This window comes from Chiroxiphia lanceolata, chromosome 18 (assembly GCF_009829145.1).
Source record: "Chiroxiphia lanceolata isolate bChiLan1 chromosome 18, bChiLan1.pri, whole genome shotgun sequence".
Classification (NCBI taxonomy): Eukaryota; Metazoa; Chordata; class Aves; order Passeriformes; family Pipridae; genus Chiroxiphia; species Chiroxiphia lanceolata.
In genome coordinates this window covers 5,010,534-5,268,290 of record NC_045654.1, presented here as the reverse complement: position 1 = coordinate 5,268,290, position 257,757 = coordinate 5,010,534, and the positions used below count along the sequence as shown (strand labels likewise).

Below are 257,757 nucleotides of genomic sequence, written 5' to 3'. Positions count from 1 at the left end.
TGTTAGTCTCCTTGAGAGGTTACAGGGAGACCCAACAGAAGCCAGACCCAAAGGAGTTCTGGCAAAGGGATTCCTCTGCTCAAACTGCAAGTAGTGTCATGTGTCTCCTGTTACTGAACAAGGTAAGGGTAACTTCTTTTGTCCCTCACTGTACATCAGCCATGGCCAGGATAACACCCTTTCAGCAGAACAGCTTGACAGGCACACTCTCCATCCTATACCAATTTATATTTAGGACAATTAACTGTACTAACCAAGCTCAGGTTTCTATTGGGTGCTTGCTTTCCAAGTCAGCTCTAGCTGCTGAAGCAGCATCCTATAAAATCTTGCAGCAGATACAATTCAAGTTACACAGAAAGTAAACTAGTCTCATATCAGTCCATGTCTGCCTGCTAACACAGTGTAACTCCACTGTACAAAATTACAACACAATCATAAGCCTGGTTATTAAAAGCAGCAAAACCCAGTTAAAAGACTGCAAATGAAAGACATCTATTTCAAACAACTAGACTGCTGCTCTTGTATATCACCATACAGCAACAAAGGCAGGGATGTCAGCAGAAATACCTGTTCTTACCAAACCACTTACAGAAATCCCAGGCATTAGCCTGGGATACCACAGACAGTCCAATTCTTACCATGAAATTCATGGTGCAGCTACAGAATGGAATTGTTTTCTCCTCTGTGTGTTAAAAAACATCAGTCTTAGTGGGTATCTAGTACAGAGACTCAAAACAGACTCAAGCTTCACGTTAAGATGGTCCTTCTCAAGTCTTGCAACATCCAGAAGCGTCTACCTGGGCATGGGGAAGAAATTCTGTGACAATGTCTTCTCTCCACAGTAAGAGCTAGAATCACTAGCTGTTAAAGAACTGCCAACAGAATGAAGAGTTATTACTACCAGTGATTAGAAAGGTTGTAGTTTGCACACAGACCAGGGCAGTCTCACACAGAGTGAAATGACCTGATCAACAGGAATCGCTCATGATCCTCTCCTGAGTGACAGCTGATTTGAAGAATGGCACAGTTCCACAAGGAAGGGTTTAGTATCATTACTAAAGCCTCAAATTGCTCATTTTAAGTTGGAAATACCATCTTCAGGAAAGCATTACTGCTACACAAACGTGACTCACGTGCCATGTTTTGAAGCAGGGCTTTGTGAAAACTGTCTTGTCTTTTGGACACATTCCCACCAGGCATGAGATGACACTATACAATGCTTTTTTAATTTAAGCTTCAGCACATGCTAAGGAGGTTTCCAATGCAAATATTTAGGATCACTACTACCCAGAAGAACAAGTAGCAGGGTTTTTCCTAGTGGTTTGAGACCAAATACAGCTTTATTTACACACAATTCAACAAATCAATACATTAGTTCAACTTTCCTCTCTGCACACAAGGGAGAGTCTTCACGGCATCAGAGCAGAAAAGCATGACTAGCTCTTTCCTGTGTGTACAGACTCATAGCTGATTGTATGCAAGTATGTGATTACATACAGAAGTGTTACATTTAAACATTTCAACCATTTAACTCAGTAAGAACAACCACACTACACTTTCAGCAGAATAAAATTAAGCTAGAACTACATTTGGCTTCTTCCAGATCAGCTGATTATCTACATGACTGTGTAGAGATGTTAAGATCAAGAGCTGAAGGTGATGAGTTTTGTTCAAAACATAAAACATTTTTATGGAATTGTGTTTAATGGATAATCATTTGTAAGACTTTCCCCATACACCTGCACTACCTTTCAAATTTACAAAACGTTTCAAATTCATCCTGGAAAATGCCCATTTTATATTCTGTCTTCCCAGACAGAGGGGAAAACTGCTGAAAGAGTTAGATTTTTTCACTGAAAGGATAGACTCAGGTTATCAAAACTGTGTTCCTAATGAAAAATTCTCCCCGTATTCAAAGACAAAACTAAGAAATGCAAGAATACAAGCTCAATATACAGATCTGAATGGACCATTGTATGTCCATATAAAGCAAAAGAATGCAGTGCTTTGCTTCTCAGGAAGCTGCCTCTATTTTGCTCTGTTTTCCATAAATGCAGCTACTAATAAGACTTTGAAGTGTATGACTTAGAAATTCTTCATTAAGAATGCCTTCTAATTCTTTCGAGAATAAGTGACAACAGGACTAAACAAGAAAAAGGAAAAATAATGATCTTTAAAAGTCAATGCATCACACAAAGTGGTCAAACCTAAAGTTCACTATTCTCCAGGCAAAGCTGGCTTAAGTTTGAAATTAACCTACAGTGTGTTTGCCCAAGAATTGCCCTGTAAGGTAAGAGCAGACAAGTTTTTGTCAGAAACATTTATTAAACAGAACTGAAACCAATGCACACACAGTCAAGTTAACACCCCTAATAAAAAAGCACGTCTGTCAAGACCAAAATTATCTTCGTTTCTGGAAGATGTTGCCACGGCCCATCCCACGGCCTCTTCCTCTTGCAGCCACTGAAGAAATAAAACATCAGAGATGACGTGAATTTGACATACCTGCATATTTATCTCAACAACTGACAAGCAAAACCTAAACAACAAAGTCTCTTGCTCAGAAGGAAGGAAAACAGGCTGCCCTATGATGCTCAGAAAGTGATGTGACAGCAAGAAGCTTCCTGTGAGAAGAACCAGAACTAACGGTCCCACTCTGGCTCTTTGGAAGAGCTGCAGTGAATACTCATACATCTCGTGTTCCTTCTAAGCTGATACACAAATTTGTGTAGCCCAAGAGATTCAAAACTCCACACTCTTCCAAGGTTTTGCAACAGAACTCAGTATGTTTCAGCAGATGTTACCCCCCATGTAACCTTACTGCATTTGCTAATGTTAACCAGAGACTTTGTGGCACGTGATTGTTACTCAGTCTTGTTATAACTGGATTGTTTCCCTGAGAAAGGTACAAATGAGTGTGAGCTACAGAAAGGTTAATAATTACAGCTTTCCAGCAGTTTAAGTACCATCTTTATAACTGAAGTTGTTTTCCTACAAAAGCTTAGCAAGAAAACCAGAATCCTTCCCTAAGTATTCCAAACAGCTGGTGGCCACAATTGCTGGAAAACAGAAAACTAAGTTTAACAGAAAGCCTCTGTTTGACAAGACCACTCAATACCTCTGAATTATTGCAGCATCAATATAACACACTCAGGTAATTGGACAATTTGTCTTGATTCCCACCATAAGACGAAGCACACAGAAAAACTGTATGAATCAGTAATCTTTCCTTTTCTTACAGCCTACATCTTCTCAGTGGTAGAGATGAGTTTCCCAGTTCTACAGAAAAATAGGGGAGGGACCACGAACAAACTGTACCCACCTTGAGCTTTGAGAATAGCTGCTTTTCCTCGCCCAGCTCCAGAACCCTGGTTTTTGTTCTTCATGCTCTTCAGCATAGGAGCATTTTTCAACATGTCTGGTAAGATGAGAAACCGTATCTTGCTACCCCTGATGTACACCTGTTCGAGCTGTGCCACTCTGCCATCTCTGTATGTCACTGTTATGTTGGACATCTGGAAGGTAAAAGCCAGTCAGTGCTCACACAGGCCTCAGCTGTGACACGAGGCATCCACAGCCATTCAAACTCCAGGACTGCTGCCCAAGACTTTGGCTTTCTCCCCATTTTATAAATTAGTTTTATCAGCTTTGTTACTTTTGTTTTCTCATATTCAATCAGGTTTAATAAAGCTGCTCTAGTCCTAACTATTAAAAAAGCATTTTGATTTCAGCAGTGACTTGGTAAATGCAGTAAATAAGCTTCAGTTTCTTAAATCAAGGTTTATTTATTCTTACGCTCAGTGGCTTTTAATAAAGAACTCTAGAAAAATATTGTCCTCAGAACAGAATCTTAAATCCTTGATCTTACTGACAGGAATGCCCAAGCTGACTCTAGAACTGGAAAGAATAAACTCTGGCCTCTTTGGAACACTCTGTAATGCTGAATTCATTTCACTATGGTTAAGAAGCAGCAGTACAGTTTTCTAAAAGCAACAGCCTTTTAATCAGGCTATCAACCTTCCCAGGCCCAGATCAGCCAGCCTTCCCTCCATCCTTGTGGGGCCTGTATACCTGACAATTCATGTTGTCCTCAGCTTCAATAAGTTTGCCTCGGTAAACTTCTCCTGTGTTGGTCTCACAGGTGACGATGTGGCCCTCGGCCTCATGCAGGACCTTGATTGGCACCCCAATCGACATGGCTGCAGTGCTGTGGCTCTACTCCTGACACAAGAAGAAAACAAAAGCCGTTATGACAAAGAAAGTCGTAGACAAGGCTTCACCTACACAACCCAGGATCTTCCCCAGTGTACAGCACCGATTTTCTCACTTGTCCAAACACACCGTATGCTTTGACTATGCATCAATAAAACTCCTCTAGGGAGGTGCCCATGGAAGGAAAGACTTTAAATACCAGAAGCCCACGTTTCCCGGGTCTCTTCTGACTTAGGAAAATCACTTTTAAGCATCAGACAACGAACCACTGGTATCGCCAGGTGCACCTCAACGTGAACAGCCTCAGGTGCATCCCATAACGACACAACCAGACTGAGGGGCTGTGAGACCCCCCCGGGGACCGCATCGCCCGAGTACCGAGCCGGGCCGTGAGGGAGCCCAGCCTAGCCCAGCCACCCACCCATCTACCCACACACACACCGCCGCCCGGCCCGGCCCCCTCAGACCCCGCGGGCCGCAGGGGATGCGGCGCCGCTCGGGCGCGTCCCCACAGCGCCCGGGGGGCGAGAAGGCCCCGGGCGGCGCTCCCGGCGTGTCCCCGGGGCCCCCCCACCGCCCTCCCCGCACTCACCGCCCGCCGCTCCGCGCCGCCCGCGCTCTCCCCTAATGGCCTCCGCCGCCTCCCGCCCTGCTCCGCGCGCCGGAACCGGAACGCGGCGCTGGGGGCGGCCCCGTCCCGCCCGGCCCCGTCCCGTCCTCTCCCGCTCGGGGCCGCCCCGCGGTGCCCGTGCCCGCGGAGGGGCTGCGCCCCCCGCCCGCCGTGTCATGCCCCTGCCCGCCCGCGCACCCCCTCGCCGCCGCCCTCCGCCTCTCCGCCGCCACGGCGCGGGGCAGCCGCCCCGGGGCCCGGCCCCCGCAGCCCCCGCCTCCGGGAGGAGCCAGCGCCGGGCCCCGGGGCCGCGCCGCCGGCTCGGCGGGGCCGGCACTGAGCGGGCGGCGGGTGCCGCCGCCATGAAGAGCCCCCGGGAGGCCGGGGGGGCCGCCGCCAGGTCAGTGCGGCCCTGCTCGGGCCGGCGGGGGGGACAGCGCGGTCCGGAGCGCCCGCGGAACGGGCCGGGGAGGGCACCCGGGCAGGGGACGCGGCGGCTCCTGCCGGCCCCAGCTCCGCCCTGCCCGCTCCGGCAGCCGCGATGGGGAATTACCCGCTCCGCGGGTGCCGGGGCTGCACCGGGGCGCGGGCAAAGCGCAGGGGGGGTCGCGGTGCGATTCGCAGCCGCGGCTCGTACCTGATCCCGGGACAGCCACCGCTGGACAGCTCTGGGTGTGTTGGGAACAGGTGACTGGAAGCGGGACGGCCAGGAAAAGTAGTTGCTGCTCCGTGAAGCCTTCACGTAGAAAACACGTACCTCGTGGTTAATTTGGGGACTTGACAGAGGCCCTGGGTGTTAACAAAAAGGGGACAAATTCATAACACGCCAAGAAAAAAGGGTGACAAAATATTTAACAGGTCCTGTTTGAATAGAATCTGGGAATTGGGTTTTCTTTTTTTTTTTTTTTTTTTGGTCAGGATACTTAGGAGCACTTCAAGCTACATTAATTAGAAAAAATAAATATACCGATGGGTGTGCCCATCTTCAAAGTCATGAATCAACAGGGGCACAGCTAGGAAAAAATATTTGGAAATAGTCCAGAATCTCTGCACTGGCTCATCCCTGCAGTGGGTTATAGCTTTGTTTAATATCAGATTACAAATAACATTATCTAAAAAGTTTTATAAATAAAATTACATCAAAACTGGACCAATCCACATGATGTCTAATTCATTTTTACTCCCATCATAAACTGTATGTGACCCTGTGTTAGAAAAACTTCTCAAAGGTCTTTCTGGATGAAAGATCTTTATGATTGTATACTTATGATTAACTCACCTTGGTCGACACTGAAGTAGCAGTGACAGGCACAGCTCTTCACAATCCTTCCAGTGGTGAGGGTGTTCTTGAAACTGAAACTGCCACCTTGCCAGCTCCATAAAAATAAAAACTGAGGCAGAGGGATGGAGCTACTTGTATTCTGGGACTTTTTGGTAGAGATTATTCTTTTTCCCTCTCCACTGAATTTTTGAGGCAGTTAACACAAAAGGACAACTGGTGCCTCTTGTGAGCTCTGTGAGTTTTTTTAAAATTGTGAATTACAGCCCCAAGGAAAAAGACGTGTAGAATGTGGGGCTTGCAAGAGATCCATGCCCAGAGCTGTTGGTTATGTCTGTTTTCTCACAGTTTGGTTTAACTCCTCTCTTGTGGCATAGAAATACATTCAGACACAAAAGAAAGGATGAATACCCGTGCCTTACCTACTGTTATGCTTCATAGTTGAGGGCTCACAGGTACGTTGCCCCACCAAAAAGAGTAAAATGAAACTTCCAGAGGAAAAGGGGGTGGAAATGCAGAGTGATCCAGGTATGGAACAATAAAGGAGTATGAGATTAAATGCTTAACTGTACAGAAATATTAAATGCACATTGCCCCAAGAAATAAAAAAAACCTACCTGCCCCTCAGATAAAGTAAAAACATATTTCTAAGTTTCCGTGACTACAGTGCTGAGGACAAGCTGACTTTTAATGGTATGGAAACACATTCCTGTATGGATTGACATCCTTCATGTTTTACTCACACAGTTGACTGCATCCAGCTGAAAGTGCCAGTGATTCAGCAGCTGTACCACTGGGACTGTGGGCTGGCCTGCTCCAGGATGGTGCTTCAGTAAGTGGCTCTCTCAGTGAGGGAAATCCCATTCCATGGGGAGGGGTAGCAGGAAGCAACATCCAGGGAGAAGAGGTGTGTTGAACAGCTCTGAGTTTAACTTAGTCTGAGGAGAGCAAGAGTTTCTGAGGTGCCCTTGGAGAGTGACTGCTGCTTGGGCCTGGCACAGCTTTCCAGCAGGAGCAAGGGAAAATACAGATTGAAGTGAACTTTGGACTCTTTTGAATAATTGCCTGCTTTGACAGATGCAGAATACCTGATCAGCTCTATGAACTTTGCAGGCTGGCATGCATAAGCTCATAGAAGGTGTTCCCTCTTTCCCGTTGTAATTCAGAACTGATTCTTAGCACAGTGATTCACCTGATTCCTTTCTGTGTTTTCAAGTGATGGGCAGGTGTATCCCAGTTTATGAGTGTACTGTACCTGTACTACCTCTGTCCTGCTGAGCTGTGGGATGAGTGTGTCTGTTCCAGGAGTAGTTTCAGCTTCAAAACTGTGTTGCCCTTTGGTGGTTCTTTTTTGTTTAGTTTTGGTTTTACTTTTTTTGAACTAGTAGCTGTCCTGCTGAACTCCTCTTTCCTTCCACAGAGGAACATGAGCTTAGGTGCAGGAGAAATACCTATTTAGATGTCCACTTAGTAGATATGAAGCAGAAGATTTTCATTTCTCTCCATCCCTTCTGCCAAGACGTTAGTCCGTGTGCTGGTAATTTCCCATCTTGACTACTGTAACCTCTATTCCCTTTACCTCTCTGCCACTCCAGTCTGCCCAAAACTCAGCTTCCAAGATTAATCTTCTCACCCTGCTGATCTGACCTTGTTTGCCCTGCATTCTCAATTCCAATCCTTTTTTTTTTTTATTTCCATTTACTTCCATTTGTTTTCTTACTTTCAGAACTCTGTAACTGCCTCTCCTGACCCCTTTGCAACCTGTCCCAAGCTTCCTCCTGACTTCATCTCCCCTTTTTTGCCTTTTGTGTCATCAATGCCTAAGACAAGCTTCCTTTGAATATTTACTGAATTCCTTTATGGTTCCTACTGAATTCCTTTATGGTTCCTCCTTTTGAAATCCATGTATTGCGTGAAGGAAGTTTTAGTCTTTTAACACTTCTTTCTGTGTTGGCTCTAATACTACACTTGTACATTCAGACTGTAAACCCTTCAGGACAGAGTTCTATACCAGCTTGCCTCTGGTACAGCACCTGTACACTTCTAGTACTATAAAACACTCAAGGTACCCACACATTTCCAATTTTAAAGTCAGCAATAAATCCAGTTGAATGTTCCCTACTCCCTTCCCTTAAATTTCTGGCTCCTTTGTGGGTTGTTTTTTTATTTTGGTTATTTCTTAGCCAAGCCCATTGTTTCAGTTTGTATGTGCTGTGATGTGGAGGCTTGGGCTACAGCACCCACTTTGCTTCTCCTAAGATCTGTGCTTCCTTTCCCCTGCCTTTCCTAATGCCATAGGTACCTGAATCACTTGGACAATGACGAGTTTCAGAAAGCCATCCAGGAACTCCAGTTAACAAAGAGTATCTGGACTATTGACCTGGCCTACCTAATGCGGCACTTTGGTGTTAAGCATAAATTTTGCACCCAGACACTTGGAGTGGACAAGGGCTACAAAAATCAGGTCAGTATTCTCATCTGCTGGGGGAGGGCAGGCAGCTTTCAAAGCCTTGAGTGTCACGCTGTGAAAGCTCTGCTGTGTTACTGACAGTCAACCACAGTTAATCAGGCCTATTGCCAGAACTGGCACAAATCCATTCCAAAGGGAGGGTGATCTCACATATTCAACATCTTTGATTCCATCATATGAGTTTTTAAAACGTTTTCAGGTAACGTTCATGAAAGGTTCCAGCCTATTTGACAGCCTTGGAGGCTGAAGCCCTGTATTTATCTCCAGAACAGGTATAGCCTGGGCAGCAGCAGTGTTACCTTCCACACTCTCCCCACTGTGCCTCAGCCCTGACCTGCAAGATCCACCTCTAGAGGTGAGAGGGGAACTCAGCCTCCCGTCCATTGGGAGCTTGGCCTCTGCAGGGCTGCCAACAAGGGGCCAAGGAGGGCCTGCAGCAGCTCCTGCCCAGTTTTCCCCAGGGAAAATAGACAGGCTTGTCTCATGTAGGCAGCTGAGTAGCCACTGGATGGAAACTGCAACAATAACTGACCAGGAGCAAATTTAAACTTGTAATTCAGAGCAGGAATCTTTGTCCTGTTACCAGGGAACTAAGGGAGAGATCTTTTATCCCATAGCCAGATATCCAACTTAGGCAGGCCCTTGCTAGCCAGAGGCTGTAAGTTGTGGATTACCCAAGATAAACATCATTCCAGTTTAGAATTTCTGTTATCTCCACAGTCATTCTACAGGAAGCACTTTGACACAGAGGAGAATCGAGTGAATCAGCTCTTTGCACAGGCCAAAGACTGCAAGGTGCTGGTGGAGAAGTGGTAAGCTCACTCTTTTCCTTCCTTTCTCCCTGGACATTCTGTGGGCCCCAAGCTTTTCTTGGAGGCAAGAAGCTAAACTGCTGGAAGACACTCACTGAAATCAAGCCCTGAGCCCTTTTTTGTGAATTAAGAGTCTTTTTACTACATCTAGCTCAAAAAAACCCTGTGGACATCAAGAACTAATAATGAAGTTTGAGAAAAAACAGTCATGACACAGAAGAAGGGATTTGAAAATGCTGACAGGACTTGACTCTTTATGTTTTGAATTTGATTATCCATTACAATTAGCCAGTAGGGAGTGCCTACAGCACTCTAATTGGCCATTGTTGGAATTACAGAGAGTGCTATGTGGGCACAGAACCCACTGTTCCCAGAGCTATGCAAACATTATAGATCTCTGTTCCTAGACAGACATGCAAAGTACAAACTAGCATACAAGCTTTTGCCAAGGGGACCATGAAATAAGGAACATCAATTAAAGAACTGCAAACCCAGGAGAAATGGAAAAGCTGCAGAACTGTTTCACAATCAATGGTGAAATTCTGCTGGGAAATCACTAAGCATCAAACAGCTTTGTCCCTTTTTATAGTGAAGCTGGATTTGGATCTCTGGTGTTGAAGTGGGATAACTGATGAGGAGTAAGCAAAGAAGAGAGGATACAGAGCAGCCACAATAGAATTTGAATGCCACAGGTCGTGTCAAGCTTTGTCCATAGCAAAGCCTGCAGGATTTAATAGCAAAAAGCTGTACCTGTGATACAGAAATAACTGTGCCAGCTGCGTGTCCCAAGTACTGCCCACCATCACACACTTCCTTGTACACCAGCCTCTTTCCTAAACTTGTCACATAGTATGTCTGGTTCTTTTTCTGCAGCACAGTAACTATTCAAGACATCCAGAACCACCTGTCCCAGGGTCACGTAGCCATCGTCCTAGTGAATGCAGTCCTGCTGCTGTGTGATCTTTGCTCAAGTCCTGTCAAATATTGCTGCTTCCTCCCCATCGGACAGAAGTGCTTCTGCAGGAGCCCTGACTACCAGGGCCATTTCATTGTGTTATGTGGCTACAACAAAGCCTCAGGGAGTATTTACTACAACAACCCTGCCTATGCTGACCGTGAGTAGCCTGTTCTTTTGGGTGGATTCTCAGCCAGTGCATTACTAACAAGTCAGTAACACAGAGCCACAGCTGGACCTCCCCTCACAGTGCATTTCAAGCATCACTGCCCAGTCTGCCAGAAGGGGTTTTGCCACATTAATTACATCAGTGCTGCACTTTGTGCTGTGATTTACTCAGGCCATTCAGATACACATTTTAGCAAATGGCTTGTTTGGCTCTCAGATGGGTTCGTGAGAGAAGCTGAACTGTCCTTGTGCAGAATACAATAAAATGGCCAGTTTAGTACCTATTTACAGCACTACTTCAGTGAGCACTTTGAGGTAGAAAGATCTACCTGGGTAAAACTGTAACCTAAGCTGCCAGGTCTAGTCTGTATACCAGTTGTTTTGTTTGTGGAGGCCATCAGACTCAGTATAAGAGCCTTTCACTGGCAAATCCTCCTGAACTTTTCATAACGCTTTTTTCCCCCTTAACAGGAACATGCTGCACCAGCATCACTAACTTCGAGGAAGCCAGGACAAGTTATGGCACTGATGAAGATATTCTGTTCATCTACACAGACAGCTGACACCCACAGTGGATACTCCTGCTCCTTCCTGCTCAGCCTGCATGGCAGCTGGCTGCTCGTCTCAGGACTCCCCTGCACAGACCTCGCTCCTGAACTGCAGTGGGACCTCAAACAAGGGAGGCTTTATGGACATTGACAGGACTCTATTGCAATGCTGTCTTTACTTTTTTTTTTTTTTTTCCCTGACCATGTATCTGATTTTGCAATGTATGTCTCTGGTTTTTTGTTTGGTTTCTTTTTTTTTTTTTTTTTTTTTTTTTTTTTAATTTTCAACATTGCACATTTCACAGCAGTTCTAAAATACAGGCTCAGAGCCTGTTCACTTTCAGCTTATTTTCAAATGAAACACATAAGAAAAAAGCACCAAATTTATGAACTTTAACACTTGGTAATACATGCACAGGTTTAGGTAAACAAAGAAAAAAAGTAGAAAATACCTGTTTCTCTCTGTCGAAGCATCAAGAGCTGATCTTCATCCTAAATCCAGGGATCTGAAGTTCAGCAGGGTATTACAGAAGGAAAAACATTAACTTAAACCACCTTTAAATAACAAAAAAATGCCTTTCTAGCTCATCAGTATTGTCTGCATTGTAGGAATGAAAAACATTTACTCAAGGAAACTTCCCATGTACCAAATTCACCTTATATACAAATTTGGCATTTTGCAACAGCGTTAAATTTTGAGTTGTAGTTAGTGGCATTGTCCCCTTGCACTACAAACTCAATCTCTTTTGGCTAAATCCTCTTGGTGACTGCTTAGAGCTCCCAAAATTTAAGTGAAGACATTATTTCCACCTCGAAGTCTTTACTGCTCTCTGCAAAAAAACCTCTGAATGTTACGCCACGCACACGTGCCAGTTTCTGCAGAATCCATTCTAAACTTATTAAGCAAATACAGAAAAAGATCAATCATGCTAATAGTATATATTTGGTGTGTAAAGTGTAAATATCTGACAGCATCTACTGCATTGTAACTAAAATGTTGAACCATAGAGCCAAATTTTGCTATTGGTATTAGTTCAGTGACCTTCTAAGACGAGCTAAAAATCAATTAATAAAAGAGGAAATACAAACATCTCTGCTACAAGTAAGAGGCAGGAACTCAGATTTTTCTGGCTCTTATACTACAACTGTATTTGGATGAAGCTGGAGTTACTATATTCAGACATTAAGTGAACTTAGTAAATTACTTTGCTGAGGAGCACTCTGAAGTGTAAGAAATAGCCACCTATTTCAGCTTCATCCATCACAGTTTCCTACAAGTCTCACCTTCAGTCCTGCCTCATGTGGAAGTGGGTAGGAAAATAAGCTGATGTAAAACTAGGAAAATTTTAGTTTGCACTTAAGACAGAGATCCCACACCTTTGGCATGGTTTTAGGAAAAAAACTGTTCAAGTTCTGGAACTGCGTGGGATAACAGCAAAAGGACATTATTATTTAGTGGTGGATATAATAAATAGGAATCTACTTTCAGCATGCTAAAAAGCCTTCTAAGATAAACATTTTATCAGCTGTTGACTCACTGAAAAGTATCTATTAAGTGTTCACTAAGTACACTTTAAATAAGAGTCAAGAGTGCTCCTTTGTACAAAGGCTAAAAATAGTAACAGACATCTAAAATGTGGAAGCCTTTAAAAAGTTCCAAACGAAAAGTATGTGACAAATTTTCAGTGTGTCACATTTTGCTTATCACTGGTGAAGTTGAAATATATTCTGGCCCTGATCCTTGCAAAACCAGTAAAAGGCAGGATGTGATTTGCACAGAACCAGTACATTGGTATCACCAGCAGAATCCCTCCAGGAAAAAGGTACAAAACCTACTGCAGGTAATGCCTTTCAACTCCCCCAAAGCAGGTCATCAGAAGGCTCCTGATCTGGGAATTTTTATGTCCAGGTCCAAAATCATGATGTTTGATTTGGAGAGATTGTATTAGCTCTGTTAATAATTAACAGGTATGTAAACTACAGGCTGTTAAGAGTACTTCCTTAACCCATGCATTTTCAGGTAGGTAGTTCATTCAATACCATCAGACTGCCACGGGATTTATCTTAGAGCAGGCTTGGTTAGTTAAATAAAAACAATTGTTACAAAAGGCTTGTAAATTGACATTTAGCATCTTACTGGTTCAGTTAATAAAAGTGACTCTTGAGCTTATAGATAAAACATGAACTTAAGGGCAAGCTGAGTGTTCTGAAGTGCACAGACAGGTGTAGCAGCATTGACTGGTGTTTGGCACCCAGGGTTTAAATGCTTCAACAGAAGTGAAAGACAAACAAAGCTGCCTAAGTTAGTGCAGAAAAAAGGAGAGCTCCACTCTTCCAACAGGATCTCACACAGCTGCCAAATGGAAGACAGCTAGGAGAGATGAAAACACGAGGAAGAAGCAAAAGCCAAGTGAAAAGACTGTCATTTGTGTCATTTATATGACACAAATTCAGAGGAAAAAGCAGCTCACTGCACAAACATTCAACTTGGTTTCCCATTACAAGACTGTCTATCAAAACACCCATTCTGAAAATGTTCTGTTGCTTTGTTTCTGTCAGGATGTCAATAGCAAAGGAAGGGGATTTTACATGCAGGGATTTTATACATAAATATATTTTTATTTGTAATTAAGCCATTCTCAATAAAGGTTTAAACTCACAGATAACCCTGTAACATAATGTAGCAAGTGCCTTTATTAACCAACTTACTAGGAAAAATGTTGGAAAATCTTTAGAGGACGTGTTATGGATTTAACTGGAAATGGCACAGCTGAAACTGTCCTAAAATAAACAAAAATAAGAATTTAAATATTTATTACAGCTATAAATTCATAGTTGCAGGGCTGTGAACTGTATTCAGTCTGCACTGCCTGAGCACCTGCTGCATCACCTGAATCATACAAAGCAAAATTTCAGAACACATATGTTGAGAATAGCAAATGTACCATTATTACCTGTATTCCACAGCTCTTCTGTGTACTCCACAACCACTGAGTGTCCTGTTGGAGTGCAGCCCCAGGGAAGGAGTTTTCCTTACCCATCCTGATCCTCAATAGCAGCTCCATGGCTTTCTGTTCACAGGGAAAACTATGCAACTGCCCCAGCCTGGGTCTGTATTTCTGCCTCCCAGCATGTCAGAGCTTTGGAAATACTGAAAGCACCCATCTCAGAATGACTTCTGCACCTCGAAGGAGCCCATCAAAGACACCAGTCCAGCTATGGTTGTGGTGTAAAGGGAAACAGAACCCAGGGGGTCCTGATCTTCAAACAACTAGGACAAGTCTGGGACATTACTCAGCTCTGACAGAACTGCATCAAATAGTTTGTAGTTAGGGGAGAAAAAAATAAACCTCAGATGAAAACAGTTTATGCCTCCTTTCTCCCTAAAGTACACATTTGATTAAAGGGTAAAAACTAGAAAGCAGAAGTAAACAGAGGCACAATGCAAATATCATGTAAAAATTTTTATTTCCTGTGAACTCATCATCAAACTACATCACAGTATACTGTACTGAATAAATTTCATTATCATTTTATATGAGTGTGTTCCTACTGGATGTAGTTCTAGCAAAGAACAAAACTTGTCATTATTAGTGTAAATAACAAACCAAACACTCTAGAAGCCACTTTCAATTATTTTACTTAAGACAGTTTTGAATCCTATTATTTAAAGTTGGTTACAGGAAATTAAACTGACAATATTAAAAGAACAACTTGTGATCCACAGGACAGCTATCATCCAACAGTACCTTTTAATTTTTCTTGTAATGAGATGCTCTCTCTTACTCTTTGATGATATTGGGTATAAAGTAAGGCTGGGTTGCTTCAGCGAGCTTTTCTGCATACATTTCATATCTACCAGTCATCTGGAAAAGGAAAATCAAAGCTTCAGTTCTTTCAGTGTGCTATGAAAGTACTTCAGTAGAAAATATTTATATCCACTGTTTTTTCTCTTTTTCTGATAACATAGGATTTAATTGTCCCAAACAGCAAAATCATAATTCACTCAGAATTCAAGACCTCCAGTGCCTTAGCACAAACTAACATACTTTTGATTAAAGAACTTGCACTGTGTTGCCTATAACTGTATTTCTACACAAAAAAGATGTATATTTCCACTCTAAAAAGTCAAACTTTTAAATGAACAGCTCTCTTTCTCTCTACAGCTCTCCTTCACTGACAGTCTTGTCTGCTGACTAATTACTTAAGGCTATTTTGGTTATTCTGGATAACTGGAAGTTGAATTTGAAGGGTGGACTTCCTTGCTTATGCATCAACAATTTTTTAAGTAAGTTATGTCAGTGAAGGCAAAGGAGTGGATCTGTAATTATGGCTTCATGTCATGTCTTTGACAACCAATGAACCCTGCTGCCAGCAGTGCATTTGTGTATGTGCCACTGACAGAATTTGGGTTGCTCTTACTTTCCCCTTTAATAATATGAAATAATATGAAATACTATTAATAGTTTGGGCGATAAGAGCAAGTGCTGACAGTGCTGAAATACAGCACTTGATGTAGTGTTGTCATCCTCTCCTGAAGTGCACAGACCACAACAATTGGCTCTGGGAGGAGCCAGCTACTTCTTTATTGCCAGAGTATAACGCAGATAATTTGTTTAACTCCTTTGCTCCTCTGAGTTAAGCAAAGACATTCTACTGAACGTCCCTTTCAGGCATCACTGGATGCAAACCACAGATCCCAGAGCAAGTTAAACAGGCTCCTACTTGCTATCAAGGGTTTTCTGCAGTGGGTAACTGATGACTTCACACTTCCTCATTCCCCTCATCAAGAGCTACCTCTGTCTTGGCCACAAATGAGAGGAAAAGGAAACAGCCACCCACTGTCACATAAACAAAACCACAGCTGTGCCTTATGTGCCAAAAGACCAACAATAGCAGTCCACACCATCAACATACAACTAAGGTGCTGAAAGCACAAGACTTGAGGACAACAAAAAATACACAATTCTACACAAAACAGCCAAAGGTCAGCGTTTTGTTTTTACTGTTTGTTTTTCCTAATCAATGCAACTGCTATTGTTCAGATACCCCTACTAAGCTGTTACAAGCAATCCTCCATGTGCTTCCTGACACACTAAATCTACTTGCAATAAGGGCCTCAGATTTCAGTGGGAAAGCAGAACTGAATGTCTGCCTGACTTAAAAAAAATGGGAATCTCTCAGCACAGTTTCATTCCACTATAACAACAACCACATACCTACCACAGGCATCTGCAAAATAACAAATGCAACTCTGTCCAGAAGATGACCTGAAATGATTTTTTGGGGTTTGTCCCTATATATGGACTAGCAACACTATCAAGGAAATTAAGCTCTAGCTAAGAAATTATTGCATTTTCATTTAAAAGCTTATTCAGCATTTCAAATCCACAGAAAACTTGCCTTTTTACATCACACTGAAATCAAAACACCTTAGACAGTGCACTATATTATAATGCACAGGATGCAAATAAACCAGCTCTGTAAAATAAATGTCTCCTTGCAGTAACATGATATTAAAAAACTGACACTCCCTGCAAATGATTATTTCAAATACTAGGTGATCACTGAAGAACCTACATGTATTGTGACAGTTGCTAGCCTGGAGTTCTTATCTACTTTGTTAGGATTTAAATTATGCTGATCTTAAGAGTAGATAGGAAAAAGTTCTAGTCTCTAGGAGTACTGAGGACTAAAACAAAAGACCTGTCTCCCCATAAGAGAGCAAGATATTTTCTTCATCATCAAAACCTACTTCACAAGTTAACACCTCTTTTCTCCTTTCGCTTGCCTTCTTTGTTGTTCCAACAGGGTACTTGTGGGGCCTGTGGTAAACTTGATCAGATTAGAAAAAGGGAACTAGAGTGTCATCTGGTCGCCCCACTAAATCAGTATATAATACTTATACATATAGCACCCTACACAGCTTGTACTGGCACAGCTGAAGGGTTAGCAAGCTGCTGTGCTAAGCCAGCCATTTCTTCAACCAGCACTGCTGCTGGACAAATTAAATCAAATTACACCCGCAGGAAAGATGATCCAAATTCGCTTCATCTCAGAATACAAAAAAAAGTAACAAATAAGTTTGTTAAAGCCATGTGGAGTGGCTTGCAGCCATCTTAATCTGATTTAGATAAATTCAAAAGTGTGTTAGGACTTCAGAGATGACTATACACAGTACAGAGGTCTTTCTCTGTAGCTCCAACATAGCCACAAATTCAGAGAGCTAGCACTGCAAGAAGTTTGCACTCAGAAAGTTCTCAGAAGCTTGTGGGTTTGGGTTTTCACTAAATTTCACCAAAACTACAATTAAGGCCCTAAGAATATATACTACTACTGCATCAGATCAGATCAAAGGCCCATCTCAGCTCAGAGACAAATGCCTACATACACTGCACAAGCAAAGCACAGACACTTCCCCAGCAGCCCTCAGAGCTCCTGGCAATCCACTCCTAGGGTCCAGAGGCTCAGGTTTTCATTTGAAAGCTACTGGCCTAGTTTCCCTGAATTTGGCAACTCCTTTTCCAAATCTGTTTATGTCTTTAGCCTCCAGAACATCCTGTTAAATTAGTTCAACAATTTAAGCTCTGGATTGCTACGATAAAAAAAAAAACCACCTGCCTTTTAGCTATTGTAAGATGCTGGAATCATTATGAAGGCTTTTTTTTTTTTTCTTTATAATCAGGCTTACCTTAAAATTCCACTCGTCACCGACTTGCCTGCAAAGGTTCAGATCCATCTCTACCACCAGCAGTCCCTCCCGAGTGCGGGACAGTCCCGGGGTCCTGCTGCCGTCGGGTGCTGCTACATAACTGGAGCCATAAAAATGGCCCATGTCATGGTGAGCTTAAAGAAATGTTTAAAAAGCATGTAACACCATCTGCAAATAAGTGTATAACTTAACAGGCAGTGTCCCATAAAACCTGGCTCAGTTTCTTACAGTTGCTCACTCACTGCCCTTTAGGCAAGGTGTCACCCTGAAGAGTCACATCACGATCCTAAAGGAACTGCAGTTTTGGCCAGTAATTTACTTTCATGCACTGTACACCATCAAATTAACAGGAAAAACTCATTGCACTGCCTTTTAAATAATGCATGATTATGCTTTCCCATTATTAAGTCTCTGAACTAAAGGCTCTGCTTTTATTTTTATTTAGCATTTAAATGAGTTCTAATTGTCAAATCATACATTTCCCGAACAGCTGACAGAGATTCACCCAACTGACTTGCAATACAAGGTCAGAGGTGAAAACAGTGGGATTTGAGATACTATTTCATATTGCACAACTCCTGAGTTGTGCTAAAAATCAACCACATCTGTTGTACTACTAAGCAAGGGACATCACTGGTCTTTTTCATGCAGCTGCTAAAAACACTTAGCTCCAAAACTGGCCAAAAAACAGACTCAGGCTCACTCTGGATGAAGCCAGAAGCAGCATGGGTTGGCACAGGTCAAATTCTAATGTTTCAACATACAAGTACATACAAGCAAACCTCACGTTCTTCTTTGATCATTCTCTTTAACCTCCAGCAAATCTGGGAAACTGGAAAAAAATGGCCTGGCTGAAGATTCAGGGTAGGGCTATTACTGTTCACAAACTCACAGAACGGTTTGGGTTGGAAGGGACCTTAAAGATCCTCTTGTTTCAAAACCCTGCCATGGGTAGGGACACCTTCCACTAGACCAGGTTGCTCAGAGCCCTGTCCAACCTGCCTTTAAACAATTCCAGGGCTGTGGAATAACTCTTAATAATCTTAAAACTGGAAATACAATGTCATGCATGCACTGACAACACAGGCTAATTTGTGGGATTTCTGTCTCCCAGTCCTCCTGCATTAACTCTCAGTCCTCTGGAAGTGTACAGAAACCTCAGGTATCAACTTCTGGCGAGCACATACCGAGGTACCACCACCATTCCTAGGAAATACTCCTTCTCTCCAGCTAACAAACAGCAGTGTTAGGTGAGGCACTGACTAGGCACTCCAGCTGCACAGGGAAGACACTCACAGGAGAGCCAACCTTTCTTCAGACTTTCTCGGTAACAATTATTAGCAACCCCTGAATGTGATTTCTGAACGTACCTTTTCCACCATCTCCAGAAGTAAAAGCATTTTTGTAGTATTCCTGTGAAACAAGAGGAATCCATAGGTGGCAGTATAGTTCCATTTCATCCGAAACATCCCTGCTAGTCTATCATATTCAGTTTGGAAGTTTATATAAATCTACCAAGATTTTTTTTCTGGCACACTATCAGCACTGTCCAAAGGGACTCATCAGAGGGGCCTAGTTTCAGTGATGGATGGGATAGAACACAAGGTCTTTTATCACTGCCTATTGCTCACACACTTTGGAGAACATGCCTTGCAAGTGTTACACAAGTTTAAAAAAGAGGCAAAGGAGGAGATATTTAATCAAACACATCTTTTTTGGATCACAAAAGGAGGCCAAACGTATTTACATAACAGCAAGAACAAGTCTGGATTTTTGTAGGGAACCTCATTTAAAAAAATTACAAAAGTAGGGTATTTGTACCAATTTGAAGACAAAAATGACCTTTTGTGTGCAATACTAATTTTCATTATAGAATTTTACACTCCAGAAAGAGGTAGTATCTGTACAACAGCCACGAGCTGTGTACCACTGACTTGAGGATATATTTAATTTTCAGTCATTTTGGCTAAAAGAATACTGATATCCCCACAGACAGTAGGAGAGTTAGCAAAAGGGTGGGTGCCTATTACAAAGATTCAATTCAAGAACAGGAAGCAGCTGCAACCAAAAACGAGGCTGCCAGCAACGAGGCAGCTCTCAATCTCTTTATCCCTGTCCATCTTCATATCACACCATAAACCCTAATACAGTAGTTACACGGTAATGGAATCTCTGCATCCTAGTGCTGTGAGTCCATTGCCTTGAATTAACTCCACTGCCTGAAGTATGAAATGAAATGAAACAATGCAGATACTCACTGTTCCCACTCTGTTGATGGGACAGGTGAAGCAGTGATTTGCTATGGCAGCATTTCTGGCTTCGATCGCCCACAGTGGCTCGCTGTAGTATCAAAGAGGCAGCAGGAATTCACTACTTGTACACTTCTGGGCCCAAATTACATTCTGTCTCTCCTGTACATTTGTCTGTCAAGCCAAACTCAGCTGTTAAGACTGATCTTGCTGTCCCAGATATCCCTAGATAGAGCCAAGCACCACATTATTTCCTGGGGAGTTACAGGTGTGAATGACTCTATCTGATAAACTGGTAAATGTGGCTTTGCCATGGAAAAAAAAAAGTTACCATGTCTCAAGATTTTCAAAGCAATTAAAGCGCAAAATATTTTACTTTCCAAATTATGCAGAAGATTTGCACATGTGCTGACAGTCCATTAACTTTCACAGACCATACATCATTCTGTAAAAAAGCTGTAAGGGATTCATACAAGTTGCCTCCTTTTTTCCCCCAAAATGGTCCAGGAGAAGCTTTTACAGCAGTGAATGAAAAAAAAAATGGGAATAACAATAATAAAAAGAAATTAAAGAAAAAAAATTCCACCAAAATTTTCTACTTCTGTTATTTCAACCACAGTTTTCATAGTACTTTCCAGAAAGTCATTTTCCCATGCTGGGCTGATAGAAAAGAAAGTGAGTTTAACAACATCATCCCAATAACTTCACAAAAATTATTTATTAAATCAGTCACTAAATTTACTAAAACTAAGAACTGAGACATGAGGAATAAAAAAATTCCTTCTAACAGGCCTCTACCTCTTTTCCAAAGGAAATTCCAATTCTGACACATGTTTAAAACTGAAGTAGTCTTCTTTTTATTAAATAGTTTGATACACATGGATCAGACAAGTCAATAGGAGGTCTGGAAGTACTCAGAGCTTCAAAACAAAGGTGATACAATTTGTACACTCCTGTGACAGCAAGTACCTGCCAGATTTGGAACCCAAAACAGGCTGCAAGTACTCATTAATCTGCCAGTCAGACTCAAGAACCTTCAGAGATGGTCACTGGGCTGATTGAAAGGACTTGGTTTATTGCCTCTTTTTTCAACTGCTTTGAGTCTGGCAATCAGCTCTTTTAAGAAACAGGGATTTTATTGAAAAGCTCCAGCAAATTACAATTTCACAGAAGAGGAGAGACAGGAAAAAAAGGCTATACCCGAGAAGTGACCCCAGAGTTAGCTAAGAAGTGTATTTTCTTAGCCCTCTGAGTTGGTTTTAATTTTTCTTTTAGAAAATCAAGTCAGTAGGGTGCAATTAATGTCAATCTGCAGAGGACTGATCTCAAGGGAAAGTTTACACTGGTTCAGTCTGGTTCAAGAGGCCTGATAATCACAAAATTGCCGGGAGTCAAAAAAAAATGTTTCTCAGAAAAAGGTTTCTCAAATTGCAATTTCATCCTCCTACGTGGACAACACAAGCTGGCAAGATAAGCCTGGACATAAATGACTAATGTCTGTCACAAAGCCCAAATATTACATGAATTATCTAAATAAACTCTCACCAGCTTTCAGAACACCAGCTGGATGCTGGCTAACTGTCTCAAAGACCTGCAGATGTACAAGTAAAGTTCTGAGACAGCATCAGTGAGTGGGAGCAGAGTGGGAGCCCAAAACTCCAGGTGGAGAAGAATGCAGGCTCCTTTGTGAAGGCAGAACAAGGAGGCTACACCTCCTGTTCCAAGACCTCAGCAAGGTGCTCCTGAATGCCCAGTGAGGGGATCAGAGGTCAGTTAACCCAGAAAGGGAGCAATAAATCAGTTTGTATTTTACCTGAGTTTCCCAATAGTGGCTGAAGGGTTAAAGATGATCTCTGCCCCATTCAGGCTAAACATGAGCCAGTTCAGAGGGTGATGGCGCCCATAGCAAATATTCACAGCAATTGCTCCAAACTGTGTCTGAAACACTGGGTGTCCTGTATTTCCTTCCCTATAGTAAGTAGACTACAAACAAAACACAAGAAAAACAACATAAAGGCAGACTTCTTAAAAAAAGTGAAAGGAAGTACCACCAACATTGCTTTGACACTTCCCAGTTTCTGATCATCAGGTTTAAATCATTAGATCACGGGTAAGGACAACACCTTTCATTTAGTACACAGTGCACTCTAAGGGGTGTATACCAAAAAGTGGCTCTTAGGCTGCTGAGATCAAATTCAAGCCCCTTTCTGTTTCCTCTCTCATGCTACACCTAAGCACTGTGTGACTATGGCATAAACTCTTCTATCAATGCTAGAAGTTCCTACAGAAGCTTAGGGCAGATCCACAAATCACTCAGCTTTAGGCACCTCTCTCAGTACATTCACCATATGAGAAAATCTTCCTTCACGATCCTTTTATTTGGATCCTGCTAATTGAATATATTTCCATTTTTTTTTCCAATTCTCAGTTTTTCCTATTACAATAGGAGAAGAAAAATAAGAATGCTGTTGCTTCGGGGAATTCATCAGTTCTTATTTCTTTATTCCTCACCAGAGGTCACAATCATCTCCACAGCAACAAACTGTGATGGCTCAAGAAGGATTGATTTTTGTTTATGTGCCCTCCCACACAGGGCTGAATAGGCCACAGACCAATCTTTCCCTTTCCATTTAGTTCTCACTGATGCAATGGGCATGACTTCAGCAAGGCTCCTTTCCCTATCTGCTCTACAGAGACAACCCACAAGAAATGATTTCAAACTCAACATTTCCTTGAGGTTTAACTTTGTTGATAAAGAAAACAACATCAAAGTAGCAGAGGAACAGAATCCCTTCCTGTAGCCTGGGTGGTTTCTGAAGTTGCTCTCTCAGAACTGCCCAGGTCAGAAGAATGGACTTAATGCTCTGCTAACAAAACTAGCCAAAGACAGTGCTGTTTTGGGCAAACACTGCCTGATTCTATAACAAGGTAGACACAAGAAGAAATGTCAAATCATTGTAGTACACCTGCAAGCCATAAACAGATTGTTCTGTAGTAATTCTGGCATTTAGGATTCTAAGAACTAACTTCTTTTAGCAACTAAGCAAAGCTCTTACTGAAACTCTTATTTATACTTGACATGAAAAAGTAAAAATATTTTCTTTTTTAGGCGCTTTTTATTACAGTTTCATAGCTGGAAACAACAAGTTTCTTGGAATCTGTTGATGCTCCACAAAACAGTCTGGAAAGCTGAAAGACATCATATATTAGGACAAGCAACAGGAATTTATTTTTTTGTTGGATTACACAAGGAACAAATAAAAAAGCGTGGAAAGTAACTAAGGGGTTTGTGAGTTACTATTTTGGGTTATTAAAGGACAGACCTGATAAAATAATACTAAGTAACAAAATAATGGTTAAAAATAGAAGGTAGCACTGGTGATTGACAAGCCTGTGCCAGAAATCCATTGTGCAGAACCCTTAACAGCCTCCTCTGAAGAAACACAAACCAGCCCGAACAGGTCCAGGATCCCAGGTCAAAACTTCCAGAGGTCTTTGAACATGAATTTTCAAGACCCAAAAGTAGTTTTTAAATTAATAAAAAAGCAGTTTAGATTCTGAAGCCTCAGATTGGTGACTGGAGCATTCAGACAGGGAACAAAAACAACTGCAGGTATAGAGCAGCACCCAGTGCTTAAAAGAAATGCCTCTGTTATTTACTCACTTTAGCTGATAAGGAGAGATTTAGTCAGGTAAGACAATGCATTTTTAGACTTTGGTTAATTTTTAATCCTGATCTTTCTACTTGTGATAATTCTATGGATGGATAAACACATTTCAGATCTACCAGCTTTCTTCTGACATTGCCTTTACTGCTAGTTCAGTTGAAGCTGATTCTCCAGGATGGCCTAAAACCTGCTGGGGGGGCTTCAAGTGGCAGCAATGTGATCAGTAAACAGAAGATGCCATAAACCAGCTATTCAGTCACAAGTGTAATGAATTAAAGGACTCTGCTCAAAGAAACTCAAGCAAAAGAACTGTCATTTCCAAGACAACCTCACAGAGAAACACAGACAGACTGTAATGTTCACACTTGAGCCATGAAACAATTGCCCTGCAAACTGAAACAAGTTCAACATGCACACAGGAAAACACTACCCAAGCCAATCATGCACAACAAACATAACACAGCTCTGAATTAAACGATTTTTTTTTTAGAGATTCTCGATGCTTTTGTAGTTTCTGCCAGGCCAAGGAAGATTACATGACAAACATCATTTGTCTTTCAAGACTCATCACTCTCACAACAATTATTAATTCCTGAGAAATTAACTTAGTATAATTTCATCTGAGAAAAACTGATTTGACAGTAAGTGAACCACATTTTCTAGAAACACATTACATTTCCTGCCAGTACGACTCTGACACAGCACATGCTGGCACAAAGAGCTGCAAGGTAAGACCTGATAGTCACCGTACTGCATCTTACCTCATTGAAATCTCCAACCCTTGGAATGTGATTTTTCCTACTTTTGCCAAGGACAGCCCCAGAATTAGAAATGACCACTGCAGTATTCCACAGAATTCCACCGTGTATTTCATCTCGCTCCAGGATTGGAGATACCACAACCATGTTATGTTTCTTTGCCAGCTGTACAAATGAACACAATTCCTCTATTAAATAAACACAAACCTGCAGTACCCCAGACTGACAGACACCACAGCTCACTGAAAACAGTTATTTCATTGAAAAAAAAAAATTAAAATAGCATTATGTATAGTATTAGTGTTAATTGACATAGGTATGAGTGGGAAATACAGCAACTTCTGCCAGTTTACTAGCACATTTTCTTTCCCTTCAAATCAATTCTCTCTCTCTTAGTTCTCCAAGCTTCCATAGTGTCATTAGTTCCATGGTGAGAAGCAACATGTTCTTGCCCTAGATCAGACTACAGATATTATGCTGGCCACAAAAGCTTAACAGCTCAGTGCATATCTGGGAAAATCTGACATCAAAACAGTCTTTTGTTGTTTCAATCACTTGTAAATGAAAATAATTGAAATTGCTTATTTAAAATAAAAAAGCTGTAAGAAAACAAAAATAAACTCTGCCACCCTTCTAATCAACAGTCTCTGGAGAAACAAGAGCCAGACAATAACAAATCTCCTTGGGTCCATAAAAAGTTCCCTACATTTGTGTCATTCCAGAGGGGGATCCAAACAGTGACAGTGTTCCCTGTTCAGAAAAGGCTGCTCTTCTCCTCACACTTCCATGCAAACATTGCTTAATGCTCGACTGTTCTAGGAAAGAAACACCATTTAAATAGAAATTAAAAATATTTGTATGAAGAAACATTCCTCCCATTTAAAATTCAGGAATAGTTTAATGGGCAGTTTCATTTGACTTTCATGGTAAAAGGCAGTCTTTAGATGCAAAGTAGTTTAAAAAATAAATATTGAGCACAGCTGTTGTCCATTTCTACTTCAACTCACTACAGTTGTATTTGTCAAGCAAGTTGAAAATTTATCTTTTATTATTTCAGTTTTCTCAGTGATACCAGAATGGCACATAAAGAAGAAATCCATGCTGATCAGTGGCAGTTATGGGCTGGGGATGGAGGATGGATGTGGGTTTGGGGTTTTCTGCTTGGTTGGGTTTTTTACCTCTTGACAGAATTTTGTTGTTGGTCCATCCTCTGCTGACTCAGCAAATTCAGTCCAAGGTAGTTTCTCTCTTGTACAAAAAGCAAAGGGCATGGCTGGAAAACACCAAAGCAAGACAAAATTCACAAGAATGCTCATGTCACTCAAGAAATACATACTATTTGCATGAACACAAATAAAAAATTAGACAAGAATGATTCAACTGTTTTTCTTGCTTAAAGGCAAAAGGTATTTAAAAATATTTTTAGCAAGGGCAAGGAGATCTGAGCCCACTGAGGGCAAAGCAGAAGAGAATGAATGCACTAAGTGATGTCTCAGCAGGGGCAAAACCACAAAATACACCCCAGCCACCAGTGTACACTGTCTGCACCTGTTTTCACAAACATTTCACAGGACTTCTTTCTGGGGTTTGCTTCTGTTAAGCCTCAAACACCACATGCTACTTAAAAACAGATTTTTAAATTTTAGTACCCGTCTAGAAAAAAAACCTAAAGTTTTAGGAGAAAAAAAAAATGAAGAAAGAATCACGAAGGGTGCCATGAAGGAGCTACAAATATCACCACTGCAGATTATGCCAGTCTTCAATGTAACAGACCTCACACACATCTTCCATACACTCCTCCTAACTCAGGCTCTTTGGTTTTTCCTTTAGGAAGCAAATCACTAAAGTCAATTGTTGTATCTTGGAAGATTTCTGCTGGTTAGTCACAAGACACATTTCTAGTACAGGATACCTGTTAAAATAGAAGGAACTTGACACCTGACAACTTAGAAGGAATCACGGAAAATACTCACTCCAGGCCTCCTGGAAACACACAATGTTGACCCCACACATTGCAGCTACTTCCACAATCTCCTCAATCCGTCTGTGCAGAGCAGCCACCTGATTGTGAGAAATGCCACACCATAAAAAAAGCTGCATGTTCTAACTCACTTCTCTGTTAACAGCCTGGTTTTACAACCTTTGTTCACATTGAGTTTATCTTGCTCTATACTTAGTGCCACTGCTTTCAGAGGGAGTAACTCAACAAGCTATCATTCTTGAACACTGATAATAGAGTCAGATACAGATTTGTAAAAGCATTTAGATGCTGAAAATAGAGAAAGCGTTCCAAAGGGATTCTAATTCCAAGGTTGCAACATTTATATATGTGGCAACTCGTTGCTGACTGACTGCAAAAAGCTGAAAGTCTTAACAGAATCAGCAAAAATTATAATTTTGCTGCTCACTGTGAACAACCTACAGAACAATGTTAAGTAAATGTGAATTTGAAGTCAAATACTCAGAATCTTAAAATATGAGGCCAGGACAGTCTATTTCCTTGGTTATCTCCAAATCCTGCTTGTACACTCTCTAGAAGTTTTTAACTTCAAACTATTTTCTAAAGTCCCCTGTCCTAAGAGCTAAGTAATTATTACCAACAAAAACCATCAAAGCATTTATTAAGTAGTTTTCTAGAGTATTCTACTTAAAGATAAGCATAGGTGTAGCACTTTGCTGCTTTCAGGTGTCAATAAGAAAAAAAGGACTCAAGACTGCAGTGACCTATGAACTCAACAGCTGTATATTTACAGAAATAGTTAACTAGTTATTTATAAGGTAAAATCATTAATATAACCGGTACTTTCTTCAACAGCTGCTATACAAAATCCACAAACTTGATCCATTTACTGATTTAATGACTTGCATCTGTGACACGTAAATCTTTCCAAAACAAACTACTTCAGAAATGTTCTGTCCTGTCACTGTACAAAAGTAGTACTCCAGGAGATTTTATAAATATGGTATTTTCTTTCCCTTTTTTAAAGCTACTCTTAAGAGGCTATTTCTATAGATATGTGTCACCTCAACACTTTTGTGTCCAAGATGTTGAGATATGATGGTCACAGAATCATTAAGGTTGGAAAAGACCTGTAAGATCATCAAGTCCAAGTCACCACTAAACCATGTTATCTTGTAATAAGATTTCACTGACTGTCGTACAAAGAATAATGAACACAGCTGTATTAATCTGTGTTTACTCTAATGGATTTTCCTATAATGGAACATTTCTCAATTAAAACAAGAACTGCACCTGTGGTTTCCACCGGTTGCCATCCCTTTTGATTTTGTGTAAATGATTTTATGTTTAATTTTAAAGGCAAAGGATTTTCAGGTACAAAATGAGCTACTAAATATTGAGCTTTGGAAAAACTGCAAGCAGGTTGGGCCTTCAGTAGGTAAACAAAAGAAATGTTTCTGAGAAACAATAAAACTGAATGTGCCATCCAACTCTTACAGGATCCTACACTGCAGTAATGACGGGTCCTACACTGCCAGACAATCATTAGACATTTCATGATGCAGATTCTAAAATCAGCAACTGAACCATGTTATTTCTCAATCCAGCAGAACACGAGTTACAAATGGCCCCGGTCCCACTTTGTGTACCTGGACTGCCACTGGTGTGTCTGCGGGAAGAGGAATTTTATTCTGTACCAGTCCCACTCGAACGATACGTGGCCTTCTCAATTGCTCCGGAGCAGCTTCAAATCCATAGCCCTGTAGCTCAAAATCTCTTTCCTGAGCTGCTGACCATGCAGCACTCGGCAAATTAAGTTTTCTGGATTGAACAGGAAACAAAGACGTTTCAGGATGAGATGTTCTCCTTTTCTGCTCTGAGTGCAGTGGACCCAGGGGATCACAAACCCTGTCCAACCGGCAGACGCCCAATCCCCCACGCTGCCATATGCATCTATCAGCCAAGGGACAGTGGAGCAGTGGTCAGGTCATGTGCAGGTCTCACCCATCACCTCCATGGCACCAACTTCCCAGCGTCCCCCTCTTATTTGTTACTTCCAGACACCAACACCTTGCTGCTGAGATCAAGGAGTACATAGGTACAAACCTCTACCTGCCTGCTGGATTACAAGCACTTCCCCTCAATGTATTTCTCCTCACGTCTGATCCCCACTTTTCCAGCTCTCTCTCCCCGACGCCACGACCTCCCAGTCTCCCCCTCACACTTTTCATCCCTGTCAGTCACCTTCTCAACGCCTGGATCACCTCCAAACTGCCCCGGTGACTTCAGCAGAGAAACACAAACCCTACTCTCCCTTCTCCCCCTCAGCCCAGCCCTGTGTCCTGCACACCCGCCCTCACACCGACTCCTTCCCCTCACTCCCGGCCAGGCATCCCCGCGGAGCGAAGCGCCGGGAGACCGGGCGGGTCAGGACAACGACCCGCGGTTGGGGGCGAGCCCGTCCTGGCAGCGCGGCGCACCTGGCCTCGCGCCCGTACAGGATCCGCTTCACCTCGGCGAGCTCCCCGGGCGGGATGTGCCGCTCCAGGCAGGACTCCAGCGACTCCAGCGACTCGGCCATGGCTGTGAGAGCGGGCACTGGCTGCCCCTCGGCCACTGGCTGCCCCTCGGCCGCTCGCTGCCCCTCGGCCTCTCGCCCGCCCCTCGCACTTCGCCCCGGGCGCCCCGGCGGGACACGCCCCGTTCCCCTCACGGGCCGCGGCCGTCGGTGGCTGTTTACCCCTTGTGCACCAAGCGTGGCCAAAAATGCGGCGTCCCACCCTGAAGGGGAAGGGAGAGCCCAGGAATTACTGGGGGGTCTGAGGGTCCTCAAAAAAAAAACTCAGAAAGCGTCATTAGCAAATGGCACACTTAGTGTGGAAATTGGTAGTTCGTGGAAATTAGGTTAGTCCTTGCCCCCAGCCTTATAAGCACGCAGCAGTGGGGTTTGGATAAAGGGATAAGATGGAAATGAAGAGAGAAAAAAAGAGACAATTAAAGAGAGGGAGAGAAAAAAAAGACAGACGGCAAGATGAGAAGAGAGAGAGAATGAGAAAGAGAGAGAAAGGAAGAGAGAGAGAAAGGGAGAAAGAAAAAGAGGAAGAGAGAGGAAGGCAGGTCAGTCATTCCAGGTGATACAATGTCCAGGGTCCTGCCCCTTTGGCCATTCACGGTTCTTTTAGGAGCTTTTTTACCATGCCAACAGAAAAGCTTGGAAATAAGAGGTCATAAAATGGCAGTGGATATTTGTGTGTCCATTTCAGTTGCACTAAGACTCTGAACAGGAGCCAGCAATAAATAACTTTTACTTTAACATGGATTTGAGGCCCAATATAATTGGAAATCCGTCCCAAAACCAGAGTTAGTGTCAGACAAAGGATTGAATCAATTAAGACCTTGATCTGGGACAAAAATAAAAGTGCATCTAATAAAGAACGTTCCCTTCAGCAGGTACCAAGTCAACACTCAGTTTAAACCAGTTATTCCCACTGAAGCACTGGCTGTGCCTTCTGCTTCAAAACACACGGAAATTCACAACATAGCAACTGGTTTTCTCATTCAAGTGAAGCACGAAGTCCAGAGATGGCTACACATGTCTAAATATATCCCACCGAGGTTAAGCACTACTTTATGTATCTGCTGGAAGATGTAACAACGTTCAGCACTTAGCATTTGCAGTTGTTAGGTATTTTGAGTTAAATATTAAGCCTTTTAGACTAAATAAAAAAAAGAATGTCAGGGAGAGAATGACTAATATTTAACTTTAAGCAGAAATTGTCCAGGAATAGTCTGGTTTCATCGAGGCATTTGGAAAGCTGTGATTCCTTCTCTCTAATTCACCCTTTTTAGCCCCAAAAGTTGCAGTATGCTCTGCCTGCCAAGCACACCAGGGCAGAAGTTCTGCTCTGGGGCTTTGTTAGGGGCAGGAGCTCTTTGGAATAACTCCTAAAGGGCACGCTGACTCCTGTAACCAGAAAATACCTCACCCCTTTACTCTTTGGGGGACTTTTCAAGAGGAGCTAAACATACAGATGATAGTAGGCTACAAAGCAAAAAATGTTGAATAATAAGGAGTAAAAAAACCTCATCATTTGAAAGGAAGGAACTCTTTAGTCTGAATAGCCTCTACGTTGTCTATTTGCCCTGTGCTCAGCAGTGTAGCATCTACTTTTTCATGACCAAGGGCCTAAAAACCTGTTCCTAGGAATTATTTTTCTTTCCCAAACCTATTTCTGAAGGGCAATAATAAGCAGTGACTGATACATATATGGTATTTTTCATCTCATGATCCTAATTTGCTGTAATGGCCAATTTTAAAGGTACCTATCAGTAACATCTTGTTTCTTTCATGACTGGTAGGTCTCTAAACGTTGCAGAAGGGAAGATCAATGCAGAAATCAGCTGACAATACAGGAGGGAAATGAGGAGGCCAAGTAAGTTCATTTCCATATCAGCATACCCAGGATGTCAACAGATAAAGCATTTCTGGAAGATTCATAGAAACAAACAGAAGGGGCTGGGTTTCTCTGGGAACTGTTCGATTTCTTTTCTGCCTGGACTGCGAATTAAAGGGAAAAACAGCAGGTCTATTTTGTATCCAGCTCCTGGAGAAGGTCACATAACTGAACTTTTCAAGCTTCTATTCTTAGTGTGAACTTTCACTGACTTCTCTGTTGGTGCCTTGTTTATTTGTAATTTAGTAAATTGTACTACATGTAGGAAATGGACTTCATGGCAATAAAACTGAAGCCCCTGAAAAAAATACTCAGGAGCGGTAGAGACCTGAAAAAACAGAACATTTCCTGTGCACTGCATCAACCATCCTGCAACAGCGCACTGAGGTCCAGACTGCATGGATAGGAAATGACAAGCCTAGAATTACTAATAATGATGAAAGGAGACCAGGCTATTCCATAGGGACGACGTGTATATAAAGGTATAACTCCAGCCAACACAATAAACCTTCAAAGCATGAAATGTTAATGTTGAGCAGGAAAGTAACCTAATAAAGGAAGATGCCTTCCATATCCCAGACAAAGCATATTAGAGGGCTTGGATTTAAGTCTGAATGTTCCACCTCAGTCACTGCAATTATCTGTTTAAGTAGGATGCTTGAATCCAGATCCCAGTTCTGGTTTTGACTTCTTCAAACCTCTGTATTTAAACTTCTTCCCAGTTCTGCATTACCTGGACCAAGTAATTGTTTTGGGAAATAGCTGAACCTTTTGGTATGAACCCAGGCTATAATAACCGGTTTAGAGGAAAATGAGTATTTTATGGACCAAAAGTTCTCTAAAACGAGGGAAAATTCCTACAAAACAGTTCTGAAGTGCACATGCTTTTCATCTCTATTGCCCTCAGTCAGGGTGGTCCAGAAAGTCGGATGCGGAAGTCAGGACCACACAGTGTAATCTGCACAGAAAGCAGTTGTCGTGCGCTGAAACCCGGCACTGCAGAGCTAAAACTGGGCTTTGATAATCCTGGTCCACACACTCTGTGCTGCAAGACTGTTCCCAAGAGCTTGTGTAAAACCCCACAATAGCACCCTGGCATTAGTCAGAAGCACCCTGGAGATTGAATTTAAGAGCCAAATATCTAGAGTTCAGGCTAAAATTGAGAAAGACCCAAGAAAAGATTTAAACAAACAAACAAAGTCTTTCCACTGTAGCCCAAGATAGGAGCAAAGGCTGAACAGCATCACGTACCAGAGCAAGTAGGCAGGATTAGTGGCAGCATTTCTGTCCATCCTTCCTAAGTTAGTAGTATGTACATGTACTCCCTCTGAAACACCCAGCTTCTTACAAACCCTGCTACTGTCATGTGAATCGTGTCTCCAGGCGCTTTCTTCTCCTGTCAGTCCTTGAAATGGGTCACACAAAGTTCCCCAGAGCAGATAAATAAATTAATAACTCGTGTCCCTCGTCCAGTAACTGTCTCAGATCACCCACAGGGTCACGCTGCTGGTTATTAACACCTATCAAGGGATTTGGGTGGATGTGGACCCAGACGTGTCTTGCAAGGCCACACGATATTGGTGCTCTCTCTAAACTTGCTTTCTAGATGCTGCAACAGCCTGTAGAATGATCTCCTACAATGTCATTTTCCAGTGGCCACAAAATAAAGTGCTGAACTGTACTGCAAAAGAGATCACTGAAATAGGTCATTACATGGCTTCACCTCAAATACAAATTCCCTTGCTTCATTTGGAAATGTAAAACAATTGGCTTGGAACACACCTGATTCAAAACATTTCAAGTGTAAGAGACAGGCAGTGAAGAGGAATTAGCATAATAAAAGTGTAGAGAGAGGAGACAGGTCTAAAATACAAGGGGGGGGGAGATAAAGCACTGGCTTCATTCTCCTGAATACTCAGCTAAAAAAAGGACTGAAACCTTCCTGTCTGTCCCACTTTAGTTTAAGGGTGCTGTGATGTAGGGAAACCAACATTCTCTGTTTTAAAGTCACTCTTTTGAACCCTGACCTCTTGCTAATAACACCTAACTTCAGTGGGGGTTTTGAGAGGTTTTTTTCCTTTACACTAGTTACAGACAAAGCTCTCTTCCTATTTCTACTTAAATCCTTACAATCACTCCTACCAGTTTTAGAAATGGGTCTGTATGTAAACTGAAGACAAAGAGTAGTTGAGGATTTTTATACAGATGGAAAATTCTGGCCTGCATTTAGATTCCTCACCTTTCCCATGGACTCTGCAAAAGCCGCAGGTACAATCACCTACAGAGTAGGAAAGCCAAATTATAAACCTCTTCTGTTGGCTTTGTGTCATCTGCTTTTGGCTTCCCGCTGTTCTGAAGGCTGGGTGAGGGGAAGTGGCTGAAAACTGAGGAAGTTTATTGTTGACAATACATTTTGTCTGCTCTCAGGCATGCCCGGGAGCAAAGCAGTCCCTGAGCAGCCCCAGATCTGGGGAGTGAAATGTAAGCGTTCAGTCACCTTCCCCTGTCTCCCACAGGAAAAGCCCAGCTCACAGTTTTCAAAGAGTTAAGGTATCTTTGTAAGAGCCCTTCTGTTGTTTGCACTGTTGTCTTTCTAGCTAGAAACATTCCCCTTGATTGCTCTGACTAAATCACACCTGAAAATGTATCTTTAAAGCAGAAGAGATTCACAAATTGACCACTTTCGCCAATTAAAAACTTCATCCTTCCCTGGAATATGGCTATCTCCCTGGTGCACAGGAAGTGCATTAAAGAAGTAATAAACACTCATAAAACACATTTAGTGATCTAACATTTAAGAGCAGAGTTCTTGTTCATTACTGTAACTTTCTGCTAAATTACCACCAATGAGATTGCTCATGGGCTCAAAAGGTCAGTGTTATTTTTGCTGTTGAAATCGTGGAGTCTGGGAAACAACTGTGTGTAAATTGCTGATAAACTGGAACAAAGACAGAAGAGAAAAACACTGAACATATAAGAATGCAAGTAAACCAGCAGGAAAGGAGGGGAGGGGAAGAATCTCACGGACAGTTTATTAAAAGAACAAAAGAATAAAATCTGGCGCATTTGTTTTCCACGGGTTCAGGAAGCCCGGTCTTTAAGCACCTACTATAAATAGTGTTCTAATCCTTCATCAAAGGGGGTAGTAGTCTATACCAAAATGAATGAATTTTAGGTATAATCTAGGAAGAGGAAGATGTCCCTCCCCTCATAGTAGGAGAAAGATCTTTTGTTTCAATCCTTGCAGAATTTAGATATTTCAAAGTGTAAGAGCTGGAGAGATGAGGCAGAGTCCGGAACACGTTTCTATACTGCTGAATTCCTGGCAAGAATATAGTTAGAGAATGGAATTAGCAAACATCTAAGTTGGAACTGAATAATCTGATTTTGGGAAAGACAGACTTGAATTTATCACAAGGCTAACTTCAAAATCCTCAAGGATTTCCCCTCTGAGTGGAAGCTCTATGTGAATTCCATGAACTTTGGAAAAGCATTTGATAGGTTTGATAGAGATATCATATGGGAAGTAATGGGACCTTATTTGAAATTCTAAAAGGACAACTTTCAATCATTTAATCCTCTATAAAAGACCGGACCGTAAGGTGATTCCAAACAGCTATTTCAGAGACATCCAAGTTAAAAACAAGTGCAGATTATAAGAGCCCTATATTGCCCTTAAGGGGAAAAAAGTCACTGAAAAATTATTTCATCAAAAAAACTGCAAATTATTCCCAGAGGGCTCATTAGATGGCCCCAAACCCATTGTTTTCTAGGTGAGAGCTTTGGCTAATGGCTTGTCCAGTGGCAAGGTAGTATTAAAGGATTCAGTACACCACTCTGGCTCTCAGTTGTATGGGTTGGGGTTTGATGGTGTTCAAAGAAACAAGGACCTTGAAGAGGTTTGTTTCCATAGCTTGCCCACTGAATGCCTGGTGGGTAACTTTTAGGATAGGCACTGAATATTCTTCAGGCAGGTTAAAACCTGCACACAACAGTCAATAAAGGGATACATTAATCTTTAGTTTTACACTTGACAGCACAAAAGGAACAGCAACATCCATTAACAATCAACACCTTGCTTTTCTGGGAAGGCATTCAAGCAGGGAATGAGGAAATTATAATAAGGTTTGTCTCTCACAAAGGATGAGACCCTTCCCACCACTGGAATTATTATGGAAAACCTGCTAGATCTCTCATACAGGCACTGTATAAAAGGTCCTCACAGGACATTCTCCATATTAAAATGCTTCCCCATTAGTATCTCACCAAAGCCATTCAACTCACAGCTCCCACTGGCTAGTGGGAACTAGGGCTGCACAGTGACAGGGGTGGCAGGGAAGGGAAGAAAAAAGGGAGCATCTGTGGTATCCCTCTGCTGCAACATGATATGGGAGCATAGTTTTATCCTAAGTGGGAAAGGGGCTTCAACCCTTCAGCTGAATTTGCCCAATGGTCTGATCCATACCCCCAGACACTGGAACAGTCTCTCAGGATGTCAGGCACTCAGGGCTTTTATACACAGGGACTTGGGTTGATACCCAGCCTGGAAACTTCTGCTTCAGAATAACATGATCTGCTTTAGAATTTATTTCTGAGTAACATACTCTTATTCCACAGTGAGAATATCTTTACAGGGTGCTAACCAGAAGTAATATCTCACTTGAACTGCAGACTCCACTGCAACCCAAACCAGTTGTCCAGTGTAAACAAGCCCTTTTTTCAGAGAAGTGGGAAGACAACAAAGCTTGACATCTTTTAAGGACAGCTCATGGAGGGGATGCTGTGAGGCCTCAATGGCACGTTTGTGTAGTGGAGGCCAATATCTCTGGCTCACAGCAACATGTGAATTTGGGCAGACGGTTGCAGCTGCACTTGGCAAACAAACAGTAGTAACCTAAACTTGACACTATAAATGATGGTTATTGAACTAGTGTCTTCATGAACAGGCTAGATGCTGGCAAAAGGGCATGAGGAAGACAAAACAGAAGTTTAATTAACTTAACAGGAAAGGAAAAATCTCCTAGATAAAAGGAAAAGAGCCATTTCTGAGCCAAGTATTTAAAGGGTTCTCAGACCTTCCCAGGCCAAAGAGTGTCTGTGTGTAATGCTGACTTCCTTCCAGCTCTGTCTGTGCCAGAAATAACTCGTCAATGGAGTATATCTCACAAGTGTACCTTTTATCAAAGCCATTCCTGCACAGGAAAGTGATACTTGCTGCTGACGTGCTGCTGGCAAACAAGGAAGAAGGAAGCTGTGTTTATGAAGAGTGTAACACATTCTACTATCCTTCCTGAGCCCATACAAATGTCTGTGGACCTGTAATGGCCTGAGCAGACTTTCAAAAGAGAGAGAGAGAGCACAGAGCAAGAGGGATCTGCAGTGATTAAGGGGAGAAAGGAAGGATTGATTGGCCATTTCAAGATCTTTGGTGTCTTCAGCATCTTCCAGTAGCAGTTTACCATCACTGATACTGTCTACTGTGTTATGTTGTTCTTAGCCACAACAGAAGGCACCCAGAGTGAGGACTCTGGGCCATCACACTACACTGAAATCTGGCCAGTCAGGCTGTACACACAGAATAGATTCACATGTTACCTGAAGATACAAGATGTAACTCTTGGCTTGAGTGACATACTGAAAGGATCATATTGCCTATATGGTTATACAATCATCCACCAACTGGCTGTGGCTTGCCTCACATGCTCCAGTTCAGGATCTGAGCTTTCATCTAGAAAGAAAAGTATATTCCTATTTTTCCCGTCTTCAGGAAAATATTTCACATGTGAATAGAATGGAGCAGCTGAAATAGCATCTGCTGATGTCCACGGAGAGCCTGAAATCAAAGCCCTGAGAAGAATAATCACCTTCCACCCAAGCATTTCTCTGGCTCCAAAACAGGAAAACTGGCTTTATGAAGGAATAAAAAAAAAGAAAAAAACCCCTCCATGTTAACCATTTCATTGCTAGCCAGCAGTCTATGGAGACTGGAATTTAAACCAGTTGACAAAGATGAGAAGACAGGATGGGTTAGAAACACAAAGTCAGCAGAAAGAAGGAAGAGAAGAGATTGTGGATGACCTACTGGTGGAGAGAATTTTCCTGCTGAGCAATAGTTTCCATACCAACAATTTCTGAGCAAATTTCTAACAGTAACTGTAGGAAGGGGGGTTTTTTGTTTGGTTTGGGGGATTTTTCTGTTTACCAACTAGACTCCATACTGGACCTTTGGTCCAACCTCACAGTGAAGAGTTCTGTGGGTCCAGAGGAGATGACAGTACTAAATTTATAGGCCAAATATCATTAAGGATGGAATGCAGTCCTTTCCAGGAATGAGTGAGACACTCTTCCCGCAGCCAAAGAGAGGGGCTTTTATCTTTTTCCTTTTACACACAGGCACCCTCCTGCCCCCCCAGTGCACTGCATGCATATAGCCATTTCCTGAAACATTTCAAATTTGTTTTCCTTAGGTTATTTGTGTCTACAGCCACCAGATGGTCTGTGTCAAAGCTGATATGTTCAACATATTATTCCATTATCCTATTAGGTTGAACATGTCCTTCCTCCCATGAGAGCTGTTAAGACATCACCCTTACAGAAAAGAGGCAGCTTTAGTCCCCCTGTCACCTCCTTTCTCCTTCTAAGTAACACACTCTCCTCAGTTAGCACATAGCTAACATTCTAGTCTATCTTGATATTCTGTGTTCATACCTGCAAGAAATGATATCTGGCCATTTAATATCCAGCTCTCTCGCTGAACAAGCTGCACACATGTATCAAGTGCAATAAAATAACTCCAAAGGTTTGAAAAAGACAGTGATGATGCTTTCTTCTTTTCAAACAACAATTTCCTGTATTGTTTTGTAGGACTCTATAATTTGAAATGATCCTCCATCAAGATACCAGTCATATTTCCAAAACTGCCCTCTTGATCTTAAAAAGTCATGGTAAACATCTGCAATTCAGGTCAACGACATTTAAACTGAGGAAATGGTCACCTTTGGTTTTCCTCTGAAGGCTCCTCATGCCCCTGGGAATGGGAGAGCAGAAATTCCTGGCTGGTTTCCATGACCCCAAGGACTGAACATTCTTTGCTTGAGGATCCTTCCCAACCCCTGCAGCAACTACAACTAAGGCAGCTTGTGTCAACAAAGATTATTCAAAAGATGCTGTTTAAAGTTGGTAGGGGTAGAAGGAGATGGGAGAAGAGAGAGAGGGAAGCAGAGGAAGCACCACTAACAGGGAGGGAGGCAGCCAGCACACAAACGAGCGAGTCTACATTAAAGATATGTAGGATCTCCTGGGGGAATACTTAATCACTAGCAACAATATGAGCACTAGGTCTTGCTTTTCTCCAAGAAGCAAGTCTGGGTGGGAAAGACCCTGGACAAAGGACCCTTCTTTTTACACACCAGAAATAAATGTTTTTGTAAACAATACGTAGCCCACTTCATTTGCATGTCTGGAGATTACCACTTACCTCACATCCTACATTTTCACAGGATTTGTGGGAGAACAGACATCCCCAGAGTCACATGAACAGGAGGAAAACATAGCACACAATCCATGGACTGATCATCTGCAAGACATGAGTCACCTACAGATGTGAGAGGAGCACAAGAATGAGTGAGTATGGTAGGGATGTGTGATGGATAAGTGGGGCATGCAGGGATAAAGAGCTGGGATAGCACTTGTCTCAGACACAGCTAGCCCAGATCAAATCCTTACCAAATCCAATCTCTAACTGATCAGATGGGCTATTCACAGCACCCAGGGACAATAAAGGAATTATTGTAGCAGAACAAGTGGTAGCAGAAGAAAAGGCACTACTTGGCAAAAGGCAATGCTGCAACACATCTTTCCCCAACACACACTCTGCTTGAGTCAGTCTCCAGAGCAAAAGGGAGCCTGCAAAATTTCATATTGATGTTTTACTATCTGCTTGCTCACCTTTTGCATCTTTTGTTCCACAATGGGAAGCAGTCACAAGCGGGTCACTCACAAACATGTTGGTGCTCAGTTCAGTTCCTCCTGGTCCTGGCATAATGACACTCACCAGCATCAGCTCAGTTCCAGGAACTCAATATAATAAAGCCTTTTTTAAAAGCCTCTATCAAGCCAGGCTGTGCCCTGGGAAGGCCCTCCAGCACAGCCTCCTCCTGTGTTAATCAGAAAGATCAGTCAAGAGCACGTACTTGCTTCCCTACCCATCCACCTTCCCCTCCTCACCCTCACTCTGTAGGGCATTATCAGGCACTTCAAGAAGAGATGCAGTTATGTGAGTAGGGTCCATATAGCTCCTTAAAGAGGCACCAAAATTCATATTTGTCCCAGGAAGAGGCAGTGTTCATCTCTATTCCTGCTGCATCCCCTCCAGCTATAAAGTTTTTATGATCCTGTAGCACACAGGTTGTACATCTTCGGAGAGGTGAGCATTGGGGGGCGAAAATTAACAGAGATGCACCTAAAACACAGGAAGTTAATGAATAAACTGATATTAGGGGAAAATGGTAGAGGTTAATATCAGTAGTTCCCACTGAGAGTGGCTGATGGATCACTGTTTACTGATGATGGTGAAGGGGCTTTGAGAGGTGTTTTTACTGTGAGCAGTGGTTCCCAACAGGGGAGAGCAGCAAGTGGTACTGTTACTGTGGGATGGGACAGCTGGGGGAAGCCAGAGAGTCTCTCACATGTGCTGTGACTCAGACCATATCCAGTCTCTCCTCTAATCCACAGGGGTACCATTTCTCATGCCCTTCCTCGCTGGATTGCTCTTGTCACCATAAATCCAGATGTTCAGGCTTTGGGAGGGAAGAAGCGATTACACCGAAGGGCTGCTCAGCATTGCAAAACAACATCCAGTTAGGCTGAGGTCCTGAGGAATTGCAACACTTCAGAGATTCACTTGAACCTTGCATGCAGTGTACAAAAAAATGATACTCTAACTATCCCATCTGCTGGCCCATGCTTCTCTGGTCATGATATGTGCTTAATTTCATATATTGCAGGTCTTCAAAGCTTCCTTCTAGCATAGTGTAATTTTCCACTGTTAGCAAGATCTCTTTAGAAACCAAGCCACTACCAAATTACCTGGGAAGCTTTATGTACACAAAGCTGTAGTTTTTGGAGTGGAAGTTCTCCCCCAGGCTAGAAGCAAGATCTTAGTGGAAAGATTCCTCACTTCTTACAGGTACAAAGAACCATTCTCTAGTAATGTTGAATCACAAGATCCTGAACTACCAGTCCTAGAAGAATGCTTACTTACAACACAGTGATTTAGCAGAATAATAGAATAAAAAGGTGAGAGAAGCAGCAGCATAAAAATACCTTCTGACTGACCACAGTTTCAAAATGTGCCCAGCCCCTGGAGCCACAGATTACTGGAAAGAGGCTGGGAACAGCAATAAGAGCTGCCTGCAAATGATATTCCTAAAGATTGTGCAATTTAACCCAGCTATTATGAAGATGGATGGATGCAGGATGCACATGTATTGCTGCCTGCTCCACACAATGGCTAAAATTGGGCAGAGGGAGAAATGACATAGTGCAATTGGCAAGTAACTAATATGCCTGTGGCCTTTCTTCACCTTTCCATCTCCTTATGCATTAGACAGAATATTCATGTCCCAGGCAATAACCCTTCCCTGTTCAGACCTCTGCATCCTCCTCTTTCCTCCTGTCTCTGGTTTGCCAGTTGTTCAGCTTCCCTCATCCACCTATGCTTGGTCTATAAGTATGTTCTCAGTTTCATAAACTGAAAGAAAACTTCTAAAATTACTACCATTTTGACTCTCAGCTGCCTGCATAAAATTCACAGCTTCCATATGGTCTGGGTGAACTCAGAGACTTGATCAAATTGGTGCTTGCTTCTGTTTTTCCTTTGTCTAGTATTTTTTTTTTACACTGTATTCTTTTTTAGTGTGCTTAACGTATACAGCTGCTAGCAAAGCAAGGGCCAAACTTAAAAACAACAACAAAAAATTTAAGATAATTTCCCTTCTTAAATGTAGAAAGCTCAATTTAACCCACAGAAAGTCTCTTTGATGGTTCAGCATCAAGCAGACACAGGAAGCACCGGGGCAGCTATTCTTGGGCCTTTGCAGAGAACTGGAACACGGTGTTTTCCCTTCATGCTATGGACTGTGCTGTCACACCACCTCACTGTCTGGTCCTTGACAAACAGAGGGAAGCACTGAAAACCTTCTAATGCCCAGCCTCTCAGGATGACTTACCTTGTTTAACAATGAGCCCTTTGGGTTTGTTGAGCCTCCGTGTCTTGTGCATGCAGGGACATGTTTAGCACTTCAACGGAGGTGAAGAAAAACAGCACTTTTATGAGTTGCCAAATCAATGAACAATCACAGCCAGGAAACCTTGTTGCTCCTGACCACAGCTGCTCATCCTTCAGGGGCACCTGAACTAACTGAAATAGGGTAACAAAGGATCAATTATGTTACAGCAGAGAAACACAGGAATGTCTTCCTGAGCACAGTTCCAGAATGTGGTCTGCATAGAGACAGTGCTGGGGGAAAACAAAAACCAAAAAACAAAACACAAAGCAAGCAAGCAAAGGGGAAGACCCTCCAAAATAAAAAAAAGGCCTCAGAAACATGAAGTGAGAGGCCACACGAGTCCAAGGCAAAGGGAGGAGTTGCCACCCAGCAACTGCTGGTCACAGCACTCTGGCAAGGCACTGTCCAGTTCAACTGGCCAGAATGATTTCAGGCTACACCAGAACAAATAAGGACCTGGGGTAACAAGCTTAATAAACTCAACAATCAGAGTAATTTAGAGGCACTTTTCCTCTGAAGTTGCTTAATGGCTTTTAAAAATCCTTTGTGGTTGCCCCATTCCCACTTGACTTCTTGGCATCTCCCTAAGGGCCTTTGTCTTGATGCTGAATCAAGTGCTGTATCCTGGTGAAGGCAACTGAGTTGTCTCCTTCAAGAGTGGGGAAACCTGCCTGAAGTAAACAACAAGAGAAGCCCACAGAACAAGCTGCTTTACAGACCTAAGATTTCTACCCAAAATTGAACAACATTTAATTTCCTCTGGCCTCCCACAGGATGACACATCACAGGTGGTACCTCATCAGGAAAGATGACTTGCATAAGTGTCCCCCAGTCCAGTCCACCCTCTGCTGAATACAAAACTGCAACATCCATCCCTCCTCATTGGTATATTGTGCTGAGGCCAAACCTGAATTCACATTCACACACAGGCTGTGACTGCAGTGCCACAGAAGCCAGCAGAGCCACTCACAGGGGGCTGTGAGACTTGGGCCTTGCATGTTAACAGCAATAAATATATTTTATATGCATCTTTTGCTGTAAGCTGAACAGCTTCCAGAGTCATCTCCAGCCTGGCAAAACATTTTATCCGAGTGGGGACTAAATTAGCCGGGAACCTGAAAGCCCACAGACAGCAGAGGGAGCACTCACTGCTCCTGTCCTCCGGCTCGAGCATCCTGTCCGAGGTCAACAGCTGAAAATTAAAGTAAAAATGACTCTCGGTGGTCACCTGGGAAAATGGAGATACAACTGTGCACACGCTGCACTTGTGGTTCAAATGCTGCTGAATTATCACACCAAGTTAATGCCCAGATTTGGTGCTTAAGAAGGGCTGTGTTTGAGAGGTTGTTTCCACTGCTGTGTTGCACCAAGCACATCAGGCACAAAAGAAAGCAGTCACAGCACACTTTTGGCCCAGATTCTGGTTTGTATCTAGAGTTTCACTGGAGATAGGGAGATGGAAGTGAGACCTGGACTGGATTGTTGGAGCCACCAGTTTTGGTCCCACCTTTCCTGCAGTGCTGCTGGAAATTCCCATGAAGGCTCCATCCCACCACTGCGCCTTGACAGCCTTTGATTGTTGAAGGTGGGGGCAACACTGAGCTCCCCCATGAAGTGTGGAGACCTCTCGTGACAGTCACTAGAGATGAGACAGCCATTTCGTGAGCTGAATGCCATCAAGTTAGTGGTTGAAACATTTCTGTAAGTACTAAACGTGAAGGAGCTAAAACCAGAAACCATCAGGGGTGAAATGTTAAGTTTACACTATTGAAAGGCAGGGCAGATGCTTCCTAGTCTGTTTACTGGCACAATTACCAGTGGGTTGTTGTCTGCCATTCTATCAACCCAGGATTTCTAGATCTGTGAGGAAAAAGAAGTTACCTTTTCCCCACCACGTGCTTCCCAAGTTATAGGAACAGCAGTTGCCTCTACTCTGCAAATCAGACTTGCTCAGAAAAAAACCCAAGCCCTTTAGACGACCCTTTCTGCTCCCCCAGTAAGCAGAAGGAAATGCTGTAAATAAGTGGAAAGGCTCCGTGCTGCCACTATTTCCTGACTCCCAGCACCAAAGGAGAGCACAGGGGTTTGTGATCAAGGGGAATATTCCTGAAGAGAAACTATCTGCAGCATCTTGGAGATTTCTTATCAAAAGGGCCCTGCTTGCCTGCATACCACATCTTCACCTACCTTAGCCTCTGACCTGTTTTCTCCCAATGATGCTACTCTTTCTCCCTCTTCCCTTCTTGCTCCTATATGGCCCTCTCAGAGAAATGTCAGGGCCTCAGCTAGTATATCCTTGGATGCAGTGTAGGGAGGTGTAGCCAGCCTCAGGACCTCTGACTCACACCCCACAGCATGCAGCTCTTCATGGGGCAGAGGAGAAGAAACCAGAAAAGAAACAAAAAGCAAAAAGTTAAAAAGATGCAGAACAGAGTCACAAGATGAAATGGAAAAAAACACCTCAAAAAAGTGAGGAGGAGAGGAAGAGTGCAGCCACCTTCAAAACACAGCTCAGGAAGAAGCTGGGGAGCACAAACAGACACAACACCTTGAATGTATGCAACAAAAAGGTTTTCTTCCATTCCTTCCCTGATTTCTGCCAGCAGTCCTGCCTATTGCCCGCACCCACCCATGCAAATTCACTTTCAATTACCTTACCTAAGGAACATTCATTGCAGGAAGATGCCCTGTGTGTATCAAATTAGTGCCTCAAGAAAGCCCATTCAGGAAACATCTCCATGATCCTTATTCAGTTAGTAGGAGGGGATGGAGTGGGGATGCCAGCTGAGAAGGGGGTTTTATGCAAACACAGGATGAGATGGCTGTGCAGACACAATGCAGAGGGACCACATCCTGCCTGTCTGAATATTGCTGCAGCCTCACAATTGCTCGTCTTTTAGAGTTGAAAAACTTCTAATCCTAGATGGAAAGTGCTGGGATGAACAGTTGGGCATGGAGGTATCCACAGGGGATACCTTTTAATCTACTTGAGAGACCAAGGACGATGAGCCTTAGGTACCTTTAGGGGGGTGTTTAAACCTCGGAGTTTTGGTATGAATTTATGGCATTGAAATAAGCAGCCAAATCACTTGGAGCAGCAACAAAGATTATAGCTCTCCAAATTGTTCCCCCTGTTGCTGGGGTTGGGAATAGGTGAGATTTCCATGTGCAATACACAGAGGTCTTGGATGCTGCAAAATCTACCAGTCAGCTGTTGAAACTGCCCCTGACACACTGGTGTAAGTCATCAGCAGATTTCCTAAAGTGCTGTACAGAGATCTCAGAGGACACAGCCACAGACTAATACCCCTTTAGGAACATGGTGTCTCACAGAAATGCCCCATTCTCTTGCTTGTGTTGCCCCAGGGAAATGGGACGTAACATGCTGCCAACAGCTGTGAGCAAACTAGATTGTCCACACGGCAGCTGTAAGGGGAATGGGACTGAGGAGAGATAAATTTCTGTCTCTGACAAGAGCTAATGGGCTCCAGGCAGACTGGCAGCTGCAAAGCACCCAGTTCCCTGCTCTGGTTCTGCTGAGCAGGCACCTCTGGGACTGTACTTTGAGCTGGTGAAGAAAAGAGTTTGCTTCCATCTATTTTTATACTGCAGATCCATCTGCTGCTCTCCACAGCTGGCAAGGCCTGGAGCTCAGTTTAGATCCTCCCAACAAAAGCCTCTTTATGAGGCATGGGAATCCCCCAGCACTATCAACACCATTTGGATTGCATTGCCCAGGCTGAGGCTATTTTGGGCACCACAGGTGGCTTCTCCATCTCACTGAGCATGGGGATGGAGCCAACAGATGCCTCACCACAATACTACTCAGCCATACCACCAGGGATAAACTGAGCAGAGTGGAGGCTCTGATAAGCCCATGGGATCTGGGGGGAAGGGACACAAAGGGAGCAGCTCAGAGAATGGGTTTCACAGGTGAGACAGAGCAGAATTTCCATCAACACAGAGACCCTCAGAACTGCTTTTGAGACACAAAAACAGAGCAGAGTTTCTGCCCTGAGCAAAGCACTAGCTCACCCCATATCCAGACTCACCATTTTTATTCCACAGACCCTGTGCCCTAGAGAGCAACTCCTGCTCTATCTGGGCAAAGCAGAAACCTCCTTTTCTCTCCTTTCCTCTCTGTCCAGGCAGTAACCCCTTCCTTTGTGCTGAGATTCAACACCAGCTTGCTCCTGTTGGAGGGAGCTCCAAGCTCTGGGCTCCCCCTCACACACAGGCAGCAGAAAGCTCTCCCAGCCTCTCCTTTCTCTGCTCTTACTGCATGGATGCTATTTCCTGTGTTTATTTTGCTTGTCTGCCTAGCTGGCCGGGAGGGTCTCACCTGCTGGAAAACTGCCATTGCTTCTCCATCTGCAACACTGACCACGGGTTAGCAAAAAAAAAAGAGGTTTAGGTCACTTCTAGTTTCCTTAGGATGCCTGACTACCAGCAGAGGCCAAAGGTCACAGATGCTGAGGGAGAGCAGGTTCCTGTGCGTCTTACCTGGAAGCTGACAGCAGCAGATGCATCTCTTTAGGAAAAAGAACAGGGACACATGTTTCACAACACTGGGATTCATCCAGCAGAGAGACAACACAGCCACCTGGAAAACACTGAATTCATGGCTATGTCCTCAAGGGCCTCCCTTCGGAGAGTGCGAACGTGTCTGTGCAGCAGACAGAGCTCAGCCTCTTCCAAGACCTGGCTGACATACAGGCTTCAGCCTTCAGTGTCATCCACATGTCACTGACATCCTGACCCCAGGATGCAGCTTCATGCTTTTGATGGGAAGAAGGCATTGAACTGTCCCTGGGAGGATTGTATGTCCCACACAGTGCTTCCAAATCGAACACGGACGGAAAGATCCTCCTGCAAGGGAATCAGAGACTGCTGTTAGCATAGAGTGCACATCCCTCCCTCCAGCCACACAGGGAAAATCTACAGGAGCACGGTTGCTACAATGCTTTTGAAAGTCCAGGTGGTGCTGAGCCATGGAAAGGCACAGACAGCCCCTGCATCTTGGATAAATTTTGTGTGCTTTGGGTCTGGCACGTGGCAGGAAAGGAGGGATCATCAGCAAATGTAGAACTTGGGATGGGAGGGAACTTGCATGGGAATCGAGTGCTCAGAGAAAGCAAGCTATAAGTGTTTCTGATTAAAAGCCTTGATTCCCAAGTGTTGGCTCAATCCATAAAGAATAGGGGAGCTTGGGTTTAATTTAGCTGCAAATGAATGTTAGAAGGGTTAGTTCTGCAGACTGGAAGGCCTCAGTGCAAGTTAGGGATATTACTGTGTATTTCCTCTGGAAGGAAATCAAAATGCTGTTTCTCATGACTTCAGAAAGGACGCAGCTGTAGAACAAGCAGCTGATTCTCGGCTTTACTTGTGGCATTGACTTACTGATGGTGGGAGAAAAGACTATTTCTGTTTTTCCAGTGCAACCTTTAGCATTTTGATCCTTCTGGAATTAGAGGAGGATCTTGAGGAGGGTCTGAGATTTTTTTGTCTCCACCCTATTCTGTTAGTGCTTTTGGCATGAATATAAAGAAAGGCAGGAAACACTTGGAATGCTGGACTGCTCCCAAATGGCAGGCACCTCAGAAATGAGGGAGCGAGTTGTCCTCTTCTTTAAGGTGCTGGTTGTTCATGTAGCCCAGCACCCCTGTGCTGGTGCTGGGTGCTCTCCTCTCAAAACTCTGCCTTTGAATCAGCCACAATCCTTGTGAATTAACTGCAGCCCTGCTCCAGTTGCCTCTCCAGGATTGGGAATGCAAACATTAGCTCTCTTCTCCCCAGTGTCTTTTGGCTCTGCAGAATAACTTCACAATTGGATGTTACCACCACAGAACAGCTTCAAATCAGCAGCACGACCCCCAGTTGCCTGGCTCAGGAAACCTGTGATTGCTCACAGGATGGCAGGGAGTCATTTAGCAGCAGGCAAGTCTCAGAGCTTCCATTTCTGTTAGCTGTGAAATCAGTCCCATTCTCTGGATGATGGAATGGTTTAATATCACAGGATCCAGAGTGTGGGGCAGGGCTGCTCAAGGCACTAACACAGGAATCAATACTGTTCAATGTCGAGTTGACTGCCTGGCAGGTTATTCAGTAATGTGAAAGGATGGGAGTCCTCTTGGCCCCAAGACTCACACTCCTGCAAACAGCATTCCTTGGCAAGACACTTCTTTTCTTTCTATGGCCCGGTGGTAAAAGTTTGTATCAGCATGGATTCAAAATGACCTTCATCCCCCCTGGATCAGCACGGTCAGAGATGCTGGGTCCAGCACACCTGCCCTGCTGAAGGCTCCAGCATCTGCCACTGCTCAGCACACCTCCAAAATAGGAACTTGGCAAACAGAGCTGACAGAGTGCATTGCTAAGCAGAACATTCTGCCGAGTCCCAACACCAGGACTGCATGTTATAGGGCACTTGCCAATTCCTGAGTCAACTTTATTTATTATACACTAGAAAGGTTATGACGAATCTCAAAAGATAAAATCTGTGTCTGTCAAGCCACCTTCCTTATTTTCATTGGCTCAGACCCTCACGCTCCACACCAACAATAACAGGACATGGGTTCAAGAGGCACCATGAGTGCAGCTTACCCTGAGATCGCCCAGGCTTGTTTTGCATTCTTCATAGAACTGATCCAGGCTCCTCAATTCTCTTTATTAGGAGGTGATTTTTTTCCTGGATGCAGTCACCACACTGCACAAGAGCCCTGCATTCATGGGAACCCCAAAGCACAGGCAGAAGCTTTCACAGCCCAGATGATGCCAAATACCCAAATGATGCAGCTGCAAGTTCTCCAGCAACATGAAGCACCCAACTGAGATATGCTGAACTCCCCTTTAGAAGTAATACCCTGGACTAATACCAGCCCAAAAGACATCCCCATGACCTCATCAACAGCTGAGGCAGCAAGATACCCCATGCACATGGATTTTCTTCATTGTCATTATGAGCTGTTATCTAATCTCCTTGTCTTAGGTAAGGCAAGAGATCAGAGCTGCCCAGGGCTCAGGGTAAATCCTTGGCAAACAAAGCCAGAGCGATTGCAGCTCCAGTGCTGTCAGTGTCTGAGCTAGCAGGTTTAAAGACTCCCCTGGGCTCTCTAGAAGTTGCAGTCACCGCTCTGGATTGCAGCAGGACACTCCCAAAAACAAGAGTCCCGGGTTTGGAGTTCAGTGTCACAGTCTCAGACCACACAGTATGCATCTGCACTACACATAACCTTATCTTTACACAGTTTACTCTGAACTTGCAGACTGAAAGCTCTTTTCCCAAGTCCTTACCTTTCACTCGCTGAAAAATCACCATGCTACTCTCACACCCAAACTCGGCTGAGATTACTTTCTTTGACATGTTGCAAGGACTCCAGTTCTTGAACTGAAATTCTGATTTCCTGAGATCTGGACAGCACTTTCCTGCCACACTGCACAATCTCAGCAGGGACTCTGCAGTCACACAGCAGAGAAATGTTGGTGTATCTTACAGCCGAGACCCCTCCAACAATCACATCCACTGGGTCATTTCTGAGGAAACATCTCCAATATCCAGAAGTGCCCCCCTTTCTTCTCAGAAATCATTGAAGAAGAGATTGGGAAGTCAGTGAGAAATACAGCTCCACTTACTATTCAGTGAGACTCCAGCCTGCAGTGAGTCACATCATGTAACTTGAGGGGCTTACTTGTGGAATCAGAGATGGATTCCTCTCAGGATCACTCCAAGCTGGCAGAAGTCTACCTCCTTCCTCTGAATGAACACACTTGGTCTTTTTAGTCAAATGCAAGACCGAGGGACTCTTTCCTGTGAGAGTAAATTGTGAGGTCCACAGGGCCTCAGAAAAGGTGCTCAAAGCTCTTTAACTTCCTGAAACTTCTCCTTGAAACACATGCAGGCACTTGTGTTTAACTATGCTTAGCAGCAAAAGCTTCCTGTTTGGGGTCAGGAGTGACAAGGAGGATCTTGCAGCTTTATGAAAAGCTTTTTAGCCAAAACCATGGTCTCCCATTAGTGAGGAAAGCCCACCCTCCCCAGCCCCATCCCACTTCTCCGTTCAGAAGTGTCAGCAGCTCCCCAGTGCTGCAGTCAGCTCTTCTCTGCAGCAAAGGCCCTGCCGAGTCCAGTTGCTCCGGGTGACTGAGCCAAGGTGTGGATCTCTGAGCAGAGATTTCCAGATCAGGCCAATTGTGTTGTTAAGCTGGGAGCTCTCTCTGTTCTTCCAAGTTCTCTTTCCTGGGTACGAGCATTGTTCCCTCCGGGCTCCTGCAGACGCCCATTGTTCCCCCAGCTCCCGGCCTTTGATGCTGCGGAACAAAACGCACAGTGTTTGTGAAAGGAGGGAAAAATCAAAAACCTTTTCAATTACACAGTTGGTTGAGCAGCTCGGGCACAGCTGGCTGCAAAGCACCAGGAAGCCAGCACCTCTCAACAAACTGGGACTCCAGTGAGGAGGCCTCAAGCTCAGCTGCAAAGTGACCCAAGAGAGAAAGACAAGTAGTTGATGGTTATCTGGTGAGCTTTAATTTCATAACCTCCCTATTGCAAGTGCTCCTGGATTGTACAGACTTTCACTAACCTCCTTGGACCCACATTTAGTGGCTGCCAGCTGCAAAAAGCTGGCAGGTATTCCTGCTTCATCCTGTCAGCATTGCTCAGATTTGACTGGAGAGACACCACAGTAACATCTAGATTCCCTGCCTCCATTTCCAGACTAATTTGGCTGGTGCCAGGCAGGGGCAACTTCAGCCTGAGCAGCATTGGCAGAACAGGGCAGAAGTCTGACACGGTGATGGTCTGAGGTGCACCAGCAGGGCCACAGAGAAGGAGGTGGGATGGCCCAGCCACAGCTGGCAAAGCTGTTTCATGGTCCAGTTTGGACCCCCCAGGTCCTGCTATGGAATACACCATTCCTGTCAGGGCAGTGGTCTGGGTGGATACAGCTCTACCTCGTGTTCCATAAGCAGCTGTGAATGATTTCCCTTACTGCCACGATGACAGGATCCCAGGATCTCAGAGATGGGAGGGGTCTTCTACTCCATTTGAGCCTGTCACCTTAGTCCATGCTAACCTCTTCTGCAAAAGCACAGGCAGCACCAGGGAGAGAGCTCTCCAGAAGGATCAGTCTATGGAAAAAGCTAATAAAATAATAAGAAAATACTTGCACATAAAAGGGCCAGCCAGCCAGATCTGCCTCAGACAAAGGCACTCACACTCTCTTTTACAAATATATTTTTATTATTTTAATGCTTATTAAGAAATGTAACCAAGACAGACTCCGCAGCACCAGCAGCTCCTCACTGCCCAGCAGTCTGATGACTTCACAGATATGAAAACTTCACAGATTCAAAAAAACCTTTGGTCAATGCACTTTAAATACATTTGCATGCACAGATTCTCCCACCCCCTTCCCTCCCCCCTCCCCAATGGTAACTGACAAACAGAGGGAAAAACAACACCTATATCATAAAACACTTAAATTAAAAGAGTAATTGTTTCGTAGTGACAGCATGTGCAGCAGGGTGTTCATAGTGTCTTGGTTGTCAGACCACAGAGAACTGCTCCACAGGAACACCAGCTCCTGAGACAGTGGGGGAAGCAAAGGATGTTCTCAGATCAACAGGTTCCAGTCTGGATTTTAACACATCCTTGTGTGAACAGTCCTAGCAGGCAAGTAAGATGGGGAGTTACACACAACATTGCCCCAGTTTGGGGATTCTCAGTCTGTCAGGGTTATTCACCTCTCATGCAAATGAGGAACTAGTGTGATTTTAGTTACTCTTGATGTGTTTTACCATAAAGAAGGCCAAAAGCTCAGGGCTAGAAAGAAAAAAACTCCAATATGACTCAGTGCAGTTTGATACCCAAATCAAATTGGGAGAGAACTGACTTTTAGGCAGCTGAATTTAGCAGACACCACTAGAGAGTATTCTAGTTTTGATGCATTGCAGCACCTTTGCAGCACGTTTGTCCTTCCACAGAGCATGGCTGGATGGATTTGGGTTTAGGTAGGGCCCATGCTCATGAAGCAGAAGGGTTTTTGTTACACCTGGACGTGCTCACGCAATGGGACAATGTATCTGGAAAGGACAATCCATAAGAACCTTCTCTGCCTCAGTCAATATGGACCATACAAAATCAACCCTCTGCACACACCAGGCAGGGTTGATCCTCTGCAGTGACCCCAGGAAAGCTGTAAGGCTGTACATCCCTTCCAGAATCCTTCCTCAGCAAGTCACACCTTGGTCTCAAGCCAGCATCATCTGTGCACTCCCCAGCATCTCCCAGCACATTCCTGCTCCCCTGAAATCATCCTCAACACCTACCCTACAAATACTCCTTCACCACCAAGATTTCCCATCCATCCTGGCCCTACAATTTCCCACACCTTAGAGACTTCTCTATATCCACCAGCATCCCCTGGAGTCTGTTTTCAAAGAATGATCAAAGGCTCAGACTGTTCCATGTCACTCCAAGTCCACCTGCAGAACAAGCTTCCTGGCACCAACTGGGATCAGTGGGAAGCCCTTTCTGTCTACAGTAACCCCAGCTGTCCCACCATGTCCAGTTGCTTCTTGATTCAAGAGCTGGAGTTCAAGCTTGCACAGAGCTTTGAAATATCACTGATCCCAAGGGAAATCTGCAGGACACAGCTGTAAGTGCATTTATTTGCACATACAAAAAAGCAGTGCCCTATTGAGGAGAAGGCCCCAAGAAGTCTTGATAAAATTACTCCTGGCAACTGATCAAACTTTGCTTTCTCTAAAACCCAATAAAGCAAATAAACCCTGGAGCCTAAGGGTCTTCAGGGAATGGTGAAATTCATGGAATGCCATCACACCAAACAAGGCACCACATTTCTCTATGTGTCTTCAGACTTTTTTTAGAAAGAAGTTCCAGTTGAATGAAATTAGTCTCTTCTTACCCCAGCTCTTACTCTCTGGGCCCACTGCACCTTGGATTCCCAAGGAGGTCTTCTGCAGCCTCTCCTGATAGTCATCCCCTTCTTTGTCTTGGCACCACATTTGTTATCCAGGACAGCTGCATTTCATCAGCTAAACATTCTTCAGCTGCAAGAAAAGTGGGCATATGGTCCTATGCAGCTTGGAAGGCAAGTGGAGAACTGCTAGAAGCAAAAACCACACTTCACTGATGGGACCTACTACTTCTTTTTTTTCTAAAAAAAATCCAAACCCTAAAAGCAAGAAGCCTTAAAATCATAATCCCTAGGAAACAAGAAGTAAGAATTCCAAAATTCTGTTCAAAAGGCTCATGCTCTCCCCAACAACTGCATCAGAAACATCTTCTGAAGGTCCATCCCAGCCATATGTTTGCCAGAAGGCTCACAGCATGTGGTGAATTGCCATCCCTTCCATCCTGTGGCTGCAGACTTCTATGCAAACCACACTGCCTCCATACCCTCCTGCTCTTCCTCCTGCACACATCCCCCCGCCCCTTCACAAACCCTTTTCATTTCATGTCTGGATCACTAATATTGAGAGGGACTGGACACACTTGGGGGCAGCTCAAGCAGCAACACAAAAGCTAATTTCAAGATATCTGGAAACTCAATAAACTCTCTGTGATCCAGTCAGGCAGGAAAGTTTTCCACAGTGACAATCCTAAGTTGTCACTCAAGACAGATCAACTTGATTCTTGTGGCAGCCAAGCAAGAAGCTGCCCTAATTGAGTGTGAAGATGCTCAGGAAACAATATAGAAAGCAACCAACCCACATCAGCTGAAAGTCTGATCCAATGTGGTGTAAACCATTCCTTTACAAAGCTCAATAGGAGACACTTCTGCACTCGTGTGTGCTCCAGCATGAGCGATGCTGGTATTTTCCCACACTTCCTTCCCTGCTCTGCTGCTTTGTGGACCTGATTGTTATTGACATGAATGCCGGATGTAATCTTGTGTTATTCTTAGAAACACTTCGGCTCCCAACCGAGGCCTGAAGAGAACAGCCCCCCGTTTTCCTGAGTTCCTCTGCCACAGTTACAGGAGGTCAGAGCAGCCATCACACAAATAACCTACAGAAATATTCCATCGAGAAAGATCAGGAGTAACGAGATCCCGAGTCACCCTGCCGAGGAACCACCTGTGACGTCAGTCCCAGGGAAACGGCTCAGTGTTCGTAAATGGTGCTGGAGTGATAATCCACTCCTCTGACGTTAGACCACGGTGGAGGAGCTGTGCCAAGAAAGCAGCAATTCAATTAAACTGTGAAGTCTATTGTTTTATAAACTGGCCTGTCTTTCTGCTAAGGGTTGTGGCGGCAGCCGCATCTTTTTCTCCATCTCACACTAATCTTTGTGTTAGCCCAGAGCAGCTACACACTTGAACACATCCAGCATCGTAAACTACTCCCCACCTTCATGTAGGGAGACTGGCAAAAGGAAAATTCTCCTCAAATAAAACTGGTTTTTCATTTTAATTGTTCACAATACATAAAATAAACATGGGGTAAAAACACACAAACATAACCTGCTCTTCCTCAAGTATGAAAATCCAGTTTCCCTTGGATTCTGAAATGTTATTGGACAGACATGAGGAGGAGCCACGTTTGGGGAGTATTTCTGATGTTTTCAGCTAGAGAATAAGGTTCAGATCCCTGGAATTACCAGACTTTTAGTTTTCCAGTAGGACAGTATTGCCCGTGTCTCCAGAAGGCTGGTGGGACTGGACACAGATTATTTGTCTGAATAACAAAACCCAGACAGTTCTCAGGTAGAATTCAAGCTGATGTGGGTTTCTGCTGTCCTTGAGCTGTCAGGCTTCCTGTGACACAGAAAATTATCAGACTGCTGTGAAACACCTCTAAAACAAGCCACATCAGTGCATACACTTGCTGCAGCAGAGATTTGCCTGTTCTCTTTTACAGAGAACTGCAGTTTCTGTAGTTTTCTGCAGTTTTCCAATACTACTGACACCTTTCAGCTTCTCAGAGTGGGAGCTTCTTCTAACCAGACAGGCCAGCTCTGTTGGCCTCTGTACCACAGGGACACATCAGGCTTCACAGTAAAGCACATCAGGAAAAAACTGAAATCACAAGAGAAGAGGGGTTTAAACAGAGCTCATTGGAATTCCAAAAATAAGTGGTAGGTATGTATGTGGGTTCCTCCCTATCCCCAGAAAGAAGAAAAAAATCCCACAGCCTTTTGAGTGAGGATCAAAATGACCAAAATATGGAATATTAACTCCCCTCACACGCATTTGGGGCCATGGAAAGAATTTGCATTCTAGGAGCTTGGGAGGACAAGCACAGAGATGGGGAAAAAGCAGACAGTGCCACCAGCCTACAGACAGGCCAGACACCCGACAACTCTTCACAGCCCCACCCTGGGGACACAGCCCCCAGCCTGGCCTGCTGCTCTGCCACTGCAGCACCAAGTCCTGCTGAGAGCCCTTTTGCCAAGGGAAATCCATATTACAGACTCTGCTTTCATGATTTGCTGGACAAAGTGGAGAGCTAAGAGGTTGTATTTGCCTTGTGCATCTGGAACACTGAGTGCTCAGGGAACTGATATGAGTTCTTGTCCATCTTTTATAACTTAAAGTAACCTTATCAAGACATGGAAAAAAACCCACTTGAGCAACTTGTTGCAGTATAAGCTTTAAAAACATGAACTGAAGACAAAATGCCATGGTTGAAGGTATCCAGAGTTCCCATCTGGTAAATTCCTTTGCTCTACCAGCAGCTCCTGGCATCCTTCCTCACCAGTAGATGTTACTATCCCCTGTTCTGCTTGTTGCAGGGCCACAGTACTAAAAAGCCCCTTCCCTGTTGCTCTTTGCCATTCAGGGAATACTTCCAGCCATGCTTCAGTTTCTGTTGGTAAAGACAGCAACACTGACACACAGCCACAGGCACACAGTACAGCATAATGTCCTGATATCCCTGCAGCAGCAGGGTCTCCCAGTGCTGAACCTGGAATGCCATCCTCGACCTTGGCACTGCTCATGGTGACAGGTCACTGACGGGTAACGTGTCCCTCCTTCCTTAGTCCACTTCAACGGTCTCTTGGCTTTTCTCCAGTCGAGTATTTAGGATCATCCCAGCAGTCCTGGATAAGGGACCCCTTTCTCCACAGCAATCTGAAACACAGCTCTCCCCCCGCCCCCCAACCTCCCTTTCTGCCACGGCAGAGGTCACCAATGGAAAAAAAATCATTCCACCAGGAAGACTTCAAAAGTCTCATCAGGAAACATCAGCTGCAGCGAAGGCTGCTCTTTCCAGATCTGAGTAAGACACCTGGGCATCAAGTAGCTCTTCACTGTGAAGCTCCCTGTTCAGGCATGCATCAGAGAGAATCCCATTTTTGCAGGAATGTAGGAGATGCCCATTTGTCTCCAGGTCCAGAGCATTTCCGTTCTGGTGCCCTTCCAAGCCAGCTTTGCATTTGTTCAAGTCCTGCTTTTCAGGATCCCTGTGGATCTCTCCATTGGTGTACACCTCTAGCGCATACTCGCTGATCCGTATGCTGGCGTTCTCTGTGTCCCCACCGTGGGTGGAAGTCCTGGAGCTGGCTGGCCCTGCCTTGAACGGCTCCTTGCGGCCCAGGATGTGCTGGCTGATGATTTTACGGAAGGTGTATCGGAACTCCCTGATTCGGTAGGCATAAATTAGAGGGTTTACAACCGAGTTAGCGTGAGACAGGATAATAGCCAGATACATCAGCCAGAGGGGAGCGTGGGCACAATCTGGGCAAAAAAGGGTAAAGCAGTTAATAATATGTAGTGGGAGCCAGCAGACTGCAAATAGCCCAACAATGATGGCTAAGGATTTGGCTGCGTGGACTTCCTTCTGCAACGTGGAGCGAGAACGTTCCCCGTGCACCATCTTGTTCTCCATCTGCTTGAGCTGTCTCCGGGCTGCCATGAAGATCTTCAAGTAGATGCCAAACATGAGGAGGAGGGGCAAGAGCACACAGGCAAAGAAGTTGTAGTAGACCATGTACTCCATGGTGACCACAGCCTCAAAGAGACAGGCCACCATACTGTTGCTGCAGTTGATGGGAGAGGACCTGTTGGAACCCAGCTCTTCGATCTGGGCACGGTTGTGCCACCCCAGCATTGGGGTCAGGCCGATGATGAAGGACAACACCCAGCAGATGGCAATGATCCCTTTGGCTCGAGAGCCAGTCACCAAGCCATTGTACCTGTAAAGCAGAGCAAATGGGAGCTACATCAGTGTTATTCCACAAGCCCCTGGCACCCACACAACCTCCCAATGGCCCAATGTTCCAGAAGACAGCGAGAAAGGCACCTGCTGTGCAGAACCCACACAGCACAGCACAGCAAGGACTCCATGGTGACACCGTCTGCTGCCTATTTCCCTCCCCTTTCCTTTAGGCAGTGAATAGTTGACAGAAAAGTGGGGAAATTGATGCAGTTTTTATCTGTGTTCCTTTACTCCATCCATCTACCTAGTCAAGTACATAGATCTTGAATCTTGCCTAATCAACAGCACTGCTCTGACCCTGGGTGATGAAGACTACCCTGGGTCTCTTGCTGAAGGCTGAGGTAGTGTCTCCTTCCTGGCAAAGGAACAGCCTTTTAGCATGGAATTGCCAGGTCTGTCTTGCAGGGGATCTGCAAACCCAATAGCACAAAAGAACTCAGAGGCACAGTGCCACATGTCCACGTTCTGGTGTGCTCCAGGGAAATCCTGCTGGCTCAGCTGCAGCAGCCAGGCTGGCATTGCCTTGCACAGCACCTCACTCTGCTCCACATGGGCACTTTTGGGAAGACCAGCACCATCAACCTTCCTGAAATAACCGAGACAAGTCAGCAGTTTTCCTCACTGGCCCAGCTAAGCTGGACCCCAGGTCTTTCTCAGAAAGGGTGAATTGAAGCTGAGGACAGTGCTCTGACTATAGGTGTGCTGTGGCTGCACTGCACACACCAAAGGGACCTCAGTGGTGGAGGTATTGATATGCCTGGTTGAAGCCAGCACTCTTAACAGTAAATTCTCCAAGATCTGTTGAAAGAAACAATAAGCAGTGTGGTAAGAATCTGACAGTGCAGCGGGGACATCAGTTTGTTCAAAATATCAGCCGGTTCCCAAGGCCTCACAGGTTACTGCGAGTCCTGAGCTGACTCCACCAGTTCTTCCCTCTGAAAACGTAAATCAGGGCAGCAGTTTAACATTTCAGTGCAATTTCCTTCCCTTGGTAATGCTCGGCATGGGAAGTAGATGGCCGGATTCCCACATTGTCCAGCGTGGGTCCCACACTGTACTTGACCCCTTGTGTCTGCGATCGGACAACGGTAGCGCTGGGCTCCCAGTGTTTACCCAGTGCTCCTGCTCCCTCTGTCCCCAGGATTCTCTCAGAAAACAAACATTAAAAGAAATAATACAACAAGCCACAGAAATCTTTCCATCTCCCAATGAAATAGCTGCTCCCACAGGTTCATGCTCCTATCCCAACACAAGTTCAAGACAGGCAAGGGGAGAGGCTGCTTTTGCTGGGCTCAGTGCAGAATGGAGATCCTGCACGTGCTTTATATCCCTGCTGATGGGCCTTGGAAGAAACTGGCTCCACATGAGACCTTCCTCAGCTGCATTTCAAAATCAGAAAAGAGGGAGCGGGTCAGGGAGCCAACACACAATTCCCAGTACTCCAAATACACCAAAATCCTCCTTCCAGAAACAAGGGAGGAATTCAGTTGATTCTGTCTGAGAGAGAAAAAGGTTTTTTTCCAGCAATTAGTGGATCCCACTCAGTGCTTAGGGGCTGCTAAGGGCACAGCATGGATGGCAGCAGGGAGCTGCTCACATTCAGGCCTCATCAACAGAGCAAAACAGCATCTGTGCTTTGAAATGTACACTCAGGGAGCCAGAGAGTGGCTGAAGACACTCGAAGCTTGGAAAAACAAAAAACAAAACAAAACAAACCCTCAAAACCCTGCAGCCCTGGAATTAGCTACATCTTGTCAGAGGAATTTTGAAATTGTGCAGCTGTTATCCCACGACTAGAGATGTCCCTTCCCTTCCACTAAAAATATATATCACTACTGCTCCAGACAAACACCCCCCTCACTTCTCCCTCCCTCTTACCCTCTGGGGATTCCCATGCAAGAAACTTTACAAGGCTTCAGAACAGCACTTAACCCAAGCAGTTTCCAGCTGCAGTGTGTTGTGCTGGAGTGCATGTCCATCATGCCTTGCTCAGTATCTCCAAGGGTTAAGAGAGAAAGCTCACGGCATCTGGTGACAAAGTCTGTGGCCCTGCGTTGGCCAGGTACCCACTGAGAAATGTTAATTTGTTTAGGAGAGCTTAATTTCTAGGACCCACATGAGACACCTCTGGCTGACTTGGCTGAGGTAGGATTATAGGTGGCCTAACTCACCATCACAGCATCCAACCATCCTGCTGCTTGTCTTCTAAACCTTCCTTTGGTGGACAGCACTGACATCCCGGTCAGGCGGCTCTGCCATGCATGGAGCAGGTTTCAGACACCTTTACTGCATCACCCCAGAAAGCCTGTGCTCAGCCTTGAGGGCTTTGATGTAAATTCCAGCAGTGCTCAATGGTGTTTAACAAATCACTACAAAACACCACTCACTGAACACACCCACTCAACATCCCACAACTCAGGCAGCTGAAGCCATCAGAGACAGGACCAAGGAGGATATTCTGTCCCTATTACAAGTATCTGGAAATGAGAGACACTGGCAATCTCAGATCATCCAGGAAATCTGTGGCAGGGGTAAGAAACCAAACTGAGACCTTCTCATGCACCACCTAAACAACCCTTTCCCAAAACTCTCAGTCATGAACCCTCCTCCCCTATTGCCAGGTGCCAACTGATACCAGTGCTTATCCATGCTATAGAGACAGGGTGGGGTGGGATCCCACAGCTGGGCACAGGTGCCCACTATTATTTCTTCTGCTCTAAACAGCAGAAGCAAGAATGGTGGGCAAACACAGTTGTTCTGCTCGTGATACGATGAGCTTCCAGACTAAAACCTTGGCAACAGCGAGTTCTGCTGCAGCCCATGAAGCCACAGACAACAGGCACTGCTTTCAAAGCCATGCCCATGTTCAAAGGAGAAGGGAAATTACTCTTCTCTCATATTAGGCTGAATCTGCCCATAATCTATTTAACAGGAGCACACGTAGGAAATGCCTGCCATAAAAGGTTTATGGTGACTAGGGAGAGAAATAAGTCCACATATGGCTCAAAGTGACAATAAAACATTAAATCTCTGATTCACCGGTTCAGGTGCTCGTGTATGAGCATTTCAGAAGGCAACCCTGGAGAATTCAAGCTGAAAGAGACTGTTCTCAGCACAAAGGTCCCACTCTGCATCCCGGTAGGAAAACCAGCTTTCAGCAGAGGAAAAGGCCTGTGCTCCAGCACGTTACTGCAGTTGGCACTGGATGACCTGCGTGTTTCATGCCTGAATCCAGCTCACAGAGCAAGCAGAAACCTCAGTAACCTGAGAAAACTTTTCCGTTTGGCTGCGGGAAGGAAAGTTTCCCCCTCTCCTTCCCGTGCATCCGAGGCACCTGCCCTTCCCCGGGGAGATCTCTGCACCGATGCCGGCACAGGAGCACGTGGCTGGGCACGGTGCCCGCGGAGCGTTTGCTGGCACCGCCGAGCCTGGAAAGCAGCGATTGTTCTCGGCCCCTGGCTTCACCCTGGGCTCAGACTCGCGGCCAGTTTTGTTTGGAGCCCCCGGGGGTTCGACATCCGCCAGCGCAGGTTTTCAGGTACCTGCCGCGTGAGAGACACGGCTGGGATTTTATCCCAGGGCGAACAATGGCTCGGACTCCCTGCCATGGGAGTGCTTTTCTGCCACTTGCAGAGTGTTACATTTGTATAAAGCCTGGCAGGATTCAGCAAAGTGCTTGAGAACTTTTGGAAAGTTTACCAAGTTCTACACCGTGTTTTAATCACTTGAAAGGTAGAACCCATAAAACGTTCACAAGTTAGTTTTTATCTATTTTTAAATTTCACCTATAGATGTCTTTCCTCACAGCAATATTTTGAAAGAGGGTCTTTTCTCCACAGAAAAATAATTTCAAAGGTAACTTTAATTATGTACTGAGGGATACAAAACCAAGCAGCATCAGAAATCTCACTTTGCTGCCTCCTTAATACTGGCAGTTTATTTGTGTGGGAATACACACCCACATATTTGGTTACCTTCATTAGGACAAATCAGACATGAAATAATTAAAAAGAAAATATAGGTTTGGCCCTTTCTGGTTTCACGAGAGTGAAGGAAGTCTGAGTTACTGAAGAGCGTTCATCTAATGAATATTAGGAAAACCTGGTGTTATCTTTCACATCCTCTGAGGAGGAGAGGGGGCTTTGCCAGCTGTTAAAGGATGGGGTGAAAATAACACACCTTTAGTGGAAGAATTTTCCTTCAAATTGTTTGACACATTTTTGAAGCAAACAGATATTAGAAACAGAAAAAAAAAAGAGGATGTGAGCAGCCTGAATCATATCACATTTCCCTCTTCACATAATCAGCTTTCACTTTCTCAGCATGTGTGAGGCTATAAATCTAATGTTTATTCATCCATAAATTCTTAAGGGGAAACAGAATTGACAAGTTCATTACTCCTACTGTGAAAGGACAAACCAGCAGAGGAAACAGAGGAGGAGGAACCCATGGATTTACCTGTGGGTTTCTGCATCCAATCAACCCCACTGTTCCTGGGGCAGAAGAGGGTGTGCTCTGTTTTTTCAAAAACAAGATAGTGAAACCAGTATCATGCCCAGCACTGATGAAATCTGGTTTTTCTAAAAGACTCTTTACCTTGGCTGTTCCAGGAAATTACATTTTCAAGACAATATAGTTACAGTGATAGCCCAAAAAAATGGGCAGAAATCCAGATTTTTAAAATCCTTTTCCTGGCAAGTCATCCTCTACAATAAGAGTGCTTAAACCGTGACCAAAAGTCCTCAAAGCCAGCTCATGAGAGATGAACTCAAGACATCAGCCCTTCCCAAAATCATTTCAGAGGCAGATCCCAAGGGCTACTCTACATGTTTCCTTGCACCATTTACTATTATTTTGCTTTATAAACTGAATATCTATTCAGTATCTAGCAGAACAGTAGAAAAGTGGACACAATCCAATTTCCAGGTGACTAATATCAACAGTTTTCTCCACAGTGGAGTTGAATAGATATGCCTTATAACCACATCAAAACTAGAGGCTGTAACAGGTGTGACTAATGGGGTTTGGAAACCAGCAATTAAAGGTAACGTTACAGCAGCACAAACTTGCTGAGAAAAGGCTTCAGGAAAGACTTTGCTGCACTGGCCCACCTGGAAAGGCAATCTCTGCAGCTCCAGGGCTCCCAGTCTAGTTTTGAATGGGAAGTTTGTGTTAATTGACATAAGTGCTGCGTGACCAAAGTATTCAGAAGAGACAAAACTAAATTGCACAGATCAACACAAGTGATTTAAGGTCAAGAGGAGTGAGGATGTGCAAAAACTCAACCTCAAGAGCACAAAACTCAGAGATTTGTTCCATTTTTGCAGCTGCATTTCTTACTCAGGAGAGGAAGGCAGTCTCTCCATTCCTGAGAGCGTGCTGCATCCTCCTAAGACAAGACAGGAAGGAAGGAGACTCCTACACTTCTCCTGCACCAGCCTCTCCAGGGGCTTCCTTTCCATCTCTTGAGCTCAGTGAATGACTCGAAATCATTGTCACAGAAATGCAAAGCTGCTTCACACCCACGGCCAGACACAGCCCACCACAACAACCTGCTCCTAGAAAACTGAACTGAGGAGCAGCCCCTGTGGGTGTGGCAAAACTTCCCCTTGTCCCAGGTCAGCCTCCCTGGTTGCACACCAATACCAGCCAGTCATAGTCAGCTTTCACAGTCTGATATGGAAACATCCTTTTCTTCCTTTAAACTCCAGAGACCACAGAATAACCACCTACAGGTCTGGGCTGGGAGAAGCCTCTGCCTTGACCTGATACATCCTTTGCTTCCAGAGGCAGTGCCTAAGCTGCTCTGAATCTTCCTAAGGCCCATTTCTTCATCGCCTGCTGCTTCCTCTCCCTTCACATTTAATGAGCCCTGTGAGAAACCCCATCCACACTCCCCCAGCCCTGCTGCTACAGCAGCAGGCAGAGCTCCCCATTCTCCCCACAGGGAAGGAGACAAGCCCTGACCTCACCCCCTTTCTGCCCTCCACCATCTCTTGCTTTGGCTCCCCCTTCCCACAGCAATCTTTCTGCAGCTCAGGGCACACAAGTTATTGATGCTACTGCAGGATCCCGTCTAAGTATGGAATGGCAGCTCCCAGGCAGCAGCACTGCAATGCCATGGACATGCACCATATGAGGACAAAGAAGAACTGGAAAACGAAGTGAGCAGAAAATTCAGCAGCCAAGGCAGCCAAGGCAGCCTTTAAGACCTAGAAAAGGGTTTTTTTCAATATACAAGAGAAAAAGTTCTGATCCTCATTTAACTTTTTCCTTCCTTGATTCATCTCCACGTCTGTCGCTCTCAGGGATGTTCAGCCCTCACCTCTTCCACCCCCTGGCCCCCCAGCCCAGCCCACTCTTACCTGAGGGGTATCCGGATGGCAATGATTCTGTCGATGGCGATAGCGAGGAGGCTGAAGATGGAGCTCTGAGTCAAGACCAGGACGAAGCAGGCGATGAAGAGGCAGCCATAGAAGAAGGCACAGAAGCCGGTGCTGATGGTGATGGCGAAGGGGATGGCCAGCACGCCCACGGCAATGTCAGCAGCAGCCAGGGACACCACGAAATAGTTGGTGACGTTCTGCAGGTTGCTGTTCAGGTAGACGGCCCAGCAGACCAGGATGTTGCCCAGGATGGCCAGCACGGCGATGATGAGCTCCAGGATGATGTAAGCGATGTCTGAGAGGAAGTCGTCCTGCCCATGTACTAGCATGGTGAGCACAGCCAGGCCGGTGTGAGCAGGGGCCGGGACAGCTCAGCGTTCATATCTGCAGAGCACTGAACAGCCAGGACACCGCGAAGCTGCCGGGGGTCTCACTGCCAGCCCTGCAGGCTGCTCACACACACGCTGCCCTCCCCAGAGCTCTTCCAGGGCTTTACAGTACCAGGTGTCCAGGAAAAGAGCCCAGGGCTTGCCAGCTCCAGCAAAGTGGATTAACCAGATGCAGAACAATTCAAACTCCAGCAGACAAATGGATAGGAGAGTGTCTCTGGTGGACAGACACTGCTCCCCAGGCCACAGAGTCCAGCAGGCAACAAAACACAGCAAGAGTGCTGTACTGCAACGTCACATCAGCTGCGATGCTTTGCTTCCTGTTGACAATCACACTGCTAGTCATGGCTTCATACCTACTAGCAACATCCTCTGCTTCTCTTTTTCACCTTTTCCCACTAGGACTTGAGAAATATTCTCTTCAGCTGAAGAAAACATTGAACTTCTTCACTTGTAGTTTCCTTTAGAAAAAAAAAACAAACACACAAAAAATCAACACCAGCCACACACACTAAGTAATCAGCTCTATGGAGGAGATGGAGAAAGCAAAATCTCATTAAAGTGGCACAGTAAATTGATAACGGATATTAAACAGACCTAGAAGAATACATCATTGGCAAAATTCTCACATTTTGTCTATCCTGAAAGCTGCAAGGCCAAGCCCAAGTTCAGGAAGGCAGCATTTCACAGTGGTGATGAGAAACAAGGGACGTTTTGTTTTCGAGGCTACCAACTGAGCTGGCACTTCAGCAGCTGCTCAATAGCCTGCCCTGAAACACGAGAGCCCCACTAATTATGCCTTGGCAAGTGCTGAGGCTGCAGAGAGGAAAGGTGGAGGAGCCCTCTCACATACACCTGTCTCCCTCTGATCGCAAACACCACACTGGAGCCATCACGTGAGCCCAGGAGTGAGCTGCACCAAAACACTGCTCTGCAGTGACAGGAACCCTCATTAGAGGGGGGTTGTGCTGCTGGCATGTGTGGTCACCCCTTTGTGGCCAGAACCAGCCTTGCCTTCCTGTGCACAGACACTGGAACGTGATCCGTGGCAGGGAGAAAAGCTGGAGGTTTGTCAGACTGTGACATCTTTGAGGACATTCCCACAGACCATGAACACTCTTTACAAGGGTTTCTTCAGGCTCCCCTCCTGCAACACCAGCATTTTTGTTCATGTGAATCTGTATCCTAGAGGCAAACCATTTATTCATTACACCTGCACTGTCCATAGCGTTTGTGGCCCCCACACATCATGTAGGTCACCATCGCTCTTCACCTACAGCCCGCCAGAAACACACCCACCAAAATACACCTCTCCCAGAAACACACACACACACACGGGCACAATGCCAACGCCATCTCTCAGGGATACAGTCGAGTTCCTGCAGTGTCATGCACACAAACCTGGGGCTAAATACACGTGGCCTGCGCGCTCACCCCCCTCACGCCGATCTCGCAGGTCACCTCGTACCTCTGCTTTGGGTATGGGTGCATTTCACCACAGTCTCAGCTAAAAATACAGCAGTGGAGAATACAGTTCCCTGAGCTTTGTGCCACAGTCAAGAGATAATTGCTTGCTGTCCTCGCCTGTCACTTGCAGAGTGGGTTGTAAACCTTATTTAGCAAGCTTAAGCAGTGATATTTTCTCATTAATTTAAGAAACAGCTACTTGAAACATCAGAGGGCTTGGAGAGAGAGATTCACAGCACTAACTGATAAATCACCCGAGCTCAGTTTTGGATGCAACATGAACCTCCAAAAGACAAGGTTTTTGGGACCCATCCACAGGTGATCTGGCTTGGTTTCACCCAGCAGGGCTTGATGCCTTCACAGTTCACTCTGTTTTCGTCAGAAACCTAATTTCTCAGGATAAAATAAAAGGGTAAAGACAGTGATAATAAAAGAAAATATGATTAACTTGTGATTCACATCTGATCTCAGGAATATAATCTAATTTTAAACCTTTCATTGATTTAGAGCTCTATCGCTAATGCTGCATTTGAAAGGAAAGTGAATGATTCTGGTGGTTTGGACGTGCTTCAAAAACCTTGCTTTTCTCCACCTCCAGCAATCTTGGTTTTGTGTTTTGTTTGGTTTGAGTGGAAGAAATCAACAGAAGAGATTATTGTGTGATCTAGCTGTTAAGAGGAAGATAAAGATCATTCATTTAATCTTCTAAAGAAGAAAAACCTGCAGAAGCCTCTATATTGTCCATCTCTTTACAGCAAAAACTCCTATTTTCCACTGACTTCCTAAAGATTTGCTTCCACTTCCTTGAATTTCAGGGATGTCAGTGATATGCCCTTACATCACTCTGCAAGCATCTGATTGTCCATTACAAATCCCAACAGGTTTGTTTCAAAGCAGCGATACTGAAACCTCTCCCCTCAGCCCAACTTCCAGGGAAGGGGATTAGAATTAATATAAGATAGAAATAAAGATCTGGAGGGAGAAAAAACAGAAGAGGCAGGATGAGCAATAAACAACGCTTTGTGCATGTGTGGGAGCAAGAAATGGGGGAAGAAAGACAGGAAAGAGCTGGTGTGAGAAAAAAACCAACCAAACAAGGGAAGCAGTGGGCAAAACATACCCCTAAGAGGAAGGTGTGTGTGTCCCTCTCAGAGGCTGTGCCTAAGGGCTCTGAAGTGGGAGCAAGCTCCTGTGTCCCTCAGCATCACAGCAGCAGGGATGGGGACAGGGTAACACCCCAGCCTCTCCACTCCCCAATGTGCTCACACGTTTCCATGCAGGTCAAGCTCATGACCAAACTCCAGTGTCAGGACAAGTTTAGAAAAATTTAACAAATTACTGGGACATACGTGGGCCAAAACTGCTGCTATGGAAAATAAAGCCACTACAGCTCCCCCCACAAGCTCCTCTGAGATGGAGGCAGAGCTGAAGGAGCCACTGTTTGAAAGGAGGCAGCCTGAGAAATGGGCACGTTAATATGGATGCTGAGAGGATTTAAATAAAGTCCTGCTATGTTGCTCTTGCCCCTCATGTTCACAGCACATACACCTCAGTGAAGAGGATCCAAGCAAAATTACTGGGATATTCCTCCCCATTTGAGAGCTTCCTTTATTAGGATTATGAATCCATATAATCCCAGATGCATTTTGTTTAACCTGACTCTTTCAATGGCTCATCTCAAATTCATTTTCCAACGGGACACAGAGGGAAGTTACAAACCTACACTGTGGAGGTCCCACACATACTGATTGCTCAGCACAAAGACAGCTGGAATTGCCTACAGCTCTGCATGCACCCTGAAAAAGCATGATGCTGGAATCTGAAGTTTAATGACCACATCACACACTGTTTTCTGACACAACAGAGCTTTTAACCTTCTGCTTCAACTGTTTGTTTCATGGTCTGATGTTAAATTTTAATTTTCTATCTCTGAATTTGCTTAGTCCCTTGCCTCCCATCCCCCTTCACAAACAGTGGCTTGATTCTTCATCCCAAGCCCTAGTCATTTATTCCGAAGCAACTGGAATGTTAAGTCCAGAAGAGGACAACATGTCCTTCCACCCTCTGCTCTCAGATGGGCCGGAAAACACAGAGTTCTGCAGAGCCAGCACATCTCAGGAGAGAAACAACCGGGGCTGAGCAGGTGTCCCAGCCACAACAAAACAACATTTTGTGTCTGCTTCAGCTCCGCTGCTTCTGAGTAGCCACTGCCATTAGAAAAACCAATTACTGGCCACACAACCCCAGCACATCAGGGGCCTCACCTGTTGCTGACAGAACGTGCCACAGCCCGGGAGGTTCCACGTTCAGCCTGAACTCGCCCTCCCCACCTCGTTCCCCTCTCTGCAGCATTCACTTGACATGATAACAGATCTCAGTTCTAGAAGTGTTTGCAACTTGCTTTAAAACAAGAACAGGCTCAGCCTCTCTGCTTATACAGCTAGAAATCCACTGTACTGGGACAAAATGAAATCCAGACCACCTAGAGAAGACAACACATATCCAGAGGGAATACAAAATTTATTGTAGAATTGTCTACCTCATGCAAGACCCAAAGGCTCAGCAACCAGGTCTAACAAGACAAAATTAATTAACAATCTGCTTTACTCACTGGGGAAATGTCTATTTAACATCTAGGCCCTTGAGGGAACAGCATGGCAAGCTTCTTGAAACTTAGGGAAAATAACCTGTATCACCCAACAGGCTGGACAGCTACAATTCGTATTTCTTCCTAAGCCTGTGTTTTATTTTGTTAATTCCTTCTTGATACCCTGGGCTATGTTCCGGCCTTTTCCCCATTATTAAATAAACCTTTTTTGTCATTCACAAACCTGTAAAGCTGGTGCTCTGTTCATTTTTAGTGACTTGGAACACTCTGTTCTCTCTCATATTTCACCCCCCAATGAAAAACTGCTCCTTGAAAATTCAATAAAGCATCTGAACAGCACGTTCCCATGAAGCAATTCACCACCAGAGCCTAAGCAAGCTTTTGTTTGGCATCTCCAGTTGGCTTTGGACTAAGATGTTGCCCCTTTTATCTCCTGAGTGCCAAAATCATCAAGTTGAGCCTGTGGCCACTGCTTGATTCAAATCATCCACCTCAAACAAGCTCTTGGCCCCTCTAGGCTGAGTTTGTCCTGCTTTTGGACACCCACACTCTGTCACGCTGGTGCAGAGCAGACTCACCCTCTGCACCCGTGCCAGGCTGACAATGTCTGTGACACTTCAGTTTGACAGCTACTCTCATATTAGCAAAATCTCCAGACCATCAGCAGCCCTTAGGACACCCAGGGCTGCCTGTGGGCACCTAGGTGACAGGCTGCAGCTTCCATGGGCTCCAGAGGGAATCGGTTTCTTTGTTTGCTCTAGGATGGGGTAAGAGGCAGCTCACAGGGGCCATGGTTTATGTTCATCAAGGCTCATTCCACAGATCACAATCTAGCATCTCCTTTTGACAACATGACCCTTCCCAGGTACCAGCCACATGCAGATTACCTAATTCCCTCAGGGAAAATCCTTGAATTCACACATGGCTGGTAAGCAGAGAAATTGGTGCTGCTAAATCATTTGTTTCCTACTTTTCAAAGCCTGGAGGGGGAGATGCTTGTCAGTTTTTATCCTCTCTTTGAAACCCTTTCAGCTCAAAGAGAATCTCCCTATCTTTTAAATCAAAGACTCCAAGAAATCTCAGTCTCTCCCCATCACTTCAGAGGATCAAGTCACAATAAATGACCCCATGTGCTCACAGGCAGTACACAAATTTGCAAAACAACTGGGGCTGTAAAACAATGAAAACAGGTGTCCTTTGGGGAGAACCTTGGGGAAGGCAGCAGGAGCACTTCTCTGTGTTGCTCAAGGGTTTCCTTTCTGAAGTTTGGTATTTTTATGAATATTTCAGGTAGAGCAGCTTCTCAGTGCCCCTGATTGCTGACACACAGCCCGAGTGCTTGGAGCTGTCAGAGAGCACCCTCACAGCCCTGCCTCCCTTTCAGGGGAGTTGTGGCTGGGTGGGGCAGGAAAGAGGAGGAAGGAGGCATCACCCATCTAACCAAGACATACATTTTCTGATTCCCCTATTTGCTTTATTATTGGCTGCTGGCTAAATGATCTTTTAGGTCATCTGCTTACAGTAATAGGAGGAAATTAAATATTAATAATAGACTATTTCCCTCTAGACTGCTCTTTGTTAACAAAGGATACAAGTGAAACAAAGCAGGCAAAATTATCAGCTCACCACGGTCTTGGTTTTCAGGTACCTGGAGCACTTGCACTTTCCCTCAGCCTTCCCTGGAGTTACAGATGCCCATTGCCCTTCCACACCTGCCTGTGTGGACACCCATCCAAGTGCAGAACACAGGGATGTGTGGAAATCCCTGTTCTATCAAGGGGCTCTGCATGGCAGTCTGACCCTTCCAGAGGACTGTGCCAGACTTTATGCAAAATATCACCTGAGCCACCGATGCTCTGACTACAGAAGTGCAGGGCCAAGGATTTTTGGACAGGCACAGAGCTTGTCTCCACTTGAAGTCTTCCTCCAGTGTAAACCCTACAGTGAGGTAACAAGCTTTCTGGGTTGGCTTTGCAAATTCTCCTGAAATACTGAGTACAGTGAGGGCTTCAGCTCTGCTAAACTTGGTGTCATCTCCTCTTACAGGAAAGTAACAGCTCTCCAAGACTTACAACCCCCCCTCTGTGTACTTGTGAAAGGCAGAAGGAATGGCTCTTCAGAGATCTGTACTGTCTCTGATCTTCATCTGTCAGCTCAGAAATGGGGGAGAGGGGCAACAATTCTGCTTTACATTTCCATCCCTGCTGCAGTCCAGGCTAAAAAAGGAGGCTGCACTGCCAGCAGGAACACACATTGTGAATTTGGAAGTAAAATCTTCACTGACCGGGGGATTACCAGAGACACCCTCACTGCTGCACCAGTGACAGAAACAAAACCAGTAATAAAATCACACCCTGCAGGCCTGTCCTGTGTCTCTCTTCTCCTCCTGTTTATGCCCCATAAAAACAATGAAAAAAAATCAAAAATGCCCCAAAAGTGACACCCCACTGGACAACAAGCAATGGCCATAACATAGATGGGCTGGCTGCTAGGGATGGCTAATCCAAAACCAATATTGCAGCTTTGCCTCCTGCCCTCCAAGTGATAGAAGTAGATTAATTTTTATTGCAGTAGCGGAAGACCAGAACAGAATGCATTTGGCCATTTTTTTCCCTAAGTGGATGTTATAAATGTTTAAAAGCAACAAAAACCTCACAGTAATTATTCCCATTCTAATGGTCACAAAAAGCCGGGGGGAGGCACAACTAAGTAAGGCTGAATGACCAGCAGTTAAATAAGCCAGATCAAACCAACAAACAGAAGGGAAAACACTCCCCTGTGCTCACTAAAGTCTCACTGGGCAGCAAGCAACATGATATATTGCCAAAAAGCACCAAAACATGTTGGATTTTTGAGCAAATTATTTTTTACTCAGGATTGCTGATGTTGATTTACCTATGGTGGCATTTGTAAAAAATAATAATAAAAAAAACAAACAAGCATTTGGATAAGTTTTCATAAGACAGATAAGTGAAAAAAGCATAATTAAAACCATGTACCATGGCCAGCAACAAGTTATTACTGCCAATATCATCCACAATGTCTCCAAGGAGCAGTTTTCCTTTCCTGTGTGAGGGAAGAACTCAAAGCAAACTTTGCCTCCCCATAGCCCTACTAAAGCCAGCTGTGTTCATACATAAGGAGCATTTCCTTCAAGAACAAAACAAGAGAAATGAGGAAATAGAATATCAAGAAGAGGTGACTGAGGAATTACAGGCAAGGGAAGAGTTTACTCTGAAAATATTTATTGTATTGCTAATGTATCCATTCTGGTCTGTTTTAAAATAATTGAGTAGACTTCTCTCCAGATGTGACTTTGCCTCTCATTTCTATGTGAATTTTCCAGGAAGGCAGTTGAGAATTGGGTACATCTGTTCATTTTCCTGCATTTTTATCCAGTTGTTCCCAAACCTTATTTGCCTTCTCTAATTACAGGCTTATCTCCACCAGGCCCTGTGATCCCTGCTCCCTCTCTCGAGCACTGTCCTTCTGCAGGTTGCCAGTAGTGTTTGCATGAACTCTGATGGTGGAACAAAAACTATCCCCAGTGCAGGGAGAGCTGCTGTACCGGGCCAACCAACATCCTGCAGCAGAAGGAACGTAACTCTTTCCATCTCTCTCTGTGTAACTTAAAATCATTCCCAAGCTGTCCTTCCCTATCCTGATGAAGGCACTGTACAAGTTGAACAGAAAATGAGTGAATTCTACCTTCCTCTGAGCCAAAGCAAAGCTGTCTCACTGCATTAGCTCACCCAGGGCTCACCCACTGACCCCTCTGAGCAGGGGTTGTTCTGAGGACCCACAGTGAAGCTCCCGTTACCACCCAAGCAGTTTGACTCACACCCACCCACAGGCACCAGTCAGGCCTCCACTGGGTTGCTAACACAGCTCATCTCATCCTTCCTCCCCGACTTGCTGCCTTCTTTGATCAGTTTAAGCAGTGACACAGCTCAGCCTGAGCTCCACAGAGCCCATCCCGCAGAGCCCACCCAAACACCCCAGTGCTCTCCCACCCTCTGCCCCTCTCTGCCCAGTGACTGCTGTTTGCTCTGTAGGGCTGTTCACTGCTGGCTCAGCCACAGAGATCAGCCCTGTGCTCCCTGTGCCTTGTAGAACAGGCTGATTTTTCAGCCAGCAGAAGAGCCCTGTTTCCTCCCATGTCCCAGGGGGTGCCCTGGCCCCTTTTGCACCCCCAGGCTGGGCACCAGCACCTTTTACACAACTCACTTCACATATTTGTCAATCAGCTGCCAGTGAAAAAGGATTTAGACAGTGACAATGCTGGTGGGGTGTGTGCTCATCCCAAAAGCAGGCAAAAGCCACAATAACAAATCTTCTGCCTCCTTAGTTTGTTTCCATTTTTTCAGATACTTCTCCTGACCTGCTCACGTTTATTTGCTCAGTGTCATGCTTCATCATTCTGTTAGTGTTTCTGTCTCAGTCTCAAAACTATTTAAGACATTTTTAGGACTCTGCCACCCTCTGTGGATAAGGAGGAGTTGATGCTCTGATGATGCCTTGAGGCCACATGCCCTTCCTTTGACACTCCCTCTTCTCTTTGCTATGGCTTGCACCACACTGCTGTCACTCTTGGGAGGTGACTTGCACTTTCACTATCACAAGAAGCCACACCAACACAAGCCTTTTTAGAGGTACTCAAAGGGACTTCTTTTTTGCCCCTAAGTCTATGATTATAATCCAATTTATTAAGAACTCTCCAGTGTCACTGCTCAGTGATCCCAGAGCCTCAGTGTTTAGCTGGTGCTCTGAGGACTTTAAGTCTTTCTTCATTTCCTAAGTCCTTGTGCTGTGGTAAGAGCACATCCGCTGCAGTGACAGCCTGGTACCTCTCCCTGCTTCCTGCTCTGACGGCTGCAACTCTGAGGGAATGACATTCCTCATCATTGGTGTCTCTCCTACATCAAACCACCACACTGGAGAACCAGCAGCCATTCATAAATCACTTCAGAAAACATTTTACTGGACTTGCCAGCAGAGACACCTCCACTACCCTCGGGAAGTGGCCCTTCTGTCCTATGCAAACTTCAGATATTTTACAGTTTCTGCACAACAAGACATCATAAAAAAGCTCCAGCTGTAAAGAAACCTGCAATCATTTCTCAAATGCATGACAACCACGATCCTCACACCTTGCCAAACAAGGATAAGCCAAAACAGACTCCCAAGACAAATTCCTTAGGGACCGTGGCCTTTGACTCCAAACTCAAAAGATGTTAGTCAAGCAGAGATGGATCCCAGGGAGATGCCCAGAACAGTTTCTCCCAAGTGCACTGTGTCCACCTCTTTTCTGCTGTAATCATACAGCTGGGCTGTGCTGTGGTTATGTGGGGGAAGATTCCCCTTTAGGAATGATGTAGGAAAGTTAAAAAAAAAGCTGTCAATGAATCCTCTTTCCAGTCTTCAGCCCATGAAAACACCTTCTCACCTTTCTATATCCTGCAAGAGCTGGCACCATTCAACTGTATCAGAGAAAAAGAATCACATAACTCCATCAAATCCCCAGAATCCTCTATGCCTACCCATGTTATAGCCCTAAATGAATCAAAATGGTCAAGCAGAGTTTGGATCAACATTTCACAAGACCCAGGATGACATAAATGAAAACATTAATGTTTTTTAGGTGTTTGACAAAGTTAGGTGCCTCAGTTTTAACAGGTTCAGCTACAGAGGCCTGATTTTTGGGACTGTCAGAAATAGTTCCAGACTCTCCCTGACTAGGTGGCCATTAGCACATGTCATTTTTTGCCAAAATCCAGGCTGCAGAACATTTTTTAAAGTCAGCATGCTTCCCCAGAGATGCTCCAGGAGCTGTAATGGTGCTGGTGCCAGCCCAGGTCAGTGTGATGTGATTTTCCATGGTGCCATTGAACCTGGGCACTGATCTGTGGATCGGACGTCTGTGGAAACTCTAATTATTCAAACCAATTTCAATCACGTGTCTCTCTTCTGAAGATCTTATTAAAAAGCTACATACCTCTTAGCTGTCTTTTATCCTGGGGAATGTTTCCTATGGAAAATCCCAGTCTGTGCCCAAGTATTTGGATCTCATACTGAAACCAAAGCTGTTACCACCACAGAACATGGTATTTAACAGCCTACTTCCTTTAACTCCTTAACCTCAATAAGTGATTCATACTAGGACCTGACAATCCTATTCTGGGGAAAACTCAATAACCAAAACAATAGGTCAGTTTGCAGAGGACTTTCCCAGTACACGAAGGGTGATTTGGGTAACAGACAACGCTACAGAGCAGGCAAAGAGAGCAGAGACAATTCTGCTGCCCTAGTAAGAAAAAAAAAAAAAGGAGGGGAAAAAAGGGAAGACAAGAAGCAAAAGGAGAACACAAACTCAAAGCAATGTATCTCCAACAAAGCAAAACAGGAGAAAAATGGAGGAGACTCTGAGGTCTTGGAGAGCTGCTGAACAAGGGGCCACAACTGTCACTGCGAGCATCACCTGGGACAAACACAGGGGACAGGGAGCCAGGGAATGCCAGGGGATAGGGAGCCAGGGAATGCCAGGGGATAGGGAGCCAGGGAATGCCAGGGGATAGGGAGCCAGGGAATGCCAGGGGATAGGGAGCCAGGGAATGCCAGGGGATAGGGAGCCAGGGAATGCCAGGGGATAGGGAGCCAGGGAATGCCAGGGGATAGGGAGCCAGGGAATGCCAGGGGATAGGGAGCCAGGGAATGCCAGGGGATAGGGAGCCAGGGAATAGGGAGCTAAGGAATGCCAGGGGATAGGGAGCCAGGGAATGCCATATCTCAGCTGCTGGCAGATAAAACAGCCCCAGTCTGCAAGGACGAGAATGCCTGAGTGCCTTCCCTCCTGGAACTCAGTGCAATCACAACTTCTAATCAGCATACAGACAGGAGCCCAGCATGTCATCTGTCACGTCTCCAAAGCTTAAGGAAACCCCCCTTTCCTCTCCCTGTATCAGAGAGGGACAGGAAGATTCCCTCATCCTCTGTATATGCCTTTCCCTCCCCCTGTTCCTGGCTCAAACCATCCCCTGCAAGAAGTTTCCCTCCCCACTAACTTCTCCATTGTCTCAGATGCATTGTTTGCAAATGCTCCCTAAAAATGCTTTGTAAAGTATCTTTATTCCTGTTTCAGGTTTTTCCACATCCCTGTGTAACACCTGGAGTTTATCTTGTTACCTGTCAGATAGTGATAAACCTACTGCATGCAACCCCTGACTTACCATCTAAGATAAATACAATTTGTCTTGTAGCTGTCATTTCTTTTCAAATCCTGCCTTGCACAGCTGCATTTGTAGTGGTAACAAATTACTTCTTTGGGCTTGAAATGTGAAAATTTTCAAAAAATGAAATCAAAATAAAAAATAAAATAAAAATCAAAACCACATCAGCAAGAGCCCCAAAATATAAGTAAAATTTCAAGCATGGCCTTCCTGACACTAGATTTATTGCTGCTTTGTGGGCAAGGAGGCTCCAGGACTACTTTTGCATATCTTCTGCAATGGCATTTGCATGCCCTGTACATTAAGTACGTTGTATTTTATGCTACCAACAGGCCCAAAGATGAAAAGCATCCTTTCTCCAGAACAGCTTGATCCTAACTTTGCAACTGCATCCCCACATGCAGCTGTGGCACAGCCTACCTACCCCATCCCCTCCCATGCCACTGCAGCTCTCCAGCCACAGCAGGCACGAGGTAGCCAGGTTTTGGATGATTTGCTCCTTGCAGAACACAGATTGAGGAGTAAAAGAGACCCTACCTTCACTCACTCACATTTACCAAACACCTGCACTTGCTGTAGCACTCGGAAATACTCTTTGTGGATCATCTGTGGGTCACCCACTGTGGTCAAGATGAGGAATGAGTGAGAGCAAAGGAGCTTTAAGCTGGGCATCAGGGTGTGTCCTGCTCGCCAGGAAAGTAGGGAACCTCCACAGCAGGTCTTTAGGAGCAGGATGGAGAAAGAGATGTCAGGAATGGCAGAAGCAGGGCTGATCCTGCCTTTGGGCAGAGGCCTGGATCAGATGACCTCGAAGTGCCTCCCAAGGATATTTTCCATAATTTAGAATTGTATGTGCCATCTGTCCATTCTGATCTACTGATTTACTGCAGAAAGAAAAAGTGGAATCCAACCAGTAATTATTCCTGATACAGATGCAAACTTTGTGATGGGAGAGGCATCTTCTGACTCTAAGAGGGAACTGAAGCCTTCAGAGGTTAAATCACCTGTGTATCTGCCCAGACCCTCCCACCCTCCCAAGGCAGAATGCTGCCAGTTTTTTACTTCCTAACAGACCAACCCTCAATATTCAGCTACAAAAACATCTCAAAGTAGGCAGCTTTCTCTGCATTTTTAAAATGAGCAAAGAGGCAAGGAACTGGTGCTGTTGTGTTCAAGTAGCTTCACCGAGGCTGTTCAGGTGCATTTATGCAAAACCTGAAGGTGGTCCATGAAGCAACCAAGCCTTCTGGCCCTAAATACCCAATGCAAGGGAGTAATCCTCCATTGACTTGTGAGAATCCTCCCTGATTCCTTGACACATAACTCAAGATCTCTTTCCTGGCTTTTACTTCAGAGTCCAACAAAAAAATAAAGGTTTAACAGCCCACCTCCATTTTCAGATGAAAATCACACAATAAAGAACAGCTTTGAGAGTTAGTCACCATCCAGATCAAATGAGATAGTGAACAAGAAGACCTGAAAACTGTTCAAACTGAAGATAAGAACAAACTTCGCAGGACATGAGCAGAGATGATGACATCAGCTTTCATATGGGAAAAACTTCAGTCACAGCTGAGCAGAACTCAGAGAGCTTTGCCACATTTTACCTTGTCCCCTCTCGTGTGGGTGGAAATGTCAAACGAAAGCAAAGAGCTGAAGCACAGTGAAAATGGCGGAAACTCTGTGAAACCTTAAACATCCTGTATAGACAAGAAATCATGCAGCCATCAGTCAGTCAGACAGGCAGAAAGGAAGTGGTAAAGGGGGAGGTTTTCCCTCCACACAAGATGGAAAAGCATCCAGGCTCAAGACCAAAGGGGGACTCGACCCTACAGAGAGACAGGACTGAAAGGAAGAGTGAAGATTCAAAGCAGTACCTCCAAACCTTCTGCTGGGCTGAGCCTTCCCCAGTAGTTCTTAAGAGGGCTTAACCACATGGCTCTACATGAAATCCATTATTGAAGATGAAACAAGAAAGATGAATAGCTTTCCAAAGTCGATTACATCCAAACGCAGTAGCACCAGCAGCCCTTATGGAAGCATCCTATTAAAATATTAGCAAAAACAGAAATGCAAACATGGGAGACCTGGCAGGAGGCTTTCCAGCTCAGAGCTTCAGTGCCTTTTGAACTCACTGATAGAAGGACTGAGGCTAAAAATATCATTACTGAGCCAGCATCCCCTGACCTGGTACAGGGTGATGCCCATTCTATTTTTTATGTATGAAAATACATATGGGAAGAGACAGATTATGTGCGTGTGAAAATTACAAATGCCCCACGTGAACGGCATTAAAAAGACCTGCTGCCTTTTTTTTTTCACACCCTAGAATAGGTCATTTCTATTTTATATACACACATACAGGTTTGCAGTTTGTACCCACATGTTTTCTCTACAAATTCAGAGGTTCACAGCTCTCCTGGTAAATTCAGAACTTAATCCATTTGCCATATCAGACAGGATTTCATTTCCATAGGTTTTTGTGATATGCGATTACATTTATATTGACTTTTTTAATTGAGATTCGAAATAAGCGATCTCCTCCACAGATCTAATTCAATTCAAATATTTCCCACATCCCTGATGGTCACTTTATCTAATCTTTTTCTACTTCACTTGGGCAGTACGCTGTGGGGGTGTCTCTCTAACAGCAGGAGCTCTCTAACACCGGTCCTTCTCTCTGTTAGTTTCGCTTCTGCAGAAGAACGAATTTATCAGTTACTCCAGTTCTTGAGTTACACGTGTCTGAGACTTACCAGCCTGATAAGGAACCTGAAAACAAATACATCCAAAGATCGAGTGATCTAATAGTTGGCCATCTGCTTAGGAAAATAATTTTAAATAGTTACGGCAATTCTATTAACTCTATTTACCAAGTGAGTCATGTTGTTCTCTTTAAGATAACCCTTCCCGTCTCTCTGCGGGTCACTGCCCCAGGCAGTTTTGGAAGAGGGTGCTCAACGACCTTTACTACTTTCAAGCTATAGCAAAGCCTGCAGTAACCCTGCACTCGAGACACCCCAAACTCATACTGCACCAGGGCATAAAAGAGCATTAAAGCAGCCGAGGTGCCTCTGGGCGACTGTTAAACCACACAAACAGCCGTGCAGAAAAATCTCTTCCCAGGAGCATCCCCGGTGAGGGCACCACACGCCAGCACTGACACAGCGGGAACACACCTGCTGCCTCTCGCTCCCGTCCGGGATGGGCTGCCGGCACCTCCATGGGGGCAGCTCACCCCGCAGGGCTCCAGAGCCTGTGCACCAGGGCAGAAAGCCTTCTCCACACATCCTCCCAACAGCTCCGGAGACAACCGGCACCTTGCAGCCTGTTTCGCTGTCCTTCACCTGCCCTCTCCCCGCAGCACAGCGATCCCGGGTCCCCCTGTGACGGGCAGCTCACTGGGTACCAACGCTGAGAGCTCCCGGGCACAGCCAGAGGGACTCCGCTCAGAACTTTCAGCCGCTTGGCAGCGATAAGGCAGGGTCGGGGCTTTCGGGGGCAAGGAATGGGATAAGACTGCGCACAGGTTTAACGCCACTTTTTCAGTGCCCTTTTCCCCTTAACACGACTGTGAAATGCATAGAAACCTCCTTCGGAAACACTTCAGAGAAGTTTACAGGATGCGGGGTGCTCCTGCGGAATCACTATTTTACGATTAAGCACAAATATCAGCCGAAGAGCTGCAAGAGGACTGGGTGCAGGGAGGCAAAGTCCAGCACCTGATGTTTGAGGGAAGATCCATGGAGCAAACATCTTGGAGCGCGGGGGTGTGTCGAGGGACTGACAATTGGGAATCAGCACTGAGTGAAAAGCACCGGCTCCACAGGGGAAAAAGCCACCCGAGCCGGGGCAAGAGAAAGCGGTGGCAAGGCAAAATCGCCCCATCTTGGGGCTGGGGGCTCGGCAGCACCGAGAGGGCAGCCGGCGGCCACTTTTGAAATTCGCGGGACAGGGACAGGGACCGGGGCAGCCGCGTACGCCGCAGGGGGAAGCCGAGCCGCCCACCGCGGCTCCGGGACCGGGGACCGCCGCGCTCGGGATGCTCCAGCGGGACGAGCCCCGCAGCCCGCCCCGGCCGGGGGGTCCCGGCAGCCGCACACGGGGAACCCGCCGCCCTCCCCGCGGCCCCGCCGGCATCACCCACCTGCGCCCGGGGTCCGCTCCGCTCCGGCCGCCGCGGGAGCCGTGTGTCGGTGCCGGCGCTGCCCCGCGGCCGCCCCGCTCCGCTCCCTCCCCCGCCGCAGGACGCGGGGCCCGCGGCTCCCCCTGCAGGGCGGCACCGGCGGCGCGGGGCGGGCGCGGCGGGGACGGGGACGGGGACGGAGACAGAGACGGCCGCCCCCCGCTCCCGGCAGCCCCGCAGCTTTACCTGGCGGCCGGCGGCGAGCGGGCACCGCGGGGCTCGGCGCCAGCACGGCCAGCCCGGAGCAGCATCGCGGCTGGAGGAGAGACGGACACTCACTAAAGAGTCCTCGCTCGTCCGTGAGGGACCTGCGAGTGACCGAAGCGGGCTTTGACTGGGCTTGATCTGCATACAATGAAAGGAGGAAAGAAAGGAGAGGAGAAGAAAGGAAAAGAGAGGAGGGCTTTCTCTCTACATTGTTTTAAGCATCTACTTCTTTCCAGGCTGGAAAACCCACCCAGCGAGGCGAAGCGTGCAGCTCTACCACACAAGGCTGTGGTGGCACAGTGCAGTGCTACGGGGGACAGCGGGACAGATCTCGGCACACGCACAGAGAAACTTCACTTTCTTCTCTGCCTAACTGCCATTACTACCTCCGGAAAGGAGCCCCTGTGCAATACTGCTCTGGAAGTGTTTAAGAGTCCTCTGTAGAGGTATTAAATACCTGACAGAAGTTTCACATTCCCACCGGGGAGGTGGCTGTGGATCCCACCAGCACACACGCACATTTCCTGCCCGCGGTGTCCCCGGCCAGCTCCTGCTCCTCCAAGGAGCAGACTTGGGGACAGCCGTGACTCATCTCACAGCAACTCTAAAGCAGGGAGAGAACCTCTCAAGAATTTGATCCTGCTGCTCTTTGTGGATATCTTCTAAGTTTTCTATTTTTCAACTTCACATCTCAGCATGCAATTTATCTACATGCTCCTATTGGGTGGGCATTGCAAACAGGGAAAACCACCAGTGTGACTCCACACTTCCCACCAACCCCATGGCAGGTCCCAGACTGACAAACTGATCCCTCTCAGTAACAGCCAGCCCAGGCCCTTCTGTGCAGGGACTGCCACATCTTGGATTCTTGTGCCATGCAACAAGTTTTTATTCCAAGATTCCCCACCCCAGAGAGGGTTTGCTCACACCACCTTGGCCAGAAGCATTCCCACAATGCTGACCCCCAGCACCAGCTTACCCAGCCTTTCCCAACAGCAGAAGCACAGACGATGCTTTACCTTACTTCAGTATAACAAGACAGTAGGAAAGAAATAGCAGAACTGGCACCAGCCCCTTCAGCACTAAGATCAAAACCCACGAGCATCTAAACATTAAAAATTTAGCCCTGGCAGCAGCACCTGGCACCTGAGCTGTCCTGCCCTGCACTCTCATCCAGCCGGGAAGGAGGCAGGATGGTACATGGGCTGCCTCAGCCACACAGTTGGGAACTACAGAGCGGAGGGGAGGCCAGAGCGCTGCTCCAAACACAATGGGAATCCTCCCGGGAGAAAAAGAAAAGTCATTTTTCCCAGGAAGTTACAGAAAAGGCTGGAGTAATTTACCACACAGTGACATGTAATGGTTTTAAGGAACACATATATTGACTAGCCAAGTCAAAAGAAAAAAGCAAAAGCAGGAGACTGGGAGAAATTCAGGAGCCTCATCAAAACATGCTGCATGACAGCTTTAGAAATGCCACCTGCCTACATGAAGTTTACCGGAGCTGTTTGAAAAATGCTGACAGTAGGAATCAGGCACTGTTGGTGTAATGGTCTCACATGTGCCCTGTAGTACAAGACGTAGTGTTTTCCCACTCCTAGTTGATCCTCCATGAAATTTTATGCTGTGCAATTGTTTTTGGACCAAAGGGGCAGCTCACAATCAGCTGCCTGCCAGGCTCTGCTGGATCTGCTCTGTGTTGCTCCTCTCCAGAGCAGCGTTTCCTGTCTTGTAGAGGTGCCTCTTATCTTTGAGGATCTGGGCCAAATGACTCTCTCCCACTGAAATCAATGAAAGCTCCAACTCCAAATACTTTTAAGGAGCAGGGATACAGTTTCTAAATATGATTTTGTTCCTGAATACATTATACCCAAAGCTGTTTCAGTCAACTCCCTTTATTAAGCTGTCAGGTCCCATCCTCAACACATCATCTTACAAGTTTCCCATATCACAGATGTTGATCACTGTATCTTTGAAGGACCCCAGAAATGCTTCACTGGATGTTTCTTTTCCCAGTTGTAACTCTCTGATTTTTGCAGCTGACTAGTTTTAAGATTGATGTACACTGTTGATTTTTTTTTAAAATCAGCAAGTCATAGAAGATCCAAAGCAAATGTCTGAGTACTTCCACAGGACTAGCTGATAATGGTCCTCTGACCAGCTTATAATGTTTCTTAGAAATTGCTTTTTTTTCCCATAGGAGAATTCTAATACCACTACCAGAAACACCAAACCACAGATTCTTTCCCTCACCAGCCATTCCAGTTTGGATGGCATATCAGATCCCCATTGTCACCTACTGATTTCCTCTGTGCAGCTGGCAATTCTGCAACATTTCAAGATGTTAATTATCACTACTGACACCTCCCAGAGCAACTGAGCCAGGTCTTCTGTGATTTTTGCATGCTCATTTCTCACCTCTGCACAAGTAAATATGCTTACAATGAGCAGCTGCTGTTTTATGTCCTATTCAGCAGCTGGATAGGATAACTTCCATTACTGTAGTAAGATCTGAACAGATCCGTTGCCTTTCTTTTGAACTAAGAAATTAATTGGCTTTCTGTTGGCTTTATGCCATTATCCCTGTCAAGTATCAGATCACATTTCTTCTTGTGCATATTCAGTGTGTATTGTCCTTACCTTGTGCCCTCCCTTTACCAGTGGCCAACAATGACAGTAAATTGACAGGAAGGAATACAATCAGCTTTTACATTTTTTCTTTGCTTTTGTAATATATGCAGGGGCGGCAGCACAAGGGAGCATTAACTTCCCTTCCCTTAGTCACTCATGAAGAATAAACTGGCATTACTGTGACTGCTGTGGCCAGGCACACTTTGAGAAGGGACTGCATGAACAGAAAGACCGAAACCACCTGGAACCTGAACAGCTTCCAGCAGCCTCCACAGCCACGGGAAGGTACTGCCACACACTCAGAGCTGGCTGTGAACTGAAAGAAGTCCAGCACTGCAAGGAAAGAAATTCTCCCATGTGGAGCCAGGAAGGGCTTTCTCGTTCCTGAAAAGCAGAGCTGCAGTAACACACTGTTCACTATCTAACTGAACAAGCCAAACTCCTGCATTCTGGGCAGCTGAAAAGTAGTGATAAGAGTCTATTTGCACTTCTCAGACTTAACAACTGAGCTCAAGGTGTAAACTCTAGAAAGCCTGTCTAGAATAACCCTTGAAATGCTTCCTTCAAATAGGTGAGAGCAAAGTAAATAAAAAACTCACACTCGAGACCTATCGAGAAACTCACCCTTCTCTTTGCTGACTCTGCACGAGCAACAGCCTGGGCATGTTGGTGATGCCACTGCAAACACAGAACACACTCACAACAACAGTAACCAAAACCACCCTGCCACCCTGGTAAGCAGAAAGAGCAGAAAATCATACCTAGGTACTGAGGTTTCCATGTGAAGGGCTGAAAATGATCAGTTTGCCTAGAACAGAATCTGGAGGAATTAATGTGTTTTTTTTAAATAGAAAAATTATTTCTGTCTTAAGGAAGTGATTAACACATTATTAGTTTTGGAGCTGTTCTTTGTCGTGAAACTTCTCTTTCTAACCAGACTGAATTATCTGGTATGTGCAAAATTGCATTTAAGGGGTGCATATTTTGCAAAAAAGCATCAAACTGAGTGTTACATTAGCATACATGTTCAATATTGGTAAACAGGACACTTAAAATGGTGTATTCTGATTTGTATGTAATCTCATTCCCACAGATACTGCCTGAATCAAAGCAATGCAAAACTGTGTAAGTCTAAGGGAAGGGATGAGGGCAAGGTTACTTGAGTCCTTTGGGAACACCAGCAAATTCTTCAACATTAAAGACACACATATATATATAAATAAAAATCCATATGTGTATACATATATACGCAATTATTTCTCTCACATTGTTCAACGTAAAATATTTGATAGCATTTTTAAAATCAACATTGGGAAAAGAAGCTAGATTTTCTGAAGGGTGTCTCCTTCAACAAAGTTACACATGCAAAATCTTGCTGGAAATGCCCATGGCCAACATCATAATGAAGGACACTCCCCTGTGTCAGAGACCGAAGCCTTCACACAAACTGTTCAATTCCAGCACAGGAGGAGTTCAGCTTTTACCCAGGCTCAAGGAAAAGAAGCTAAAGTCAAGGTAAGATTTGTCCCCACAGGGAAATGCAAACCATATCCCCATCGCTGTCTGAATCCTGCCATTTGCACTTGGGTCAGGAACAAAGGAGGGATTTTCAGTAATTTCATGTCAGGAGTTGAACACTGTCCGTAAAAGGCACTGCCCAAACAGACTGTGGCTACATTTCTCTTACTGCTATTCAGCATGACAGACTAGGAGATGGAATTCAATCTAAATTTAAGCACTCTCTATAAACTATTAATAGAAGAAAAACTGGTAGCATGAATCATCATGTGGGAGCTGCAGAGCAACAGCTAAAATATATAGAACTTACCTTTACACAATAAATGAACTGTTGGAGTCGCAGAGCCCAGAGAAGTCAGTTGATTCTTCTTCACTTGCACTATTCTCATTTTAGTCTGAGGAGCAATAAAAGGGCAACCTTTGTTTAACTTGACAAAATACACATTGTGTATAACCAAGCTTTGTCACAACACAAATTGGAGACAAAAAGTAGCTACTGACCCTGCTCCCCACCACTCCCTGCGAGGGAATAGTGTGTGCTGGAAATGTTGGTGCAAAATGACAGAACTTCAGAGGTTTATAAAGCCAAGTTAGTGTTTTAGCACCCTGTTCCAATGCCTGTGTAAGAGCTGTACCTCTGGCCAAGAGGGAAATGGCAGCAGAAAACCTTCCTTTTACACATTTCTTCTCTGCAAGGATGATAATCCAACGGCACCAGTTTGTTAGACCAGCCATTTTACAGAGGGATGTTTTGCAGCTCCTGAACTGCAAAACTGACCCTCCAGTGCTGTGATTTTCCAGAGACAGCCCTGGCTTTGTGCAGTGCAGGCTTTACCCAGGGCTGTACCCCAGTGCATCCCATGGACTCTGAGTGTGGCCCCACGGAGACACTCGGCCTTAACTCAACACAGTGGCATTCTGGTGCTCTGTGGGATATTTATTTTTGAAAAATATGATACTGTCAACAGCTCAGTGAAGTTGTCTCCAGACTGTTATGTCTCCTCCTCAAGTTTCTTTCATTTTTAAGAGCTTAACTTTTAGGCTTCTGGCTTGAGGAAAGAGCCTAAAATGGTTTAAAAGAAGGACATAAACAAGGGAATGAGTATGCACAGCACTGGAGAGAAGCACAAATATTTCCTCACACTATATAATCAATGCAAGTATCTAGGAGAAAAAAATACTGTGATAAGACACTATTGTGTTCAACCCTGTTTTCATAATGAGATTAAGAAGGTGCCAAAGAACTGAAAATCCCGAAGGGCCAAGAACATTTAAAAGTCAACGCTGTATTTTTCAAACAGGGCATTTCATATACAGAAATTCAGTTCTACAAACAGGGTTCAGTTAAACCATGGTGATACAGAGGGCAACAGCAGACAAAGACTTATAAAAACCTCAACTTGGATTAGGACTGATGGCATCAGTCCCTCATCTACTCTTTAAAAATTCATGGAAAGACTTTTTTTTCCTCAACAAAGGCTTGCAGGGGAGAAGTTTGAAAGCAACTCTTCTAATAGAAATGAAGCTAACAGAAAACATTTAATTAAGCATTAGAAATGTTCTAATCTTGAGGTGCCAGGAATAGAGACACTAATTAGCCAACTTCTCCATTCAAGGTGTTGGGCTGCAGCACTGAACAGTAATTCACACAGAAGGTACTGGAGCTTCCATACCACCAACACAACTTTTCTGAGCAAATTCAGAGAACTCTCTATCTCACTGAACCTGTAGGATTGAGGATGAAAAAGAAAACATACCAGTTTGAGAAACAGGAACATGAATGCTGGGCCCAAGGAGGGACAGTGCTGAAAAAACAACATGAAGTGAGGGAGCTAAGAGAGGGTGAACAATGTACAGGGCACAGAACTGAGGTCCCTTTTTGTTTGTTTGCTTGATTTTTAGAAATCCTACCAGTAGCTGCTGGCTGTTAACTTCCCAGTTAGTAAGGGAAGTTGTTAAGAAAGGAGCAAACTTTTAATGGTAACTTAGTGTCTCTGTTTCAAAACAATTTTGTGGGCTAATAACGTACATCTTCGTGAGCTCCTCTTGTCTATGCCCTTTGTAGAACTACACACAGCTCCTGGCAACATACACGATATAATCCAAGTCTCTTCTGCTGATTAAAGCAATTTTGAAACCCTTTATGATAATTTTAACTGGAAGTTCTGTATTGCTAACCTAGTTCCTACACTGAATTTAACTGCAGAACAACCATGACTCCAATATTAGCTTTTGTGATTTAATACAATGGAATATTATACTGCTGTTGCTGCTGAGGTTTTTATTGTACTATTCCATATAACTGCAGTTTTTCATTACAGTAAGACCTTCACAATTATTTAACCAATTTTATTATATTCAACTTAAACACACTTATAGAGCTTGTTTCACATTTTTAACAAAGTTCTCTAGTGACAGCTTGGAAGACAATCCATGAAAAATACTTTGGTTAGGGAGTAGGGATATGGGAAAGAAAAGCTGCAGCTCTGCAGACTGTGCAGAGTCAGTTTTAGCATTACCTCAGGCCTGGCTGTGTCCTGCCCGATGCCTCTGTCCTGAGCTCCAAATGCTCAATCCACGTGGAAATGGCCCTTCTAAAATGCTGCCACACTTGCTACAGGAAAGAAAAACATCTCTTTTCTGACATGAGTTTACTACACTACATTTCTAAAACATTTATTTGCAGAAGAAGTATGAAAAATGAGGATCCACGCTTAAAAACAGGATATAAATCTGTTTTGAGAACTAGAAAGAGGTTTCTTAAACCACTGTAATTCAGGGAGAATATTTCACCTCAGGAAAGGAGAAGCAAGACATTGTCTTGCAGAATAATATCACCGAGACAAAGACTTTTCTGGACTGCTGAACAGTCAGAAAATACCACACAAAGTCTCAAAAAAAGAGTAAGACATAGGTAGAATTAAAATATCTATACTAGCCAGTGTATTTCAGAACAATAATTAGGGGCTCAATCCAAACCTCTGGATATAATTTATTCCAGAGCACTTGAAATTAAACCTCTAAAGGAACACCCAAAAACAGTTACCATCCAGGATGACTGAGATCAAACCAGATTTAAGGTGTTCTGATCTTTATTTTCACTTGGAAATTTTATTTTTAGGCATCTGCTTTAAATAGTCTGAACTGCTCTAGAGATTAAGTCCCCAGTCCCTCTCCAGCCCAACTCCTTTAGAGACAGAGAGGGAGTGAGCACACAATTACCTTACTTGGGTTGAGTTAAGCAACACTGGAATAATTCTACTCCTGCAATGTATGAGGGAAGTTGCCTAAATGGAACATATTCTCTGCAGTTTCCTTCTCCAGGACAATACAGGCTAAGCAGATGCCTCAAACATGTCCCTCTTATCTCAAGTACTCACCGTCTTATCACTTAAACCCCTCTGGGGGTAGATACTGTGAAGTGTGCTGGTACAGCAAGAGATATGGCTTCCAAAAAAATCCTGAGGTTATGTGCACACAAGCCATTCACACACACTCCTCATCCACAGCAGATGGATCTCCCCAGCTACCTCCTGTAACACTCCTGAAAAACCAGAGTGCCAGAAATAGTGTTCAAATAGTCCCTTTTGTAGCGGCTTTGCTCAAGAAAACAAACACACGTTCTGCTATTTGCAACCTTTATTTCAGGAATAATTAAGAAGAAAACATGGCAACATTGGCAAATTGAAGGCATACATACTAAATACTCATACAGAATACATTATGGAGAAAGTAAATGCCCAGATCTTTAGTGGTCCTTGCAAACTAAAAGCATATTGGGTCCTCCAAAAGGTTTAGCTTAACACAGGCTTGCTGACTTCTTAAGTTCCAATGATTAACAGCTTGTGCCTTTCAAACCAGAAATGAAACCAGGGTGAAATACAATTGGAACATTTGTCCAAGTTCTCCTCAAACCTGTATTTCTCAGCTCTAACCAGAAGCAAACAAAATGGTTTTTCCTCTTTATCATTTAAATAAATACACTAATACACCACCCTAAGTATCCAAGACAAGCACTTCTTGAAACATGTTCCATTTTATTCAGAACCTGAAGTACATTTATGTACACACACGTTTATACATGTGTGTATATATATGTACAATTACACATTTATGCAAACCCTCTCTATGAAAAATGTCCATACATGTCAATGTGTGTGTGTAAACTATTCAAAAGGGTTCTGGGAAAAAAGCAAAGTACTCGTTGTCTAGAACAAGAATTACTAAACCCACACAAAGACTGACATAAAACAGCTGTGTTTCAAGGAAGAGTAAAATGAAAACAAATCAGAAAAGCTGGATGGATGAGAAGAGCTTTTAAGAATCACTGATTTTTACATCATCTTTAAAGGCCATGGAAAATGAGCTTTAAATTAGCTATTTAGGAGATATTATTACTGGCTGCAGTGTCATCTCAAACAAGGTTAGTCCTTATCCAATATAGTGCTGTGAAGTCAGACTGAGGAGACATCAATACAATCCTATTCTTTCACAAAATCCAAAGTTCATCACACTGCTCTGTCAGTTCTGCCTCACACCTGAACTGAAGCACCCTCACCCGAGGGGTGGAGGTACCAATTAATGCCCTTCTGATTCTGATCGGGAGAGTTGCCCAATATTAAATGGGATCACCACCTTATTTCAGACACATTGAACAACTCTTGATCACTACTGACCTAAAGTGAACTTACAGTCTGGAGGCAAACTAGTCTATGCCTTGTTTAGTAGTGTTATTCTTTCTTCCCATTAGATAACACAGAAAAAACACTTCTGTTCAAAAAAACCCTTCAGATATATATAAAAGTGCTACTTAAAGACATAAAAATTAACCTTACAATACACATAAAACCAAAGGTTTCTAACAAACTGAAATGTTGTAAGTTACAAGGATTAATCACTTGAGTATGTTACATGTACTTGTGCCCTCTTAGCTGAACTGAGTCCCAAGTAACCATCCTAATTGAACATATGCAAAAACTGGAAACCATTGAAGGCCTCCAGAGAAATTTCAACAATGGAACAAAAAAAAAACCACACACAAAAAAAAAAAAAACAAAGGAGAGCCTCTTTCTCCCTGTTTGTTGAAACAGAGTTCAGAATCAAAGCTGGACCATTCCATTACTGCAAGTGCAGTCTACAGTGAGAACAGGTCAGTTCGTGATCCGTGGAACCAGGACTGCCAATGGCTCCTCTGCAGCAGGAAATGTCCACTGGGCTCCCTCACTACCATATAAATACACCAGTTACATGCAATTAAAATAATACATAGATCACGAGGGTGAATAGAATACATTGCTATGTTGGGGCAGAGCCAGTTTTAAGCCTTGGCTTCCCCAAACAACTTGCTCATATTCTAGAACTATGCAAAATACAAAAGCCTTAGAAAAGTGCAACAAAACTAGCTTCATGACATTTTCCTTTCCATTTCCATAAATACAATCTCATAAAAATATTATTAAACAGAAGCATACTTCCCAGTGGAGAACTAATGTGCCACATTTCAGCCTTCAGTAAATGATTTTGCCTAAACTGAAACCCCCTGAAAATAGGGGATTAAAATGAAACCAGCTTAATTGCATGAGGCTGCTGTAATACTCTGCCAAAAGTTTGCCCTACTGTTCTGCAGCCCCAAGTCCTGCTGGAACTGATGGGAACTTTATGTGCAACTCTGTGGCAGACAGTGGCCTAAGGGTAAGGAATATTCCAAGTAAAAGCTAATGTCAGTTGGAAGAAAGTCATCTGGTATTCATAGGTTTTACTGAAGTTTCAGTGGGAGGAAATAATTCTAATATCACAGAATGAATTAACTCGAGGAGGGGAGGACAGTGGCTTTGTCAAACTGAGTTCAAGGGTGTTGCACCCCAACAACTGGCAAGTGTAGCAAAAACATAAGGAAAGAAAGACATTTGTATCAATTAACAGAAATCAGAACTGTACAAACCTCAACCTTTTAAGTTATTTAGCAGTAATTATCAAAAGCATACTTGCTACATATTCCGGATGCTTAACATCTCGGCTTCGATAATTATAAGGTGTACTACAACACTGATTCTGAAATCAGGGAATACAACAAAAGAAACTTAGATGAAGGAAGGACTGGGAATGCCCAGCAAGCAACACTCTAATTTCAAACCCATCCAGCCACTCTCCTGTGAAAGCAGAAACACTATTAAAGATACTTTTCCAAACAGGGACAATTAAATGTATTGAGATGTCTATGTTTTGCCACTCAACACACACTAACTCAGGAAAGCATGTCCAGAACTCAACAGATGAGGAAGACTCTTTAACAGCACTTCTCACCAAATAATTTCTCAAACTGGTTAATATTACTGAGCACTCATACACTAATGTAGCTTAAAGAAAGGAACTGCAGAAATAGAGCTTGGCAGAATGTAAAAATAAAACAGAAATAAATATTGACTAAGTCAAGGGAAGGACCACAAACAAACTATACAGTTAACTCAGTCTGTACATGAACATTACTTATCTTAAAATCCTCTTTCTAGGTTACCTCAGCAAGACCATTACTCACAATAGGCAAAAAATAGCATAAAGGTGTACAACTGCATTCCTTCCCAGAAGAATTTAGTCCCTTAACAGCTCCTGCCTGATGCAGCTGCAGTTCAGCTGTGGCTGTGCTAGTTACAAGAGGCAAATGAGAAGTAAAGTCCCCACAAATCACATGAACACAGTTTTAAAGGCTTAACTTTAGCCAATGCATAGCTTCACACCAGCCATCCCAGGGGGCAGCTTTGGGAGATGCTGTCACACACCACCTGAACACCAGACAGCCTTCCCACACCAGGCACAAGAACACAGAAAATAAGAAAAACACCCAGAAGTTCTCCAAATCTCCAACTTCCCCAACAATCTTAGTTAAAATCAGGGTGTAATAAAAATTGTGCCCTGGGCCAACTTGGTACAGAAATAAGAGAGAACTGAGTGAAAGCAATTTTTTGGTGATGCAAAAGAATCCAAATGCCTGAAGTGTTGAATCACGGAACTGAAAAAACAGGTAAGAACTTAACACTGAGATCAGTCACAGAAATGAGTCTCCAATGAGAATTTTTTCTGCCACAGCTACACAATTTATAAGGCAGATCCTCAGCAGTATAAACCACTGTACTGCACCATTATAGCAAGGGCCCGATTTATTTCTCCTTATGCATGTAAAACCAGAGCACAGCTGCTGCCAGGGATATTAATGTGAGTTTACACCAATAAATTAAAGCCAAGTTCATTTAGCTCTGGTAAATTAAGGGCCTCCTAAACCATGACAATGGACTTTACAGGAAAACACAGAGTGGAAATATTTTATAAAATTGGAGACAACAAAATTATCAGAAATGCTACATGTAACTCAAAGAATATATTTTATGCAAAAGACATAAAAATTTACCCTTAAATCAGAATCTGATGCAATTACATACTACATTCTGGATAGCCTATCCACAAACACAATTTTAAAAGGGAAAATTTCACTCACAGTTTTTCAGAGGCATGGAAATGAGAGGGCTTTTGTGAGGGCCAGAGATTCACACCAAAGGTATTAAATTAGTGTTTCTATTTAAGTAGACAACGAAATCAAACACAACCAACTGAAAACCAAGTCAAGTGTAACATCTACAGATCCAGAGGATGATCCAGCTGTACCTGCATCAGGATGTCCAACAGCTCCTTTTGTTGCCCACCCCAGCCCTACAGCTGGCAACGAGTAACCCTGATATCCTACAGCACAGGCATTTGCAAGGCACATAGTAAAATGCAATAATATAAATGGATGAGAAAATATTTGCCCTTTTTCAGTACATTCAGAAATATTTTCTGGATTAAACGGAAAGTAAATCAGCATAAACTTGCACTTTACATGATGGTGAAAAAACCAGGCTGTTTCAGGATTAACTAAGAGTAGGAACCAAACACAACAGTATCTTCCAGATATCCAGAAGGGATACAGCCATTTTTCCTCTTGAAAAACTGAATGTGTTTTGAACCTTCAGAAAAAAACCTGTTGCAGAGTGCAGCAGGGCATTGTGTTTGTTTTAGATCTTCCATTGCTTCATTATTTCCACCCAGCTGTGCAGCACCTCAAATGTAAAGGCTCAGATACATCATTATACAAAAAACTCTTCATGAAGCCCAGTGTTCCTGGGCTGAATTCACAGAGGTTTATCAGACAGATCACACCAAGAAGAAGTTTACAGAGCTCTGAAGTTCCACACAAGGTCATTTTTATCATCACTGCTAGCTTTTCTCTCTCTTTCTCAAGACCAGCAGCTCTTTTTAACAGAAAGCATCTGGCAAACATGATTTCTCCTTTTACAACTATTAGTGTTATTGCAGTTAAGGACTCAAACAACATTCCAGGTAAATGAAGTTGACCACTGGACAGAAAGCAAATCAGCTCAAAGCTCAAATTACCTCACCAAAACAGGTCAGGAGTGAATTTAGACCAAAAAATGCTATCCCTTTTCATTAGAAAAATATTTTTTTAAATCTAAGGCAATGAATAAGACAATCATAGATAAGGATATGTGTTCAGAGGATAAATAGAAGGGAATTTTAAACACTAAGTGGCAAAATCTGGAATTTAGTAGTAGTAGTAGAATACAAGACAGCAGTAATGTGGATTCCCAATAAGACTATTCTTACTGAAACTTAAGAAATGAAGCAAACAAATTTTGTGAAGAAATATACAGAAGAGGAAACTGCATTTCAGACTTTTATTAAAATCTGTTAATGAAGATTTTTTACTTGAAATCTCTCTTGCAACGAGAGTCTTTAGATTGTGTTGGCTCTTCAAATGCACCAGTTAATAATCTGAGGGTATCTAGGCTACTTGTAGTGCTAAAGAGCTGTAAGAACATAGGAGCCACTGCTGCTCTAAAAACTTCTCCAAAGTCCCTCAGTGTGTGTTAAGTAGTTGTTTTACAAAGTTTCACAACTCTCACAGGCACATATCAGTGTAAGTGTATATTCTTATACAATGCTAGACATGCTGAATTATTACTCTTCACGTGGGCTGTGTTCTTCAGATGATAGTTTTTGGATTTGGCAATACTTCTGAGTTAAATCTGTGCTTTTATACCATGAAGTTTCACAGATGCCAAGCACAGTTGCATTCACTGGGTTAACATCTATGACATTCAAACTGTCCTTAACAGTCGTAAGAGCACCATAGGAAGGGCAGATTCATTTTCCTTACAACAGGGTTACTGTGTTGGAAGAGCCTGTGCTTATAAACTGCAGCTGTTACAGAGCTCACTGCTCAACTTGGCTTCTGCTTAATATTAATGAGAGATGTGGCTTAACTGCTGATGGGTGTTCAGAAAAGTAAGAGGCAGAAGCAATGAGAGTGAAGTCTTCCCTTGCTTCGACAAACAAGATGACAACAAACAGCTTGTGACAAATGGATACATGAATTCTGAGCCATTAACATTCCACACAAGGCCCTGAAGTGCCAGGACGTATCAATTCAATGATCTCTAAGGCACTTAAAACTCTTTTGCCCAAGAGCTGCTAAATGAAATCAGGTACATTTTAGGGAAAAAAAACATAACAAAAAAAAGAAGTTGAGCAGACTAAAGTTTCTCAATTCCTTCCTTGTGACAGTGAGTCATTTCCACGCAATATTTGAGACTACTGGGTGTACACACATTACATCAGTTCCTCCATAGTTCTGGTCACAGAACATCTCACCTTCTCTCAGTCAGATGAGGATGTGCAAGATCAATGAAAAACACACAGGAAACATGGCAAAGCTGGATTTTGAGATCAACTGCTTCACTGTTACATCTTATTGAAAATATCTTCTCTGCAGAGAAAATGCTATCCCAGTTCCAAACTTGTCCCACAGATATCCATGATGTGTGCTCGTATTGCTGTAGAATAAAGCCCAGGGTAGCTGAGTGTGCTGTACAGGCAAAGGAGGAGAGGGAAGAACAAGCCATACAAGGGTTAATTATTGATTCATTTCTGTCATAATGGAAGCACAGGGAGTTTGCACAGGTTCCTTGAAGTAGAGTGTACCCTGAAAGCCAGGAGCTGCGTGTGCTAGTGCTTACAATCCAAAAGATAAAGATGAAAGCCACATCACTGTGACAGAGGTAGGCCTATAATGAAGCTTTAGAATGAAGACTTCTTCTGTGCCAAATTTTTCGAGGTATCAAGAGCACTTTTCCCCTCAATTTGTCATTATGGAACAAAAGCTTGTTTTCCTAGAATATTGTGCACATTTTAAAGGATGGAAAATAGCTGTATAGGCAGTAACTAAGTTACCATTAAGAACTCTACTGCATTGGGCTGCCATATGCTGTGGGTAGAATATTCAGACTCTGTGGTATCAGGATGCTACAGAAAATTCAGTAATATGATGCCATGTTATCCTTTTCCTTCTCAAAGCTTTATCTGTACATTCAGTCTCCTGTGTGCATTCATCTCACTCTCCCAGGAAAGAAAGCTTCAAGAAGTCTGACTGGAAAGGCAGCACATAAGTAGTCCAGGCTCTTTAGGCTACATAATTAATCTGAATAGCTTAATAACTTGGGTTATTCCAAGCACTGTGGCAACAAGTTCTCGCTTCAAACAGTTGTTTCCAGGCTTAGTAGCTGCAGCAATCTGAGGCAATCCAGGACAGTGCCACTGAAGTTTGAGGGGACTCAAATGTTGCCAGTTTTCAGTGAAATGGGGATTAGCATTTCAGTAAGGTTTCCATCTGGTAGCTCCCGTTGGTTCTGTGCCGTGGAATGCTCGGGGTTCAGGTTTCAAAGTACTTGTAAATGGCTGTAACGTAGAGCATGACATTCTGCCAGTCGGGCCGCTCCGTGCGCACCATTTCATTGATGTCCTGTCACAGAAAACACACCGGTCAAAATCAGCAGTGAGAACCTGGAGAGCAGTGGGGTTGTGTTCTCACACCTTCCTGGGGATGGGTAATCTGTCAAGCTTCCACCACGTAAAGCACTGATGAAGAAAGCTCTGTTTCCTTCCATATATCTTTGCATTACTTACAAAATGTAACTAATAGCATAGCTGCAGACAGGCATTTTGATCTTAAGCCAACAAAATAACCAACACTGTGCATGCTTGAGCTTTCCCCCACTTGGTACAGTTGGTGTAATGGTCAGACTTTAGTGTTTACATACCCCTACACCAGCCTTGCAAATCAACACAACCTACTCAGGAACTGTGAGTCTGGAATCAAGGCCCAGATACTAAATAAAGCTAAAATTCAAAATTCCTATCAATAAATAACTGAATCCATTTTACAGTGGACTACTGTACTTTAGATTACTGTATATGCATTTTTAAGTAAAGAGACAAGGAAGAGGGAAGTTTACTCCTCATTTGGGTATTTGCAAGAGACAAGCTGACAGGGCAATTACTCTGTGTGTCATAGTGACAGTGCCCCAGACTGACAGGGAATAAGCAGGGTAAACAAAGCCTGATCTACCCTCTTCAGCACATGTAGAAAGGAAAAGAGATAGATGTAGTTTCTAACAATTTTTGCTTACTGTAAGGGTCTATTTGTAAGCTTTGGGTGAGGGAACCTCCAGAATTCAAAACAGAGAAAGTTGAAGTTTTTTTAATTTTCACATCAAAGTAGCTGAACACCTTCTTGTACAGAGAAAGAATAATTTCCCCTTGCATTCCACCACTATTTACATACAGGAGTTTTCCCACCCTTCTCCTCCCTGCACCCATGTAATATGGATGAGGAAAAAAATCCACAAACACACGTATCATAGACAGTGTGTATGTAGGTATGTAAATAGATACAAACTCTTAAGATGGATCCAATTTGCACTTAGAAGATTTAATTCCATTCAATTTGCCTTTTTAGAGTCTCTGTGATTAAGTACATTACAGAAATGAAAGGACAGACAGTAACCATTTAGACTAAGGCTGAATTATGTGAGCATTACTGCAGTTATTTTCCACGATCTCATTCTTACATCAGCACTTGGTAAGAAACTTCCACATTTCAAATCACTGCCAAAGTACAAAAGCCCCAGAGCTGCACTGCCATTGTCAGCAAACACAATGCTGGGGGGGTAAAGGCACTGATAAGGATCAAGGAAAGTGTTATTTTTAAAAAGGTCTGTTGTATTATTAGCTGCAAACTACAGCAGCTTTGTTAGAATTTAGGCTGCAAAAGTATCATTTAAGTATCATTTGTGACACTGGCAATGTGAGCTGAGTTTTTGTGACCATTCACAAGGGTTTGGGATGCTGCCGACTCCACACCTTCAGAAATCTTCCTTTTCTATTAAATACTGTACTATTGAAAACTAATTGTTCTACTCTAAAATTTGTATAAGACAGCTCATTATAAGTAATAATTGAAAAAAACCCTTGCAATTGTTTGCAATGACGACAAATTAGAAGTCTTAGCTTAGGAGACAATTCTTGACTCTCATACTGCACTGAGCAAAAGAAAAAATTACATTGCTTGATTTGTAGCTCCAGAGTTCCAAAAATCCCAAATAATTTGAAAGTAGGTCAAAGGCAGGACAGAATTCATGGATTCTTGCAAACTGTATCACATACCTACTTCTCAAATTATTCTCAAACAAATCCACTGCCTTTATTAATATTTCTCAGTTTATCTGCTCTGGCTATTGCTGCTGCCTTTGCTGCACCTGCTGGTCCACAAGTCTGTATCTCAGTCATTATTTAATGCAAAACCCCATGTCAGCTCAAGATATTGATGACAGTGGGTTTATTAAACAAAGTCACAGAGGTAGGGATTATCTTTTGTGTTGTTCAGTCGAGTATGATACAGGGGCAATAACCTCTACTGAGCTCATCTGCTGCTATTTTTAAGTGTAAAGCACCCAAGTCTTTCAAAACAGAATAAGTTTGATTTTTATAAATGGATCATAATTAATTCAATATGCATTTAAATCTTACCAGAGTAGATTTGATGCCAACACTTTCAGCTGCCTGAAAAGCCAAAGTGAAATTTCTTCTCTGCGTGAGATATAACAACGTGTTAGAAAACAAGGAAATACTATTTCAAACATAACAAAGTGGTGTTAAGAATATTCATAGTAATGCTGTTACTTTTACTTTAAATGGAGTCTGCAACTTTATTATAGTAATTTAAAAAGAGCCATGGGAATGAACATGCTCTAACATTATCAAAAAATTTATGGAAAATTTTTATTTTTTTTCTTGTGTAGAAGATAATGTTGAAAAATTATTGTCAGTGAAGAACGACTGAATTATAAAGTAGTAAAGAACTGATTATTTATTCTTTAAAAAGGATAGCAGCTCAGTAGTTTGAAGTGTTTTTGGAAACCCTAGTAACACTGACTTTTTTGCTCAGTCCCAGGAATGAGATTTTTAATGTCTTACCTTGTCCTGGCTGTTTAGTTCTTGATAGGGAATATGGGCTGGGAGGTAAGTGTGGAGCACTGCACAGAAAGCCAAGCCATCATTCCAGCTGCTGCTGAAGTTTGTTATGTCAATATTCTTGAAGGAAAAAAAAATATAAGCAATATTAAAAACATAATCTAACAAGATATGAGATTCTACCACTCCATCAATATTTTTTTTTTAATACCCTTGAAGAAACTGGTACAGAATGTGAACAGCCCAATACCAAAGTTGTGTGGTAAGAAAGCAAAAGGCACTACTACAGAGAACAACAAAAAATGTACTGATAACAAAGTCAGTTATTTTATATATTAATATCAGGTAATATTAAGCTCTCTTTAAAAGAAAAAGGGAAAAATGTGTGTCAGTGTGTGTTAAAAGGTGTAAAATGTTGTGCTAGAGAGGGTAAGAGAAGAGATTTGGTGCAACTGTATACCCTAAGATAAAAAAGCAAATGAGTTAAATATATACACCCCAAAACCCTGATCAGACAACGTGCTCATATCTCTGTTAATGTTCATTTTACTTTTCTGCTTCTACTGCATTCATATCCAGACAAAACTGCAAAACTGCTGACTGATGAGGACAAGTATTTTCTAAACAAACCATTTCTCTACAGAAACTGATGTGAACAAGATCACAAACAAAATTAACCTTCATTTGGAAATAAAAACGTTCCAACAGGTTTATCCCTGACAGTAACAGGGAATCTTTGGGATTGAAACTGAAATTGAAAACTGCTGTTTTGCACTCTTGATCTTCTAGTTCCCGTAGGAAACTCAGTGGCACTGGTAAATGCATCTCCTGAGACTGTATAAATTATTAGAGAGTCAGCCCAGTCCAAAAGAGTTATGAACAAGATGCCTCAGTGACCTTTTAAATTACTGTATATTTGGCTGTTGGCAGTCAAACAACGTTAGAGAGGCTAAGTGGAGAGCAGTCAGTTTAAACTTTAATTAGGAACAACCAGTAACAACAACTCATGTATCTTTCAGGCCCTTATGGAGAAATATAAATACACTTTAATATCTAACTCACTTAACTGGGCTCCAGCAGAATCTAACCAGCTCCATGACTTAGTTTTCAAAGTTTTAACGTAGCAGGAACCAAAACCTCCAGTCACAGGACTGCGATGGCACAATCACACGAGCCAACCTTTCACCTGACAGCAACTGAAGTCATCACTCATCTTTGACAAGACACTAAAACTTGCCATTCCTAATGCAGAAAACTCCCCCCAGAACCAGCGTTCCTGTGCCAGACAGGCTGAGAACAAAAGCACTTGTATAACTTGTCAAACCAACGGTTTGGACTTCAAATGGGCAACAACCACAATTCCTCCAACAGAGGAAAAAAACCAAAAAACCAAAAAAACAAAGCTAGAAGAGAATGTGAGGGAAATCTCAGTTTCCTGCTCAGCTTTAGCACTTCTCACACAGAGCCCCCCCAGTGCAGGTCCAGGCTGTGGTGATGTCAGAGTACGTGCTGGGGCTCACAGTGCCCAGGGCAGTGGTCGGAGCCTCTCCGGCCGCGCTGCTCCCTCCCCGCCGACGGAAACGGCATTGTTGGAGACCCCCAGTCTGTGGGAACATGCTCTTCACAAGGCTTCCTCCAGCCACGGGGGTGGGAAAATTTAAAAGCAAAAGGAAAAAAAAAAAAAGAGAAAAAAAGAAGGAAAAAAAAAAAAAGCTCTCTCTCCTTTCTCCTTGAGAGAGAGAGAGACAGGAAATTGGATTTAAATTAATGCTTGGTTAAGACTTTCTCAACGATACTTAAATTAGGGAAACATATGGAACATACAGGACGAGATTTAAGGGGAAAAAAAAGAAAAATATCAGACTGTTAAAGCCAATGAATTCCTATTTGTGTTTGTCTACAAGAGTGACTTTTTGAAAAGTTTCTTCCCCCTACCCTGTAACCACTAAGGCCTTGGCTCACATCTGTGCCAGTAATATGGATAAAGGTAGGGAGAGAGACTTTCTTGTCAGTCATGTGGCTATGTTACAGCCAAGCTGGCTATAAAATCAAGTGTGAATGATCTTGTTTGCTTTGCTATAGAATCCCTTGAGGGAAAAAACCTCAATCCTGTTTTTCACCCTTTGGCTGAAATATTCTCTCTCCTTCCCTGGGATGGCCAAATGATCTGGGAGGGGGAGAAGAAAGATCTGCACTGGCACTCTCACAGTCAAGCTCCACACAGATCTGCTTGCACATTCCTGCATGCATCCAGACAAACTACTGAAAAAAAATGTATTAAAGCTACTGAAGAATATTGGTAAGTTTTTAAGCCTTGGTACTACAAGGATAGATATGATATTCCTTAATAAAGTAAAGATGAATGCTGAAGCATTGCTAAATCTGACTAACAGTTTTAAACATACTGGTTTCCAATCCAGTGACTTAATACTGAATATGGTTTCAGCAAGTACCTTTTGTTGGTATTGTTGCAGAATAGGTTCTCCTTACCATTGACCAGGAGTCCATTAAAGTCAAACAAAATGAAGTTTGATAGTGCATTGCCTCACAGAGCTGACACAATGTCTTTTTTCTCTCCCAGGTTGCTCCACAAACTTCAGAGGAAGCCCAGCAATATTTATTTGAAAATTGAAGAGTTTTGAACCTAAACATCCCCAAAGCACAGCTGAGATCTTGATACTGAAAGAGGGACGGGAGTGTACAGAGCCTTCAGAGTGAGAACAGCAGCTCATAATGGAAAGGACAGAGAAAGGAGAGAAAAAGTAAGAATGTTACAGCAATAGGCTGAAAGAGAGGTCTTTGCAACAGTCAGGATGGTCACCAACAGGCAAGAATTCACTCATCAGAATGAGAAAATAGGAGGCTGCAGTGATGTCTATGACATCACAAGGATCTACACCTGAGGCTTGACCCTGTGGATGAAGAAGGAAGGCTTGTGCTCAGGATATATGAAAAAAGAAATTGCAAAGTATCAAAATAGTCTGGATGCCCTAGAAAACAGACCTATAGAACAATGGGGGCTGAAAACAAAAGCCTTCACGTGATTTAAAGACCAGGAGGAGCACTCACCTCCAAAATCTAGAGGCATTTTTCATAGTTTTGTAAGTATATTCCTTCACATCAACAGAGGAGAAAGAAAACCGGGATAAAGTTGTGCTGAAAATGGAAATTGAAACTACAACAAGAGAAAGTCATCTTCCCTTAAACATTACCGTTGTATAAACTAAAAATTTCACTTTAAATGATAGTAATTATCCATAGAATGTTGAATTTTGAATATAAACATTGGAAAAAAGGGCCATTAAAAAAGTGCATCTACAAGTTTGGTTGGTTCTCAAAAAAAACCCCCCTCAGGATACTCTATTTTTCTAAATCATCTTGTAGGGTCCAGCTTTTATTATAAAGACAACAAGCAGAAAACAAACCCATCATCCAAGAATTTTAATGTATCCAGAGAAGCTGAATTAAATACAACGGAAGGAAACAATTAAAAGGGACTGGTTTCTGTTTCCAATTGCTCTGAGCATTATGAATTATTATTACCTCTCAGACTAAAAGAAGTATAATATTGGTCAGACAGTAAAAAACAAATCTAGAAATGGGACAGATCGTCATTTACGCTGAAAATTTAATTTTTCTTTGAGGGCTTTGAGCACATAACTGGCACATTTAAATACAGCAAATTTTATTTCCTAAAGGCTTTTAACTACTTGTGGTTTTTTGAAAAAGCTCGGTCAGTATAATGAAATCAATCTTGCATTAAGCTCCCATTTCTCAAAGAACTGACGGTAAACAGAACATCAGCCTAAAATCTCTGACATAATTTCTTTGTTACTGCTTTTATTAAGTAATTGGCTCTATTAAGGGAATTCTGCTGGAATCTAATCCAGAATTATTCTTCAGGCCATTTCAGACCACAAAGTATTAAAGCAATTGAAGGACATACTTTCAGATAAATTGTCGAATGAAGAATAAGTTTTTCTAGAGATAGGTGAACTGGAAGGAGATTTATCAACTCTTGCCTATTAATGTTTAATGCTTAGACTGGGAGTGAAGTCACCTCTAGTATTTGGGATAGATGCTTTTTAAAAAGGCAATTCTAACAAAACTAATGCAACAGGAAATTGCCATAAAAAGATCTGTGCGAGTCATTTTCCAACCAGCAATGAAGAACAGAGTTAAAAATTTGTAAGACCTTTCTAGAGACAGAGCACAAGAATATAAGGGGGAAAATAACAGAACACCCTGGTAGATCCACAACCAAGAAGCATTTCAAGCATGACTCAAGCCCCTATTAAACTGGAAACTGCAGAGCAGGAGCAGTCACCACAAAATGAGTATCCCTTTGTGCCCATAGAAACAAAGAATAAGATTCTTCCTGAAACGAGGCTGAAATGTAACAGGAACACATGATCAATCAGCTTAGGCTGAAATACAATAGTGGTTAAACAGTAAATGAACTGGATTTCAACATGAATCAGAAGTGCATCCCTGCAGTAAAGGAGGCCAACTGTGTCCTGGGCTCCAGCACAGCGAGGGATGGGATTCCTGCACCCTGTCAGTCTACACCTGGAGAACTGGGGACAGTCTGGTCCCTCCAGTTCAAAACAGTCACTGAAACAACAGGGTCCAGCAGAGTTACCAAGATAATCAGATAGCTGAAGCAAGGTTGAAGGAATTTGGTTTATCCAGCCTAAAGAAGACTCTGGAGAGATGTGATCTGAGTGTGCCATAACTAAAAGGCAGTTTTAGAGAAGCTGGGGTGCTCTCCTCACAAAGACAGGATGCAACAGGAACAATTCTTTCCAAGGCAATTCTGTCAGGATATAAGAAAAAGGTTTTCACCATGAAACATTCTAGACTGCTTAACAGGGCTCTGCATGACATCAGTCTAAGATCTCTCCCACCTATGACTTCTCTAGAATTCACAATTGTAAAGTGTTTTTTAACCAGTGTACTGCTAATTTCAAAATTGTCTCCTATTGGTTTTTGCAATAATCCTAAATTAACAGAGGGTCTTCCACAGTCAGTGAAAACACCTTGTTTTAAAAATGCAAGAAACATGTATTAACAATTATAACAGTAATTCCTTACTTTTTTTATTCCCTCAGAAAATGCCACAGCTAAAACACCCCACAAACATCAAAAAACCCAACCACAGAAAACTTGTTTTCTAACTTGTAGTTACAAACTAAGAACAAAGTTATTTTACCATCTCTTCAGCAGACATATCCACAGCTGTCTTCAATCTCCCTGAACTATGGACATTAGAACTCGAGCAGAGGAGCATCCTCAGCTATTTCTCCATCCCTTGATCTACATAAAGAGGAGAGGTTCCCACATCCTAACTTGGGTCTGGCTCTCAAAAAGAGTTAGGGTATAAAGAAAATAAAAACATGTGTCTATGTCTCTGTTGTATTAGTTAATGAAATAAGTGGGTTGAGAAAGCAAAAGCATTAATATGATTCTGTGCTATAATATATTAAACCCTTAAAAAGATTTGAAGTTTAAGTGTACAGACCTTGGCAGGCTTCTTCCCATGGCAGAAAATTACTATTAAAAAGCTTTTAAAAGCTTTTAAAGACACATAAACACAAAAGAGTAACCATTATAAAAAATACACAGGTAAACTACAAAATAACTGCTATCTATGCTCCACTAAATCAGGATTCCCTGATTCCCAAATCGTGGCATAAAGCTGTGGCTATCAGCACTTCTGGCAGTAGGTGAGAACATAAAAGTATTTCTGGAATAGGCTTAGCAGCAGTCCCAACTACTGCCTCTTCACTCCCAGCTTCTGAAAAGGTAGTAAATGGCAAATATAGACAACCAAACCCTTCAACGTTGACCATTAATGTTTCTTTCCATACCAAAGGCATGTTATTTTTCAGTTTGGGCACAAAAAGAAACCATAAAAGCAGGAGTCATTCTCACAGAATCCAATAATAGCTTCAGACATTAATGTCTGAAGCACTTAAGAGGTACAGACAGCTTCATAATTTATTCTAAATTTTGTCATAATTAAGTCTAACAAGTTGACATTTCTCTTGTATCAGAATCCAATCCAAACACAGAAAGGAAACATGTCCTTCCTTAACTCAACAATTTTTGGCTAAAGCATCAGAGCTTAAACCAAGGAGTGAAGTGTTTTGGCAGCCTGACTACTTTGATGAATCAACCAGACAGCACAGGGAAAGCACACCCTGGAGTCAGTATTTGAGCACAGGTTTTCATGAGCACAGTCTTGTCCTTTTTGTGTGTGCTTTTAAAAATCAATGTAATACTTTGAGTAGAATATGACCCGGCCTGGTGTTGATAAAGACAGGTTTTAAAAAAAAAAAGCAACCTAAACTATCTTTTACCTCTAGTTTTGTTATTCTACACTTATTGTTTGAGCACTAATGAAAGCATTGCTTGATTTCAAGGTGCATTAAGCAGAGCCTTAAATGTTTTGTAAGACATGTAGGTTTCAGCTGTATAAGTGGCAAAAATTAGGTGGCCTTTCCAGCAGAAAGCAGCACTTCATGAAATAGAGGACAGGCACTATAAGACCACACCAAGAGTATCTGTACTTAGGAAGTGTGGAAAGCTTAAAGAAAGTTAAAAAAAAATTTAGTCTATTCTTGTTGCTATCTTGTGACAATTGCTTTTTTTGGTGTCAGACTTCTGGAAGTGAATTATCTCTCAGAATGCTGACAAAAATGGAAAACAAATTGAAATACTGCAGGAGATAAGAATGGGTAGGGATGTGTGTATCCTGTTTATTGGTCCTCTTTCAACATGAAACATGCATGCTCACATCCTTTTGGGGACTTTTATTAGCTGGGTACTCAAAATGAAAGTAGCTGTGCTCCAGCCAGGGTAAATGCTCCATAACAGCTGGCTGGGATTACTTTCTGCTTTGAAGATATCTGGAATTTATGACAGTTTTATGACACTGCACATATTTTAGAGGAGCCACGAGGATTCTCTCCTCTGGAAAATGCAGCACTTGGCCGTGTGCTCTGAAGCTGTGTCAGATCCTGAGCAAAGCTAACACACCGTGAGATTTCAAGTATTTTGTGCCTGTTCAGCTGAAAACTGAAGGTGATTTGCTCCTCTTTTATCTAAATGCTTATCTTAAGAGAGCAGCTCTCCTCTTTCATGGCTTAGAGGTCTGTTCAGCCTGGAATATAAGGCAGCTCAATAACTCAGTGAGTGCAACACTGTCTAGACTGAACAGGCTCTAGATGGGAGTTAATACAGAACCTGCCTGCTGCCAGTTCTGCTCTGACCTTCTGCACCTCACCATCCCCCAAACCTATGCTTCAAGGAGAAATTCTGCTTGCAAACAACAGACAGCATATTAAAAGCTACAATATAGTAAGAGATGAAGCCATACAGGTTTTTACATGAGTAACAATTTCTCTTACTTTCATTGACTATATCAACCTTACTTTTTTATTGAGGTGCTCTTGAAAAAAAACATTTAGAGCACAGTTAAATATTAACAACTACATTTCAAGATGACTATTCATTTATTCCCCTCCAAATTTGCTTGAATAAATGCAGAGAAGTGCACAATGAAGTAATTTATTATAGTTTTTTTAACAGGGCTTATTCCACTGTAACAAACTGAAATTAGAGCTTCACCACACTATCATCTTTGACTTATTCAGCATTCACAAAATTTCAAGCTTCTTCAGCAGAGATACCTAAGACTTTTTACCAAAACCTTGAAAGTAATTTCCTAGAGGACATAGGAGATCAGGAGTTATTCTGCTTCCATTTTACTCGAGCAGACAAAAACTATACCAGTTGTACCAGGCAATTATGTAGTGCTGCATTCTCCACAAGTACCCTTTGAACAAAGAAAATCTTTTCCCTTTGAAACAGCACAGACTTTGGTTTTGTTGCTTGTTTTTTTCTTCTTTAGTATTTTCAACACATGGAATAAAGAGCAGCTCAAGAACCACAGCTGTCCTATGAAGGCAGTACCACTCAATCATAGGCTGCTGTCATTAATTAGCATAAGCCAATTACATTGTATCTGGTGTTTAACATTCTAAGCCACTCACCTACAGCTCTGTACACTCTCAATAAAATTTTAGAAATTAAGATTTTTATCTGGCTGTCTTTGTGATTACCATTGTGTCCATGTGTAAACCACAAATCAGCTATTTTCCACTATCCAATGCAAAATATAAACCCAGGAATGAAAGGTAAAACAATACCAGGAGCAAACATGGCTCTGTTAGAAATGGGGCTTTAACTCAATGTGCATGGTTCCAGCTTCTCTGTAAACACCAACAGCTGAAATAATTTTCTATAAATATCTTACATGCATTTATGCATAAAAACCTACAGCTGTGAGACATCACCTCCAGGTGACAGGGAGAAAACAAGACCAAAAAGGTGATTATTGTTGACAACTGATGAAGAAGTAAACACATCTCTCCATGCTGGCAAAGACATACTTGAAAAACACTGTCTTACAGTGCTGACTTTTACTTAAATATTGGTAGGTTAATATGAATAGGACAAAATTAACAAAAGAATTATTTTGAAACAAAAGGCTTCTAAGATTTCATTTCTCTTTTCCTTGCTTCCAAATCACAGTTAAACTCTTCCAGGTCATTTTAGAACTTGTTACAGACTCAAAGTGCAAGTACCTTTCATTTAACCTGTGATATTTGTAGCTAAATGAATAATATTGGTAATAAACATTGATTTAAATTGGAAACAGGATAGAAATCAGTGATTGGATGGAACTGTGGCAGCGTGTAAGACACCAGGAGGAGCTGGAAGTAAGATGGTATCCTGTCAATATTTGGCTGACAGGAAAGGAAGAAGAGAGCTGAGTACCTTAAGTAGGAATGAATGAGGAAGCATCATTATGCTGATGCTTGTTTACTGCTTGTCAGTTTTGAATCCACATAGTCGTAAAATAAAAAGAACCTTATCTGGTATTGATAACATTGCTGAGATGCCAGAAAGATGGATAAGCAATGTTCACAGTGAATATGGTGTTGGATATGTTTAAAACATTAGAACACCACTAACATGGTGTTCAACCAGAACTGAATTTCAGGGGATGATGAAAATAATCAAATTCTGTACAACAAAGAAATGAAAAATGAGTGTGCATAAACTAAAATACATTCTTCTCCAAGAAGTAATTTAATTTAACCTGATACTATCTTACAGTTTCAAGGAAGGCATCCACTGGCTCTGCAGATGCTCCATGCTGTGCTTTCTCAGTACCACACTGCAGGTTTTGAAGCAAGTACAGTAAGTCTCAAAACCTATATAAAACCTTTCTACACCTCCAGGAATTATAAGCAGCAATTTATAGAACCAGAAGCATGCTCTTGCATGTGCACACAGCTGTGGAATGAAAAGTTTGGAATAATATCTATCACTCTTCCTAACCAGATTAATGAAGCTGTCAAATTCATCTTTCATTTCGAGACAATAGGGGAAAATATTTTCGCACTTAGTTAGAGGATTTATAAAGAAATATAACATCCTGCCTTTTTACAAAATGTGGGGAAGGAGAAAGGCTCTTTCCACAAAGCTGCTTATCCTCAGGAATAGCCCAGTTTAGTACTAGACGTGCCACAGGAAGAAGGGGAGGGCTTTATATCCCAGCCTGTCCATTGTACTGAACATGACTTTTCCTATGGATGGGTGACCATCCTGTTATGCAGCTCTCAACTTCCTCCTGCATTGTGAGGCTCAAGTCATGGAAAGAGTAAAGTTCTTAAACTGAGGATTGTGTTGGGAACCCAAACACTTTCAATACAAGTTAACCAAACAAATACATCATGGTCAGACTATTAACATCCTGGTTTAGTTTGCTGAAGCCACTATTCTTCTGAAAAAATAATGTAATCAGGAGAACTCTGGACAGCTATCTTGTTAGTTCTTTTGGCTTCTGATAACGTTTGGACTAAGTGGGAAAAAAACCCAAAGTCTGCAACTGCAGGAGAAAGCCAAGTTCAAAATGCAAGACAATGCACCTTCACAAAACAAACTGTCCCTAAATAGAGGCTAAATGGGAGCACATTCAGAGATCAAAAAGAAAAAACCCTATGCTAATTACCTATCAAGAAATGGTACTCTAGCTCCATTTGGGAAACATTAATTTAAACCTTAAGTTGCTCCAGTTTCAGCTACAGTTTCAGAAGTGCAAGCTGTGAAAGGCTGACCTCAAGTGCCTCAATGAGAGGACAGCTGCCCCCTTAAGAAAAAGCAGTTACCGCGTGCAGCAAAGTGACTGAGGAGTTATTAGTGTTAGTTAGGGCAGGACTGGGAGCACGTGTTCCAAGAGGAGAGTACAGGACATGCCAGGGCCACTGCAATCTATGCAGTCAAGTGTGGAGCAGCCTGTTTTATTCCACGGGCAGGCTCCAAGGAGTTGCAGCTACAAGTACGTTACGTTAACCAGCTCTGCAGTTACCTGGTATCCCTCTGTTTTCTTCTGGCACCACTTCAGCAAAGCGTTTCTCTTGGATCCTCCATATTCTCTTGCTAGGGCAGACAAGGGATCTTTCCTCTCTTCCCTAGGAACGAGGCAGAAGTGCAACTTAGAGCTTACAGTGTAAGCAACAGAAATACAGATTTGTAAAGGCTGAAACAGAAGGACAAATGACTGTCACAGTGGAAGTAGCAGGATACTGCACTACTGACCAAAAAACAGAACACACAGAAATACCTGCAGAAGACTGCAGAGTTAGTCTGGAGTAATCCTTTCCTTAGCAAATCATCTTTCTCTTTCCTTTAAGCTTTTTTTACCAGGTCTTTCAACCTCAATGATATTTCTTTCGAATAGTTCAGAAAATTAAACTCACAACATTGTAAGTTCCAGCCTGAACCATTAAGATAACTCGAGCGACTTTATTTTGTATTTAGAAAGAGAATAAACTGATGCTATCTCCTTTGCATCTCATGGCTGATTACAAATGTCACCTTGAAACAAGAAGTTTGCATGTGAGCAGCACATTGTTATTAAGAGAACATTTGTCTGAAATCTGGAGTTCTCAAAAAAGAAGGGGGAGATCTATGTAGGCTGATCTGCCATTTGATGTATTAGCACAATAAAAGCTATCAATTAAATTCACTTCCAGTATGTCAAGCTATCTTAAGTAATTTTGGTTTTTAAGAAAAGACTGGGGAACAAAAGAACAATCATAACTAAGCTGGCCATGTTTTCGTGAGTCTTACATTACAAACATCTGTTTACCAGGGTTTAGAAATGAGTTCTTCAGACTAAAAAATATATACTATAGAGGTTAATACTTCTCCAGTGGCCTAGTTACAAGACTCAGTATTTGCAGATACTCTAATGAACAGTCTTTTACTGAGCAGATGTTACACCACTTATGGACCTTAGTTACTGCATGTAAAGTGTGCCAGCAGTTGTTTTTAATTTTATTTTTAATAATTTCCACTTGGAAAATTAAAATAAGATAGTTATCAGTGAACCTATACTGCAAAGACTTCCCCATCTGACATTTTTAAAGAATTCTATGCAGATGTAAACAAGATTGTTACAACAACCACAGAGATGATACTCTGAGTTACTCTTTCTGCCTACTTCCAAAAAGACAGAGATTGTATATATTCACTCTCATATCTTCAACTTTCATTCTTTACAACCCATCTGGTGACTGGAAAAAGGAGTGGAATGTGGAAATACAGAATATCACCAGTGCACTCTGCTGCAGATGTACAGGTAGCAATTCTCCAGGTCCTGCTAAGGGAAAAGAAAGCATCCAGGGAATGTGGATTCCTTCCTGCATGTGTGCTGCAAACAGAACACCAGAGACTGTTCCATGGATCAGCATCTGTTGCTCAAAGCATAAAAGAAGACAACATGCCCCAACAGACGAGGAAATGTTCTCAGGCACTAATCTTAAGTACATATATTGCAATTTGCTTGGCCAGTCTTCACTGACATACAGATGGCAAGATCTCAAAGTTGCTTAGGTAACAGCTGAAGTATCTGTGAAAAAATATGCACAGCAGAACAATAAACAGGAAACAGTAACTCCTATCTTTGATGCAGAAAGGCACTATGAGCCTTTGAACCCAAATGCCCATCTCAGAGATTTAACACAACAAGGAAGTCACTTACTGTGTACTTTAAATCTGAAATAAATACATTATCTGAATAGGTCACTGTATCTAAACTCCACAGACACCCCACAGCCAGAATGATGCTTCACAGAAGTCTGTACTTCAGTTCTTAAATCAGTACAGATTTCAACAACTGGTGTATTTTCTCCATTGGTAATTGAAACAAATAACAATGGGATTGCATATTCAATCTATAATGAGGATTATGCAACACTATGAAAACTTAAGGACAGAGATTTGGGACAACATAAGAACTCAAATGAAAAGCTCCCTCTCTCTTTACGCTAAACATACTGTTTAGCCATGAGGGAGCTGTACAGCCTGTTCTCAAATTCCAGTAAGAGCACATGGTTTATATCAGGTTCTCACAGTTATGAAAACACTGCTGAAGAAAATAAATTAGCATTAAGTTGTATGGAGACAATGAGAAATGGTTTGACATATAAATCTTACATGTTAGTATATTAGCTCAACCATAATCCAAATCAAAGAGCCAACAATGTTTTAACCAGAACAGGGAACAGTAAACTGCAAGTATTTGTTTTAGTGAAGTACAGCAATAACTGTGCATTTTACAGCAACTTCTAGGAAAAAGTAAGGGAAACCAGAGAAACCTGGTCACATAAACTGAAGTCCAGCAGTGACATTCTGAGGGTGGCTTTAAAGACCACGCTCATCACCACACCCCCACTGCTGCAGAGCCCAGGAAGTGTCCTGTAGTACTGAGCACTGCAGGACGTGGTTGGGCTGCACAGTAATGATTTCATAATTATAACTGTACAATTTCACACTGAAATGTCATGGATTTGCCACAGTCTGCAGGCTGCCACCAATGCAACTCGATACGTTACCAGTTCAAAGTCCATGCACAGATGTATTAGTCTTGGGGTTTTATTTATTGATGGTTAAATTTAGGTGCTAGCACACACACCATTAATTGTTGCTAGTAAAGAACCCACAGATCCAAACTCAACTAAATTTCTGCACAGTGAAAGGAGGGCAGCACTTAGGCCTGTCTCAGCTGATTTCAGGGAAATCCCTTTCAACAGCACCCCCAGCTTAAATAACTTCAGAATTTTATGCTGTAGTTATTAAATATTGCAAGTGTCTCTGAACATTAAGGGTTTCACATTTCTGCTGTACAAAAGCTTTGTCAGGAAGCTCTGTGAGAAATGGTCTGGAGCAAGTCACTTAACCTTTGTCTGCCAGATTCCCAATCTCTGAAGCAGGGCTAAGGACATACCTCACTTGGATACCACAGGGATTAAACACTTTGAAGTTCTCTGACTGATAGCACAGCAGATACAAAAAGTTTTAAATTTATCACAGACTTATCTTTTTGTCTTACTAACCAAAGGAGGTTGTCTGGCCATTTGTTACTCAGACTTGCACTATGATTCCATCTGTGGGACAAATAACCCAGGCCCGTTCACTCATGGCTATTTAGAAGAGTTGCCAGTGTCTGGGATTAAGATGTAGGCATGCTGCTGCTTTTTGTCTTCAGATGGGATTACAGAAAGTCTATCATGTGGTCTCCCTGGGCCCAAGACACTCTGATGATCTGCTCTACATGCTGTAAGCTCACTTCTTGAGTTTGCCTTCATGGTATTTTGAACTGGTATTATTATTTACTGACACGACTTAGCTTGGTTTTCTAGTGGAGCATAAAGTTTTGATATTAACTCATACATTCTAAAATGCCTAACTTTTAAAACAAATGCTGAGCTGCAGAAAAATCTTTCTGAAGCTCTTAGAGTTTAGTGAAGATCTGGGGAGCAGTAAGATCTGCAGTCTCAGCACCAATACTGTACCCCAGATGTATGCAGACAGATATGGAATTTACCCCAATAAGGGATTTTTACCTTATTCGACTTCTGGTTGTAGGGGTGACTGATGCAGTAGGGGAAGAAGAGAGGGACAGCTGTGGTGAGGTGGTGCCCATTGCCATGAGAGATGCTGGAGATGCTCCGTCAGGGGCACTGATATCCCGCTTGATCTCTTCGCTACTTCTTCGAGAGACTAAGGGGGGAAAGGCCCATATGTTTATTTATCTCTTTATATTTATCATATTTATCATTTGCATAAAAACTTTCAAAAACTTATTTGTGCTCTTAAACAAGCATTAGTTCAGAAACCAAGCATAAAAACCTGTATCCAACACCAGGTTTCAGCATTTTTCTTGGTACTTTGCACTTCAGAAATACCAAAGACTTAGACTGCCCTACCAACACTTATGGTCCAGCCTGTATCTTGAAGCAAAGAAAATTTGATGAATGTATCTTAATGGAGTATCATTACTTCCATTTGAAGGATTTAATGAATGAGAAGAAATTTTAACACCAAAACATTTCTTTTTCTCTAGTCCATGTAGATACACAGCGAAGCTTCAAGTAGTTTAGAAAAAAGAAACCCCAAACAGTTTAGAGATGGCATCTGGTTTATTTCCCTTTAATTTTAATGAAGAATTGGCATGTATGTGATTTCTGGACATCACTAAATATCATCAAGTATATCAAACATTGACCTGAGTCCATTCAGCCACATTCCACAGAGCTTGCTTCATTTTATCAAGGGAAACGATTTTTCTTTCAAATGAAAGCACAAGCATTGTACTCTGTAAAACCATATCTGGAATGGTGACATGTTCTTTATGTGGAAAAGTTTCCAGTTAAAAGTATGAGGTTTGCCCTTATACCTAAATAATCACCATTGTTTATGTTTGTGCAAATCAAAGATGCAACTCTCCACATAAATCATTTTCTAATGACCTGGGGGTAAGTACATCAATTTATAAGTAATAGACACAAGAAGTTTGTGATTTTAGGACAAATACAAACTATCTAAAACACATCTTCTTGTAAACATTTACTCAAAGGTAGGTGTTTTTTAAAAAATATTTATCTCAAATTAATTCTGCTTGGTTTATACAAAATATCTTTTTATATTATCACCCTCTTTGTGTTATAATTAATAAAGATTTGTTTTGTAAAGCCCCTGCTGATACTGAGGTATCAGTTTATACAGCTTGATAGTAAACTAACACTCTACATAAACTTGTACTTAGTAAGTCTATTGTTTTTTAAATCCAAAGTTAATATTAAATGTGCAGCAACCACCACTGGCAATGCTGAAGAATATTTGTAGGTTATGCCAGTCACAAAATGGACTCATTTAAAGTGATTCACTGCAAACATTCTTTTGTCCTTGTCACTTAAAAAGAATAATCCTCCTGTTTTAAGCCATTGACAATAGTTCTTTCCACAAACAAAAATAGAACTGCTTAATTAGAAAAGGATAATAATGCTTCTCTGCCTCACTCAAAAAACCCCAAAAAATCCTACAGCCAAGCAGTAAAAAGCAACAGTCAGAAAGAGTTTCTTCCTTCACACATATCTTAGACACCAAAATTATTTGTAACACAAGGAAAGATGACATAGAAGTCAACTGTTCCATGCATGGTTCACACTCGTCCATCTGACATGTTGGTGGAAGTCTGCATAGCAACACTAAGGACACTTGACAAACAATTAGGAAAAAAAAAAAAATCTCTTCAGTTCCACTTGAAGTAATAAAATAGAATGTTATTTTACCACTAGACTTCAGTTTCTTTCCCCAAAAATACTTCAATAGAAAACGTGAACAATGAAAAATAAATTACTCCAAATATCCAAATAGGGGGTTTTTTTTTGACAAGAGCTTGATAAACATTCTCTCTTGGCAAAATAAAGTAGATCTGTAAGTACAGTGTTGAAATGAGAGTTCCTTATTTTAATAATCATCTAAAAAACGTGGTATTACCAGAAATAGCTTTGGCACTTTCCATAGCAGGTACTCTTGGCAAGGACGCCGGTCGGCTGGTAGAGGATGTTCTCAACAAATGTTCTGGACAAAGCAAAAGAAGAGAGAACATAATTGCTGAGGATTCCAATCCAATGTCAGACATTTAGCTCTGAGTCAGGAATATTGTCCACCAGTGCCCGAGTTTGGCTGTTTCAGTGAGAGCAATTGATTTTATCTGTAACAAAGGGAAGGCCTAAAATTGCTCATTACCAATGAAGTGCACTATGAATACAGCATGAGCTTCTTAATCCTTGTTCCCTAAGGTTTCTTGCTAACCCACTTCCCCTGGTCTATAAAAAATGGATTGTTAAATCAAAACGCTAATAAAGGAAGCCCCATTTAGCACATGGCCACAAATATTCAATATTCAACAATGTGTACTGGTAAAGCAGATTGCTTTGTCCCTCAGGTGATTTTTTTTTCCCCCTCTGGTTTGTTGGGTTGGGGTTTTGTGAGGGCTTTTTATTATTTTATTATTAAATGAAGCCACACTTTTTTTTCCTTGCCTCCTCCATGCAGTGGAGCCCAAAAGGTGCCTTCACAAACTGTATGGAAAGATTAGCTCTGCCTCCTGCCAATGAGTAAAAAATCTACCACAAAATTCATTTTCTGTAGCAACAAATCAAAACTATTTCCTATTATGAGATATTCCTTCAAGTAAACCTTTAAACTGCAAACAAAAGGTTTACATATTCCTAAGAAAAAACTCTTAGAAGGCAGTAATTTGAATATTAAACCCCATGGAAATTAAGAACGAGGATGAAAAAAAAAAGTGAAACCCCATTTATTAACTGAGAACGTGACATAAGAAACATACTTTGCTACAGAAATACATTAAAAATACATCTCCCTGGCTGTAAACAGGAATTCTGTCTGGCACAGTCACTACTGGAACCCAGTCCTGCTCATTCACTGGCTCTAAGGGAAACACAAGAGCCATGTAAAACATACCACTCACTTTGTGTTTAAGCTTATGTCTACCCATGAACTCTGAAACAATTAAAGAATCCTGAATTATCTTCTTGGAAAGGCATTTCAATATTCCTAAAAATATCGAAGTTTCTAAAATTAAAACTGCAGCTGCATTGTACAAATAACCTCAATATGGATTCAACAAAAGCAAGAAGGAAATCTGGCACATACAGACTATTATGAAGTGCTACCAAAGAAAAAAAAAACCCAAGCCTTTACAAAACATCAGACCTCAGGAATACCAAACTGAGAGGAAATATTCAGCCTGGAGTCATATGGGGATTATCTTGAGAAACATCTACACACAAAAAAACCCTAAAGCAGGCATAAATCAGAGAGCTACACCCAACACATGATAGCCATTCATTCTCACAGGAAGAGCACATTGTGAGCAGTGTTTTGAGAGACAAAACAAAGTTCACAGAACAGGGAAATATTGGGAAATAGATAAATCAACACTCAATTCCATTCAATTTTTCATCTGGCTCCCGAAGATTCAATAATAGGTTTATATTTTACTATTCACATGCAATGCAATGCCAGCCATCATCCTTGTTTCATTTTGGGGGGTGAAAAAACCCTCAACCACACAATAAATAATGTAACCCCAGGTGGGTATTTTTAATATCTGGAAGACAGCTGCACACATGTCCCTGAGATTATCTTATCTTGATTTTACAAGTGATCTTAGTTTATGCACACACTAAATACTGACAGAATAATGCCAAGTTATCAGCATGCAAACGTGGTTTTGTAGAAAATTAAAAAAAAAAAACCATCTTCATGTTATGCAACCACATGTGAAGAAACAAGTAATAAGAACTTGAACACGAGATATTCTACGATACTGGGAAGATATTTTGATAATAAAAAGGATATAACATGATAATGGCTTTATATACTAAACGATTTAAAAAAAAAACCCACAAACAAAGCATTAATAGCATTGCTAAAAACAAAGTTGGAAGGAACTTGAATCAATACCTTGAACAGGAATTTCTGCATAGCTTGGTCGTTTGTCTGTCAGGGTAGCAAGGGGTTTCGAAGCTGAGATTGGCCCACTTATAGAATGCCTCTGAAATGGAAAAGCACTTGTGTCAAACATAATTTGAAGGTAAAACCAAACGTGGCACATCAGAATCAGTTTTAGACACTCAGATATTACATTAAGTACTAATTCAAAAGAACTAAAAAAATAAAGAAACCTTTAAAAATGCTTTTGCCAATCTGAATATATATACACAAACTATGCCTTGATATTGTAACATTTATTTCTTTAAATTGAAACCTGTTCCTCAGACCAACGTTGCAAATTAAGGTTATGAATTCTCACGCCGTTTTTGTAATAGTGTTCACCTTCTTTTGTATTTTGTTTGAACAAACCTGTTCTGATTAAACTAGAAGTGTTTATTTAAACTAATAAAACCCCCTATATATAGCCAAGGTTTTAGTGCTTGATTTGTGTTATTAATATAAACCTTTAGAGCTTTGTGCTTTTTCCTGGAAAGATGGGAGAACGGTGTATTGGGTACAGTGACACAAAGTACCCTTTGCTAAGAAAAACCCTACTGAAAAAAATTTTTTCAGGCTTTATTCAGAATGTCAAGAGCTTCTGTTCTCCACCTACTTAACTGAGATGCTCTGGGAACAACTGGTGAGAGACAATTTGTTTAGTATTTGTCAGAGATGTGATAAAATTCAAGTATATTTGTTTTCTTCTCAGATCACTTTAATTTCTGTTCTGCTCTAAACCAGCTATGAATTGAATATTTTCTTTTCAAGCTTTATGTAAAACATTTAGCAAACCACAGCTTCTAGCACCTTACAGTGCATGTACATGCTCACAACTGTGTTAAGACTCACACACACAATTTAGTAAGCACTGAACAGGACTCAAATAAGCATTTTAGTCTCATATAAGTGAACTGTACAATGCAGTAATTACCCTTACAGTTACTCAAACTCAGGCTCAGTTGCTGAAGACTCTTGGAGGATTGTGCACAATTATTTTAAATTAATCATTGCAAAGAGCCTATTGCAAATTACAGTTCACTCTTTATACACCCTGTTCTATTACATTCCAATATTTAATCATAATCAGTCCACTAATGTGTTTATCCTGAAAACTCCTTCAGCTTTCCATCTGGCCCAAGATTAAATGAGAAGGTTAAATGAGTCTTATCTTTATAAAATACTAAAGGTCAGATGTTTCTCATGCCGAATTATGTAGGCAGGACAGAGAAACCCAAAATTGTTAAGTTAACAGTATATACTTCATAGGATCCTGTAGCACAGGCAGGATTACAGGGCTATTTATCCATCATTTCGAGTCGAACTAGTTATGGTTTTGTGCTAGAAATCAAATGGAGAAAATAACTGCCAACATATAGAATGAAGAGTTTCATCACTTCATATATTAAATGTCCTGCACATACACTACAAAGATTATACCTTTAAATTCCAGATGAAAGCGACTGATAGTGAGCCACGCACAGAAATGCCCACAACAGCTTCCCCTAAGAGCTGGTATCTCAAACCTACACTGTCTTTAAAGTTCCTGTCACCTTCTTAAAAAAAAAAAAAAAGGACATATCCTAAGTATAGGACAAGATCTCAAATTGAGGCCACTTCACTGCATCCCCCCACCCCAGCAAACAGCGACAACAGTTAGATAATAAGGTAAAAAGAAAAATATCTCATTTTGGTCAGCTTTGGGACTGTCAGTACAGCAACAGGGGAGTACAGAGCTTCAGCCAGGAAACAAAGGTATATACAGAGCTGCATAAACACACACCTTTATCACCTTCTCAGCTTCTGGATATCACTTTAAACCAAACATCCTTTATGGGTTTTGTCAGAAAGCGGCTGTATTACTCAAATGATAACTCACTGCATATTGGTCTTGTCTCTTTGTTGTAAAACCATTTGCCTCTTTGCTCCTGTTGACACTGCAGACAGGGCTCACTTGCACTGCTGTTAGTTCCTTATTACAGATCTTAAAGCTCCCACAAGTAACACAATGACTAACACCCTGCAGACTAGAGGAAAACGAACCCGCTAATGCTTATCCAGCTCCACCTGCCATCATCCACGTGTTAGCAGCAGAGCACAAGTCTCTGTAGCTTGAGAAAGAACTGTGGTAGGATGAACTAGTCCCTTCAACTCCAAATATTTTGCTTCTGACTCTTCATCCCTGTGTCTGTTGTCAGCTCTGGAAGGAAACACGACCTTCAACCACTATCCAGGTGCCTATTCCCGATCACTCTGCACTTCAGTACGACCTTCGTGTCGGTGCACCTACACATTACAGAACAAACAGGTTTCCACATATTAACTAGTTAAGATATGGAATTCCTTGACACTAAATTGCTTGGAGCTGGAAGTTTATATACTTAGAGCAAACCAGGAGTGGTGCCCAGTAAATCTGAAACCACCTCTGCTTTAAGAGTTCTCCAGCTATGAAACGAAAAAACGTACCCAGGGAAAGCAGGAGATAAACTCCCTTGTCCTCATATTCCTCCCTAGGCATCTGCTTTGGTCACTCTGTGGCATTCCAGACCAGCTAAGCTCTGAGCTAACCCAGCAGGGCTGTTTGCACATTCTGAAGAGCATTCTCTTCATACCTCTCTCCCTAAATTGTTTTGCAGCACTGCTAAGAGCCATAGTAAAACACAGCTATGTTCCACTGCAGGCTTGGACCTGAAGCCAGAAGGGGTTTTGTCTGTTTGTTTTCAGTTGCAAAATATATCCAAGAATGTACCTCCTCGTACATACACATATTACTGTAAAGAAAAACATACCAAGCAAACAAAACTTCTTCAAGACTGAAGAAATTCATGACAGTCCAACACAAAGACAAAGCACATGTTGAGGCATCTGCACTCGGAGAATCTTTTTTGCAACCAATCCACCTCATCATAGTATCAAAATTGTGCCACTTTCTCAGTGTAAATATTTCCCCTGTGACAGCATTTAAAAACAACTGAGATAAATGATAATAAGCAATTCAACACCCATACAGAGATCAGCCCTTCCACCTTTCCCCAAGACATTAAACCTTGGATGACTTCTGTAAGGTGGGAGCTTATAGTGATTACTTACCATAATCTTGCTTTACAATTGCAAGAGCAGAAACACAGACAAAAAATTGTTAAAAAAATGCATAGAACACAACAGCAGAAAACAAGGTAGTAACATGAAAACAAAGAAAAGGAAGAGATGATGAACATCAGTTTGAACCTGAACCCCTTCTTGAGCAGAAAATATTCTTTAAATGCAATTTACTTAATTGAGGTCACAAAATCCGGTTGCCTTCTCAGTAATTACAAACACTTTCAAGAAATCCATCTAACTTCAAAAAGACAATAGGAGCTGTTTCCATTTACACACCCTCCCCTTTGTTTTTCAGGCAATGCTTCCCACTAATGAGCACCCAGCTGTTAATGACTTGGTTCTATAACAGAAGGTGAATTCAAATTCCAGTAATCCTGGCAGATCGAGATCATCAAACAAGGGCTGCAAACCTGTGCAGGTTTGCAGTATTCTGAGACATTACTTTGGTTCATGGTTAATTTACAGGTAAATAAAGTGAAACCAAGCCCTAGGCTTCATCGAAAGGTCTTCTGTCTGCCAAAGCTCTGGTTTAGCCCTTTAGAACATGAGATTAAGTCTGCCTCCTCCTACAAGAGCACAGAAATAAACAGAAATATAAAGACAGATCAATAGGAACAAAGCATCTGTCAGAGAACATTTCACATTTAACTAATTTAGAAAACTGCTGTCAAGAGTGACTGAACCGCAAGAAGTAGCAGAAGCTCTCCCAAAAAAAACCATTTAATTCTTTCTCTTTGCTTTGAGGCTACCTATTTGTTTCATGAAATTCACTCTTAAATGAATAAAAGCTGCACTAGTCTGAGCACAGGAGAATAGTCAATCTCTTCCAGGTACTGTTCCTTAAAGATTAAGAGCTAGTATGGATAGAGAGTCCTCAGTTCACACAGAGAGAATTTATTACCAAAACATTACACTGACCTACAGTAAAAATCAAGTTTTGAAACTTATGGTTAGCAATATCTTGAAGGCAACAGGAGAATTACTGATATTAAAGGAGCAAAACACATAGTACATTCTTTGATTTTTCTTTATAAACCTGGTCCCATCTACCTTTTCCTTAAATTTTTTGGTTTCTGTCAAAATCTTACTTCACACAGCAAGTGAGATAATAAAACCAGCAATGATCTACAAAGCTGAACATCAGAGTCCTGATGATGCCACCTCAGTGTACCCAGGCTCCTGCAGCAGCTGAGCAAGTGGACAAGGCTTGTGAGGGGACAGGACAAAATACACAGCACAACCACCCACTGGCCAAACTCTGTCAGTACAAAATGAACCAAGATAACAAATTCACAATTATTTCACTCCTCCTGAGTCAGGCCTATATTGAAAGGCCAAGCAACATGGGATACATTTATACTGATGATTGCTGACAGATTCTGCACAGATCTCAGCCCACTGCCCCAAGGGAATTACTGCTGTTTCCATGCCAGGCACAGGACTAACAACTGACAAACAGCAACTCTAAAACTAAGGAATGCAGATACAGTTTTCTTCTCCTGATTTTCAGTAGCACAGGAATAGCAATGGTTGGGAATATCTAACAAAAGCTTCCAAATTATGACAAATCTTATATTTCAACGTGGTTCTCAGTGACTCTTTTGTTAGACTGAACATTTTAGTAATTACCTACTTAAGGCAACATTTTATCGTTATTTCCCCACAAAATCAGCCAATATTTGTATGTTACCACCTGTAGTTTCACATACTCTTCTGCACAAAGAAGGATTAAATGCTGTCATAAAACACCTACCTGCATAGGGGACACAGCAGCAGCTGGGGGAGTTTTCATGGGACTTGGGCTCAGGGGAGTGCGAGGAATTGTGGCCGCAGCAGGGCTCGGAACTAATGGGAACACAGAAAGAAAGCCTTTGTGAGCATGGCACTGTTTTGCAGTGAAACAGGAGACTGCTATAGCCAACCCTCACCTTGTACTTCACATTACAAGTTTTACCAGATCACATCTTTCAGAATTTCAATTAGTAACTGACTGAAAAGTCATTTGAAAGTATGCCTACACATTTACTCCTCTGCAATTACATTCATTTTCTGTCTATCATCCACAGTAAAAGCATAAGCTTACTGGGGGTGGACAAGGCTAAGGTGCAGGATACTATTACCTTGGCAGATGTAAATGCTGGCATTACTAGTTCTCTGATCTCCAGATAATTAAAGAGATAGCAGCAGGCTCCTGGCTCTGCCAGTGAGACAAGAAAGATAACCTATATCACCTGCTTCTCCTTTCTAGTTTCTAATCAAAGTCCACAAGTACTAGATATTATATAGTTTAAATTTTGGGATTAAATGAGTAACATGTTTAGAAATGTACAAAACCAGACAAATTCTAAATTGGTGAATCAGTCATCTAATTATTTAACAGCCTGATTAGACATGAATGCTGAGGAAGGAGGCAGATATTAGCTTGAAATAAAAGATTCAAAAGAAGGAAGAGGGGATTTATCATTTTACCAGACTAACTCTGGCAAGAAAGCACCTTCTTCCAATAACACTCTAAAAAACCCTTCTAAACTAACAATGGAAAAGTAAAAAACTAAATACCTATGAACAAGGAGAACAAGCATGGAAATAGAATCATTTACAGAACCTCCAAAAACATGGAGACGCTTCTATGTCTTAAACTTTCAGGTTATAAGCAATTACAAGTAGCTTTGCTGTGCACAGGGCAGTCTGTAAGTCTCTCTGGCAACTTAGTCTACTTCAGACCAAGCTTTTTTACATCAAAGACTTACAGAGACATTATTGTACATGAAATTCAAAACCCAAAGACCTGGCAAGGGAAATATTTTAATCCATTCAAGGTCCTATATGCAGTCAAAAGGTAAAAAGCCAGTGTTTCTCATGTCAGGATAACTACTTGGATTCCTTATTCTGCTCATCTAAAGAGAAGAATAACAGCACACAATCAGAATTATAGTAAAGTCTGTTGTCTCAACAGTGAGACCCCTCTCATTTTAGAAAATATTCCCTATATCTTTTAATAGGTGCTACTGGCTGGATCTTAATTTTAATCAGTGCTCTCAGCATAAGAATACAAGTTATTAAAAGAAATAAACTCAGCTCTAGCTACTACCTGGCTTTTAGAATGCTTAATTTGGTACATTAAGTTCACATTTTAATAATCAGGCTGAAATCAGCTGTGCTGCCAGCTATAATTATGTGTGTCATATGTGTTTATGTATTTCTCATATACAGGAGCACTGAATCAAAGCACCCAGCAGCATATGAGTCACTGGCAATGCGACAATAAAGAAAAAAATAACGACAAGACAAAAAGGGATGCTTGCACTTCACTGCAGAGAACAATCTGTTCTGCAGCCCAGTTTGGGTGGGTTTGTGTCAGCCATCACCTACAGGCCACGACAGTGGGAAATAACTTACCTTTGATTCAGCTAAACCAGCAGAAGGGACTATGTGAATACCTGCAGAAGGGGGAGCTGGTCCAGCCCCTGCCCTGGCTGTTCACCCACCTTGGGAGGCGCTGTCAAAGGACTTGATGAGCGTTTTCACGGTCGGGGTGGGCTCGGAGGAGGTGGATGATCTGCGGCTCAGGCCCATTCCCTGCCTCAGAGCTGCCAAATCTCTCTCTACAGCGTTCATGTAATTGTACACTCGGCCACGTTCCTCTTCCTGCCTGAAATCAATGCACAGCTCATTTTAGGCATTTAAAAAACGTTTCAACCTGTGAAGTCTCAAAAAAAACCCCAACAAATTTGAAGCTGAATTAAAATCCATGGTCCAAATCGGTCGTTACATTAACCCAGTTGTCTTTCCACTGTAATTCAGAAATAGATTATCAACCTAAATTATCACTGTAAATTCTTATTATTTGTCAGCAACAGAGCTTAGCATCTGGTGAAAAGTCTGTCAAATCAATACTTGATTTAAGGCTTAATTCCCGCTCCTATCTCTCACACACACATGGATGGAAAAAATTGAGCCTTAAGGATTTCACCAGCTGAAAATAATCATCTCTGAGGGGAGAATCTTTTTTCCACCTGGAAAAAAATTCAAATTAATACTAAGGAGGTAAGAATACATCTCTGGCATACATCTTTAGGCATCATACAAATCTGTTTAATAAAAAAATTAGATTTTTAGCACAGAATATTTATGGCTATTGTCTTCAGTGTCACTTACAAGACAAGAACTGTATGAAGTAATCTATTTTCTACAGTCTGCAATAATTACACATTGACTGATTTTTCCTTCAGACACTGTAATAGACTTTCCTAATACCTTCCCTCCAACACAGCACCTATATCACTTCCAAGGAAGCTGATTCAGTTGCCTGCAGTGAATCAAATGTCAAAAGATGCTTGTGTATAAATAAAAAATTATATCCTGATTGGAATCAGCAAGCCAGTTCTACTAGCAGAAGTGCAACTGCAACCTCAAAGGTTCACTTGCAAGCAGTAACTGAACAACTACAGATCTGCTGGAATGTGTCACAGTAAGAATTGTTCATATTACTCAGCTTGGTGATCTTCAGATGAGATGCCTCACACCCACCACTCATCCATCCACATAATTTTCCACTTTCACTGTAACCAGTCTGCTCTTCCTACCATCAGTTCCTACCAAATTCCATAGCCTGTCCTATCTCATATCCTACTGGATGCTGAGTTAAATGTAATGCATCCTATAAAATTCCCATCCACATGGAAAAAAATTGTTTACTATATACACATTATTACTATAATTGTAAGATATACATGCATTTGAACCCTAGAGACAGTGAAGTCAGAGTTCAAATGGTGCTGTCTAGAGATGTTCCTATTTGAGGACTTAAATGCTTCAGAAAGACATAACAGTTTCTAAATAACTGGAGCACCTAATTCAAGCCACAATACAACCTGGTTTGAATTATTTTCATTTAAAATGTTTTTATATACAAAGCATCTCTAATTATCAGTGGAAAGAAAAGAGTGCAAGATATATGCAGAATTAGATAAAGGTTTCTCCTCAGGTAAAAATCCAGCTGTGTTTTTAACCATACCAAAAGCCTTGGCCAGTAATGAGAAATATTAATGATGGTACAGAAAAGGCAACACTGCCCGCTTTTCACCTGAGGGAAGTGAAATCCTGTTTAGCTGTTAAACTGGACAAATCCTCCACTTCAATCTGGTTTTGTGAAAGTGCCAAACTGAATATTCTTGGGTGGATTAAGTATACAGTATAAAGAAATAAATATTGTTCTTTTCAAAGTGTACCTATGTTGACCGTGGAAAGCCTGGATAAAGCAGCTTCTTGAAACATGGATTCTCACGAGAGGATTTAGGAACTTCTGGAGTCAAAACACTGGATTTCCAGAACTGTACCCCCCTGCCCAAGGAGACCATCTCCCTGCTGTCCCTTGCATACTTGCGTGACTTGATTTCCTCCAGCTCCTTCGTGAGCTTCTCGTTCTTCTCCTGAGCTTCGTGCAATCTGCGCTTCAGGTCCCCGATCTCCTCCTGGGCCTCGGACTTGATATCGTTTGCAATCACCACTGCAGTCTGCAGGTCTGCCTGGAACTGGCGCCACTCCGCTGACTCCTCCTGCCAGCGAGAATTTTCAAGTTAAAAATAAAAGTTATCCCTCATGTTCATAGTTTTTCCTGTGCTGTTACAGGAAGCAGTTTACAGGAATGACAAAGGTACTCATCTGGCATAACCGAAATTGCAACTTCAATTCAAGAATTTTTGCTGGAAATAACTAGATCTGAGATAATGGATTTCTTTTCCAAAGCAAATAAAATGTTCAAAGTGGAGGTGGCAAAAAAATTAATATTAAACTATGCATCGGAAGACACAAACATTTTCTCCTGAGCCCAATGCCATATCTCTGTGACAATGAGAATTTTCCTGAAGTTAATTGTTTAGTGTCTGTAGGTTAGTAAATATATTCCCCTGATACCTGCCTCTCAGAAATAATTATTTTAATGGTATTACATCTAATCATATTATCTTTTCACGATTTCACATGCAGGTCTTGTGATATTCTATGTTTACAATTTAGTGAGTTTTTAGGTTTTAACCTACCCGCAGTCTCCTGTGAAGATTCTTTATCTCTCTTTCCATGTCATGCTTTTGGTCCTGAAGTTTTTTAACTGTATCTGGAAAGAAAGTCAAATTCTCTGTAAGACCTTAGTCAGGGACTATTTACTTTAAAAAAAGTAACTGACAAACCTGCAAATGCGTTTGAAACCTTACTCAGAGAATACATTTTTATAACCAAAGCCATCTGGAGAAACACAGTATGAGAAGAAATAATTTGCCAGCGAGTGCTAATAGGTACATAATTCTCTGTCTGGTGAGGGGAACAGCATTAGCAAACTCAGTTCTTATACAAATCCCAATTCACAATATTAAAATGACACAGCAATAACAAAGAACAAATAAACCAGGAAAGCAATTTGACATGAAAGGATCCTGAAAACATGGATGTCTGGGGATTTTCCCTCCTCAAACAAGCTGCAGCTACACAAAGCCCGTTGATTCACAATTTACTCCCTGCCCAAAGCAGCTGACATAACACTCACAGCCCTGCCTTCCATGGGGATAAAATTCTACTCATAACCCCAAGACTCTGACATTCTTGTCTACCAAGCTACTATTTGAGGGTGAAGCAAGCTATATTTACAGCACAAGGCCTAACAGTCTGTGAGATCTGTTCTGAGAGATGGTCCCCTAAATCTGTCAGCAGCCACACAAAAGGGTTCACAGCCCCATCAGCACCAGCTCCCCTTGGCGTCTGACAGACTGGCTACTGCAATTATTATTCATTTGGTACTTCAGTCAATACACAAGGACAATGTGATTGATTACTCCATTCTTATAACTAAGCAACTAATGAGGAAGAACACAGCATAAATTTCTAATTAGCCTGTCACTTCACTGATCCTGGGATTCTAGGATGGTTTATTTCTATAGCATCGTGTAGCTGTTTCCAAACTGTAAAAACGATGGAGCAACTGATTAAATGCAATTTTTCTTCAGGTTCATTATTCCAAGACCTGCTGGAAACAAATATTTTTCCTGTATATTAGCAATACTCTTTCCACAACGTGACTGAAGATGCCTAATACATTTAGGCTCTTCAAAACAAAATCCTTCCCCAAGAGCCCCAAGTACAGAGGCTTCGAATGTCACAGTTAATTTCTTTACAAGAATGACATAAACCTCAGTTGGCCTGAAAGCACGATAACCTTTCAGGCTTGGAAAAGTTGAAACACTAAAATTAGACAAGATATTTCTGTATTTATCTCCTCTTTATAAGACTGAACATTTTAAGATGCATCCAACTGATCTTCAAGCTTTGAAGATAAGCCTGACAGGGTGGGCCACCCAAATCTCATGCTACCATGATATTTAAGTAAAGCTGTACAATTTTTAGCTTGTCTCTGTATACACAACTTGTTTGAGCTAAAGTCAGCACTGAGAGAGCAGGTTTAGGTCAAAGTTATAAAGGTTGCTCTCCCTGCCTTTTCCTTTAAACACATTTTGAAACAAAATCAGGTCGATGTTAATTTTGACTTTTAAAAAAAGTTCAAAGAAAAAGTGTTTTTCAAAACAAAATTTGTTCTACTACTAAAAGCAAGCTGTCTAAAAATAACCACAAACCAGAAACTATAAATGCACCCAGAGTTAAGGCTTATGTAGTGCCATTGTTTTGAGCTTCTGTGAGATACGAAATGCACCATTAAGTTTTAATGTATTTATGCTTTGAAGTAAAACACAATGGTCTGAATATTCTGCAGGTACCATAAACGATACAGAGCACTCCACAGCAGTTGCTGGAAACAGTCTTCCACCTCAGTCAACCGAAGAGATTTTTAAAAAAGAAAAACACACCAAATTGCAACTGAATTTGAAATGCAGTGAGGAATTAGGATTAATACAAGTGATTTCACCTTTTCCACCAATTATAGCCTGAAAATCCAAGTAGTCAAAATAAGTAGAAGATGCATTGTGGAATCTTTCCTTTCTGCATCCCCACAACCTCCATAATTCTCTAACACACAAACCTTTCCCATGTCCACATGCCCAAATTTTCAGCATGGTAGGACAGGTACTTCTACCATTATCCAGTCTCCTCCTTTTAAGGATCATAGACAAGAAAGAGGATCGAGATAAAAGGAAAAGTAACTACAGGTTGGGGTAAATAAAGAACAAGGAGACTGTTCTGATGAATGAATAGGAAAATCAAAACTGGCAAACCAGCAAACTGCTTGTGTTTACTGCAGGGGCCAATTACGTATACATTTTACAAAACAATATTGATTTAAACCACAGTTGGAGAAGGCCTTGCCTCTACCTAGAAGGCAGAAAAATAAAATTAAGGGACATGCAGACTATAAATGGCTAAGATTTGTAGACCTATCTTGCTTTTGAGCTCATCATGTCAGACAATACAGATCAATGCAACAAGAAAGCTGAATTTAAGGGTCCGCCATCAGCCAAAAATCCCCACCAACTAACAATTAAAAAATGAATGTCCAACTGACTTTTCCAAAATTATGTTAGAAAAGGCCTAAATATGGTAATGCAAACATTTAATTTCATAACTGCTGTCAAGATCCTTTTCAAATGAGCAGAATTAAAAACTAATGCTGTCAGCTCCATAAAAGAACTATTTATTCACTGAACTTTAGATTCATCAACCTTCTTGCTCACCTACCCTTGTCCTAAAAATTTACTGACTTAAATAGTTCAACTAGGAGAACCTACACGCTCAGCAGATGTACCTTGTGCTGAGAGAACAGGTAACGATTATTTTCAGGCATCAGAAGAAGATCTGACAACTGGTAAGCAAACCTACAAACACCCATTTTCTGCACATCAGGAGACAAAGTTTTCTGAAAAAAAAAAAAAATCCCCCACAAACTCTTATTAACTTCTTGGAAGAATAATAGGTTTCTTTTTCCCCCTTAGTCACCAAGGATGAGTAATGTGACAGCTGGGCTACCTGACTACAGGAAAGTTTTTGGGAAGGCAGAAAGAAAGCCAGAGGTACCACGCCATCTAGTGCAGTGTCTGCCCTCCCCACCTCCTGCCAGCTGCCCAGTCCCTCCCAGTCCCCCACCTCCACACCAGTACAGGTTGTTTCAGCTCAGTGTAGTGGTGAGGATATAAAACATACAGGTTATTTTAATATTTCTTAGGCTTTTTAGATACAATACAGAAGCACTGTGCTTAAAACTCCCAATTCCCAACAGTAACGAGCTCAGCTGCCACATTCTGCAGTTCCCACATCTGGATGGATGTCAGGAACACACTGGTTTTAATCAATGCAATTTGCATCCTACTGTCCAAATCCAAGAGATTCCAGTTTCTGCAGGCAGACATATCGACAGCTAAAATGTGACAGATCAATACTCAGATTACTGTGAAAAATGTTTCATTCCAGGTTCATTGTGCCTCTTTTTGGTGTTTGAGAAGCCCACAGTGAAGCATTCCCTAAGTGCCAGTGCTGGAGAATTTCCCATTCCTTCATTACTATTTGTGCTGGTTAACCATTAATTGAATGAACACTCACCACCTCATCTGTGAAGCATCTTTTCCCTAAGTGTAAAGTCCATCTTTCATGAATTCTTTAAGTGATAATTCTCCATCACTTACCACTTGTCATTTTTCAGTTGTCTTACCATCACTTTCCTTCACTCAATAACTTTGCCATTAGGTAAATTGCCTCCTTAAAGGGTGGGTTATAATTCTTCACAAATTAAAATCTAAAATACAAGTTCACTAAAGAAAACCTTTATGCTTTTACTACTACAGTTGGTTATTTAGGCTGAAAAAACCAGCATTCTTCTAGCTGCTGTTTTATAATACCTAAACCTACACTAAATTCCCCACATTTAAAAGCAGAGGCATTATACATCTGGCTGACAGAACACCACAGCTGGCCAAAAGTCTGAGCAGTGTAAGAGAACTTACTGCTACCAAGATATGCTTTTCTGTCACTTTAATACAAATTATTAGAATTCTGTCTTTTAAATGTTTTAAGTGTTTTTCTGTGTTTTAGATGCACTACCTCCAAGTCCCAGATTTTCCACACTGCTGTTCTTTGCTGCCACTGCTTAGAGGCTACAGTGAAAAAACGCTCACACCGTGTTAAATTGTGAACCCATGAACAGCGTTTTAAAGTGGTCAGAAAATACATATTTTTCAAACGTACACAATTCCTCGGGTGCCATCCCTTCGTGCTGCCACTAGATGCCACTCTCCTTCCTGCATATAACAAAACACCGCTTGCTTCCCCCGAAAGGATCACACCGGGCCATCAGCTGGTACAGCTGAATTTTCCAAACTATTTCAAGAGCAATGAATGACAAATATTGTTGCGATTTTTGTTGAAAATCTCTGCCCTGGCAGAGCTTTGTCTCCCTGAATTTTTGCCACTTTAAGTGAAATAACTAACAGCTGTTCTGTATCCCCAAAGCAAAAGTCTCTAAAACCTAAAGCTGCCTTCTAAGTGGGTATTAGTATGCAGATACCTAAATATCTACTTGACTACAGTGCTGCTACCTGTATGAATGTATTTTAGTTAAGGGATTAAAAAATACCAGTAGAAAAGAAGTGTTCAACCTTTTTGAGTGTTTGCTACAAAACAACTTCAGGAACCAAGAGAGAGCTGCTGACTATGTGTCTGAGCTCCTGCTCCCAAGTCAATGTCTGTATTTTAGCACAGAAAAAGAAAAATGCATAATAAAAAAACAATTTTGTAAAGAGAAACAGTGATTGCCTTTCAAGATAAAAGAAGGGTTGCTTAGGGAAACAATGCTCACAGCCACAAGTCTGAAGATACCAGCTTCAGCTGAATGAACAATTTAGCTTGCTTAATTTTACTTGATAGCAGACCAATTTAAAACCCTTTCTATGAATATTTCCCTCGTTGTTAAAAGGAATCATGCTTTGGGTTTCTTGCTATCTTGTTTCATCTTTAAACAACATGGAAGACTAGCAGATATTTGAATTCTGTAAGCAGCAAATTACAAATTATTACTGTGCAAATACAGCTTGCCAGGGTACAGTTGCACAAGTTCTTATTTAGATGGAGACTAATTGCAGAATTCCAGCCTGTGGTAGGAATGTCTGAGCAGGTCTTCGAGATCAGAGAGGGAACTAAGGCACAGAGAGCTAGACAAGTACAGAGTAAACATGAATTTCATTTTAAGTCCCAACCATTTCTTGTACAGCAGCAAGAGTCAAGAGATGAAATTTTATTCTAAGTTGCTTGAAGTTTGTCATATCAATTTTTAGGGTCACAGATCAGTTCCATAACTTGAGCAAGTGTACACAGAAGGAGATATACACATCTCCAATACACCCACACTGCCAAGTCAGCTGACACTTGTAACTTCCAGGGCCTCCATTCTCTCATTTCTCCACTAAAAACACCTTTCTTTAGCTGGGAGAAATTATTATTATACACATTCTAAAGCTAGCTGGTAGCTCCTAATACTTGGAAACTTGAAAGAGAAAACCTGCTTAAAAAACAACAGCAAAACACTAAATCAATCATGCAGTCTCCAAAACCCAGGAGCACTATCATTAAGTCTGTAATTACCTGGTTTTCTACTTTGAAAAACAACTTGAAAACAGTATTACCAGATTTGGTATTTGTTCTCAATTCACAGGTTTTCATTCCCACACCAACTGGGACTGGAAAAGCAAAGCCAACTTGATTTTTTCCCCTAGTGTGTAAGGATTCTTGCAAAACCCAGTCTGACTTGAATTCAGACATACAAAAGACAAGTGAAAATATTTTCAATACTACAGTGTTCCACTTCAGCTTTTCTTAAATTATCATTCCTCTCCAGAGAAACTCCCCATACTTACTCTCCAAATCAGATATGATGAGATTGTCATGCAGCTTCACAGCACGATGCTGCTCCACTTCATCCTCCAACTCAAAGATAGTTTCTTTCATGTCACTTCTCTCAGTCTCTTTCTCATCCAGTTCTGTCCGAAGTTTTTCCAGAGTCACATTGAGATCCTCAATTTGTTTTTTGGCTTCTTCTTGGAACACTCTGTATTCATCTTCAACCTGAAGAAGAATGTATCTTACCATAACTAAAATAGTTGCATACTAAACACACTTTTAGATTTGTAACTGCCACACTTACAGTGTATTTCTGAAAACAGAAAGGTAGGGGAGAAGTGCAAGCCTTTACCTATGCATTGTTCTAGTGCAACTATCTTCCTGAGCCAGAATTAAACTTTTTTATTCCCAAGCTGGATATGTGAGCATTCCCCAGCTGCTCCAACAGCAGTGCCCTGTATACAAGTGAAGCAGCATCGTAGCCAGGTTGTGGTTTCACAGCAGCTGATCCAATTTAACATGGAGCTGCCATGGAAAAGGGATGGGGTGGGGGGGAAACTCTTCACCCTTTCTTTCTCTTGCCAAAAAAGAAAAAGCCTGCTCTCTTCTGTGCATCAAGTTTAGTGCTGGCTGGACCTGTGTGATGATGGACTCCCTTAACTAAGTAGCAGGTTTCACATTTGTGTGTGAGATGTGTTAGTGAGGTGAAGCATTCTCAGCATTACAAACTATGTGAACTGAAATTAAAAAAAAAAAAAAAGAGAAGGGAAGAGGCAGTTGCCTTCTCTCTTTCAGGAGCAGGGGGAGAGGCTATTTTATCCTGCCTCATAAAACTGTAACATAAGTAACAAGCTGGGATCAGAGGCAGAGGAACATGAACCCAACAGTAAAAACAGGGTGTCAGAAAAACAAAGAGAAATTAGGTCGTGGCTGAGGTGGGTCAGCACAGGCAGGCACCAAGTTTAATAGACAAAATTCCCCGCTTTTAAATCACCCGTTTCAGTGGTTTTTATTTTAATAGCACTCTCCAACTTTAATTATTAAAATTATTTTATTATGTCTTCATCCCAAGTTAAAGCTGATTCTGACTGGCTCGTGATCATGACTAGCATGTTGTTTTGCAGCTAATACACAGTTCAGACATTAATTGGCATAAATTGTCTCATCAGGAAGATATACCTTTAAATGCATACTTTACATTATTAAATGAATGTTATGATTCTTGGTTTTATATTAAATTATAGCTTTTGCTAGACATGCCTACTGCATAAACTAGTTATATTTGAGTCAAAACAGCTGGTCTAGAACTAGAAATATGCATTTCAATCCAAAACTCATTCAGTACATAAGCTGCTCCTGGATGGATCATTAGTAAAAAACCTGCATGTATTTGCCATATCTAATAATAATTGCTTGAAAGCTTATCAATATATTTTGATTCCTTTTTTTAATTTAAAACTAAAATATGTATTCAGGAAATTAAATTAAGTAAAATCTCTGTCTACCTCAAAATTATTTTCTTGAGAAAGAAGACACTTTTCTGCTTTATTTATCATTAGTTTATTCTCAATTAACTGAACCAACTTGCATACACTGAAGCTTCAAAATATTCTCTCAGTACCTGTGAAAGGTCCTTCAAGTCATCAACAGTTGGGTTATCACTTCAAACTTTGATTCTCAGTCCTTTCTCAGGGACATCCCTCTCCCACCAGTTTGGCACTAATTCCTTGAAACCCTTGCAGAAGGCATGCAATTTAAGCACTAAGTTAGTACAGTATCTTAAATACTGTTTAAGTTTGGCCATCATAGCTTTAAAAAGTAACACAACAGTTACCCTGTAGCCCAACCTATCCATATAAAATTTTTTAAAAGCCGCCATCATTTTCATGACAGAAGTTGAAAGTAATCAGTCCTAACACTACTGCAATCCAGTTAACCTTGTAATTAATGCTCTACTTCTCAAAGAGTTACAGTGGCCAATAATAACCCACGTTGTACACGGGACATTAGAACTCAACAGTGTTTTGGACACTACCTTAGCAATGGCGTCTTGCAGTCGATTGGCGTCGTTGCGGGTGTGTGCCAGCTCTTCCTGCAGACCACTGGCCAAGCTCTCTGCTTTTTCTTTATCCAGCCTGACACTCTCCAGCAGATCCTGTATGTCTGATTTATCTCCAGAGTTGTGTATTGAATACAACTCGGCCACTTTCTGCTTTTCGTGCTCTAACTGAGCCTTCAGCCTGTTCATCTCGATCTGGTCACTGGCCACTGTGGTTTTGTACTCCTCCAAGGTAGACGCCAGCGCCGTTTTGCTCTTCTGCTCTGACTCAATAATCCGTTCCATGTGGTGATTTCGTTCCTTTAGCGCCCCTATCATCTCTTGGGCCTCCTTGTTGTCTTGTTCTGCCATCTTCAAAGTGTTGCTCAAGTGCTGCTGGACACCCAGCAGCTGCTCTCGCTCGAACCGGGCGTTCTCTGCCAGGTCCATGTAACGCTGCTCCAGCTCCATGTAGCGACCGCTTTTCATGTCCTCATCGATCACGTACGAGATGTGGTGCTCGTCTAAAAGGGACCGGAAATACTCGATCTGACGGCTGAAGTGTTCTAACTTGTCACTCTGCTGGCACAAAGATTCCATAAGGATTACTTTTTCCTCTCCAAGTCTTTCATTCTCACTGTTCAGCTCTTGTGTTATTTGTTGCAAATCTGCAAGCTCTTGAAGTGTGGCTTGGAGCTCTTCAGCCGTACTGTGTTGGTTCTCTTCCATCTGATGTATCCGTTCCGTGAGACAAGCTACGGACACTTCACTTGCATTGCCACTGCTTCCCTTCCTAGATCTTTCTATACTTGGTACTCCTTCAGACTCTGAAGATGATGGAGCATCTAAAGCATCATCACTTGATGTCAGTGGCTGATAAACTTCGCTGCACTCGCTGTCTAAATTATCCATGGAATTACTGTGTTGGTTGTCCATCAGAGTGTTTTCATCCTGACTTAACAAGTCTTCCATTGACCCAGGAGCAGAACCTTCCACTGAAGATGTCAGAGTGCCACCACCATCGCTGTGGTTGCCAGCTGTAATCTCTGGACTCAAAGACTGATAGCCAAACAGTTTTTCAGAGTTGTCCAGCCTTTGCTCCAAAGAAAAGCCCAGTGCATTCAGTCTGTCTTTTAACATTCGATTCTCATTCTTCAGCTGGTTGAGCTCTTCTCGGATGGCGGTGTTTTGTTCCTGTAACTGCAGCAATGTAGACTCTACATCAGTCGGCTGATGGACAACAATGGCCTCTTTTTCTTCCGATTTTTCGTCACCTTCAAGCTGATCTTCGTTGAGTCCCAGCTGAGCCCGCATATCCCTCAGCTCATTTCTCAGGTGCAAGATTTCCACATCTTTAGTTTTCGCCAACGTCAGGAGATCGTTCACCTTCGCTTCCAACGCAGCTTTGTCGCTGATTTGATTGTCTGACTTGGACTTGCTCATGCGAATGTCCGACTCGGGGTTGGTGCGGCTGCGGGAGCGCTTGGCCAGGACCGCGTCGTTGGCGCCCTGTCCCGCCAGAGGCAGCTTTTTGCTCTGGCTCAAACGGGAACGATCGCGGATTCTCTCTCTGGAAGAGCTGGACTCTTTATTCCCAGACGAGGTGCTGCGCTTAGCTGTGGAACTGGCACCTGTACGTGTTTTGAAAGTGAGGAACGTGAATTCAAAACACAGTACCTGTCATAGAACACTGTGTGTTTTCTACCAGCAATACAGTGGTTCGTTTTTGGAATCTCAGTAGTAAACACATTTCACAGAACACATCTACAGTAAACATGTACACAGCATTCAGCATGAACCAGCGCAGTTAGATTTTAACTGAAAATGAGTTAGACCCTGAAGTTTAATATCTTTAAGTTTCTTTTTTCGGTCTTCAAAAGCTTCTGATAAATTGTGCAAAAACTGCAGCAGTGCTATTCCCATGAGTTCAAATTGTCTCTCTTTTCACTAGATCTGAATGAAAGCTTTTAAGAGATGAATTGCGTGTTATGATTCCCCAAAATGAAAGTTAAGGTTTTTTGTATTTCCTCATTGCATAAAGATGAAGACAGATCATTACTACTTTATGTCCAGATGCTTTACAGCTTTACTGAATTCAGCACTTCTGAATCCAAAACAGAGCAATAGAAGGCAAGACATATTTCCATCCATACTGATAACACACGAAATGATTTCACTTTTCTGACCCATTTCTGAAAGCTCTCTTACTTTATTTCTACAAAGCAATACCAAATGTCCAAAATGTTCACTGTAACAAGTGATCTTAAAGATTTAGTGCTCATATCATGGATTTTTTTAGATTCTCTAAATGAATTATATTATCTAGTTCTATATAGTAGTTGCATAATCAGTTCTGAAAAATTAAAAGAAACACCCTCCAGAAAAGCAATTACATTATTAAAAATAGGAAAAGAGCACAGAAGGTGTGTGATTTGACCATGGCATTACTGACCACTTCATTAGGCAGCCTGCACCCTCGATACATAATATGAAAATAAAAAGCCACCCAACTACCATCTTTAAGGATCCATATGTCCATTTACCTGCAATAGTTTTGGGTTTATTTTCCAGACTGTTCATGGCTGTCCCTGGAGCTGAAGATGCTGTTGATACACAAGTGTTCTTCTTGGCCTTGACACCGTTGGTCATTGTCACTCCACCACCACCAGCCATCCCAGCTAAGAGGTCATCGTTACTCTTAGTCTGAAAGAAAGGGAAGAAGCAGCTTTAAGGCAGCTGACTGAGAAGTCTGCATAGCCAACAGTTCTCCTGTTAAAGATTCCATCAGTTTAAAAAGTACATATTTGACTAGTCATGTGTCTGGGCAAGAATGTTGAAAAGTACAACTGCACATATGAGTGACCATAGAAACAGAGCCTTCTCTCTCTCAGATAAAATTCTTAATTCTTAATAACAAGGAGAAGAAAAAGAATTAAAGCACAGTAACATAACATAGTGTAAAGCTTCTCAATTTTGACTGAAAGTTTGCTGATGCATAAAAATGAAGGCAACTCTTAGATAATTAAACCATCAAATACTAGGAAATCAGTATAATGTCCTCCAATAGAATACGGTGAAATGTTTTCTGGTGGATAAGTTCACAACAAAAAGATCAAATCAAAGAACAAGAAAAACCAATCCAAAATTAGCAAAATACCCCTTCTAGTTCAAAATACTATGCTACAAATTGCTAGAAATTAGGACAGTATTCAGAGGCAGGAGAAAAGCCACTCTTCACCATATATCCTTGCCTTGTTCTCGTGCTCTTTACTAGACACTCTCAGAGATGGGATATTTGTTTAATGGACTTTTTGTCTCACCTCACAGGATCATTACTGAAACTACTGTGAGCCACAAAAGCTGCCTGGAATGTGACAGAGCAGTAAGCACAGGATTCTCAACAACCAGACTCCCAAACAGAGAATACATCTTTCACAATAAAGCAACTCTAAAAATACTAAGCTCTTGAGCATTAATTGGCAGCCGCTACACTCTTTAAAATGCAGTTTTTCACATGGTGAAACAATCAAAATATGCTCAACATTTTTCCTGTTATATGGGCAAGAAAATTAAAAGAAAACAGCTGTGTTAGTAGCATTCCTTGAGTAACTGTATTATGCAGCTGCATAACATATCTGAACTCTCATCCACCACCCCAGCTAAAAGTTAGTGCTTAGGAATTAACCAGTTGCTTCACATCATGACTTTCAAATTCTGCAGGTTTACAACTTCCAGCTCCCACAGATATTCATGTTAAAAACTATATGCCAGACATTACAATTCTATACATTAAGAATGAAGGTACATTTGCTTAATTAAAAAAAGAAGTTGCATGTCACACTGTTCTAGTCTCTTTTTGCAAGTGCAAATTTCAGAACATTTAGGAACACTCATCACAACATTGTGGAAAGGGCATGGATGGGATCTGTGCCATTTACAAAGAAGAGCAGCTGCAAAACAATGGAGCTCAGGAAGAGAACATATTTGCTCTGCATGCAGTTGACAGAAAATTTACAGATAGAAACATATTTGTCAGGGTAAAAACCTTCTAGGACAAGAATGTTTTTATTGCATCTTGAAATGGTATAACCTTCTAAAAAGGTTTATAAAAGGCTGGAAGAAAACATATTACTCTGAGGATATGATGTGCATTTAAGCTTGTTTTCTGCTATGAAAAAGCCACTGTTGTTCTATCCTGCTGCTCTCCATGTGCTCACACGTTGTGCTGAACAAACAAGGCTTTTCAAAGGGCTCCTTCCTCCCAGGAGCCAGATCAGCTCCTCGATCTGCCATGTCCCAGCCATGCAAACAGCAGAGGCAATGGAAGTACCAATAGGAAATGAAAATGTTGGAGGGCTACAAAACCCACCAAGCCCACCCTGTTCCTGTGGGGAGGGTGGGCTGAGCACAAACCACTCGTGCACAACAATCCCCGTCAGCCTGTGGCTCAATCAGATTTTGTATCTAATCTAAACTAATTTTGTGGGCATGGGGCAGAGGGGGGGGGAAACAACCTTGTGCTGCAACTGTCACCTAAACCAAGGCATCACAAAAAGGCACAGAACAGTGATTTTCTGTTTTGCTGCTGAATCTGCCAACGTGATAGTTCAAACGGACTATTAACTGTCAGCATTTCTACCCCGTTGAAAGGGTGGGGAAATTAGATTAAGCTTTTAGACACTTATAGTACAAGTACATGTTATCAAGCCAAATAGGTCAAGATGTGACTCAGCTTGAAGGAAAAGAAAAAAACTACGTAAAATACACACTTTCAGACATTAGTCATCTCCAGTCCTTGCTGAACAAAGGAATTTAAGACAGCCATTCTTTTTCTGACTTACCCATAAACTATTTCTGGTCTAGGTTGGAAGGCACTGCCTCCTCTGCAGCCAATTAGTAAACACTTTCTCAAAGCTGTAACACTATACTCTTGGCAAAGAAAACTATTTAGCAGAGCTTTGGAAAAATTACAAACCAGCAGCTCTCTTCTTAATGCACCACAATAGCAACTGTTCTTGACTTTTAAAATCAAAGCATTTTTGTAGCCTATCTTTTCAGTTGAAGCAAAATTAATGCTGTATGTTTATTAAACAGCTTCTTCCCATTTACTGAAAACTGTGCCATCCTGTTTAGCATTAAAACTCCTACAATAAAATATGAAAAATTAGAAAATATCATAATTAGAAATGCTCGTCCAGACCTATTTTGATTTTCTACATAAAACCCCACTTTATAATTATACAATTCATATTCTGTTTTCCCCCTCACAACTTGCAGTGCAACGAAACTTGAATAATCACCTCTACAATTCACTTTGTCTTTGTTTCTCAACATGTATATCCTATTTACTGCATCTCATTCAAATCCCTTTATATATATAATTATTCCAACCTAGGATTTTCTTTGATGATTGCTGTTGCTGCATTTGAGTTTTTCAAACATCTAACTTCACAACAATCTGTAATTAAGTCACTGCATTTTGCAAACAGAATAGAAGCCTAGACACATGAATACTGAAAACACATCCTAATTTTTAATATTCAAATACTGGTCTCCAAGCCCTGGCTTTTCAGGGACACTGGATTTTGCAATTCTTCTGAAGTACAGCTGCTTTCTAATTACAGTTGGGAGTGTGAGCAGGATCACAAGCTCATTAGCCAAAGAAGTCAAAAAATAATGAACTTAAAAATAAGAACACGTTATTTGTAGAGTACTTTTTGAGGGATTAAAAACCAGAAGCGGCTGGCAGTTAACATCCCACAGAAATAACGTGGGGGGGGGGTGCTGAACATCTGCACAACTCCTGGGCAAAGTGGGGACAAAAAGCTACAGAGAAGGAACCGACCGAGGGCACTCGGAAGCAGCTGGACAACAGCCCCTGGTCCAGGCTCAGCCCCACACAAGGGTGGGTCTCACAGTTTCTTCCTGGGCTTCCATTGTCCACACACTTGGACAACTCCACAGAAAAGGACAAATCTGGGGAACAAATGAGCACTGCAAGAAGCCCACCCAAAGCTGAACACTCGACCACGGTTGTATCATGAAGGGGACACTATAATTACAAAATCATTTTCAATTTTGCAACATTATTACTAATGGAATTAAGATTGTTACTGTACTAAAAGTGAGTATTTCTACTCCTTAGCAGTGGCCTTTCATTCAATATCCAACTCAAAGGACTGAATAAATCAGTAAGCTGTTGCAATTAAAGTTATTTAATGCCAGCTTGTTTTTTGGTCAAGGAATATGAAGTGAAATTCAGAACACACACCAGTTCATCAACTCTAAGAGAATATCCTACAACCACAATGAGGAAAACAGTGTGCCAAATGTTCCATCAATAATATCAAACATAAAACTATACAAAAAATTACTTGAAAAATAATACGGCTTTTATTGATACTTCTTTCAAGTCAGTAATCATAAATGTGATTTGTCAGTACCAGTAAACTAAAGAAAAAACCACCACAAACAACTAACTCAGTTATATGAGTATGGAACACTCAAAAAAGATAACATTCATCATTGGTATGAAGTCACACAGTTGGCACAACAGCAGCTTAACAAGTAAAAGGCATCCAACTGTATGAGTAAGCCTGGCTGTAACATAAACCTGAGATAAGTCTTAGTAATTAAGAGAAAAATTTTCATTGTGCCTCAAACACACAGTTGTCAAATTCTAATCCCACACCCAAACACAGCCAGAAGTGTTACTAATATAAGTAAAATTGTGAAAGTATACTGGGTCAAATATGTTTAGTGTTAGATCATCCTCCTCCTTTATCTCCCTGAGAGGTATGACATAAGAAACTTGATAAGTAAACTACAAAGGACTTTTGTTTCCATATTCTGTGAGAAGTTTCCAAAAATATAAAGGAAGTAGTGTCAACAAGCATCAAAAGATTATTTAAAGTTAAGAAAGCTGCAAGATATGTGATGGAGTGATGGAAGAAAGGAGGGGCACTGGGAGAAAACTTCGCTGAAACCTGGCTTGCCAGTTCATCAGCAAAAGTATTAACTACTCTTCTGTAAAAGAAAAGGAAGAAGAGAAAGGGAAGACACCTTCTGACTTCAGCACTCCTGCAGAGCTATTACAGAGACACCATTTCTTTAATTTTAGGTCCTTATTTGCCAGTTCTTTAAATGGCCTCCCTGCTTTCCTGTGTGTCAGTGACGGTGGGTCAGGTCCCAGTCACAGACACCAGCCCTGTTCCCTGTCCTGCTCTTTTGCCCCAGGAGAGCAGCAGCACAGCACAGCACTGCACTCTGGGCTGCAGAGAGGAAAAGGAGCTGGATTCAGCCATGTCTCCACACCAGGAAAAGGAGCCAGACCAGGCAGGCTCACACCAGCCAGCCAGCCCAGATGTGGTTGCTCCCAGGTGAACGCTCCACACCAGCACACCCCAGTACGTCTGATTCTTCTGGTTTGCTGAAAACCAGATGCTCCTACATCTACTGCCCTGTTTTGCTAATACATGAGGAAACCTCTACCTTTGAACTTGTTCTGGGAGCAAGAACCAACTTGTGAAAATTCAGCTCAAGCAGTCCTTTGCACAAAGCAAAGGCCAAAACAGCCCGAAGAATTCAGCTGCACTGACCTGACAGGGATGGCCGATACCAAAAGGTTCTCATGTCAGATACCCCCTTAGCTCTTTTTTCAGAATTAGTAAATGACTCTTATCAGATCCCATTAGTCACTGACACACCGTTCAAGCATAACACGACACTATTAATAACATCCATCAGAACCCAATTTCCACCCTGCCCCTTCTGCAGAACAGCCAAGCTCTGCACAGAATATTGCTCTCCAGCACATCTCATGTTGCAATGTCCAAAATACAGCAGGGATGACACACAAGATCCTATCACCCTGCCCAGTGCTGCGTAACTATCCAGATTCCCTTCAGCTGCCCCTGTAACAAGCCTCTAGTCTAAACTTCACTAAAGGCGTGCCTTGAAATTCTACCCTTTTTAAAGTTTTATTGCAAAAAAAAAAATATAAATAATCAGAACGTTCTACCGGTTGTTACCTTCAAAAGAGACGCCGATGTCCCGGTTTTGGAGAGTTTTGTTACTGCAGACACTGAGGAGCCGTTTTCTGGTTTGGCTTTTTCAGTTGTTTGAGTTTTATTTACTCCAGGCACTTTGGGCACTGAGCCAACACTCCTGCTTGCTTTCTTCATTCTGGGCTGTCTGTTTATGATGCATTTACAAACAAATCTACAAGCAGAAAGAAAGACATTTTAAATACAAAATACAGATGAAAAGCCATGACTTTTTTTTTTTTTTTTTTTGCTCTATAATGCTCTATTTAAGACCAGAAGTCCAGAAGAGCAGCAAAGACTACAAATTAGAGCCAAACAGAATGCATGACTGACCCATGGTTTTGGCCTTTTTTTAAAAGGAACTTTTACCAAAGACTAAGCACTTCCTACAGCTCCACTCCAAATTATAATTATTTTTTTATTTTAGTTCTCGTTCCGCAGATGGCATTGAACCGAGGATATTTTATAAGTGACCCACGCTGCAGAGTTCACTCATTAGCCAGAGAAAGAGGCTTATTAGGGAGCAATGTTCTGTATTTCTGACTGTGGGAAGGAAAACACCGTGGGAGGATTCAGGCCTGACTACCAACAACACTGGATCTGAGAAAAGATTACCACCAGCTCGGTAACTACAGTACTGAGAGAGCAACAGCAGTCTCAGAGGCTATAAAAATATAAAAAAGTTTTCCATAAAAATCAAAAAAAAGTTGAAAAATTCAGATTCCCTAAAACAATTTATTATGAAAAATCACATAAATAAACACAAGGAAATGTTACATGCGATTACAAGCATTATCCCTGAGAAGAAACCAGAAGTAGCCCCACTGGGTTCCACAGCCTGCAGGCAGGACACTCCTGCAGCTTTGCCTTCCCTTCATGTTTTATCCAACGGCAGGAAACTGTCAATACTGTCATTCCACCCAGGAGCACACAGGGGAAAGTCCAGAAAACAAAGCTGACTTTACCCAAACCAGGAGTAGCTGCAGCAGACCCAAACACCGCAGTTTTCACAACTACTGCTAATTCTGGAAGACGACCTCAGAAAGAGCAGACTAGCAGAACAGCCATAATTTGAAGCACTGACTAACAGCAAGACCAGACACTTCAGGATCTTCTTCCCTCTTGCAAGAGAGTAAACTGGCAGCTGTTTGCTTCATCTCCCCTGAGTCAGAAGGCATAGGATGGAAGATTAAGAGGATGAAACTTCCCCTCTCCTTTCAGTCTTACAGATTCCAGGTGGAAATAAGTGATCAGGTTTATCTGAGCCCAGTATCCTGCAGTTGATTAGAAACATGAAACACATCTAGTTGTTTCCATCTCTTAAAAACTGAAGCATTTCAAAGGCATGAAAAGCAGACTGGTGACTGCATGCATGAGACATCCAACACAGCACCACAGTGATCAGAAGTACTAATTCAGCCAACAAAATGAACACATACCCTTACACACACTCCTCCCTCCCCATCCCCTCAGCTGCATACAAGTATATTTCAATTCTGACTTTGACAAAAGTCAGGAAAACCCCAGGAGTTTTGCCTCCTCAGATCCCTGAGTACTGTTAACAGAAGCAACAGGAAGCTTCATTTTAAGACACTGAAAATATTTGTTTATAGCTTCCAGCTTCCCTTTAGCTCTGAAAGCCTGGGTGAACAGATACAGAAAACTTTGTTTGTTGTTGCAGTTTCATCATCAGAATGTCAAAAATGCACTGGTCCTGCCATATGGCTACTAGTAATCAGAATGTCTTCACAGATTAAATAACTGAGAGATAATTTGAAATGAGACACTCCTAAGAAAACCAAAACCCAAACCAGAAAAGCCCCATGAAGGTAATATGTTTGCTGTACACACATCATATTAAGTGGTACAACCGCCTACTAGATTCCAGAAGCAGATGTTCATGTTTACAGGTAGGACTAAGTTGCTACACTTACATTTCTTGCCCTTTTCACGTTTACGAGTCAAACCCTTAGTTGTGCTTTTGATCTTATTCAATTGAAAACTAAAACTGAGAAGACCAAAGAGGATAAAGTTTAGTAAAACTGGTCTCATTACAATTGAATGGTAGTTTGATGTTCTACAGACACAAAGTTGCCCACAGCATGCTTGAGAAATATTCAAATGCATTTGCAGTGCAGTTTGTTGAGACGCCGAGTGCACTGGAAAAATTACCCCAAAGAAAAACTACACACTTGGAATGAATCCAGTAAATCAGACCCATAGCTTTTTGACAGCTCTCAGAGTGAGAAGACCAGTGCTCTAAGGAAGGTCAGGGGACTGGCAGTGATATGACCATGAGACATTTGGGCAGAGCCTGGCAATGTGCACAGAGCAGTGGCTCCAGCTGGCACGGAGACACCCAGCAATGGCCATCGCAATACCCATTTCTCAAGCCTACAGAGCACGTCCACCAAGCCTGACACTCCTTAAAACATGCCAGACACAGCACAGATGATCTCTGCACGCACAGGAAACACATTTGGGATCTGCTGGTTACAGCCAGTAAGACAGTAACAGAACCCACGGGACGTCCAGTCCAAAAGAAATGTGGGCTAACGTTGGCTTTTACAGCACCAACCATTTACACTCTTAGCAAAGCATCACAGGGGTCAGCAGTGACAAGGCTGTGGGAACTCAAATCTTTCTCATCCATAACATTCATTTCTTGAAAATGCTTTTTCAGAAGTGTTCCTGAAAACATGCCACAGTGTTCTCTCTTCAGCAGCCACTGCAGAGCACAGTGATGTAAACAAGTGAAGCTCAGTAATGTAAACCAAGGATAATCTTCGTGTTTCATCGCAGCATTACTTTAAAATATCCATACATTTGACACTGAAAAACACTGGGTTTGATTTACTGAAACTCAAAGGCAGAAACACCTTTCTAGAAATTTCAAAGATACATAGAAGAGAAGCAGGGTTAGCTACCACTGTTCCTGTTTTTATTCCAGAGAAAATAAGCTTTAGTAGCTACTTTCCTACTGAAACAAGATGTGTAATTACAGTTTAAAATACTCAGAAAAATATACAAATGGGTCACACAACTTAAAATAATGACAAGACATTAATTAGCATTACAGGTTTTAAAAGCAGCTGTTCACTAAGACTGCTAAAGTGAATTTATGACCTCTCTGTGCCAACTTCTGCCCTCCTGCCTTCTCCAAGAAGGAAAAAAAGAGGATGGGGTTTCAGCACTGAAAAGAGAAAACATCAATATTGTCGGACTGGAAGTGGAAAAATCCCTACTTCACCCAGTTCCTCAAAAGGCAGGTGTGGCAGATAAAGACCACCTTTGTGCTTCTGAAGAACAACACCACTGTCCTCAGGAAGACCCAGTATTAGGAATCAACAATAATCTTGTCTCTGCCTAACAATAAATTCTAAAACAAGAAATAAAATGCTCTCTAGCCAAAGGAAGTTTTCTGAAGAATAACACGCAGCACTAACAATTCAAATGAGAACTAAAACATTATTTCACTATTGTTTTAAAAAGAAAATACTGCATATAAAACTGTAGTTTATGTTTTGCCCTAGGGAGAAAGAAGGAATTACTGAAGACTTCCTTTCCCTTTACACACACTTCCTCTCACCTCAAAAAAAAAGGAAAATAAATCCAAAACAAAACAAAAATTAAAAAAAAAAAAAAAAAAATAAAGAAGAAAAAGAGCAAAGTAAAAGAAGTACAAGAACAAAAAGAAGTAAAAGAAGCTCAACTAAAAGGTCTCAGTGGCAGAGTTGTAACTCCATGAGACAGTTCAGAGTAATTTTTGGAGGTCTCATATCACACTGCTAAACAAAATACTCATCTATCAACAGCCACGAGACATTACTGGGAAACATTTGATTAATGCCAGCACAACAGCATCAGTTACAAAATTAATCAGAATGGAAAAAAGCCAAAACAATCCCCAAATATCAGATAGAAAGACTGCATTCCTAAGCTAAAATGTAACTACTCCCTCTAACCTGTATCCTTTCCCAGCCGTCTCTCTTTCCACAGCACACATAGTCCAGGAGAACCTCGCTCAGGAGGGTGCTCTCCCTGCTCTGTGCAGGATGTGAAACCAGCCCTGCACTTTATACCAGCTGCAAAAACAACTGCATAAATAATAATTTGAAAGTGTTTTGCCCAATAGCACAGCTCTGCTTGTGACTGTAAACTGATATGATACATCCACCCAGCCAACATGCAACGCTTTCAGCGTTACTCTTTACAACCCTGGGCGCTGGAGCAGGGCAGGGAGGGTATGATTTCTTACTGTGATTATTTTAATCTCATCCATTATTTAATATACTTGTTCATGCTAATATTGCTGTCACAAAAGTAAGGCTCAATTACAAGGGTACAAAAAATAGTTTCCCATGTCCTGGAAGGCAAGAGAAGGTTAAACACCAAAAGCATTTTTTGCTGTTGGTTGAAAACACAAGATATCAAGAGGCATTAGGCAGTTTTACCTATCAAAAATTGTGAATGATTAAGAAAATTATAAATAACCTTAGAATTATCTTCTGAGAGACCCAGAAAAATAGAAACAAGCGATCCCTTAAATTTGAGGATACTGAGCACTTCTGAAAAATCAAACACCCAAATTACAGAGGAAAATAGAAACATTCACATCTAAGAGCAATGGAGTCACTACGCTTTCACTCTCTATTTGTACAAATTCTTTGGTTTTTATATATTCAGGTTGACAACTTTGCCCAAATAATTAGGGGATGACGTTTTTAGGTCACTTATACAGTCCCGAAAGGCAGAAAAGTAAAGAAAAGATTACAAAATACAGTCTCTTCAACCCCCTGTAAAACACAGACTCAGAACTTCCCCGAGTCTCTGCTGCCAAGACAGAATGGCCACCAAAAATTTAATATCTGTGATATGAAACAAGCTACATTATAAGAGACAGAGTTCTCTACAGTTATAAAACTTTCAGCCTGCAAGCTGCACAAACGCTCTACTGTGATATCTCTTGCTCAATAATTCCAAAAACATAACATATTAACCACTGGATTCCAGAAGCCCAGAGCAAACAATGCATTTCTTTTAGTGCTTAAGATCAAGACATCAGTTTTATAGACTTGAAAGAGTGTTGATGGTAGCGGGTAATTTAAGATACCAAGGACAACAGGAAAGTGCATGGAAGCACAGAAGCCCCTCATGAGACTAACTGGACAATATAAACAGCAAATAAAACTAAATATAGGTACACACAGAGTAATCTATCTGCTGGGGAAAACCAACCTCAGCTCAAACATAAACGTGCTCTCAACATTCTCAATATTGCTCAGCAAGACTTCAGTGTTTTGATTCACAGCTTCATTAAACTATCAGTACAGGAATTATTAAAGAAGTGAACTGACAATGAACCATAAAACAGAAATATCACACTCACAAATCAATTTTTTGCCCATCTACCCACACTTTAATTGGTATGTGCAGTTCTGGTCTCTTGACCTCAAAAAAAAAAGTTTCCTTATAGATCTGAAAATGATCTTATTATTGCCCCTTGCTGGACCAAAGGTATATGATGGCTCCCACGAGACATCTCCCAGGGGATATGACAGAACCTTATCAAATCTGCAATGGCATCGAGGAGGCAGACTGGGAGTGGCTGTTAATCACCTCTTCCCATACTAAAGCTAAGGACCAACAAATGAATTTAGAGCCAGGTTCAAAATAAAAAAAAGTGAGCTGTATTTTTAATGCAGACTGAAAAAATGCTGTGGCTGCGTGAAGTGCGAAGAGAGGGAGAGACTGGACACGAACGAGGTAGAGAAATTCCCTAATGGATGCTAAATAGCTGAGCACAAAGGGCTCAGAAAACCCCCAGAGCCAAAACTAATTGCACAGTGGGAAAGAAGTCAGGGTGGGAAGGAAGGCTTTGGTTTAGGGTTTTTTTCCTAAGGCATCTGCCCACAGCTGCAGCCAGACCCGGAGCACCAGGTGGGATGGATCCCTGTGCCAGCGTGGGCAGCGTCTGCTACAAAACATACACAGATATATATATACACACCACTGTGTATTGCAGCACACGGGGGCTGCACTTCTGGAACAACGGCTGCAGGTTGTTATTTAGAGAGGAAAGACCTTCCTTTCACTTTCTGCCTTAAAAATTCAAAAGAGCCTGTACAGTTTCCCATCACCAGTTGTGGAATTACACAAACAGGAATTCTGCACTGAAGTTACGTTATCTATCCACTGTTTTCAAGCCACATTTGCTACTGCTACTTCTCTTTTAAACAGAAGGAAGGAGAGACCAGAGCTTTGAAAAGAATTCGCTGTTATACACCTAAATTTCTCTGCTCCTTCTTTGGAGAAAACTTCAGAGCTGCAACTGCTGCGAGCAATGTGTGACCGTTGCAATACTTAACATTCCAGACAAGTGACAGGAACATTTACAGAAGAACCCCTAAATTCACAAACTGTGCTCTGAAAGCCTTTTCATAACAAAATTAAATTATGTAGCCTTGTTTTCAAGCTCCTACTTCAAACAACTGCTATTTCAAACCACTGCCAAGGAAAGAAAAAACAACTGTTCATCAACTAGCACAGGGAAACTGTTCCACAAGGAAGGGGAGCACTGTCCATAACTCGGTCTCAGCACAAGTTTCTATAATGACTGCACCTTCAGAAGACTGGGGTTTTTTTAATTACAGTTTTGAAAAATGAAGGAATAGACCAGGTGAATCTATACCTTCCTGGTATCCATCATAAAGGTGATTAAAAATTATTCTACATAGGCTCAGTACCTGTAGAATGCCCATTAACTATGGCTGCTCACACTACAAACCAAAATACCATCCACATTACTATTAAATAGGTTTGTTTCATTGGTGTTGATAACACAGGTAATTTGGTTACACTGTCATTTTTCACTCCTTTCATTTAATTTCACATTTGCATCCAAATTTTAAGCCATGCACTAACAGATGAGGCAATATATACCTATTTCCTGGAGAGCAATTGCACCTCTATGCCAGATTTTACATGCTCAAATAAACATAGCAGAAATGTCAACCTTGCCTGTAAAACCCTTAGGTTAACATTCCATTAAAACAGAACCAACTCTTACACTAACACTGTAGCTTTTCTGGGGAAAAAAGACATCTTAACACACTAAACTTCCCAGCCAAAGGACTGGCCAGCTTTAACTACAAAATCCAGTAGTCTACAAGGCAATACTTGGTCAGTTAAACACATTAACTGGAAGTGCTGTTAACTGTAATTCCCAAGCATGTTCCAAGCAAGTGTCCTTACAAAAATCAATAGCTCTCCAATTACAAAGGTGTATTTAGTGTCCTATAACCCTAAGTATATACTGTATTCCTCAACCAAAGTCCACTGCACACATGGCATTTCTCCTTGCACTGGCAGGGAAGTACTTTCAAAACCAGTCACGTCAATTTTAAGACCAGGGAACTTGGTAGAAGAGCACAAGCAAAGGTGTAGGACTAACACAGCAGCTTCCTTCCATCCCAAACTGACTTGCTCAGCACACAACACTTCATTGCAATGCACTCCCTGGAGCACAGCTGTTCCCAAAAGTGCTGCCTAAAGCAGGTGACCAGTGGTGACCTTTTCCCTTTTTTTCCATTGGAAATGTGGTCAGCTGAACTCTGGTATCAACAACTGCAGCAAAGGCTTCCGCTGCAACAAGTTCCCAGGGAGAAGAAAGGCAGGCAGCAGCCTGGCTCCCATGGTGGAGAGGGGGACACAGAGAGGACTTGCCATGTGGCATTTCAGGAGCCAGACCAGTGGCTCCCAGCACACGGGTATTACAGGTAAAACCTGTAAGATCAGTCAATAACTTTGATGAGGTCTCATGTTCATCCAAAACACTCCATCAGATCTTCAGCTCATGCAAAATCCAAACACCCCAAATCCTGATACCTGATAGGATGGTTACAGTGACAAATCCTACCAGCAGTTGACCAACATACTGTCGACTTGAGGACTTTCTACTGCCTGGATTTCTGGAGCTGGGAGGTGACTGGGTGCTCACTATGTCCACTCCACCACCAACCTGGTCTGGCAACATTCTTGAAGGCATTGCAACAAAAAGAACAGAGAACAGGAGAAGCATAAAGAGATGCATCCCCTGAGGACCTTCCCAGGCCTCAGGTGCTTATGGCTCTGGGATTCCCAGCCCCAGAAGGACGGACCATCCTGGTCCCAGCTGCACCAAGAGAACAGCCTGAATGGGAATGGCCCCTCCACAAGTCAGTCTTGCTAAGGCTGGGGAAGGGAAGTGCCTGCTGGGGATTGCTTAAGCTAGTCATGAAAATAATTTAATTGTACCCTGCCACCAAAAGAGGCAGTCCCACCCCTTCCTCGGTCCTCTCCCTTCTTCCCCTTCTAGAGATCACAGCTCATTTCTGATGAGTTGGTCTTTCAGTCAGATCAGCACTGATCTGACTCATCTTTTAATTGCTAGATACTATGCAAAGGAAGCAGCGGGACTGGGAACAAGAAGGAAGTCTCATCCTTTCAGAGACAGCGAAGCCCCAAATTTTAATTCGGTTTCAGGCTATTGGACACTCAGCAACAGCCCTGCTTTAAATGAACCTCTTACCCACCCAACCACTACCCCTTCCCGAGCCACACTATTCCCTGGCATGAGGCAACAGGTGAACTGTGTTATTTTTAAGCAATCAAAACATGATACCACAGGGTGCTGAGGGGTTTTGAAGACTGGCTATCTATGGGTTTGAATTCCATGCTCTGACCTACCTTTCCTCACCTCCAAGGCCTGTCAACAGCACACTCATTACTTAGTTTAAAATCCTGCAGCCTTGGCAGACAGAGAAGAGACAGAGCCACATGCAAATAGTTCCTAAATACCCTGGTATCACTAAGGGAGGAGCTTTTACCTGCCCCAGCGTGGAAGCCCAAGGACATACATTTGAGTCATACAGGGGACAGGATGGAGACATACTTGGGACAGGATGGAGAGGTTCCCACCCGCTGACAATTTTTTTTTTTCTCCCCCAGGAAAAAGGGTAAGACACTGTCTGGCTTCCACATTTTTATTCTGAGCCTTCCAGAAAAGGGTGAATAACTAACTAGTTCATGGAGCTGCTCTTTCCCTGGACAGTTTGGTTGTTGGAGCAATGCAGGACTCTACGTGGGATGGAGCCTGGGAAAGCACTAAAGCCCAGTACAGCATCCCTAACTGATGTGGCTGCTGATGTGCTGATATCCCCATGGAACGCCAAGTGTCCAACTAACTCTTTAGCACCTTCCATTGTGAAACATTTTTAAAGTATTTCTTTGAGAAGCTCCTACATCTCCAGGTTTCCTGGCGAGCCTTTGATGTTTGGCCGAAGACCTTGGAATAGTTTTCCCTCCAGTAAAAGGTAGTCTTCCTATTAAAAAAGTCTATACTAAAGCACTTTTTTTCTTTCAAGTATCCTTTACTTACAACACTAATGTAGACTAACTATAGACTTACTGGAATTTTTTTCTCTAGATAGATACTATTTATTTTTTTACAGGTATATAATCAGAAAGATTTACGGTGCTGGTTACTTTTTTAGGGAGAAGCAAATTGAAACAGTCAAGACTGTTGTTTACAAAGACAGAAGGATATTTCACTGTATAATAGATGCTACTTTAAATGTACACCCATTAGCAAATCTCAGTGTCATCTACCTTGCTAAATAAAAGAAACTTTAAGCTCAGTACTACTTGGTAACTCAGTAAAAAATCATACAAAATTTTAAAAAACCCTATGGCTAAAGAGAGAAAGGCAAACTAACAGATCATTGTTACAAACCTGTCAGTTAAGACAGCCAACATTTTAGTGATGAACAGTGAACCCTCACACAGCAAGGGAACTCTGTAGCCAAAGTTCCAAGAAGCCTCCATCTGCCAAAACCACTGTGTGCTTTTAATTAAGAACATATACAGAAATGTCTTAAGAAGAACTCAGAAAGTTTCAAGGAGTGGCAAGAACACCAGCCTCTTGGTCATGCTTTCCACCCACCTCCCCAAAAGTATATCCCACAGGAAATCATTACTCACTGCATGTACCTGTGTGGAACATGTACCCTACATCAGCCAAATCGCCAAAGTCGGGGAAATCTTTTTAGCATCAGAAAAATACAAATACTTTCAGGCTGATGTCATCAAACACATCACTCCAGTACTTCAATACTACCTTAGTTTTTTTTTTAAATATTATTTAAATACTAAATGTTAAATGCTCAGTAACAATTTGTTACCTACTCTGTTGAAATTTTGCTTTAGTGGCTTTACAACCCTTTAATATGCAACAAATTGCTAGTTCTAAATTTTTTTGTCTTTTGGTACTGAAACCTTGCAGATTGAACCCCTTCAAAAAGTCTCCTTTCACCTAACTTCAAAATTTCTTCTTGTATCCCTCTTTTCTGCAATTTGGGAAGCTACTACTTCTGCCACTGATTTGCAACAAAGCGTCAGTTCCTTGCAAAACTGAAGTATCCAAAGATATTCATGTACAAGGATGAAGATCAAATGCTGTAGTGCCTCCACAGTGAAGTCCTCTTACCCAAAGAAAATCATGCATGTATGTGTGAAACTCTACTGATGAATTATTTACATGTTACAAGAGAGTATCCTATGATTAGTTGCAGGCTGCACTACTGCTAAGTGCTCCAAATGGTGGCTTCTCTGATCATTCCAGTTGGAATCAGCTCAAAAGAAACAAGTAATATATTCCTTGTGACTAGTCACATAAGGTGACCATTAAGTACATAAAACAGCTTCTAACACCCGCTTCTTCTCCCTTTTTCAGTGTAAAGACTAAAAATAAGACTAAATGGAGTGATTTTTTACGACAGGAAGTACAAGCATAACGTTTCTTGTGCTGTTTTTCCCACTGAGCAACAGTGATTCAGTCCCATTAACAGCATTAGACACTTCTAGAACTGGATCCTAGTTGGAGAGACAGGCTCCAATGCCACAAGGTCAAGGCAAGGAAAAAAGAACTTCTGAATTTCACCAGTGAAAGATCTCTTATGGGGGGTTCCCTCACATGCCTCCACCTTCTGAGAGTTTATTTTCCATACTAACAGTAAAGCAAAAATGGCACAAGTTTGTTTGCACCCAAGATGTTATTTGTAAGTATATATTTATTCATACCTAAAACATTCACTGTACATCACCTCATCTGTTCTGTACAATGGAATCTTTGCAGCATAAAAATATCTATTCCAACACGTGCTGAGACAGAAACTTCTGTAACTCCCTGGCTGCCTCCTGCACTAGTAACTAACACACGTCAGAGACTGTTCTCCAGAGGCAAACCTGCACTGCTTGGGTTGTACTGTACAGTCAATATTGTTTTCCTCTCTCCCCCACCCAAAGAGGGTTTGCCATGTCCCATGTCTTCTGGAGAAGACCTGGCATTTGCCACCTTTAAATGATGCCCAGGTATGGCTCAGGAAAATACCAGGTGGCCTAAGTAGTGCCCATGATGAAAACGATGTGACTGATCACGTGCCAGACCTCAGCCTAACCCCCAGGTTTTCCTTGATTTGCTGCTATGGACAAGCTCTCCACCAAGGCAAACCCTAACTCAAGCCTTTCCTCAAGCCCAATGCAGAAAACACCTTTGTCAGAGATCACACTGCTCTAGGAGAATCCTGCAGAGCTGGTAAGCTGCAAAACACGACAGAAAGTACAGTCCATGACAACCGGAAATCCCTGCACAGAGGTTTTCCCACTGTGATGTTCCACCGTCGTCAGATTTTAATACAACAGTCCCTCACACAACCAAAGAGAGAAGACAGATCTTTACCAATGATCACACTAAAATGCACGTCAACAAACAGCCCTTCAAATTGGAGTGGATGAAGTAACTGGGAAAATGTGGACTGCAGTTTTTAACTAGATGTCCCTGTATTTGACAGAAATGGAAAAATAAGTTAAAAAGATTTGAGACATTTTGTTCCCAATTACGTACTGTACTCAATAAAGAAATTATGCTGTCTTCAGCAACACAAAACATCTGAAAAATCAAGTTTTCTTTCTTACTTCACATAGTTTACCAGCCTAGAACCTGATTTTTCCATTAACTGAAAACGAAGTGGCAGTGTTACAAGAAATATGAGACTACACCCATCTCAACTGCTCGGTTTTAATCTCAGACTGTTTACAATGACCCTCTCTTTTCATTTTGTTAGCAACTACCTAACAACAATCAACTTGGCTGTAGAGGGAGAAGCAACTATAATTCTGACCTACTGCAGCACTACACTGTGACCCACAGTGTTAAAAGCAGCCACTGGCTTTAGTTTGCCTATCTTTCAGCAACCAAAGTCCATACCATTAATGAAGCAGGAAGCAGCTCCAGAAGGTTTCTGTTTGCTTTTGGGGAGCAGAGCTTGCACAGACTATGCCCTTCGACAAAACCTATGGCTCTTCAGAGCGCTTTTCACCCAGTGGAACCACTTACATGACGCATTTCTGCTCCAAGAGAACCGTGTTCCAGATCCTAGCACAGACACTTTCTGCAAGCACAGACGGTGAGGTGCTGCTGTGGAGAGAAGGATGCAGTTTGCTGAGCATCAGCACTGCATTGGTTTTGTTTCTGAGGACACAGAACCTCTCAGAACAGGCTGGTGAGTGATTTTGGCACAGCTATAGGAACCCGCCTCCCTCCATCCCTGGCAATACCAGGTCACGAAAGCCTTGCAAGATGGAATACTGCGAGGCACAGAAAGGGAGGCAGCAGGCACAAAACTCAGCTTGTAGGATCTTCCAGCTACAAAAACGCAGAGAAAAAACGGCGCTCCAGACAAGCATGAGAACCAGAACCCCACAGAGGTGCTCCCAACCGCACCAAAAAACCCCGTTACAAGGTGCTGACGCGGGCGCTGCGCCCTTCCCCTCAGGAGCTCCCGCACGCGCCACCACCCCTCTCACAGACACAGCACAGCAAAGGATTTCACGCGGGATGCAAACGCGGGCCAACCCGCGCTCCCCGCTAGCCGGGCCGACGGAGCGGCCGCGCTGAGCCCGCCCGCGGGGACGCGGCCGCAAGATGGGTGACAGCGAGGGCGCGCAGGGCGGGCGGGGGATGCCGCGGCGGCCCCTGAGGCGCGGGGGGCCCCCGAGGCGGGAGCGGGGCGGTGTCACGGCCGCAGGGTGACAGCGCGGCCCCTCGGGGAGGACGGGGGGGAAGGGGCGATGATGGGAGGAGCCGCGGCCCGGGGGCTCCCGGCGGCCGTGAGGGGCGCTGCGGCCGGACGGCGGCACACAGGCCCTGACGGAGACCGCGCGGGCGACCCCCCGATGGGCAGGGGTCGGGCTGTGCCCGCCGGCGCTCGGCGCTTACCGGGGCAGCCGCCCGCCTCCTTCCCGCTGCTCCGGGCCCCGCTCCGGGGGCTCCGCGCGGGCCGGGCCGGCGGGCGGGGGAGGGGGGGGCGCGGAGGGGCGCGCGCGCGGCTGGGACCCCTCCGCCCGCCTCCGCCTCCGCCCCGCCCCCTGCCCCACCGCGCACGCGCCGGCACCGCCCCCCGGCGGCCGTGAGGGGAAAGGGGAGGGGGGCGCGGCCACGGGCGGCGCGTGCGCGGGGCGGCCCCTCCTTCAGGCGGGGCTGGGCGAGGGCGCTCCGCACTGAACCGCGGAATAACAAAATTAGAGACTCGATCAGGTTGGGAATGACCTCTGAGATCATCGGGTCCGACCAGTGGCCCGATATCGCCGTGTCAACCAGTCTATGGCACTGAGTGTGTCAAGTCTTTCCTTAAGCGCCTCTAGGGACGGTGACTCCACCACCTCCCCGGCAGCCCGTTTCAATGTCTGATCGCCCTTTCTGTGAAGAAATTCCTCCTGATGTCAAAACTAAACCTCCCCTGCCGCAGCTTAAGACTATGTCCTCTCGTCCTGGTGTTACCCGGGAGCAGAGCCCGACGCCCCCCGGCTCCCCCCCTCCTGTCAGGGAGTAGCGGAGCCAGAAGGTCCCCCCTGAGCCTCCTCCTCTCCGGCTGACCCCCCCAGCTCCCTCAGCCGCTCCTGCTGCTCCAGACCCTTCCCCAGCTCCCTTGATTTCTGAGGGCGAGGGGACGCGGCGACCCCGGCCCGGGCCCGCGCCTCACGCTGGTAAAAAAATCCTTTTGTTTTGTTGTGGTTGGTTGGTGGGTTTGGGGATTCTTTTTGTGGAATAAACACACATATTTTAAGCTCCGGCACTGAGCGCACACAGGGCAGGCAGCGCAGGTGGGAACGAGGGGACTGTGGGACCTCCTAAACCTGTGCCTCACTGTTCAGGTCCGTAACTGAAGCTTTTCATCCAAGCAAGAAGTAAATGTTTAAATGTGCGCCATGGTTTAAGTGAGGTAGAGTTAATTTTCATCACTTCGCTCAGCACAGATGCAAAACATAGCCCTGTACGAGCCCCTGGGAAGAAAAGCAGAACATTGTGGTGAAGAATTGCTTTGTCTTAGGTTACAAGAACTGCGTGTGCACACAAGCTTTCAAAGCCTGAGCTCCCGTGAAACACACTGAGCTGAGCTTTGTAGCTCATCGGTGTGCGGGGTGTTTGACTTGCCATGAATAACCAGCGACTGCAGCTAATAAACCCAAATTGCAGCGTGGGCGCTGTGGTGGGAGGTACAGCAGAGTTTGTATTGACAGTCATTGGCTGGGAAGTGCTATGAACACAGTAATGAGGAAAATGTGCTGATTTGACATATTCTTGTGAAAGTTTCCCCTCTGTTTAGCTCAGACTGTGGGTTAAAGCCTCTCTCCCAACAGCAGTTCAGCTGTTTTAGCAAAAGAAACATCTCAGTGTAAGATTGTGTTGCAGCCTCTCCCTTGAGGTATGTTCCTTCCTAGAATTCATAGGAATAGAATTCACAGGAATATGGAATTCGCAGTCTGCAGATTGGTGAGGACAAGTAAGATTTACAGTCCCCTCGTTATCTTTGGTCAAGTTTTTACTAATGTAGTAAATCAAAATAAATGACATCTATATTTAATCAGAATTCCTTTTAAAACTGAGAGGATGTATGCTGCCAGATGTTACAACATAGTTTGATTTATATTGTGGGAAAATTTTCTTGTTTATATGTCTTACAAAGGCAGTCATTTTATTGAGATGTCCTTCCCCATCCATTTCTATCAACTCTGCCTGTTCTTACCTGGTGGGGATTCCTCTGGAAGGCTTCTGCATGGATACAGGGTACTTGTTTGACAGTAAAATGCTCCTTTATACATAATTAATATTTCTGATGTTTATTTTCTTACATTAGCACCAATGTCATTCCACTACATTTTCTGATCCATGATACTTTCAGCAAAATGTTGTTCTGTGTTTCTACCTTTGGATCACTTTTCAATATATTTATCAGTTAAAAAATGGCATTTCAAGTGGCATTACTTCTGTATTAGGGATGTGAAAAAACGCCTGCACTTGTTTTGTACAATATATTTCTCACGTAGCCCACAAAGGGCTCAGCTTTCTGTTTTCCAGTAGGAAGCAGTTGTTCAGCTCATGAATAATGAACAAGCTGCTAACTGACAGTGCATATGCCTCAGATCCTAGTTCTGGTAACTTAAAAGGTCCTGAAAAAAATGCGTAAAAATTGCAGCATTCTGTGCTGTAATGTGTGCAAGAGTGATTCAGCTGTCTGCTAGGAAAACTTTCTCATTGTGGTATGTTCTGGATTGGATTGCCCCGGAGGATTATGGATCTCCATAACTGGAGGCTGCTAACAAAGAGCAGACAAATGTCTCTGGAGTTGGGCAGGTACCGCTGATGCTGATCCTGCCTCACGCTGACAGCTGCATCCCGCAGGGCCTCAGGGGCCCACCTGCCTCAGGGCAGCCTGAAAAGGGAAAGACACCTGCTCAGGTGGAGCAATTTGCACAGAACATCCAAATTATACCTCATGTTCTTTCTCATCCTGCTCCAGCCTTAGGTTTTGTTCCCTCTGTCTCATTCCAGGGCCGGAGCATCCCGCAGGAGTGTCCTGGGTGATTTGCACAAGCCTGCACACCACGGTTCACCTCAAGCCCATGGCAGTGTAGCTTGCTCTGGGCCTTCAAGAAGGGAAAAGCAGCCAGAAGAAGTGGCTGAGAAGAACCAGGCTGGCAGTCAGAGGGGAGCTGGACACGGTAGGAATGTGTTGTATGAGCAGAGTGCCTGCACAGGACATGTCCCCTCCAGTGCTCCCCCAGGGGCTGTTCCATGTGGATGCACTACAAGGGTCCACTTTCTGATGGAGGGAGAACCATTTGGCAGAAGAATCCCACATTGAAGCTATTGGAAAACTATTTTCCATTATACAGATTCACCACTGGTAGAAAGTATTAATAACAGTGACTGGGTTTCCCCTCCTTGCCCAATTCAGGGGTAAGCACATAATCAGTGTAGTTCTGAACACTGCACTCAGCTGCATTTTATCTCCTTCCAGCATTGCTGTTGAGCTGTGTCATCTTTGTGACCCATGCTGAATGAAACTGGCTAGAGCTTTGGAGCAAGGTACCTTTTTATTATAGAAATGTTTATATATTGTATTAAATTTGGACTATATTAAAACATAAATGTACTTTAATTAATTACATTAATAATTTAAACAATATTTAAATAAAGCACCAATTAAACGTGATTAAATTACGGATTTGGTTTCCAAACTGATTCCTACAAACCCCCACTAGTTTCATGCAGTGTTGAGAACTGGAGGCCAGAGCTGATTTCTTAGCAAATACATAACTACAGTTCAAGTTCTCTGCACACAAATATAAAGCTGACAAGGTCTGAGACTGGGCTGGGGTTGAAGCAGAACTCCTGCAGAAGGATTCACACAGAATCTGGACATGGACTGGGTTGCTCAGCTACTTCTCTACCTTACATGTAACTATTCCACACATTATAGTTCTTCTAGTTAATTCAGCATAACCCTGTACCAACCTCTAGATTTTAAGTGATACAGCTTCTACCTTGTAAACAAGAAACAGCTTTCACTTGGACACAGCAGTGTTAGATTCCCTACCTCCAGCAAACTCAGCTGAATGCAATTCACACACTCAGTGTAATGCAGGCCCACTTTTATTTAAATAAGACCAAAAGAACCTGACAAACATAGATACAGGAGATTTTATTTAACATGTGTACAAAGAAAGGCTACAAATGCCTTAAGACTTTTTTTTCCTCCCACATACAGTTTTTGGATCCCTCTTTCATACCGCTTTTCTCAGAAAGTAAAAAAAAAAAATATCCAGAAAGACGATTTTCCCCCACTTTTTTTCCCTTTCCTTTTTCTCTTCTCTTTGGGCCTAAACTGAGAGATGTTTAGCAGTACAGTTTCAAACACCTTTCAGTATTAAACTATTGGATTAGGTTTTCTTTCCCAAACAGAGCACTATAAGGATACTGAAGCACTAGCACAGCAGTATAAATGTCAAAACCTGACTCCCTACATGGTAGTGTTTAAAAACAATGCCAACAGGTATTAGCTCTGATGAAACCCAAATTATCCAAACAATAAAAAGTTGTCTTCTACACCTGATAATTTAGCACTAATTATATAATTTAATTGTATTTATATTTAAATAATAGTCTTAACTCCTTTCCTTGGATTCTTCACGGATTATAAACACTTATAATACTAGAGATAAGACAAACTACACAACTTACATAGGCAAGAGAAGGCTGAGTTTTATTTTTTTTGCTGGACAGACACAGAAAGGACAATGTTTCAGTGTCCTGCTGTGAGATCATTTTTTAATTCACTGTTTCATTGTGATACTTCTCCAATTTATCCAACACACACGATTCATTACCCCTCTTTTGCTACCTTGGTAATCACTTTTAGTCCTGATATCCCAACTCTTGAAACATCAGTCCCTGCATAGCTAAGTTTTATCCAGGATTCTGCAAGTTTTGTATGTGATTGTGAAACTCAAGACTTCTCTGAGGCTGTGAGCAGAAGGAAGGGAGTAGAAGAGGCTGCGTGGAGAAATGACCTTTTGCTGTGGCAGCTTTTACATTACCGACCTACTATATATGAAATAGGTGTTAGTTATGGATCAGCTTTCAGATATTTGCATAATCCAAACTGGCAAATTTCTCCTGAAATGGGACTAAATGGAGGAAGTTTGAGCTGCTCTAGATGGGCATTAGATCAGTCATGTAGGTGGCAGTAAGAAGGAGACTCTCAAAACTGCCTTCTGGGCCTTATCCAACTGCCCCAGGGAGGGGGGGAGCATGCAAGCAGCAGCAAGGCCAACTGCTCTCTGCTGGCTCCACCCACTGTGACCCTCCATGGGGGGTCATCTCCAGGGAGCTGCTGTATCCTCCTTCCAGGCAGGAAGCTGTTTTGTACACAAGCCTGGCCTTTTGTACATCCACAGGGATCTAAAACGCCGCGTGGTATAAATCATTCTGCACATTAGAGAAACTGTTCTATCTGCAGAATGTCCGCAGGTTCTCAGACGTGCTACCACTGGTGGAAAAGGCTGCAGCAGTTACACAAGCAAAAGCTCTAGTGGAAAATACAATTTTCTCTATTCTGATGAACCATTTTTGACGTGAGGATTTGAACATGACTGCGATTAAGACAAAGCAGTAGCACAAACACTCCTGCTAGGCCTGGGGACTCTGTAATCATATTAATTCCCAAATAGGCTTGAACAGCTGTAAATAATAGAATCTTAGCTCACAACACTGGCCTACGTGAGCCCAGAGCATTAGCAGTACCTGGCCCATTCTGCACAAGAAGACTGGAAATACTTTAATTATCTCCAGTGCTCTGCTCTGTAGCTCTGCTACAAACAGAATCTCCCCCCTGTGGTAGTTGCTACAGTGCAGAATGATGTGAAGTGATTCTTTTGGAAAAGGAAGGATCTGTTTTACTGTAAGGTGAAACGTGGCAGCAGCAAATAAATTATGTGAAAAGCTGTTGCATGGTTCACCTGCATGTTTTTCAGTGGTCTCCAGCGATGTCACTATAAGGCAGTAACACAAAGAGAATGAACACTGGGGGGAAACTAAGTCATTTTATAATTTTTTAATTCTTGGCAAGAGCAGTTATGAATTTGCTTGACCTGAAAAGCTGCAATCTAATGATATGGTCATGGAAGGAGAAGAAATTGAGACAACACATACACTCGATTTGCTTTGGTCCTACTGCCCAAGCCATTTCATCATTGCAGCATGTTTGTGGCTTTTATCCTTGCAGGCCCAGGAACATACTTTTAGCTCAAACAATAGTTTCACCTGTGTGGTTCTATGAGCTTCTTACTTCTCTGTGGTGGCAGTTCACCTAGGGTAACACACCTATTGCTGTTGCCACAGGGGGAAACAAAGGAAAACAGCAAGTGGTAAACTTGGCTTCCTTAGCACTGAACTGTGTGTAAATGTTGAGTACTAAGAAAGAGGGGCTGCAGCACATCAGAACTGGGAGGCTCCAGTAGCTAAATTCCTGGCGTTCCCATATTCATGTTTATTTCCTGGCACGACAGCCTTTGCTCAGTTATCTGGGGCATGAGCTGCCTTCTGTGACTCAAAATGAGAACTCCTTTCTAGTCCCAGACAATGTGACCTGAGCGATTCCTAATTATGCTTCTCTTTTCCATTCGTGTTACTTTTATTCCCTGAAGATTGTTACGGAAAAATTTATTAACTGTAAGTGCTTCCTTTATAGCTTCTCTTGGTTTTAAGGGCAATCCATGTATTTAATTCCATTCAATTACAAAATTCATAGAATACACATGAACATTCATTTCATTTGAGTTCAGAATGGAGAATTGCTAATACAAACCCAAGGCTCCGGTATCTCAGTTGCACAGGCCCTGTGTTAAAGGAAGGGAATGGTACCAGGTTTATTTTTCACTACCAGTACAATGACAACGTTAGTCTAAAAAGAAAAACATCCCTGGATTACAAATTTAAGAGGGCATAAACAAGTGGCTACAAGAATTTCATTAATTTGATCGTATCTACTTGGGAATTGCCCTTGAAGAACATTTTTCTTCTTCAAGGAACAGAAGCAGGCCCCCCCCAAAATCCAGCATGAATGTACTGGTCTTCTGCTATTACAAGGGCCTGTTGTCTTGAATTAAAGTAAAAAGAGAAAGGGTAGGGTTTTTCTTACAACATTTCCCATTTTATACTAAAATTTCCATAAGAAGAATGTCACATCTGATAAAGTTATCCCAGTAGGTGACCAAGCACTGAAACAAATGGATTACCCAGTGAGGAATCAGAGAGAGCTGGGGTTTTGCCATCAGATTTTAAACATTTTTAAAAGCCACATTGGTCAGTTTATATTTTATACATACTTGACAGAAGGGCACGTTAAGGTAAATGAACACATTGTGATGCCTTCCAGTGTTACACAGGTGACAAACTAATCTGGAGATCCACATATGCTTTAAAGAACAGTACATTTGTTTAAATAAACTCATAGAAAACTAACATGAACAACCATAAAACAGAGTTTTAAACAGGTAAAACGAATAAACTGCAAAACCCCTGCATAACCCCTCCCATAAACATCGCTCTGTGGTTCCACCACCTCACGGCCAACACCACAAGTGGCCGTTTGGCTCCGGGCGGTGGGCACGGCAGGGACAGGCACCACACTGCTGGGGTTTGCCCTTAGCTGATACACTGATAAACAGCAGCATTAAAATACAGCCTGAAATAGCTCAGCTACTACCTCAACTTGTTAAAATTGTGCAAGAATAAGGAACACCAGCAGCATTTGAGTGGACGTGTTTCAGTTTGGTTTCCCACACTCCCCTCCCGTACAAAGCACACACAGACACAGAGCTGACTCTGAGCTAGGAACTGTTACTTCTTGTCTGCCTCGGAAAACTTTTCTCTTAGTTTGCTTAACTTTTTTTGATTTTATTTAAAAACCTACTCAGTGTTAAAAAAAAAATCCATGAGAATTTTAAAATAGTTTCTAAATGCCAGGACGCTGATGCTTGTTCCCCTCCTTAAACTGGGAGAGACACAGACTATCCTAATCACCTGAATTTCCTTAGCTGAAAATTTTGGTGTTTGAGATTCCTGTTCCTGAAAGCGACATTTGCAGAAAGGTCTCTCCAACACACTAGGAACTGAAGGAGCATAAACTCCCAGTGCACACCTAAAGGGTAACTTTTTGCTAGTTTGCTCTTAAGTTGTTTATATTGTACCTTTTTTCTTACAGAAAATGAAAGAGTTTGGTTTTCTGACACAACTCACAAGGGAACATATAAGAGGAGAAATCAGGCGGCCTTCTCTAAAGCCAAGTGTTGCAATTCCCTTTTTGTTTAAGTATGATAAGGCTTATTAAAAAATAAAGTAAAAAAAAAAAAAAGCCCACAAAAAACCCCCTGAAACAAACCAAAAAACCCAACCAACATCCCCGGGAGAAGAACATAAAAGCTTTTTGGAAATACTTAAATTTCTGAAAACATAAGACTATTGAAAAAAATTTAATTGCAAAATTAAAGGAAATTCAAGAAATCAATTCTCGTATTTCAAATCAGTCCATGATTTCATCATCAGCAATATGATGAACTATCTTTTCCAGCCCAAAATTACCAGCTTTGGGGAAAACATACTCATACTTAACAGAAATAATTAACGGGTTAAGTTAAATTACCTTTTTTTCCCTGATCCACATGCCTGCATGTTAGATAATGTTACATTAGAACTGAGCATTGTAATGAGAGACTGACAGCAACAACCTGTCACAGTAACCAAAGCAAAAGCCATTTTCTCGTGGTTACATACTATAGATCAGTAATTTAATATTAAAATTAACTTCCTATATAAATAAAAATAAAAAAGTTGGGCAAAAGTAAATTGGCACAGTCATTATGGTATTGCTTTCCAGTTTCAACACTGCAAGGAGCAGCCACAGATTCCAGACACCGAAGGAAAAGGTTATCACCCAGCCACCAGCTGTAGCTTGGGGGTTTTTTTCCCCCCTTTTCCATGAAGTCATCAGCAGAGCTTCTGCCTCAGGTCCGTCCCCCCGAGGTGGGAGCTGGCAGGAGTGCAGCCTGTGGTACAAGGATCGCTGTGGTGGGATTGTGCCGGGGAAAAGGGAGAACAAATACAGAGAACCAAAACTAGAGTGTGCTTTGCTGCTCTGCACGACTTGGCTCAAGTCAGTGTTCGTCAGGATTGTGACTAATTTTTACCTTCAAACAGGCAAAAACCGAAAATAAAAATTAAAAAAAAAAGTCAAAATCTTAAGCCTTCAAGTTTCCTTGCCTTCATTCCCTCCCTCCCCCAAAAAGCACCTCCTACTACAGACACATTTTCTGTTTTGCGGGTTCAGAAGTTGGAATGTTGTGGAAATACATACAAGAGAGAAGGAATTTCTAGTTGTACATTACATTACAAAGAGGTTTGCTCCCAGACCTAAGGAGGGAGGGATACTAAGCAATATTAAATTCCTATAAGAATCCTTACAAAGCATGCAAAATATTGATATACTCACAAAATTGAAATTTATATTTGTTCCTTTTTGATTTTGCAACTTCACAGTACAATAATTTCTAATATTATGCAGCAGTCAGAATTACAGTGACTACAAAATCAGTTCCCTTTTAATTTTTTTCTTTCTATTTGTTTGTAACACTCCTTTGCTATTTTTTTTTTTAACTGAGAGATTGCAGATCACCCATCAGAAAATGTGCAATTCCGCACAAGAGGGGTTCCTTTCTGTGTCGCATTTCCCCCACAAATGATGTTGACAACCTGACCCTACCAATCCTTCAAAATCTGTCCCTCCCTTCCCTTCTCCTGCCGATTCCTTCCCTTGTCTTCCAGCTGTACTTTTCTTCTTGCCAGGACAGTGATGGACAGATGCCACTAAATGGATGCTGCAGAGCTGGGTAGGAAGTGGGGGCTGGAATGGTTTAGGGAAACGACATCGCTCCCCCCCCTCGGGATGTTTGGCACAACTGCTTCATAGCCAGAATGCTCAGCTCTGGATACCAGCAATCAGATTCTGCAGTTTCAATTCCCTGGACAAATACTGCTGCCCTTTCTGCCTCTGGAACCCCTGTGGCTTCAACTGATTTAGGGAGGGAAACACAAAATTGGTGTTTGGCCAGACCTTTTGTACTGCTGGATGGAGTTCCACAGAAATTTCTCCACTGCTCTCATTTAAAACAGGGTTGGAATTTCTGGAGAATCCACAATGCATGCTACTTGCTAGATTGTCCATAAAGTACATTCTGACACATTTTTCAGAGTGTTTGTATCTATCAGAAAAAGACTCTTGTAGAAGCAACGTACAAAGCCTCCAAAGATTCAAGTATCAAAAAAAGATGTTCTGATAAAAGTCTGGAGTAAGCAGCCAGCCAAACTGACAGCCATTAATTTTTTTTTTGTTCACAAATTCTTCAATTATTTTTGCAGGGATAACATATTTTCTTTGGAGTGTTGGGAATTAAGTGTCTTCCCAATTAATTTTCATTGAGTTTGGTGGGATCTAAGGAATTTAGCAATCCTTCCTGGATAATGTTGCCTCTGCTTATATGCAAAAAAACCAACAGAATCACTGACTCTTATCCTCCCTGCCTCTCTTTAATTTGCTGTATTTATTTATAGTGTAACTTCATTGGATGTGTCTCCCTCAACCCAAAAAAACCATCAGAAGTGCAACACAGGCAAGAGCAGGGCATCTCCTCCCCCGGGGTGTATAAACATCTGCACCTGAAGGGCTGGGTGAGACAAAAAAAAACCCCAAACACAAAAAGTCCCAGCCCCCAAATGGACCAACAGTTCTAGTTGTACATAAAACTGTTGGATTTCTTTAGAACCCCATTTGAATCAAGACTTGAATTTCTGAGGAGGGAATCTTAGATCCCAGACCCTTCCCTTCTCCTTCCTCTTGCAAAGCTATGCTATTTTCGTGGCCTAGAACAGTACTTGAAAATCAGCAGTTATTAAAGACACAGTTGTGATATATCCTTTAACACCCCCTCACCCAAAAAGGGGTGTCCTATCAAGTGGTCCAGTAGAAATCTTGAAGTTTCTTTATGATAAATTAAATCCATAAAATGAGGAATACCTTCTGTCCCATTCCCAACAAGAATAATGGCCACACTCTGTGGTGCATTTGTTCAAGTGTCTATTGCTCCTTCTAGTGGAGATTCCACGCAGCTCCATCTCCACTTAGTTCTGGTCCTACCAGCACGAGGAGAGGGTTTTCTCCTTTTTTCTCCAGCTTGTCTCTGGTTCACAAACAACAGAAGCACTGAGGGCTGGAATTCCCCAGCACAGGAACAGGCCAGTCACGTCTGAGGAAACACCAGTCAGCTTTTTCTCAGGGGTGGCAGAGTTATGCCAAGAGCAGTTTTGTGTGTCCTGTTGGTACCGTGGGCACTTACACCTCTGTGGAAAAGAGAATGCTTTGCCTCTTGCTGTCTGGGGTAGGGATGGTCTCCAGCTGCAGGAAGTACAGAAGAACTTGAACCTGGAAAGAGAAAGACCAAGGTAATAAAGCCCTGGTAACTCATTCTCATCCCAGCTATTTGAGAGCGGGCAGACGCCTACAGCTCTCTCCATGGGAGCATGTAGCACTTGTGTATTTGTTTTAATCACTGTGTAACATCAGCAGCAATAGCAAAACTTGCAGTGCTTCAGAGACACCCTTTTCAGCTTCCAGGATGAAACAATGGCACTGGTGTTCCAGTGCACTGAAAAAACTGCATCTAGAACTTGCCATTATTCAATAGAGAACATACAAACCAGCCTGACCCAGTAACACAGTGTTCCAACCCTCTGCATCACCTTCACAGGCAGCAGTGGCCAAAGAAATGTGAATTTAGCAGAGGATTGTGTTGGTTTAAGTGTTGAGGAGTGTTGCAGAAACATTTTTGGTCCTTTTATCCCAGGGCACCAGGATGGTGCTGGGAGACAGCTTCCCAAAAACTCTTCCCTTGCACAAACAGACATTCCTTCATGAAAAGCTGTATCTGTACAGATGCAAACTGAACCGCCTGAAGAAACACAGTTCTACAAACAATTTAAAATGTCACTGTAAGGGCAGAAGTTGTTTTATGTTTCTCAAAAAAACTGCCATGAAAAAACACAGCAGGGTGGCTGAGCCAGGCCTTTCCCAGGAAGTGTCTTCACAAGATGCAATGGTACATTCAGGATCTTACCTGGGACATGACTTCTAGTGACCAGCTGTCAGTCATTGTGATGGGCTGGGTTGGGTTAGCAGGGATTTTACTGTCCTTCTCTGAAGGTCTGAGCAGTGTTGGTCCAAAGACAGTGGCAAGATTATGCAGGGACATCTTGTTAATGCCTTCCCTCTCAGCAACCCTGGGAGGAGACACAATGCACGAGGCAGATCTTCATAAATACCTGAGTTTTACAAATGAGAAACTGAGGCACAAAGGTTAAAATATTTGCCCAAGAGAAAAGTCTTCAGCAGAAACACAAGTAAACCCCAGATTTCCTGGATTTTAATCCAAAACCTCAGTCACAAGATGATCTTTCATGTCTCCAGGAACAGTCTCTGGTGTATTCAACACACATATGCAAATCAACACACTGGGCTGGTATTAAGCCAGCTTACTGATTAATATCAAATGCATGGAAATACTTTTTCACAATTGAAACCATTATTACACAGACAAGAACAGAAAGACTTGACTGAACAAGGAACTGACAAGAGCATTTAGGCAAAGTGTTATCTATTTTAAAAACAGATTATATTGGATTTCAGACACCTTTTGAGACAGGGCTCACCAGACCTTAAACATGGCCAAAGCTTCATAACTTATGCAAAAATCTTTCCAGACCTTTGGATCCAGATGCAGGTGCAGTTTTGCAGAGACATTGCAGCAGGAATTTGCATTTGCACTAGATAAGCCCTGACTCTTTTGTTACCCCTTTCCTCCAGTTCTAATCCTTTTTCAGTATGAGTGGGAATGGAATTCAGGATTTACTGCCTCACTAAGTGAGTATGAGACAATAGTTATCTGATGAGCATTCACAGCAGATCAGCAAATGCTTCATTTGTGTGATTCAGCACAAATTTAAGGAAAAGGCTCTTCTTTTCAAAATAACAATGCTTTACACATTAAATGTAAGTCTCAAGGAACCACATATTACCTTTTTAAATGGTCCAAAAGGAAAAGGAATGTCACAAGGTTGGGTTCTGGAAGCGACAGCAACAAATTCAGCATACAGCTTTCCTTTGCAACAGGATCTGAAAGTGCTGCAAGACAGAGAACAAAACATCCCCCCAGGCAGTGAGTGAGGATCTGACCGACTGTGCCACCTCCCAGAGCAGCCCATAGGGATGGGCCTGGATGGACTGTGGTTACATCATAGGCTGGAAGGAAGGTCAGAGTTGCACATCAGTATCCCACAGCATCTCTTTCCTTTATTTCAGAAATGCATAGAGACTATTTTTCTCTCAAGCAGTTCAAGTGCTTTCAGACTTTCAATCATTGGTGTCTTTCCCCTGCATCAAGGTAAGATAGGGTACACCCCCCTCCCCTCCAAAGGGGGCTTCCCTGGAAGCCTGACTGGGCAGTCAGCCTGCACAGTCCCAGCAGACAGGCTGGCATCCTGTTCTGAACCCATCCTTCAGAAACCTGGGCTTTTCCAGCCTGCCCTCCAGTGTGGCAGGCGCCCATACTCCGCCACGTGGGAAGGCGCTGTCATTCCAACGCTCCATTCTGAGCTCTGTCCCACAACCCTCACAGCTTGCTCAGGCTTCTGTCCAACACTACCAATTGTGTTGCTTCAGGAGCAGCCTCCTCCTGAAGCGTTTCCATCCTCAAGGGTTCCCTCTGCTGCTACCCACCGATGCCCTCGGCGAAGTTGGGGTACAGCTCGTCCGTGAACAGGGGCTCGGGCAGCTCGCGGAAGTACAGCTTGAGGGTGCCCGCGATGGCGTTGACGTCCATCTCACTCATCATCACCGACACGTCCTTGTTGTCTGAAAGAGGGCAGAGCAGGGGCAGGGTAAAGGAGCTGCTGGCCTTGCATTCCTTCCTTTCTTCGCTTTGGGTCTGTTTATCCTTTGTCTTTGCCCAAATAGCTGAGAGTTTTCCTGTTTACATTTCCCCAGATTAAATGAGCAACCTTCTGACAACTGAGAAGTGCTGCACAGATGACTGCAAATGGCTTTACATCAAGTCAAGAGAACCTCACCTCCCAGGTTGCTGTGCTGTGCCTGGTCTGAACAAGCCCTGCTGTGGCAATGGATTTGCCATCTGCTCCCCCCCTGCTTGACTGTATTTATATGCATTTCGACTTTTGTTAGTGACAACAGTTGTTATTCCAATTCCCTGCTTCTAATAGCCTGGAATAACAGACTCTGAGGTCTCTAACTCCCCACCGAGTGTAGCTAAAGCAATTCAGGGCTCAAATTTCACTTTTGTTACTATTAGGAACAATAAAACCACCCCCTTTCCCTAAAACAAACACCAACAAGCAGAGCCAACACTGGTTTAATGGAATTTAGCGTAAAACAGCGTTTAACAGAAATGAAAAAAGTTGGTTTTCTATCTGTGAAAGACCCTTATTGCACCAGTGGAGATTCAGCAGAGGTTTTGGTAGCTTAGGGGGATTGAAAAGAAAATCCAAGAAGGAAAATATTTCACTAAAGAAGTGAAGAAAAAGTGTAGGGAGGGTGAATTTGGGCAACTGGCACAGGCCTCATGACTGCTTGCCTAAAAAGGGAGCTGGAGTGTGGCTTGAGCAGTTCTTGGACCATCATGTGGAGGCTGGAAGTAAGGCAGAATTTCCCTTTTTTGTACCTCAGCAACTCAGAGGTGTTTTGGGTACCTTTTGGGACACACAGACTGTTGTTTTAAATGCAGCACCTGTAAGGAGCCCTTTTCTGCTCAAGATCAAAGAAAGCTTTGCAAATATCAAATTATGTCATTTTACAGCCTGTGCACATCAGTCTAGACAGAGTAAGAAGAGAACTCAGGAGCCCTGACCATCCAACCCCAGTGTCATAAACACTCCTCATAGTCAACCTTAGAATATCTTTTTTGCTGGCTTCCTTTCACAAAACATTCTTAATTTTAAGGACTTCTATTAATTTGGAGACCTCACGACAGTGAGGAAGTTGACTCCCGATTGCTGACGTTTCCCCTGAGAAAGGTGTCTGTCATTTCCAAAGATTTGGCAAGGCAGGTAAACCCACCATTTCATGTCTGCTGGGAAGAATAACAAAAGCATGGTTTGTTACAAGGATCCATCCTGTTGCGTGTCTGAAGTTATATCAGTAGCTGAAGAATATTAATAAAATATGCAGCCAGGGTTAAAATGATTCTCCTTGTGTGAGAATCTCTACCTCTTAATGCTTCTTGGGGAACATAAGATTAAAAATAGCAGAGCCACCTGACAGGGAGCTCAGGCAGGTTCTTGCAGAGCAAAGGAGAACATCAGGCACAAATACTTACTGACATCAAAGGCAGCTTTCAGAGCCTGGATGTCCGTTGCAACCCCAGAGACTCGGTAGATTCCCACCTCCTCCATCCCGCGCCGCTCGATCTCCTCCACGCACTGCCGCACTATGTAAGGCACCTTCGACCTCTCTCTCCTTCAAACAGCCAGAGAGAGGAGTTCAGCACAGCCCAGGCCCTCAGTGCCTGTTCCCCCAACCAGCCAGGCTGGCTAAAACCACCCCAGCATTTCACTGTGCAAACCTCTTCTGGAAAATGAGGTGGGAGGAAGTCTGAGCAGGCAACCATGACTGAGCTGAAAAACTCTTTTAAGAGTAGGAGGGTTTTCTGACTGTCTCAGCTTGGCTTCCCTGAGCACTTGAGCTTCTGGCCAGGCCTCAGTACCCCTAGAGCCTATGACTGCCCAGATAAACAGAGGATTCCCAAACATTCCTTGGATACATAGCAACTCTGTTGCCTTCAAATTAATACAATTCCACAGAGAGGAAATACAACACTTCCCAAACCGTGTAACAGAACAAACAGGTTTCTGCTGGCAAATGATTCACGACAAAAGATCAGGGGTTAAAATAATACAACAGGATCCAAAGACCTTGAACATTTTTGATTATGGAAAGGAAACATCAGTGTTCAGTGGCTCTGGAAATTTGTGACCATGTCAGCTAACTACAGAGAAGGCAAGGGCAAGAGGGATTTCCGGAATTCAGAGAAGCTGTCAGTAAACACCCTGGGTCCCACAGCCTGTGTGCACACCGCTTTTTTCCCCTGCAAAAAATGAAGCTGGGAGCACACAGAGCATCTCCTGTCTGCAGCCACATCTGCCCACTACATGAGTGGAGGAGGCTGGACTGCCACACCCCTCGGGGGGCACGGGCAGGTGCACCCCACTGGCCAGTTGCCTTTCTGCAAAACAACGGGGAGAAATGTGACCCCCGAGCTCACTTGGTGACAATGGCGATCTTGACCCCGAACACGCCGGTCTGTTTGCGGGAGGGCATCCTTTTGAGGCTGAACTCCCGGCTGGTGAACTTCACCGACAGCTTCACCTCAACCTGAACAACACAGATCAGATGGCACTTTTTACACATTTTATTTTATTTTCCCCATGCTGCAATGAAGAGCAAAGAAATAAAGCCCATGGGAGGCACAGAAGCAGAGCTAATTTCTGTTTGCTGCACTTACCCCATTCATGGAGATGACCGTGCGCTGCCAGTCTTTGTCCTGCAGTGCCTGCGGGTCCAGCTGAAAAACAGAAGTTACCCATGAGCTGGGAACAGACTTCAGAGAAACCAGCTGGCCTGGAAGGCTTCTGCAAGTGAGCAGGGCACCATTACTTTTAACATGTTATTTCTTGTCCACAGGAAAACACACACTCCAAAGTTTTCCCAGTTTCAGGTAACAGGATGCTCAGATATTGTGCGGTTCTCTAAGCAGGGCTGAGGAGGACTCACATACATGGAAAATCCAGCAATATGTGTGCAGTGTCTGCTCAACAACAAAGGCAACCTCAGTGAGCACAGTCAATGTTTGAGCGGCAACAACCTGAGTTTTCACAGAATGAGATACTGCATTCATGGCTGTGGCACACACAGAGGCACATGGACAGCCAAAATCATCCCATCCCACAGGGCCAGGAGTCAGGGAAAGGGAGGAGAGATTTCTGAAATAACTGATTTGAAACAGAGAAACTGTCTCCCACTGCAGTTTTCTACAGACAGGGGAGGTTGGGTGAGTGTGAAATTACTGCACTGAAATAAAAAACCAGGCTGGAGAACTTCATAGCTCTTGGCTATGGAGCCAACAGCTTCCAAGAAGGACTGAGTTCAAAAGACATAATGACCTTAAGAGTGAGATCAAGGAAGAGAAATACAAAGTGATCCATACACAGGCAAGTAACTTTAAACAAACCAAACTTCTGTCAGGATCCAACAGAGGAGAAATGGAGAAAATCGGCCCAGAAATCATGGAAAGTTGTTCTCCTTCAACCTGCCTAGTCCTTTTCATTTCTATCTGAGAATGGAGGCAGGAAGAACACCTGACCCTGCTGCTGGAAGAATTCATTAAACAGAACCAAGTTCCAATCTCCCATTTTCAGCTTTGCTTGATCTCGAGTGGACAGTTGTGAGGCTGGGGAGCGGCTGACTCGAGTGCTCAAACGTCACCCAGCAATTCCAATACTGGCTGGGAGAGCCCAAGCACATCCAAACCCAGCTCCAGGGAGACTGGAAAGAGAGAGGAAGCAGCTGCCTGCACTGGGACTGGATCAGCAATCAGAACCAGCCAAAGCGGGAATTTGGTGCTTTGTAGCACTTGGCTCTGGAACACTGAGGCACAGTAAGACTGGGAGAGGCAACTGCAGTAGCCTCTGTCTTGAGTTTACTGCTGTCAGCAAACACACCCTCGGCAACCAGAGGTACTTTGCAGCACAGCTCCCCCCTCTCACAGAGCCCTGTGCAGAGACAGTGCCCTGGCAGGTGAGAGAAATGCTCAAACAACAGCAGCTGCAGGAAATTCTGGGAGATCTGAGACAATCATGGTCACAGCCTTTCAGAACATCGGCAGAGCAGCCCAGTGCTGCTGACAGCTACAGAGACAAGTGCCCCCATGCCCTTCCCCAAAGAAAGACAACCAGCAGACAGGAAAGTTTCATGCTGCAGAGACCCCAAGCAGCAACAGAACAAGCAAGTGAGGCCGACCTTTTGCCTGTGCACTCTGTCACGGACGTGAGCCCACAGCGGGACGCTGCCCGCACACACCTGCTTCCCTGTGGAATTGGACCGGCTCCTGTAGGTGCAACTCCGCCAGAAATTCCTGAAGACCCCTTGTAAGGAATAGTCAGTAACCAGTAGCTCCCACATCCTGGGACTGCACAGAGGTTCAGGAGGCCAATGGGCAGCAGTGCTTGGCTCCAGTGGCTCAGCAAACCCAAACTGCAGCTCCTGCCAGGGGGGTTCGCTTTTAACTCCGGCAGAACAGATCCGCCCCCGCCTGTGTGCCTGGCCAAGGTCCCCACGAGCTGGCCAGAGTCTGGGCTGTTCCTCCTTCAACTTCCGTGCTGGAAGTTTGGTTTCTTTCAACAACTGCATTCTTTCCCAGAATCAAGAGGAAACCATTTCTGAAGTGACTGGTTTCCTATGGAGGACAACCATGCTCAGTATTCCTGAAAGCTTCATCTCCATCTGCCTAAAAAGTTAGCTGGTTAAGTTGCCAAAACAGCCCTGCTGATGGACACAGTCACAGCCAATCCTCCTGCTCGGAAGCAGTTTTCCATATGTTTTTAGAAGGGAGTCACCGAAAGTGTATTATTTATAGCAGGGACAGAGTGCTTAAGACTGAAGAAGAAGGAGGGGTTTGAATATTTGCCAAAAACATTAAAGGAAGAGTCCAGCAGAATCCAGTTAACAGTTTATTTAAGCTAACAGGTATTACTGGTTATGTCTGAGTACTGACCAGGGAACTCCTGCCACTGCACAGTGAAAGCAAGTAAATAGCTGTTAAAAAATACGAGCCAAACACCAGCCTGCTCTGTCTCAAGAGTGACTTTCACATGGCTGCAAAGGACAAGCAGAAGCAGAGTGCTGGAGCTGAGAGCTCACAGAGACTTCACCCTGCTGGGTAACTGCTGGGGCTGAGCAAGGCCTGTGGACATACCTGAGTGTCCCTGCTGCTGCCTCTTGCTCCCTTCTCCCTGAACTTTGCTGTGGGGCTGCCAGGACTCCTGCCCTCCCCACCTGCTGTTTGATCCCTGCTGGAGAACAGCTGGTACTGAATAGAGCCAGGGAGAACAGGCACCAGGGCTGGCTGACCCGAGCCAACCCTGCATAAATCACTAGCAATAACAGCAATTAAGAACAGCCCCCCCCCCAGTGCTTTTTAAATAACAAAACAAAATGATGGAAGCTATTAAAAGAGCAAAGCTTGAATAAGGTCTCAGCAACACTGAGCGAGACAGGAAGATCAGGTCTAACAGTCTGAAAAGTCACAGTAGGAAACAGTCAACAGGAAACCAAGAGCGTCATTGAGACTTTGAGCTTCAGTCCTGGACCCAACTGATGACTGACCTTCTGGGGCCAGCAAGAGCAACAGAGCAGCTGGAGCAGGAGGTACAGAGCACACAGAGCACAAAGAGCTAGCAAGAGAGATGCTCCAGCACAGAGAGCCTGTGACAAATGGGGTCATGCTGTCTTCTGGCCTGATTAGGAAATCACTGACCTGGAAGAAAGAACATGGAGTAGAAGAATGCAATCCCCAGCCAGCATGGCAAAGGGAGGCAGCTCCCAGCGAGCTGTGCCAGCTCAGGCAGGGCAGGCCCTGTGCAATGGCTGCCTCTGCATCTGACAGTGACATTCACTGCCCCTCTACACAGCTCCTTCAAACAGTGGCTTGGTTTGAATGACAAAAGCACCCGTGCCATCTCCACTGAAACAGAACCACTGTGTTGTTTCCCTGCCCTGTGCAAATAGGACAGACTTACTAAACCCTTCACAGACTGTACTGCAGGGGCTTGTGTGCACAGTCCCCACCAAGAGCTCGTGCTGCACAGGAAAATACAAACCAACCAGTTTGTCTGTTTGCTGCTTCCTCTCTTGTAGCCTGTTCCCTGGTATTTGTGGTGGCAAGGTGCAGCCCCAAATTCACTAATTACTTAAGCCAACACCTCTCTGTATCCTGCCCAAAACGCAACAGAACAAAGCAGCTCAGCACCACGGGGGGTTTTGAGTGCAGGTCTCTGGCCTTTGTAGCAGCTCAGCACTGAATTCAGACAGGGCACAGCAGTCAGAGAGCAGAGCAGAGTGGTGAGGACCTGGGAAAAGGCAAACTGGGGGTGCTAGTCTGGCAAATGCAAGCTAGGCACTAAGAAGGGTGTCTGTGCTTTGCCTTAGGAAACCACCACAGGGAGCTTGATGATAATTTCTTTTTCCCCAGAGAGAAAAGCAAACATATAGAAAGAGGAAAAAGCAAAGAAGTCTCAGCAGAAATGAAAGAGCAAGGGCTGAGGAAACATTAAGGTTATTTATGTTTTTTATCTATTCATTCACATTACTTCTTCCCTTTATTAAATCTCCCTGGCAACTTTACACTCCATCAATTTTGAATTGTAACCGATGTGACATACATGCTGTCAGAGATCTCACTGCTGCTGGAAACTCCCAGTCCAGCCATAACCCCATTCTTCTCACAGCTCCCCACTGACAGGTTAATCTTTCCCACCATCACCCTTTAGCCATGACCCATTGCCTTCTTCATTTCCCCCCTATTTTCATTGCTGGGACACTGTTCTGCTTGAGCAAACTGCTTAAACGAACTCGAGGGTGTAAAAGGTTTCTGAGTTGACACTTGGGAGGTACAGCAGGGAAAACATGGTTTACATGGAAAACAACTTAGTGCCTGAAATAGCCGTGGGCACTGCTATGAGACATCCCAGATAATTAAGCAGATAAGAGTGATTGTTTTGCAAGGCAACAGAGGAATGGTGTTGCACTTCTTCCACAGAATGACTGATCTATGGTCACATCCTCCCTGATTTTCCAGCACTGCTGTGAGAGAGAAGGAAATATTCTGTCTGAGCTGATCGTGCAGAAAAAAGAAAAACAACAAAGGAAACAGCATTTCTTGGAGACACCGACGGGAGGAGCCGGATCCCAGGGTGAAGTATCAGTTTACTCACCAGTCTGTTCCCGGGGCAGTCGTGCTGACCCATGTGCCCACTAAGATGCAGTCTCAGGACCAAACAAAGGCTGCTACACTCAAAACAGGGGGATGTGTCTGCCACGTGAAGTGCAAAATTCAAAGAGCAAAAGAGGCAACCCAAGGGTCAAAGATGGATTGCAAGGGAACAGCAGAAAGAAAATTCCCCGGGGTGTTCACACTGAGAGGAGCTGATGCTTACAGCCTCAGGGCCTCCTATAAAATGATGATCATTCCTTCCTGCCCCAAGTCTCCCAATCATTTCAGTTGCACAGGGTAGCCAGGAATGGTGTTTCTCATGCCTGAGGTGCAGCAGAAGCCCCCAGCCATGTGTGGCCATCCAACACTGCACACCCAGAGCTGCTGTGCCCACAAGGGCTGCTGAGGAATTCACTCCTACATTTCCAGGATGCCCCCCAATTTTAAAACCTCATTGTTTTATTTTTCAGGGATAAAACTTGCAGGTTGGCAAGGAAAGAAACAGCTCTTGCCTGTGGCTATAAATACAGGTAAATAAAATATTGCATTGGAAAAGAAAATATGAGCAATGGAAGCTACTAAAATTGCTGCCCATTCCTGGAAACTTGTGACCACATGGACCAATTTCCAGTCTTCCTTCCTCCAGTGCCATAATGTAACAGAGAGATTTAATAAACATTTTCACAGCCAAGACAGTCCTTGTCTCCTTGATGCATTGTCTTCATCACTGAAGCTCAGAGAATCTGGTGAGTCAGAATTCCCAGTAGTGGGAAGTTGCATATTTACAATAATACATGGCTTAACAATACACTGCAATTTAGCCAAGACAGAAATTCCTCTGCTTTTATCAACAGGAGGATGCAGGCACTCATGTTCTCAGAGTTTTTAACTAAAGGGAATTTATGGAAAAGAAGTCTTACTTCAACTTTACAGACCTTGCCTTTAAACAGACAGACTTTGGCTGAATGAAGACAGTGCAACAAAAACAACAACAAACCAGAAAGCCCAGGATAAACTACCAACTCTAAAGTAAACAAAATTTGGTGTAAAAGCACCTGGAGAATCCTAAAAGAAAATAACTATAAAACCAGCGATTGAAAACTGCTTTAACACAGCATTTACACAGCCAGCCTTCAGCCACAGGCTGCCATCTGATTTTGTTGTTGCATAATTATGGTTTCTTAATCAAGAAATGGTGTTTACTTTAAAAATAAAACTAAACCGAAGTAAAACCTTTAATAATTTTTATCAATCCAAAATCTTACCAGACTGTCTTATGACTTTTCTTTGCAGTTATTCAACAGTGTTTAAAATTCGTGTGATGGAGCAGAAATCATTGAGAATTAAGAGGATGCTCTGGCAGTTTACCAAATTTCTTTACAAATTGTAAAGGGGATGTACAGAAAGCAAGAGAAATTTTGCATGTGCCTTTTATGATATAACAGAATGCAACATTTGCACATTAATCAAAAACACTTTTATTGATTTTTTCCCATTTTTAAACCTTCCCAGTGTTTAGCTTTTTCTAAAAGAATCAAGATGCAATTAATATATGTGTCACCAAAGAGTATTTTTACTTACTAATTTTAATATAAAATGTATTAACAGAATATGCCATTGCTGTGCAGAAAAATGCCCACTCCTGTATGAAGAAAAAAATTGCTTAAAATTTAAAAGATTTGATTTGGTTTTAAAATCATTCTATGTAAAATATTGGGAGGATTTAGTGGGTCAGTGATTTCAGGGTTCTCTGTTATAAGCACACAAATCCCCGGGGCATTTCAGGGCTGCAAACTTGCTCTTTTGTAGTTGCTCATCTCCATGGAAAACAACCTTTGTTAGCGGGAGGGACACAGAGATTTCTGGTCGGGCTGAGACACACACAGGAGACACCCTGTGCTGGCATTTATTGATTTGTACACGAGTTCCCTTCCAAATCCAACCAGGCATTTGAGACAAAAGCTCTCTCTGTGACACGTGGCAGCCTCGGGCTGCAAGGAGGGAGGGAAGGGACAGCCCTGATGGGAGTCATTTGGCCAGTGAACCCTGGCAGAGCAATGGGATCCCACAGGCTGCCCCCAATCCCAGCTGTTCTGCAATCCCAGCCACTGCTCCAGTGATCTCTGCTCTGTACAACAGCCACTCCAGCACAAAGAATGTGCCCTCAGAGCAGCCATTTAAACACCCTCCTGAAGTTGTGGACAGACAGTGCAACAAACTGGAACAAGAGGGGGAACATATGTTCCTGATGTCATCCTCCATGGATGACCGGATCGCTCCTACACAGCAGTTCCCCAAGAGCAGCATCCCTTTGCAATCACCACCTCCCCTCTTGTATTACAAATTTGCCACACAAAGTGACCCACTCCACAGTGGAAATCCCCCTCGGATGCCCCCTGCTGTCATGGACACCATGCCCAGGACATGGCAGTTATCAGGACAATAAGCCTGTCCTTATCAGGACAATAAGCCTGTCCTCCAGGGCCAGGCCAACACATCCATCACCTTCCAGCACATGATTTACAGAGGGGAGAGGATATTCATTACTTCCTCCTGCCACAAATGGAGCATCCTCAGCAGTGCCCAGGGGCAGTGCAGCTCCTGTACTGGGCTGGAAGTTTGGAAGTTAATGGGCAAATGAGAGATCAAAACAAACTTTCTTGAAAAAAAGCAGCTATTCCATAAGGATGCTGAAGCAGGCATAGGGCACAAAGCAAGAGGGAAAAAGCTGCTGCCTTCCTCTCTGTGAGTCACACTGTGTACCTCACTATCTAGACAAAAATCTTCAATACTTAGACACTCAGAATGCAGGAAAACAAACCTCCCTGGTGCGCTCCAGGATTCAAAAGTCCTGTGATGTTTTGCAGAAAGGGTAGCAGGAATGAGCTCAGCACAGTCTTACCTGGATCTGCCCTTTCCCCATGATTCGATCTGTGCTCTCTCCATCCTCTTTGGTGAGCTTGGTTTTGTTGTAGCACTTTTCATAGCACAGAATCCGCAGTGTCTGTGAGCCCTCCAGCTCAATCTCAAACTCCTGCAGGGCACCAGGACAGGAAAGAGCTATGGATGCATCACAGGAGGACACCAGTCTCATAATAATCAATTTAGTCTCCTTAAAATTCATCAGAAGGGAGCACTTAAGGACTGACCAAAACCTCCTCCCTAATGGAGTTGGTCTAGAAAATAAAGCGAAATTGTATTTTGTATATATAAGGTGGTCAAATCAGAGACCTTAGTCAGGTTTCACTGGGTCTCAGCAAAGCATTGTTCAAAGACACAAACTCACCCAACTTCCTTGTAATGAATTTTGCCTGTAAACAGGCAAAAATGTCTATAGCTAATTCTTCCCTCTCTCAACAAATAAACAAAACCACGTCCTTCAACATATTTTCACTTGTGTCTTTAAAAAAAATAATCAAACATGCATCTGTTTAAATGATGAAATGCTGGACAAGACTCATTTGTATCAAATTGTTTGTTTAACTACAGCTAATCCAAGAGAAAATCTTCTGCAAGCCCTGACAGCCAAATGAACCTGGCAGGAAAGGGCTTTCTGAGCAGCAGCAAGTGCAGCACAAGTGCTGAGCATGCAGCAAGTTCTTCCATTGGTGGATCTTCTGCCCATTGTGCATTGATGTTTGGCACATGGAATAAGTCACAGCAAAAAAAATCAAACCTACCTCGTTCCAGTTGGGCTCTGTGGTGTCTCTGTAAACTCTAGTTTTGGCCTTGTTCACAAAATACCCAAAAGAATCCACCTCTAACGTGCAGTACAAATCTGAGGAGGGGAGACAGCAACAGAAACTTAAGAAGTTTCTAGAATCTGCAAATTCACATTAATCACTTCCAGGGTGTGTTTTCAGCTCCACCATCTCTGTATTAGTACCAGTAACATCATTCCATACAAATCTCATCATCTGGATCAGCCCAGTTGCCTTTAGGAAGCTGAAGTACCAGCACAGCTGTATAAATTATGTCAGCACAGACAAGCCCTTCACCTCTATCAAAAATCAGGCATATGGTGTTATCCAATATTCCCCAGATCAATCCACACTGAGCTGAAGGTGTACCCCAGTGAGCAATAAACCTTCCCCAGGTAGATACTGGACCCCATCAACACAGTGATTTCCCTAGAACAGCATCAGTGCAGGATCCCTCAGGGAGCAGGTCAGGGGGCAAAAACCTCATTATTTTTACAAAGTGGTTAAACAGGTGGTATTTGGTGCTTCTGAAGAGCTACTAATGAGCTGTAGACATTGCCCCACCTGTAAGTTATGTCCTAACTTACAAATGTGGTGTCAGGCAGCAGCTGGGCAGTCAGTGGCTCAGCAGGAGGAAGCCAACAGGGATGTACTCCCAGTGCACTCCTTTCCTCCCTGGACTGCACACTTAGCTTGGATATGAACAGGATCCCCAGCCCCAAGGCCAGGTAACCTGGGCAGCTGTTCTAGATTATCCCCACCAATGTCTGGGAATCACAGTTATTCCTACCAGGGTCCTCTTCACTCTAGTCTGTCACCTTTTTTGATCCTTCTGTGAAATCATGTCCCTGAATTTTAGCACCTCTTTCTTCACAACAAAAAATCTGGATGCCAGAGAATGCTGTCCATTCTTTGATTGTAAAACAAAATACAGCTGAAAGAATTCAGTATAAGGGCTGACTTGTTTCTAGAAGAGGTGGGTAATCAGCAAACACTCCTTAAAAACCCAGATTAGGCCTAAAAATAAGTGCTGCATGTTTGACCCTTGATGGTGATCTTTCTGAGAGTTCACAGCAGGAACTTCCAGTTCCCCAAAACCCCTCTCCTCCTCACCATCACCACAGATGCTGCAGTCCTAAATCAGCCCATGCCCAGCTGTCCCAGCATATGACTTATCTAACCCCTGTCAGTACCTCTGCGTGTCACAGAACTGCAACTCACTTGAGCTTTGCTTGAATCCTGTGGCAGAGTGGACAATGACATTCAGGAATCCATAGAGACCCGGGGATTCATCATCTGTACAAAAGACCCAAGGAATTCTGTTACATTCACAGTGGAGCTGAGAGTGATGAGACTGATATTACACAGGTTAATGAGCAGAGGGTAAACTGTCCCTAAGGATGGCAGGAGCACATAACAGCCTTTCTGGCAAGACAGGAGACTGTTCCAGGAGCACTGTCACCTGCAATGCCTTCTGGCAGTGGGAGGCTTCTACAGTGACATTTCTAGGGTCAGCAAGACAGCGTGGAAGAAATTCAAGATAAAATATAAAGTAAAAATATAAAAGTAAAATATAGAGGCTAAGTCTAGACTAGCAGATTAAATAGTAATTTAGGATGGTCTCCAACGGAATTTTGGCCAATTAGTGTTCTTCCAAAGGATTCCCAAGCATAGTTCAAAGCTGTCCCAGGTTAGGACTCCACCAGGTACTCCAGTACCTTGCACAACAGCTGCATATAAGGACCATTTAATAGTCAATGAATATATATTGGAGGATGTTGGGGAATATTTTGCTAATTTAGATGTAGCCACATAACGTGGAGCTTGTATTTTTATTGTTGCAGCATTAGCATTGGGATGACAGACTGTTCTTGTTCCTGCTGCTCTCTCTTGGTATGCCATCATCTACTTCAACTAAACTACACAGACTGGTCACACATGGCCTCAGGTTTTGTTTTACAGGGACTCTCAGTTTGTAACTCATCACCAGGCTGCAGTGGGTAGCAAAAAGAACCAGGGGAATTCACAAAAGCAGGCAGGGGAGAGTTTCACTGCAGCTGCACCATGTGAAAACATAAACCAAAGGTCTTACCTTCCTTATTGATAGTGAGGGGAATGTTGTGGACTGTCTGAAGCTTCACACAGGAGTTTGTCAGCATCTGGAGCTCCACCGATGTGAGTGAGAAGCTTTTAAAGCCTGCCAAGGAGATTCAAAGGGGGAGGAATTCAAATCTAAAGGAGAGGCTGGATACCTTCTCCCTCATGCAGGGCACACACGGGACAGCTGCTCCCTGGGCAGTGCCCAGCGACAGCACGAGGTGCTCAGGGCTGTGCTGCTGCTGCAGCCCAGCTCTGCTGAGGGCACACTGAGTTACTGTGGGGAGTAAAAACACTCAGGATGGTTCACAGGAAACAAGGGGAGGTTCTTACTTTCTTGCAAAGCCAAAAAACACCCCTGCCAAAAAAGTAACTAAGTTTCTTTGGACTGGAGCCAGGTAAAAGCGTGCAGTTGTTCCCTGTACCTGGAATTGCAGGTGCAATTGAGCTCTGATCTCTAGGGTAAATGGGAGCATCTCTACCACACTTATTCTGTGTTCTCCCTACACATTCCCTACATGTTGCTGCAAGCAGATGTCCCCCAAACAGCCTCAGACATGCAGAGACAGGAGACATGCTTGTTGTGCTGGGGATTTCAATGCATATCTCTGATTTTGCAGCTTTTCCTCATCCTCTGGACTCCTGCTCTCCAGTAAGATCACAGTATTTGTATCAATAACAGCCGAGGGACACTCACATTTCTTCTGCTGCTCCCGGATATTCTCCCTCCACTCTGCCCTCTCATAGTCTGATGAAATGAGGAACGTGTAACTCTACCCAGGAAAAGAGAAGAAAATAGTGCATTAGTCTGAGGGCTGGCCTGCCTACCCCCACCCTCCTCCAGAGGTAAGTGCTGGATACACTGTCCTTCTGGCACTCCTGCCACACGTCCTGCATCACAGCTCTGTCAGGACAGGCAGGGCTGTGGAAATGATCCTTTGGCAAAGCACCAGCAGTGCCAGCACAGATAGTCAGAGTCCCACCCTGCCAACAGCAGCCGTGTCCCTGCAGCCATGGGCTCCCATGGCAGCTCTGTGCCGTGCTCACAACACCAGGAACCCCAAAAGCCTCCAGCACAAGCCTAGACACTGGTGCAAGCTGAGGAAGCAGCGACCAGCTCATGGATTGTCACCAAGCAGTAACAGAGACTTGTGAGAATCCTTTGCCACGTGCATGGAAAGGCCACGGTGACAGGTCACAGCACTGCCAGAGCAGGGGATGTGTACAGATCAGTCACAGCCTTACAGGATGTCATCATAACCCTTGGTACAGCAAGGGCTGGGTGTCTGCTGCTTGGAAAGGGCTTCCAGGACAGACAGTTGTGCAACAGCCAATACAACCCCCCCCACACACAGGCCCCCATGGTCTCGGGCACATTGGGGGAGATGGGATGTCCTCTCACCTTCCCGTTGCGGTTGTGCACCCGGAAGGCCATGTTGGGAGACATCAGCAGTAGGAGGGATTCCTGCTCTGAGAGCTTCTTTTTTAACCTCTCAATGACCTTGCTGCCTTTATTGGCCCTCTGGAGGGTGGGGGAGAGAGGGAGACAGAGGACACATGTCATTCTCCAACATCTATCCCATTTACACTAACACATATTTTAAAATCCAGTCCCTCCCCTCTGTGAGTAGGGAAATGGCCCCATGGCAGAAGAAATGCTGTCAACAGGATCCACAGGGCTCCCAGCTGCTCAGGAACATGTTCCTGCAGTACCTCTACACTCACACTCTGCTCTGTTCCCTGACTCCAGCTGTCCCAGATGAAGGTGCAGAGGTGCATGGCCACTGTCCCAGTTACACCCTGTACTTTCTACCCAGAGGCTGCAGCAGCAGCATCGTGTCACCGGGCAGCCACAGCACTGCCAGGCCCTCATTAACTAAGGAGACTGAAAGGAACTTCCCTAGAAGCTGCCCAGAACTCTCCCACTCACCACCCACTGATCTATTTTCATCAGAAGTCACCTAAAATCAGTTTTTCCTGGATAAAACCCGGTTCCAAACCCAGCCATGTGTATTGTTTGGCAGTGATGCACCACAGCGTGTATCTTAAGACACCTGCACCTGGTGAGTAAGAGGTTTCCACAGTGTTCTTCCTAATATCTTCCTTTTTCCAGGAAGCTCTCTCTGAAAGCCAGCCAGGGCAGAGAGGCAGGAGTGTGGGGGATAATCTTGTCACAACATGATCAGTGTTATTCATATCTGGCTCTACACACCAGCAGGCCTTCAGTTTTCAAATTCTTATTTCTCTTTTGGTTCCAGGAATCTAACACCTCTGAGAAAACATGTCTTGCAAGCAAAGAGAAGCCTGGGCCAGACACACCGTGTCTGTGTCAGACTGTTCAGTCAACATAATTGGTGTTCTCCATACATTTGCTGATGCTTTGACATCAGTGAAGTAGGAAAAAGACTTAAAGGTATAACTGAGCTTGCAAAAACTGAAGAATACATGGCTTCTGACCAAAATTACTTGCAGGATCATACTTTAGCAGCCAGAAATTAGTATGTCACACTCCCAGTCCTTCTCCTGTCCACAGCATAAGAGCCCTGCCCTGCACATGGATGCTCAGGGATAGCAGTCACAGGTGGTTTCATGAAGTAGAGGAGCTACTGGGTACAACTACAGGGTGGTTTTGTTTCTGCCTCCTCACAGGGCACCATCATTCAAGCTGTGAATGAGGATGAGCAACGATGGGCTGTAAAGCATCTGGGTATCACAGACCTCTGCTGAACAGCCTGTTCTAACACAACTCCCCACGCTGTGCAGCCCTGGGAGTGCTGCTGCTGTGGCACCTCAGCACAGACACTGGGTCTGTACCTGTCAGGGAGTGCTCAGCCCCTGTTACCTTTTCCCGCTGGATGTCATTCTTGATCTGGGATATCTTGATCTTCATGGCATCCAGCTCCTCATCAGGTACCAGTGGGATATTGGGCACTGCCTCAGACTCATCCACCATTTGGAAGCTGAGGTCAGTGAGTGGGATGTACCATTTGCAGTCATATTGCTGGCTTTTCCTGAAAGGCAGAAAGTCCAAACCTTTTACTATTATTGGTGTTTGACAATACCCACTCCCCCTTCCCAGCTATAGTGCATAAGATACAGATATGGGTCCAACTTTACTGTGATTCCTATGTGGGAAAAGTCTGGCAAAAGGCTGCTTTCCTGTAAGAAAGCCCAGCAGGGCAATAGCCAGCACAAGTACACAAGACAACTCATTTTGATAGGTAGCTCCTTTTATCCTAAGAAACCACAGCCCTCTCCTGCAAACCCTTTCAGTCCCATGTGCTCTCCCTTCAAAGCCTCCATCCAGCCAAAGTTCTAAAGCTGGGCCAAACCTCTGACCTGGCTGCCACCTGTGACCTAAACCCAGGTCTCTTTTGCCCCCCCAAATGGGGCAGGTGAGCCCCACCTCTACTGTCAGGAACATCCACTCTTGGGAACATCCCACTGCTTTGAAGGTTCATTCCTCACAAGCATGTGCTTCAAAAAGGGCAGGCATAACGTTTTGCTTGAGGAGGGCAAGGAGATGAGAGGGGTCTCCATTAGAAGAACATTTACCAAATGAAGAGAAGCCCTATTTGAGGCAGGTATGTTGGTAATGGTTCCTTCCCCTCATTTGTCAAAAATGTCAACAAAACTGTCTTTATAGATGCCCTTTGGGGTTGACAGTCTGTTTATTGCACCTTTGACATTTTTCTGTAAAGCTGTTAACAGGCTGTAGCTGCAAAGCCAAAACTAATAACCTTAGTCACAAAAGAAAGTGAAGAATGTCACCTATCAAAAGAAAGGGGAAGTAGAAAAATTAATGGCATTTGTCCTGAACATCAGCAGCTACAGCATATCCTATTTTCCTAGGAAGGCTCAAGGCAGAGATGGGAGGAATTAACCTTTCCTGAGGGATTAGGACATGGACAAGGTCTCATACAAGAAAAAGTCCTGCCTTGCTGATTGTTCCTTCTCTAAGTACATCTTGTGGGTTTTAGTTACCCAGGTTTGGGGTGTTCACATGCAACTAAAACTGCTGGCTAAACCCAGGACTCTGTTGCAGCTGAGGTGCAAAGCACCCAGTTCAGAAGGAAAATCTCACCCTCCAATCTGCTTCTTGAGCTTGGCACACAGGAACAGATCGGTAAAAAGAAAGACGTGGCGCAGCTTGCGGGCTCCCTCCACCAGCTCCACCATGAAACTGTCCTTCAGCAGCTGCCGGTGCTGGGGAAAAGAGCAGGAAAAATGTGTCAGTGCAACACGAGCTCCAGATCTGGCACCGGGGCAACACATTCCTTAGACGTGACTCCTACCAGAGCAAATTCAGTAAATTTGTCTGATTCAGAAAAAAGAAGACAGCCTATTAAATATCCCTGGCTGTAAACTCTGCTCCCTGCTGCTGCCCTCTCTCCCAGAGGCACAGATGGCCATGCATCTCCTTCAGTACCCAGTGCTGGGTCAGACTTCAGGCTTCTCCCCATCACCTGTTCTGAGCCCGAGTGTAACTCCCTGTGAGTCACTGCCCAGCCTCTGTGTACCGGAGGGCCGGAATCCCCGAATTCCTGAATCTCTGCCAGGGAATCGTCCCCTCTGGAGCCAGCAGAGAGCAGCACACACCGCTTCTCCCAGAGCCACTTCCCAGCCTCTGCATTCAGCTTCAGCCACCTCTCCAGGGACAGAGCTAAGCCCTCCTCGGACACCTCCTCTCCCAGTCACAGCAGAGTTTGTCAACATTAACAGCTGAACAGCAACAGCAGCCATTGCTGCTTCTTCATTACAAGTGCTGCTAAGGGATAATTCCTGAACATGTGTATCCATCAAACTTCTCAGTAGGCCCTTATCAGCCTGTGCTTTAATAGAACCATCTGGATATACCCCCACTCCATGTCTATTGAAATCTCTTTTTATATCATATAAAGACTCGCCAAATCTAGAAAATTCAAAGAAGTTGCACAACTCTGATGCCTTTATTCCTGTTTTTAGTTCCAGGGAGCTTTACAATCTCCTAAAGAAGAGGCACAGATAAGCAGGCATAAGCATTGCTTTCCTAATTCCCTTATGGGGGAGAGTCCACAGTTAAAAGATTAAAAGGCTGGAGTGCTAGCACTTACACAGATGGCTGTGTGCAGGTACCAGTGACCACATCAGGAGTTTCATGCCCTGCTCTATGCTCAGGCCTTCCACTCTGCTGTCAGGATCAACAGGACTCTGCACATCTGGAATAGATAACTCCCACTGATTTCCAAACAGGGCCATTCAACTTTGGGCAAGTTTTATTCCCACCAATATGTGTAACTGTCAGTGTTGCCTCACTTCATGCCCAGTACAAGCAGGAACCATCAGCTTCACCACACGTGCTAAGGCACACTAAGGAACTTTTCCATGACCCAAACTATTTCCTTGTTATTCCAGCTAAGAGGATGCTCCCCTGACACCACCAAGTGACACGTCACACATCCCTCACATGGCCTAGACAGCGCTGTGGCTGCAGACAGGAGAGCTCTGCTGACACTGTCCAGGGCCAGCCAAAACGTCTGAGCTGCCTCACCGTGAGCCCTCCCCAGCCCCACACTCAGGACCTGCCTGTGTGACTCACTCCTGACCTGCTCCATCCCAGTGATCCCCACACTGGGAACAAACACACAAAATTCTGTTTCCACGAGGCAGCTCAGCTCCACGTGCTCAGCACTGCAGCACCAGGAAAGCAGCTCCCCTGAGCCAGGTCAGGACACCCACACCAGAGCTGATGCCTCAGTTTCTCAGGTGATGCCCCCCAGGTTCTGTTCTCTGCGTGACTTAACAAGCCCTGCACACACTCCCTGCCGAGGGTGTGGGAGTACAAACCCCCCACGCTGCCTCTCCTTCCACCTACGGTTCTTCCCATCTCGGCTCTCCAACATGGAAACAAAACCACATCAGTCCTGAGCCCAGCAGGCACCATGGCAGGGAATGCACGGCAAAGAAATGCCCTTGCAGACACAATTCTTGTCTGCACAGCCTGCATTTTCCTGTCTGCAGCTGCACCACAATGACCTGTTAAAGCACCCAGAGCAGTGTCAGCAGCTCATCTGGGTGCTGCCTTCCCTGACACAAAGGTCCTGGAAATCTATGAGCAGCAGCAGCAAAAGCTGCACCTTTCCCATCGCTGTGGGAAGCAAGGCTGCTCCCCAGCAGAATGTTGCACCATCTCTGGGCAGGACTCTGTGGAGATCTGGCATCCAGCAGTGATACAGGCTCAGAAGGGCCTGTACATATGTTAGTGTTTATTTTTAGGTGGGTGTGATCCTCCTGGCTCCTCCTCAGTGGTTTTGGGGCGAACGCCTCACTGCATTAATGCCTCTGCTGCTTGTGCACGCCTTCCCCTCCTGCATGGTGAACAAACCCCAGGTAGGAAACTGGAAACACTGAGCTTTAAAATAAATAAACAGGAGGAGGTATGTTATCAGTAGCAAGAGCACTCCTGAGCTGCAAAGAATTTCATTTGGGAGCAATAATAAGCAGGAAAAGATATTTTCTGAGCAAGCCAAAACCCTGATCTCAGGTTTCTAGATCTGATGCATATTAATTACTCTGCAAATCAGCTCAGCTCCTCTGGGGCTATGAGAATAACTGCTTACTGCCAGCTCAACCTCTGCTCATTGTTTCGTAGGTGTAAAGATGTTCTCACAGCTCACTCATCTCTGTTCCCCAGCAGGATGCAGCACTGTCCTCTCCCTGACTGGCAGGGACATGGCACAGTCCCGACCTGGCCTTCTGCCCACCTCTGCCAGGCACTGGCAGTGTGTGAGGTGAGCCAAGAGCCCAGCCCAGCACCCTGCCAAGAGCACATCGCCCCAAAACCCGAGCAGAGAGCTCAGCCATTTGATGCCAAAACAGGGGCGTGACTCACCAACCTTCACAGTTCCCACCTGTGCTGAGGTGGCCTCAGTCACACTGGGTTTATTTGGGTTTGCACTCCTGGCTACCAAGTGCCCCGACTGACACAGACACAGTGCAACCATGAGGCAGCAAAAAGTCCCACAAAGGGAGCTGGGTGGGAAGACAAGAAGGCTGTATTTCCTAAGCTTGGCTGGAACAGAAGGAAAGAGACGAAAAGGATATATTCCAGTTAGTCACTCAGAGGAAAACACTGAGCCTCCCAGACTTTTCAGTCTTCGTATCTTCTTGCCCATGAGCTAGATGGAAAGGTCTCCCTCCAGCAAGCAGCACGGCTAAACTGCCAGAAGAGCAACCAAGCATCTGAGGAGGAGAGTATGGGAGAAAACATGTGGACCGACTCAGGAAATCTCTCCTCATTACCAGCTTCTCTCAGAAAAGAGGACTTTTGTTATGGCTGGGCACAACAGGCATGTCCCAGGCTGCTCAGCATCCATGGAGCCGAGGAGGGGCACTTCCAGCAAAGGGGCACATCCTCTGTTGCACATTAGTCATCTTGCCGGGAGGTTCAGCAGGTCAGAGGGAAACAATAAAAGGATTTCCCAACTGGCTTACCAGATCCCTGCCAAACCCCACAGTGTGGGAGCAAAGGGCACCTTCCTGGACCTCCTAACATGAGTCAGCCCATCCTCTCCCACCCTGGGGGAGCCAGCAGCCCCCTCAGACAGGACTCCTGCTGGTCAGATGCCTGTGCCACCTCAGCTCCGCAGGTCTTCTCTGGCAGTCTGGGAACCAACACTTTCGTCAACTTCTCCCACCCAGGGCCACCAACTATGCCTTTGGTGGCCTCCTGTTAAACAGGGTCTCCTGAAACACAAGGCCTTTTGGCTGAGTAATCCTGCTGTACATGACATACAATAACCCACATGTGGGAAACCATCTCTCTACCTTGTTTCCAGAGTTATTCTGTTTGTTAGAGGTTGCCAAAGGTGATAATGGTTTCCTAAAACACCCTGAAACAACATAAACTACACAAAACCACATAAACATGCATGAAAATCTAAGCTTAGGGTGAGAGTGGCAGTACAGTGGCAGTGCGAGCCCCTCTCTTCCACAGACAGCCCCCAAGACTGTCGAGTGTCCAGCACATGAGCTCAGCTCAGCTACAGAAAGTTGTTCCAGGAAGCCTAGGGGGAAAACTCCCAATTTTGTATCATAATGGACTGAATTAGGATCATCTTCAATCTGTTACCTTCAGTGGCTCTGGCAAAGCTCCTGTACTGGTACAGTGTAAGTCCCAAGCCTCCTCTCCAGGCCCTGCTTTTCTCTGCGTGTTTTTTCACCTGCTTCTTCTCCCACCCACCTCAGTGCTCTGAACAAAGGAGTACCGCTGTTAGTGCTTGGTTATCCTCTTTGGATTGCCTGTTGCTGTCCTCCTCCTCTTACCTCTCTCACTGAGCATCTCCCCCTCCTCTGCTACCAACCTCACGACTACCTGTGTGCTCATCTACTCATCCTACGGTGTTTTTGTGCTGTTTGCATATGAGAAATCCTGCTGCTGTCACAGACTGATTAACTCCAGGAAGTGTGGCCAGCTTGTCTGAGACACATTACAAAAAGTGGAATTTAAAAACCTACTCAACCAGAACCACAGCTGCACAAAAGGCCATCTCTCCTCGCCTGTGTGCCGAGGAAGGAGCTCATCTGATGTGGTGACAGCAGAGCCCTGCAGTGTGTGCGTGGGAGAGAGCCCCGGGAAGGGCTGGAACATGTGTGAGGCAGAGGGAGGAGGGTAAAAGCAGGAGATGGGTATTGGCACATGTCAGTGAGGAAGAGCTGGTTTGGCTTTCTGCAGAGCGTAGGAAGAAAATGATTCCTCGTGTGTGTGTGTGTGTGCTGCAAGACCAGCACTGCAGAATAAAGGGATGCTCTGCCCAGGGAATTAAACTGGCTGCACTTTGAGCATTTTAATAGCCTTTCTTTCTTCTTCCTGAAGCTCCTGTCACCAGGAGCCCTCTGGCTGCAGCTGTAAGACAGAGTGTGAAGCAGCCAAGATCATTTCTGAGTGCTCAACTGCCAACATCTGCCCAAGGCCTCGGAGTAGTAGGCACCAGGCCTCACGCTGAGCTTCCAGCTTTCCAAAGGCTTCAGTCTGCACTTCTGCTCCCTTGCAAGATGACCCAAGTGCTACAGTCATTTGCATCTGGGCTTAGTTGAAAAAAACACAAGGTGCAGTACATAGAGCTGCTCTGTTAATAAGAGTAAAAAAGGTTATTACTCCTCTCCTTCTGCACATAATAGTGACACATCCTTCATCCCAAAGCATTTGTTTTCCTTCTTCCCCAGGGCACCATCCCCAGCAGAACCTTAACCACGTTCCCTATTTAAACTAAGACAGCAGTGGTGAAGCAGGATCAGCAGGGAGCAAGGAAGGTGCCCTGCTCCCTGGACTCGAGGGGTGGGTGATTCTCCACCACTCACATTCCCAGTCACAAGGTACAGTGCTGCTCAGATCCCCTTTCGCTCCATGTATTCGTTTGGTTATTCAGAGGCTTAGCAAAGTGGATTCCTGCAGATAATCCATAAAAAAGAACAGTAAGAAAGTAAAACTATAAAAGTAGAAAAATGGGAAGGACAAAGCAAGAGAATGTAGCGGATCAAGCTGAATGGAAAGAGACCCCAAAGGCCAGACAAGCCCTCCTGGATCCCCTGTGTTGCCAGGCTAGGGCTCTCCTGGCTCCTCTGCACCACAGCCCTCAGCAGACCACAAAGCAGTTTGCTACAGTCAGCAAGGACCAAACTCTCTGTTCACAGACTCAATCCACCAATACTGCCATCCCTGCTGGAGCTCTTTCTGTCCCTCTGGTGAAAGGTTTTACTCCCTTTGTTCCCATCTCTTTGCACTACCTGGAATGCTCATTCAGCCCAGCAAATTAAACTGCACCACAGACACCTTCCAGTTCATCTGCATAGGTCCAGAATTAGAACAAAGCCTACAGAGCCCAGCAGAACCAGGGGGCTGGAGAGATACCTGGCATCACACAGGAAGCCAGCAGGCAGGTCAGACTGAGCCAGTGCTCCCAAAGCAGGGAATCACCTTCTGCAAGAGCGAGGAAGGCTGCGCTGATGAGCCTGTACTCTCTCCTGACCTGCACTCCCCTCCTTAGCAGCCTGTCACTAGGGAGATTAACAACTGGCTGCCTTCCCCAGTTCAAAGCAATCCTGAAAAGAAGAGCAGGAGCAAGAGGCTGGCAAAGGAGATTTGATTCCTCCCCACAACGCACTCAAAGAGAAAAAATATTCCACATAAAAGGCAAGGACTGGGGAAAAAAGATAACTGAGATCAGCACCTAAGCAATACATGAGGGGAAAAGGCTGTTTTACCCTCCTTCCTTTCCACCAAGGAAATTTCAATGGGAGGAAGACAAATAATGAAAAAAGCCATCAAAGCAAGCTGGTGATTCATTAAAATAAAAAATGCATTATGCATTGAGAGCAGTCAATTAGGAGATGCAATCCACACACTGTCCTGTCACCCCAGGGGAAGCACCAGCAAGGCAAGTGGGAGGAAAGGATAAGTAGAAAAGGAAAGATTTACAGGCATAAACAAAACCCAGCTATGACCCCAAGCTGAGCAGCCTGCAGAGGAAGGAACAGCCATCACTAACCCACACAGAGTAGCTGGGAGCAGATTTGTGTCTCTGGATTACTACAGGAGAGTGAACATACCTACTCTTTAGACACAGAAGGGCATCCACTGGGGCATTACTGCTTTGAAAAAAGTGGGATATTGCTGCCAAATGACTAAAGAAAATATTCACTGCTAGATTCCCAGAGTGGAAGGCAAACTCTGGGAAGCATCAGAACCAGGTCCTTTTCTTCCCTGGGCTCAGTAAAAGCTGTGTGCAGTGAGGGAGAGCACAAAGGGTTCCCAGTCCCCTCCAGCACACCCACAGCCCTCTCCTCTGTTATGTCCCCTTCTTCCCTCCCCACATCATACCTGGAGTCACTGCAGGACCAGGGAGAGTGTGAACAGGCCTGCTGAGCCCAATCCTGCTTTCTAAGATCTGACAAATACACTGCTCCAAAAAGCCATCATCAGGATCATCCTCCTGAGCCTGCCCCTCTGCCTGGGCTCTGGCACCTCATTAGGATTCTGCCTGACACTTTTCAAAGCCTCATCCCTCATTGAGATGCTGACAGACAACCAGAGAACACAAAATGCTCCCTCCCCTGCGAGGGGCATTCTAGCCTGTGATTTCTGCTATGACTCAATCAGCAGCCACTTTAATGAGGCCATCTACTATCACTGAGGCCCTGGTGACTGATGCTTGAGCTTCTACCTCAGTCTCCAATTGCTCAGCCCCTCCTCTTCTTTTCTCAGCTGCAGACTTCCTCGGTTGGCAAAACGAGACAATGAGCAACACTTGCAGGACAAAGTGCACCAAATTCCCAGTACTGCAGCTTCTAGCAAATCTTTTGTCAGCTGAAAATCAGTTTAACAGCTAAGAGCAAGCATGTTTAGCTGTCAAGATTTGAGAATAAATCATGAAGGTTCATGGTATCTTAACAATCTCCTGTTAAGAGAGATGTTTTTGTACAGGGTACTTTGGGTCACTGTTGACCAGCCAGTGTCTCTGGCACGCTGCCACAATTCCTCTTACACATTTAGTATCTCAGCTGCACCTCTTTTTGTCCAGTCTCCTACATCCTTCTCTCTCACAACACTTCTGCCAGTCCTGGCCTTTCCTGGTCAGGAGGGACTGAACCCCTTCCTAATGAAATGATGAGGCAGCTGAACGAAGCCCATTGAGGAATGCAGGACTTCACCACTGAGTAGCTCTGTGGCCTCCTTGCACAGCATTGCCTGCAGGTAAAGGAACTGCACATCTTAGAGCTTTCTGGGTGCAGTCCAGCTCCCAGCAGAGCTGAGAAGGGTTATATCACATTCTTAGGAGACAATCACCTCCCCTGGCTTTCCCAACACATTCCACTTGTTTTGCTTTCTAGTCATATTTACAACATTCTTCTTTAGAAATAAGGATGCAGAAAATTAGTTTTATGGTGAAAATGAAGAATCTGGAAAAAAGCAGCTTTTCCCAATCTTTCATGACTTCTGATGTTTCTTCACTTTTTTCTCCTCCCAGGCTTCCCCTTTGGTTTCAGTTTGCAGGTAAAATACAAATCCACTTAGTGCATAGCAATATGCATCACAGCAATTATGTATGACAAATGATTTTAACAATGCTAAGGAGAAAACTCTAATCATACTTTTCCTCTGGGTTTCCAAACTGTTTTCTGAACAGAAAACAGAGGGAGCTGTACCACATCCTTCAGAGAACAAGGACACTGCATTAACTGTATCTTAGCAACAAACAGATTAACAGCATAACTTCCTGGTCTGCCCTACAGAAAAGACACAACCAGTATTTAGAAACTGAGAAAATAATGAAAGCAGGAAGACTCACCTCCCCCTTCTTTACAGTCATGGACTGCCGCCGAGGAGTGATCTCCTCGTTGATGCTGGAGAGGAAGTTCTGAGAGATCCGCAGAGCATCCTGCAGCAGGGGGTGATCGGGGTGGCTCACTGGAGTGTGCTTGAGCAAATCCTGACAACAGGAGCACAAACAGAGAACAGAACCATGAGCAGCACTGGAGAGCAGAAGGGTTTGAGTGCCCCCAGCTAGAGCTGTAGGACAAGATGCTCCAGCTTCTTCTTACTGATTAGAGCAGGGCTTTATCTCTAGGAGATAATAATACTCTGCACTTCTCCATGACACCATTGAAGAGATAACAGCATCCTACCTATGGACTCCATCCCCTTAGTGTAAAGGGAAGAGGCTCTTATGCAGCATAAGAGGTTTATTTTTGCAGTCCTGCTCCATGGAAAATTTAAAGGTCAAAGAAAACAAGAAAAGGGTCTCAAGATTGCAAACTACCCTTCAGATACTTACATGCAAGACAAGTGTGCTGCGAGTCACTCGATCCACGGGCTTGTACAGTAGGGCTGTGAAAGAAAAGCAGCAGGAACATGAGGAAGAAGTACCTAAATGCAGTCCCTACAGACCAACTTGTCCAGTGTACTGAATGTACAGGCAGAGGTTTATTAGCCCATGAGCTACTGGAAACATCCTTTCTCTAAAGTTTAATGTGCTGTACAGCCAATAAAGCACCACGGAACCCCATCTTGACCAGGCTCTTCAGAGGCCACCACAGGGCAAAACTCATATAGCAATCAGTGCTGGGGTTGCATTTGTGCTATCACTGGGTAGCAGATGTTCCCTTAAAATCACAGCAGCCCTTTGGTTGGGCTGGTTTTGCCCAAAGGGTCTGATGAGGGAGGCACTTCTCCATCCACACACAGCCTACTACAAACAAGCTCTGCTACTTCCCAGGTAGAGCCAGCAGACTCCACAACCTTCCAGCACTCAAAAACAAAAAGAGAGAGTGGAGGTTTGGCAACAACCTCCAAACAGTGCTGACAAACCAGTTTCCTCTGTATGGATCACTCACTTTCCAAGGAATTTTTCGTTGTCTGATCTTTAGATTCCTTTGTGCTTCTGGCCTTTAGATTCTAAAAGAAAAAGAAGAAAACCCACGTAGCAGATGGTCAATCACCTTGAAATATCACATGGGAACACAACAGACTATCTGCTCCTCCAGGGGAGAGCCTAAGAGTGAAAGGAGGACAGCCCTATCACAGGTCAAGTCATTGATGGAAAAATGTGCTTTACTTCTTGGTAAATCCATCATTCCCATGTCACAGGCACCCACACATCTCAAATATCAAGCAATTTTGTTAGGAGCACGTGCCAATAGAGATGCAGCAGAACAGGGAACCTCCACAGGGATGGAGTTTTTAAATCACCTGCAGAAGAAAGACTGTCCATAAGGATACAGCTGCTGTCACAGCACATAAAGTACAGGATTGGGATTCAGTACGCCCAGGTTATGCTTCCTTAGACCTGCACTCGGAACTGGGTGACCTTGGACACGTCAGTTCTTCCATGGCAGCAAAGGAACACTGTCTGTGACTCTGCTCTCTGCACACAGACCACGACACGCATTAATGTGCTCAGCTCCAAAATCCTCACCAGGACACAAGTGCAAAAGTGTCATCACCATCAATCCAAATACTGGCATGACTTCAGAATTATCCTTCGGAAACAACGAAACTGAGGGATCATATTTTACCTCTTTATCATAGAAATCTCAAGGGACATGCACTATAGGAGGTACTCAGGAGATTTCTCAGAGCACTAAACACCCCTGGTATTATTCAGCTCTGATTATTTATCTGATTGTTTTTAAGGAGACACATATGAAATCCGTGTTTTCCTCGCAACTGAGTTCTTCAAGAAATAATCACCACAATACAGAGAGTCAATGAGACCATGCACTGCAGGCAAAGCTGGTGGCCTCAGAAGCATAAAAGAAGTCTTCAAGATGCTCTGACACAGGTACTCCTCTGAAAGGGAGGAAATCAGAGTAGGCCAAAAACAGCATTACGGCATTATTGTTGACACACTTGCCTTTTCAAACAGAGAGCTACCTCTCCATGCCAGTGAAGCTGCAATCCCACTGACAGCCACAGTGCAAGCCATTAAGAATGGCTTTTTACACCACAGTCTGCATCATCATTAGCAAGAGAAACATCTGAGAAACTCACAGCTTCCCCTCTAGAAATGTATGAAGGTGGCACAGAGCTGAAGAAGTTCAAGGCAATGCCAGCTCTCACCAGATTTCCTGGGTGGGGACCCTACATAAAGGCTTGTCTCTGATAACCTCCATCAGCCCAAGGGACAAATGGCTGTAAGAAGAGGAGCTGGAGGAGTGGGTCCATAGGAGCTCACCACTCCTCCAGGAGCCAGGGCTGCAGAGACACCTGGGGCACAGACAGGAGTGACATAGCAGGGGATTAGTCAGATCCAGACGCTCGTGTGTCTGAATACCGTGACATTACCTCAGAGATTTCAGCAAACTGAGCATTGGCTTGGCAGCATTTCTCTGCTGTCTCCATAGCAACTTCATAGTTATCCACAAAGGCCCGGTACACTCCCAGCTGGCTGGCCTGCAGGAAGCAAAACAAAATGAAATAAGTGCTGGGGAGGAAGACAGTTTAGGATGGTCAGCCTTGGTATCTAATGACCAGGTCATGTGCCTTCCCACCAAAGAACTGCAGGGAATGCCAAGCAGGCCCAGAAAGACACCTCTGACCTGTCAGTGTTGTCTAACCAGCACTGGTGCCCCCATGCACCCAGTTCCATCCATGCTGAACAAGTTTACTTGTGAAGGATGTGAAAGGCTGCTAGAATGACACATCCTTATTACTGACATCTATTTTTCCCTTCTGAGCTGCCAGATTAGTATCTATTAAACTTTTAGCTCATTGATGTAACTGGAACTGCTGGCTTTTTGCCACAACATATGAATCAGGAATGATTCAGCCCAAATGTGACCCCAGTAAGCTACTTGTTGGCTTCTGTATGATGCATATACTAAATCAAACCCAGATATTAGCCCATATCTGCATTAATGAGCATTGTTATAATAGCAGAGTGCTGAAAATACACAAGAGAGATCCAGAGCACAATCTGTTTGGAAGGCAGTGACTGTGGCACTGGGTGACAGAAAATGGCAATTTTTCCAGCAGAAGGAATATGTGACTGGTCCAGAAGAGGACGGAACAGGCCTCAGAGTGCAGTAATAAATCATTATTATACAGAATCTTAGCACTGATCCCGCTTGCTGACTTAGGAATTGCAGCCATATTCATGCCAGAGAACATAAGATCCAGCTTGGGAAATCCCTGGGTAGCTTCCAAGCTTGTCTGGAGTGCAGAGCTGGCTTTGTGCTGCAGAGCTGCACAGGCTGTGTGCAACCCCTCAGCAGCTCCAACACGCCTGCAAGTGCCATCGGCAGAGCCCAGGCTGGAGCACTGAGAAAGGTCCACTGGGGAGGCTTTGGTACCAGGAGGGCTGCACTCACCTGGTGACTCTCCACCTTCCCTGACCCTCCTGCCTGACATGCAGAACAGCCAGAGCAGTTACTTCCCCTCAGCCAGTGCTCCTTCCCTCACAACCACTGTGCCAAAGCTCTCTGGAGCTTTGTGCAAGAGACAATGGAACAGAAAAAGCCACTCTCAGGAGAACATTCCCTGTAAAAAATTTCTTTAGCTGACAGAGGCTGAGAAACAGCGAAGCTATTTCCTAGGTCACATTTTATTGAAAGACCAGGAACCAATCTCAACCCTCATACAAAATCACACAATTATGACTGAAGCTGAAGAAAACTCTGCTCACTTATAGCAGGGATGACCCTGGCAGCAAGGAGAGAATGAAATCTGCATTTGCACAGGGGCACAATCCTGTGAAGAAGCTGCTGCCAGAACTACTGATCATTTGCAGGGCTTATGACATTCAGGTTTGGATGATCCCAGCTAACATGGCAGGGCTTTGAAGTTTCTCCATTCCTGGGCGGTTCTTTCATTTCCTGCTACTCCTGAACAGTCTTTCTAAGCTTTCATTTTCCTCCTCTAAATGTGCCATCACAAAGACATCTTTTTCATTAAAAACTGAGCTTCCAATCAAAGCAATGATGATCACACACTGCTTTCACGCTGATTTAATTTTTCTGGTTTTCAATTAAAAAGAGCAGAGTGAAAATTAAACAAGATTTGGTAGAAATAGTTGGCTTTTGGATAAGTTTTTTTTTCTATTCCTGAAACCCATCAGTGAGGATATTTGCTAAATATTTCTTAATTTCTAAAAACAGCTCCAAACAGTTCCCTTTCTAGTTACAAAAGAAATATGTATAATATATTCCCCAAAAATGAGAAGCATATTTCAGTCCCACATGCCTAGCATCTTTTCCTTCATTTCAACAGGAAAAGGTGTAATAACAGTCAATTTGATGTTGCAAATAGATCGTACTTTGTGCCAGAAACCCATGAAATTCTAAAACTCTTTATATCCACTATCTGTAGCTTCAATCTACCGTGCTGTGTTTTGCGTGATATAAAGAAAATTAATGTCCCCAGGGACATCTGGATAATAACAAGTATTGCAGTGTTTATCATCAGATTGCATGACATGACCACGAGTAAACAGTCTGCTCCAAAGGATTTGATGTACATCCAGTATAGATGCCTTGTAATGCCTGATGTTCTTGCTGTCTCTCTCATCTAGTTGCTTCCCAGTGCCTGCCAAGAATTATTAGCTTTATCTCATCCAGGAAAGAGTTTGCAATTCCCACTGATGCTGTACCAAACCACCCAAAACTGAAGCTGCTATGCCAGCTTGAAGCTTCCTGCACTGTGGCAATTTGCTCCTCTGCTTCCAGTGCTAATCCAACAAAATCAACAGTCCTGTCACAAATGCAGAAAAATCAGGGGAATATAAAAGCAGAGTGCCAGAAGGGCTTAACTCCTGCACCTGTGATCACCCAGCAGCAAGGAATGGTCCTAAACAAGAGCCTGAGGAGCTGTGCAGTGAAGCAGAGGCTGCTCGACAGCCAGCCCTGCCCAGGAACACACTCAGGTCCTCTTCAATTAGTGCTGTTCCACCGCTGCACTGCCTGTCCAGTGTAGTCTGTGAGGCTGCCACTTCAAGCAGCCTTTGTATCTCTGCTTCAGCAACCAGCAGCAGCTGGGTTTGTCTTCTTAAACCAGCTGCTCAAATTGCATACCATGAACTACTTACCCAGGCACCAACTTGACCCCTCCTGGCTAAAACATGTTGGCAGTGAAAAGCAGATTCCCTTATTCTGATCTTGAGTTGCTGGCATGCACAGAAAACATCATCTTCCAGGGCCAGCTCCCCCTGCTCCACAGGGGATGGGGCTGATGCTGGGCTACACAGCTGCTAACAATTGATTGACCCTGGAAAATACACTCCCCAGCCAATAAACCCCTCACTGGAATGTCACTCCTACCCTGAGAATCAGAGGCACCTCCGGAATGCAGAGATTCTTTTTCTTTTCTAAAAAGGAGAAAACAGCTCCTTTAATCCTTTGCTCTCTGCACATGCTAGGGGAGAGGCTAAAGGGGCCAAAGAAATCTCCTAGAATGCAAACAATTTGTCATCTGGCTCAGAAACCCAGCAATTTTAATTCAGCCTCAGGAATATGCTGTATATGTCTTTGTCCTGTTCCGCACTCAGAGAATTTTGTTGAGGTTGCTTGGAGGATTTTAAGCTGCAGGTTGACTGCATCAGCATAACAGCAAGGGGAATACAAAGGCCAGGATGGTGGCAGAGAAGCAAAGTCAAAGGTGATGACCACAAATCAGCACAAGGTAGAGCAAAGCACCACTGAGAGAAGGAAGTATGTGAGGGAGTTCAACAGTAATGAGAAACAGTTCACTGTCAGTGTTAGAAAGTTCACTTTGTAATACTGCCATTCTCCCATCTTCCTCTAAAGCAAATGCTTTGATGGTGCTGCAGAGACTCTGGAGATCCAATATTTCTGTGAAACTGTATTTATTTTAGCACCACAGCTTGCTGGAGTCTTTAATTAAAGACAATGAAAGAGCCATTTTGCTGGAGGCCCTTCACTGCAGTGGCAAAGTGAGAAGCCTTTCCTCTAATCCAGCCATGGGCTTTGATCCCTTCAGTCTGTGCACAGTCACCAGAGGGAACCCACCAGCTCCTGTGAGCTGGATCAGAGGTACCAGAAACTCTGGTGATGGCAGCTGACTCACCAGCTTTTGGAAGAGGTCCCCCACACGTTGCTGGTGACTCCACTGCTGCACTCGGGGAAAGAGCCCATCGTAGAACTCTTTGTGGATCTCATAGAGCTCAGGCACTTTGAAGAATATTGTCTCAATCTGCTGACTGGTCAGCACAGGCTGAGAGGTGGTGGCAGCAGCTTTCAAAGGCTTCATGGGCTGAAATGAGGAAAAATGGAAATCATTATCATGCAAATCATGCACATTCACCCTCCTAACACTGCAACACATCCCTCTATAGATTTATTTTTCATCCTATTAATAAGTGATATTTGCATTCACACAACTCCTGAAAGCTAGACATGAACAAGTTCTCTCATGGGGATCAGCCACCCCAGTAGGTGGATTTTCCCAGGGTATTAATGATGCAATTAAAATCCCTTTGCACTTCATTTCCTTAATCTCTGTCCAACTGTACAGGAAGATGTCTAATAATTAGCACAGGACACTTAAAGACAGAGCTCCTGGGTACTACCACATTAATAACTCCCTAACTCCCTAAGTTCTGCTATATGCAGTCCTTCCTTTAATCCTCTCTTTCTCTGCTGGAGAAGAGGAGGAAGAGGTACCCTTCACACCTGTAACCCATGTGTATGTGAAGTTCTGCGAACTCTGGATGGAAGCAGCAGTAAAAATTCAAGTACCAGTGTTCAAACTGGCATCTGGCCCCAGTTCTTACCAGCAGCAGGGCCTCCAGGTGGCTCAGGTAGGTTTCCTCACTGGCTAGGATTCCTGACAGGACCCATTTTCTCATCTCCAGGCCTTTCTCCAGGTCTGGCTCGCTCTACAAAGAAGTTGATAAAGAGAAGAAAGAAAAAAAAAATATTAAAAGGGGACTGGGGAGGAAGACAGAAAGAAAAAAATCCAAGAATAAAGATGGAGTAAAAGATACCATTCAGTTGACCAGAGCATACTTGGGTTATTTGTTTACTTTCAGACTAAAAAAATACCAACCAAACAAAAAACCCACCTGCTCTCAGAATCCTGTTTCTAGCAATATGGAAACATAAAACATTAAAGAAATTTTTATTTACCAGCAACTGATGTCACTTAGATTATTTACAGCTATTAGCTTTAGTCATCCAACTTCGGTGCCTCAATTAGGTGCCCAGGCCTCTTCACAAAATTCAAAAAAGAACTTAAAAAACTCAGAATTTATCCTCCTAAACAAATCTCAGGAGCCTTGTTGTGTGCCATTCCCTCCCCCCTCCCACGAGAGCCCTCCAAATCCATGTTTCTCCGTGCAGAAGGAGCTCTGCCCCTGCATCTCCACAGGTGTGCACACACACAGTGCAGCCCCAGCCTGCCACAGCTCCCAGATGGCTGTTCCTTCTCCCACTCTCTAATAGTCACTAAATTATTTTTCAATGCCAGCTTGCACAATGTCTATTTTTAGTGAGAGGATGGAATAGTCAGCACTGCTTGGAACGCACATGCTGATTTTCTTATTGGGATTCCATGAAGGAGTTCTTAACCAAAACAACTGAAGAAAAAGAGGAAAAAAACCCCAAACATAAATACATTCATGGGCAAATGAGGAAGACTAGCATGAAGTGTTAAGAGAAGCAGTCATCCTCTGTTGAATTTTAATTATGCTTCCTCTCAAAATTATTATATGAAAAAGTGTTTAACCTGATAAAGTGAAACCGAGTGTTTCCAAAAAAATGTGGCCAAGCAATGAAGGTTATAAATAATGAGAAACATCCCCCCTTTCACAGATTCTTATTTCCAGTTCTTTTTATTTCTGTCATTCACAGAAATAGCTTGTTACAATTCCTGCAAGCTTTTTATGTTATTAAATGTCTCTAAGAATAGAGTCAGTAGTTGGCTCTGAAAGGGTACTTTTCAAGGTCTTTGGGTAGGTTGTTTGTGGCTCCATCCTACTCCTCTTAATATCGAGAGGAATCTTCAGCTTTTGATTTCAGCAGTGGGAGGATCAGGAAACACAGCAGGATGCTCCACTCTATTGACTGAACATAAAGCCCTAGAGCTGCCAAAAAAAAGGCTCCACTTAGTTTAGGGTCCTGTGCTTGAACCCTGCAGATGTATAGATGAGGTTCATGATGAACAGAAGGCATCTGGGCTATAGGTAAAGCTTGCAGGAAAACTATCACATCCTGAGTGTGACTCTGAGCCTACGCACCACCCGAGGAAAGAAACAGATCCTCACGCTCCCAGATATTTCTGGATTCAGTCTCATCAATAACCATCCTGATTCCTGAACGCTTTCATTAAATTTCTCAAGCTATTTTCTAGCCTAAAAGACTTCCAGCAACTACTTTATAAAAATTTTGTGAGGTGTCAAATACCACCATCACCTCTTCTTTAAAAGTGGCAGACAGAAGCTCTTCTAAGGAAACGCGTAACATTCACACGCACGTCAGGTACCGCACGGAAAGAAGAACTTGTCTTTGCATCCCACCCTTTGGTGATGTTCAGTAAGAACCACAGTGTCCTTTAAAATCTTGAAAGGGCATCTCAAAGAAGGCAGGATTTGTAATTCAGCAGTCGTGTTCAAATGATTGCAGAAAACCAGTGACAAACTACATGGTGAAATGAGCTGCAACAGCCTCTGTGCGTCTCCAGAGCACCCGTGTGGCTGCCTGCACAGCTCAAACAGAAATGTCCAGCAACACTGTGACCATTCCTTATGGTTTCTGTGGCAGCAGTGCCTGGATGTCCAGCTCATGGACCATTTTTTAAGGCATGGTACACATGCCTAATCAAGACAGACAGCTCCAAGACATTAAACAAAGGTTGCCTTCATCCAAAGAGGAAGGGATGTAGCAGTGCTGGTGCAAGAGAAACACAATTGCTCTTGGTTTCGAAAGATTTCTTACAACACTTACAAAAGAAAAGTGCAGCTACACAAAGAAGCATTGACGAAAACTAACAGTGCTCCAAAGTCCCCACTGCTGAGGATGAGGTAACTGGTCAATATTGACACAGCACTATAATTATATTTAGCAGGTTCTCTTGGAGGAGGTGAGGATTTAAAAACCAGCTGGGTCTGTTTGTAACATCTGTAAAGAGCAGCACACAATGGCGAGTCATTTAAATGATTCAAACTTCCCCATCACCACAGTGGCACAACAGTTTTCCTTACAGCACTGAGAACAGTTTTCCTCTTCACAAGTAAAAGCTTTAATTTACCAGCCAGTTCTTGCTGGGCTGACAGAGCAGCATTTTCTGCCTGAATGTTAATTTCCTCCCGTTAAAAGAGATGTGCTTTCAGAGACAAACATCTCCCAGGACACACTGGAGGCCTTCCTTCCTGGCCATTACCGCACGGGCACTGTGCAAAGTCCACGGTTTTGTCCTAAACCTTTTTAATAGGAGCATTTTTCCAAGTGTGGTGTTTGCAGAACTCCAGCCTCACACACAGCCAGCCAGGGCAGGGCTTGCCTGCTTTACTCTGGGTACAGCAGTTGCTGAAGGAACCCTCGGGGAAGTTTATCCAACAATCACATGGCACGTTACAGGATTTCCAATGCAATACCTCAAATTTACATACAGCCTCCTCCTATGTGAAAAGACGATCTCCTGCTGCTCCTGCTGTGCCAGGGATCAATACACCACCTCGGTGCTGCTGTGTTTGCTCCAGGGAGCCTGTGCCCTGACAAGAGGTCCTGCTGAGGGAGCCTTTGCTGGCAATGTCAGCTGGGGCTGCACAGAGCAGGAAGAACATCTGGAAAACAGCCCCGGTGCTCCTTCAGCCTCAGGGTGCTTTTTAAGTCACACTTGTTACGAAACATACTCCAAGACTGAAAAATTCACTGGGAGCTGGTGCCAATATCAGGAGGAAGAGGAGTAAGTTTATTCTTTGGTATTACAACATTCCTCACTTACAGAATTGGGAATTGCTTACCTGGAACAAGACAGCAGTGAGCAGGCACAGATCCTGTGGGACTGCCCTTCCACCCTCCCCCTGCAGCACGCCAGGACATGATGCACCCCTTGCCAAGGGCATTTCTGCTTTGCCCATATCTAACACAAAAGGGTAACAAAGAACAACACTGTGACAACAGCTCCCTGCCTGCTCAGCTCCTGCACTCCAGCCAGAAGGGCAGTTCAGAGGGAACATCCTGGGCAGAGGTATCAAGCTCCTCACCAGCACAGGGAGACCTGCCAAGGCTTAGGACTCCTTTCCCCACCCTGGCAAGAAGGGAGCAGTCTGAAATCTCTGAGCTGCTTGTGCTAAGGGGAGGAACTGGTACCACATCTACCAGACCACATTAGCAAGGGGATAAAACACCTATTACCACAGTGCAGATGGGATGTTCCCAGCAGGAAGTGGGAGCAGCCTGTATTGGCAAACTCTAACCACTCAGTAGGGAGTGCCAGGTGGTCAGCAGTCCATCCCATGCCTCCTACCCAGCTTGGTTAGCTTGTTTTTCACTTGTACAAGTCTGACTAGTATTTCATGTTCTGACTATCCCTGCCTCTTTGACGCCAGCGTCCATGTCTAGCCTTTCTCCACTGCCCTTCCATCTTTTGGCTACCTCTCCACCCCTGTGTTTCAGAATAAATATTACAAGACTGTACCAGGGCAGCAGCCAGAGCATTCCTGTCTCCCTGCCATGGGAGCTGTGAGGATCCAACACCCAGCCAGATCTGAACAAGCAAGCAAGGAATCAGTGCCTTGCTCCCACTCCTTATGAATTACATTTAAAAAAACCAGACACCAAAAAGGAGGTGGAAAGCAGGCTAAAGGCAGTGTCACAGGTACCTCATGCCTATACAATTCTGGTGTTCTCTTCTCAACTGGGTGGTGCTTTTTGCTATTCCAAAGACTTAAAAACCAAAAGATTGAGTCACAGCCATAGTAAGTGCAACCTTGGGACCTGACCCACGGCCAGACCGAGCGGCTGGAAGCTCTGGAGATATCAGAGCACACACACTGGCCCCGAGCCATGGCTGCTTTGAATGTGTTTGCAGCCTGTCAGCCCAAGCACTTTAGTTTACTAACCAGGTTGGCATCACATGTTGTGCTCAATTACTGCAAGGCCGACATTCACCAGCTCCAAGGATTAGACAGATTCGGCTCTTCCTGACTCTGTTTAGAACTCAGGGCTTTCTGGTTTTTTGTTTAAATTAACAGCAATAATTGTTTTCTTGCAAACGTTAGAAGAGCACAGATTAAGGATCTAGAAACCACAACACACAAGATTTTGCAGAGGTTGCTGCTGGCACAGCTCTGTAAAGAGAATTAGGGATTCAAAGTGGGCGTATAAAAGGCACTTTAACTCTTCCTTTGGTACAGTGTGTTCATACACCGGGCAATGAATGTGCTCAAAGGAGAGGCTTCCTGTAAGGACAGCTCTGAATCTCACACAGAACCTGAGAGCCTACAAAGGAGAAAAGCTATTCATTTCCATTTTTAAAGTGTAAATATATTTGTAAGCTTCTGTTAAACAGGCTGGAGGTGTCTCATTGTCTTGGTGATATTAAACAGGGCAAATTCTGTAATCAAGCCAGTCATGCTCCATGCAGGGAGGGGAAGGAGCAGGGAGAGGAGCCAACATTATTTATAACATCAGTACTGGTGTGCCAGCTCTCCTCAGGAAGGGCTGTACATCCAGGCTGAGCCCTTAAGGAGCAAAGAATAGGAGAATAAAAAGGAAAAACTGCATCTGTTGGGGGTGGTGAGGAGAAAGCCACAGTAAAACAAAACAAACAAACAAACCCAAATACTGAGAGGAAGAAAGGAGAAGGATTTGGAAACACTGGAGAGAGAAAGACAAGCTAGCAACAGTAGTAACAAGCAGAGCAGTAACCCCATTTATTGCTGTAGCTTCAGAGGTCAACTTCTCTGGATCCCCTTGGGACCAAGCTAGGAGCAAAACCCACAGCCTGCTCTGCCACAATCCTGCTCTCTGCTGAGCTGGCAGACAGCAAGGACAAAAGGATCTGATCTGAGGAAAAGCAATGGCTGCCAATGCTGCACCAACCATGGACTGCACAGCAGAAAAGGCAAGAGAAATTCTACCTGGAAATCAATAAGTACCAGCCAATTTCTTCTCCAAACAGAGCAGATAGCAGGAGGTGGTTGCTCAGCTTTAGCATTCCTGCCTCCCTTGGCGTGATATGGGCAAGAATTGGAGAGATCTATTTTGGCAAAAATTCATCTGCACTGAAAAGTGACTCCTCTCCTGGAGGGTGGAACGAGCTTTGCCTTCCCACTGCTGTTCTGCACCTGCCCCCACCTCCCTGTCTCTGAGCCTGGCTTTGCTGGTGAGCAGATCTTGAAAGGCCATTCTTATTTCTACTCTTCTCATGGCTGCAATCTCTCCCCATATGAGTAGCAGCAGTAGGATCACAATCAATTAAGCTTCCCATCCTCTTTAGCCTCCAGGCTGCAAGCTACCCACTCCAAAACTCTTGGCAATCACTCTTCTCTACTGAAGGGTGTCAGTCAGCAACTTTCCAGCCGTCCCAATACTTTCCTGTGTCCTAAGAATACTGTAGCGAGCTCTCCCTCTGTCCTCCTCTAACTCTGTTCAGGTATCTTCTCCACCTTTCACTCTGGCTGTAGGGGAAAGACAGACACATTCTCGCTCTTTCTGGGATTGAAGTATCACAACCTTTTACCAACACTGTCTGACACCTTCTGAAGCTACTGGCACTGTCTTATTTGGCAAACATTTGGGCTGACATTCTCCAAGAGAGGTTTCCAGAATTTCTGGAAAATTCAATCACAGAAGTTCGACTGTTACAGAAAGAAAGGTTTGGGAAAATTAAACCACTTCTCATGTTAAATAAACAAACAACTTAAGCATCAGTGGAACCTATTTCTCCTTTTCCCTCTCTCCCTGTAGGTTTGCTTCAGAGCAGCAGGTAAAGTTTGGTAAAAGCTTTATGCCAGGACACACATGAGCAGCCCAGCATGAGACCCTGGAAGAGTCAGAAGAAGGGGTATGACCTCTCTTGCTCAATGCAAACATTTGTTAAGGTTTCCTAACCACAAAAATGACAAGTCAAGGGATGCTGAGATCCACACTACAAAAGGCCACCTTGCTTATGCCCTCTCTGGGTCACAGACAAAACTGATGCTGGTGCACCACTTGTCACCCTCCTGGGACACCAACAGTGGACACCCAGTGGAATGTGAATCACGAGAGGTGTTAAAGTGGCACAGTTTAGGGGCAGCATCTTTTCATCTGCTTATATGATGGAGGTGATGAGAGGGATTAGAAAACACTCCCCATATGAGAAGGTGCAGAGCACCACAAACCTTTTGGAAGTTCATTGCAACACTCAGCTCTTGGAACACTGACATGAGGTGCTGGGAGTTGGTCACCCTACACCCTGAGGGAGAAACAGGATGCCCCTCTATAAGTAGTAAAGGAGGGATCCCTTCCTTCTCTTTTAGAAAGAGGCACTGCTTTGGCCACTCTGCACTTTCCCTATGGTGGCTGGACAGAACCCTGATGTGCCACCCAACCAAAGGACAGAGTTGCTCTAAGGAGATGGAAGGACTCAGTCAAATACTTGGCAGAAAAATACAAAGCCCAGAGCAAGCCCATAAAATAAGTCAAAGCAAGATGCCCTCAATATCCAGATAGCAACAACCCAGTATCCAAGAGGAAAGCTGGTCTCATGGATAAGGCAGATGAACATCACACCAAAATGCTTCTATGTCTGTGTGATGCTAAATGAATTACTGAGATTAAAAATATCATTGTTTGCATTATTCTCCATTTTTTTGGGTGTCTGACTGGAGTGCTGTTAAGTCTTGGTTATGAGTGAAAACAAAGGTATTTGACTTTAAATGTTAAAAAAACTGTACCAAAAGTCAGAACCTGGTTTTGCAGAAGATTACACATCTCGCATTAAGCACCCAAAATTAGCAGATGCTTTTCCTATAACCTGTCTGCCTTGATTACCTGTGGTTAGTGAACATACCATCCTCTTATCTCACAGGAACACTGCAAGGATAAGTAAGACCTGTGTAGCATTCCAACTGTACTTGCAGTTAATGGCCATGCCACTAGGAAATGAATACTTCAGAACTCAGAGCAGAGTTTGCAGTGCCCCATAAATAAGGTGCACACACAGCTCCAGGGGTGAAATGTTGAATCCAGTGAGTATCATTCACTGTGTTCACTGTACAATGCAGGAGCCCCATAGGGAAAATAGGATGACTGAGTAATTCAAAGTTTTCACTGAGATTCAAGACAAGGCTATGGCATGAGGCAAGGCTGGATAATCGGAGTAATTTCTTAACTTCTGAATGACTTCACAATCTTAATATTTTGTCAAAGTAGTGTATGTACTGCATGTTGTGTTGTTACATAGGGTTAACTTGATTTGCAGACTCTGGTCATAAGGATAATCTAAAATATTCAGAAGTAACTGCAGGTACCCAAGGAAAAAGTAAAAGGGCAGGAGACAACTATAAAAGCAAACACAGGTAAACAAAACATGTTTTCTGCTAATCAAGTTTAGTGTAAAAGAAAATAGAATAGATGTGCATCCTGGTATTTCTGGTCTGACACATTTTATGCGCTTGGCTCAGCACAGTGTGTTCGACACTTAATTTTGTTACTGATGTCTTTTCTACTACAGCTGAAAACAGAACACAGCAAAAGCCCGCTAACAACTCGTGATGACAGAAAGTTTAACTTGCTTGGGAAATACTGCAACTACATGTAAATTAGTCTCTTCCTCCTTGTTATGGATCGTCCTTAATCAGTGGCATTGTCAACTGTGGACTAATCACAGATGGGACCGACTGAAGCAGTTGAGGTTCACGATTAAAAGTCCAGTCTGTATCAGGACACCTCTTTCTTTTGGAAGCCATAAAACATCTTTTTATAGTCTGAGAGAAGAAAGCAGCCATTTATGTTCAAAATTATTTTTGAAAAGGCAGGCCTTCTAGCATTATTAAAGGAACTTTGAAATTAACTGCTGGTAACTGCTTATGAGGCAATACTCAAACAAATAAAGAACAAGATTAAATATTAGGCAGTGTTTCTTCCAGGCCTCCAGTCACAGGCACTGTGACAACTGGTCCTTTGAAGATAACTCTCAGCTCTGTGTAGTCACATAGCGTTTTTCCTTCATCCTGAGAAACGTAACCTGGAAATCTCAAGCCAATATTAAAATGTTCTTGGAGCTTTTTGCATTTACCAATGATAATTTCTTCACTCAAAAGCCTCTTACATATCACAAGAATTCTCATCTTGAGAGATAAAAAAGCATCTCAAAATTAATAGACTAAAGCATAAGCAGCTAACTAGATTCCACACTTTACAGTCAAGTAAAACTAAGCAAACATCAACAATGTATCTGCTTGACACTGCTTTGAGAGATCTTGACAATTCATTTTTATAAATGAGAAAGAAGAAGAAAAACACTGTCTCAAGAAGGATTCTTAATCTGGAATTCATCCTGGAAAAGGCATATGATGTGGCAGTAACCAATAAAGAGGAGTAGAAGGATGTGTGTAATGAACACTGGGCACTAATGGCTTGTGGAACTTGTCAGACTCTTGACTTTTGAGGCAAGATAAATAAAACTGATAAAAGTGATGGTGTTGATTTACATGTATGCTGATACCTGTAAAATATCATCCTTTTCTTCCGTGACATCTTAACTAATAGGACAGAACAATCTAAAGCAACAGATAAGTTAAACTACTTAGGTGATAGATTTCCAAGTGTTATTCACAATGTGGAAATTCAAGGTTGTTGGCCAGACTTTCTCAGAAACACAGTAGGAAGGCAGTGACAGTTGGCTTGGTGCTATTAAGCATTTTTATGAATGACTTGAGGTAACCCGAAGTCTGCAAATGACAAAGATATTCAAGGGAACAGCAACTTGGGATTCAAGTGCTCTCAGTCTATTGCAAAAGGATAAACAGAAACAAAGGCTGAAAGTCAGAGACTAATTCAAGCTGAAACTAAGATATTTTTGACTGTGAAGACAGCAAAGTCAATAGTTATTTACCAAGGCATACTGCAGACTCACTACCAAGACTATTGTAAGAACAAAAATAGAATTGTTCTGTAAGTTCCAAGCTATAGCCACGCTACTGAACCTGAAACAAAAATAAAGCAAGGTAGCCTGAAGGGGCACATTAAACCAGAGGTCAGGCTAGGCAGTCCCTTCTGTACCTTTTATCTACCATTACATAGGCAGCTATTTAGTGAATAGTCAAATCCACCACAAGCAGTGGCTCTTCCCCACCCAAAGTCACCATTTCAGAGCTGGTAGCTTTAATTCCTCTTATTCCACTTTCACAGGGTGAAGGGAATAGTTCTTGTATTCTAGATGCTTTATCAAAACCTTCAACCTACCTGAAAATACCTTTTATTTTCCTTCTGAAAGGCAATGACAACCCACACGCAGAGATGTATGAACACGTTTTGTTCCGCAGTCTCCTGTCCAAAACACTTGTTATTTAGAGACTCTCTCAACTGCAGCTATCACCAATTCTCTCCACTAAAATTCACAGAGGAAAAGGAAAGGACTCACTGATTTTGTAGATTCCAGAGACCCTGAGGACAGAGTGTCTCGGCTGCCCCGACTCTTGGAGCTGAGGTGTGGTGAGGAGGACGGCGAGTCATCGATGTAGGGCATCATGTCATGGTGCCTCCTCTGCTCCTCGGCGCGGTCGGCATCGTACGCGTAGCCGGGCGGTGTCCCCCCGAACGGGGCATCTGCAAAACACACAGAGAAACCTGTCTGCTCACGCTCCAGGAGACAGCCTGCTCCACCAGGCACTGCCTGCCAGCTGCCACAGCACTTACCAGTAAACCCAGAGTCACTGATAGTTAAACAGAGGCGTAAATAGTTAAATACAGTAGAGGCGTAAATTTAACTAAACTTATGTTGTCACCAAAAGTTCATTTCACTCATTCTAAGTCCTAAAAGGTAAAGTCCTTTCTAACACCAGTTGTCTCTTAATTACAGCTCTTTCCCTCACATTTTCCTTCAAAAGCATTGGCATCAAAATAAATCCTTTTGCAGGCTCCATAAAAGCTGTGCAGTCTGGGTTGAGGAATGCAGAGGTTGTGACAACAGACTCCGCTTTTTCTATGGAACATAAGCAGATGATGCCCCTGCCAATTTAGAAAGCACAGACAATACATAGCTCAGGGGAGAAATGTAACTCTCTCCAGGACACTCAGGAACAAGAGGACCAGGAAAGAAAGGTCTCACATGTCAAGTGAACCAACCTTACTGCCAAGCCCAAAATCCTAAGAGGCCCTCTTCTATTGGCTGCTCCTCCTCCTCAACTTTGAGCCCAACTCCTTAAACAAATGAACAAACCACCACTCTACTCCCTCCTGCCCATGCCATCTCCCCTCCCCCCCAAAAAAAAACCCCAAAATAAACCAACAACACATCCAAAACACAAAGAACAAAGGATGGTGGTATGAAGAGTCAAATTAGCCATCATTGCATGAGACCTCAATGAACTTCTGTAGGAAAAATGAGTAGTAAATTGTTCTGGTATCTTTAGTAGCTGCATACAGAGAGTGCTTCTGCAAAAACCTGTAACAGGACACACAGTGAGTAGCTCCCTCTGCCATAGGTTAAAAGGTCTTGCACCTCTCTGCACAAAGAATATATACAGAGCCAAAATCTGGTTTCTGCACAGTGGTACCACACCATGAGTTCCATGGGCTTGGGAAACTCCTTCACCTCTCAGTGCCCAGAAGTGTCCTGTGTGTGACAGCAACAGCCATGTGTGGGCCACTGACCACACAATGGGAGAGTTCCTCCTCCTCTTTCAGCTACAAGTCCCAGAATGCCACTCTTCTCCCAAAACTGAAAAATAACTCCAAGGAGATAAGTAAGATCCACTTTTACAGCAGCTGGTGAGCTTTATGGAAGACAAAACTACAAAGATGAATAAAAATAATTACACTTCAACACAAGTAGAACCAATTTTTTACTTGTTTTCACAAATATTCAGGTTCTGTGAAAATAATAAGCAGCTGCTGCCAAGCATACTAATAATCCTGTTATACATCACTAAGGCAGGGTGGAGGAGTAACATTTTAAAGCCCACTTTCTTCCCTCACAGTAAACTCAGTTAAAGCATGACTCATTCCAGTAAAGGATGTGAACTTTATGTGGAACAGAATAAAACTTGATCCATGTGGCTGTTTCAGGAGGGAGAGCTGGTCTAGGGAATTTACGCAAACAATATACTGAAAACCCAACAATGCACTCACTGTAGAAAGGAGCCTCTGTCTCGGCTCCTACCAAATACCACCCAGCTAAATAACAGCCTGATAGGAGGCCTTCAGGCTGCTGAAGGACCATGGCAGTGTTATTTTAACAAGCTCAGTGAGTTCCATGTCCCCACCTGCTCGTGCTCAAGCTCTCAGAGTTCCTCAAAAGACTTGTTAGATTGTGCAAGACCACAGGAACGAGGGGTGGGGGGAAGAGGTACATGTTCTCTGGAGGGAACCTTGGCCTAGATGTTACAGGTTTCCAGAGCTCCACAACCATTCAGAAGACACCCTTTAAGTTGATTCAGCAACCAGAGGCTTGAAAGGCTGAGATAAGGATGCTCAGTCACAAACAAAAGAGATTTTTAGATACCCCAAAGCTGGATAGTTTCTACAACATCTGCAAGCCAAACAAATCTCATGCTGGAATTCTCAAAAGTTCTTTGGCTAAAAGGATGCAGAACAGGAGACTTCATTAGCCCCCACCTTGCACAACCAAACAGGCAAGGAAATACCAAAAAGGAAAAATACCCTCCTCACACACAGGTGGATGGTCTTCTGTTTGGCCAGAAGGTTAAGGGACTGTTTTGACTCCAGAGACCAAAATAAGTAGGAAGGAGGATGAGTGTCTCCTTTCATTTCTGCACTATTTATGCCATATTAAAATAATAATAATGAAAAACCCAAACAAACAAGACCCCACACCAGAAAGAAAAGAACCCAAACCCACAAAATCTGACCACCACATCACTTCAGTGGAAGAGCACAGATACCTGTTTTCACTCAGGTGTCCCTTGTGCAACTTTCTAACCCAACAAGCCTGTGAGACATTACTGACAATTTAACACTGGCATTATCCAAGAAGGAACATCAGTACTGGGCACTTATGTAGGCTTCATGCCAACTCAAGGAAGAGTTCTTTTTTCGTTTAGAAGTTTCTTCAAACTATTCTTATCCAAACCAGTTTCTCCTGCACACATGCATTAACAAGACAAAGTCTCTGTGCAGAAATTAAGGCAGGAATATATTTCTTTCACTCCCAATGCTCACTTGCAAAATTTATAGTTTGCTCCACTTTTGTTAATGGGGGAGTAAATGCAGACTAAAATACATTAGCAGAAAGGCTTGCAGTGAATCACAGTATTTCCACTTTCCTCACTTTCTCCTGCTAAAAAACAGCTTCACAATTCTACCTTCCCTTACATGTTGTGTCTCCTACTGCACAGGGACACCTTTACCTGAAAGAGAAGGAAAGGGCAGGTGGAGGACGTGAGCTCAGAAGAGGAGACTTATTGCCAGATTTGCAACAAGATTCAGCCTACCTTTGAATCATTTCATCTCCCTATCCATAAAAATGAAAATAACACATCTCAACAAGGAATGAATCTATCAGTGTCACAGACTGCCATGAAATCTATGCATAAAGCTCCACACAGAATTTAAAACTTTATTTCTGTATCCTCCAGGGATCCTTCACACATTAAAAAGCTTAGAAGTAGTTATAATCCCTCCTCTTTCTATTATTGCTGCACACAGCACTGAAATCCACCTATGGAGATCTTAATTATCACAAAGGCAGAAAGACCTTCTCGCTTTTATTCTGCCATTTTTTCCAACAGAAGCAAAATATTGCCACAGCCAGATACACTACACAAGCCTTAGCACCAGGAACAGAGGTAGCCTTGTATCTCTGTGATTAAAGAGCCCACTGTTGCTAGGGAAACTAGGTTATTGAGAGCTCCTCAGCCCAGCACAATGCTCACAGGCTGCTCAGGCTCCACCTGGGAGAGAAAAGCAAAGAGATCAGAGCCGAGGTTCACCTGCTCTGACACCTCCAGCTGCTCTAGGTGCTACCACTGGAGATGGCAAGTGGAGACAGCAGATGGGCTCAAGCAAGAGCATTTGGTTTCTTAGCCAGTGTCTCGGGGAAGGTGAGCATTAAGAGGGTTCTTATCCTGCTTGTAGGGCCAGCCAGTCTCAGAGTAACCATCAGTAACTGGGCCACCAAGGCCAGAGAGAGATGAGACCGAGCAACAGCGGACAACTGCTGGCAAGGGACAACTAAAGAAAAGGGCAGGCAAACAAGGATGGTGGGCTCAAACATGCGGTACTGAGAGAGCACCAGAGAGACATGCCAAGGACGCTGCTCCACGTGTGTCATGCTTCTCATCTCACCAGCGGCCCCCTTTTCTCCCCCTCTTTGAGTAACCTGTAAAAGATCCCATCCCACCGAGAAGAGCAGCAGCTGTGACTCTCAGAAACGAGCCCTCTTGGCACACAAGAGGAACTATTTCTACTACTGGCCCTTGGACAGTCTCTTACAGAACTGCTCTCCTGCACCAGCACATCTTCAGGTGCACTGAGCTACCTGGGGGTACAAAGGCTCATCATCCATGCACACATTCTGCTAAAATCCTCAGGCATTTATTTCCACCCTTAGTTCTTACAGCAATGGCCTCTCTGGCCTTGTTTTGCTCCAGCTTTTGTAAATCTCTTCCACCATCTCCCTCCTCAGTTACTGCTTCCATCCTCTCACCTCCTTTCTCATCTCTGCTTTTCAATTTCTTTTGGTTTTCTCAAACATAATATTCCTTTTCTTTATGCTGTTGCGCCTCCCCTCTTCTAAACTGCTTTTCTCCCTCACTTCCTCAAATTTCACCTGGCTGAGGGATAAGGAAGAATCTAACAAATTTACAGCTACTCAAATTCCCTGGCACTCAAGAGAGAGCACAGCAACACTGTTCCCTTGTCCTGTTGCCTACACCCTTCCTGCTGGGTGCCACATTCATTCTTTGGAAATATGAAATCACAGATCTAACTTGAAAGCAGGAAGGGTAAAAGAAATTAACTTCTAAATAAAAAGAAAGATTATCTGCATCTAATCCAAGGCCACACAATGGTTCAAATGCACGTGTCATACTTTCACAGCAGCACAACATCCATAGCTGCTTGAGAGGCTTAACAGCAGCCTGCAGAGAAGATTCCAAGCTAGCTGTGCTCCAGCTAATCCCGCTAAAAGAGCAGTGAAGCCACAGCAGCTCAGACCTGCCTGCCTAAGTAAATACCTAGAATCCTGGAGGGGGAAGGGAGGTGCACGTCCTGCCAAAGCCCCACATCACTGTGGCTTCATTGTGAATGGTACCAAGGCTAGCACGAGTTTGGAATGTCTACACTCACTCCAAAAACATCCCCACAGCTGCACAGCAGAACAGAGCTAAGGCACTTTGCATCCTCTGTGTTTCTATGCCAGGGAATGTGTGAGGCCATAGATTGACAATGCATTGTCTTGGCAACAGTAGGGGTTTAAGGTTTCCCCACCAAGCCATAAACCACTGTATGGCCCCTTCCCCTCTTATCCCCTTAGTTCTGTAACCCCACGGATGCCTGTGGGCCAGATAAAGAACTCAGTCAGCTCAAAGAAAAATATCTTTGACGCTTCCCTTCTAAGCTGGATCAGCTCCTTGATCTAGTTCATGGCTCAGAAATCCAAACTGGAAGGATACATGCATGGTGGATCAGGGGTGGGTATGCTTAAAAGCTTCTACTGCAATTGAAGACATCATATTAACAAAACACTGCTTCATTTTTCTTTAGACTGAAGCTTAGTCAGTTCCTGGGATTTACATGTGGCTGGTTTAGGAATAAGTTGCCGGAATACAACACCACTCCTATTTTTATTTTTTTTGTAACCTTTAAGTTACTAATGTGCCTTACCAACCTCAGCTCCAGCTTGTATATACCACTGTTTGCCTGGTGATAAACAATACAGAATAATGTAATTTTATTTCTTAGTGCTGGCCAAGCTACTTGGAGAAGGATCAAGGATTCAGGCCCAGCGTTATGTTAGAAGTACCTCAGTGTGGATGGGCTGAGAATGCAGTTGCCTAGGGAATACAGCACCACTCTCTAAAAGATATAACAGCTGAACTATGGAAAGCTAAGCATCCTGCTTATTTCCTTGACATATTCTGAATTGTCATCTCCAAACCCAGGAAACAGTATACTCAATATACACACTTTTGCACAAAACTGAGATCCACAAACAATGACTATGTGTGTCTACCTATACCAGGAGCCTGTCCCACAGGTCACAAAAATCAAGTATCAAAAGGGAAAAACAATAGCTACCCCATCATTTCCCAGAGGAAATGTCCACAGAGGATGATCCCTCAAACTGCTGAACAAGCTGATTGGGAGCACGGGCTGCAAAAGTAGAATTGCAGTGAAAAACATAACACAGCCCACCCACAGGAACACCCACGAACACACAAACCCAAGGCAGAGGGAAACAGTTTCCCACAGTCAGCCAGGCTGCAGTGGCCCTTCTGCAGGGAGACATGGAGTGGGCTCTGAAAGCAACGCTGCACATGCTGACACCTGCAAAGAAACATTCTCCAGGGAATAGAACAAAAGGGTAACAGCACCCCAAGGAGGGAGGTTTCTAAATACAAAGCTGGACACTGGAATGACAGCTACAGCTTATACAGCATCCCAAAACAGGAGTTCTGTAAATCCAAAATTTTAGCAGATCACCATATAAATTTCAGGTTGCCATCCTCTGCTCTCCCATTCCAACAGCTCATCTCTCTGAAGCACATGAAGTAGCTGCAGAAACAGGCACCTGTCACATATAAATTTTACACAACACTTTGTTGTCTTTTGGGAAAGGCAAGGTCTGTGCAGGTGAGTGCCATGTGCACAGATTGAGAACTGCACCTTCCTTTGCAGATGGAAGAAGGAGAAAGCAATGTACCTTGCATATGGAAGCAGCAAGACAGCTGGTGGTTGTCTCCACCCTCCCTCCCCCAGGGGATCTCAGGCCATAGATGTTAACCAGACTCCAAGAAACTTCTGTCTCTACCACAGATGAGCTTTATCCTCATAGCAGACAGCGCCCTTAAGTCTTTAGGAGATGAATTAACTGCAGTCCACTTTTAATCTTTTAGGTGTGTCAAACCCAGATCATTAAACATCTAAAAAAGAAGATCAGAGTTCTTTAATCTGCCCATATATTCCATGAAGAGTTCATGCAGAGACTAGAGGACAGGTCTGATCTGTTTGGAGCAGTCTGTTACTGAGACAGGTCACTTTTTGCTCTGATTGGCATATTTGTGGGGAGATTTAACATTCACACAGATCTAATGCTCACACAAAGCAAGGGTCCACCATCCAGCTGGGATGTGAAAGCTGGGATTACTGAGCCCATTCTCCACTTCAGGGAAACCTAGGGAGCCCTCCCACGGGACAGAAGGAGCTGCTCACTAAGGCTACTGAGAGAGTCCTCAAGAGGGAAAATGTCAGGAAACTAACCTGGATTATCCAGGAGAGTCCAGACAGGACTGCACTGTAGCACGCAAATTCCAAAGATCTCCTTCTGCCAGCCAGCACAACCTCCCCTCTGCTCACCCTTGCTCCAGACAACTCTGGTTAGCAGCCCTGGAGTGCTGCATGCTGAGAGTTCAGCCCAAGCTGCCCCCACACCTCACACCCAGCCAGGCTCTGAGTGAGTGCCTGGCACAGCGGGCAGCAAGGGAAGAGCAGCCGAGGTGTAAATTCCCATCTCTCCAGGACTTCTGACACTCGGATCAGCTTCAATCCAACTGAAATGCTGGGAGGGAAGCGCAACCATCGCTCACCACAAACCAGACAGGGGAGTTCAGCTGATATTGGCAGCTGGGATGAGAAGGAGAACAGGTTACACACTTAGAAGATGTGGCCTTTAACATACAGGGTGCCTCCACAGCAATTTATAAATTTTAGGATGTACTATGAGCATGTGGGGTGTAACTAATGTTAGGATAGAAAGTTACACCCAGAGTCACTGCAGAAGGCAAGACTTGAACATTTCTCTGAGACAGCTGACAACACCAATGTCCTACTGGCTGCTGCATGTGCTCCAGGGCACCCACAAGGTTTAGTCACCATCACTGAGAGCCTTAAACATCACTGAGCAAACACACACATACAGCAATGAGGTATGTTCCCATACACATACAGCAATGGGGTATGTTCCCAGCACAACTGGCTGCAAATACGGTGCCAACAGGTGAAGACAGAAATTTTGGTGAGGCCTGAATTACACAGGTACCACACTGGACTCAGAGGGCAGGCCAGGGCCCAAAGCCAGGAAACTTGTTGCCCTTTTTCTTTTTTAACTGCTCCTCCTCACTGTTTACCACCGGGCACAACACAACACCCCATAATATGGATGAATACCTCAAACTCCTGCCTTGGGGAGAGCAGAAAGTGAATCTCTTTCCATCCAGGGTCTATGTCTTTAGATTCCTCTGCTGTTCTATGTTTTCCCAGGCAGGCTGGAAAGGTTTCCATGTTCAGTTCCTGCTGGCAGTCAGGCCACTGGATGTCCTTGGCAAAGGAAACCCCAAAGCAAACTGGAACATCTCTGCAGTTTTATTTTCCACTCCTTACTCAGGATTGTGCACCAAGTTTAGTTATTCTCATTTACTGCGAGTCTAACAGGCAGAAGGTAAATTTTAGGTGTGGTTGTTGACAGTTGAAGACTTTTTTTCAGCATAAAAATACATGGACAGGAAGGTACGTTCAGAAGTACATGTGGCTTGGCCCCAAAGGCACCAGGAGCGTTAGCACTGACTAGACCAGAGGTGCAAGCTGACTGAAATGGAGAAAAGGTTTCCATGAAAAATAACGTAAAAAACACCCAAACCAAAACCAAACAAGTAAACAGCAATGAACACACACAGCTGAAAGGTGAAGAACCAAGAAGTCAATTTGCCAACAAAAGCAGGGGTTGCATTATGAGAACTCAAGTTATAGGATTCAAGCTGTCTCCCCTCTGTAAGTTCCTATCCATGTCTCTCCCCTACTGTCCTCCAAATCAGGTTTGCAGGGAGCACAGCAAACCACAGTAGGAGCTGGCTAAGCTAAAAATAACTGGAAAGAGTGTTATTTTATAAGTAAGAGCAGTTCCCTGTTCCATTTCACTGATCCTCTCCACACAATGCAGCAGCACAACAGCACAGAGGTGGGATGGAGCAAACCTGACTGCTCAGGTCAGCACTCCTGCTGTGCTCAAACTATAGCCTTCACTTCATTTCTGAAAAAAAAAAAACAACCTGGTAACAAAACCCAAAAGGAAACTGCATGTACTGACTCCACTGGGAGGGTAGCTTCTCCCATACCCAGTGGGGCTCTACCATCTGCCCCATGAACAAAGAAAATTCCAACCATGAGCAGCATATATTTACTATTTTGTTCTTCACAGTTGTCTCAGAGTTTTGCAGCCACTTCAAACGTTTGGCAACAGGAATCCCCAGAGAAGTAGATTATAAAATTAACAAAAACGAAATGGAGCAATTGCCACACGGTGATCTGTTAAAAACCCCCACAATGTATATACACCTTTTCCTGTACTTAACTAGAGCAGACAAACAGTCCTGGCATGCAGAGGGGAAAGTGTCTGTTAAAACAAAAGTTTAACTGAACTGACAGTTCTGTGAGAAGGGAAGGGAAGGCCAGCCCTAGGCAGTGGGGGGTATTAAAGTCTATTAAAAACACCCAGTAAACACATTTGATAGGAATACCGTTCTGTATCTAGATCTTCAGCCTCTTTCAGGATGAGTTGCTTTGGCTTTTTTTTTTCAATATTGTTTTGTTTTCTCACCAGTGCAGCTAGGACACTAAGAAGCCAATAAAGCTCGTTGCCCTTTTCCTGTTTACACTGTAAATCTTGCCATTGACATCTTACTTGTAACACTCTGAAAAATAAGCTATTGATTTACTATCTTGGCCTAGAACAAGCAACCCAAGCTAAATGCCTTGGTAGGCAGATGGCTCTGCCTACACCACTGACAACCTTTTCTGAACACAGCTGCTGCCCAAGCTCAGTGTCTTCCTGTCATCTGGCTGGAGAAGAAAAAACAACAGTTTTGTGTCATTCATAGTCATGGCAAGGTAGTTATAGAAACTTTTTAAAATTAAAAATGCTGAAGGTAGAACACAGCTCCCTACCAGCAGTAATAAACACCATCTACTCCCCATCTCTTCCCTTGAAGCTACTAGTTAAGATGAAGGTGTCACATGGTTGTTTAGGGTTAGTAAGTTCTCACCTGACACACTATACCACCCTTCTTCACAAACTGTGGGTTTCTCTGCAGAATCTGCTTTTAGAAGTGGAAGTCCTCCTCTAATTATATGATTGTGAAGACTAAATTTAGAAAAACATGATTCCACAACAAGCAGCACAGTGGTGCCAGAGTTCTCTGAGGAGCTGAAAAGCAGATGAGAGGGAAGACCTCTCTGTCTGAGCTCATGGTGCACTTCATCAGACACCAACAATGCTGGTTTACACTCCATCATCATTGACTAATTCACTGCTGTTCAGATTTTATTAAAACATGGGATAAGAGGGAGCTTATTTTGGTAACACAGATGTGTTAACACCACTGCTTCGTTAAGCCCTGACATCCCACAGCATCAATGAGCCTACAAGTGATTTTGAAGCCTTGCCAAGGGGAAGCACTAAAATGCCAATGAATTTCAACCAAAGGAAAATAGGACCACACCAGTCCCAAGTAAAACAACCTGTGTGGATGTTGGTGTCCCCCAGCAGCTTTGTTCTGTACCCAGACTTGTACACACAGAGCAGAGCCTGCTCAGACAGCAGCTCTAAAAGCAAACTATTAAATGTTCTCAAGCCCAGCAAGTCCCAAAGCAGTTTCACACAGTAACTTTGCACCAAGGGGAAGAACTGAGCTCTTGTGGCTCCCTAATATTTTGATGATAACTTTGGATATACAGGGACACACAGATCAAGGCAGGATCAGAGCTGTGACTGCCACACACACACACACACACTTCAAGGGCACTCAGAAGCTGCAATTCAGGTCAGCTGGTGCAGGAGAAGAGGGCAAAGCAGAAGGACTTACCTGTGAGAACAGCTCTCTCGACTGCAGGCCCCAGAGAAGCCTTTGCACTATTGCTGTACTGCAGGGGGTGTAACTAAGGATTCCCAACAGTCAGGGCTCATTCCCAGGCAAGACACAAAATAAACAGATTTTCAGGGGAGTGTGTCCCCAAAGGTCACCTCCCCACACAAGACCTTCTCTTTCTCTCGTGGTGAAGGAAGCTTGTCAGGGAAACTCTCTGGACACAAAGAGGTAAAAAGCACAAGTATCTGTACATAAATACACATATACATATATATCTATTCACTCCCACAGCAGAAGATTGATCCAGCTATCTGGGAAGAGGATTTGGTCTGCAAAAATACAGGCTGAACCCAAGGAACCCAGAGCAGACTCCTCCTGAGCAGTCTGCACAGCAGAATAAGATTTTCAAAGATTAAGCAGAACAGCACAGACACATCCAGAGCACACACAGCCAATGCTGATGCTTGCTGCTGTTAACACTTTCATTTCCAAATTCCAGTGCTTAATAAAAACAGGTAAAGAGTCTGAGCAGCTAATCCAAAGCATAACACAAGCCAGAAGCAGAGAATTCCCATTGGAGCTAGTTTAAAGCAAGAAAACTTTAAAACCAACGTAGCAGCAAAAGAAACACCTTTTCCATGTGATTTTAGAATTACTTTCTCCTTTTATTTCCAGTGGCATGCCCCTCCCAAAAGAGCCAGACAACTACTCTCCAAGATGAAGCACTGAAATTCCAGAAGGAGTGATAATCACAGTGGTCTGACACTGGCACTTAAGGCCTGCTTCTGATTTCAAGCCTGAAAAAAAAAATCAATTATTTACCAGAATTACGACCTACTTAGCAGATAATAGCCTGGGATCTCCTCCCTCCCCCCTTTACAAGCAACATTTTGCTGGAGAACAAAGCATTAAAAAGGAAAGTATGTGGGAGTAGCTGGAACAGGGGCTGTTTTGCAGGAGCTCTCAAGCCCCAGCAGCACCCACATCACTGCCCCAGGCAGCTCCCGGGGGCAGGGGGTGATGGGAACCAGCTGCCTTTGTGCTGGTGGCCACTGAGCCCACTGGGACCAGCCAAAGCAATGAACAGCCCTGGAGAGCTGTGACTGGCACCTGAACAGTGGCTGTGGAAACCCTGCCCACACCATGCTCTGCATGAACTGACACTGAACTTTCCACTTTGACAGAAAAAAAGAATCTACAAATCCAAGAAACACAAAGAGAAGCTCTAAGGAGAGCCACCTACAACCAAGAGAGAACCCTCAAATTTTTGACACAAAATCCAAAATCTTCAAAACACTGAGCTTCCAAAAGCCCTTTAAGTCAGGCAAGAGATAAGAGAACTTTGTGCCCAAATGCATTGCAAGTCCACATACGGTCTTGGCACCTCAACCAGACACCTCAGAAAGAATGCAAACCTAAATGATTCTTTGGCCTCACTCAATTAAAGTCAACAGAGTTGGGGAAATACAAATTCAGAGCAATTGGTATTGCACTGGAAGCTGCTTTCACCCCACTTAGCCCCCAAGAACTGATTTAGAAATTATGTCAACCTAAACTCCTTAATATAGTCCAGAAGCACATCCGGAAGCAAACAAAAATCTTAGATGGGATAAACTGCTTACTGGAAGGGGATCAATCACTTGCCCACAGAAGAAATCCTCACAGTTATGCTCCCCCTATCAGAGGGAGAGGATCCAGGCCACGGTTTCTGACCTGACCAGACCATTTTGGAAGGGCAGAAGATTAGCCAGGCACAGACACTCACTCTGAACCGAATAAACTGTTCCTACAGCTGATCTCTGTGCCAGTAAGGGAGCACACACCCAGAAGGATGGCTGCACTCCTCCAGGCAGCACAGCTGCCTCCCATCTTCATTCCTTTTATAGGACATGTATTTATTTGTTTTAGTCTCTTGTCTTTCATATCGGGTTTGTAGGCAGTTAAATATTTTGAGTGAAAACTCCACAGACAAACTGAACCCCCCTACATGGAATACACGTACAGTGAGAAGCAAGCAAAACACAACAGGGGAAAAATAAAGGAACACTTGTACATCAGCACTATATTTAGATACTGCTTTACCAGGACTTTTACAGAAACTTGGAAGACGTGTTGTGTTGATGCTTGGTCCAGCCTTAAAAAGCTTCAAGCAATTTGCCACAGCCCTGAAATAGAATTTCTGACGTTTTAGACTCCAAGCTGCACAGAGCAGATACTGTTCAACTGCACAGTAACTGTTTTCTACAAAACCTCTGCATGCCACTACATTTCCTGGGTTAATGCTTCCCTTTAATTTTCAGCAGCAATTTTAAACAACAACTACACTGTCTGACAGACTCACACACTTCGATAGATTTGAGATGACTGAAGAATTAGTGGAATAAGACAAGATTCCTGTCAATATTACTACAGCAGAAAGACAGAAACACTACTTCTAAGTTGCTAAATGGGACTAGCCAGCTGATTATTTCAAGCAGGATATCCACTCTCATAAAGTGGAAAGTTGGATCCTGCTCCAAGAGCAAGATTTGACCAGAATGGAAGACAGACCCAAAAAAACCCCATTAACCTGGGATTTGTTTTACTTGCTCAGAATGGTGCATTACAGATTTTATACAGTTCATAAAATGCACCCACCCAGCACAGTGGGCACATATTTTATTACGAAAGCTGTATGTGGCAATGTCCTCTTCAGGACATCACTACCACAAACAACAACCACTGCCTTCAAGAGGCTTATTTTTTTGCCCAAATATTCATTTCTCCTTCTTAAACCAAAGTAATTAAAAGGAAAAAAGAAGGGATGTGACTTGGGAAGGTAAAATTAAGGGGGAGTATTGATACAGGACATGGGGAAGTTCTGGGACCACACTGGTACCTCACAAGCCCAAGCACTTCATGAAAATAAGTCTTAGACTCAAGCTATTTGAGCAAATTTTAGCCTAGATCCTTGGCCAAGAAGCTTTCAATCAAATAAGTGTAGACTACAAAAACAGCAGGTGTTAAAGATGCCACAGAGAATGATATCAAGTTGTAATGGAAGAAACACAGTTCACACAAAGAGATGACAAATATCCTCAGGCACTTTCTTCCTCTTAATAATCACAACCGTTTAAGTTGTTACTCTCACATCAGCAGCCCAGGGCTTGGGGACCACAAGTGGCTTCACTCAGCAGGAGCTGCAGGAAGTGAAACACCCTCTCCGTCTCTTCTCTCCCAAAATAGAAATGGGCTGGACCTCAGTACCAAGTGAAGGCTTCGTGAAGAGAAAGCTGCCTTGCAACAGCAGCCTGGTAGAAATGAAAAATGATGGGATGGCCTCATTTTTGTTTCTGGGTTTGTTTTTTAACAGATGGGAATGAGGAGAAGAGAAACAAAACAAGCATAACTCATTCCTTTCGCATATTACTCCCGAATGCAACAGCCAAGGAAAAAACGTGAAGCTTCATAAGCACCTGCACTGATGATCCCTGTGCATTAATGAATCTAAACACAGAGTTTTCATGAAGCTAAAGGCCAAATTCAGTGAGCAAAGTGAGGACTTTCTAGGTAAAGGCAGTGCACCCTTGTGCCCATCAACTACCTCTCAAAGATTAAAGTCCTCACTCCTCAGTTTTATGTCAAGCAGACATGTCTTGCCTTCAGTTAGTGTGTCTCCCTTCAATAGGAGCAGGAGGACTCACAGTCTGTTCAACTCCATTACAAGACAGGTTCTCCAGCACCTGTGACCAGCACCTGATGTTGACAAATGGGAGGGGAATAAGAAGAGGAAAAACAAAAAGCACAGCTGACCCTTATCAAGGGGTGGCACTACAATGACCTGGACATCACATAAACTGGATGTTAACCAAAGGACTTGGTTGCTTAGTCACTACTTCTATTCTCTACTAGTCACTACAGGACCTTCAACTGCCAGGTCCCTCTTCCAAAGCCTGGAGATTTAGTCTTAAACTGAACCTGAAGTTACCCTGAAGTCGAGCACACACTGTTCTGCCTCCAAGAGGTACAAAGGGTCACAGGGACAAAGGCAGTGAGTCTCAGGACCTGAAGTGCTCACACAAGGGACTATTTTAATAGAACCACACAGTATTCCTGCTGCTGTTGTGTCTTGGTTATGAGGATTTGAGCCTAACACGCGATTCTCCTTCCATGGGCTGCCCCCTTCTGCTCCCAGGGAAGGATGAGCACTGCCTGGTAGGTCCCCAGCAAAAAGCAGCCACTATTCCTATTCTGTGACTGCTTCATGGAAACCAAGTTTCCCCGTGGGACCTGGCAAAAAGCCAAGGGTGAAATGTAAAATTTAGTAACAGCAGGATCTGCCACACTGCACTCTCAGAGCACAGACTTTTCTAAAGAGATTACTGGCTACCAGCCACTCTCAGAGGGGGCTCTTTACATGAGGCTGGCCCTTGTCGGGGGATGGCACAGACACAAGGTGACAGAGACACAACAACCCAGCGTGCACTCACTGGGGATGAACCCCCGTGAGAACCAGGAAAATGCAGTTACTGCAACAGAGGGTCTTGTCAAACCACAGCAGTAACTGCACAGCCACTGACAGTGCCCCAGCCAGCACTGCAGCCCAGGGCAGCCCCTGCACGGGGGCTCAGGCCCTGCTCCTCTGCTCCGGGCCGGGCAAACGCCACAGGTGGAACCAGCGCTTCCCAGAGACCACCGTGCCTTGGCATCCCTGGAACTGGCCTCACAAGGACATTAGTGACCAGTGCTCTTTCTCACCGGGTGTGTGAACAACCAGCAGACAGTACTGGCACATGGAAGCACAGGCAATCATGGGGAATGTGGAGAGATGGGCACTGCCAGGCATTAAGGAGGATTGTGCTCAAAAGACAGGGGTTTGAAATCCACCTCTCACCAAAAACTTGGAAACACCATATTGCAAAATGCGCTTCCCTCTGGATATACAATTTCTTATTCAAACCCAGACTCACCTTTCAGGAATGTGAACAGCCCAGAATTAAAATGTCCCTCTCTCCCAGTATTTTCCCTCCAATTTGTCCTCTAGATAGCACAGGTTTGCCTCTCTCATTGCTTCTGACCAGAATGTAAAGCTTCTTCTTGCCTTCCAAGAACCTGAGACTTCTCTTGCTCAGTCCACAAGGTCTGCCAAGAAGTCAGGGCTGGAAAAAGTTTTGTGTGTGAATATTCCTATTTCACTATCCTTGTTCTACAAAAATGCTGGGAAGAATGCTACACCCCAGAGCTGCACATATGCCAGAAAACCTGCAGCTTGGTAAGAAACGTGGAAGAGGACACTTCCAGTAAAGATTCCCACCTCCTTCAAACTCTGTTACTAATCCACTTTTCCTACTGAATGCTGTCCATACATTACAGATACCCCAAGAATGCAGCGTGGGTCGTGCACAGCCCTCCACATCTGGAGGCCTTCAAGCAATGGGAGGCCAAGGCCACGAAGCTTCAGGCACCCTCCAATGAGCTCAGCCAGCTCTGTGGTTTAGTACCCAGCCTCAAAACACCACATTCTCCTTCTGAACCTACACAAACCAGCTCAATTAAGAGGCCTGAAAGTTGTGTATAAAATATATATTATTTAAGGGAAGCAAGGAGGGGGAGAAGCCATGAATAGAAGCCTTTATGTCAGGAGTTACTCCCTACCTAGTTGTTGGGTATTTTAAATCTCTCCCTCTCCGCTGTCCATGATTATTGAGTTCAATAAAAGGGAAGGAGGGAACCACTTTGGACAAACCCCTTCTGCTTAGTTTCTGTAAATGGTAACAACAGGTCTAGTCAACCCTATTTCCCTGTTTCCAGAGTTAGTCTTTCCCTCTGTTCTCATGCCAGACACAAGAAGTGTTATACACAATGGCAACCATGCCCAAACTTCTTCCATTCTTTAACTAGCAGAGCCCATGGGAGTGGTCCTACAGAGCAATGTTCTCCATCAGTGATGAAAAGAGCTCCCACATGCAAAAAAAATAAGGTATTTCTTGGGATATCATTCCTTGCAAGAAATGGAGCACAGACATCCTGCAGTACTGTCCAGAAGAAATGGAAGAGAAGATTGAAGAAGAGGCTTTAAATAGAACTTTAAAAGCAGTTGCTTCAAATGGAAACCCATCAAACAACTTTTTCCTGCACAAGCAAATAAATCCCAATAATTTCTGAATGTTCTTTCGGTATTCCATCCAAAGGGTCAGGAATTTCTAGCTACAGAGATTTTTGCTGCATTAAAAGAATTGAAACCTTTTTCTGCCTTACATGGGGAACACATTTAATGTCAGCTGTGTAACAGATTATACGTGCATGGGACTTAATGCCTCTCCTGGCAATAGTTAACAAATGTTCCCAGTAACATCAGAATTATACCAAAATTCCACCACAAAGGATAAAACTAACTTACAGGGCAACAGCTTTGCACTGAGTGAGCTAGAGCTGCAAAGCAGGAGGACTAAAGCCTAATTTAGGTTTGCTTCTGTCTGCAACAGTAGAAACAAAAATTTCAGCTGAGAAAAAGAAAGACTAGAAGAGCTGGTGACAAACAGGGAATTCAATCCAAAGAGACCGGATGGCAAAGAGAAGGTGGCTTCTCTAACAGTGACAGCTGGAGAAAGGAAGTCCTGGCATGCAGGAAGTTCAAGGCAGAAAACACTTTCCACACCTCCAGGACTGCTGGAAATTAGGAGTTTTCCAGTAACTTAAATTCAATCGCTTATAACATCACAGCTCTCTGAACGCAATCAGACTGCTCTGGGAACTGGCAAAACCCACCACTGCCTCCAGTATCACCTGGGCAGCTCATTATTCATGAGAAGTGGCACCATGAACTTGTGGATCCTGCAGATGTACAAAGTCTGACTAAAAAAAGAAACAACTCAGTGATTCACAGCAACCACTGGAAAAGGGTCTAGGAAACTCTTCTGCAAGGTTGCACAGCGTGGCACCATGGTTACTAAGACAATACACGGCACAAAATCCTGCTGTATACCTAATCCCTTTGTGTTTAACCATCTGGGACAGCAATTCCTTTCATGCAATAGGGAAAAGCCCCAGTGTTTGTCCAACATCCAAGTTTTTCCATTGTTTCTTATCTTTCCAAATTTACAGATGTACTAAATGTACTATTTATTCATTACTATCAGGACATGTGACAGAAAGGCAGCAGGTAAGGAGATCAGGGTATTTTGTCCTGCAAGTGAACAGTTTGACTCTAGGAAGAGCCAGATTAGCACCCAGCAATGCCTGCACCTTCTCAATTTTTAAACTGAGATAATACCTACCTATACTTGGAACTTTAAAGTAATGGTTAGGAAAAAAAATATTTGCAGAGAAAAAACTGCATCAGTCACTAAGTCAGAGCATTTATGGTTTTAGCCCCTACACACTCCCTTCAGCTGTGGTTTGATGGATGCCAGTCCCAGCAGCTGGTCTTTGGGCAAGCTTATGCAGGAATTGCCTTGACATCTTCTTGAACACTTATGCATTATTATTTTGAGAGCTTACAGGTAGGAAGGTCACTGTAGAAGGGCATCTCTCTAACACATCCTCCACTTCTCGAAATCATGGAATATGACAGCACATCTGCTGTCAGGGTGCTGCGGCAGGAGGAAGGTTAAAGGCTGAGCCAGCTCCTGTACACGTCCCACCACCATCCCTCTGCTCTCACCTGGAGCCTCAGCTCTACATTGAGCAGAAACCCATTCTGCCTCTACAGAATGAAACGTCAATAAACAAATAAAAATCAATCCGTGGGACGCTGCTGTGACCTCCAGCACACACAGCCAGCCTGCTGGTGCAGCCTGGGCAGTCTGCACTGCTCTGGGAGCTGTTGGCAGTGTGGAGGGAGCTGGGCACTGCCACACCTCAGCACACCACAAACTCAGCTTCAGCCACTTGACACCAATCCCCATTACTTGGTGTCTTTTTTTTTGTTTTCTCCAATCAATCATCCCCTTTAAGTCAAATTCTGGGTTTTCCTGTTGTTAGGAACGGGGATTCATTGCTTCAGCCTGGCTTCCTCTAGGACACATGGGGACGAGAGATAAGCTCTCCCTTTCAGTCAGTGCTGACCACAGATAAGCAGAGGGGCTTTATTATTTTCCACCTGGCCCCACCAGCAGAACCCAAGCAAGGATAATCTGAAAACCTGACAGGTTGAGGAGTGGAAGAAGCAAATGCTTCTTCAGCAAGTCTCAGCTTGCTAACAAGGTTTAAGCAACAGGGCACGTTATTTTCGGCTCAGGAAGTAACCAAATCTTATCATTCCGCAGGAAAGAAAATTAGTTCTCCTCCCTAGGAAAACTGAGGGTGAATAGCTGATGTGCATAACCATTCTTTGGAGAGCAACACAGGCTGGCAAAGCTTTTCAAGCCAGCCTTTAGCCACATTAACTCCCTTTAACATAAATGAATCCGAAGACCGCAGTCTAAGAGATGAGGAAGCTTTGCCATCTCATCCTTTGCAGGGAGGCACAGACAGCAACACTTCGGAGTGTCAAAGAGATGACTGAGCAAAAAAGAAGAGGAGAAGGACTTAAAAATACACTGTAGTTCTAATGCTTCAACAAATACCAGGAAATTCCAAAGTCCTGCCTCTCATTTTGTCCCAAAATACAATGGTATGATTTAAGAAGGGTGTGTGAAAACTTACTTGGTGCCCTTTAACTGCACATGCTGTTGCCCACAGGCAGAGAAACTGTGCTCCAAACAGGCACTGCAAAGTCTGGATTTCTTACCACCTCAAGTTATGATGGAACAGATGCACTTTTGTTTTTGCTTTGTATCTTGACCCATGTCACCTTTACATCCTGTACCCACATCACCCTGCACATCTTGCTAGAGAAAAACTTGTCCCCTGGAATAAAAGAAAACAGCCTTTGGAGAAATATGGAAGCAGATTAAATGAATTCCTAAACCCATTTCAACAACTGTGCTTCTCATTTTTGCTCATGTGCTGCATTCTCCAATGTTTTCTAGTTGTTGCCACATTCCCAAAGACAGCCATCAGCACGGCAATTGCCACTATAAATCTGGAGTTCTGTCTTTAGACTGAAGATGAAATAAGGTCTCAGAAATGAGATGCAAGAAAACAAGTCTGTTTTCAAACCTTTGGAAACTCTTAGTCAAACAGCTGAGACAATGTTTCTGCCCTGGAAGAATGTGCTCTGTTCATCAAAATGCTGCCGAGCGCTTTATGTAGATTTTCCCTGTGCTTCCACTTCCAAGCTGGTTTCTTCTGCTAAATCAAATCCTATGTGGATGCCTGTCAGCCCTGATCTTCAACAGATAGTTTACATTTCAGAAACGTTTCTTAACTGAACTCCCGAGGTGATCCCTGCACACAATGCACTGAAATATTTACTGTGGGCTTAAAAATTTACAGGTCTGGTCTCTCCCTCAGAGACTGTTTTTTTCCCCCAAAGAAAAGTTCAGGATATCTGTGGGTCAGGAAAAGAAATATGAAAGACATTGTTACCAAAAAATATTCTTATAATTCATTTGGAAAGGTTCTTTTTACTGAAGCCAGTGGGACTATATTTCATAACATATTGTTAGAAGAAACACTAAAAAGTCAAATACTCCAGTGCTTTGGAGCATGTGCTACTTAAAAGAGACAAGAAAGAAATTTGCAAAATAATCCAAATTAAAACAACAAAACCACTCCTCCAGAAACACAAGCACACAAAGCAAGATGCTCTCAGTATGTACAAACAGGCACAGCTGGGATCTGTAGATCATTTGAACTACTGCAATTCTTTACAATGTTTCTGTAAAAATAAGGCACTTAGATAAGCAAACCCAAATATTTTGTTTAATCAATGCCCCCCAGCAGTGTGCTACAAAACTGCCTGTCAATTTAGGAAAAAAAAAAAGATACAGCATTTTATTTAAAATAGAAAGAAGAAACACTCATAATTAAAATAAACAGGAAAGTACCCTTTGGTGAGGAAAAGGAGTAACCCTGGGGCAAGTCATTGAAAAGGGGTTTGGATTTGCCAAGTTCCACAGTGTGCTCAGGAGCTGTACAAGCAGCACACTGTGCAGCACACACACACACATAAGGAAGACCACACCACACACACATCAGTGGGTAACCTACACCTTGCAATTAAATATTTAGAGAAATCAGGGCCTGCACAAAGCTCTGCAGGCGCCCTTGCCTCCTTACAGTGACTCTGGAAGAGAAGCCATGCACCAGCCTCTGCCCTGAGGAAGGGTAACTTTAACCTTTGTGACATTTCCACAGGGAGTTGTGGCAGAGATGTGATGCTCCCGGTGACCAAACCATTCCACACCACTCTTACACACTTAGAAAGTAGGAAAAAGTTATGTAGTGGCAAAGACTTACAGGGTTAGAGCTCTTATGATGCCTAAACAAACAAATCTACGTTATACAGACGATACCGGGTGCCGAAACCCTGGCATGTCAGTGAATGAGATTGTGTATCTTCTGAAACTCCCACTTTATGCACTGCACAGATGTGAGAAGAAAAGGCCTCACTGCTGAACCACAAAATATTCTGCACATTGCAATACCAAAAAAACCCCACAAAAATCTCTAACACACAGCATTGGACATTTCGAACATTTGACACCGTGTGCACAGCAAACCGTAACCTCAGCGCTGCACCTTTCATGGCACACGTGAAGGAGCGTGTCTGTCTTGCTGTCAGAACACTACAGCACCAGATCTCCCAGGGAAGGAGCCTCTCAACGTTGCTACAGTGGAGCAAACGAGGCCAGACTGTAAGAGCTACCCAGAAGAACACAGATAAGGACATTATGCATGCACAAAAATGGTGTCAGCCACCAACTTGCAGAGGCATTTATCTGCAATTATGGCTTATTACGGCTGCAGTCATAACACAGTTATTCAACAAATTCTGAAGAATTAGCCTCCTGGAGAGTATGAAGTAGTTTTTCCCCACTAGCAGAACCAGCTGTCTGAGGATTACTGCAGTGATAAAAACCTCTTTCCCTCTATATCACCTTACAGTGACAGCAAGGGCATCAAAGGAAGGCACAATGAACAAGCCGTGAGTCTGTTTAAATAGACAACTATGGAGCACAAGAGTGGCAAAGAGATGGTTCTGAAAACAATTACCCCAGAGGCAACACACACCAGAAAGAAGAGATGCCAGTTCCAATGAAGAACCTGCCAGCTGACAGGTCCACACACAGTCACAGATTACAAATCACTATAGGAAAAAGAGGCAACATTACAGGCTTTATATGCTGCTTCTCTGACACGTGGAATTAAGGAATTATGTAGGTATTTCTGTATCATCAGTTCTGCCCACAGCAGAACTGCATTCCCAGAGAGGAGTGGACACCAAAAGGCAGGAAGCAGCATCTCCTGGCACAGGAGGACACATCTTGCCAGTCCAGTCGGACAGCACTGTGGGAACATCACTCTGCTGTACCAGCACAAGGAGTCTGGCCTCCTGCTCAGAGATAAATTGTTACTTTGGAAAGCCTCAGTAACAATTAATTTATTAAATCACCCCTGTCTCATACCAGTTTTCAGCTTCAATATAAAGTCTGACCTTGATTAAGATTGGATTGGCAAAGAAATGCTACAGAAAAGTAAACAAAAAGATACATATTTTCCATGAAATTTCATTTGGAAGTGCAGTTTTGCAGCTAAAAGAGGACACTGCCTCCCAAGAACAGGGTAGCCCCAGTGAAGCATCATCACAAGGGAACATCCTGATTCAGTTGCAACAATTTAGCTTTAAAACATTCTGGAATCAGACTTCAATATACTGTGTCATACTCTGCAGACCAACTTCTTTCGAGCAAGAAGGATTTCTGTTATGTTCACATGCACTAATCAACATGAGACTTTAAACAGGATTTTGGAGCTGGTACTACAAGGCTTTTCTAAATCACCAATTTTCACCCAGAGAATGCTTCAAATGTGTCAGGCAGAGCCTTGAAGAACCTTCTTTATCAGGATTTCATGAGTGTACGTGAAACATTTAGATTTGCAAGGTTCTAGTACAGATGCTTCAAACTCATGCAATAAAAACATATTCCCCAAAACAAATTTATTGGCACTTTCTGACCAGTATTTCAGCACTTAAAGAATCAGGAATGTAAAGTGTGCTGGGACTTGAACTCTGGGTGTGGTTACCACTGAACTGAAAGAAAGAAACAAGCCAATGCAAGAACCACCTCGTGTTTTGCCAGGGAGATTGAAGCAAGACTAAGTTAAAACCAGAAACTGTGGTAACAGATACTAAGTGTCATCTTCACTGTCATTGCCTTCAGCTGTGCAAAAGTTACAGAATTGACTGCACCTCAGGAGAGCCAGACAACATTCTGTTCCAGTCGATCGCTAATTTCTTGGCAGATGTTGCGTGAAGCTTATCAGAAAAGGAAAAAAAAAACACCCACAGGAAAAGAAAACTTCGGTTTTGTTTCATCTTCAGAGCTTTCAATGATTGTCTATCTAAGCAGTAATTTTCTCAAGCTTTATAAATCCAACCATATTTGTGCAATAAGCTGAGACTTTTCTTTTTAAAACACAAGTAGTAAATTCTCTGTCACACTTTACACTATCCTTAGCTCACTCCTTTGTACCTGGAGATGGCACACACCTGGCAGTACCTAAACACAATGTTATCAAAGATGAATATTCCTTTATCTCAGCCTTTACCCAAAGGACTTCTTTGCATCCCTATCACAATCAAAAATAGTATTGTCTTCCATACTCCTCTCAACTTCTCATCACTCTCCACCTTCCCTACCTAAAATATGGAAGGACAAAGTCTGCCTGTACACTTTAATTTACAAATTAGATTCCAAACTGATCCAAATGGGTGTTAATCAGAGCTGAACAGACACGTGTATTCCTAGGGTACGTTTCTTATGAAAGGCTCAGAACTACTCTCATTAATCTCTTTGAAGGTGGTGAATATTTACAAGTGAGAGAGTACCACTGAGACAAAAATGCAAACCAGACTCCAAATTCCTCCCCCTAAAAGAGAAATAACTTTTGTTCCAGACATGCACAGTAATCTTGACAAAGACACTTGTGCTCTAAAATCAATCCACAGTTCTTTAACAAACAAATCTGTGTGGCTGGCAGAGGAAATCTCATCTTGCTACATTGGGCAGGAAAGGGCTGAAGATCCTTCAGAGCATGTACGTGGAGGATCCCTTTCTGTCACTCCTCACTGCAGCAGACAAAACCTCAGAAATTCCCACCAGTCCCCAAGGAAACAGCAGCAGAGTGTTCACCCCCTGCCCCCAACTGCCTCCCCTTCCCAGCACCTGTAGCAGAGCATAAGTTCCTAAAGCACTGCTGAGCCATCAGCTGTTCCACGAAGGCAGCACACAGAACAGCTTTTGTGCCTCTCCCCCTCGGCAGCTGCAGGGAGGGGGGGCTGGGAGCAGGGCGTTCTCCCCAGCACACCCAGGGGGAGCATCAGCAACACGGCTAAAAAGGACTCAAGAACATACAGGGGCAACAGATCAAGCACACAGATGCCCACGGATTGACATCCTCTCCTTCCTTTCAGGTTGCACCTATTTATTCTGAGGGCTAAGGTTTAATGTTGGGGAAATTTCAAGTTCACCTAAGGTTGAGAGTTTAAAAAGAAAATGTGAAGCACAGTACAACCTTACCTGCCTGCAGCCTTTCTGGGATAAGGAGAGGAGAAAAGCCTGTCTGATAAAGCCTCTTAATCAGCCACAGCACCCCACAGCTTCCATCAGCCAGGCTTCAGCAAGATCCAGGTGACAAATGACTAGAGCAGACCCAAAGTGCCACTGAGTGCTGGCATGTGGCCAGGGGGCCTCAGTCCTGCCCCACAGCCAGCACCAGATGCCACAGTGGGGTGTGTGACAGCTCCCATACCACGGGCAACAGGTGGGTCAGAGCAAGTGGCAAGTGAAAAAGCCAGGGAAGGGGAGCAGCAGCTGAGCAGGTGGAAGCTCTCAGCAAACCCCAGCTGGGATCCAAAGCAGCGAGTGCGAGGGTGGTGTCCTCAGAGAGTGAATCTGAGCAGCAGGAAAAACTACAGCTTTCCCTGGAGCCAAGTCCTCCAAGTTCAGTCCTTAAAGCACAAGACAAAAAGTAAACAAAACCAGCAGAGTAGCCATAGGAAGGACAATGGGAGAACCAATGGAACATGCCTGGATAACACTTACCACATTCAGTGGTAACACAAAAAACGTGTGTTCCCTTTTTAAAATTTTTCTGTGCCTTCCCCTGGTTCTCAGTGTTCCTCCAGCTACACAATCACTGTTCCTCTAAAACTCAAGTAAGCAGAGAAACTCAAATGTAGATATATATCACACTCCTCTCAGGCCCAGCTGGCAAATTTCAAGCCAAGACAGGAGCTCCACTCTCCAGCCCCACTCAGGTAATGAACATCAGCTCAACTCTGACAGCACCTTCTGGTTTTTAATGCTGTCACAGCTGGTCTACCAGCTGTTTTCTGCATGTACCCTTGCAAATTTAAGAGGCAGGCCAGGCAGCATGAGTTTGAGCACTAAACTCTTGGATTAAAGGGGTTAGATGAGGCAAATGAATAAGCAGCAGCACTCTGAGGAATCAAGAGTGGAAGCAGAGCTGCACAGTAGCCAGCGTGCAAGAGCCACCCAAACAGTATTTCTCCAATTCTTTCAACGTTTACAAAAGTACAAGGAGTTGCTGAAATAGGCTGAAACTCTCAAAAACTATGCACAGGTAAATTTTTCTAGCACTGACTAAATTACAGTTAAATTAGCACTGCTGTAGACCCACACCCCACTAACAAAGTCCTAAGAAAACAGGGAATAATCGGGCAAGTCATCTGATTTTTTTACCTACTCTTCTTGCAACCCTTTATCGAACCCAGACTCTGCAGCATCCAAGTTGCTGCCACATTCCACACAACTGTGGCCACCAGCCTTCACCCAGCAGTTCCTGCACACAGGCATGAAACAGCTCCTTCCATTAACACCGGCTCCACTTGGGAACAAAAGGCTCCGAGAACTGATCCACAGAACTTACTTTCTCCCTCTGGTTATTGCAGAGCTGCCATGGGGTGCACTTCAGACACAGCCACAGGCAGTTCTGGCTTGGATTTGGTCTCCCTTTGCAAAAGTGACATTCAAACCAATTTACAGAGAAAATCATCATCTTCATCTTCCACAAAAGGAGGACAGAAAGTGCAAAGAGGTAAAGCACATTCCCCCTCAACAGTCCCACTTTCTTCCACTGTCCCATGCTGTACTAAGGGGATCCCATTCCCTTCAGGCTTTCTTGTATTACAGTGCAACAGGACTGAGTGCAATCAGAAGGCAAATTGCTTTTAACTGTCCCAGGTAAGATGACCAGGAGCTGGGGAAGGCTGGGCTGGACCCTGCTGTAAAAGAACCTTGTTTACCAGTTTAGGTAAGTAGCTTCACTGCTCCAACAGCCACTCAGCTAAGCACCTGCTATTCACACAGTGTGTAAGAGTGATCCAGAGATTCCCCTTCCTGCTTCTTCAGCCTCAAGAACTTCCCACTGCAGACACTCCATCGAACACTCAAAGCTAAGGCATGAAAAAGAATGATAAGATGAAGCACCTGAACTGGTAGGATGTCCCTCTATCTAGCATCATTTTGTGGAAACCTTGAGCCTTCAGCCTTGCCAACCAGCTGTGTGATGTTCCACAGGGAGGGAGGTTTTTACTATGTCCATTGTAACTCCTTCTGTCCACCTCCCCCAAACAGTGACTGCTGGTGTGCAATATAACCGTGATGCTCCCACCCCTTTTACACAGTAGGAACAATAAGCAGGGTCCAGAGGCAGCCAAGTGAGAAAACTAATCTGAGGCAAACCAGCTCCTGTTGAGCAGCCTCCCACTGCTCTAAATGGAAGATACTGCAGTCAGCTCTCCTCCACCCCTTCTGCTGCCAGTGACTGCATGGCAACACAGAATCAAAGAGAACTGAGGGCCTCTGCAGCCTGTAACAATGTGTGACTGTAAATGACATCCCATCCAAACCTCACCCTGTAGTCAAGATAAGTGGTTCTAAACCCTCTTTTAAAACAGAAACAAAACCAAAACCAATAACAAAAACAACACAGGGCAGACCACAGCTCCCCTACTTTTAGGTCCTCCTCACCCTTCCAAGAGTTCAAGACAACCCTCTGCTAAACTCAGAGAACAGCAGCTCCTTCTTGTTGACGAGCCAGCAGCTGCTCTGTGGAGCTGCCTCATGAAAGCAGGGGTTCCTTTAGTTACAGTTTCTTTCCTCCCTTTCCCACCACTTATTTTTAAGGGATTATGTTTCCTGTTTTCACTGCTCTGCCTCCATTTGTCATTCATCACAGCCATTAAAACAGGAGGGAAGCACAGGGGAGCAGACCAACACAAAGCAAACCTTTAGGGTTCAGCAAGCAAGGGATTAAATGTCACCTCTTCCCTTCCTCAAGCTCAACCTCTCGCACACCCTCCAAGATGTTATGTAAATATGGCTCATCCTCCACCATATACCCAGGTTCTGACAGCTCTGACAGATTAGACATTTCAGGAGGGATCAGAAAAGCAACCTACTCATCCCAGTTTGTGGCAGCTCCTCACCACCCCTCTGGCTGGTCCATCTTGGATCACAAACAACTTATTCTGGAAAACCCCTGTCTGTATCTTAGAGCCAGAAATGGTGCCCCAGCAGTTTTTAGAGATGAAAGCAGAGCAATATAACCCAGATACTCTTTCTTGTTATGCTGTTGATTCGCAGACATTGTCTCCCTACCACCTCAGTACTGGGGGCCCAATATTCAGGGAAATGTAGTCAGAAAAAACCAAATCAAAACAAACAAAAAAAGGCCTAGCAACAATTTAGAAGGATGCAACCCACAGAACTACTGCCCCTTCCTTAAGCCTTTGCTTAGACACGCCCTGAGAGCAGTCTCACAAACCTTCCTGATGAAGGTTGTACTCACTGAGTAACTCAGGTGCAGTGTAGTTCCTACAACTCTACTGCTACTCAGTACAGCTCTTCTGCAACTTGTATGGTGACCCCTGAGGACAAAAAACACATGAGATATCAAAGGTTAAGGGCAACAGAACAAATGGCTTTGAGGAGATAAAGGCAAGTTTTACTGTTTTAACACCTTTTCAGGTATCTCAAAGCTATTTGCTCTTTGTTCATACATTCTTTACTATGGCCTGGCTCCCATCCATCACCTGAGACTCAAACACACATGCTATCCATGAAGAATAAAGAGCAACCATTTTAGCAGGAGTGAGAAGCATCTCTGCCAAGTCCATTAGCCCCCTCCAACAGTTCACATGCTCCTATTCACATGACTCTGTAATTCCCCAAGGCTGCTGCTTTAATTGCACCCTTCCCACCCTCCTCCCTCCCAGTCACCCTGCAGGGCTGCCCCAAAGAGGACAGTGCACTGCACTAGCAGCAGATGATGGTCAGGGGATGGAGGAAAAAGACTAAAAAGCAAAATGTTGAAATAGGAACACAAAGACTGAATCAAATTTGGTTTTAAGCCAGCTGAGGGTATGGCTAAGCTGGCCTAATGAGCGAGTGTGGGTTTGTGCAGCAGCAAATCATACACAGAAAGGATCCTTACACAGGTATCAGAAAGCAATTAGGGTTTAATTAGGCTCAGGACAGAGGAATCCACACCAAAGAGGAAACTGAATCATGCACAGCACATACAGACCAGGGAGACCAGAATGAGAAAGGGGCACTGAGATGGGGAAAAACACCACAATCAAAACTCATCAACAAAGAGGGCAGTCAGCATCTGAGATGGCTACAGCCACTTCTGAAGGAGATACGTTTCTGTTCCCAGGTAGAAGTAATCTTCACTTTATGGGTCTGCAAAAATGAACATATTTCAGTGGTTAAGGAAAAAGCCACTAAAATCATAGCGAAGCATCAGGAGATCCTAAGCTCAATATCTGACAGCTCAGGCTGCACAGTTGGGCACAAGGGACAATAACCCTGAAGATAAAGCAATTTCCCAACGCAGAAATCAAGTTCTCCCTCCCAGTGCATTAGGAAGGGCAGATATCCTACCAACACCAGCTTAAAAGAGGAGTGTAGCCCTCCCTAACAAACTGCCCCTGTGGAAGTGTTTCACACACTGCCTGTGCAGCAGAGTGCACTCCTCTGCTGAAGAGCCTGTGCTGGTAACAGGTGGTGCACACACAGAGGGCTGAACTGCAGGGCTGTTCCCCAGGGAGTCAAGAGCTGTGCAGGTACTAATCCACTCAAACCATACATTCCCTGAGGGCTGGGGATTTCTTTTTCCTTTGAACGGTGCCACCTTATTTCTGGATACTGCTGTAAACAGACTCACCACAAAGACTGGTTTAAGGAGCTGCTGAGGCAGAGCATTAGCAGCTTCAGATTTTAAAGTTCTCCATAAGAGGTACAGCAAGCAGAGCACCCAGTAAAGGACCTTTGGAAATAATAATAATGGGTACAAAGAGTATAAATAGACAATCTAGACAAAGGGGGCAAAGCTGCTGCAAGGAAGATATTGAAAGTTTCGAGGCTTCACTAATATACCACAGTCACAAGACAGTTGCATTCTTTGCTGAGTAAGTACACCAGCTTCTCTCACTGATCTTGAGGATGTTAATGAGACTATCTGGAAGGCTTTAAAATTTAGGTTCTGTTCTAAGTACTGCTCTGGCAGGAACTTACTGGTTAGTAAGTCCACCTGAAACACAAATGACCTTTACTGTAAACCCACCTTTCCAAGCAATTAAAACACAAACAACAACCAACCAACCAAACAAAAACCACTAAACCAAACATCAACCCACCCTCCAAAAAACCCCATCTCTGCCTTTGGAGAAGTGTAAATAAGAAAAGCCGGTTAGTCGGGCAGTCAATCCTGTAGCACAGGAAAAATGGAATTTTTTCAATTCCTGTCTCCTTAATTGTTGCCAGCTAAAGGCTGCATTGATTTTTAAACGAGCTCAGAGACTGGGCTTTCCTGAAATATTCTTCTGCCACAGAATTTCTGTATTGCAAAGTGTCATTCAATTAACAACAGTTATGGGCAAAAGAAGTGTCACTAGCACTGAAGTAAGTGAACAAAAGTCAAAGCCCTGGATTCTGCTGTGCCAAGAGATGTATAAATGTTTGGAGAGGAAAACAAAGACAGAAGAGCTTCCTAGTAAGGAGTCTGGTAATGAGACACAAACTACTTTATAGCTTCAGTCCATTTACATGCATTGGTAATTAAAAAATAGCTGTTTGGTTGGTTATATAACAGAAGCTGTGGTCACCAGCATGGTTCTTTATCATTCAAGAACTGCAGCATAAGCCAACAAAAAGCCAGTAGACTTAACTAACTTCTCCCTTTAGGCTTTATCCACTGCAGGGCTCTACCAGAAACAGTAAAAAAGAAAGGTTAAACCATACTTATCTAACCACCCCAGGCAGAGATGAGCCAGGATAAAGCTTATTTAGCATCGATGTTACCACCTCACTTCAGGGATGAGATGTATGCATAGAGACTGCCTTAGAGGTTAAGTTCTAGAACTAAAAACAAAAGTTCATCTGCAGATGATCTTGGACACTTCATTTGTGATTCTCAGAGCCTCAGTTTCCCTGGATAGACAGAGTATTATTGACAGCTTGACCCATTATTATTGACACACTTCTGAAACACCTGCAGATCTCAGGAGCAGACCAGCCCATATCGTTACAATAGGACAAGAGAATATTTTGAAAGAAAAACCCAGTTTTAGTAGTGTGTATCGTTCCTCTTTTTGCAGAAAATCTTAGACTGAGTTTTCTTCTCCCCAGTCCCTAGTCAGATATAGAATCCTTCTATGCATCTTTTAAACCAACCTCCAGTACAGTACATTGTAATGTAAAATTGCAAGTTATCCTTTTAAAAGTAAATACCTGACCCTACTCACAAGTTTCATGCAGGTTTTTATATCATTAAAACTCTATTTCAACATACTTAAAACAAAACCCAAGATTTTTTTCAAGACAGGACTCCCAGCATCTTAAACACTAATCCTCCTTTCTCCAGGCCTGCTACTCTGAAAAACATTCACCCGCCCAATTTTTGCCTTATCAGGAACCTGCTACATTCCAAAGGGCTGTGCTCAAGGTTGTAATGTTCTTTTCCAGGCATTTTGCTGACTATTTCACTGCCAAACGTGGCCCTTTGCAGGATGCACTTGTTTGCAAGAACTCAAAACCCAAGACATTACACCAGGGCTGCTCAGCATTGCTGACAGACAGAGGCAGACTGCTGTTTACTTCAACCAGAGAGAAGAAGTGTGTCACTTTGGGTAGTTTTGAAACCAAGAATTAATAACTGACATTTGCCTTCACACAGTCCTTTGATCCCAAAGCAAAGCAAGCTAAAGGGACACATACAGTAGCACAGCTGTCCCAGGGGTGAGCCACTGGACAACTGCACACTGGGCAAGCTGGAGAAGAACAGGGTCAGAACACGAGTTCACCCTTGTAACAGGGTTCTGAGTCCTTGCAGGGTAACCAGACTTTGTCAGTATTATCTGACAGACCGAGTTGTAGACAGCACAATGTTAAACAGCCTAAGTGGTTTGCTACTCTTAGTCTTCCCCTACAAATAGCAACCCCTCCCCAGTGCCTCCGGCACTGCCTGACATCTCCCAGGCACACTGGGAATGCACAGGGAGATAGGACAGAGCCTGCCGGCAGCAGGGGCCATTTGGAGCCATCTTCAAGGACGTGTTAAACGATGCAGTTAAATCCACTTAAATACCCAACAGAGTATCAGAATAAACCTGTTAAAAGGATTATTCTATATATTAGTTGATTTCTACAACAGTTGTATGTGTTGCAAAAGCCCTTTAAAGGAATATGAGCCTGGAAATCACCTTGGGGCTGGGGTAGAGCACAAAGCCAGGATTCCTGGGACTGAGAAGAAACCAGCTATTTTAAAAGGTTCTGCAGAAGAGAACCAGACCCATCTCTGCTGAATTGCTCAAACTGCCTCAGATAGTAATCCTATTTCAGGAATATAGGGAGTGCTCTGGACTCAATGAGTCAGCAGGGTGGGGTAGTTTTTTCCATGTTTGTGGGCTGAACAGGAACAGCAAAAGTAAAGGAAGCTGGAAGGCAGAAATGTAGCACCTGGCTGCTATACAGGCAGGAATTCAGCAGGGTTAAGTGCAGAGCCAGCAGTCACAGGTAAAAATAGAAGTCTTATCTGGGAGTCAAGCAAGCATCCTAAATAAAACTGAGCAGAGAAACTGGAAAGACGTTTCAGTGCTGTAAGCTATGTGTATTTTCTGCTGATGACCCTTGCCCTCTCCTTGTTCAAGACTGAGCTTTTTAAGCAAATCACACCCTATCTGACATAAATCTTAGTTCCACTATTAGGCCAGGACATGAAATTTTATATTTCAAAGCAAACAAGTCTAAAAAGGCCTGGCAACAACCTCTAAAACTCCCCTTTCCAAAAGCATTCATTAAAGGAAAATACTGACATACTCTGTAGTTATGAGATGTGATACTGCAGATGTCTCATTACAGTAATTACATCATAAAAAATTACATGAAATCTTAGCCCAAGAACATTCAGACACACACTCTGAGAAACCAAATGCAAGTTACTGAAGGCAATCCACTCACCTTTAAAAGCTGTGCTCACCTGACATCCACACCGGTCTCCTTCCAGATGATTTATGACCTAACCAACCTTTTGGCAGAAGCTGGACACCCTTTTAAGTTTTAGTAAAAAGGAATAATTGTATCTTCTTTTCCATTTTCTCCTGGTCATAAACGGTCCTTTTATTTGCTGATGTAGTAATTAAACGCACAAAATACTTACACAGGCAACTGGAAGGGCAGTCAGTCACACAGACTAGGATGTCATCTGGTCTGTCTCGCAAATACTGACTGTAAATATGTATCTTTTTCCCATTTCCAGTCCTGGTGTTCCACTTACATTAATTCTACAAAACAATTTCAAATATCTGCAAGGCCTTAGGCTGCCTTTTCCCATCCCCCACCCTGCAACAGCAGAAACAAAGCATCTGCCAAGGGACGAGGTTCTCTGCTCAAAGGACACCCCAAGCCCCTTTCTGAGATCCCAAAGCAGCTGGATAATCATAAGTGAGATTGCTAAAGTTAAACATGACTTCTCAGCATTAACATTCCATTGTTATTTGAATTCACAGCCTCAGAGTCCCCGTGGACTGGGGGTTTAAGGGAACATTGTCTTTTGTGGCACTATTCTCTCTCCCCTCAAACACCACCCAATGGGCTGCTGCTCCAACACAAACATTTGCAGGAGGATGGATGGGATCCATGCCTAGAGGGGGTTTGTGCTTTGGTTGGGGGAGTTTTGTGATTTTTGTTTGAGTGATTTTTGGCTTGGAAAAAACCAAACAAACCCCCAAAAACGCCACAGATAAATTCCCTGATCCAGTTCTCAGCATGACCCTACAAAGGAACAGTTGCTGGCAGGACTGACAGGGCAGCATGCCACAGCATGAGGCTTTATCACCAGAGACAACTTAAATCAAGACTTAGCCTCAAGGGGCATAATATGAAAATACTGGGAGACATACACAAATACATGTTGTAAGCCCAGGCAGCGCTTGCTTCGAATTTTAAACAAATAAACAATAAAAAAAACCCAGCAAAAAGTGGAAAGAGCAGAAACACGGAAGCAGAACCAATCAAGCCACAGGCAGGCAAATGCAACCCAGGTTCTGAACTGAATTACTGAGAGGGGAAACTCAATGAGTTAATATGAACCCAGAAACAAGAAGAAAGAAAGAAATAGTGGAAGCAAGTATATGAATTGTAGAAACCAGTGTAAGGGCAAGTCCTCCAGCAAAACAACTGAGGGTTTCCATTGTGTTTTGGTTTTTCCTTTTTTACAGTATTTTCTTTTAAAACTTATACATGGATATAAACTAATTTCTAAGCACATACCTATGGAGGAAGTTAATCCATTTACTAACTAAAAGAAGCATGACCCAGGAAAAATAAACCAAATTAAATTCCAGGACACTAGAGCTCACCAAAATTCAGCTAAAACCCTGAGCTTCAGCATCTCAAAAGACTGAGCTGCATACTTCCTCATTAAAACACTTGGAAATTTATTTATGCAAATCACTATGTTGAGATAAAAGCTTGTTATAAACCTAAGGCTGTTTTTCTTTTAAAGTTCACTTTTCATTCTTCACATATGTTTGGAAAAAAACTTGCAAATGACTCGTTTCCTTACAAAGAAAAAAACACAACCACAAAGCAACCAGCTATTAAGCACTATTAAACAGGACTGTTTGCAATGTGCATCAGCCCTACATGGCAAGTGTCTATTAATGGGAAAACCAGTTTTAGCATCAGAATGTTTCCTTAACCAGTTGTTGATCTGCTTAAAAGGAAAAGTTTGTAACAAAGTTTAGGTAGAACTTCCTAAGGTTGCTTGTACCTTTGCATCAGTGCATACATTGAAACCAGTCTGAAACACCTATATAGAGAATAAAAGACTTGACTTAAAAAAACTTCCTCTTCAGATTTTTCTTGTGCACACATATATTCAGAACACATTTACATAACAGATAATCAACTCTCCTTCCTTGCTTTAAGTGGAAATACTGAGATTTCACACAAGCACTGGGACAGAGGGCAGGCACTAACTGTGGGAAGATGTGTAACCCTTTATCTGCAGTATAAATATTACATTTACGTATCGAGCCCAAAACAAAGCAGAGCTTGGATCACATTAGTATGTATTTTAGTTTGAACAGACGGTGAGACCACAACAAATTATGTATAGGTCAGTGCTCAAGCCTGAACAAACTGGGGGTAGTCAAGGTCAGGGCTAGGACACGTTTGCTGAACACACACGACAGGTCAGTCACATTCGAACAAAGATCCCTCATGTGACAGGACTTCAGCTGGTTACACACCATCAGCTCAGGGAAGGCACCTTCTGCTGTTGTCTCAGATACTCTGAAAACATAACAGACTTGTTTTTCTCTCCATGCACACCAAAAAACCCCTACCTAACCAAAATACATTTTGAGAGAGTCCTGTCTCAGAGGGCTGAGCAAACTGGAAAGAACATACATTTCAGTATTTTGATGTAAACTCCACTTGATCACATTGTCTTGCCATTTTCCCCCTTTAAGATGGCACATGCAGTGCAGCACTAAAAGAATTATTAAAGAAGGTAAAAATGCTTTCCAAACTGCATTAGTGTTTCCACAGCACCCATCCAGGAGGCATGGCAGATGCATATGGACAGCTAACACAGTTCTCCAAGAGGCAGGAGAAACTTTAAACCAGAATTCTGTTTTTGAACTGCCTGCCCAGCATAGCTCAGAGCCAGCTCTCAGCCACAGCAGTATTGCTGAAACCCAACAGCATCAGCTGCATGCAGGTCAGTTTTAAAAGATTTATAACCTAGGCCTGTGAAAACCCCATCAGCTCTTTTGAAGTCAGAGATCAAGCCCACACTTCAAAATCAAGACATCTTGAGAAAATCTGGTTCAGGTACTTATACAGAAACAAACTATTGCTGGGGAGCTTCAGTCACAGCAAAACAGTCACTAGAAATCCCCTGGCATTGGCAAGACCTGGATCAACTCTTTCCCATGGTACTCTTAGAGCTCTCAAGAGTAGCCACTGGTGTGTTCAACTGCTAAATATAATAAAAACAATAATCCAAGCAAAAAAAAATAATTCACTAAACTCTCTTGTTTCTTCCTTGCTAGTTATTCCAAACATACATCTCTTTTCCTGATAATATTTTTTCCTGATGAGAGCACTGCCCCTTTTAGCAATAGAGAAAAACTCTGGTAATAGAAAGTTGACTTCAGCTCTGTGACTGCATAGTAGGAATTCATATTCTTAGCATCTTACCAGGTGAACTGTACTGGAGGTGTCCCTTCAGTGCCCCAGTCCACCGGCTGTACTCAAGGGCTCCCTTGGAAGCTGAATTTGATGCACCAACACCTGCCTGTCCTCCACAGCACAGGTGAGGGCTAGTTCTTTATTAACCTCAGCAGTGCCAGCTTGTCTCCTCTGCTGGGGTCAGCATTATCTCACCATTCACCTCCTGGTGGACCTTTTCAGTTCAACTCAGAATTTTTCAGTGGTGAGAGACACTGAACACCAGCAGGACCATAAAGACAAAATCAATTGCCACGGAGCTCTCAAGGTGACAGTGCCCAAAACAAAGCGTGATACTCTCAACCATCTACTAAAACTCTGCTGAGATGAGTTGCCAGGATGTGCCCCTCACTCTGAAACGGAGGCTGCAACAGGATTTTCTGTCTCCTACATCTTCCTGGGATACACATCCCCCACCTTAACACCCCCTCCTTGGACCATCACGTTACTAATGAAGTTATTTCACTCCATGCATACAGAAGGTGCTGTGATGGATCAATGTGCATTAGGAAGGGTCAAAGTGATGTATAAACCCTATATAAATATTTCTATACAAAGAAGTGTGGTTTGTCAACAACTGCAAAAGAAAAGGCTTATGATTTTGTGGAAGTGCTCAGTTGTGCTTAGGAGAACCTTCAAGAAATTCTGCAAATCAAACTGAGGAAGTGCCTCCCTAAAGCCTAAATGGCTGCAGTGACAGGTCTGCATTCTCTGGGTTATGTGTTCAAACATCTCTTAAGAATACAGGGCAGTGAAAAATAATGGTCTTCAGGATACCCTCATATAAATTCATAAGACGTGAGAGAGCTTCTGCTCTCACAGGAAGCAGAACCCAGCCCTCATCTGAATGGCAAGAGCACCAGACCATGTAAACAATCTCAAAATCGCAATCAGCGTCTCCTCCCTGTCACTCAGTACAGATCAATTCAAGGCAGTCAGGCCTGTAGCTCAATACTCCACCTGAAACACCAAAGGGAAAACATGGAATTTCTTGATCCCTACCATCAGAAAAGAGCATGGGGACCTCTTGGCCCTTTTGCCAGAAAAAACTGAACTGTTGCAATTCAGATTTCACTCATCAGCCTTCTATTAAAGGAAAACAAGAAAAGCAATACAAGAACCAGAGTGTAAGATGTGCTGCTCCTCACTGCAGGCACTGATGTGGTGCAGGATGCCATCACCTACACAAGACACCTTTAGTCCCAGCAAAGCACTGGGTTTGGTATCCACCACAATTAGGCTTAGATGGAAGAACTGCAATAGAAGTTTACAACTGGATGTTCTCCGCTGGCTAATCCACAAATTCAAGTAAGTAATTAGTACAGCTGGCAAGGACAAATATATTCATCCAAATGCCACAATCTCCTCAAAGACAGTTGTCAGATTGAGGCATTATTATGTTTTCTTAGAGTGATGTCAGTGATTTCTTTCCTGTCAGACTGAGAGGTTCAATGACCACCTCAGGGGAATGTAAAGCAAAAGTGTCCTACCCAGGGGAAGGGAACTCCCACACTCATTCAACCTCAAAGGATTCAAACAAAGGGGTCTGCAGAAGAGGTGAAGGGCAAAGACAGGGGGAAACACACACAACTCCTCCAACAGTGATCAACTCACTTCCTCAGCATATTATTTTCTGAGGCTTCGTGTGGTAATGTCACTTCAGACCACCATGCAAAAATTTCCGGAGCAGATCTGGGTTAGCAGGAAGCAGAAATGAGATGAGGCAGTGAGCTGTGAACTGAGGCAGCTGGATGCTCACAGCCACAGAAACATGCTTTCTGTGCCTTGGCTCATCCTAAGCACCATAATCTAATCTCTTTTGGGAAGCCCTGAGCCCAGCCAGGCCTTTACTGTCTTCCTGGGCAAAGTCATAGCGTGCGATGGAGCTGCAGCAAATCCCTGCTGTGTCTGTGTGTGACACCTCCCTAGTGACAACAGACCAATCACATTTACTTTTTAGCAGCTCAGACACATTTGAAGCCTGATGCTCCAGGGAATGAGGTATTTTTCTTGAGAACAGATTATTCTAGGAAGCTGCTGGCCCATTTTAAAAGAACACACGGATGTGACTGTAGGCAACTGAGGGTTTTGTTGGTTTTTTTGTGGCTTTTTGTGTGTTGGGTTCTTTTAAAGCTGTCCTAACACCCAGAGTCTGCTCCAGCCTCACCCATACTGAGGGTTCAAAATGGGCACTCCTTCCCCAGCTTTGCAGCCAAGGGAGTGTGTAATTGCTGATAACATAATAGCTGGCACATACCCCATCAGAGAAGTAGCTGCATTTCAGTGTTGAGCGGAGGATACTCTAAAGTTCTGAAGAAGAAGGAAACACACGTAGTGAGCCAAGGCTGCCCAGTCACTTCCCCACACATCCAGGAGTCCAAACACACGAGCTGCTCACTATTGAGTAACTCCTGTGAAAGCTGACTGCTTAGATTTCAGATAATACTGTGTGAGCCACAGCAGCCTGCTACAGTTGCTGCTGTGCTGTGATCACAGACCAATCTGCAATTAATTTGGGGGTTTGGGATACCTCAGAACCTGTGCAGAATCTCCAAAAGAGGATGGGGTGTTTGGGGTTTTTTTTTAATAAGTTATTTTTAAAAGAAGGAAAATTGTGGTGGATTTATTCTACTAGAAAAGAATCCTTATCCTCCACAAAATGAAGTTATAAAATTAATAAAAAACCATCCAGAAGTAACACAGATTGGTGAAATGACTGTAAATAACAAAATAACAGAAGGTAACAACTATGCAAAGGGCCTGTAATACCAACAGGCACAGTTCAGTTGTGTAAACCAACACACTGAACTTTACTAACTCCCTCTTCCTACGGGGCACAATCATTGTGGATTCTCACAGACATACTCCTGGTGTGTTCATGTAGCCAGGAGCAACTCACTCGGCTCCAGCTGCCACGTTTGGGCAGAGCTTTCTCTAAAGCAGAGATTCCAATTACATTTGCAATAATCTCATTACTGCATCAGCCATAACCTGGTTAAGAAAGGGTCTAAGAGATCCCATTTTGGCAGTTGGGAAGCAGACAAAAGGGAGACACGCTTTGTTGTTTTAGTAACAGGAAGATCTGCAAACTGCAAGCAGATTTTGTGACACAAATACACCACGTTGTCCTACACAGGACAATTTTACTGTTTAAAACACATATAGTACAATTTGAAAAAAGTTTAGAGAAGTTATACATTTGTAAAACTGTCTCGGCAGTAAGACAGACCAACGTTTTTACTTATAGTTTATGGTTACTTTCACATCACATGTAATTTAAAGATATGATCAGGAAAGCAATCCACTTTGTCATCAGTGAGCTGGCCAAAACCTGCTTTGTAACACAAGACACTCAAATTGTTGTTTTGGAAGTACTTCATCCACATGCACTTCACCCAAGCTGATCCACGCCAGCATTTCTCTTGTCCCTTGCAGTCTACCCCTCTATATATCTGCCACTGACCCTGCACCAGAACATCATTTATTTTCCTACATGTGCCAGCAAAAGATTACTAAAGTCAATGACATTTCACCAGGGAAAGAACAGGATCAGGCCCTTATTATTCTTTGCAAGCTTATCTGACTGGGCAGAACAAATCAAAGAGGAGACAGCCAAAAAACCCCAAAGTGCTGGTCTTGGTTTCTCTGGGGAAAGCAAGCTCCAGATAAGCTGTGCCTCCAATCAACACTGATTTCCACGAACAGCAATATGCTTCCCTGTGGTAATTGAAACGGAGCAATTCTCAAACAGCTTGCCAAGTCTCACCTCATTACCCTTTATGGATTGACCTCCAAAATTCCTTGAAGCTGAAATACAGGTCCCCCTTGCCTCTGCATGATAACTGTTTACCCCAAGAGGTTGGGGAGAGAGGGAGGGCATTAGACAGCAAACTGCTCAACATGCTAGAACTGGAAGAAGAACCATTTCCAGGCTATTACTGGGACCCAAACCTCCATAGGCTTCTGTCTCCTTTGCTGGCCCATCTTTCAGACCGCCTGCAATGCCAAATTTGGATTACAAATCACACTCCCCACCCCCAACACTTCTTCTAAGAGCCGGTATCATTAGCTGTAGTGTGCTGCCCAGTATTCAAATAAGCATTTCCGCACTTGAAGGTTTAGCAAATTTTCTAATGAAACCTTGTTTTTCCTCTGTCCCAAATCTGTTATTCAAAATATCTACTTGCCATTCCACTCAACTCTTTTTACTACTTTTGCTCAGGCCTCAGTGAAACTTTGTGGTGTCAGTGAAAAGCAAGCTGTCAATGAAGAAGTGACTGAACATAGTACTTAGCATTTTATCCAAATATCCAAACCAGAGATATTAGACAAATAGAAGCACTTAGGAAAGATGGTAGAGCAATTAGTTCCACAAATTAGCAAGCTCCTCGCTTTCTTTGTCATCATCTTGTGTGGTGCTCACTGCTAAGCTTTAGGGCTCTGGCCCCTGGCTCTGGGAAATCACCACGCTGAAATCACCCACCTCCAATGGTTTGGGCAGCCAGCACAGCATTCTAGTCTGTGCTCATCACACTGGAGGTATCCTCGGGGCTCTGCTGCAGCTTGGTCCTAACTTGAGCTCCTGCAACACTCCCTAACTTTAGGCTTGCACTAATAATGTTTTTCACCTGCCCAGCCACAGGTCACTGGCTGCCTGCAATGGGCCCAGGCCCTCCCACAGCAATGGCAGCTGCACAGTGAGCTCAGCTCTGCTGCCAGAGAGACCACTGGGGGACTGTTGGTACTTAGGCAGGGATAAGCAGCTTTCCACCTGAGCATTTACTTGCAGAATTCATAGCTCTCTGTCTGCTCACTCCATAGCAAAGTCAGTCTCACTTCAACCTCTGTGTCACGGATCACGACAATGAGCTTCACACAGACACGTGAGGTGACACCAGCACTCCCCAGGGCTTCCCAGTACCAGACAACAGCTATCTGGGCTGGTTTACACTCTCATTTCATAGGCAGGTGCTTTGTGATTGCAGGAGAACCTGAACACTGGGGTAGGAAAACCTCCATGATCTGGGGTAAACTTAAGAAAAGTTAAAATAAAATCTATTTGCATGCCATTACCTATGGTAGGCCACAACATTAGCAACTGTTGTGGAAGAAGGAACAAGACCAACAGGACTTCAGAGTCCACTATAATCACTGGGGACATAAAGCAGAAGCTCCACAGGTTCCATTAAACTCAGCTGGAGGGAAAGAGAAATCTGTCAGAGAAAGAGAGGGAGCTCTTCACTCCCCCTGACTAAGCAGGGAGTGGTAGCACAGGCATCTTGATAATCTCAAAAATCTCAAAAGCCACTAAATCACTGAAAAGCAAGGCAGGGTGGGGGGTTGCATTTAAACAGCATCTTGGCATCAGTGCTCCTAGGAAATCCACTGATCATCACAGCAAAGGATTAAAACTTGTACAGCAAATAAGAGTGAAATGAACTAAACAAGTTTCAGAGAATATCTCAACCTCATTATTGATCCAATGCAAGTCACAGATGGAAAGCAGGATCTGTCGCCAGCAGAATCTAAAATTAACAATCTGCACATTATGGAAGTTCCCACATTTCAGCCCCTCAGAAGGAAGAATCACTATAGAGTGGACTGAAGTCTGCCTCAGCTGCTCAAAGGAAAGTTGTGCTTCTAAACAGGACTGGCATGTTGCCTCAGGAGTCTTTGAACCACTAAAACACTGCAAAGAACTTTTCAAATGACATCTTCAAACTAAAATCCACAGAATACAGTAGTGAGTTGAAGAAGTGCAGAATGAAGGAACTTGTCCAAGACCTCAGAAGATTCAAATAACTCAGGAACAGACCCTTGCAGAAACTGGTACAGAACAAGGCCCTTCCATGATGAAACACTGCATGCTTTCTTGGGGCTTTGCAAATAAATAGTGTCAAGGTTTAGCTTAACAGCAGGAAATGTAGATGCTTGCCTATCTGGTCAGGCATTTAAGGCACACAAAAACTGAAGAACCTACAGCTCTAGGTAAGTAGAAGCTTTAAAATGGCATTCTGCTCAGCTAACAGGAATTTTGAGTTTTGCAGTTCACACGCATAAATTTCACCACTCTTTTCTCTGTCTACATCAAACTCACTAAAAATATAAAGAATGTTCCATACTCTCCTGAAAGGGACATTCAGCACTCCCACGCTTAGTAGCAGCTAAAATAAGTAAAACTTCACTCCCAATGGAATTAAATGACACATATCCCAAACTGACCTTGCACTGAGCACTGTGGTTGTTGGTGGCTGTCTAGAGAAAGAGCCTGGCAGGACACTCAGAGCACCATCAAGTCTCCTCACATGAACAGAAGTCACTACGGGGGCACCTTGAGGTAAGCAGCTGGGCAGGTAAATATTATTTATGTGGAGTCCAGATAGTTTCCATGTTGTTATGAGATAAAATCATTTCACACACAGAGCTGAGACAGCATGCATTGATTGTATGAAGCAAGCTACAAAGCCAAGCAACAACTCCAGTGTGCTCCTTCATTAGCAAACTGCCGCTAGTTAAAAACTGACCCAGCCAAGGCCATTGTGAGGCCCCAACTCTCCATAACAGCACTGTGCAGACTTCCCCTTGATTATAAGCACAAATGCAAAACAGGCTCTTCTTCTGTCTGTCTGCAACTACTGTTTAACAGTAGGCTGAATTTTAAAAATTTTGTTCTTCCTTCACAATCATAGTAAAGATATTCAAGATTAATGCAAAGTTAAGATGTGATTTTTTTTCTATTCCCACTACAGGAAATTAGTGATACATAATTAATCCTAATATAAATATCTCTGCCCAGGCTCTATTAAGCACATTTAATAGAAAGTACAGCTATTACCAAATCTCAACCCTGAAGCTCTGATTCTGCTCCTTGAAAAAAACTGAAAGCCTACTACCTTGGTCTGATGTAAAGTTTTTGATAACCCACCTCCGAGAACCCAGATTCAAATTTTGGCTTGGACCTCATTCACTTGAGAGTTAGGTCCTTTTTTTGTAATACAAAAGGAAAACATCCCTGGTCTGTGAACTCGTGAAATAATTTGGATAGAACAGCACATGTCTGCTGGCCAAGCTGAAGGTGCACTGGGGTGGCAGATCCAGACAGAAATGTCACATTGCACCTGCACATTCAGCATTATTATGGGAAGAGCCATCAAAGGCAAAGCCAGGAAGCACACAGAAATCTGAATGCACAGAGAAGTCAAACACTGTTGAACAAACCCCACTTGATGCTAATCAACATTAAGGCTGGCCAGAACCTGTCATTCAAACTCTGTTCAAGCAAAACTTCAGGGAAGCCTGGCAGAACCAGTGATTGAACCACAGGTGTGGGAAAAGCTGTCTGGATCTGTGAACTGCTTCTGTGTCATATGGTGATGGAGAACAATCCTCATCAGAGCATGGTAGTTGGGAATGGGAGCCAGCCAGCCAATCACACACGGGTCTCTCATGCCTTTTGTTTGTTTTATGAAAGAGAGGTTCTGCCAGTTGGTTTCAGATCAAAATTCTTCCTAATCAGGAAAGAAATAAAATTTGTATAAAACGATGCTCAGTAGGAATTAATCACAAACACAGAATTCCTCCCGAAGGCACAAGCCTTTTTGGTTAAGTAAAAAGTTGCCACCCGCTAATGTGCAAGACAGCAGTGATTAGCCATCTGGTGAAAGTTCCTGCTAAGCTTGCCATGTCACCCCCTTTGCTGAGGAAAGCAGAAGGTGGATCAGTTACATTCTGTCCTTGCCTGCTATGTGTGGTCATCCTCAGGAACAAGACACAAAGCTTTCCAGCACAACCAGGAATTGTAAGTGTTTCGACTTTTCAGCAGCTCTTTTTTTTTTTATCACTTCATCCCAGCTAAATTATTTAAAATAATCTATTGCCTTTCTCAAAGCTGAATTTATCCTCGAGCTTTATCAACCCTTGTTATTTTTTGCCCCTTTGTTTCCTTCTGCAAAAACTGAAACTGCCAGGAGGCTTCCCAGTCATCTAAAGAGCATCAGTAAACAAGAGCAGAGACAGATGGCTGCAGCTCAGTTCAAAGGAGCACAAGACCCAGCCTCTCCCCTGCACTGCAAGTGCTACCCCTCAGATACAAACGGGCAGCAAAACCAGCAAGAATGCAGAGAGAAAACAGGGATGTACATCCAGTCTGGTAAGGAAGGATGTGAGGACAGGCTGCAGAGCCTCCACATACACTGAACATCCACCACAACCATCCAGCCTTCCAGTAACACAACGGGATATGAGGATGGTGGTGGGGCAGGGAAGAGTTCTCCCTCTGTTGTTGCTCCCAAAAGTACTGCTGGCAAAAACAACTGGCAGGGAGAGTAGAAGGAGGCATCTCCTTCCAGCAAAGTTACTTTTCTGAGAACTAATACAGCAAACTTACACAACCTGAAAAAGTGACAACATTTGACAGGCCTCTCAATTCACCTACTACTTCAGGAACTTGGTCCCATTGACAAATAACATATTAACACCTTATTAAAATGAGAGATTCAAAGAGACAAAGAAAACCCACAAGAGAACTCACAGATTTAGAATTACAGAAGTCTGTCAAAACAAACATTCTTATTTTTTTTCATTCCTGGATTTGATTTTCATTTACTGCATAAATGACTACTGGTGTTAGCACAAGATGCTATTTACATTTTGTGCCTTGCCTTGCTAAATAGATTCAGATGTCCACATACGTTCAGTAAATCTATCTGAATTAACATAGTTCCTTGTATGCCTCTTCCACCAACTATAAATTCACTGTGATTCCACAGACACACCTGCATGCCTGAATGGCTTACATAGGAACGGGTTCAAACATTGCCCATTCTCCCCCAAACAAAAATTGTGATTCTGTTGAAATTGAATTAACATCTTTCCCTCAGGGCCTCCTAATATTCCAAGTTCTTCCCTCATTCAGTGATGGCAGAAAGCTTCAAGAACAATCATCACCTCCAATCAGCTCTAATTGAAGGCTGACACAAGACAGAACGAGAAACGAGCACTCCAATTAATACAGACAGGAAAAAACAAGATTGTGGGAGCAGCATCATTATCGGGAAAGCTCCAGCAAAACCCTCGGGTTGTAGCATGTTGGCACACTACCACCTCTGAGGTAGAGTTTAACTACTCCTTAGTGCTCAAATATGAGGGAGGGAATGATCTGGTGGTGAATTTACCACAGCTGGTGAATACCTTCTAAAGTTCTGGCCCCCTTTAACCTCAGTGTTCACACTGAAACTTTAAGAACTCATTAACATGGGACTCCACTGATTCTCTCCAGAGAGGCCTGAATTGACCCTTCTGGGAATCCAGGCTGACTTCCCAAGATGCAGCCTGACATATACTTCTGTTGGACCTTCCTGAAACAGCAGAACTACAAAATAAACACAGATTTCTCACATGAAACAGTTGCCTGCTCACAGCAATTCACCCAGGGTATCCCATTCTTTTCCACAATGCTATTCCCTGCTTTATACATTTAAAAGACTCAACAAAAAGCTGATACGCACCTGTATCCCCATGGAAACAGCTGTCCTGGTGACATCTCCCAGAGGGCAAATCTCCATCACTTGGCCAGATCTGTCCTGTTTTTCGTACACCCACAATAGTAGCCTCAGACACAATGACCTGCTGCTGCCTGTGCCGTTTTTGAGACTGGGGGGTTGGGGGACTGCTGCTGTCAAAGGACTGCTGAGAGTTCTGGGAGGGAGAACGGCTTTTATCCCGGTACATGCGGTAAGTGGTGGGGCTGGGGGAGACATGGCTGGACTGTCCTGAGGAGAAGTCTTCCTCACTGGAAGTAAGGTTCTCATTAGAGCTACAGTCAGGGGTATATCCTCCTCCAATGTCTTCAAAACTCCTGGGGGAATAAGATCTCCTGGGCCACGTGAGATGCTTTTCCTGGTCAGTCGTGCCCTGATTTCGCAGAATAGGTCCTTTTCCTTCTCCTTCCCCCATCATTCCACCAACGTAGATACTTTGATACGGCTGGAAGTCCATGGGCTGCCAAGGTGAGCGGTTGCTGCCATTGGCATTAATCAGGTTATCTTTGAGAAACTTGGGGTTCAGTTCAGCATCCTCATATTCTCCATCGTAGCCAAAGCTGCTCTCCGAGGACCTTCCCCTGTACGCAGGCCTCTGGAACTCGCTGAAGCTGGGTACCATGTTAGAAGGGAGGGAGTGCAAAGACTTTTTGCGTTCCATTTGCATGGCTTGGCTGCCAAGGGAGCTTATTTTATCAGAAACATCTTTGTCGTTGACCTTTACTAGACCCTTCTCATGATGATACTCCATGTTCACATAAAAGGGCTTTTCAACAACATCCTTGTTATCTCCAGAAGAATGCGAGTTAACCTTTTTCATTCTCTCAAAATTGGACCTCAGGGCTGCCACACTGGTGCTGTTCCCTCTCTCCTTAGGTTCAAATGATCCCTCCTTCTCAGCAGATCCCACCAGCCTACGAGTGGAAGCCGATCTGTGTTTTGAAGGAGAGCCATCTGTATCACAGCGATTCTCCATATCTTCCACAACTCTCTTCAGTTTCTCCTCCCCATAGTACTTGGACCTGTCCTGCTCTCCTTCTCCGTGATGGGGGCTGTCCAAAGGGGACAGGTCTGACCCATCACTCTGGGTAGACAGCTTCCGCAGAGAGGGGATCCTGGGTTTGAACTTTTCCTCCCCGTGGTGTGACTTGCTTTTTTCATATTCCTCTTGGTCAGCAGACTGGTGATGATGCAGGTCCTGGATCTGCTGCTCTGCACCCCCTTCAGGCAACTGAGAAACACGTTTAAAACCCCATCTCTGTCTATCATAGCTTTTTTTCTCCTTTGCCAGAAGAGTCTGCAGGTAAATCATGCGGAACCTCTCCTTGTTCACCTCCATCTCCAGTCTCCGGATAGATGCTTTGCACATCTCCAGCTCCTGTTCAATATCTCCCACAGATTTCAGCTCCATTTTAGGAGGCTCAGAGTCTGCAAACTGTGCTTTCCAAGCCTCCACAAACCCCACAGGGTCCACCATTTTGCATACGGGAGTAACTGGAGAATACGAGAAGGAGGCTGGAGAGAGAGAGGTGGACAGAAAAAAACCAACCGGATCTCACATGTAGAAGCAGAAACAGCTCCGGCGGGGTCAACTCAGCGCGTCTCTTTCACGGTCCATGCAGGGGCACTGGGAGGCGAGCGGCGATCCTCCCTCGCAATCCTCTCTCCTTCAGCCTTTGCCGGCCCCAGCCCCGCGTCCCCTCGCTACTCTCTCCCCGGCATGACTGATCGCTTGCTGGCGAACAACAATGCTTCCACCCCGGCGATCCCCGAGCACTTCAAAGTGGGTGGACAAAGGAGCAGGCTCGGGGCGGGGGCGGGAAGGTAAATATCGCCCCCCACCCGCCTCCTGCCGCCGCCGTCCTGGGCACGGTCCTCGGCGCAGCCACGCTCCGTCCTCCTCCGCTCCGTCCTGCCTCGCCAGCCCCCGTGTTGTGCTTTCTCTTTCTCTCTCCTCCTTTCCCCCTGCCCCTTTCCCTGTCTCCTCCTCCCGGCTATTGTGCTGTGCTCCGGGCGCACACGCCGGGCTCGGAGCGGCGCTGCGGCGGCGGGTCCGGGCCGAGCTCCGGCGCTACCCGGCCGTGCCCGGGCGCCCCGCGGCCCCGCGGGAGCCCCCCCGGCGGCGCGGCAGCCGCTGCCCGCGGCGGCCCATCGCGGCCCGGCCCCGGCGCTGCGGAAGGGGAGGAGAGCGAAGGACCCGGCGCAGGCACTGACACGGCGCTGGGGCCTCTTAAAGGGGCAGCCGGGCCGGCCGTGCCGCGGGACCCCGCGGGGCTGGGGGGGCCCTGCCCCTTCCCCGCGGCTGCCCCGGAGACAAAGGCGGGGATGTGCGAAGTCGCGCTTGCAGCCACAGGCCTGGACATCATCGCACCATAGAGCCATGGCTATGCCTAAGCCTAGGCAAGAGCATAGCGTGCACACAGTGTATGGGGAGGTATCCATTCTCGTCCGTACAGCCATGCCCTCATATATTATGTATAAACACCAGCACGTCTCTGTGCTCTCTCTTGCGCTCGCAGCAAGGCTCTCCCCCCAGGCACTGATGCACCTCACCTTCAAAGGTCATGTTTTCCCCCACTCATGTGAGTGCTCCTTGGTAGCAGGCTTGTCATTCCCTTAAGCTGACCTTCCTCACCAATAAATGACAAGCTGGATTTCTGAGATGGGCAAAATAACTATGAGACCAGCAATAATGCCTGCTTTGTTCTGCATTAGTCTCACGTTTGCCCTGTGTATTATCCTAGCCCAAATAACTCAGAGTCCCATGCCCCAGCTCTGGGTGAAGGGTGGCAAATGATTTAAACAAAAGTCTGGCTGCCGAGTACTGCTCCTTCCGAAATCACAGAACATGATCTTGCTTAAGCCCTGCATCCCTTCCACATGTTAATTAAACCTCCGAAAAATGGTAACAAATACAACTGAAGTTTCATCTTGTCTGTTTGGATGACAGGAAAAGGTGAGAGATGTACATCTCATATACTCCATAAACCTGCTGCTTTCATATCTGCAGTGAGGTGTATCTTTTCTGGTACTTGTTAGAAAAGAGGGTGGGATATAGCCTCAACAAGAACTAATGGAATCCCATAAGAATGAAAAGCACAACCCCACAGGAGTAGCTCTCTTACCTTCAAGATATGCACTGTTTCAAACTCCAAGTTTTTCTCTTCATGCATTTTTATATGCCAAACAAAATATTTTTGGGTATTTTCAGACACATCACAAATGGCTAATCATTCCATTTTGCATAGTTCATCCCTCTCAGTTTTTGTTTCCTGGCTTTAACCTCTTTTCCTGCATTTGTTTCCTCAGCTTTTAACACATAACAGGCTTTGGTTGACCTATATGGAAAACAGATTATAATCTAAATCATAATAAAATCTATATGTTCAATAAATAACTCTATAAATCTTTCAAGAAATCTCAATCTATTACAGAAATAAAATAACTTGCCTTTTCCCCGTTGATATTATTTGTTTGCTTAGTGCCATTTGGACCAATGAAATTCTGACATGCAATGTATTTCTGGAATCTGAAGCCTCAGACTGCACTGGCTTGGTTCTAACAAAGGCAGGTATGTTACATCCTAGGGATGTGTTCTGAATTCATACTGTGCTTTTACTGAGGTCTCACCATCCTGGTTTTTTATGTCTGTTTTCTATTTGGGTCCTCAGTGGTGCCCTTTCTGGAGGGAGTAAGAATTCAGATGAGGGATTTCTATGTGCACGCTTAACTTTTAAGTGAATAACACTGTTAAACAACTACACCCTCTTTACCTATCGAAGTGCCACAACATCAGAAATTCCTCTGGGAATTCAAGGGCTCTCTGAATTTTTGCTGACACTTTATGCATTCAGTATTTTAATAGGATACAAAATTTCATTAAGACGATGGTGGTACAGACACGTACCTGTGATTTGAGACTGAGAATCCTGCGATGAGGAGCTAAACTATGGACAGAGTGCCAGGCACATCCCTCTGCTGGCCTGCGAGAGATCGCGCAGCCCTTCCGAGCCGGCACGGATCTCATCCTGCAGTGACCTCCGAGCTCCCTCTTGTGGGAAGAGGAGCCGCTTGGTTTAGGGAAAAGCTCGCGAGCTGTCATTGAGGAACTGTCCTTCAGCCCGATCCCACGCGAAAGAACAGGAGGTTTTGTAAGAAAAAAAAAACAACTGTAAAAACAAAATAACTGTAGGACGTAAGCTGAGCTTTTTAATTCTCATTTTAAATATGATATCTGATTAATCTATGCCTGAAACTAAGCAATTGGGTTTCTGTAAATACAAAGAACTCTGGGAGAGTTTGACAAGGCTGGCAAGTCTTGAGGCATTCCATGCAGTATAAATCATTCTATGAACCCAGAAATAAAGGAACTCTCCTTCAAATTCAGAGAATGGCAATTTCTCACTGTGAGAACAACCTTCTGGCCAAAACCACAGGAAGCTGAGCAACCCTCTCCAATACCAAATACAGATTCTCCTACAACTCACCAAACACTTCATTTCAACTCTCCTGCTCAGAGGATGTGATAAAGAGCAGGGTTCAGAGCATTCACTCACCAGTGCATTGTATTAGAACAACCTCTAA

General features: G+C 43.6%; 6 protein-coding genes across 14 annotated transcripts; 1 reads left to right on the top strand and 5 right to left on the bottom strand.

Moving 5' to 3' along the window:
• Window positions 1–1,308: 1,308 nt before the first annotated feature.
• SNRPD3 (small nuclear ribonucleoprotein D3 polypeptide) lies at window positions 1,309–5,478 on the bottom strand. 3 transcript variants are annotated; one of them, XM_032705440.1, is made up of 4 exons: window positions 5,460–5,478; window positions 4,072–4,221; window positions 3,323–3,515; window positions 1,309–2,463 (listed from the first exon to the last, which is right to left on the bottom strand). In XM_032705440.1, the coding sequence occupies exons 2-4, from the start codon at window positions 4,195–4,197 to the stop codon at window positions 2,402–2,404; spliced, it is 381 nt and encodes a 126-aa protein (XP_032561331.1). In that variant the 5' UTR covers window positions 4,198–4,221; window positions 5,460–5,478; the 3' UTR covers window positions 1,309–2,401. The 3 variants fall into 3 exon arrangements, with proteins under 3 accessions (XP_032561331.1, XP_032561332.1, XP_032561330.1); XM_032705441.1 differs by lacking the exon at window positions 5,460–5,478 and adding an exon at window positions 5,029–5,049; XM_032705439.1 differs by lacking the exon at window positions 5,460–5,478 and adding an exon at window positions 4,805–4,886.
• Window positions 5,137–14,391, top strand: GUCD1 (guanylyl cyclase domain containing 1). 2 transcript variants are annotated; one of them, XM_032705438.1, is made up of 7 exons: window positions 5,137–5,222; window positions 6,849–6,933; window positions 7,522–7,638; window positions 8,400–8,565; window positions 9,292–9,383; window positions 10,257–10,498; window positions 10,978–14,391. In XM_032705438.1, the coding sequence occupies exons 4-7, from the start codon at window positions 8,494–8,496 to the stop codon at window positions 11,067–11,069; spliced, it is 498 nt and encodes a 165-aa protein (XP_032561329.1). In that variant the 5' UTR covers window positions 5,137–5,222; window positions 6,849–6,933; window positions 7,522–7,638; window positions 8,400–8,493; the 3' UTR covers window positions 11,070–14,391. The 2 variants fall into 2 exon arrangements, with proteins under 2 accessions (XP_032561329.1, XP_032561328.1); XM_032705437.1 differs by lacking the exon at window positions 7,522–7,638.
• Window positions 14,392–14,503: 112 nt separating this feature from the next.
• UPB1 (beta-ureidopropionase 1) lies at window positions 14,504–29,074 on the bottom strand. Its single transcript, XM_032705436.1, has 10 exons — window positions 28,882–29,074; window positions 28,051–28,222; window positions 26,415–26,502; window positions 25,620–25,714; window positions 24,445–24,606; window positions 21,829–21,998; window positions 20,025–20,106; window positions 19,137–19,179; window positions 17,746–17,900; window positions 14,504–14,920 (listed from the first exon to the last, which is right to left on the bottom strand). The coding sequence occupies exons 1-10, from the start codon at window positions 28,980–28,982 to the stop codon at window positions 14,837–14,839; spliced, it is 1,152 nt and encodes a 383-aa protein (XP_032561327.1). The 5' UTR covers window positions 28,983–29,074; the 3' UTR covers window positions 14,504–14,836.
• Window positions 29,075–50,363: 21,289 nt separating this feature from the next.
• Window positions 50,364–85,709, bottom strand: ADORA2A (adenosine A2a receptor). 2 transcript variants are annotated; one of them, XM_032706005.1, is made up of 6 exons: window positions 85,465–85,709; window positions 83,256–83,340; window positions 82,189–82,247; window positions 82,052–82,105; window positions 62,693–63,563; window positions 50,364–56,304 (listed from the first exon to the last, which is right to left on the bottom strand). In XM_032706005.1, the coding sequence occupies exons 5-6, from the start codon at window positions 63,040–63,042 to the stop codon at window positions 55,344–55,346; spliced, it is 1,311 nt and encodes a 436-aa protein (XP_032561896.1). In that variant the 5' UTR covers window positions 63,043–63,563; window positions 82,052–82,105; window positions 82,189–82,247; window positions 83,256–83,340; window positions 85,465–85,709; the 3' UTR covers window positions 50,364–55,343. The 2 variants fall into 2 exon arrangements, with proteins under 2 accessions (XP_032561896.1, XP_032561897.1); XM_032706006.1 differs by lacking the exons at window positions 82,052–82,105; window positions 82,189–82,247; window positions 83,256–83,340; window positions 85,465–85,709 and adding an exon at window positions 78,551–78,626.
• Window positions 85,710–86,566: 857 nt separating this feature from the next.
• Window positions 86,567–152,641, bottom strand: SPECC1L (sperm antigen with calponin homology and coiled-coil domains 1 like). Of its 2 annotated transcripts, none has more exons than XM_032705655.1 (16): window positions 152,574–152,641; window positions 139,244–139,433; window positions 133,757–133,916; window positions 131,211–132,844; window positions 129,193–129,400; window positions 123,391–123,464; window positions 122,732–122,907; window positions 120,838–121,001; window positions 119,103–119,194; window positions 114,221–114,311; window positions 112,223–112,306; window positions 110,287–110,443; window positions 106,746–106,848; window positions 96,308–96,424; window positions 95,861–95,920; window positions 86,567–93,794 (listed from the first exon to the last, which is right to left on the bottom strand). In XM_032705655.1, the coding sequence occupies exons 2-16, from the start codon at window positions 139,394–139,396 to the stop codon at window positions 93,705–93,707; spliced, it is 3,363 nt and encodes a 1,120-aa protein (XP_032561546.1). In that variant the 5' UTR covers window positions 139,397–139,433; window positions 152,574–152,641; the 3' UTR covers window positions 86,567–93,704. The 2 variants fall into 2 exon arrangements, with proteins under 2 accessions (XP_032561546.1, XP_032561547.1); XM_032705656.1 differs by lacking the exon at window positions 152,574–152,641 and adding an exon at window positions 151,692–151,709.
• Window positions 152,642–156,272: 3,631 nt separating this feature from the next.
• On the bottom strand, window positions 156,273–255,266 carry BCR (BCR activator of RhoGEF and GTPase). 4 transcript variants are annotated; one of them, XM_032706113.1, is made up of 23 exons: window positions 253,141–255,087; window positions 208,163–208,347; window positions 198,363–198,467; window positions 197,657–197,842; window positions 193,922–194,029; window positions 192,472–192,532; window positions 191,913–191,965; window positions 191,427–191,567; window positions 183,185–183,306; window positions 181,943–182,111; window positions 180,503–180,622; window positions 179,798–179,873; window positions 179,096–179,200; window positions 178,225–178,299; window positions 176,983–177,080; window positions 176,205–176,336; window positions 168,818–168,877; window positions 168,578–168,687; window positions 167,633–167,772; window positions 166,021–166,155; window positions 165,321–165,426; window positions 164,363–164,525; window positions 156,273–163,671 (listed from the first exon to the last, which is right to left on the bottom strand). In XM_032706113.1, the coding sequence occupies exons 1-23, from the start codon at window positions 254,648–254,650 to the stop codon at window positions 163,582–163,584; spliced, it is 4,050 nt and encodes a 1,349-aa protein (XP_032562004.1). In that variant the 5' UTR covers window positions 254,651–255,087; the 3' UTR covers window positions 156,273–163,581. The 4 variants fall into 4 exon arrangements, with proteins under 4 accessions (XP_032562004.1, XP_032562006.1, XP_032562008.1 ...); XM_032706115.1 differs by lacking the exon at window positions 253,141–255,087 and adding an exon at window positions 240,375–240,398; XM_032706117.1 differs by lacking the exon at window positions 253,141–255,087 and adding an exon at window positions 223,730–223,873.
• Window positions 255,267–257,757: the final 2,491 nt, after the last annotated feature.

Coding starts and splice junctions, on each gene's coding strand:
- GUCD1 (XM_032705437.1), top strand. Junction 8,566..9,291: donor ACAAGGGCTACAAAAATCAG/GTCAGTATTCTC, acceptor TTATCTCCACAG/TCATTCTACAGGAAGCACTT. Junction 10,499..10,977: donor CAACCCTGCCTATGCTGACC/GTGAGTAGCCTG, acceptor CCCCCTTAACAG/GAACATGCTGCACCAGCATC.
- SPECC1L (XM_032705655.1), bottom strand. CDS start 139,396: ATGAAGAAAGCAAGCAGGAGTGTTGGCTCAGTGCCCAAAGTGCCTGGA. Junction 106,849..110,286: donor ACAACCAGAAGTCGAATAAG/GTAAAAATCCCT, acceptor CCTCGTTCCTAG/GGAAGAGAGGAAAGATCCCT. Junction 95,921..96,307: donor AACTAAACAGCCAGGACAAG/GTAAGACATTAA, acceptor TATCTCACGCAG/AGAAGAAATTTCACTTTGGC.
- ADORA2A (XM_032706005.1), bottom strand. CDS start 63,042: ATGCTAGTACATGGGCAGGACGACTTCCTCTCAGACATCGCTTACATC. Junction 56,305..62,692: donor GCCATCCGGATACCCCTCAG/GTAAGAGTGGGC, acceptor TCTGCTTTACAG/GTACAATGGCTTGGTGACTG.
- SNRPD3 (XM_032705440.1), bottom strand. CDS start 4,197: ATGTCGATTGGGGTGCCAATCAAGGTCCTGCATGAGGCCGAGGGCCAC. Junction 3,516..4,071: donor AGGACAACATGAATTGTCAG/GTATACAGGCCC, acceptor TTTACCTTCCAG/ATGTCCAACATAACAGTGAC. Junction 2,464..3,322: donor AGCTATTCTCAAAGCTCAAG/GTGGGTACAGTT, acceptor TTATTTCTTCAG/TGGCTGCAAGAGGAAGAGGC.
- BCR (XM_032706113.1), bottom strand. CDS start 254,650: ATGGTGGACCCTGTGGGGTTTGTGGAGGCTTGGAAAGCACAGTTTGCA. Junction 178,300..179,095: donor CCTCACTATCAATAAGGAAG/GTAAGACCTTTG, acceptor TCTTTTGTACAG/ATGATGAATCCCCGGGTCTC. Junction 165,427..166,020: donor CAACTTCGCCGAGGGCATCG/GTGGGTAGCAGC, acceptor TCTGTCTTGCAG/CACTTTCAGATCCTGTTGCA.
- UPB1 (XM_032705436.1), bottom strand. CDS start 28,982: ATGGCCGAGTCGCTGGAGTCGCTGGAGTCCTGCCTGGAGCGGCACATC. Junction 24,607..25,619: donor CAACAAAATTCTGTCAAGAG/GTAAAAAACCCA, acceptor TCATTTGTACAG/CTGGCAAAGAAACATAACAT. Junction 21,999..24,444: donor GGGTTGGAGATTTCAATGAG/GTAAGATGCAGT, acceptor TTTTGTTTGTAG/TCTACTTACTATAGGGAAGG.